Source organism: Toxotes jaculatrix, chromosome 17 (assembly GCF_017976425.1).
Source record: "Toxotes jaculatrix isolate fToxJac2 chromosome 17, fToxJac2.pri, whole genome shotgun sequence".
Lineage (NCBI taxonomy): Eukaryota > Metazoa > Chordata > Actinopteri > Toxotidae > Toxotes > Toxotes jaculatrix.
Genome location: NC_054410.1, coordinates 15,598,281 through 15,851,617, shown reverse-complemented (window position 1 = coordinate 15,851,617; position 253,337 = coordinate 15,598,281). Strand labels below are relative to the sequence as shown.

General features: G+C 41.3%; 4 protein-coding genes across 6 annotated transcripts; 1 reads left to right on the top strand and 3 right to left on the bottom strand.

Annotated features, from left to right (window-relative positions):
- Positions 1 to 63,340: 63,340 nt before the first annotated feature.
- LOC121197626 (CD109 antigen-like) lies at positions 63,341 to 75,786 on the bottom strand. Its single transcript, XM_041061312.1, has 32 exons — positions 75,692 to 75,786; positions 75,414 to 75,565; positions 75,295 to 75,323; positions 74,914 to 75,147; positions 74,633 to 74,755; positions 74,453 to 74,492; positions 73,718 to 73,799; positions 73,521 to 73,626; positions 73,269 to 73,389; positions 73,064 to 73,173; positions 72,781 to 72,972; positions 72,417 to 72,521; positions 72,238 to 72,300; positions 71,507 to 71,677; positions 71,252 to 71,407; positions 70,376 to 70,445; positions 70,130 to 70,211; positions 69,902 to 70,019; positions 69,469 to 69,582; positions 69,048 to 69,266; positions 68,766 to 68,907; positions 68,048 to 68,224; positions 67,761 to 67,842; positions 67,318 to 67,549; positions 67,011 to 67,182; positions 66,178 to 66,368; positions 65,666 to 65,821; positions 65,472 to 65,537; positions 64,673 to 64,812; positions 64,350 to 64,506; positions 63,803 to 63,905; positions 63,341 to 63,543 (listed from the first exon to the last, which is right to left on the bottom strand). Exons 1-32 carry the CDS (start codon positions 75,769 to 75,771, stop codon positions 63,341 to 63,343), a joined length of 4,188 nt encoding a protein of 1,395 aa, XP_040917246.1. The 5' UTR covers positions 75,772 to 75,786.
- Positions 75,787 to 76,867: 1,081 nt separating this feature from the next.
- si:ch211-195o20.7 (cytospin-A) lies at positions 76,868 to 89,852 on the bottom strand. Of its 2 annotated transcripts, none has more exons than XM_041061522.1 (12): positions 89,574 to 89,852; positions 88,880 to 89,013; positions 86,682 to 87,305; positions 86,377 to 86,429; positions 80,859 to 81,403; positions 80,373 to 80,469; positions 80,169 to 80,235; positions 79,713 to 79,773; positions 79,378 to 79,474; positions 78,813 to 78,929; positions 78,666 to 78,725; positions 76,868 to 78,556 (listed from the first exon to the last, which is right to left on the bottom strand). In XM_041061522.1, exons 2-12 carry the CDS (start codon positions 88,917 to 88,919, stop codon positions 78,467 to 78,469), a joined length of 1,851 nt encoding a protein of 616 aa, XP_040917456.1. In that variant the 5' UTR covers positions 88,920 to 89,013; positions 89,574 to 89,852; the 3' UTR covers positions 76,868 to 78,466. The 2 variants fall into 2 exon arrangements, with proteins under 2 accessions (XP_040917456.1, XP_040917457.1); XM_041061523.1 differs by having other exon boundaries at positions 80,373 to 80,457.
- An 8,058-nt stretch (positions 89,853 to 97,910) lies between these two features.
- Positions 97,911 to 105,821, bottom strand: LOC121197318 (glutamate-rich protein 1). 2 transcript variants are annotated; one of them, XM_041060881.1, is made up of 6 exons: positions 105,517 to 105,821; positions 104,727 to 104,867; positions 104,426 to 104,572; positions 101,470 to 101,856; positions 99,804 to 99,998; positions 97,911 to 98,160 (listed from the first exon to the last, which is right to left on the bottom strand). In XM_041060881.1, exons 1-6 carry the CDS (start codon positions 105,533 to 105,535, stop codon positions 98,060 to 98,062), a joined length of 990 nt encoding a protein of 329 aa, XP_040916815.1. In that variant the 5' UTR covers positions 105,536 to 105,821; the 3' UTR covers positions 97,911 to 98,059. The 2 variants fall into 2 exon arrangements, with proteins under 2 accessions (XP_040916815.1, XP_040916816.1); XM_041060882.1 differs by lacking the exon at positions 104,727 to 104,867.
- A 611-nt stretch (positions 105,822 to 106,432) lies between these two features.
- Positions 106,433 to 246,820, top strand: dlgap2a (discs, large (Drosophila) homolog-associated protein 2a). Its single transcript, XM_041061311.1, has 15 exons — positions 106,433 to 106,542; positions 114,771 to 114,825; positions 176,337 to 176,369; positions 201,685 to 201,702; positions 201,862 to 203,009; positions 214,119 to 214,333; positions 222,816 to 222,966; positions 224,247 to 224,463; positions 236,046 to 236,431; positions 242,094 to 242,182; positions 242,313 to 242,752; positions 242,894 to 242,985; positions 245,918 to 246,077; positions 246,358 to 246,365; positions 246,614 to 246,820. The coding sequence occupies exons 1-15, from the start codon at positions 106,525 to 106,527 to the stop codon at positions 246,818 to 246,820; spliced, it is 3,237 nt and encodes a 1,078-aa protein (XP_040917245.1). The 5' UTR covers positions 106,433 to 106,524.
- Positions 246,821 to 253,337: the final 6,517 nt, after the last annotated feature.

Genomic DNA, 253,337 nt, shown 5'->3' with positions numbered 1-253,337 from the left:
AAGATGCCTTAATAAAGGAATCTTTCAACATTTGGGGAATATTTAGCAAACAGATTTTAGAGTGACATCAATCTTCTCATCTAACTTTTGGCGAGAAAGCAATACATCCAAGAGCTCAGGGAATCCAAAGTTTTACCCAAGGACACCTCAGCAGGGTGGAAACTTGAGCTTCACCTGGGCCTAGTGGTTGAAGGATGGGCTCCATGAGACATAAATTATTAACATATCACACACGCTGCCTTTACATAAGAGTTGAGCTGAGGTTTCAAGCCTACAATGGGATAACGAGCGAGGCTGACCAATGTGGGTTTTTGAGGACCAATAATAATAAAGCTTTTTATTAGATGGCCCTTGCAACAAGCCAATCTTCTGATCTGAATTTTTTTTTATTCCAAAAATGTCTCCTCAGAATTTTACTTTTGGCATGGTGGACAAGCCTCTCAACCAGCGTAACTACTATGTGACACTCCAACTTTCCGGTCAAATGCAGCAGAATAATTTATTATTATGGATACTTTTGTGGAATCCCATCAAAAATACAATAAGATCAATTTACAGTAAGTTACGCAATTCCTGTAAATAGCACTATCATATTTTATTGTATGTAATGTAATCTTGGCATTAACACAGATTACAAAAGGAATCACACTCAAATGTGTATGAATTGCTTTTATTTTAAGCAGCACCCATTTGAACGGAGTGGCTCGGAGTCTTGGCTTGCCAACCAAAACCTGGGGAAGGAATGAAGTAGTCCCTTTGAACTTGAAGGGGGGTTGATTCCTCAAAGGGCAAATATTGAGTCAGCATGCAGACAGTAGGTTTCCACTGGCTGAGATGCCAAAAGCAACAGCGGAGCAGCACTCCCATTTGGATGTGGGAAGAGGAGAGTCAACAGTTCTCCAGCTGACCTTGTAAAAAAAAAAAAAGTAGCTCTGGTTGTGAATTATTCCGCTTTAAAAAACCAATGTCCTTGTTTGCCCCATTACCTGTCACCAAAATGTCCCCCAGACGGAAAACAAAGCAATGAACTACGCAATGTGTTTTATAGATAAAATCGCTCTTGAACCCCATTACTGCTGCCTATGGTATCATGTAACTTAAATCACTAATGAGAGACACATGTAACTCTCAAAGGGAAACTTTGAAAACACTTCAAAATTAGCGGCCAAGGATTGATGAGCGTGGTTATATTTCAGTCCTGGATGATTTGGCAGCACCCATGGTTACTGGTGATAACAGCATATGTGGTTTAGTACTGCAGCAAAAACTCACTGAGCAGCTACTTTGTCAGGAATTCAACAGATGTATGTGTTTGCAGAGCAGCAAAAACAAATCCACATTGTTTTAATAAATATATATGCCAAGAATAATTCTGGACACGACAAAAGTAGTTTTCCACACAACAGGAGAGCAAGGTAAGTAGCTGGTAATCTTGCTGAGAAGCCTACAACTCCTCCTTGTAAAAATAAAAAATGATCCACTGAAAAAAAATGCTGCCAATGACTATTATCTTATTTTGTAGACTCATTTTTACACATAATCATGGTTAGCGCTAACTTCAGTGACAGATACATTGTGTTTCCTGTGGCTGCGTCACAATAAAACCCTGTGTTTCTTTGTTTTGAATGTGACTCAGTAACAGCAGGAAATTTAGTGTTCGCATTAGCAGTAGCTTAACACAGTTCTGATATGGCTGGGGGAGACTGAACAGTAAACACTGAGGATGGTATCAATGAAATGTAACTGAAAACACTAATGCTAGATTGTTACCTATGAATGCCTCTTGCAGCGGCATCTGCATCCAGCATGACAATATCCACAATTATATGCAGAGAAAATTACAGAATGTTAATATAGCAATGGCTGTTGCTGAAGTCAGACCATAAATAGCATCAAAATGTGGTTTGATTTGATGCAAATCTAAAGGATTACAACCTTAAGTTCCCTTCTTCAAGTTGTCTATTTCACAAGGCAGGAGCTTCTAAAAAGCGCTCCACCCAGTTCAGTGTTTTGCCCTCTGTTGCAGGAAGCAGGACATGGAGAGCACAGCTGTGGAGATCACTGATTGCAGTCCAACATGTGTTTTGATTCCCTTGCTTGTCCCACAAAAGGTTGCGCCGATGTTTACGAAACGTCTGACCTTTTTGCAGAGTGAGCTGTGATGGCGTATTTATCGAGAGACGAGGGTGGTCTCGGACACTTTGTAGTTGTGAGCAGAGGTGATGAGGTGAAACTCATCCAGGGGATTTTTGTGAAGACAAGATAGTGGTTGGATGTTGCAGTCAATGTTATATGAAAACAATCGTCTGTATAAAACCTGATTAATTCGTCTCCTATAGCTTTTTCCTCTTACTGTTAACCAGTTTACACATTTAGTTTTCTTTTTTGGAGGCTGCTTTAATGCTCCCAGGCAGCTGCGAAATATTTTATTGGAATAAGTCATCTCAACTTTTGACATGGCCCATCTGCTTCTATTAGAGCTCACTTATTTCAGCCTTATTTTCCAGTGCTTTCAGCCCAGTGAGGTTTTACAGCATCACAAGCCAAATGATGCAGAAATTAAGCGTCATGTGGCAGCACACTGTACCTCTAGTTAGCATGTCTCACAAGAGTGATCAGACATCCCAACGCAGCTGTTCATCAGTGTGCTCTAGCATGAGTCAAAAATGAAGTCTGACAAACATACTGAGAAAATGTCATCTTCGTCATTTTGTGTTGATTAAGTTACAACCATTTGTAAACACAGCCTGATTTCATGGGAGAACTGAGGAAAGATTTAGCTCCTTCTTAAGTTTGGGCCACGGTAAATGTCTCCTCTGAAGTGGTCTAGAACAGGACACGTGCATTCATGCAGTCAGCTGCTGAGTGTAAGATAAGACGAGATGCAATTATACGCCTTGGAGCATGGAGTATGTTCTGGGGACAGGATACAGCCACATGACTTCACACTTTCTGGGACAGAATGGTATTATAAACAAGCACTTAATGATGACCAGATATCTCAGTAGGTGTTCCACATCTCTCTACTGAGATGAGCACACTGGAGTGAAAGATTTTGACAGATCTATACTGCAACAGGACAGAAGATTTCTGTCAAAGTGAGTGTGATTTTGAAAGGTCAAAATCAAAAGTCTTTCTGGTGACAGTACCATCTAAATCTGTGCTTCCTAGACTTTTTGGCTTTAAACTGAAGCAGTGTCTACTTGTGATCCCTCATCATGGGACATGGCCTTAATGAGGTCAGGGGTTTTGAGCAGTGATTTCTTAGTTAGAGCCATACCACTCACATGTCTGTCTGCAAAGCCACAGCCAGCAGCTATTTAGCTTAGCTTAGCTTAGCTTAAAGGCTGGAAACTGGAGGAACACTTAGCCTGGCTCTGTCCACAGTTTACAAAATCTAATTTTCAACTTCTCTAAAGTAGTGGTCACACCAGAAAATGACATTTTCTTCTATACGCAAAATATACACAGGCAATGACTTGCGGGGCTGGTTGGTGAACTACTGTAGCTGAGCTAACCATTAACTCGCTAGCCAGTAGCAATAGCTCCTGGAGCTTTTCTCTTTTTCTTCTTTATACCATTTTGTTGACTTTATTTCAGACATTTTGTTCACTATCGTACATCATTTTGTTCAAGTTACTGAAAATAGGGAAAATAAAGTTCTCAGACTTCAGCGCAGTTACGACAAACCAATAATCTTTTGTAGAACACTGTTTTACTCCAGCAAAGGAAGTTAAATAACACTGGATGGTCCAACACCACTAATAAGCCATGATATCTTGTTCTATTTCAGGCTCTGGGGTTCTCTGTCCCCTCAAAGGTTAGCACTGTCATGATGGTTTTCTGCTGGTTAACAGCATATATGAATTTGTGTGTCAGACTTCCCTAAATGTGGATTTATGTTCAAATCATTCCAATGGAATTGCCACAATCAGAGGACCTTTGAGATCTGGCCTCAAAGCTCACTGATTAACACATATTTCATTTGTTTGATCAGCACAAAAGTCTAATGCTACAGATTGTGGTTTTGCAAGTGTGAAAAACTGGCACAGGCAGGGGACTCAAATGCTCGACTCAAAAACTGGGCTTTGATACAAGCAGAATTCAACACATGGTTGACAGTCCACAGTCAGACAAAGGTATCAAAATGTGAGGCTAAATCAGTAACAAGGACAGGGGAAATAGAATGGGTCAAAACACACATGGGGCAACACAAGGAATAAAGGCTAGAACCCTTGACTCTAGGAACAAAGACAATGTGGCAAAAGGGAGAACAAAGCCCAGGACAAGACTTAAATACACCAGGAGGCGGGAAGACACAGGTGCAACTCATTAGGGGCGGGACAGGCAATCACAAAGGTGGGAAACAAAGGAGGAAAAGTGAATCTGCAATGAGACAAAGGGTTAGTGATTTCAAAGTACAAGGAAAACAGACAAACAGGACCTGACTCAAGAGCTGGATGTGACAGCAAGGGGTTAAGTCCCAGATTGTTCCTTGACCTGAAGCAGTGACTTCCTAGAGCTTTATTGTCACAGTGGGTTGCCTGTGAGCAATGCAGAGTGAGCTTAGATGTGCTGGTAGACCTTCTTGCCTTTCACCCTCTTTCCAGTATTTGTGACATCATAAACTAACCGATTTCAAGTACAACTTCATATTTAACAGACACAATGTGGCATAGATGTCCTCCAATCTTTTTCAAAGGTCTGATGAGGTGAAAGTATCCAATATTTCACTTATTTTAAGACATTTCACTCACTTTTCTTTTAAGGGTTTTCAGGGGACTGTAGGGACTGATGACCCCTCACATTTATCCTGGGGCTGCCTGGAAGGTCCCACCTTGAGGCAGGAAACCACTGATCAAAATTAATCCTGGAAAATTACTAATAAATGATAGGTGACTGAGTGGAAACCCTAAAATGGTAGGTGCTAGCTCAGCTAAATTTCAGAGTAACTGGAACAGAGTTGGACATTGTGACACTGAGTTCATTCAGACACTTGTGTGGGCGATAGTGTGGGGGCCTGTCTGTGTGGGATTGGACAGTCAATGCCTCACCCCCCCAGAGGACTGTGAGGAAAAATGCTTACTGAGAGTCAGCGTAGTGCTGTGTTACTCTTTCCTGTCAGAGAAACTTTGAGAAAACCCTCTCCAGTTTCCCCTCCAGGCTACCGCAGCTGGCAGAACAGCCGTCATGGTGACCTGTGAACCCCTGACAGAGTAAGAGTCTCTGTGACTCAGCTCCCAGAGGTGTCTGTGAATGTCAGTGAGAGTAGGAAAAGGCCCTGCTGTTCTGGGAAAGACTGAAAAAAGAGAAAATGTGTGTAAATATGTTCTGTGTTTTCATGCATTCCTTTTTTTTTTTTGTTTGGCTGAGAGGAACTTACCATAAAAATACATTTATTTTTTGAGTCACAGAAAATGGTCAAAAACCTCACAGTGAACTGACACTCCCACATGTTAATATGACCAAAAACTGTGGCTTTGCAGCCATTCACTCATCTAAAAAGGGATGAAAATTACCTAAAATTTCGGCATCCATTTCTGTGATGCAACTATAAATTTTCAAATTGCCACGAACTGGGTTCAGAGAGATATCAGAACCTTCTTGTCGAAATACTCCAGTTAAGGTGGTTTGGGCTTCTGATAGTTATGCCTCTTTAAACCCATGACCTCAGGGTAGAAACAGAACACGCTAGAGGGATTATTTTTCCTGTTTAAGAAATTTGATCTTAATTTGACAGTAAAGTCCACATAGTCTATCTTGCAAAGAAGCTGAGTCTAAATTGAATTGTTACTTATTTCTATAGCTGGCTCAGAAAAGGGAGTCTTGACAACATGACAGATTGAAAAACTGGTTTGTTTTGATTGTAGCTGGGAAAGCAGCAGTTCCTGTCCACAAAAATTACACCAGAATACTTAAGCTAAGGCTTCACGTTTTTTTTTCTTTAAGAATGAGAAAACAAGCTTAATTCCATCCATACTGCTGCAGTTAACAAGTAGAGAACAGCCAACAGAATAAAACTACAGGCACAGCAGCTGCTCCATGAGGCCCTTGCTGTTCGTTTGGAGGCATTTTACAGCTTCACACTGAAGTCCCTGTCAAACGTCTCTGTGGAACATGTTAGTTTAAGGTTACAGAACAAACGAGGGGGGACATGAGTTATACGGCTCTTGTCACATGAACTTGCAGTTCAGCTCTTTCAGTGATTATGTGGAAAGTTTGAAATGAATAACGTTTGTGCAGTCATGTGCTATGAAAGTCTGGTCACCCAAGGAGGCCCTTGGCCTGATTTGGCCTGATTTGGTGACCTAAGACAGCTACCTCTTCCCCAAGATGAAGAAGGAGCTCAGTGGTCACCATTTTGACAGTGATAATGACTTTCTGGAGGTCCAAGGTGCCGACTCTTACAAAGAAAGGATTTGTATACTCCATGACCACTGTGCTGGTTATTCTTAAATTAACTCCTTCTACCTTAGCCCGCAAACTTACAAACATCATGACTCAGTGCCTTGACTTGTGTGTTTCCATCCTTTGAAGTCATCACCATGATGGAATGTGGCCACAACAGCTTGCATTTAAAATGATAACCATATTTTTGAAAGAAGTTAATCATTATCATAGATAAAACACCTACAATTGTAACATGAATCATAGTGTTTCTTGTGTTTCCCCCCTTTTAAACTCTCCCCACAGAATGACATGAGTAATTTCTTTACTCATGAGGGGGGGGGGGGGGGGGGGGGGGGGGGTGATGTGATGGAGGTGCTATGAGGTCTGGTGGTCTTCATCCGTGTGGGAGGGACATTCCAAGTGGATGATAGTGGAGGTTTTATAATCCTGTTCCCTATCAGTGATGGATTTCACAGACGATCTCAGTCTGCTGTTCACTGCTGTGCTGTTGCAGGCGAACCGGATGACAACTGGAGGAGTTGTGGTCTTCCCACTTCCACTCTGTTTCCCTGAAGAAGCATACGCCCTCAAAATAATGTGCAATGGCAGCAGTTGGTCCTGTTTTGAATTTAAAAGGTTGTTTCAGCACATTAGTTGTAATGTAAAATTCACATGCTGAATATATTTTGCGGAGGTGAAACACAACCAATATATCTATACTGAAATGTGCATATACCAACACATCAACATTAAATTATTTTATAAATTATTGTTTATTTATTTGATTGCATGAGTGAACAAAGTTATGAAAAACATTCCAGTATCAAATTCACCTCTTGAAATTAGTGGTTTTTGAAGCAATGGGCCTTTATTTTCACACAGAAGTAGACAAAAGCAGGCTTCTCAAGCTGGCGACTGATGATTTTACCAGCTGACAGCTATTGCTATCTGTGGCTGGCAAACTAAGCTAATATTGTCTCCATGGGCTGACTGAAAATGCTGCTGTTTTAAAATTTCCAGCTGACTCATTTTAAAATGAGAATCTTGGTCGCACATGACAGCTACTACATACTACATACTAAAAGGGTGAGACTAAAGCTGTCCCAGCCTGAGCAAGTTAGTATTAATATAAGGAAAAATTTTAACATAACAGTGATTGGCTGCAACAGTCAAATCTATTCTTTTTGGTTCTGTTATTATCTATTATTTTTGGTTTTCAAAAGGCTTAGAAAACAAACACACCACCCTTCAAACTTTTTACATGCCGAGCGTCATTCTTATTAGTTCCACTCGCTTCAACATGTGGAGAAATCCAAATTTTGACAGGCATGCTTACAGTTGCTAAGCTATGATTGGACAATCACTTTTCAAGGGAAGAGTTTCAAACGCTCAATTAGCAAATCCTACCGATACATTTTCATTATCATCCAGTAATGTCGTGTTTCACCCCAGTCCAAACAAGTCTGATTCATGATGTTCTTTGCTTGTCTTGTTTCAGTATGAGGTGAGTAGCAATGCCAAAACACAGCATAATATCCCTATAATTTAGTCTAACTACTGCAATTAGGACCAGGATTTTCTGAAAGAAGATTAATCATTATTCTTTAATGGTCTAATAAATCTTCATCTGATCAACAAGGGTTTTTTCTTCTCATGGTTTTACAGTTTAGAAAGACGACCCAGTTCTGGAGTAGCACACGCCAGATTCAGAACTGTGAGTCAATTAAAATTATCTGCAGTTATGGAAATAACAAACTAAAGACTAATCAGAACCAGTCTGGTAAATAAAATATTGCTGTAGTTTAATATAAAACTAACATTTAGGCTTTTTACGATTTGTTTGAACAAGGCCAGTTATTTCCTGATGTTTCTCTTCACCTTGTCTCATCATGTTATGCGCAGTACTTAATTTTTTTAGTAAATCACATGCTGACATTTTTTGCTTGATTCTGGGAAAAACGCCGCTGAGTAACCTAATGGAAACTCAGACACTGGTTTAAACTGATTATGGCTGAGAGCCTTATGTCATTTTTACTGGCAGTTTGACCATTTTGCCAGGGTTAATCAAATTTCTCTGCTAAACTTTTTTGCACTGCTGCTGATTAAAATAGTCCCAGCATTGTGTGATCTCACGAAACTTTGAGAATGAATGCAAGGTTTTGATTTGTGATGAGGTTTGTAATTTGGTCCTCATCCTCAGCCCTAGATGTCAGCTGACTGGTGATTAAGAGGCTGTTTCAGCGGCTCTGGTTTTGCCCTCAAATGCATTCAAATGGCACCACTCAAGAAAATATTTTACTGTAACATGGGTGACTTCAACTGTCCTCGAGATTTGAAAATCTGCATAGAGAGTGGATCCACATGTCTATTAGCACTAATGTGCTTATATGTAATTTGTACCATAAAGAAATTATGGCATGGTAGAAATTATGGTAAAATTTTGATTTCATTTGATATCCTCGCTGACCCAAGACCACAACCAACAATGAACAATGAAAATGTTGCCTGTGTTGCCAAAGCCTGATGTAGGGTTATTCCTCTACACCACAGAGCTCAGTTGTTGTCCAAAAACTGCTGAAACCACATGAATGAGCTAAGCCTTTGCTCTGAGTGGCAGTTTCCTTCATTATCATGAACATCGGAAATGTAGTTTATTTACACTCAGTCCCACATACATCCTGTAGCTGTGGTAAACACACACACATGTATTAACCCACAGCTGAAAATAGCCACCATCAAATGTGCTATTTATTTCTATTTGAGTGATGTTTGCTAAAAACTACAGTGCCGAGATGAATTAAGGAAGTACTGAGCATATACTGAAAAAGTAAACTATATATTTATTATCCAATTTTTAAAGATTTACATTTTAGCTTAGAAAACAGCTTAATTCTGAAAGCAACAAAAAGGGTAAATAAGTGATCACCCTCGTTGCATTGTTGCAGTATTAAATTATTTGACTTTTGATGGGACAATTCCACATTTCCTTTACATTTCCAGTGTATAAGTGACTAGGATGTGGCATAGGCTATAGGCATTTACAATAATTAATCTAATCATCACCTGAAGACTAGTTTAAATTAAAAATGCTTATCTTCAGTCTTTCCAGCACAGAATAGACTGAAGATCACTCACTGGCGCCAGGCAACACGTAAGATGATAACGTCTTCCATCTCTAAACCCTTCAGGCTCTCCAATTGTTCTGTCAACATTCATCTATTTTCATTTTGTATAGCTTTGTATAGCTTACTTCGGGCCAAACTGTACTGCAGTTGGGGGTTTGTTTAGGTTCAAGGGAATTATTCATTGTTCTCTGTATAGATTTTGACCATGTCTTCATATTTTGGAACTTAAAGGGCCAAACCTTCCTCTGCTCAGGCAGAATTTAGTTACAGACAGGAGACACCGTAGACTCCCGGCAGTGGAGGTGATTTTCTTGTCTGCAAACCTGCTATCTTCCTTTGTTTAGCTTATGGGTTTAACACTTCCTTTTGGGCTCTCTTTACTTCAATTCTTTCTTAAAGGCTTGTTACACAACTTGCCCACTGAAACTGATCTTGACTCATTTAACCTATCATGGTGACTTTGTGGTTTGAAGTGTGCACCATGTGAAATATGGCTGTTAACCAGGCTATTATGTGTAAAAAAAATTAACCACTGATTATTTTTATAGCAATGTCTTCATGTTCGTGTAACAGCAAGAGGCTGTGCTCCGTGGTTAGGCAACTTCGACTCAGCACTTTCATGGGTCTGACCTTTTTCCTCCACAGAGTTTATTTTGTGGTTTTCGTAGGCCTGTCTCACTGCTACTTGTAGGCAGCGTGATATAATCTGCAGCTACCACCTCCTGCTGTATTGTTCTCATGAGCCAAAACAGCCAAAGATCATGAAAAAGTAATCAGGAAACTTGAAGCGCTAATGCTTACAATGTGTCAAGTCCATTTTTTTCTACTACCAGTCTTACTGCAAACCAAATTCATGTTAAACAGTAGTTTCACATTTATATGCTTATTTGCTTTCTTCACTGATAATTCAATGAGGAAATTGATTCTACTCCAATGTCTGTACACTGAATAAGAAGCTACAGGCGGGAGACCGTTAGCTTACGGAGCATAGGCTACATACTGGAAACTGGGAAATATAGCTAGCTTGGCTTACCTCTACCTTTAAAGCATAGTATCAGTTTTCTCATCTGACTCTCAGGAACAAATTGAAAAAGCATTTCTCAGACTGTCAAACTATTCCTTTTAAGTACATGTTTTGTATATGTTACGTTTACGATACTAAACTAGCTTATATCCACACTGAGCACTGTAGATTTTTTTTTATGTCCAGGCTTGGTCATTGGCTTTAAGGAGCTGCCAGTTCAAAAGCAGCAATTACATTAAAGAAGGGTGTGTGTTGGAAAATTTCTGCTTTGGCTAACATGACTCAGATTTGGGCTTAGGCTTTTTCGGTGACAGCCAGAACATGACAGATTGGCTCTTCAGCTGCAGCTCTGGTCCCTGGTCACATCACAGACAGGCAGTGGAGCGCTAAATACATGGCTGTCCCTCCCATTCATTGTCCGTGTATTCGTGGATCCACTGTCATATTTACTTCACCTATCTATAAAAACACAGCCCTCCCCATGTGTTCTCTATTACCCAGTGCTAGTTTTAGTGTTTCACTGATGTGACTGAGGGTCCAGCCAGGTTTCAGCAGATGTCTTTGGTTTTGTTTCTTATCCCCCCCAACCCCCCAACCCCACCCCACAAGGGTTTACTGTGCACAACAGTTTGGATTAGATCAGAAAGAGTGCTGTTGAAGTGTACAAAGTTTCATTCTCCCCTCTGGCTTCACTAAGGTCTCTGTGCAGTCAGATAATAATCACTGTGTTTTTTCCAGGCTGATGAGGGACATCAACAATAACTCTAGCGTGATTCGAAGGTAGTTCCAGCCTTACCTTGGGGATTCCTCTAAGGTAACATGTTCCTCATATTACTTTACAAGAACACCTGCACACAGGCTCTGCTTTAGGGCAAGGTGATTTCATTTTCCTGTCCCAAGATTAAAAAGTTATCATGATAAAAAATATGTCCCTACTTTCCCATAGCACTTTCTTCCTCGTAACAGAGAGAGAGAGAGAGAGAGAGAGAGAGAGAGAGAGAGAGAGAGAGAGAGAGAGAGACATCATACGACATAAGACTGAGAGAATGATCGTCTGCCTTTGAAACTTCATGTTCTCGGCTTTTGTCTGCTTGAGAGACAATCCTGTGCTTCTTGTTTGAAATCTTACTTTAGCAGACTGTCAGCAGCAACTGCCCAACGTCCATTTTCAAACAATAATATGATGGGGTGTGATGTGATATACTGTGCTCAAAGACATTTCATAACTGTAGTGATCTGTTGGCTAATAGTGATTCAAAGAAGTGCGTGTCTTCCTCAAATCTGAACCAGATGCCCTCTATGTCTCAGTGGGAGCACTATCACCTTTGTTAGGTGCACATAAACACAAACATCTATCTCTGAAGTTCACAAAAACATTTATCACAGTATTCCAAATATAGTGGAGTTCATTCACGTGAACAGAAATGTGGTCTCATACTTTTGGACCCCATTGTATATCATGGTAATGACACTGAGGCTCCTATTAATCTTTGAGAGGTAATTGATAACAAATGTTTGGATTTTACTGTTTTGCCAAGATTACTGGCAGTTATATGGCAGTAATTTGACAGAACATTATGGATAATTTTCTCTTGAAAATGACTTTAGTAGTGCAGATTGATGTTAAACAGTGACAACAAAAAAAAAATAAATCCACTGAATATGACTCACACCGATCTCTTAGGAATGTGAGCATTTACTCACTGTGTACTGTAAGGTGGAAATGACCAAAAGTGGGGTCCCTGGATGCACTACACCATCCAGACATCCTTAACTTATGCTTACTAATTTGTGCAGCTGCTTTCTTTGGATACTACCATGGATGTAGAGAGACCTTTTGGTCGGTTTTTCTCAGAGTCAAGGCTGAGAGTTTGCTGCAGTGTCCGTCTTCAGTGAGTCAGCAGGTGGACTTCCACCAGGGTGTGAGGTTCTCTGACTGCGAGCCACACTGTTTGGGCCACAAAGGCCAAGTTTGTGATGACAGCCACTGAGACTCTGCTTGTTAGAGGAACAGTGCTGCCTCCAAGCGACTAGCGACTGGGAAAGTCCAGTCAGCTAGTGTGTGTCTGTGTGTGTGTAGCGAGACAGAGAGAGAGAAAATGTCACACATTAGGTCTTGTCTCTCACCCAGACTGCCAACTCTCTTGACCATCACTGCTGTCCCAAAACCTCACAGCTGTGACTTGTATGAAAGTCTACGCAAAACACTGACAGTAACACAAAATGTCTTTGCGTCTGAACCACACTTTCAATATTACCGAGTTGTCAAATGACAACTGGTGGGACACATTTCTGGTATTTACCACAGAGCCCAAGTGCTGGTTAAGACTGTAAGCGTGTGGAGGTTTATCAGAGCAAACTGGGACACACTTGCTTAATAAGGGCAGCCTATCACAAATCCAAACACATATACTGTACGTGACACAACTGAGCTCAGAGGATCTTTGGAACATATAAAATATAACAAACATATAGTTTTAAAGTTACTTTCAGGAGCTAAGAGCAGAAATATGATTAACAAAACTATTAAACGGAGTTATCTAGCATCAAGTAAGTCTACTGTACATAAAAGTCAGCCCTAAAATCAGCTGATGGGCTGCCAGCAACCGGAATGATGTTGTGCAGGAGACAGTGGTGAATTGTGGGATACAATTTGAATAATTCTTCAAAGCAATATTAGGGGGAAGTGCACATCAGGTGCGGAATAAGTGTACTGTGTGCTGGTATTTTTCCAACATGGGACACCCTGCCAAACTAGCAAGGATGAACGTAAACAATGTCTGTTTCAAATATTCACAAAGTCAGCTTTGTAAGTGTTTAACAAATAAGGAAAGAACCACTGCATGTCTTATACAGGTCTAATGTGCAACATCTGTAATCAATCATCACAGAAAAATTAATGCGTTGTGAGGGTTCGACACGTACGAGCGTTGGGCTGCTTTGTTGATCAGCCGTTTTTGTTGGAAAAGTGAGCGTTTTTGGAAAGTGTTAAGTAAGACCGAAATCTCTCCAGTGCAAACAGCAATGCGGGTCTTAACATCAGGTGACTTCCGTACGTCAATAATAAAATCAGGGAGCTAAGTTAAGTCATCTAAATCAAATCACACTATTTCCACTGCAGATTGAGAAGGCTGAATTGGGCATTTCTTCTTAAATCAGTCTGTGCTGGGACACTATTGAGAAGACAGTACAAGGTTTGCGCTCAGTTGTGAATGATGGAAAAACTTATGGTGATACAAAAACAGTTTACCTGAGAGTAAGGAAAGTCCATGCTTGGAAAAACAAGCCTGGCTAACGGGGTAATGAAGGGAAGATTTGTGAAGAAACACAAGAGTCATCTTTGACTGCTCTCTCTACCCACAATTCATTTGGTCTGTCAGTTTTCCAGATAATGACCCATCAGGCCACAGGAATAGCAGGGATGTTCTCACAGGGACCTTGTCCTTTTAGGACTTCATTTAACTGGATTCTTTGTGAGATGTAATGTCTGCTTTCTGTTAAACGAGGTGGCCGTGAAAAGTCCGCCTTGGCACTCTGTGGCGGTTTTACACCTTTAAGTTGTTATTGATTTATTTATTCATGGCCTGAGAGTCTGCCATGCCTGCTGTGAAGTATGTACAGAAAATGGGATCCTTGTCTGAGCAGTCAGGCACTGTCTGCTTCAATTAGAAATGTTCGAACCATAGCCGGAACTTTTTTCCACTGTTTGCTCTTCATCCACTCACATTTTCCATCTGCTATGAAAGTTTAAGCTCCAGCGTTTGGGAGCAGGGAGTTCTTTCTTTCTTTCTTTCTTTCTTTCTTTCTTTCTTCCTTTCTTTTTGCAGTTTATTTAGGTAGAAGGAAAAAAAGGCCAGACTAATTGTCTAACTGTAAGTTGATATAATGATGCTATATTCACTTTTGCATCTCACATATCAGCCTAAATGTAATAACAAATTAATATCAAAATGCTAGATTATGAGATGACCTGAGATTGTGAGACAGTAGAGACCGGCAATGTATTCACCTTACCTAAACAAAATTGTCATTTTCTTGGCCTGAATTTGCACGTATCCCTTAAAGGCACAGCTGTGTATCTCACAATTTTATTGCGTTTGTCTTCTATTTCCACCCTCAACATCTCCATTTATAGATGCTTTAATGACCATCTATCGCATAATGCATCAGAAAAAAATCATGAATCACTGGAAACCTTTTAAGACATTCTCTTATGTAATTTTCCACAATCATTCCAGTAAAAGCTCTTCTTTTTTTTGGGAAACCATAAATAGCAGAAGAGTGAATGTTTGTTTGGCATCGATCTTACATCATGATGTCAGACCAGGCCAGGGTGCTTGTATCATTTTGGGTTTGGTTTCGGTAAAGCATGGTACCAAATGAACCGTGGGGAGACGCGTTCATTCATTCTACTCACTTTGGTGTATTTAACTATCACTCTCATATGGAAATCACACACATAACAGAGAACTTTTTATTTATTCCAGGCTTGGTTTAGCTGTGTTTTAGGCAAATTTAGGTTTGGTTTAAATTACATGATTTCTGTCAGAGACACTTATGGCAAGAGATGCAGGACTATTTACTGCATGAATGGCTATGTATACTTTTATTTGGCAGACGTGAAGTGCAGTTTTGTCTGGCTTTCATACTGTCATAAATTGTATCAGTACATGCTTCCATGTACTGTTTGACCTGTACAGTAGATGATTAATGTTGTACTCAAATGTCTGGGAAAATAGCAGTGATGCAAAAGAAGAGAGATTGTTAAATTTCCTGTGGGTTATTACATGCAAACCAGTTCCTGTTTCATGCAATGGCCCTGGACATTTGGGGTTTCTCTTTGATGGAAAATTAAAAGGCTCACCCCAGCATTACACAAAACTATGGGGGTACAGTACCCACACTCCCAGAATCACTGCCAGGAATCGGGATTATGTTTTTTGTTTTTTTAAAAACCATGGTGCTCTTGCTATTCTCCTTACCAAATTAGCTGAAGCACCATTGAACAGAGGGTGAAAGATCACCTTCTTTCGAGCCAATACCATTCAGTGGCTGCACACAGAAGCAAGAGACAACCAGAATTTTTTCCTAATTGCTTTAAACTTCTTTTTGAAGGATGACGCAGGCGGCGGATTGAGGTTTCCCTCTGAGAAGATCTGGCGTTCTTAAATGCTTTTAGGAGAAGATGAGACAGGAAGGACCTCCTCCAGACAAGATAGTAATATTTTTTCTTAGATCCAGGGTTCAGCTCTTTGCTCATATGCTTTGGTTCCCTCAATAAAACAGACAGCACCTGTATAAAACCTCCTACCATATAATTAGAGTCTTGTAAAGCTGTTCTTCACTCAGTATGAAGACTGACGTTATCAGAGTTTAAGACATAGTTAACTAGAGAAAAATCAAAAGCTTGTGACTGGGGCAGACAGCAGTATATCTAAACAGTTATGAATTAATACAGAGCAACTGTCAAATATTTTTAATTCACATAGCTTGAGAGTGAAAACTGAATTAGACTGCTTTCTAACTGAATCAAGATCACAAGATCAGCTTATTATAAATTATAAATCATTATCATTACTAAATTACTACTGCGGCTACAGTATTTCAACAATACTGGGAAACTCAGAAGTGACATGACTTGTAGGTTCAAAGGAGTCAGAAAAGTGAATCTAAACTTAATTCAGGATGTGACTAGAACTGCACGTATGACTGTCTAATATTTTTTTAGAAGAATTAGTGCATTTTTGCCCTGGGTTACAAGCATTATTTTATGCTGAGTCTTTCCAGACAGTCATTTCGTTCCGCTTGAACATTTTAACAATGGGAAAATCTGTCACAAATGCAATTATGGGTAATTACAGCCATAGTTAACAATGAGAGTCACTGCACCTAAGACGGAGGAATCCTTGGTGTTTTGGCTCCGACACAGTGAGTGCGAAGCATGACCAATCCTTTTTTTTTTTTTTTTCTCAGAGCACTGTCTGCCCATTAACCACAACCACAAAAGTGCCACTCAGCAACATGTGAGCCTCAGGGCAGTTGTAGCTCACATTCAGGGTTTAATGGTTGTGGTGGCCACAGAGGTTACTCAGCTAAATAAAGAACAACACATGCTGTGTTGCTGCTCTGAGCCTTCTTTGACCTTTTGACTCTCGTCTTGTTACATAGTGCGAGGATATCATTAGACATTTGTAAAACGGTCGTGGCTCCCTTAAAGAATTTCTGAAAGTCCTGAAAATCTGAGATACAGTACTGTAATAACAGGAAACTTGGATGAAGCACAGCAGACTAACTTGATCAAATAACATATGATCTTTCTGTTTGAGTGACCTGCATGGAAACCGTGCAATTATAGGTTTTGCAAGAATATCAGCACCTCATTGCACTTCCACTCTGTGACAAGGTTGGAGAGTTTGCTCTCTATGCTATGAGCTCTGGCGTCAGAGAGATCTCTTGCAGGATTGTACATGGCGTAAATGTCACAGGTAGTAAAATCTAATACCTTCTCCTGTTATCGCAGGATTACTGCGAAATGTAATTGCGGTTTACATGCCTGAACGACCTAAATGACCAAATGTTTCAACTTCTCGGACGCTGCAGGAGCAGTGTTCGAGCTTCAGAGGCTGAAGGTTGCATTCGTCCATATATGACATCATGTGTAGATTCAGAGTGTGGTTAGCAGTCTGCTGGCTTTCAGTCAGCTACAGTGTCGGGGAATGCTTCTCATTACCCCATGTAAATAGCACATCCTGACTCACTCTTTAATTTGACATTAGGAAGGAGCTTGTAATGCTGAAAATAGCACAGATTGGTCAAACGTCTGCCTATGTCAAGGACAAACGCTACCAGCTTTCTTGTGCTGAGTTGTGGTTTGAGGAATGTCTTGGCTTGATATCTTAATTGAGTTTTACACAACGTGGTCTTTTGAAGGTTATCTTCATCATCAGTTGAGCTGAAGCCAGTTTTAAATGTTTAGTTGAGCACTCAGAGGAAGAAAGATGTTAAAGAAAAAAAAATACACTTTCAGTTTCCTAAGTGTTATCAGTCTACAGTGATCAGTGTGTTACAGGAAATTACTTTATGATGAAGTTATGAGGCTTTGTCATTTCTTTTTTTGTGTGTGGAAACCTCCTACTCTGTCTGCTGTACTTTCATAGCATTGTGTTTCCCTACATTTGCCAGAAGTTACCTAACCAAACCAAAATGGTTGTTGTCAGTCATCTAAGCCAACATTAGCCACCATAAGCTACTGGCCAGACCAAGTGAGGCTGTAGCGGCAAAACCGCTGAACATAATGAAATGGAAACAACAGTCCATTCAGTTGTTTAATTATTTATTTTTTTATTTGTAAGAAGAAAAACAGGTTTTTCATCTTTTTCTTCTTTCAAAAGTTATGTACCGGTAGCTAAATTTCTGCCATCAAACCTGATTTTAGCTGTACTGGAAATTCTTAAAGCTAATGTCAAATTATCTTTGCTTGTTAATTACAAATAAAAAGAAGAAAAACACCAAACCAGCCAATAAAAAATGCTCTTTGTTATAGTATAGGTGTGTTATTATTAAGTGCAGGCCACAAAAACACAGCTGTGTGCACACACTACTGACACTTCAATTTCAGGTATAGCACAGTGTCAACTGACAGTGATTTTTATTGATGTTTAATAGAGTGCAAACACTAATAATGGCCCAATTATTACTTAACATACAACAAATTAGCAGCAACAGTCTGACAACCTTGTGAAAATACAGACTAAGTCCCTAGAGCTCTGGGAAAAATGAACAGGATATGGCTTCTAAACTCGATCTTTAAAATGAAAGGACAAAATAAATACAGTAGTTACAAGAAGTGGATGATTAATGAGAGCTGCCATAGTTGGTCTTACTGCTAAAGGATAATTTCAGTTAGAGTAGACGACAGCTTTCTAGTGACCTAATATCAGGCTTTAAGGACTCATGGGAATTTAGTGTTTCATAACATATAGTAATGTCTTTCATTAGAAGGAAAACAAATTCAGCGTGCACTTGGAAGTGGTTAATATGAACTGTTACTGTATTTGTCATAGCAACTGATTTTCATAGAAATTCCTCAGTAAAAGTAACAATGTCACTGTAATCCGTTGTATAACTGTATAAATACTTGAACACACAAATGTTAAAAGGAATACATTTCATTGGTCATAATTGTGCATTAACATTTAGCTCCACTTTGGTGAGCTTTCCATGTGAGGGTGCACAGCCTTGTAAAGTCTCATATTCCACTGATTCATGGACTCCAAACAATGCTTTTGTTTCCTGGAACTTGGTTTTATGGATGGAAATTGTTTCATAAAAAAGAGAAAAGAAATTAGACCTGGTGTGCAATGGCTCATTTCTGTGCTGTCTGGTGCTAACTTTATGATGGCAACCATGACCGCTCTCACTTCTTCATCCAGAGAGGGATTATATAAAAATTTTCCTTGATGTATTTCATGAAAACGCCACAAAGCAACTTAATTGAGGGCAGTGTTATTCTATAGGCACAGTTTTGCACAACTTTGGAAGTTAACAGTCTATTGTAGGTGCTGCTGAATTTGATTTGGATTGTGGGAGATATTATGAAACCATTATGTGCAACTAATTAAAATAATGCTCAATAATGAAAAGCCAGGAATGAAGCCCTATGGTTAAGCTGTGTCCAGCTGTTGTACAGAAACGGACACTCTCGATATGTCTGATGGGTTTCCAGGATAAAGATGCTCAGACTTCTTCTAAGTGTTCTGTAACCAAAGCTGCAGTAAAACTAAAGGTGCCTTTGTTGGCCTTACACTGTTGTCCTTTCAAATGAACCACAAAACCACTCCGCACTTTCCATGGTGCCGATCGCCCAGACAGCCAGTTCTGCAAGTGCTGGGCCCCACTACCTGTAGAGGAAGGATCTGAGGGCCGTCTGGGCTCTGTGACTCATAATATCCACAGCTGAGATGCCTTCCACTCACATTCATAGCTGGAGCAGTAAATCACTACACACATGGTTTACAGTACCTACAATACTACGCTCCTTTAAAGCTGCTGTTTATATGTTCAGACAGCTTGTACATGAAGTTTGTGCAGTATAATAAGACATAAACATGTATATATACACAGCATCTACCATAAACCCAACAACAGCGGTACATTTTTAAATAAGTAATCACTTAGAGATGATATGCAAGTGTCAGTATTTTCACTGTTGTCTTTTTAAACAAACCACAAACCACATATTCCATGATGCCAATCATCTAGGAAGTCAGTGTACTGCTGATACTAGCAATGACAGCTCAACTAATAAATTTCCCTTAGCTCAGGCAAAGTTAAAACAACAACAACAACAAACCATTCAATTATTATTTTCAGTTATTCCACTGCAGTGCAAAAATGTTCAAATCTGATTGGTTGGCAGGTGTCTATTCAAATCCATACATTGGAACAAGTCGAATATTGTTTTTGTGAACAGCTCTAAATAAAAGTGTGGCAGTGGTTCCTAAGCCGGGGGTCCCCGACCCCTCAAGGGGTTCACAAGATAAATCTGAGGAGTTGACATGTTTACAAATGGGAGAGGAAAGTAGAAAAACAAATTTCTCTGATGAATGAAAATACTCTTAATTATTTCTGACATGTTATATCTGCCACTAGTGCAAGGTACAGTATTTTAACTTAAGATAATCAGAGCAACAACACTTAAACTGCATCCTTTATACTTCCAAGTATTATTTACAAAGATAGATGGATAGAGAGGTCAAGTTAGATAATATCTTCAGCCATCAAAAAAAAAAGAACTGTAGAGATCCTGTTGGGACATGAAAGTCTGCTTGACTTTAAAGTCATGCAGTAATTACATCATCTTTGTAAACAACTCATTTTCGGAATACACAGGTTTACATGTCCATAATGTTTGGTAAACCCCAGGCCCTTGAACTCCATGAAGTGGAAAGAAAAAAATGCATGACAGATTCTCGCACCAGTGGAAAAAGATCTCTAAGTGTTGCCACATGTCCATGTAGACATCAAGCAACCATCATGTAACAGGAGAAATGCAGACAAGCACAGATAGTTTCTGCTTTGCGGTTTGCCATAAGATTCAGAAATGAAATTACCATACTGCTCCCAGTGATTGCCAGCATGGAGATTCTGTGTTATAGCCATTGAGGGAAGCAGTGAAGGAGACGTCTGGGATGGTTGCAAAGTTAACATTCTTATAATGATTGTGCGCACTATGTAATGTACCTTCTGCTGTCTGGACATCTGACCTGTTTAAGGTGTATTTTCATGTAATGTTTGGTTCTCTCTCATAGCTTCGACAGACTGAGCAAAAATGTAAGTGACAGTAACAGTAAAGCAAGAAATGCATGTAGGATGCATGTTATCATCTTAGTTTTACTTGTATTCCTTTAAAGTACTTTCACTCATACAGATTTAATATTTAATGTCTCAAAGCTGGTCAGTACAACTACATTGTGACCTATTGGCAACTGAGCAGCTCCACTGCAGCAGTGGGGAGTTATGGGCCGTGCTCAAGGGCACTAAAATGATTGTAATAAGGGACAGATAAGCTTCCAAGTAATAGCCATAAAGGTATTGTTTAAAATGATGTACTAAATATTTAAAAAATGTTGTTGATTCAAATTGAAATTCATCCATGATGTTAAATCTCCCACTCATTTATTCTAGTTGGTAAGTAAAAGAAGTATATATCCTACTGTGACTGGTTGTAGGGGGGCTTGTACAATTACAAATACAATCATTAATGTAAACTACATGCAAATACAAATATTAATATATCTCACTAAATTTGCTGGCTATAGTTAACATTTATCTCAGCTCTGTGTGTATATTAGATGGATTCTGGCAAGCACGGCTTTAAAATGGCTGAATCGGCAGCAGGTGTCAGGAGGGGCTATAATCTTCTGAAAACTGCAAAGAGCATTTGGAACAACACTGAGATCCAAGTGTGCTTCGACCATAAGTCATTCCTCTAACAGTCACTCACGTACTCATTTGCGCATCTCACAACATGGTCATAAAGCTGTCGCTGAATTTTCAAAAACACCCAATAATGTACTGTACCTCAGTGGCCTGCAGATTGTTGGAATAATTGGAAACACATGCTACAAGGAGCTGTTATTAATGAGGAGTTTTGACATAAAAAGCAGGCAAATGTTGGGATAACTAACGAGTAAATAACATAACAACCATTAACAGGTTAGCTGAATGGGGATCAGAATCAAAATGTGTGAGATAAAGCAGTCTATGCAAAGTAAAATCAAATAAAGACAAAGAGTTGTCAGAGTTGATTTGGAGAGCTCTTCCCTTCAGACACTGATGCACAGTAACACCGTTAATAATTGTATCCTGATGCCACAGTGGTATCATTGCTACCGACCTATTTCTCTCTCTGATCACTTCTGGTCAGGTTTGGACTTTGAGTGTTTTTACAGCATAACTGGACACAGACTTTCCACTAAGATCTGTCAGCGGGGGATGAGTAAAAGTCTGCCTGGGCCACGTCCATAGGAGGAAGACTCCAGATTAGGTCTGTTGCCAACAGGCTAATTCACAACACATGTGCCTGAGAGCTGAGAAGAGGAAGTCTGCGAGTTGGAGAGACAGAGACTGCATTTAATCCTTCTATATTAAGTCAAGATTAAACATTTTTCAAAATGCTGCCTCAATGAAACACCCTGCGAGTCCAAATGAAGCAGCACTTCACCATGTTTTCATCATCCCCTTTGTCTTTGTCACTTGTCATTTTTCTTCCATTTTTCATTCAAAGTGTACTACGTGTAAAACTTCTCATGCTCACTTTTAGCTCCTCTTGGAACATGTTTAAATTTGCAACTCTTCTCATTACTGAAGCCCTAACTCTTCTGTGGCAGGCACATGAAGTTATCTTCATTTCAACAGTGACATCACCCTGCAGACACCATGTTAACAACAGCTGTATCCATTAGCAATAGTCATCGACAGTCATATAACAGTTACAGATGAATTATGGAGCTGCAGAAGCAATTGTAATTTCTTTTTGCTTCTATTTGTCCATGAGTCACTGATAATCCTTCAGCATTAGCAGAGAGATGTGCTCTGGCCGCAGCTGACAATCTGAATTACGGCCTGGCTGCTCCTGGCTATAAGTGTGCTAATCTGTGCGACAGGGTGGTCACGCCGCCGGGCTGCATGCAGTTTGTCCTCAACAGATTAACTGACGCCTTACAGCTAACCCAGAGTGGAGCGAATGGTATTTTACAGTAAAAGTCAGTGGATCTTTTCCTCCTACTGCTTGATGAACAGAGGGAGGACAGAAAAAAACCCCAGAAAACTCTTAGATGTTGCTGAGACTGTCAGAGGTGTTTATTCAACCACTGTTACACCTCATTAATGCAATTTTCTTGTTTGGCAGCATTTGGAACTTGCACCCATGATGTAAAGCAGGAACTACTGTAAATCACAACTCACTCACACAACCTGAACTTTTAAAATTTAACGGATATCCATTACTGTACCAAGGCAACATATAAGGAGGTCAGATAGTTGCTGCCTGTACTGATGTGGTGCAAACATTGCAAAAAGGGGAAAAGTCTTATGAAAACATATGCCAGACACATGAAATGCAGGCAAGCAGACGCTCACTAGAAGTGAAACCCAACTGAATATCTGCTTAACTGCTGTCTGCCAGTGTCTTTTTTTGATAAGGGATGTCAAAGCTGGAGATTTAAAAGGCTATATACACAGTCATGGCTTCAAGTGAATAGGCTATATAAGATGAGTCAGTGGCCAACCCTTTTAACTGAAGAATCTGATCTGAACACCTGAGATTAAACAGTGGAGGGGTAAGAGGGGAGATTAGTAACAAAGCTGCTGCATTTATCTTTACTCATCAACAGTTACCAGTTGTGCTTTTCAGAACTGTAATTCAGTGAATTGTGCTGCAGAATTAACATCCTTACAGAAAACACACAGAGCTCAGAGATATTTCTTTTCCTTTTTTGACATGTCTTATCCACCATGACTTTAGTTTAGCAATAGTTTGTCTTTTTATGTTTTCCTGCACCAAAGAGGATTGAATTTAGTTATTTAGTAAGAGACTGACCGTGGGGGAAAAACACAGCCTAGCTTGGTGTGATAGGTTTAATAACATTCTCTCCTTCCTGTACTGAAATCTTCTTTTTCCTTGTCTGACTTTCTCTGGCCCATTGTTATAGACACAAACAAATCTGGGATGTTGGGCCTGACGTACACTGACCATGAAATTTCAGAGATAAACTGAGCTCACCACCAAACTTCTATGGGTAGCATTTCCTTCAAATTTAATCGTCTTTGAAAAAAGATGATTATAAGACACTTGATATTTTAAATGACATTTCTGTGTAAGGCTCTGAGGTTATGATATTTGAAGGGTGTTGGTTTATCGAGCTTATGCTAAAATCAAAGTTTACTAGCTGCTTGTCTCTGGTTATTTTGTGCCAGTTATGAGGTCATGTACAATGAATAATGCAGATGACAAACAGGCTGGAAACAAAATACACATAAGGAACAAATCAACACAGCAACCACATTAGCTGCAAATGAGCTGCAGATTTTTGGAGACAGCTTATGTAGGTATTTGATAAGATTGATCTACAAAGATGTTTAATGTGTGGGAATGGAAACTGCATGACTGTTTCTGTTCTTGCTAAAAGGAAAGGAAGAATACTGGAAGTGGGGTGGAGGGGTGCCATAACGAGCAATTAAGTTATCACCGTGCCTGGACTCTTGTTTAGGATAATTTGTAATAGATGCTCATCTAGTTTATAATTATTTTCAAAGCTTTAAATTAAAGACTGCAGCAATAATTTAGCTTGGTCTGCCAACTAGTGTTGGCAGTGTGCTCTTTCCACACAACATGCAATGCTACATCACAGCTGGGTGTGATCACAAGCAAAACACACACCTGTCTACACCCTTTTGTGATTATGAGTGTGGCAGAGGTCCAGCAGATTTGGGGCACGCTCACAACAATGAAATAAATAAGCACCTCTGCACAAAATGTTTGCTTCTACAGGCTACTCGCAGGGCCAGTTGGCGAACTGCTGTATTTGCGAAGCTAACTGCTAATACACTAACCACACTAACCGGGAATATGCTAGCACTACCAATAGCTCCAGCTGTTGAGATGGTTCTTTTTGTTGATAATGTCCTCATTTCTGCAGGTTGTGCTCTTTGTTTTATTTTTTGGTCAGCCATTGTGGCTACTAGCTATCTACTAGCTGTTCAGTTCAAGTATTTATTCCAAGTACATAAAAAGTACAGTATCACTTGAGTTTTTTCCAACAGAAGTTCAACAGTAAAAACTTTGAACAACTGTATAAAAATGCTATTTTTGACAGATTCAGTTGGTGATAGAGAGAAACTTGATAGACACTGTGTGTATTGACTCATCACTCTATCACCTCGGATTTATATCTAGTTCATAGACATTGGTAAATGTGTTTCACATCAAATACTTGTCTATTTGACTTTCTTTTCACAACGCTCATCATGAGACAGCTCTGCCAAACTGGTTCCTTCTGTTTCATGGGCAGAACATTGTGTTGATCTCCTAACCACCAATTTGACCAGTGCTTTTCATCATGAACGGGTATCTGTTCTAGCAAAGGAGGGTGAGGAGTCTGCTGGTTGGATGTAGTCGAATGTGTTACACCAGCTGAGTGGAGATTAAGGTGTGAAAAACTGTATACTAGTGATACATACTATATCAGCCCACCAATGCATGTAGACTCACACACACAAACACACTGAATGTGGTCAGACCTTGTGATTTCTTTGAATTGGCACTGGGCACTGGACCAGAATCACTTACTCCCACTCAGTCGAGCATCTGGCCATATCATTATACTCCACTCTCCAAATAGATATTAATGATGATAATAGAGGAAAGTCGAATTACCTTATTTCAGTGGGATGTTGTAGCCATGAAGATTACATACTCAATTTAGATTTAGGAGACTGGATCACATGGAAAATGTTTTTTGTTCCTCGTGGTCCAACAAGGCAACATCTGGGAATTTTATGAGCTGTTGTTAGCTGTTGTCTGTTTGTTTATTTGTTTATTTGATTTGATTTTTCATACATATTTTAAAGCTGCGTAGGGGAAGTGAGGGCACTTGGATGTGTCTGCTACATTCTGTTATTGATTTCAACATTACCTCATAATGATGTCAGACAAAAATCAGTTGTCCTGTTAAATTTAAATGGGCTGAATAGGCATTTTTTATATTCCCCCTCGAAGAAAAATAAAACATAACTCTGGTGCTTTTAATTAAAATGTTTATCTTATGTGGTGCTATTTACAAATAAGCTAGCAAGCTCTGTAGCTAAAAGCTAGCAGGTTGATGTAATTCCCATGTTAAAACTATACTAAAAATGAGAATCCAACTCCTGTTATATACGGTAAACAAAATGATGAACGCATCCGACAGCTACTTATTAGCTAGCAATTATAAAGCTATGAAAGCTATATAATTAACACATAAAGATGAAGTGCAAATGTTTTGAAGCCATGTATTCAAACGTTAGCAATTCATTAGCATTTTTTCTTTTAATGTCCAGTTCATTTGCAGTCATAAATATAGGTCTTTGCAAGACAAAATACTGTTTTTTTGGCATACCACCGATCCAACACAGAATATTTTTGAAGTTAAGTGTTTTTGTGTATTGTTGTATAACTTGTATTGTCTATAGCTTCAGGGACATTTTAACTGATGACATTTTAACTGTTGTTCTACCATATCACCAACACACTCATTACGTGAACTACACTGAGGAAGGTGGGGGGCAAAAGGATGTGTACAAGTACAGCCATTCAGCAGCTTTTTACATAATATACATTTTTGTTGTGCAGTGGTTTCTGGCAGTGTCACCCAAACAGAGGATATATATATATTAGTGTCTGTGCCTCTCCCCATCTCAAGCCAGCCATGTGCTGAAACATTTTCCTCCGTTTTCTGTCCTGCGGTTTATGGGAAAGCTTGTATTTCCAGGAGATTTGTATGAGGCTTCGAACAAACACTGGAAACACCTCAACTGGATTTGAGATTAAGCTGGAGCCTAATCAGAGACCGGTGGGCGAAGGCACATAATCAGCAGAAAGTTCCACCAACCAGAGGCAAAAACGGCTGGGGAGGAAGGAGAAGATGTTTAGGCACCACAAAGAATGCCAGATACTATCACAATTTTACAGACTGATCCATCAACATTTTTGGTTTGTGGATTTCATCCCCACTAATAAAAGCTCAAGGTCACAAATTCTTGGCTTTTTAAAACTGTTTTGTTCTTAAACCATCATGCAAAGCCATAAACACTGAAACCATGAATTATATTTTGTCTGAGTTGATGTCACAGTTCATACCCTCTGCCACCAGTCTGTAAGTCAATCTGATAATACCAACAGAAGGTTTCCTGTGCTATTAAAGCCACTGGCGCTTTTTGTTGTTTATATTCTTCCAAAATTTATTGGCCATCTTTTAATTTCAACGCAGATGCCACTGTAAACAAATTGGATGAAGTATGATAATGTTATTTAAAGGACTTGTTGCTATGGCAGTCCCACCGTTTATGTCTCCTGTCAGAATTGTAGGAAAGAGTTCCTCTGAGTCGTCCAAGGTAAACAAGACAATTTAATGATCTTCCCAGGTAAGTTTTTTTGAGTGTATTGTGAAACCAGTCCAGCTTAAAAGCAAAGAAATGTCAGGGCTTCACTGGCTTGAAGCCTCATTTTTTGAATGGTCTATTCTTACCAAGGGGCTTGAGTTTAAGCCCAACTCATTTATCTACTTGTGTATTATTCAGATTTCAGCTCGTTATAAATTTTAGAAATGAGGAACAGCCAGTTTTTCATCTATTCACTGCAAAAGTAAAAAGGAAGAATACAAGAATATTATTCAGTTCACCTTCATTGATGTTATGTACAGCATATCATAGAGGACAAAAATAAAATTGAACTAATCCAGCTGGATGTTTTCTCTTGCTGTACTATAAGTTTTTAACAAAATATTTCTTATTGTATTCTAATGTGTAACAAAGATTAGACTGAAGTTCTCCTTGTAAAGAATATAAAATAATAGAGGAGATAAAAATAATATTTGACTCTACATCACTCGTCGTCACATCACAGATATATATCAGACTATCATTCAAAAATCAGCTTTTTCTGAGCCTCCCGGGCCCATCACACGTCTGCACTTTTTATTTTATTTTATGCTTGCGGTGTCTATTTTCGGTTTGGCTTTCTCCGCTCTTTCCAGTTATTTTCTCCAGCACAGGAACATAAACTTCATACTAGCTAATGGCTGCATCTTCCTTTTTGACAGGGTGTTGAGGAAAATATTCTGTGATTTAAAGCTCAAACTTTTCACCACACAAATACAAGCAGCACCTTTGGTCTGGTAACGTTTGATTTAATCTCAGGATGTAGCTGTAGAACTGACTGAAATTTAATATGCCTGCTTTTAATTTTCATATCATAACTTTTAAGTTATCCTCATCACTGCATTACTTGCTGAGGTGATCGCGTCAGACATTATATTCAAAGTCAGGGGAGTACAACGCAACTAGATGGCTTAGTTTGGCCTGAGTGCTTGGGGACTCTCGGGATTTCCAAAATGCTCGGTGCGTGAGCCTCTTTAAGAGCTTCTACAGATGTGTGGGATATATAATCCGCTGTTGGCTTTGGGCATCATGTCACTTACCTCCTATCAAAACACCCGGCGCACCTCAACACTGTTCAGCCAGCAGTCAAACCTGATCCTGACCAGAACAGAGTGCACCAAACTCCCTTGACCGTTTTCACACATTTTCATCCGGGCTGAGGTCACTCAGACTACAGATGCTGAAAAAGCCGTGAGCAAAAGGACTCCCTGTTGATTAGTCTTCACTGCTGCCAGGCTATCGGTGAGTGGAGGATGAAGGCGGCTTTCTTCATTCTTATGAGAAATTTGTTAGAACAATAGCAACCTCTCCGCTTCTGCCGTGCAAAACACTAATAAATTTTACGCAAATTCTCTTAGTATAAATAAAAACTTTGTCAACGTTGTCTCAACTCTGTCAGTAAATTTTCCATGTTTCAAAGAAGTGAAGAGTCATTGGTTGCAAGAACAAATAAAAAGAGAAGAATAATGTTTTCAACAGATTTTCATGTGGACAGTTAAGAATCGCAGATGTCCTTGGTCCCTCTCCTTTTCTTTTTTTTTCCTGTGTGGCTATCTATCACAATTTTTTGTGTCTATGAAACACGTGTGTGTGAGTGTCTGTCACGGCTGTGAACAGTGAGCAGAGGGAGCATGATGGGAAATGAAGCAGCGATTTGTCAGCTTTCCTGTTCAACTGTATTCGTAGTCTTTCTCCATTTGTAGAACATACTCCTGGTGATTCAGACGGTAAATGGTTCTGTTGTTCAGCTCGTATCTTCAGGCAGAAATATAACAAATATAACAAACAGAGATGAGTAGAGGGTTGGGCGGCTGTTGCTCATTACGACTGAGGCCTCCAGAGCATATGGTATATGCTGCTCAGTGGGTCTGTATTTTGTAAGTCGACATTCTGCATGGATGGAAGACATATCTATTTCATACCGAAGACAGCTTGAAGTACTTTCAGAATTCATAAAATCCAGACTCACTTTTTATTTGAAATAAATCATCACCAAACACAACAGTTTTTTCTTTGGAATTCGAATAAATGAAACACACATTTGATCTGAGCATTTTTATTAAAGATGAATTACACCATACAATGTAACAATGAGTCTCTGGAGCTTCTCCGAAACATTAGAAGGATTCATTTCATTATTTTCATGTGACGCTTCCTAACTCCAGAATCTTCACCAACCAGTATTTCTACAGTGGAACACAACCCAGGTCATTTCTCTGTAATAATATGATGAGACAAACATTTTTTGAAGGATATCCACTTGCATGTAATCATATTCTCAACTGAAATATCAGAGGTGTTAAAACTTGAGTCGAAACTTGAGTTTAACTTGATTTTGTAAGACAGGGCTTCAATATGACATTTAAGTGCATATTAACAAACCAATCTGTGATAATTACTACTTACTAACTAGGGGCCTTCAGGGGCCCTCAGAGTCTGTGGTAGGTGCTTTTGCCCAGTTGCTAATCCAGCTAACTCCAACGTTAGCAATTCGAATCATCTGTGATTTTTAACCTAAACTGGATGATTACATGATACTTTTTGGCTTACAACAATCCAAAAAGCTTATTTAAGCTTTTCCCGGCTCCTGAAAAGTCATCAAACGACTTTTAAATGGTTTCTTTTGCAGCAACAGCTTGTCCTAACAAATTGTAACAGCTACCGCACAGAGGAAATATATAATTAAAACCATGGAGGTATTTTAGGCTCTGACATGCAGCACTTGTAAATATACCTGTAATAACACAGTAAAAAAAGGAAGAGAGGAGTCGTTTTCATCTCTGCTCTCTGCAGATGTAGCCAGTATAAAAGCCATGTACTTATTTTCTTTCAAGTTGAAACGTGCTCTGTACAAAAAAGTTGTGTTCATCTACAGCCTCTAGAGGAAATAAAAAGTAGTGCAGAAGGTAGAGGAACAGAGAGTGAGGTGCAGCTAAGGTGTTTCCAGAGGAGGGATTCCCTCCATCATGAAATGTGTTACTGTTTCACAACCTCTGGAAGTCCTGGCAGAGAAACTGCCCCGAGGTCACGGACAGTCAAAACCAAGATGGTGGAATGTGACAGCAGGAGGTTTTATTGCTCAGTTATGTGGATGCCGACGCAAAGCATGATGGGGATTTTATTGTTTCTTCTAAGAGGAATAAAGTTTGAAAAAAGTCTGTTGGCAAGGTGTGAGCATACACATTTTGCAGTGAGGAAGCAGTTCACTGGTGGAAGGTGCAGATCAGGACACGTGGAGTGATGTCACGTGAACAACCGGACTGTGGCGGTGTTAAATGTCAACTCTCTGGCAGGTGCGCTCAGTGGATGCTTGGGAAATGAAACAGAGCTTCAAATTAAAGCCTAAATGTAATTATTGGTTTCTTTGCTTTTAATTTTCAGATGCTTATCGTGTGGTGAGCTCTCCTGCAAAACTTTCCATTTGTTTTTCCCTCAGCTGCGCTTGACGCATTTATTTTTGGCATCAGTCAGAGCAGAGCAGTGGCCCCCCTGGCTTTCTCTGATTGGCTGTCAATCATCTTGAGAGTTTAACGGCTTGTCCGCATGAGGATGTGGAGCCACCACAAAAAAGGCTGCGCCGCCTCTGCAGCTGAGACGCATGAGTAAAAGAGCTGGGAGTCAACCTGAAAAATGATTACTGTGATGATTGCTGATTACAGTGTGCAGAGCTCTCAGCGTGGCCCACACATTTGAACATGTTTGATTACACTTCCTCTTCTTTATGTTTTCCCCTTTTAAACTTTGAATGTCACTTTAAATGGTGTGTGTAAATAAAAAGAATGATGCTAGTGCATTTTAGGACACAAGCATTACTACAAACTGAGGACAACATTCAAATTAAAATATAACATTTCCATTAACAAAATGGAATAAAAACCTTTGGGAGGTATAGTTATATGCATTTTCTTGCTGAGAGTTAGAAAAAAAAAAACACCACACTCATATCTGTAAGGTAAATGTGAAGCTACAGCTAGCACGTGGTTAGCAGCTTTCCATGTTGACAATATTTTGGAGACCTTATATTCTAGCATATTCTTACCAATAGCCTGCATCCAGATCATTCACACAATATGCTGGCTCCTTTAGAAAAAATTTCACTGCATCCTAGTCTTTACAGGTTTTGGACACTACAGTGGAGTTATCCTCTCTGGCATCACAGCCTCAGTCTTTTCTGCTGCCAGTGGAGCAAAAGCATGAAAGGAATGGACCTTTACCAAACAGGAAAATATAAAAATATATTAATTCAAACCACATGCCATACAGTACATTGACTGCAGACCTACTACAATCCTTGAATAAATACTAGCAGCGCCGATGGGACCCTAAATGAAATCTTGTGAAATTCTATGGGTAAATAAATTCCTGTTCAAACTTGTGTCAGAGTACTGTTGATGGTAGATAAACACAATTATGAAGCTGTACTACAAATTAAGCAATTGTGGGTACTTACTTGCAATTTCTGGCATTTTGTTTTATGAAACTGTGCTTCAGTTCAGTTCGGCTTGTGTAAGATCTGGATACAGACCACGTTTTAAAAATGCCATTAGAAGGGATGCAGACTTGCCATTGAGTCTGCAGATCTGCAGATTTCATGACGGTGTCTCACTTAACTCAAACCATTCCATAACTGCAGACATTACTGAATGACAGTGATATTTTTTCAACAAGGCCACCTATCTACTTCTGCTCTGCAGAAGTCAACTCTAATATATTGTTCCATAGAGGATCCTGGAAATGGCATAACAGGAACAGACAGAAGCAGACAAATCACAGTTTGGTCCCTTTACTAGGTTTTGCACAAGCTGTCGAGTGGAAAATTCTTTCGAGATGTGTTGAGACACTCAGACAGACAAAGTATGATAGCAGCTGTTAATGAGGTTAACCGTCGCTTCATCTATGAAATGCTGGTAACTATACTAGTCTTGGAGTTTGGCCGTTCCTTGTGATCTATCCCCCAGACTGATCTGAGGTGAGAAGTCTTATTTTAAATATCCATTAGGGCCTGCATTCTTTCTATGAAACGAAAATGATTTCCCCCTTATATGACAGGTTCATTACTATCCAAACGATTCTCTCACAATATTTATCCAACACAAACCATCATAAATAATTTTAGATGGCACTGTTATGTCATCAAAAACTCCCTTATTCTCAGTCTGGTCTGGAATAACTCAACTTGTTATGCAATGGCATTAGGGCTCCAAATTTCTGGCCGTATGAAGCTTTCAGCAGCACACTTGGTACTCTTTCTCCTCTCCAGGCCACACTTATCTCTGTTTACAAAGATAATATGTGTTCTTCTTTAGAGCCCAGCCAAAACATTTTCTAATTTAATACGTCACACATTGAGTAATTTTAGATTTGAGGAAAGGTAAAGACTGATATGTTTTCTTAGCTGCCATGGTGAAAGAAAGCTTTAAAAACAGATCACAAATATATAGTTTCATTTTAAAAACAACAAATAACAGTAACAAAAAATTTCCTAAAGTGGCTGGTTTTTAGCATAAACTGCTCAAACTGGTATGAATGGTGTATTTGTTGGGGACTACTTTCAGCTGGGGATTAATACACATTTGGTGCCCAAAGTGAATATTTGCAGCAGCTCGAGGATGCATGATTTACTCAAAATAAACTACATGGTGTGTGTTCAGTGTTATGAAAAACATGTCACCCAGCGCAGTAGAGTGGCTGATTAATGTGTTTTAATAGTTTTTGGAAAACAACTGAGGTCTTTGGCACAGCTGAATAAAATATATCAGGCTTTGGCTACACTGAGGATACTTGTTTTGGTCTTTAATTCACAATAAGTGAATCGAGAAAACGTTTTTCTTTAAAAGACACCAACTACTGGAGATAGTAATTATAAGGAAGTACTTACCACTCTGGTCAAGCAAGTGCAAGAGCACAGCACTACACTTTATGCATTTCTATTTGGACAAATTCTCCTGGCATTAATTACTCCATAAATCTACACTGCACAGTCAGTGTGGCTGCTCTGCCATGAAGATTCATGGCTGGATTTAACGTTTGTTATTCTTTGGCATAGTTATGGATTGATTAATGACCTACCCACAGGCTTTAAAGGGAAATTCTGCTAAATCTCAACATTCAAAGTGTAACAGGAAGTAGCCAGAAAGAGGAGTTTTTTTTTCACCTGTGTGATTATCACACAATCATGCTGCTGTGTAAAGACAATTTATCAGAATAAATAAAAAATCAGACAGTGGTTGTGATTGTTTTTAGGTGGTGACTGTACATGTGATTCTTTTTTGGTCTGGGACTGACAGGGCAGCGTAGTCAGTCTTTATTTAAATACCAAGTGCTTGTCACAGCTCTGCATCAAACCCCAAAGAGCTGTACAGAGTAAATACAACAGTATTCAGTTATTGCTTTATGCTTATGCTCTTGTATAGTGCCATTGTCTTTGGAAAAAAAAACATGTCAGTAATGTTTCAATAACCTCTTCTGGTTTCATAGCTTTGGTATTTGAAATTCCATGGATCTTGCTCTTGCTAAAAAGGACAAAAACAACAGAGAACAGAGAGCTAATTACATCTGGTTCAATGTGAGAATAATAAAGATTGATTAATTCATTACTGTGATATGTGCATGAGAGAGCTTTTTAAGTTTTATTTATTTATTTATTTTTTAAGGAAAATCTCTAGGGAGAGTGTTGAAACACTAACAGCGTTTTGTTGCATTTGAGGAGTGTGGAGAGACCAAAGTTTATAGCCTGTCACAATTGACTTTAACATTTTGTAATGAAACTGTTGATGAAGACAGGATGTTAGCATATTTCAGCTGATTATTCTGTGAAGTAATGCAACAACTCCAATACACAGAAAAACGGCCTTCTTGTGCACATTATGTCTCTACTCAAAGCTAAACTACAGTTTAGTGATCTCGTCCTCTGTGCAACCAGCAACATATTGTCACAGCTGAGTACCGTATCTGTGTCTGACCAATTCAGAGACTATTGAATGGCTCTAAATCAAAGCACATGTGGTGAAAATCATGTAGCCAATACTCCAAATGGTGAACTTGCCAGATGCCCCTGTGCTTTGGTTAAGTTAACCAGAAAACCTTGTATTTCAAAAGCCCAATAATTCAATTAAGTGCTTCATGCTGTGTTGTGTTAAATGGATTCTTCTGCATCTGTTCCCATGTTCCACGGACCTCCATGGGTACTATTTTAGCATGACAATGGACTGGGTAACACGAAAGGCCGTGTACCTGCACTTCCTGAATGAAGAAGCTGATATGGACCTCAGTCCAGATGGTTTTTAAACAGTCACATCTGGAAGGTTAAAAATACCACATACACTACATCCCCACAGCTGCAGCAAACAGAGGAAGGGAGACACGCAACATCAATTACTGTAGCATTTGCCAGTTATTAGATTAAAGATCAATGGTGTTGTGAAAACCAACAAATTTCAATTGTACTTGTCCAAACAACACATACTCTAAAGTACTCACTGATGGTCAGCTCAACAAGATTTCTTCTCCATGAAGAAGTTTTAAATTTCAGCTTTCATCAGCTCAAGGGTTTTGTGATTCTCAGTCTTTGCAGAATGACAAATGACAGTCACGATCCCATCTAGCTGATGCAAAACACTAGGGGATCGCAGAGTTTGTGTTTCCTGCTCCACAATCAACAACAACCTGCTCTGGTTTCAGAGCTGAGGACTTGCTCACAGGCTGAGGTCAGGCACAGAGGTAGAGGTGTAATTTGGAAAAGCTGAGTCTACTACAGCAATTTCACATTCATCACCCGATGCCGTGAAACCCGCAAGTGGTTGATTTATGAAAAACATGTTACGCATTAATGCAAGATGATCCTATTCTCTCTGTGTCTTGCTAACGTGTGGAAACAGCCATAGATCAAGTCAGGAAGCAACCAAACAGCAAGCACGTGAGACGATACTAGCAGCTGAATCAACAAGATTCAGGTGTTTCAGCAAGTTTTTTTATCAGTCAAGTCATTTTACACTGTTGACATCTTCTCCATCCGGTCCTTATGAATGAGAAGAGTTGTGATGAAAACAAATTAGAAGATGAGGGATGGGGGATATCTGGGGGGAGGCCACCAACAAGGATGAAGCGGAACCATGTTTTCCTTATTACATTCTCACGTTATCCCAACCAGTGTCTGCTGACAGTGGTATTGGGTTATAAGCCAGCATACAATTATGGAAGCAGTGATAGAAATCACACGACGGAGTAGAGGTCTGGAACGTTTGTGGAAATAGTCCTCACAGTGGCGGCGACATTATTTTTCCTGTGACGTGGCAACCGCTCGCTGTGTAAATTGTCCCTGTGGGGAATGTGGTACAAAGAACAAATAAAGTGAGTGAAGCTATTAAAACGTGCATATTATCATCCATCCATTCATCTTTATTCTATTCTGCTTATTGTCTTAAGGCTCACGGGGGGTGGGGGGCAGGCTGGAGCCAGTCACTTTGGGTGAGAGGTGGGGTACACCCTGAACAGCCTATGGCAGGGCTGACATATAGAAACAAACAACCATTCACTCCTATGGCCAATTTAGAGTCTCTGGTTACCAGACAATATTCACAGCAGCATCTTTTCTGCTACAACTTGGCTTTGAATGTGTCTAAAAATGTCTTTTAATTAATCAATTAAAAAGAACATGCTGCTCACTGCTACTCCTACACAAACAGTAGTAATGAGTCATGTTCCTTGAAGCTCTACATGTCAAACAGAGGAAGAAGTGACGTTGGGCAAAGCAGTTAATGCGTAGCCTGTTAAGTGGAAAAACAAGTTACAGAGAGGATTGAAGTGTTTTTACACACTAAATTAAATGCATGTTAAGTCTGGCCACTGTGCTGGATTATTTTTTGTAAATGTTTCATATGTGATATGTTTGAAAACTCTCTAATGTTAGCTTTTACGTAAACAACCTTGGGGAAGAAATGGCCCCTCTGGTTCTGAGTTTCACAAAGAAATGAACAGAGCTTGTTGCTCCTTTGACCGAGCCTTGGATCTCTGCTCTGCTGTCAACAGCTATGAATATCTGAAGGTGAGCTGGGGTGAAATAGCAGTGGAAATATTGGATCTGACAATTACAGTATCGTCCTCTCACAAAGATTCTCCTCAAGTGGCTCTTCAGTGCACCCAAATGGCCCTGTCACACAATAAAAGCTCCGCAAATGCTTCACATCTGGTCTGCAAAATGGCCTCTTGCCATCGGGAGTTCTGTAGTAAGACTCCAAGGTATGAAGAGGAAATTAATTTACGCTCTTCTGACTATCATTTAAAAGTAAATGAAATTCGTTAGTTGCCTTTTTTGGGGTTATGGCTGTATTCAAAATGAAATCTTCAAGTCAAGATTTCACTCCAATTATGACATTTTAAGGACTCGATAGTGGGCGTACAAGTGTTCATCAAATGATTTATTTGATCTGCTGTCAAAACCTCTTTTGTTCTGTTTGCATGTTGCCACGTCTCAATGGATGAAAGATGGAAAGCTACTTATTTTATGTTCCCACTGTGATCAAACGCTTTGGCTTTGACTGGCAGGTTCGACTACACCAGCTCCAAACATTTGGTGCATTTCAGCTCCAGAGCCTGGAAATCAAACTTCACACTGTCTCATATTACAACATGACAGTTGTATCATCTGCTGAGTGATAGCACATAATCCGCTCGTTTTGATTCTACTCTCACAGCTGACTTTTACCCAGCCGTGTGGCCAGATGTCACCAATTACAATAAATACTGTTTATTGTTCTTTAGAGTGAGCACTCAAATTTGTTTGTCCATATAGCAAACCAGTTTTAATTATGCTTTATTTGCAATAAACAAGGTCCTCCCCTGTCACTGTCAGTGGCTAGTAAAAGCTCCCACGGGTTCAATGTGTGATAATATTCATTAAAACCACAACAATATGAGCAATAACAATATACTTTATTTATAAAAGGCCCGCTAGCAGTAGAGACAGCTATATATCTTAGAATTGTGAAACAGTAATTTATTGTAAATGAATAGCACAAGACCTTGGAGGCACATGCCCCTATTATTTACACAAAGAACCACCACACCACAGCATAGCTTATTTTCTATAGCAAGTTATAAATCCTCTTGCTGTCATGCAAAAATACTTCTGGAGACCTTGAGAAACACTTGCCAATAACGTGAGAACAATCCACAGTTACTGTAATGTCTGTGGGTATCCGCCCCTGCATTTACTAAATTAGCTCCACTGTTTGAGTCTATACAATAACAAAATGTCTCCTCATTTAAAGAGGACGAGGAAATGGAAACCTAAAAGTCAGCAAATCACAAATCTACATCAAATATTTACATCCCAGCCCCTGAATGATTAAGTGAATACGGGGAACACTTGTGATGATTGTTGGTTGATTAACCCCACTCGAAGATCTAATAGTGTTGTGTATAAATGAGATCATTAGCAGTGCACAGCTTCCTGACATCAAAAGACATACGTTGATACAAAGCAGTGCATCTAGACCGTGTTCCCATGCATCCCACTGCACGAACTTACAGGGAACTGGTGAATTCTTTTACTGTGAGTTTGCTCGTTTTAGTAGTTTTCACTTAGAATTTTTGGTCAACACAAGAAAGCAAAAACAACTTGGGTTTGTGGGTTTATCAAGAGCTTTTTCAGGAAACACAACTGCCCGTTGTAGCACAAGAGCACTGAGAGGTGCTGAAATGCTCGGTAGAGCTGAGGGGAACTGCAGTTTGTAGGTTTGTCACTATGATTGGCCTCTTTCACACTGCACATAGTCATGAACTCCATTGTCAATATAAAAATACTGAATATAGCAGCTTTAAAGATTGTTGATCCAAACAATTAATTTCAAAAATCAATTCTGGATGCAAATAAGTATTAATGATGTGAAAATCATCACTAGCTCACTTAACCTCAGATATAAATAGGTGATAAATGCACACAGCGTCTATTGTTCTTTTAAACAGCCTAATTATCTTTAAATAGAGCGAACAGCTAAATTTAAACCTTGAGGTTTACCGTGGCATTATAAAATGACCCCAAATAAAACATTTGATTGTGACTGTTAAACTGCAGGGGCTGCACGATTCTGTGAAAATGAGCTCGGCTTTTATGTGGGTAGGTGCTGCCTATACGAAGCAGAAAAAAGAGCAGCTGGACTTGCCGCATCCAGAGGAACGAAAAATCTCGCTCGACAAGCCAAACCTCATGTATGGCCCGAATCCCCTGACTCCACCGGGAAGCTGTCTCTCTCTGATATCAAGGATCAGCTTAGGCGGCCCTCGATCCAAACCATGACCCTGATGAATGAACGTGCAAAAACTGATCCAAGAGCAGTCTGAAGGAACAAGTTCTTTCAGTTCAATAAAATAACAGAATGTAAAGAATTTTATTTTGCACCCGAGTGACTGCAAGCCACATGGACTCTCCTCTCCTCTGCCCTCCAAGCATCTGCAACAGACAACAAAATTGCTGGGCAGACAGAAAGAGAGAGGCATACAGGGCGCAAATTTCAGGGTTTGTTTTCACTCCTTGGATAAGGGATCCATTAAACCCCCTTCTCCTGCCACAACTGAGAGCTGGATGGCCACAGATCCCTTTTGGTTTGGTTACTTGTATGGATTGATGTCCCCTATATAGAAGCCAGCAAAGAAGGAGTACAGAGAGTAAGGGTTCCCATTTGGACATTATTATAGAGTTTGGTAAATATGGGGTGTTTAACAGAATGCTTTGGAACATGGTGTTTGGTTACTGGTATCATAAGTCAACACTGAGAAGGTATTGTGGCAACAAAATTGTTCCACGTGACTAAACAGTGACATGCTGCCATGGGAAATGGTATGCAGATGACCACACTCATATTTTGGTAGGACCATCCTTTACAATTTTTACTTTTTTTTTTACCTTTCTTTCACTATCTGGGGGGAAAAAAAACCTTCTTCCTGGAGCAGAGTTCTGGAAAATGTTACCATATCAAACATGTGATAATTGCATTCTAACAGCGTTGTAGCCTCGTTTCTCAGCCTCATGATTTACTTACCAAAGATTACTTAGACTGTTTTACCACCCAAGAGCAGAGAACAGATTTGAAACACACACACTCTATACTGGCAGGATTATAACTCAAGCCTATGAACTGGCCATTGTAGCTGTGTTCAATCATTAACTAACCCGCCAATTTCCATTCATGTTCAGGCAAGCTATCTTGAAACTTGATGACATGATGGTCATCCCTCTGGCGTACCCCTTCCTCAAAGAGCCGGCCAATTAAGTGCTATTAGAGGTCTTTAAAGTTATCACAGGACTATTTTGGAGGTTTTATCCAAGCTTTAGTTACAATAAGCCCATAGCTATGTTGGGAATCTGGGGTCAAGGATTCTACTCCCCTCAGGCGGATTAGATTGCATCTGTGTTTTGAGTTTGACAAGTATATAAATAAGAAATAAGAATCATACATGGGATTCAGGGACCAGACCCAGATTTCCTTTTAATGACAGAAAGATAACAAAATGTCCCTGAAAGTGAGAACATTTTACTGGAAAGTCCTCAGAAATACATCAAAACAAACTGAACACATTTATGCAAGTACACATGCAGCAAATAAGGGAATGCACTCATGTGGTTGTGTGTGCTCATGTACATGTGTTTTTGTGTACAAGCATCTGTAAGTGTGGATATGAAACATCGTTTGTGCACGTATGTGTGTTTGTGTGGGAGTCTATCTTGCAGCATCCAGATGCCCCAGATGTGTTTCAGAGGCACCGTGCTTCATGTGGCCTGTTGTTTTGTGCCTGAGAGAGAGGCTCATCTGTCTACCCATTTTCACACAGCACAGAGAACAATGCCCCACAGCTTTAGCCCCCCCGACCCACACCCACACCCAGCCACACACTGCAAAAGACGAAAGGATTAGGAAAACGTTTGATAAAAGGCCTTGAATCCCAGAGAAGAAATGATAAAAGGCAATTTATCCCAAAAAGAGATCTGAGATATACTGATAGAGAACAATGAATTGAACTGTAAGGCAGCAAAGCAGGATCAAAAGTCTGTGTGTGACTGGAAGGTTCTGCATATAAACATAGTCCAAAATGCTCCCTGCCGGGGGTCCAAGTAATGATGAAAATGATTCATCCAAATGCCAGGTGATCACATCTGGAAGCAAGTCCGATCCAAAGGAACAGTCTTTCCGAATTAACCCGCAATCATCATTTAGGCTCATTTAATGGTTTCACAATGCATAAAAAAAAATCCATGAGTGTTTATGTGAACTTTGTGTCAGCACTCAGCTATTACAGCTATTGATTATCATCCTAACCCAGAGAGCAGACAGGGTCAAAGCACAGTGGATGAGAGTTTAATGAATAGCACAAGTATCACAAGCAAAAAAGAAAAAGCATAGTAATTCTCTTTGGAGGAACCATTACTATACATCTACTGTAGTGAAGCTCTACTCTAGTGAAGTTAACACTTGAGATTATCCATTGTTATCCCAAATGTGGCATTCATAAATGTCACCTGACAAGAATTTAGTTGCATTTCATTGTTATTTTTATGAGGGACATTGAAAGCAGTGGTGCAACACAGCAGTTGGTAGAGGAGACCTGAATGTGCTTAATTTTACTGTGTGTAATAAACTGCAGTCAAGTTACATTCAAGTGAAACCAAATGACATAACTACCTCAAAAATGTTGGGAAGACTGAATCAGTTATTGCTAAGTGTTTACAACCCAGTATTTCCAGTAATATTCTGGTATTAAAAGGAATAAATGTGTAACTTAGAATAGCTGCTCTCACTCATCTCCATCTGTTTGCATCCTTTGGATTTTCTCGTAAGTCATTACTTGTGTCAGCTTTAAAAAAAAAGAGTAGCACAACTATGCTTTTGTGTGATCAAAAAAAAACATTGACAGGCATGTGATTAGAGGGGGACAAGACAAAAATGCCCTTTCTCCTTAGACTGAGGAATGGGTTCACTTTCATGTCTAAAGACATGGTTTTACTTTTGAGAGGAGGTCACAAAGTCTCTGTAACCGTGCCTTTGTGTCATTCCATTCATGCCATCACATTTAAAATAATTTAGGATTCTAACAACAAGAATGATTCATATTTAATTATCCCTCTTAAAGGGGCACTCCAGTAATTTACTGCACTGTAAATCATTTCAAGTTTGTACAAACTCAAGTTCTCCTGCTGCCTTAAAAATGTGACTCAGCTGAACTTAATTTAAATAGTTAGTTCAACATTGTTTTAGAAAGATAACAGAACCTCAGAAAACAAATCCAATGAACTTAAGAGATTAAGTTGAATCAGTTGTTTACTCACACAGTCATTAGAGAGTTTTGCTTTTCTTTAACATTGTCTCAGTTTAAAGAGTCACTTCTTCATTTGGCATGAAGAACTTACAGCTGCAGCTGTTTAAGACATTTTGTATCAAAGTCGGTGCAAAGACAACAAACAAGTCTGTTCCCACAATGAAAGTGTACAGAGCAAGGGACTAAATTGAGTAGTAACCTTTATTCTTATTACGAAAAGACCAATCATGAAAACAAACATGACTTAACGTGTATTAAAGACACAGCAAGTTTACACCGTTTTCTTCACACTACAAATACAAAGAGTCCCTGGAGAGTTTTAACTCTCAAACAATGCCTGCAGGAAAGTCTCTTAATATTATAATTTTGTCTTTTTAAACAATTTAATGAGCTGAGAGAATTCTCAACAGTTCATTCATTCGATTCATCATTTCAAATCAAAAGACCTCAAGCTGGAACAACTCATGTTTGTAAGTTCTGAAGTTTTCTGAAAATTAAAACTAGACATTATAATTTACACTGACTTGAAACTAACAAAACTTAAACATATTTATATTAAGTGTTTTAATAAACCAAAATCACTGGAAGATTCCAGGGTCAGGGAACAAAACTTAAACAACTAAAAATCATCCACACAGGAGGAAAAGACTCAGGAAAACAAAACAAAACAAAGGAAACCAAGGTAAGTCCATGTGTGGGAAAACACAAGGCATAGGTATATGAAAAAAACACAGGCACTTGACGAGGCAGAGGAGGTAAGGCATGAGCACACAGGAATCAACATGGGGAACCAACACAGGTAAAGATATGGGCTGACTTGGGTACAGACACAGGCTCGGGTACGGACACAGACAAACTGACAAGAACACAGGGAAACAACGAGACTTAAATACACAAGGCAATAGGCAACAGGTGACACCAATTACGGTGGGGCAGACAATCACAAATGGCGGGAAACTAGACAAAGACAGGAAGTAGAACAAGACAAGATACACAAGGACTATGACTTCAAAATAAAACAGGATCTACTAACAAAACTTAAACTAGGAAGTCCAAAAAGGTCCAAAATGTCCAAAAAGGTCCAAATGTCCACAAAAGAGTTCAAAACTAGAGTGGACTCTAGTCACTAGGAGACAGGGTTGTTCAAACCCTACACATCCGGTTTTGTAACACAGACTTTTCCTTGAACATTTCAACCAAGCCCATCTTAATGTTGGTATCTGATTCTGGTTTATTTTTACTTTTAGCTGTTTAAGTGTTTTAGTTTTAGTCAACAAAGACTAATGACATTTAGTCTAGTTTTTGTCAGTGAAATTTAAGTCTAATTTTTGTCATGCATTTTTAATTTTAATGTCTTCCAAGTATTTTGAGACTATAGCGGCCGCCATCTTTGTTATGTACACTTAAAGTGGTTACCAGCATTGTTCTCATCTAAAGCAAGGTTAATGGAAAAGACACTCACAGTGTCCATGTCACTCTGCTCTGCAGTGATACAATGGTCTCACTCTCCCCACTAAATCCAGCTGTCATTGTGAACTGTTTGAACAGGATCACACTCTACACTACCTCTGCAGCAGCTGATCCAGAAACTGGAGTCACTTATTTGTTCTCTAAAATACTGTTCTTTGTCTGCGTTTAGCTCGAGAGGAGAAGCCAAAATGTTGCTTTAATGAACATCTAGAGCAGAGGTATCCAAACTGTTCCACAAAGGGCCGTGTGGCTGCAGGTTTTTGTTCCAACCAAGCAGCAGCACACAGTTTGACCAATCAACTGTCTGAAGACTGAGATCAGTTGATTAAATGATTCAAGTCTGGTGTGCTGCTGCTTGGTTGGAACAAAAACCTGCAGCCACACGGCCCTTTGTGGAACGGTTTGAACACCTCTGCTTTAGAGGAAGATTTACATTGTTGACCATCTACATTAATCCTGGAATTGGATAGCAACACAGGAGAGATTTATAAATGTTTTCATAGTTTGCCCCTTCTTCTCCCTCTTGGAGCTTGGATACTGTGTGTGATTCCACAGACACATGCAGGTTGCTGACTAAGACTTTGCATTAAAACAGTAATTTGTTCATTCATACTGCCTTTATCAATGTTGTTTAACTTTTTTACGCCACAGTTACATTGACCCAAAATCTCAACGCCAACTTCTGTCCCACATGTTCACATCTCTGGTTCAAATAGACTACATGTGTGGAGCCTCAAGGCAGTTCCTGTAGAGGTCAGAAAAAGACGCAGTGTGTGGGTTTGAAGGATGGAATATTCCACAGACCAGCCAGATTTTCAGACAGTGGTTTCAGACATTTGATATGTTATCAGAAACTTTGATTCTATCTGCTATCAGCCCTCAGCATCTTTTTTTTTGGCTTTAGCTCAGTCTGGGAGGAGGTGCTGCAGATGAACAGTGACACCTGCTGGATAAAACCTCATCCCAGCCACCCCCCCACCCCACCTCCTGCCTTGACCAAAGGCCCACCATGTGTGCACTCCTAATCCAAATTTCACACTTCTGGCGACGTGATAACAGACAACTGCACTCATGGTGAGCTTATTGAGAACAGCAGACTGTAACTGCAGCAGGACTGTGCAGAAAGTATGTTATAAAGCAGATTTTTTGGGGTGTGGGAAAGAAGTTTATGCCCACAAATATGCCAAACAAAAGTTGTGACACTAAATTAAAAATTAAAAAAAGAGGTTGGCGCTGGTTGCTGCTCCACCATTCCCACTAACAACTCAGTGCATCAGTCAGAATGATGTCTGGCTGTACATCTCCTTTTGTATGCTTTTGTCCAGTAACAGTTCAATTCACAAAACAATTCATGGATAAATGGAATTAACCAAACAGACATAAATTCAGTCGAACATAATCAAATGTTTTCCAGAGCTGGTGCTACATCTGTGATCTGTCTGCAGTTTTGTCGCTCCATATATCCATCCACACAGCGACTGGCCTGGCCGCCCGCCTGTCTTTCCTTATGACATCATCCCTCACCACTCTGGATCCTATTACCAGATCCTGGTGCTCTCCTCCTCCCCCGAGGAGTCTGCGATGTCTCCCCGTCTCTCTGCGCTCAGCTGATACTGCCACCATGTTGTTTACTTAATCAACCGGCTACATCTCTCCCCGGGCAGTCACTTTGACCCATGACCCCTTTAAAGGTTTAAGAAGAAAAGAATAACAAATAAAAGGCCTGTTAAATAGTGCATTACTCACTGTGGCGTCCTGCCCTGCTTCTTGGTATTAGTGTAACCTTACATATGGGACGCAGTCAGACAGAGTCACTGCTATTGGCTGGGTCCAGTGTACACATAGTGGCCCCTTTGGCTATATAAATGACTAAACAGAGACTGAGCGTGTATTTCTTAAATACTACGTCCACCATGAGATTTTAGGAGCAGGTAGAATATTGAGAAACAGCCCTTGCGCTGCTGCATTGACCCCCAAGTGTGATGTACATACTTGTACATTCCATCTTCAGCTTCTGCTCTTCCTCCACCCTCAGAATACACTCAACATCTGCGTGTTGAACTTACGAGATCCTCCATAAAATGCCTCCGAGCAGTTCCTCTGTCTGGCTTGAGCAAAAGCTTCGGTGATTTTATTGACATCCTGCCTTAAGAGAGAAGAAAGGGCTTAGCAGCTACAGTCTCTGCATGGAGGCTGCAGACAGCCTCTGGTCACAGTAATCCTCCACAGCTGAAATTATGGTGAACACACATTCTGACTCAGCAATGCTGATTGCTTTTCTGTTTGCAAAACTAGAACAAACTGCTTTGACTTTCAGATGTGGCTTTATTGAAGACTTTGTAATGCACGACAAAGCACAACAGATCCTACAGCAAGACAGACCTCCGGGTCCTGAGAGTCAGATATTGATAACGTGAAATCTATGGATGCTAGAGAAAGACAGAGAAGAAATTACACTCAGCATCCATGACGTTAATGTATACCTTCTGCGTTTATGTCATAAGAAACTCTCAAACCCAAATGTATAATACAGTAAAATAGAGCAGAACTTCATTGTTGAACCAGATATTCAGTTTGGTCCTCAGACAACATCAAATGACACGGACAAAAACAGACTGCAATACAATATAGTTCAATAACCCTACAAACTGTTTGTGGCTTCATTCTTTTAGACCGCCTTTGTTGACTGCCTACAGTATTATTTCTCCATCTGTTTTAATATCTCCGGGTTACTAGGCTCTGCACTTTGTGCTAAAGTTGTTGAATCATAAACAGATGGCAAAAAAAACAAGTTCCTCAGTTTTTGACCACATTAATCAAGGAACCCAGCAGACCCACAATCCAGCTGCAAAACGAAGACATGATCCCAATGTTGTATTTGCTTGAATCACTGTCTGTGAAAAAGCCATCTCTGCAGAGAGTTTGGTGAGAAGATCAATTCCACTCTCATGTCCGTAGGTTAACATGAAGCTACAAACAGCAGCTGGTTAGTTTAATGTACTACGGAGACTGGAAACTGGGGAGGAAACAGCTGGTATGGCTTTGTCCTAATGTAACAAGATTCACACATGAGCACCTTTAAAATCAACTGATCAATATATATAGCACATATTATATTTTGCTTGTTTAATCCATACAAAAAGCAGTTATTCTATGGGGGGGTCATGTACCTTCGAGTCTTGTCATCAACGTGAGGTTAAGACTGTCTGGTTAAACCCTCAGAAACCGCAACCTGCCATTTTTACACTTTTACACTTTGAACAGATCAAACAAAGCTGCACTGTCTGTTTCTCTGTTTCCAGTCTTTATGCTAAGCTAAGCTGACAGTCTCCTGGTTCTAGCTTTATATTAAGCGTCAGCTCCGTCCAGACAATCCTGTCAAGATTTTAAGCATTTATTACAACAATATGCGTCTCAATTCGGCTCATGTGACACTCTGGAACAGTTTGTTACAGGTTGGAGGAAACTTGACATAAACTATCCCTGAGCTCACAAACTCCCCCTGGAGATACACAACATTTGATGAACACATTTAAAGAAACAGTCAAAATCAATAAAAGAGGGGGCTGGGAAGTTGGAGGGAATTAAACTTCGATCTTTTCATCTAACTCTTGGCAAAAAAAGCTAATTTCCCAGAATGTTAAACTATTCCTTTAACGGTGATCCAAGACCCCCTGGAAAGCTGTACTGATACTGAGTGGATAATAAAATAAAGTGGATGAGGCTCCTAATTTATGGTCTGTGTTTTGCGAAAAAAGCAAAACAAAAAAAAAACCCAAAAACTTGAGCATCTTCATGGACTTACTGTAAAGATAAAATCTGATAACATTATACAGATAAGGTGTTTAACCTGTGAGAAGTGGGGCAGTGGGTGAAATGTCTGTGGGATAAAACTGCCCCAGTTTCCTGGGGCATTTTTTAAAAGTTCCTTTGCGGTGACCTGGTGCTTTAGGCTACAAATAACTTACATTTATGAGCTCATAATGATGGCTTCAGCTTTATTCCAATGAGGTAGCCCCACATAGGCTGCTCAGAGCCAAATGAGGTCATGCTTTTAAGTAATGATCAGACCCATTTCAGGTGACACCATTTCCTGCTAGAGGGTGATTATTTCAACACATGCAATCACTGGTACCCCACTCAAGCAGTATTAGTCTCACACCACCATTACATTCACAGTGTCCTCCAGCAAGTTTTTCGTTTTGACACCACTATGAAGATCACCATCACTGAGAAATTAGGCTAATAAAAGAGAAACTTTGTTGAGAACAACACCGCTCACTGCCTCACTGGTCAAGAGTGCAAACTCCCACAGTGATGTAATGTATATTTGAGCTTGTGTGTGTATGTATGTATGCGTGTGTATGTTTTTGCGTGAATCACCACCTGCAGCACGCACACCTCTGAACCATCTCTCCAACAGTCAATAAAACAGCCGAGCCTGAGAACCAGGCGTACTCCCAAAACAAATGTGGGAAGCAGAGGAAATGCTGAGTCGACACACTGTTGTATTGTTTTAGCGGAGAAATGTGATGACCGGAGAGATTTGACGTGCTGAACCGGAGTTTGAGGGCCTGTTTTTAACGAGCGGAAAATGAAGCCTGGGAGCTGAATTTGCATGAAAGCCTTGGAAACTAATCACGAAGCCCAGTGGGCACTGGAAAAGACAGAATCCCTGTGCTGTGTATAGTCGGCGGAGGCTCAAATTCCCAAGATTAGCTACTTTCAGCACAAGATTTTACAGAATGCATAAAAAAAGAAATGGTGACATGACTTCATTAGGTGAAGCCAATTCATCACTTTGCTTTGGAAAACAAGCTTTGGGCAATTTTATCATCTACACTATTGCTATCAGCACCTTCCATTTAGGTTTGCTCACCATGTGTTAAATTAAGTATGAGGTCACTTTTTAGGCAGACAGATTGCGTCAGAAGAAAAGACTGCTAACGGGGTAGACTGTGTCTAGTTGACTAGTTCACTTCATTTTTTTTTTTCCTTATGCTTTTGCAAGAACAAGAAAATGACAGGCTGTTAATCTCATTATCACATTAGGATCATTAGGCCACATTTGTTGATAAGCAGCAGTTATTACTCACAGCAAGTTAAACCAAGGAACAATCTGACCCTGATATCATAGCTAAATAAATATACTTTTTAATTTAATAGATACATTTTAAAATTGAACTCATTATTAGAAAATGTTGTTTCTAATAATTTATTTTTTTATTTTCATAATAACTATTTCTTTATTTTTTTAAAGAAAAATAATCTTATTGTTCTTAATCTTATTGTTATTTCTTTATTTAAAGTAGACATGTTTATTTGAAAGTGCCCTTTTTTAAAAGTCTGTTTTTTATATATATATTGGCATTTTCCCAAATAACATTGTATTGTATTGTATTGTATTGTATTTCATGCCATTTTTTATTTCATAATGCCATTTTTCACAAGCAAGTCCAACAACTGCAGCCAGAATTAGCCAGTTAGCTCCTGTTCGCTAGTGTAACAATGCTAAAGCCACTGTAAGTCAAATATCGAGCTTCTGTTGTAAATAGTAAATACAGTAGTAAAGCACACAGTCACAAAAACTAACTTTTAACTTTTACTTATTCTGCTTAACAAGGCTCCACATGCTACCTACTTAGGCTAATAAGGGGTTGTGGGCTATATTATTGAAATTGTAGTTAGCTAACAATGCTAACATGGACTCTCACTTTGAGTAATACGCTCATAGTCCAGCTTAGCTTGGTTGCATGGGCAGCCTTTTTGAACTAAGGCTTAAAAATTTCAGTTTCTGTGCTGTGTTTATTTACAGCTGCTTCATTCAGCATATCATTGGCTTTGTTGCTGCTCTAACAGAATTAACTGGCTATATTTGGTTGCATTTGATAACATTGCTTGCTTTAAGGGTGACGGGCTGAAAGGTGAGAGGGCCATGGAAACACTACTGTCCTGACAAATGATATTATGAAATAAAATTTGACATGAAATATGTTATAGAGAAATAAAACACATACAAGGTGCAGTCCTCTGAAGACACTACCCATTCAGTCTTATCTGCTGATTTCTTTTATTAATGATGTATTTACCATTCATTCTAACTTAAATGACAAACTAAGGTCTGTGATTCTGGGCAGATGGTAAACTACACACTGAATTCTTTAACTGGTCTGGAAAGTGAAATGTGGAAAATAAATGGATCATTTCCAGATCTTGAGGTTTTGGAAATTGCACAAGTCTGGAAAATGTATTAACAATACTTTTATCCTTGGTGACAGACAGTACATGCAACATTTTATTTTGTTTCATACCTGCTGTCATTTAATATAATATGATATTTCCTGTTGTGGAGGAGAGTCTGATTACTTGAGCATAATATTTACCCTAGCAGGCACTATCAACATGCCGTACCATGGGCTGATACTATCAAAAATCTGTAAATCCAGTCAAGAAGTTTTGGTCGACAGCAAGTCTGATATATTAAAAAAGGATATATATAAACGACATATACATGGCAGCAATAATAAACCATCACGGTACCAACATAGGTGACTGTTGTGGCAAAGCTACAGTTTCGTGATAACTGGGCAAACTCCATCTGCTGATGACGCTCATGTGATATAATCAGAAGCTCCAGACCACCTCCTAAACAGATCTGGTGGAGAGGTGCCTTTGCCAACTGTTGTTTACAAGGGCAAGAGTGAACTTTGGACCTCAGACTCGCTACAGTTTACAGCTGAAATGGTTCACATGTTGAATGATATTAAAGTACTCTTCACTACAAATAAAGGTTTTGTTTTAACCATAGTTTCCACACCAGAAATTTGTAATTGAGAATGAAGGCAAAGGTTCACCTTCATATTTACTGACAAATAAATGTTTTGCATAATGTGGTTAAACCTGACTGAAATCAGTAAAATGTTAAAAAGATAAAATGTTATCCTGATAGTAAAAATATGGGAGGTAAACTATTTGGTATTATTTATCCTATCAGTTTTATCCATCTATCTATCTATCTATCTATCTATCTCTGTCCACCCACCCATCGTTCCAGGAAGTGATGAGTTTGTAACACACACACATACTTGTGAACACACATTCAAGCATCCTGTTTGTCTCTAAAATTGCTAAGCTGTTTTTGTTTAGTCTGGCCTCTAGTGTATAACATGGCCTAAAATGCTGAGAAAACTCAGTCAACACTTGAACAGAAGCACTGACCTCTGTTTTAAATATAGCTCACTTTATTCTTTAATTAAACTGGAATCACAGTTTCCTCAAGCTTTTCACTTTGCCGATGATTTTATGTGCTGGTTTTATTCCTCAGATTTGGTCGATGCTGATAGGCTTGTCACCTTGCTTTCCCAGAAGAGATATTAATTTGTCTACAGTGAAAATTACCACACCATTTTACTCTGGAAATGTTGGAAATGTTTTGTAACACATTCATACCAAGAATAATGTTGTCTTGCTTCTACTGGGGGAAAAAAAAAAAGTTCTGAGTTTTACAATCTGCAGCCTGATGACATTAAACATGTCATTACCTACTTGACATCCAAATTCTTATTATCACTGTCCTGTTGAGCAACTTTGAGATTAATTGTGATTTTATGGTTACTATTTCAGAGAGCCCATCAAGGTTCATCCAGCAGTTACACAGTGCTGTGCTTTAAATGAAAAAGGTCATTTAATGTAATTTGACAGTGTATGTGGTGACATGTGTTAAAACACATACAAATCTGAACAAAAATATTGAGGTAAGATTCCAGTCCAGTCAGGACCACACTGAAGGAGAATCAAAATATTTTTCTATGAAATTAAGTCATATGTGCTCGGGAATGGCCTGTGCTCTGTCTGCAGCAGGTATTTCAATCTCTTCTTTAAATCTTTACACAATAATGACATCAGCACGGATGCATGTCATAACTATTCTGCATACTGACAGGGAGGAAATCCTTTGACCTGGTGTGCATCTGTTCAACAACTCAGACCCTGAGCTAAATGGATGAACGAGCTTGTTGCTGGGTTATTGCTGCTAATAAGTCTTGTGGGAACAACTGAGACTGAGTCATAAGAGTCACAAACAATCTGATTATCATCTATATAAAGACATGAGAACTATATCAGTAGGTAAAACCATTCTTATGGGTGCACTGCACCACTTTCTCTGTATACAATGAAATCCATCATCCTCTAGACATTAAGACATACGGAGAAGACTGATCTCAGAACCATCCCTCTTGGCAAGCCTTCTTCCTTGAGAACAAGTCATCTTATAGCATGAGATCTCATAGGACAATAAACATGAATATTTCCCCTTTCTGTTCTGCTTCTCTACTGTTCTGTAGTATCAGGGTGGGCGTCGCTTTGGCCCTCTGGGCCCGCAAGGTCTGCTGACTTTCACAGCGCTTCAGTGTTCAAGTGGCATAACAACTTGGCCACGATGGACCCTCACCTGGGTGTTCCACCAAAAAAGCAAGTGTTGATGTTAAGATTACTGTACAGGCGGCAAGCATGGCCCCCTGAGAGCTGTGAATAACCCACGGTCTGTAGTGCAAAGTATATAGCCTGCTCATGTTGGGCCAACAATCTCTCCGCGGCTTTGTAAAAGCTATTGCATGATGTTTAAAGCTAATATGGCCCACTTTTAATGCTATTCTGGCATATGTGACAAACGATTATATCAAACAGTAATGGAGGATGATAATTTGACTGGTTTACAAGATAACCTTAACACTCCTGACACTGATAAAATCACTGTTCTGACCGGTTTCTTTGCTCTTTGCTCATTAGAACCCATGTTTCACTTTTACTGCTTGTAAGTGGGCGGAGAAGCTGACAGGCTTGACTCACCAGAGACAAGACACAAATCACACCCCCATCGTACATTCGCAGCCCACCCCCACCCCTCCCAGCTCTATCCTCCATGACCAGCACACCGGCATGTGAGCCCTGTGGTTTGAAGTGGAAAAAATGGATCTAAATCTGAGAACCACAAATCACAGACAGGCTATAGTTCAGCTTCAACAATGACTCCTAGGATGCACGTGCAGGCACACGCCCGCATACACACCTCTCAGACAGAGCTCTCTGGTTTATGTTCTCATCAATGCGTGTAGCTACATAGGAAAATAAAGACTAGAGAAATAGTTGAGGGAGTGAGGCTATCCAATTAAGCAATTACAAGCTTTGGGGGCCCAGATTTTCCATGACTTAATCTCAGCAGCTTCTGGTGTTCACCATGGAGGCTCCGCAGCGTCTCCTGGAAAGAGGCCTGACACAGGGAGATGGTGGTTTCTGATACAGATGGATGTCCATCCCCCACTCCCCCAGGGTACAGTGGTCTGGACTTCCATCATACATCAGAGGAAGTCTAGACAACATAAAGGCTCCTACTACACTGAGGAGAGGATGAAGGCCTCTCATTGCCCGATGCTCAATCACTCTTCACTATCTTCTATCTTCTTCAGCCTCACGTTTTTCTCCCATACATCTTCAGGTGTACCTTTCTTTTTCCCATATTTTCTTTCAAGCGCTCTGTAACTGCAGCTATAATTTACTGTCTCTCTGACTCTCCAAGAAACTTCTGCTGAGGTTACCTGGATTAAAAAAAGGGCTGGATTTTAGGTTTGGGCAAGTTGGAATTCAGCCTGTCTAGGCAGAGTTATGTAAGACTTGGCATGACTGGCTCTCACAACTTCTATCTATTCTCCACAGGCTATGACCTGCGTGGCATTGAGCTTAACCCAACTATATTTCATGCCAGACTCTGCACAGAGGAAGATAATGTCTGCTGCTGCTCACCTCTGCCTGATGTTTTCTGCATATGTCGGCTCCCCCAGAGAGGATGGAGCGGCTGTAAAATCTATTTAGGTCAGAGCTATTACGTTTCAACCCTTGTTCCCTGTCTCAGCAGTTTAGGGGGCTCAGAGTGCCCTGACTCCATTTGTCTCCATCCAGTAGATGTTTCTGCCTTATGTATGGTACGGAGTTTACAGGAAACAAGGAGTACAGTCCTTACAATGATACAACACAGAAAAGAAAGTGGAAACCATTTTTTCTCAGGCTGAACAGTTAGAGGAGGTTTGCTCAGCATGTGTGTTCTTTTTCAGTAACACTTTCCTGACATTTGTCTTTCTACACACTTTCACACTGTCTGCTTGTCACCACTGAGCAGCTCAACTTGAGAAATCTGGGGTGAAGTTCCTTTTATAAGTGAACCTTCAGCAAGGATTGATGGGATAGGAAAACGTATAAGAAATAGACATTTTGGGAAGTACACACATTTGCTTTCTTTCCTAGAGTTAGACAAGAATTGTATATTTATATGCCAAACATGAAGCTGGTCAGCAGACGGTGAGCTTAGCATGGCATAAAAATTAAAATAAGGAGGAAACACTGCAGAGAATGAGGCAGAATCCACCTGAAGCTCCTCCAAAACTCACAAACTAACATGTTATATCTTGTTTGTTCAGCCCGTACAAAACTGAAGCTCTTCAGTTTTTGTATACATTAAACAGACAAATAATCTGTTTACTAGTGAACGGGCTAGCTGTTTCCTTCTGCTTCTAGTCTTAGTTCTGAGCTAAGCTAACCAGCTGAAAGCAACAGCTTCATATATGAGATATGAGAGTGGTATTAATCTCTGGTATTAAAAATGAATAAGCATTTTTCCAAACTTTTTACAGTATTTCTTTAAACGTATATAAATCTTTTTGGACTAGGTTATCCTAGTATTTTTTTCAGTTTTGATGTTAACTACAAAGAAAGAAATTACATCAGAAACATAACACAGCATACCTCTACTCCTTCTCTGACAAATTACTTACATTTACAGCCAAGTTTATAATGCATCACATAACAAATCATCACTTACGGCAATTTGCCATCATACTAGAATACCGTCATGGATACCTTATGCCCAAGCACTGGACTGTAATGATTTCCATCTCACTTATTCCAAGTGAAATATCCTTTCACAGTGTTCTTGTATGTGTGTGTGTGTGTGTTTATACAGTGTGCAGTGCATCAGTTGTGTGTGCATGGGTGTACAGGACTCAACGTGTTTCCAGGTACATAGGCAACTACACAAAACCAGTGCTGGAGAAGATCCATGGCAGCAGATGACCGCACGGCCTCATGTGGACCTCAGATGTTTAAAACGAGCTGTTAGAAAAGGAAAATTCCACAGAGAACGAACAATAATTCAACAGCGGCAGGCGCTGCAGCAGCCTGACAGTATATGGTATGGAATGAGCAGATCAGAAAGAGTCAACAGGGAATGAGAACAACATGGCTGGTAGTTGTGTAAGTGAAGACTTGAGCAGACAGGTCACTTCAGATGTGGAAGATGAGGGCAAAAAGAGGTTACAGTCCTATTGTAAACTTGGGACCATCCATCCTTGGAACACAGAGAGATAAATGGCCTCAATTTAAGACTAGGGTCTCCCTGTCAACACTACAGGGCTTTAAACTAAGTCTGAGCACTTGGACCCGGCTAACAAGCATGCATGTAGTCACAATGACAATGATGGCATTACAATTATGTTCAAACACTATAGGCACTCCAAATTATCCCTTTATGTTACTTTTATGTTCTGGAAGTGGAGAAAAAAGGTACAGTTCCCTAAAAGATTCATAATCAAGATATGAAACATGGTGCACTTACAGTATGTCAGTGAAATTCCCTTGCTGCTTCACAGAAGATGCTAACGGTAGCCTATATATATCTGTCTTAGATCTTAAGGAGACGGTTAGCTAAGCTGTTTTCCCTTGCTTCCAGTCTAAGCATGCACACACATTAATTTGCATGTGTCTTAACAGAGCTGTGTGGGGAACAGTATTAACAAAACATAGCTTCAAGTCTTCTTGTTTTGACTCTGGAGCTTATTATAGTGGTCCATATTGGCCCCTGCTTGGTTTCCTTCCAGCCAGTCACAGATGTTGTCCTGACAGAGATTCCTGTTCTGTCTGCCACAGCAAGAACTCAGCTTGTCTCCAAACACCACTAGACTGATGGGGGGGTTAGAGTTAAGTGTAAAAATTAGGAGCAGATTGGGTGTGTTCCCCTGAGGTGTTTGATGTGTCAGCAGCTTCCACATGGGTGGAGTGTTTGTTCACTCATTCATACAGTGCATGTATATACAGATGCTGTCTGCGGCTAGAGGAAAGACATACAGTAGGTGTCACAAAGCAGCAGCACACCTTAAAAGAACAAAATAATGACTGATTCAGATTCAGGCAATTCCGTATGACTGTATGGGTGTTTGACTATTTGCATTTGCACATCTGATACCACAGAGATATCACATGCAGCCACTGCCAAAAAAAACAAACACTGTTCAGTGTTTATCCTGCAGAGATCCCAGTTATATAACATAATGATAATGCATATTTTGCACTTACTATCAGTCAGTATTTTCAACTGATCAAGTGTTAAATCTGCCAAAAAATAACTTTTAATGGGGCAGAAAGAAGAGGTGAGGAAGGTTGTTAAGTGAGAACTGGTTGCAACTTTCCTCAACAGTGCCAAAGGTTGTCACTTAATCCGTTTTCTCTAAATTATCCTCTTTTCAAGGTGTCCATGGGCCAAAAGGTGCCTTGTGGCCTTACTGACAGGGTCTCAGGCCAAGGTCCAGGCTGTAAAGTTTACGAGCTCTTGACTGTGAATGTGAACAACTTGAATTCCAGCTTAAAGAGACTGTATAAGGTAAAATCATCTCAGGCACTGGGATTATAGAAATGTTACATATGAGTTCGTACATATATTTCTGTAAAGGAGATGTTTCAAGGCTGCATGCCTTTTATGGTCCGGATTTATGGCCTGCTGACAAAATTTCACATGACTGATTACCACTCCTGAGTGTAAACCTAATAACATGTACACACACAAATATATCCATTCTCATTAATGGTAATGGAGTGGCAAACTTTCACACCTGAAAGGGTTAGCTTTGGTTACCTAGCCTGTGTCCACCCCGGGTGCCTGCCTATAACTCTGTCACTCACCACATCGCAGTGGGCCTAAAGTGGCTCGCAGCCCAGTAGCAAAATGGAAATATTGTGCTTCTGAGTTTTATACCATCTGCCCTCCTGCAAAACTCCTTAAACTGTGACAGGAAATATTTAGACAACAAGATCTGCTCTGTTGAAATCACAGGACAGATGGGACTAGACAGAGCTCAGAGACAGAGAGAGAAAGAGAAACTGACTATTGCGCAGTAGTATGAGAACTGTCCTGCTATGAACTGTGAGAATGTTTTCCTATGATTCAGCCAATTTCAGACGTTATCAGAATTTTGACCTTTAAATCATTTCATGCTTCCCATGTTTTCTGTTACTCTTTCCTGTGCCAAAGAATATGCTTAAGCACCAACACAGGTTCATGATCATAAAGAGTATTCCAGTGATTTAGCAGTCCCTCCAAGTCAGGGAACTTGCAAGAACCAAATTTGGAAAAGAATGGTCAAAATTGGTACAGCAAAAGTAAATATGTCCTGGATCCTACATTTCCCATAAGTAAACCAGTAAAATAAAATTGCTTGGCAAATACCACTTTCAGAAATAAAATCTGTAGTCTTTAGGCTCATTATGCTCATATTAGGATAAGCAACAAAACATCCAATTAATATGCTGCCATGCTCACCAATAGACAAAGAGTAACAGCAAAATTTAGATTTGGGATATGTAACCAGCAAAAACAATGATTAAACAATGATTTCACATCTACCAGTGGCCAACATGACTTTTTATTTTTTCGATCCCAGATGAGCCCCCAGCTATGTTACACCCTGTGGTTACACCCCAAAATAATTCAGTGGAGGAGAGGATTGACAAGAAAAATTAACCAAAGGAAAAAGAACCAAGGAAATGGAAGTACAAGCCTATTGGGAATCTAGTAAAAACTTAGATCAACAAAAGCCAACTTAAACAGCAGAAATCTAGCTTTCGATAAACAGGAGGAGTCTCGAAAAAAAGTGATCTTGAAAGCGGTGTCGATATACAGTGGGTACAGAGACACAATGCTTGCCACAATTCTGTCTCTGAGCTCTTCAGGCAGTTCCTTTGACCTCATGATTCTCACTTGCTCTGACATGCACTGTGAGCTGTAAGGTCTCACATAGACAGGTGTGTGGCCTTCCTAATCAAGTCCAATCAGTATAATCAAACACAGCTGGACTCCAATGAAGGTGTAGAACCATCTCAAGGATGATCAGAAAAAATGGACAGCACCCGAGTTAAATATATGAGGGTCACAGCAAAGGGTCTGAATACTGTGTTCTTGTGTGTGATTTCAATTTTTCTTTTTTCCCAAATCTGCAAAAATTTCAACAATTTCGTGTTTCTCTGTCAATATGGGGTGCTGTGTGTACATTAATGAGGAAAAAAATGAACTTAAATGATTTTAGCAAATGGCTGCAATATAACAAAGAGTGAAAAATTTAAGGGGGCGTCTGAATGCGTTCCGTACCCACTGTATACGGAGTATTTAACAACTTAAGCTAGCATAAAATATGAAAAAGAAAATAAACACCCTCTGTCCCACTCATGTTTATGTGGAACGGGGCAAGAAACATTTGCTTCTGGTCATGAATTGATCTGAGTCTTTCACTTTGCATGGAGTTCAATCTAATTGAACTCTGACCCACAAAATGTTTCTTCTCTGACATCACATCAGTGATTTATTATACACTATAAAAGTAGGGTTGCATTGTTTGATAAGATGTAATTAATGAACTTCTGCCAGATGACGAGACACAGAAGTTCATATCTGCTGCAGTGCACTCCATCTCTGCTGTGACTCAAGTATTTCCAGGAGCATTCAGGTCCGCCATTTAAGAGTTCATTATCATCGAGCTATACGTCAGTGGAATAACAGAGCAGGAGCATTTATTTGCACAGCTCCCTCCATTCATCAATCCTGAGATCCCTGCTACTGCAGGAACCCTCACGTCACACGTGTTTAGCTCGGCCTTTGCGTTTCCTCCATGTGAAGTAATCAAAGCAGTTGATCACACAGATCCTGGCGACTCAGACAACGTTTGGGTCCTAATCAGACTCCAGCTCTTTCTGTGGTCTAGACACATAATAATCCCATGTCAGTTGGACATGGGATGTCTAACCCCCCCCCCCCCCGCCGCCACACACACACACACAGCTTTCACACGTATAAACAATCTTGCTTTGATTTCTTTTCTTCTTTTTTGTCTTATGTCCACATACTGTACAAACACACTCGCACATACACATACAGGAGCAGTGGTGTAAACCTACTTCCACCTGTTTCTGATTACTCTAATTGGCCGGTGAGGTTGGGGAAATGTGTGACAGCTGAATCTGGGGTAGCAAAACTGACCCCCGGTGAAAAATGAGTGGAAAACTAGGCGAGTGCCTATAAGTGGGAGAAGTCATTCCGACATTTAGAGTCAGGGTTTGCTTGGTTTTGAGTGTGTACAAGTCTGAATAAATTTAGTCTGTCCTCTACTTTGAATCACTCTCTCTTCAACACATACACAAAGATTTAACAGAACCCCACACCCCGACTGACTCACTGAGGGATGCCAAGTCTAAGTGCGAGGCAGAATAAATGGAGCACAGAGGCAATGAGTCAAGGAACCATCCTGAGCCACACAGGATATATCAATCACACAAACGAGCTGGCATCGTTGAAGCCTTTACCAATGATGCCCTTTCACCACAATGAAAACAGCTTCATTCTGCTGCGCTGAAATGTCAGTGAGGCTTAAAAGTAGCTGAAAGGTTCATTCTTTCACACATAAGGAAATATACAGTGTACGGTATGGAAGTGGCTGTGAAATCTGTGAGGAAGAGAACTGAAGAGTGTGGGAGAAAGCCACAAAGAGTTGTGTGGTACTTAGTCTCAATCCAGGGCTGACTGGTACATTTCATGGCTATCTCTTGGAGGTGAAAATCCCAGCATCATTATTTTACTTTTCACTTTGTATTCCTGTTCAAATATTCTGCAGTACCTATAAGTATATATATACTGCAGTACATTCATGCTGCCGTGACTGTCTTCAGTTCAGGAGTAGGTTCAGTTTCAGTGTGTTGCTGGTTCAGGCTACTGATTTCAGTTCAGTGAAAAACCTATAGCCTGCATGTATTACTTATAAAGTTAATAGGTCAGCAGCCTATTATCTGTGACGTTATGACTGTTTTTGTGGTTTTCACTGTCTTTTTAATTAGCAATATACAAGAACAGCTGAGGCCGATGGGAATGTCATTACTTTTGTGGGTATTTGTCATATTTAGTCATTCAGTTAGGATTCATCCTCTCAGACTGTGGATGTCTGTACCAAATTTCATAGCAATCCATCTGGTAACTGTTGAGATATTTCAGTTAGTTGGTCAGCCCACGATTTTGGTGGTGGAAGGAGATATTCAGTCCACAGCCACAACTTTGGTGGACCAATCAACTAACACTGTCGTTCCCAGGCCAGTTGTATTGCTTAAAACATACATACACCTCCTGTGCCCTTCCATGAATTTACATTTTCAGTAGTTTGCCTGTAACAAATATTTCTGAACGGGTCAGTGACTGAAATGTCCATGTTCTGGTACAAAGCCAGGGCAGGACCATGACACATATTATGTATTGTTCTGGATCTCTGGATCTTGTGTGGTGCTGTGTGTCACTGGGCTTGTAGCAGCTCATACCTGTACAAATAACAGTGATGAAGACTCAGACACATGTAGCTGAATACCTGCTGATGAGCCAGGAGACAGTGACTCACATAAGCAGATAGTGTTCATCTGTGCACACGCACACAAACAGACGATAATCACCCAAACATAGTCTCTTTGGTGATGACGAAGAATGAAGCAGACTCCTCATGTCTCTGGCAGCATCTCCACCTGAGAGGACCATACCATAGTGATAAGATCAGGGATGGATTTCCTCAAGCAGTGGAGCTTCAGCCCTGCCTTGCTCCTCTGGTGTCCCCTCAGTCCGGGATAGATTAATCTGTCTGCGGCAGTCTGTGCAGGGTCGCCTGGGGGTTGTGTAAATACACGCTCAGTCTGGGTGGGATGGAAGCTCAAAGGGAATTTCCATGACTCGCCGCGGTGAATGGAGCGTGCCTTGCCAAACAAACGCATCACCCTCCTCCCGATTGCAGACGTAGGAAGTCGTTCAGGTTGCATCGCTTGGGAGCTGGAAGTTTTCCCTTCGATTCATCTTTGTTGTTGCTGCCACCCCCAATTTCTGTCACGACACCAGCAGCAGTGGGTTTCCATATGATGTGGTTGTTTGTTGTGATGGTGATTCTTTCCTACTGATGTCATCTGGAGCAGGGCCACAGGGAGCAATTTAGTATCTCTGTTTTTGGAATAAAAGTTGTACTGAAAAAAAACATCAGCTTGCCAGAAGCACTACCTAACCACACCGTCCTATACTGAATGGCTACTATAGAGTCTTTACTATGCAATTTATCATTTTAACATTATAATATATCATTTTCATTGCTGAGTATACAAATCAAGGGTACTACACTTAAATAAACACTGAGCTCTCGTCTGAATTTTCCTTTTTGACGAGCGTATTGATAAAATCTGTTCAACAAGGGACAGATCTCTCTCAGTTATTCGATACATCCCATTTTGAAGATTCATCTGCAAAATCTGTTGTCAATGTGAATTGCTTATTTGAACAAACACGTTCTCCATCTTGCCTCTTGTCACAATCAGTCCAACAACAATATTGCATGTTTCTCTAATGGCTCCCATCAGGAGATGAAACTCATAAATAATCATCTCCTTCACTTTGTTTAGCCCATCTGCATCTCCTTGGCGACAGGCGTGTTGCCAACATTATTGCTCTCACAGCCACATTGACGGGAGTGAATATTAATAAACGTCAACAGACTCAATGGACCTGATTTAAGAGTATAGACCTCAGTGTCGTTCTGGGCACAATATGACCCAACCAGCGAGCTCCAGAAACTAGAGAACGATTTCTGCAGAAGCTTCACTTTGGGAGATATTACATTTTGTTCTTTTTAATCTCATGTTGCTCTTCACCTCTAGATGACAAAGTGGTGAAAGACAGATGCTTTGTAAAGTCATAAATCTCTCTCCCATGTGTCTTTTTAGGTAGAAAAGGTTCCTTCGTCTCATCTTAAAGTCTTAATACTTTTCACTGCAATTAACCTAAGCTCCCTGTCAGCTAAGGCCACTACATAAGACAGCTGTCAGCCCTCTTACATAGTAAATGCATGACATCATGGCCAGTGCATGCCCCTGATTGATTGTCTGTTTTTGTAGACTGACCCACAACAAGGCCCTAGTTCATTTGCAAGGGTCATTTGCCATGACCTTTATGTGTGTGATGTTAACCCAAAATAATACATATTCAAAGCCACAGCACAGTTTAAAAAACACAATTACTTACAGGCAATAAATAACATGACAGTATACAGGACGCACATCACACAAAGCAGCATATTCTCTAACTCTGCTGAAATGCTCTGTTTTCCCTGAGATCACCTCCTCCAAACATGATGAGAATTTGTTACATTTATTGTTAACAGCACCGTTATTATTGAATCAAAACCATGCTAAGTTTACAGGCCAAAAGTATTTCCTGTTTGTGATACTACCAGTTTATATGGGCTTCAGAGCTCACCTAAGCTGTGAAGCCATCACGATTATGATACCAAGCCTGACATCTAGTGTTTGTGAACTGGGTACTGCAGCTTTTCAGTTTTTCTGGGTTTTTTTTTGTGAAACCAAGTAAGAAAATTGAGAAGACCAATGAAAAAAATAGTGTAGGCTTTTGGAATGGAATCTTTATTTCTGCTTGGGGGGGACGTGTGGCAGTGTAGTAGCCAAATATGTTCATTTTATCCTTTATTTTTTCGTATGAGTGTTTTTTCTAAAGCTCCTTAAACTCCAGTGAGATTCAATTCATTTTAAAGTAAGGAATAAGGCAAGGCCAGCGATTTTGGGAGATTTTCTCACGAGTTGTAACCATTTATTACATTCCACTGAAGCCAAAAGTTAAAGGTCCAAATGTGTATAAGTTTGCCTGAAGTATGCATTTGCTTTTTGTGTAACGACCCATCTTCTCAACTTCATTCCATGTCTGTTTTTGCTTATGAACGAAAAGCTTTATTGCCCCTGGAGGGAAACTGCTTTGCCCAATGAGCCTTATAAAACATCTAACACATAAAAACCAGACATGGCTATTAAGAAACAAAACATCAAGACAGCATATTTAAAAGTAAAATAAAAAAGAAAGGCATCAGGGTAGAGTGTGGCTTATTTCTGTAGAAGTCAAAGGTCAGGTTTTTCTACAGGACATACTGTATATACATATATATACTGTGTATATTTCTCTCGCATTTTGATGATTGTATATAGAGAAGAAGCCAGTATAAAATATACAGAATTAAGTAGGAGCATCATGGAACTCAGTATACCTTAAAAGTGAAATGCTACCAGTGTGAGATTACTGATTAGCAGAACCAAAAGAGGAATCATGTTCAAGTTAACATGCTGTGAAATGTTTGTACTGAAAACAGTAGGCTGAAACCTTAGAAATAACGTTAATATTTCATGATACATCAGCGGTGATGATTTACATGTGTGCATACGTCTGCAGGTCAGTCTGCATTCCTCTGGCTTACGATGTGGCAGAGGTGTATGGTAGGCTTCATTTCACTCCAAACTATCTTACAGGGCATTTTCTTTCTCTGTGCCATATTTACTCCCTGAGGTCTGGTTCACTCTGGCAGGAGTGTTTTATATCAAGACAAAGTAGAAGCATATTGAACCCAAAAGTCAGCCATTTGCTGGAAAGTACTGTAGAGCTGTAGAATAAATCTTATTTTAGCCTTTATATGGCTTCAGGCAGCTTAACATGTCTGCATTTTCTGCCAAAGTGGTGACAACAGGACACATGTGGAACTGAGAAATAAATCATTTTCATTTGTTCTGCTGCCAGCTGCACATGAGTTCTTAATTCCAGTCAACACATGAATTCATATGGTGAATGGCAGGTTTCATGAACTCAGTGAAGAAATTCAGTTATTTGTTTTCTAATGTCTCAAACCAAAAAATACATTCACAGTATTAATGAAACGTAGAAGTAGGTTTAATTTCAGTTCTGTTCAAAAGTAATAGAGAGCAACATGCAAAAGAGCAGCATGCAAACAGCCCTCTAAATATTACAATCATTTGTCAAGAAATAACTTTTGTAGAATTGTTGTAGAGAATTTTGTAAATTGCATCCAGTGCATACTATACTAAAGCTATGTCTCTCAATTTCTATTCATTACTTCAGTCATTTTCTTTAAATTACATAAAGTCAGGCTACAATAAAATAAACAATGATACCAAGAAATAAGCTACTGAAGCTGTAGGTGCTGCTGCTTACTGAGTCGGATGAGAGGGTGGTGGAAACTGTAATGGTGATTCCTGGCCTACAGCGATCACAGTTTGTACCACAGAAGAAGCAGGAGTCCATGTTGTGAAGAAAATCTGAATTGTATGTCCTTGCTGCTTTTCTTGCTATAGGGGAAATATATCATATAATCAAATGATATCACAATCACTGGTGCGTCACTATATGATCGATGCATCACTAAATCGCTGTAAAATCATGCTGGCCACTGTACATTAAGTGATCTTGATTTGCCACAGTCCAACGCTAAGACTAAGCTTAGCATGATAGCTTAAACTCCATTTTGCATTTCATTTTCAAGTTTGCGGTTTAAGAAACATTTTAAATAAAGGCATACAACTCAAAGCTGTGAGAAATTGTACTCACTAGGTTCATAGTAGTCGTAGACCTGCACGACCGCATCCTGTACACGGGCCACTTTGTAGTCTCTGATGATGGGAAGTATGATGCAAACCTCTGACTTGTTAAGCTGCAAAGTACCAGAAAAGTGAATGATGATTAACTTCTACTGCCTGTAATATGCAGTTTGTTACATAATTCTACATTATGTTAATACATGTAACAGTATCTACTGTAGGTAATCATTGTTGCTTTTAACTTGAGGATGCTATAAGGTGGAGAAGTTGGTGAAAAGGGCCAACAAACCGTTCAGTTACACAGAAACAAAAAGTACAACATACTGTAAATGCACAAGTATAAGAGGATCATCTTTTTAGCTGACCACCTTTTTATGAATCCCACTGTCTTCATGTGTTAAATATTTCTAAATGTAGATGTGCAGTGCAGGTAGAAACTGAGATCATCAGATTCTTCTAGCAGCTCTGTTTTGGAAAGAATATTTATATAACTAAAACCACAGTTTTCCTACAACTTACGCTATAAGCCTGACCTTAAAAAGATATGACTCACTTACTGATTTAAGGTACAGGCTAACTTTCTCAGGCAGGATCTCCACCCTCCTGATAAGATCTGTTGGGGCAGAAGCTCCAGGAGACAGCCTGAAACCACTAAGCATGCCCACATCCAGTATAACCATTCCTGTACGATTTATCACCTGACCGTCCTTTAATCTGGAGAGAAAGAAAGAAAAAGGAAGAGGTCATACAAATTCAGGGCCCTGGTGTTGTGTACTTTATAAGCATCGCAACACAATATGTTGTCGTCTAAAATAGAAGTGTATATCAAAATAAATGTTAAAAGAAATTAAATGGCATCTATCCGTGTTGCAGTACCTACCTCGTGCATATAGACAGCAGCATGTGATTGTGGTCTCCGTCTTCAGTGACGTCAGCATGTAATGTGAAAGCCTCCTCGTCTGAGGTGTGCTGGAGGTTCTGTGACAACGCTTTGCTCTCCACATTGTAAAAGACATTCATCTGGAAGGATTCATGGGGATGTTTAAGAACGTAAAACCATAGATTTAGTGATAAAGAGAGAAAGCATACCATTTACTGTACTACCCGATAGCAAAGCCGGTCACAAAATCTGTATCTTTTAGAGTTGTTAGAAAATTCTCCATTCCATAAAACAAAAACAAAACAAAACATTTGTTTACTTGTTTCTACATAAAAGTGTTAAATTAGAGACAGGTTAATAACAGGACATGTGGCACAGGGGGTCTGGAATGAAAGACAACAGGTTATAATATTGAACACAGTGAAAAGATTTATCTCTTCACCATAGTCCTCCTCTCAGTGACATTATCTGGTATGCTACAGTATGTGTTTCAGATGTTAATCGCTGAGGCTCCATTATCATGGTACATTTGCATTTAGCTGTTTTGATTTAACATCCACAATGCAGTACATTGTGCCGGGTGAAGTTATCACGCACAGCTGCTGTGTTCAATTTATTCTGGTCATGCTCTGGTGGTTAAACTATACTTTCTGTTGAGCTGAATACGTTGGAAGTATGGAAACATTCCCGAATTGTAAGAGGTGGTTTGGAGTTGTGGTTTTGTATTTTCCTTTAACATGGACAGCTTAAACAACACAAAGAAGGGCAGATGATAGAACAGCAATGTTGTATTGTGTACCTGAAATATGGCAAATCCTCTTCCTTCCATGTGTATATTTAGGTGTAGATCTTTGTCAGCATTCAGCTAGAAAACACAGTTTAAAAGTAGAAAATCCAGGCTGATAATGGTACAATAAGTCATATAAAATATCAAAAATATTAAATTGTGCAGGCACTAGGCATCAACTTGAGGATTCCACACAGGTTTATTACCTCTTGGCTTTGATACACCCGATAGGTAGTGGAGTTGATACTAAACAGAGACACAAATGAATCTGCTGGGGCAGATACTTTAAGCCTGAGGTCAATGGCGTTGGCACCACTGAATGCAGCGTAGTAAGATAGAGCCTGGAGGGCAACCACTGTGTCCTGAGGAGGGTAATCAGTAAATCAGTCAGACTTTATTTGAATAGCACTTTTCATACAACCACAAAGCAACACAAAATGCTTTACACAAATTACTAAATCAATATTGCCACCATATGTATGATCTGGTGCAGCACATTTGGCTAAAGCCATTTTCATAATGGAATAATTTTACATAAATATACTTATCAGTTTGCAGTTAAGGTATATGTAAAATTGGCAGTTTACGATGTTAAGTACTCCTCATCCTCACTAGCTTTTCAGTGCCCTTTGGACTGAATCAAACAGGTCTAACTTTATTTCCAGTTAAGCAGTTAAATTTCAGTTACTTGCGTAACAGAACTAAAGTTTAGTCCCACCTGTGTTGTCCCGTAGCCTCCTAGATGATTTCTCTGCTTGCTTAACCACTTCAGGAGTGAAATGCCCTCAACGAGGCTGCCACGCCTAAAAAAAGCCAGCAGCACATAAGAGGCCATCTCGATCTGTGCGGAGCGAGGCTGCCAGTCATGTGATGTCAGGCCAGCTGAGGATCCCCATGTCGTAACTCCATCTTTGGAATGAAATGTCAGAAACTGTAACAAGTATGTCCACATTACTTGTTCCTACATATTTATCATGTTGCACAATTAAAAAAAAAAATCTGCATGGATGGGATCTAAACATCAAGTGCTGAAAATTTGTTATTATTGTTTCTGCTGCTCTTAATTTGATGGATCTGGATCTCAGCAACTTTAAGATCAACAAGAGCTACATTTTGTAGATTGAGTTTGAAATCTCACCCACTGCTCAGGCAGAAACATTCTCGCAACTCACCAGATGGTGGTGCAATACAGTCACTACCCACAAATTGTCCAATGACTCTGGAACCACTTGTTGAACTTTACCAGGCTGTGTAGATGGAGCTATCAAAAGTATTCTGGTTGGTAATTTAACACACAAATACTTAATACTTAGTAACTCCATCAGTTTTTCTAATCTAAAATTGGCAAATTCAAAATGCAACAAACCATGTTCACAATGTGTGTCTCTATAGTTGGTTTCAAAAGACATAATACGCCTTAAGCTTCTCTAATACCAGTGTGAGTTTCTCTGAATAACGTATTGTGAATCCTGGTGGAAATATAAGACAAAGAATGACCGTCTTTGATATTGAGGCATGAAAGTATATGTGTGAAAACCTTTACTAAAGTACCTGTGTAGTCAGCTCTCCCCATGAGCTCAGACAGGGCAGTGCCAGCCTCAGGACTGTTGGCCAGAGCTAAAGCATATGCCACCAGGCACAGGCTGTAGTTGCTGACCACCCCACTGGACACTTTGTTCTCCAGGTATCTCTGGGCCAGGGACACATTGCCTCGGTGCATTTCCTTCAAGAGGAACCAGACAAAAGGTCACTACTATCAAGCAACTTCCTTTCATATACTTCATATGCCAGCCCTAACATATTCCTGTCAAGTAAATTTCACTTTCTCTACCGACTTACACACATTCCCTTCACATACCGCATAGGTCTCGTCCTCCAGCAGTGCAATCAGAACATAAGCAGTGAGTGCAACTGGATCATTATCCAGTCCTCCCTGCATCTCTGTGTGGATCAAAGTCCCGACCTCGCTGAACTCTCCCCGAGAGCCCTGGTGTTTCAAGAGCCAAGTCATGGCTCTGATCAGGACGCTCTGGTCTACCTGCATGTAGGGCTGAGCCTGGAGGAAGCACCGCAGCACAAAGGCTGTCAGCCTACAAACAAAGACAGAGGGGAAGCAGCATTAGACACAAGGACTTTTACATTTCTATAGATTTCATGCATATCAGTGTGTGACTGATTTACTTTTTGAAAATCAGATTTTACTCACCTTTGTTTCAAATATATCAACAATCAATTCTTTTTATCTATTTTACAATGAACTGCCCTGTCACCTGTGTCACTTCCAGTACTGTGGTAACCCACCATGTGCTCCCAGAGGTGTCGCTGGCTCCAAAAGCACTGAAGGATCCATCGTCTCGTTGGTAGGACAGTTGCCTCTGATATCCTTACAGCAGATAATATAACGTCGATATAACATGAAATATAAAATGAAAATCAGTAACAAATCCCTAAATTTAATACAGTTTATTATCAATAGGAAGATGCTCCATAATACCTCAATAACACAAATAAACATTAAATGGTATGCAGTAAGTTTACAGTTTAATTTACTATAAATGACTCCAGTTAGTCATGCAAAGGCTGCTTACCCTCCATCATATAACTCAGAGTCCTGCTCCTGATCTCCTTATCATCCAGGGTTGACTTTTCCAGGTACTGGAGAACATAAAGGCTCGGAGCAAAGTGGATCATGTTCTGCTCCCCACAACCAACAGGCATCTGAACCAGCAAATCCAAGTTGCTGAAGGACAAGGCCAAGATATCACCTGTGCAAAGCAACACGTGAAGGAAAGAGCAAGGAAGTCAGAGCTGCGGTTTAAGTAATAAGGTATGGAGGAAGGGAGAAGAACCTTTAAAACATCATCATAAGCAGCAAACTGAATCGGGACAATAGGAATGATAATGAATAGGGACAAAAACTCCATCCTGCACATTCGCTGGATGTTTAATAAAGCTGACTCTCACCACAAGCACAGAAACCACGCATTTGGCTCCAACTGAGGAAAATCCTAACGCTTGTCTCTCTACCATGTAAAATGCCCAACATCCCTCAACCTGAACGGAGCCAAAGCCAAACAGCCTGACAGATGTTCAGAATCTATTCTGCCATCAACATTCCCGTTTGATGTCCATTGTTTCCAACGTTTACCAGGCATTTGATGCTTGTATACTACCCAACCTCATCGTCTAAACACAAAGGAAAATTAGAGCACATATTCCACATGCCCAATTGACTAAAAGTAAATATAAACTGCACTCAGATGGAACTGCTACTGACACAACAGGGAGGACAAATGGTAGACGTACCAACCAGTGCCACATATGCCTTCTGGCTGCCTGGTACCACATCTGGTGGAAAAGAGAAGGAGATGGATCTGGAGTTGTTGTGCTTCTCCGGTGCCAGCTCCAGGAACAGACTCTCTGAGAAGGACTGTTCAACGCCCTCAGGCTTCAGAAACACGGAAGAAAGTCTCTGTTATCATATGATTAACTGTATGCCACACAGCACGTTGTAGTTTACACTGCATCCAAGTTTGACTTCGCACTCTATATTCATAGATATTATCCAGTATTTTCATCATACCATACCTTCACAAACACTCTCCAAACTAGGCTGTCTGAAGCGTCGGCACATATGGCGTCCACAGATATTTCAATCTCACCCAGAGCTATGGGCCTTATGGGGAACAGGACTGAGGCGGAGACGTGACTCCCTAAGATTATTTTCTGGGCATTTACCACAGAGACATCCCGTTTGTCTCCCAAAACAAACTCAAAGGCCTTGCTCTGTGCAAGCAGCACAATGACCTGCAGAGAGAAACATAAGGGAACAAAGCAAAAGCCTTTTAAACAAAGAACTGCCGAAAACACATGAATCTGAATTTGAAGAGACAGACTTCTTGGAGTTTCTTGGAGTTATGAAGGGCTGAAATAATACTTCAGCAACAGGTCAGATAATTTACTACTTCCATTTCAGCCAGAATATACAACAAAATGTAGTCCTTCATACCTCTATGTCCCGCTCTAAATGGTTGATGATGTTCACCTCTAGCACAATCTCCTCTCCCCTGATGAGGTGTGATGGGACATTCAGAGACAAGGAGAAATCTTTGGACACAGTCAACTGTGAATGAGAGGACACAAACCAGCGCAAAGCAACTCTAGATAACTATAATATAAAAACAAAAGAAATCACCATCAGAATAATAAAATATCCAGGCAAAATTAGTCAAAGCTGGTATGCTTTATGGGGTAAATTCTTTTTTATTTTGGTCTTAAAACTTGAGAGTTTCTCGTAGATGATAAAAATCACTTCCTTTTCAATATAGACAGAGAAGCACAGCTTCCGCTTTGCAAAAGGAAACAACAGGACTTCTGGAGGATGCACCCAAATTTGAGAAATATTACTAATATGTATATAGTGACACATGCAGTGTACTTACCTTTAATGGCATAGGAGTGAAGCCCAAACCCAGGTTGTCTGACATTACCAGAGCTACAGCTCCCAGAGAATTAATGCCGTCTGGCACTGATATTTTCCCACTCGTCCATGTTTTATCACTGATGGAAATTATATCAAAAGGCATGACAAAGAATTTATTTAGCAAGTTATACGCACAGATAATTCCTCTTAGTCTTCTATCCCAACATATGAACCTTTCAGGACTCACCTAACATTAGTGTCTACCCACAGCAAAGTTTCAGATGCAGCCATCCAGCGGCTCCAATACTTCTCCACCAACAGGACATCTCCTTTTGAAATGTAAGATCAGAAGAAGCCCAGACTCTATTTATATGTGAAGACTGAGGGTTAAATCCAGTATAATTGAAACTGTGGGACTAATACAATGTGGTAAATGGCCACAAGAGGGAGACTGAAAGACCACAGTGATTTACTGTGTTATTTATCACCATACCATTTTTAGGTCCATCATACTGGGTTTTCTTATACAATCTGGCATTGGTCAGCATCTTCATGTTACATTCCTGTGGTGTGAAAGACACAAAAAAGACAACAACAATGACAAATTAGTTGTTGTAGCTGCTGTTTTTAGATGTGTATCAACAAAAAACAAAACCTGTACTAATAAGTCCTCTATCAGATGATGCATCATTGGTGCGACAGCCAGTGAAAAGTAGGTCGGGTCTTGGTGGGTGATGTACGGTGGAAAATAGTCTCAGCTCTGTAGATGCCTGAGGAGATCTCTGCCTTTAAATGATCTATTCTATCAGACACAATACACCAGGCCAGAGTGCTGCAGACGAGAAAAGGTCATCTTAAGACAACCCACTGTGGCGATGCTTTGTTTTCTCCATCTTGCATCCATCAGTTACCCTCAGGCCATGCGCCCGACACACTAGAGTTACCAGCTCTTAGAAAGAGCGGAGTCATCTCCTAACAAAGAAGACAGATAGGTTCCATCCGGACTGACTGGTTTGGTGGTCACACGCTGAATACTCAGAGAGTGTCTAAGTGGGAAAAAAAAGTGCATCTTTGAAGATTATACAACAGATTAAACTGACTGGGAGGACTGCTGCTTTGTAATTAAGCTGCAAAATGGACAAAGGAGAAATGAAGCAAATCTGACAGTACCTAAACAAGTGACTTTTGTAGGAGGTTCGCAGAAGTTTAAATTTCAGAGATTATATTATGCTCTTTTGTCAAAGCTTTAGAGCACAGTGTAGCTTCTGGGTTCCTATCAAGTGACTCTAAACCCCAGTCACAATCTAATCAGTGTTTCATGCTACAATAAGAGCTGTCCTTTAGGCTTTGGTGAAAACCGTTGTCATACCTGCTTCATTTTTAAGTCCTGGCCATCCTCTTGAGTGCCGTCATCATGTGTCCCCATTACCACAATTCCTACCTGGGACCTGGGTTCAAGTGTAGTCACAGTGAGTGATACCTGCTCACCTGGCTGAGCCTCATCACTGCTCCAGTTTAGAGATACCTGAGGACAGCAAACACACAGACACACAATCACAGGCATGTCCAGGAGAATTATGCATCTATTTGAATAATGCAACAAAGTACAGTGAGAGAATAGTACATAGCTGTGTTGGTTGATGGGTATGTGCGCTGTGTCACTGGTGACCTCTCCGTCAGAAAGGATGCAGTAGACGGTGACACAGGCCTCGGGGGACCAGGACAGGGATGGGGTCAGAGAAAAAGAGGAGGAATTCTTTGTACCAGCGGCTACCACTTGACCTCTAGAGCTCACCTGGAAGTACAACAGTAAAGGAGGAGCTTTAGTTATTCACATTTGAACACAAACCTCCTCATATTTTTAATTCAGAGACTTAATAAACAGTGAGATCCATAAAGATTTGTCCCGCAATGATCATTCTCTGTGTATTTGCAGGCTTCACAGTGACTGATGTAGCGGTTGGTGCTAATAAAGAGAAAAATTCAAGAATAATATCAAAACTGCATGAAGGCTCACAGATCCATAAAGGTAATATTTGTGGGTATGTCAGTATGTAATGGCAATCTGAACTAAATGCAGAAATATCAGAGGAGGATCGATATTCTATGAGTATAACGGAAACACACAACTAAATACTTCCAGAAAATGGAGTGAATTTGGAAACTCTTTGCTGTAGATGTGAAAAATGTACATTTTCAAGACATCCTTGAGGTTATGAGATTCTGAAGGACAGTAAGATTTTATTTCTTGGATTCATGACCTATCTATAAAATTATACTGATTTCCTGCAAAACAGCAATAACTAAAAACTGATATTGGTACATGCATTATGCAATATATTTGACCAAACATACCACAAAGTGAACCGCAGCTGGTTTAAAGGTGCTCTCCACATCTATTTGAAGAGGCAATCCAACCTGAAAGTTAAAAAATATTATGTGAAAAATGTCTACCTACCTATTAAACAATAATTTAAGCAAGGGACTATATGCTTAAATTAGCACAAAGCTACAAAATACATGTAGACGGTTACCTGTGCAGGCAAGGTACTGATTGGGGAGATCTGCACATATGAGCTACTAGGGGAGGAGTAGTTGTTGTAAACCCTCAGAGTCTCCTCACTCGATTGGAATCTGGCCTGAATATAAACACAACATGTAAAATATGAACTGTTGGACAAAAATAATCAGTTGAGGCTCTAGAAAAGACATTACAGGAATAATAAAAGAAACATCACTTTGTCAAATATCTTTCAGTGCTGGGATCATTTTGCTTTACTGGTAAACGTGTGTAATCTTATCGTACTGAAACTGCTCATCTTACACACAACGAAACTGATGAACACCACTTTTCCCACAGGACCAAAATTTCCGGGTACTGAAAATTAAAATACTCACCCGAATAAAAAGCATCTCTACTTGATCCTGTAATTTGAACTTAATGTGAACGTTCCCGTCCTCGGGCACTGGAACTCTCAGAGTTACTGGTTCAATATTCATCGTGGACTTTGTCTGAGTGACCTCAACCACAGCAGAGTATGTTAGATCCTCTGAGCTCAGAGGCTTTTTGTCATATCTGGAGATCCTGAGCTGTAGAACATAGAGCAGGAAGTTATGTCCTGCATATAACAGTTTAAAAAAGCTGTCACATAAACAAAGTAATAACAAATAATTCACTCACTTTTGTATAGAAGTGTAAAGACGGTTTAAGTAAAGGTGGAAAATCATGGAACGTAAGCTGGTATGTGTTCTGCATAAGGTGGACTTCAACTGTTTTGTTCACTTTAAATCCTTAGGTGGAAAGAGATCATATCATTTAGTGGTTTGAAGGAGAACACTGAATGCACTTTATACATCAATCAACACTGTTTCAACAACTATCTCACCGGTCGAGTTGCTGGTAACACAGGCAGTGGCATGTACACGGATACCGCTGCTAACTCCTGATGAAGCGTGTAGGGTTTGAAGTTGATTTTTGCTGAAGAAAAACTGTGTTGACCCATAGATCTGAAAAACAGTGGTCAAAGGTTAATCATTCCTATTAAGTATGTGGACACTTTAACTGTAAATGCCTGCTGAAAGCACATAAAGTCTACTGTCGGTGTCCATTCTGTCTTAAATTAGCAATAAAGCCTCACCTTTTTGGATTGTGTCAGCATGTGTGGAGAGGTTGCATTATGCACATCAGGGGCCAGAGTGACTGAGACAGCTAATGTGCCCTGTACAGGTTGTCCACTGGGGTAACTAAAGACACAAAAACCCAAACTTCTTCAGCGTATTGTCTTAACGTGTGTAAATGTGACATGATTGTTGTTAGCGAGCTACGTGAACTCACAGTGCTCTCACTGATCCAGAGATGTCATCTCCAACAAGTACCTGTAAAGGTGTCTTGAGCAGCACTTCAAAACGAGGACGCTCTGCAACAACAGTCAGTGAAGATGTGGGAACGGCAGTAATCAAAAGACAGGTTTACATTTTTTGCAGGTTTATCTTGAAGGATAGGTTCACAGTTTTTCAAGTCAGTCTTAAAAGAACAGTCAGGTGCCCGTATGAACGTTGAAACACATTTTGTGAGAGATTGGGGGACAAAATCCACAGTCTCTGATCTGTGCATAACTGTATTCAGAAGTGTATCATAAGATAATATGCAAAACTTTAGCAGTCTGAGTTAGAAAAATCAAGTAGTTATCATCGAAAAGTTGTTTTTTTTTGTTTCCCCAGACAGTGTGTCCGCGCTGAGCTGCAGAGGAAGGATAGCAACAAAATGAGGGGATTTGGTTCTAATCAGCCTGTAACTCTGGGAAATACCCCCTTGATTTGTCTAACTGAGACTGTTGATGCCTCATTTTAACTTTGGCTGAACTCTGAAATGCATTTTTACACAGTACGAGGGCTGTTTGGAGTCTCCCGTGGGTCTGTGTGGACAGCAGGAATGTTTACAATCACCGATGACCCTCTCGATGTACAGTACATACGGGCATGTCAGTATTGTTTTAAGATAGAAAAGGTGAACCTATCCTTTGAACTTATTTTCAAAAACAATATGGCAATAAAATGATAAGTCTGTTACCACGATGCTCCACAGTGATTTTTTTCTCCACTGTCATGCCCTTTAGTGAAGAAGATAAGAGCTTAAATTGGCAGGTGTTTTTTTATTTTTATTTATTTTTTAAATTCTGTATTGTTCAATTCAAATACTAGTCTTCTAAACCGACATACAAAGGTAAAGAAAACAAAAATCCTACTCTACATTCACTGTTGTTGTGATCGCCCACTGTCCAAGAGGAGCTGTCTGGGATAAAGTGAATTCCTGCAACACAATCCCCAGATTCCCTGTGGACTCCCACCTGTCGACAACGTTCCCACCGGGATCCTGCGTGTGACAATGGGATGTCAGTCAAACTTCTCACTGCTATACAATGGCTAGATAAAAATCTATTCAGCTCCTCTGGCTTTGTTCTTTCACACACACACACACACACACACACACACACACACAACACACACACACACACACGAGACAGAAACTACCTGTACAGAGATCTCCACTCTGCCTTTGTATGGACGGTTATCCAACTGGACAGACACAGTTCTGACTCTGACGGTATCACCTGGCTGGTAGAGTGATCTGTCAGTTTGGGTGAAGGTGGAGACATTCTTGAGGTTGAAACTGAGGGTGGTGGCGTTGGTGAAAATGAGGCTGTTGCCCCTGTAGCCTCTGACCGTCAAGTTTAAGAGGGAATTCTGGGTTATAGACCCGGGAATCTGAAGCGAGTGTGTAAGCATTATCAGAAACATAAACGTGTGATATCAGGCTTAGAAATCATTAAGTATTATTCTCTCATCTGTGCGCAAAATCTTTCAGTGATTTTCTGAATGAAGGAAGAAGAAAGAAAAGGAGAATATACTCACAGGAGGGAGTGAGAGGACCCTGGTCAAACCTGAAAAACAGAATGATGCCTTAGCTCTCTAAAAAAGTCAAAAACCATTACGCAAATCAACCCTACATCTCTGTGTAATTGCAGTGTCACCTCCTTGGAAGTCCTCTGTTTGGGCAACTCTGGTGTCGCCATGTGCCAATTCAGCCGTCACCCTGCCAGGAAAGTCTGCAAAAACGGTGACAGCCAGTGGAGTGGGCATCCCAGCATGCATCACCTCTGGACTTGAGATCAGATACAATGTCCTATTAGAGGCGGGGAAGAAAGGAGTGTTATCAATTAGTCAAACAAGTCAGTTGTGGTGTATAAATATATAAAATATGACTTTGGGTGTGACTGTGATTGCATTTACAGTAAACAGTACAACTTACTTGGCTGAATCCTGAGTCGAACCAGGCAAAGCAAAACACACAACTCCCAAACACACAACCAGACTCCAGATCCCAGCCATGCCTCTGTTCCCCGCTTCGTCACACGTCCAACTTTTGTCTCAAATGGACAAACTGATAGCCACCACTTCCACAAGCTCAGCTGACATGGACAACATGTTACAAAACTCCACCTCCCATCCTCACACACTGTGTCACACACCAGCATACGCATATCATCACACATATATTCTTTGTTACACACAATGGTTGGGGGGGGGGGGGGGGGGGCGTTCACACCCTCTTCAACGCCTTTGCCCGGGGGGATACATCTCGTCTGTCTATTCAGAGTCTGACAATTCCCAGTCCTGTCCACAGCACAGAGAGATGCTCTGGTGTTTCTGTATCTATACTGGGAGGAAAATGCGTATGTGAATGCCAGAAGGAACACAGCACTGCATGCGATGCGTGACACAAAACCACCTGGGAGTTTAATTCTTGGCATGAAAATAGAGGCTGCTATTTGAACCTGGATTGTTTTTGTAAACATTTTACTATTTTATAGCGCTCTCCTTGGAAAACACTTCCATATTATCACAATTCAGCTATGTGGTAAACAGGTTTGACATTTTAATTACTTGAAGTGTCAGGACAACAGAAAAGTGGGGTGATAATAAAGATTTGTCTTAGGATAAAACGCGGATCACTCACCAAAATCCTGCTAACTAAATGCTGTCGAACACTCTCTGTCCAAGAGCAGTCACTACTGTTGGTCTTACATACTATTAAACTGAAAAAGAGATGTCATGCCATTATTTGTTTTGCCTGTGTGACACAAAAACACAAGTTACACTCTGAGTTTGTTACAAACATTGTCGGGCCAAGTTTTAACCACTAGACATGTAATTAAAATATTCACTGAGGAACATGACAGGCAAAATGAAAGCCTGTATTAACTCTTCCTTGCCAGCAGGTGGCAGCAGACTCAAGGTTAACTCATCGCTTTAAAGCTGAGCTTTAATCCGGAAGAAATGGAAATACTTCACTTGGCTAAAAGCCCACAGATGGACCCTCATGTCCAAATGTTTCTATGTGTCAGCTGTTAAAGTACCCAAAGCTTTCAAGTAAATTCTTGTAGATTTGAAAGTCACATTAGTCACACATTCTTATTTGTTTCATATCAATATTTTATTTATTTGGTATCAAATTCTTTGCACACTAGTTACATATAAACATGTTTTACAATATAAGGTGTATCTGTCCAATATTTGGCAAGTTTGACTTTGGCAACAAACGTGTTGTAACAATACCTGGTATTTAGTTAGTCAGCACTGGTGAAACATGACGGTGCATTTTGTGCATCTGTGATGACGCAGGTGTGACATGATATGATGTTGAAACCGGATGTGCGAGCCTGTGTAAGCCTGTATTTCTTTGCTCTGTGTCACTCCTGTAATGCGCATCCCTGAGCACCTAAACAGCACGGGCACACTTGTGACAACATGGAGGCACTTTTCTAAGATTGTGTTTCCTGTGAGAAAACATCAACTGACATTCAAAAACAGAAGTCGACCGGTCTGCAGCCTTGCTAGCACTAGCCTACCGAGCTTTTAACAAGACTGCAGAAACTCTGTCACATCTGAACTGTACATTATTACATTCTTATACCAACAAAGTGCTGACAAAGTGCCTATTTACAGAGTGCTAAAAGGTCCAGGAAAAATCTTTACAAAGCATCAAGGTTAAAAGGCAAAACATATTGGCAGATAGAGCATATTTGATGAGTGACATGAAGTAATACAGTACTTTCTGCCAATGAAGTACCAGTGTGGAGACATATACAGCAACTCATTCTGTACATACACTACTTTCCTCAAAGAGATGCTATAAAAAAAAAGACCCAAATATTCTGAATTTCTACAAGGAGGTGACTCAAAACCTTTATTTTGAAAGCTACAATATGTAACTGCATTAAAAGTGTTTTTCTTAATCCTTCCCTCCTCCTCCTCCTCCTCCTCCTAAACTGGTCAGATGCTCATTTCTGCACCGGATGAGCTGTTCACTTTCACTGCGTCTGAATTCTTCAGAATATTTACTGATGTATGTGAAATGTCAGTTGTTATGAAAGAATATGAAAAACACAATAATGTAAACAACAACAACAGCAAAGAAATACTGACAGTGGAGTTGATGGTAACAAACCAATTAAAACTTACTCTACACCATACTACATCTACACCGTACTCACCTCTTAAAATTTCCAAAGTATTATTTCTTAGAAGGAGGTGTGTTCTGACATTAAGCCTTTATCAGGTATCAGTATATATATTAAAAATGTCTTCAGCAAAAGGACTAAACAAAGCTTTTTCGTCCAGTTTTAAAAACACATCCGCTTAGCTGTGAGAAAATCTGATTGTATGTTTTCTTGCCTGAGCCTGAATCCGTAAAGTCATACTAAAAATTAATGGAAATGACCAGAGTACAAAAAGAGGATGTTCATCGGGGTCTAAGTCAAAAAGATAGCTTTTTGTCATTGTTGTTTCTCAGATATTATGAACTTTAACATCAAGCAAAATCTTTCTTTTTAATGTCTTAAGGTTCCAGCTTGAAGCTTTAAATGTCTTGTTTTTTTTTTCAGAAACCAAAGAACCTGTTTCCCTGACACCCACCAAAGGTATAGTATAGTATTCAGGGAGCCATCTCATTACAGCTTGAGGTGTTTCCTTTGATATTTCCTTAAGGATCCAGTATGGGATTGTCTGTCAGTACCTCCAGCAGTCACATCTCAAAGTGACGGTACATGCTCTCCACGTAGCTCAGGACCCTTTGCCAGTCAGGACCACCTGCTCTCAGCATCTCCTCTACCGTCTGTTGGACAAAGATGCCAAATACATTTATAAACTCAAAATCAGCCTTGCATCCATCGTAGATGTAGCTTAACAACAGTTTGGTTTTTTTGTAAAATACTCAGACATACCAGCGTTTGTACAATCCCAACAGTCTCTCCTGTTTTGAATGCCAGACTGAGATTCTCCCTCTTACAAAGAAAAGAACGAATCGATAAGTCGAACACCATAAATCACTCTGTCCTTTTCATTGCACAGGTGCCAGGCACAGTTCCTACCTTGTTCTCCGGAGTAAGAGCACTGTAAGGGATGTGTGAGGGGAGGTAGGTGTGGTAGACAGCACAAAAGGCGAGACCATCAGCCCAGCTGCTGCTGAAGTTTGTGATATCAATATTCTGCAAGGAAAGGAAAGACAGGAGAAGTCAAACGACAGGAATTGCAGCGGTTTTGGTTTTAATGGGCAACACCAGAGTAACAACTTGAAATTTGGGTAAAAAATCCAAAAAACACAATCTATTCCAGAGGTTTTGGAAAACTGTAATTCTGATTTCTTACCATGAATATTAGAATTTATGAGACACAGCTTCAAGTCTGAATTTCAAGTAACAAAATCAGGAAACTCTTTGGGGCAGTATGAGGCTACTGATTTGCATTACTATCATTAACATATCATATTTTTACAGATGTGTGTTTCCTAAGGTTAAATTGTCAAATATCATCAAAAGAACAATAGCCGTTGCTTGGAAAAAGCACTATTTTATTTAATTTGTATAAAATACAAATTTACATAAAATACAATTTAGTTCAGCTTTAAGAAAGACATATGTACTAAATTGTGTCCACCTTGTAGCCCTGTGTTCGGCTCTGACACCAGCGCAGCAGCGAGTTTCTCTTGGAGCCTCCATGGCGACGCAGCAGCAGGCTGAAACCATCCTGTGACCTGACAACAAGATAGAAACTGCTGATGGCTGCAGATTTAGAGATTTCATGGAGGTATGAAAAAAAAATCTTGCCACTGTTACTGAAAGAAAAACGTAATTAAGACATTGATTCAGTGTTTTGGCCCCATTGTTGAGCTTTATGAGTTCAGCAGATAAATGTACTTGGGTCAAAACGAGTAATTAGATTTAGATTTAGATTTAGATTTAATTAGATTAGATGTGTGTGTGCTGACGTACTTGGTGGGAGGTAACTCAGTGAGGGCAGAGTTGTACTTGTTTAGAGACTCCTCACGTTTTCCTGCAAAGACGAGCAACAGTAGTATCATGATCACGAGCAAGCAGTGCTGAAAGGACAGACGTGTGGTTACACAACCTTACTTTACTAGCAGTTCTGTTCTTCACAGTGGACATGTTGCTAAGTTTTTACCACTCTCAACTGTCATATTAAGTGTCATTAACATGAAACAATCTGCAGTGTGTGTGTATTTGAATGCCTGCATGCTCAGGCATGTGCATGTCCCTGTGCATCCTCCTGCATGTACAGCACAAAAAAGGGGCCCAATTGTAGAAACTGCTTTATGGCACCACTAGTGGTTAAACACTCAGTGGGGTGCCTTTTTGAGTGAAAACCGCTATACGAAACACACAGGTGTACTGTGACATGTTGTATATGAGCATTTTGTGCACACACACCTATGTCAGTGCTTGACCTGCTGTCTTGCCAGTCCAGACTCCTTCGGCCTCTTAGTTGCCCCAAATTCTTGAAAACAAACGACATTCGTTCACATTAGGTCAAAATCATTACATGCACATAAAAGCATTGATTAAATACATAGGCATTTCCTGTATAACAACTAAACGCTAGTGAGGAATGTTTCCAAAGTTACAGCATTTCACCTTATTTGTGGGTCCAGCTGTTGTGGTAGTGTTGGACTGGGAGGTTCCATTCTGCATGGTGACGGAGTCTGAGGAGGCAGGTAATCTGGACAGACTTCTGTAGCATTACAACCCAGTAAAAAGAACAGACACAATAAACTGTTTTGGTGGCATTTTTTCCAGGCCAGCTGTTCTACTCAGCTCCAGCTGTAAATTAAACTATTAAAACTGTCCTCAAGTGGCTCTGTGAAGGCCTGCGGACTGAGTGCAACACATTCAAAGGAAGCCAAAGTGACAGTCCTGACCAAATTTGGTAATTGTTCCCCATTTTTGCATGCTATGTCAGAAACAAAAATGTTTAAGATGGAAAAGAGGGTTTGTTTTGAAATATCTGACTGTCTGAACACATTGAGGAGACCCCAACACAAAATCGTGCATTAGTAATGTGCTGAAGAAGTTACTATTTGCTTTTGTGTATTCCCCAAAAAGCAAAATAGCTTATCGCACCTTGATCTCTCTGCGGTTGCCGTCCTTCGTGTCTCACTGGATCGCACCTCCTCTCCACTCCTATCCTCGTTGGTCACGTTTCTCAGGTAACGTTTAGTTACACCTTTACAGCCTGTTGTCACCTCCTCGCTGACAACATTTTTCGTCACGTCATTCCCGCTTCTACTTTCCATCCCTTCTCGCCCCAACCTGCACACCGCCCTATCCCTGCCCCTCTGGGACCCATCTTTGCTCTCAAAAGTGTTGGCTGGTTCTGCATTGGGCCTCTCTGGTTCCTGACATGGAGCCTGGGTGTCACTTTTGCCTTGAGCCTGGGTGAGAGTTGCTAGTCTCTGCCGGCTCTCCTTTAACTCCCCTCTCAGGGTGACCAGTTGCACATCAGCCTCCTTCTGTCTCTTCTGGGCAGCAGCCAGCTCCCTCTCCGCGTCCTTGTGCGACGTTCGGAGCGCCGTCAGCTCTTCCTCTGCCTCGGCTCTCAGGCGGTCTGCCACTGCCACTGCCACCTGGAGGTCAGCCTGGAACTGCAGCCATTCCCCACGTTCTGTCTGGAGGGGAAAGAGTGGGTGTGTTAACACGAAAAATACTTATTCCAAATAATTTAAGATACATTATAGGAACATAAACTGATATTTGTGGTATCTTGTCTTTCTTATAAGGTAAGAAACTATACAAATTATACAAAAATCTTAACCAAACAGTGATGCTAAATGTTAAGCTGAAGGATCACCAACTATTTCAGAACTGATCTTATTCAAATTTACCTCTGGGTCCATAACAATAATACATGCAACTTGTGTTTTCATTGCAGTACTGCATAAACAGGCAAATTCCTGCTGCTACACTTAGACAAGCTAAGTGTAACATTTATTAGAGTATAAATTGTTTTCTACAGTAACTCCATACAAAGGATTAAAACAGGCATTCTTAAACCCAAACTGGGTCTGATGGCCAAAAGCAAACATGGCTGAACTCTCAGCAGACAATGACTATAATCAAACAAACAGCATTAGGAGACCAACTCATTAGAACAACTCATTAAGAGACTACAAGTTAAACTGAACTGAGCAGCAAGCTTCAGCAAGCAGAGAGGAATGGCACTGGCAAGTCATTTCTAATGAGGCATAAATGAGCCAAGAGGTTCTACTCATGTCATCTAAAATCAACTAACCAAGAATGTGGGTTTAATTTTTAGAAAAAAAAAAAAAAAAGACCCCTAACAAGTCTGAACAAAGACAGAAAAAACACATTTAAGCAACACTGTGGTTGGGAGCCAAGCCAACGTTTCATTGTGAAACTGCCTTCTGTGTCACCATCCCCATGGTTCAGTAAACGTTTTCCTTAGAAATGAGCCACACTGGTTAGATAGGAAACTTATTCTGACACAGACTCAGTTTAAAGATGTGTGGCTAAGGTAGAGAAAGCTATCACTTTTCATTCCTTTAGAGTGTTATTGCCTCGGACATGCACAAACACTACCCCCAGACATCAAAAGACGCACTCAGAACCAATGAAGCCAAGAGGTAAACGATACCAGACCATTATAAAAAAAAAAAAAAAAAAAAAAAAAAGTTAAGCTGCCATCATCATGAAAAGAGAGTGGGAATGAGAAAAAAGGAAAAGAAGAGAAGAAGGACAATAAAAGTGGTTTAAATCGTGGACAGATTTAATGACGGAAGCGTACAGACTGTGGAGCAATGTAAGCAAGAGTGAGGTGAAGGACTGTTGAGAAGAGCAGAGGATGGGAAGGTTGATAATTAGATGAAGAATGGACAGAGATATGGAGGAGGAGGTGCTTTCTGAGCCAAGTCGCTCCCTCATCTGACCAGTGACTCAAGACCACAGCTGGACCCGATTACACTATATGCACACACACACACACACACACACGCACACACACACACGCGCACACACACACGCAGACACACACTCATATCATATTCCCCTTTTGTCTCCCACACATGCACCTCCCTTATTCTTTTACCTCACCACCAAACCGCATTGGGAAGTTTTCTCACACACATCCACACATTCAGGGTAAGTTGGAAAACACTCTCTCTGGCAAACATGTGTCAAATGAATAGTAAGGTCTCTGTGTGTGTAGTTCTATATTAAGCAATACTAAAATACCCGGTAGGATTTGGAGGATCCTGTCTTCACAGAGTCTTTGCTATCTGAGTGTGGACACTCCAACTGGAGCATGTCTGTTTAAGGAAACAGGAAGGGGTGCTCCTCAGCTCACACTGAGATAAGGGTGTGGATTGTCACTCTTAAGACAGACACACACACACACACTCCCTCTCGTTCCCTCAAGACCTGACCTACTGCCCCACTGCAAGACCAGATGTGGTGTCCAGCATTCACAGGCACACACACTGACACAAGCAGATACACATGCTGTCTATACTGTTGACGCACATCTGACTTCCTGACAGTTTCTGGAAAGGGTCCAGCACACTTGGAGACTGTGTGCTGTGTGTGTGTGTGCGTGTTCTAACCATCTGTCCCGACTTCACCTCCACACCCAGTCTTTCTAACGCATACTTGGGGAAACATCCCAACTCTGTAATGGCTCCTCTCTCCAGTTTTCCACAGCCAGCAGTGTGCATTCAAAAGATGGTTGAATACACTCTTATGCCTATTAAGGGACATTTCTCTCCCTCTGTAGCAGTCAAACACATGTACAGAGCAAAATGGCCAAAATTCCCACTGAATGGCTACTGAGAATAACTTGAGAGAGCCTACAAGTTGCATAAATGTCCCTCAGACATCAAAGAAAAAGGTCCTCAGTCGCTGCCATTTACTCTGCAGAGCAAATGCAACACAGTGTGCACACAAGCCCCCTCTTCCAACTGCCAAACACAAACTAAATCTTCATTCTATATGTGAGCAGCCTCCATGGCCCCCAGACACAGGGCCTTTTTGAGTCTGGTTCGCCGGAGCAGCCTAGCGAGGAGAAAAGAGAGAAGAGGGAACCTGGAGATCATTCCTGGAAATCTCCGCCAGCGTTCACCTGGAACTGATCTCAAAGCAGGGCTTTGAGATTGACTAAATCTCCAGGAGGGAGCACAGATCTGACCTGCCACCCACTACTCAGCCATGAATGGAGTGTTTTCATTTTTGTTGGTTAAGACAATTGAAGACTGGTGGTGCACATAAGCACAGACAGATGGTACACTGGATAACATTCTTAGTAGTTCGCTGCACATTGGGTAATCATGTGTACTGCCCCCCCCCCCCACCCCCCCTAGAATTCAGTTTAACATCAGTATATCCGAAATACATTAAGAAACTTAGACAGAGAAAGACAGGGGCATTTGGGGAAGTGGGAATGAAGACAGATCAAGAGGCGCAGAGGAGAGGCTTAGCTGATAGAATGTGACAGGAAGAATAATGGCTACTTAAATTACATGGAAAAAAGGTCAAAAACAAGGGGTCAGAGCTAAAGAAAAAAAGGCTTAAGCAAGTTGGGGTCAGATAAAAAGATGAATGGAGGTGAAAGAACAGACTAAGAGGGGAAGGTGAGAGATAGAGATGGGGTGAGGTGACGACAGAGAGAGGAAGGGGAGAATAAGATGGAGTGGAGCATTGCAGCAAAAGTTGCAGGGTAATTGTTTTGAGTTCTTGTGTTCAGGGAGGAGCGGTCAGGAGAAAGAATGAGGGAATGAAGAAAAGGCAGAGAGGCACAGCAAAGGAAGGAGGGGGAGAAGGGAGAGGGGAGAGGGGGGGCTTCCCTGCAAAGCTAAAACCCAATTGTACTCGCCAAGACTTTCAATGCATCTTGTATGTGTTTGTGAGTCCTCTGTCTTGCATGTTGCACGCACACACACACATACACACACATAAAAACACATGGCCTGCCAGTCACTTCAAGCTGCAGCCTCCCCCCAACACACACACATACACACACACACACACACACCATACAGCACAAAACAAAACAAGTTTTGTCTCTTGAACAGCCGAATGTGAACCCCCTCCTCTGCACTGCACTCCCCTTCTCTGGCTCTCCACAAAAAAAGGCTCCCAGGACAGGAGCTAGCTTATATTGCCCTGCGGAGGGCCCATATAAACACAGTGTTGGATTGCCCCAATTTTTAATACATGGCTACCTCTCTGTACTACACCGCAGTCTCTCTGAGGTTTAGCTGGCCTGCGCGAGGCTTATATTTCCAGGTCCTGATGGGGATGTGGGAAAGTGGAGGAGAGAGGGAGGAAAGACAGGAAGGAGTAGGGATAGAATATCAAGTAGAGAAAGAGTTGACAGCATGGAGGTGTGGAGGAGGAGAAGAAGTGGAATACATGCGTCAAATTAGTACTTGCTTGTAATATAATGCAATTAATATAATTCTTATTCTCATACATGGAAAAATAAGAGAATAACGGATGCGAGGACAGTCACAGAGTGAAGAAGAGAAAAGAGGTGGTGTTGAGGGAGGCACACTGTAGGTCATATTCCAGCTGTTGTAATCTGTGGCAGATCTAGAGGAAGCTCGGAGCCTCTGGCTACAATCCTCACAAGGGAGGGTCAGGAATTGGAACAAACGGCTGACAGGAAATTACCGCAGAATATCACCATCCTCATAAGAGCATGAAACACCGGAGCAATTGGACTGAGGAATGTTTTTGTAGAGTATTTTTTCTTCTTATTGTGCATGGTTTATCCAACTTTGGGTTTGGAACCTAATAATGGGTCAGTCCAAAATAGCCATTCAGCCTACTGGACAAGCATCTAGGGCCTGGATCCCAGAGAGAGAGAAAATAAACTTTCAGAAACATTTGTAAGAAGTCTTAGTCTAGTAGGACTCTTCATACTCTGCACTTTTAAATCTACAAAACACTTTTAAAGCTTTAACAATGAAAGCAACAGGTGTTCTGCTAACATTCAAGAATTAGGTTCTCCCTTCAAAAGGAGCCACCACATGCACAAGCACAGAAACGTAAACAGAAGAAGATCTCAAAGATTTTCCTCTTTTGGGCCTCTCAGGAGAAGCAGAGGACAGGAAGATCTCCATTAGCAAAGCTAGAACTCCCAGGGAGACGAGCGGGGCCCATTCAAGGGCCTACAGGAGATGAAGGGTTACAGGGAATGCTTTGGTGTTATCTCCTGGATGAAAGGCCACAAACACTACAATGACTTATGTATAATTGGAGTGCGTGACTTCCTGTTTACATTGCTACTCCACTGTGCTCTTTCAGTTGTGTTGACAAAAAAAATATTTTTTTATTTTTGTGTGTGGAAAAAAAGGACTAGATACGGAAAAGGGGATATGCAAAATGAACTTTGAAATGAATACTCCCTTTAAAACTTCCTTTAGAAGACTAAGGCCTTTTCTCTGTCAATATGGTCCCTGCTTCTCTTACTTACCAACTAGATAACTATATGTCGTGCTTTTTGCTTTCATAAAGCAGACATGTAGCTCAAAATCACCATTAGCATCACACTAAGCACACGCCTAACAACTGGTAAAGAAGAAACTGTCCAGAAGATATTTAAAAACAAGCGACCTTTTGAGCTCACCTGCAAAGTACTCTTCAAATTCTTCACTTCTGTCAGTAGATGCTTCAGTATCTCTGGAGGAAGGATACAGAAATGTCAGAAGACATCATATGCATGTCAAATACAAAAAAGAAATGTCAAGGAAATGGATTTTCCCTTCTCTAAACAGGGAAATGTTAGGCCCACTATGAAATGAAAAGTTGTAATGTTCAAACAAAACTTCTGCATGCCTGAATATTATTATAGTAGTATATAAAGTATATTTAGTGGAAGAAATGTATTGAAAATTTAAATACTAGTGGTATAACAACATATATCACTCTTGCCTGCTGTGTTTGTGGCCCCATCATCACTGGCAGTGATACCCAGTGATGTCCTACACTCTTGCAGAAGCTTCTCCAGTTCGTCACCATGGCTGTCCCTGGCTTCATGACCAGGCAGTAAAGACTGACTCAGACCACTGTCCTTTTCTTTCCACTTCAGCCCTGAAGAGCTGCCCTGCAAAGGTGAAGAACTACACAGAGAAGAGGGACTCTTTGTGGGGCTGACGGCCACAGTCTTCCCCTGGGAGCCTGAAGTCCTAGGGGTAGAGGTTTGAGGACCTCCATTCCTCCCCAAAACAGCTTGTACTTTGACCACACCACTTCCTGGCTTGTTGTGCACTGGGCTTACTCCAGGGCCAGCGGTTGAGCTGTTTGAGCTGACTGGTGGATGAGGCCTCCAATCAGGAGCGGGACTGGACGTGCCGGGGGTGGTCGGGGTGCTGGTGGGCTGTGATTTCTTCCCGATGGATGTGACGACTGGGAGCGGAGGTGGAGGTGAAACCGGGGCAGGAGAGGAAGGCTGAGGAGGTGAGGTAGGGTGAAGGAGTTGGGGAACACTGGGTGTGAAAGGAGGCACATCAGTTTGTGGAGAAGCAGGAGGAGTGTGGAAAGTCTCCGCATGGGCGCCTACTGAAAAAAAAACAAAAAGACATGAAAGTCAGATAAAATAAGCTAGCAGCACACATGTTTAAAGACCGCCTGCAGACATGTTTCAAGAGTTTTACACTACTGCAAACAAGATGTCTCCAGCTTCACTGAGTCCTTTTTCTTTTGTATGTGCACTGGAGGTTTTAAGTTTTCACATTATTTGTGTAAGATGTCGCAAAATCATGCTCATCATAAACCGAGATCTAAGGTGAGCGTAGAGAAACTTTCATATGAAAGCAAAAGCTGCTTTGTAGTGTCTGAGTGCAAGAGACACTGAAAGAACGGCCTAAACAACCGAATCATGGACAGAATGACGACAGAAAACAGTTTAGTGGTCACTAATCTGGCATGTTGACACTGAAAACACCATTTACTGAGGTTGCCAGAACAACAAGGCCCTTATTGGCTAGAAAACATCCAGGCCATGCCCCTGAAGATGCTATGATAGACACATTCCTCTTGGACTGCTCATCAACAATGTTGCTGTGACACTCTTTCTCCAAACGCAGGAACACAGACACACACAGAGGACAAATCTTACATGTTACATTTGCAGCAAATAAATTTCCAAACTGGACACAGTAACAATAACAAGCGAATTTTACGTTTTTTGGCTCGGCGTTCCTCGCCCAACTAATAATAACTTCAGAAGCAATGGGAACCGCTAGGCATCGTGCCTCCTTCTTTTCGTTCCTCCTTTTCCTTGTTTGGACAAAATCCTCACTGCTAGAAAAATGAATGTGCTTTTTTTTTTTTTTCTTAAGTGATGTAAGAGCAGCAGTCAAACATTCGCAAAGTTATGCACCACCTGCTGCAAGGCCAAATCACTGGAAAAGAATGACGGGATTGTCTAATAACTTTCTCATGCCACCCCTGCTTTTTATTTTTTTATTCCAAACTTTAATGTGCTCGTCCAACCATGGGTGGCAGATTGACTGAATGAGTGTGCGTGTGTCCATTGAGGTCTGTGTGAGTGTGTGTGTCAGATAGCATTAGGCTTCCTATGATTAATCCGCTGCCCTTGTGCTGAGCCGGGGAATTTTGCCGATTCATCACAGCTGGCCCGGCGGGGCCAGAACGAATCACACAGGGACGCGAGGAGAATGACCACTCACTGAGCAACACGCAGGAGGTCTGCCAAGATTCCTCCTACCGCTGCACGCACGCACACACACACACACACACATGCACACACTGTCTTTCCGCTTGCTTCTCCTTTTGTTGCCTTCAATTTCCTGATTATCCCTCATTAACCCCCTCTTTTTTAAGGGATTTGGTTGTAGTTTACCCACTTCTCCTGTATCTGTTCTCGTTTTTCTCTTCACTATCCTCCTCTTACTACATAAATCTGAGCCTTGAGGTGTGCTGGCTTTATTTTCAAAGAATCTCAAAACACACACACATACACTGACAGCTGTCTGTGTGTAGAGGCAAATCTCTGAAATACATTACAGAACTCAGACGTAGATCAAAGAAGATTCAAAGGAAAAATAGAGTTTAAAAAGAAGTAAAAGATTGATGAGTGTATATGTGTGTGTTTGTGTGAGACATACCTGCGGGTCCATGGCCGTCCTTGCTGGAAAAGTTGCCCATACTGCAGTACTGGGGTTTGGGCCACAGATGCGGCCCTGCAGGTGCTTGTTGCTTTTTCACTTAGCCCAGACCAAAGTGGCACTGTGGAGGTGACCTACACACACACACACACACACACACACACACGACATCCAGTTAGATGATGGATGTAGTCCTGCACTTTTTGCACCGCTATGCAGCTGAGAAATAAGTCACTGACCACAGCTCTGAACACAACCAGCTCCGATTCCCTAAAAGTTAATAATGGCAGACTGAGGGAGGAACAGAAGCAGGAAACTCCAGGGTGACAACATGTGCCAAGCAAAGTGTTGGCATGTCAGGTTTAAATGCATCTGAATGAGTATCAAACGATGAGACAATGAGCCAAAACCAACACAGAAGCGGCACATCCCGCGCCATCGAAACAACAAAACTTGTCCGAGTTTTCCCAAAACTAATTTGATGTAATATTTTGATAGAAACATAACATCACTTTGTTCTAAGGCCACACACTTCAACGCGCAATCAATCATCACTTTCAGACCGAATCAAACGCGCATCGGAAAGTTTGAAAAGAAAAGTTAGAAAAGTAAAAGTAAAAGTACTTTTCGCCTCTCTACGATAAAATCGACACACACCTTTAATCTGAAGAGCAACAAAACAGTAGATACAAACCGCTAAGAGCAGACAAATGAATCCAAAATCTTTCGTTGTGAGTTTGGCGAAACGCTTTCGTCTCCACGTTTTGCTTCCTCCGGCGCTGCTCAGCCGAGGCGCACTGCTCTGCTGGGTCTTCACAGAGGAGAGGGAATGGCTGCTGGAGACGTGCGGCTGCATCTCATATGAACAAAGTTTAACTTACGCAACATTTTATGGTTTAAAAAAAACTCGATAAGAAAACAAAGGCTGGTTCATTTAATTTAATTTAATCCGCACAGCAAAGCAAAGAGCGAAGAAAACTTTCCACAGCGATAACCGATGGCACAGATGGCCGCTGTTTGCGTCCACTGGAGGGCACAGTTAGTCTGTGTTAGGAGAAACCTGTTGCCTCTGGGATGTGGTGGCACCTCCTCACTTACCTCTTTCTTATTATGAAGCTGACTCTCACAGGCCGATGACCCGCTGACCTACTGTGCCACACAACTCCGGGCTGATTCTCTGTTTTTAGACCAACTTTTACTTTACTGGATGAATTTTATTTTCACTTCCGCCAGTGAGTGTTTGGCTTCCACATCACTCAAGTGAGTTTTGAGACTGATGATGAGGATGATGGTGGTGTTTCAGATCAATATCACACACACTCAGAGCTGTCTTATTCTTTACCATTAATGCATGTCTTTGGTCTGATGAAAGCTGTAACATGCAGATTTAATTAGATATTGCTCATATTTTGTACAGTCTGTAAGCAGCCTCGTTTGATGTTTACTAAAGATTTCATTTACCTATTATTGCATTGCAGGTTACATAAAGAAATCTGGTTGTGTCATGTTCGATACAAATAAAAATAATTTCCTACAGTTAATCAACGTCTGTTTCCCAGTGTGAGATTTGCAATGCTGCAAACTTTGACATCTTGAATTTATGCAAATAGATAAAATCACATATTTGTATACATTGTCTATTTTATAAAGCCTCCAGCATCAGTATCAGTATCTTCCCCTGCTTTCTCGGTAAACATATTCTAGCCAAAATCTGAGAATTTGACCAGTTCATTGCTTAATGTTATCATAGCTTCTGAGATGCAAAATATCCTCTGATAAATCATGCATCAGCAGATTTGTGAACAGGTGGGTGCAGGGTCGAAGGTCACTGGTCTTTTTCAGGTCCTCCAGACATTTTTCAGACTCCTAAAGATCTAGTATGGATTGACATCAACCCTGCTTCAGAATGTTTATCCAATATTCTTTAGTTAAACGTCAAGAAACACAAAAACGCCTTAGGTAAGAGAGTGGATGTGAATGTCAGTCCTCCCCAACTTATTTACTTGACCACATCTTTAAAATTAGCCTGATACACTATAAAGTAATTTAGAACAAAAGTGACCCATCACATGAAACATGGACTTTTACTGGAGATTTGGAGATATAAATTCTAAAATCCACACATGGCTGAATGATTAAAGAGTCACAAAGTGCTCTAATCTCTTTAAACGTAATTAGAGCAAAACAGCATGAATTGCACTTTGACTAAAAACATATTTATTGCTTGGTACAAAAAGAACAACTTCATCATATAGCACTATACAGACAATAAGACCCATAGGTGTGACTAAAGTGCAACAGTGGAACAACATGTTTGCCAAATGCTTTTATTTCATTAGTCTTTTCTAACAATCTTGTGGTTAAATATTTATCATATTGCTAACAGAACAGATCTCTCCTCTAATGGACACAGATGAACTGCAGTTTGTAGACCTTCATGAATTCTAATGGCTGAGCACTGATGGTTGAAACTCACAGCAAACAGAAGAGCAGCGTGCTTTCAAACATTCCCGCTATTTTATTCCAACAGCCAACATGTTGTCAGATGTTCCTTTTGTCAGTGCACCGTCACGGCAGCTCTCCCTCACAAACCGTCCAAATGCTGAGCGAAACAGGAAGTTTGCTGCAGAGGGGGAGACAAGCTCTCCCTCACTCACTCTTTGACTGAGATCAATAGGTTTTCACAGTGGTCTGTGCTCACTGTACAGCACTGCAGTATAAAGAGAATCCATCAAAACCAGCCAGGTGCGTTACACAACCGCCAACCCCTACCCACACTGATTTCACACTCATGGGAGTGCAGTGCTTTGGGTTGCCAACATGTCAAATACTTTCAGGCTTGGATTTTAGAGCAGGCGAAGACCATGTCAAATCCATCTGAATCTGTAATTGCCGAAAGCAAAGTTTTAAAAGCCCCAATTTACCCTCTGCTTTTCCCTGAGGCACACAAACACACAGAGTGTTCTGTTGTGTTGAGACCATCACAACCCCATTATGAAATTGTTTATGGGTGTCAGTCTCTGTCCAGAGTAAGGTGACCAATTGTTTGGCTTCTGATGCCAGTTGGAGCCATTAGCTCCCTCTGCTGAGTGGATTATGACAATTTTGTTGGTGACCTACTGCACCAGCGTTCAGGGATGCCGCTACCGGGGCTCTAATAACTCCCAACCTGCCACAACTAGCCATTGGTTCAATTTGGCAGCCAGACAGGGATGACTCTTCTGCAATGATAAAAATGGATTACAAGGTCTGGCTGACCCATAAGTGATGAAACACTCAACTTTCTCACCATCCACATTTTTCACAACTTTGCAGAACACTAGTAAAACCTCCTCCTGTCCCACTGTGGATAGTGAACTACAACTTTCCCCTTTAATAACGACTTTTAATGTCACCGTCATATTAGATTCAGTAGATTTCTACATACCCATACTCAGCATAAGAGGCAGTAAATTTAACGTCAGTATGACCCTGTGCAATCTATAAGGCACAGCACGCATTCTCAACCACACTCAGTGTCTCGCCAAGTCTTAAGTCCCTTTTCGCTGCCAGTTTCTTGGTGTACACACAAATGGAAACACCAATCCCATAATCTATAAATCCATGTATAACAGGGGGACAAATGGTGGACACAGCAGGGGGAATGGTACAAAGTTGGACTGCACAGGAACTGTCTGCCTCTCACGGGTCCTTGTCTCTCTAATACCAGATTAGGTTAATGAGTGTGTGCGCCAGGAATGATTTTCCACCTGGGTTAATCCCCACCGAGGACATAGGCTTACCTCAGAGGAATCACCATTCTACCTTGTCCAACTGCAGTGTCTCAGCTAGGTAAATTAGGATTAATAAGCCAGCCAGCCGTATTAAGTGTTGTTTACATGACTCAGGTCTCGATATCAAACGTAAATAAACGTAAAGATGTGTTTGCTATACGCAAAACTGCCCTGCCAATCTCTGCTATTCTTTCACCAACCTGACTGAATTCTTGGGAATGTAACTTTCCTAAAAACACTGCCCTGCACCAGTCACTGATTCAGACGCAACCTGTGTCTTCCACCTCTGTCTCCTGATTGACAGCCAATGCCAGACAGTGCCAGCAACTGCCAGGTCTTCTTGATGGATGGCACCTGCTCCTCCTCAGAGGAAATCAATTGAAGTTATGGGCAGGGATGGGCTGCTCAAGCTCTTACACATGGCTCTATGCCTGGGGAAGGGGGGCAGGGGGTGGTGGGGGGCGTCACAGGGAGAGGGTTGCCAACCATCTGTGTACAGAGGGGCACTGCCAAACGTCAGTCCCTTATTACGCCAGGCCTCAAGGAGACACACAATGTCTCCAAATTAAACATGTTAGCTCATTCAAGCCACATTCAGTGACAGTCTTTGGGAAGTTCCAGCATCATTACCTACTCATCCAATCATTCACATTGCTTTGTACCCTCTCAGTGCTTTAAAGACTCTAATTTCAGTGACTAATTGATGCAATCAAGAAGAATTTAAACTATTTTAACGTGGTGCGCTACTTACAGTATTCCATATTACTATAAGACATCACTTCCAACTTGCCAGCATACAGGTTCAGTCAGGAATCCACACTAACACGTCATCAGAGAGCACATGGGCCACATTGGTGCAATGGGCCAGCATAGCTACAATCTTAGACGCGCAAAAGTGTAGTTACTGCAACTCAACCAATGCTGCTGGCCAACCTAAATCCAACCTAGAATCACAGGTTATTTTGAGGGAACTTTCTGGCCCACGAAGGAGGGAGGTGGGATCTCCTGGCAGGTATTGGCCCGGCGAGTTACGTCCAGGAGGGGGGTCCTATGGGCCGCTGTACCCACCATGCCGGCATCAGTGTGCGTGCCAACCCACTGCAGCACACGGGCAGAGGGCCGGTGGTACAGGGCCAACTGCCTGGAGCTGTAGCCACACATCCCAATCCCCACGGCCCCCAGCAGCACAGCCATACCAGGCATGGTCTTCTCAGCTGGAGGCGTTACAGACACATTATGGTAGGCCTGGGTCTGAAAGGGAAGAAAAGTGGAGAGCGAAATGTGATCAGAGGAATGTTGGATTTTCTTGCTGTGAGCATGAAAGTCAAATAAATTGTCACAGGCCATCAAAGCAGCCAGGAAACAACACAACCTCCCCGCAAAGAATGACAAAAGAGTTATGGTTTGTTAATATCCAAAGTATATGTACGGACGGAGAGCAATTTTATTTCCAAAGACCACAGTACAGGAGGACAACATGCCTTGCAGCCCTTTTTCCAAACAATTGTCTGCATCAAATGAGTGAGCCACAATACACTCACCTCAGCCCCCTGCCTCATCCAGCCCTCCCACCAATGCCCAAGAGATTAAAAACCCATCTTCTCTCATTTACCAAATCGCAGTCTGTCTCTTTCAACAAACAAAAAGCTTGTCTATTTTGCGACATGGGCAATTTCCTCCATGGGCCCTTGACAATTATAAAGAGCATAGAGGAGCAAATAATAGAAACTTCATAGTTTCTAATGGAGCTGTGTCACAGGCAGTTAAGAAGCCATTCCTGTGGCTCACTCACCCAGTTCCCATTTCCATTTACAATGCAATGGGCTGCAGTCGATGGCTTGGATTTTTCCAATGTTTGTGGTAAACACCACAAAAAACGTGATTGTGTTTTGTGAGCTAAAACAAAATGCATCCTATAATTACTGAAACAGTAGCCTGGATGGCATCTGTGTAATATCCTGGTACTGTATTTCATCAACTTGTCACAACTGAATCCATGAAGACACTTGATGCATGATGGCAGCATAAGTTTTAGTGAAACCAACTTACTGTATGCTCTGTCATTGTCTGTGAAACTATATGTATCCATAAAGCCAGTACCTTGCACCCGTTCATTACATCAGTGGCTGCTCTCCCCGAACGGTTAAGTTATTTCATGTGCCACTTTGTTCTGCTCCTGGAGGACCAGTGGAGACAGAGCATGCCAAGCACCATGCAACCTCGATTTCGAATCCGAGGCATTAACAGGGCTTTCTGCCCTTTTCTTTTAAAGGTCTTAAATCAAAACAAATTGCCTGGTGCAGATAAATTACAATAAAGTTCAATCCACTGCAGCCAACTTCGAATGACTCAGCACTTTACCCCCTTGATAGTCAGTTGCACAGACAGCTTTAATGCCACTATGCACCCGAGAGTAAAAATCACAGCACATGAAAATATGCTGTAGTTAGTTACAGTTTCTACTTGTCATTAAAACTTATACACCTTTATAACAGACAAAACCGTAAAAGTTCTCAGAAGTTGCCAAACCGCTCACACTCACCTGCAGCAACCTGATGTAGCCCGGAGTGAGTCTTGGGAGTCTGAAAAACATTTTGGAGCGTTCCACACTGACCTTCCTGTTAGATCAGGGATGAGTTAAAGGACAGGTAACACTTCTCTTTCTCTTTCTCCTTCTCTCTGAAGCTCCTCTCCCCTGGACTCCCAGAACGGGAAACCCAGTGACAGAGGGCCTGTCTGGGTGTATACGTGAACTCTTCAAACTGCGCTCCGCTATCTGATGCAGGACAGTCTGCTCAGTACTTATAATGAATGTCCTGACTTTACATAACAGGCAGACTGCAGGTGGCGCGTCTAAGGGGATTACAAGAGCTGGCACACAGGGACAAAGAAGTCAGTCTAAACAAACAGCAGGTTGAATCGAGTGCAGAACTGGGTGACACTTGAATATTAAAGTGGAAGCGGAGTCATACTGAAATCATATAATCAAACTGTATTATTGTTTTTACAAAAATAACTTAACCAAACTTTAATTAAAAATAATTTAAGTTATATGCAGTTTTGTCTGATGTATTGCACAACAGTGGAACACGGTACATTCATTAAACATTAAGTATTTTCTATGTAATCTTGTACACATTTGCAAAATTGGGATGAAGATCAATACAACTCTACATACTGTCGTTTCCAATATTTTGGTTTTTGCTCAAAACATTTTCATACTTTTGATGTGTATTTCCATCTTGTCTGAGGGCAGTATGACGCCAAAACAGAGTGGAAAATGATGAATGGGAACTTGTTGATTACTAGGTAGAGGAAAAACACATTAGCATCGAGCGTAAACAATTTCTGACTTCAGCAGTTCCCATGAATAGCCTAGTACAGAATGCCCAAGTCATTTGAAGTCAGAACCACTAGCGCCTACTTGAATCTGCCATGTGGGTTGTTTTGGATGTTTTCCTGTTGATGCTGTGAGTGGCTTCTCCTGCCATGTCAGCAAATTTCTTTAAGCTTTAATATCCTCCCTGGCCTCAGGGTCCTGAGCTTAGTAGGAGGTCTTATAATGAGGTAGCTGTGCTGATAACGTCTCTCGGTGGACGAGGGGAATTGTCTCCAGTGAGAGCAGCCAACAATGACCTTCTTCTCATCTCTGGTAATAGGACCCCAGTTCTGTCTCCCAACTCATGCATCCATGAATAATCTCAAACCCTGACTACAGCGCTGCAAAGTCGACACAATGCCACTGAAAATAGTGATGCCTAGAGGGTTTGTCAACTAAAACGTACAGTTTTTGAAGTACTACAGGAGATAAAACTAAAATCCGTAATGACTTCAATACTAGAAAACACAATACTACTTGAGATATTTCACTGGATACGTGAAAACTTTCACCGACTGGTGATGCTTGAGAAAATGCCAAGTGATTGCCTAAGTCTTTAGGATTCATGCTGTGGTCATCTTGGATATCTGCAGCAAATTTCATGGCAATGCATTGAATAGTTGTTGAATTATTTCAGTCTGGATCAAAGTGGTGGATTGAACAAAGGACAGACTGACAATGTCATCTCTAGAGCCCTGCTATCAAGGCTAAAACATCAAGAACTAAAACTACAAATGATGAACTTCATACTATGTTATGTAAGCGTGAGAGGCAATGTGGTCTTTGCCCTTATAGTCTCCTCTGGCTAATGTCTGCAGAATGAGCCCCATGAACTTCCATCAGACACAGCACCTGGTGCATCCATCCATGAATGGAGGCCACAGATGGCTGCCCTCATACTAATTGTTCAACACTATGATACTACACACACACACACACTCTCTGAGCTGTGTGTTGCAGTGTACAGTATAACCTGGTCTGGTCTCTACTGGTTCTTGAAAGTCCAGAGCTCCTCTGAAGCCGGTACGTGACAGACAGATCTCATACAGGTCATCACAATGGCACTGTCCAGCCGAGATAATTCTCTGCCCTTTTCCTGATCTTGTCCCCTGGCATTGAGCTATGGGTAAATGTATTAGAAAAGATTACCTGAGCTGTAGACAGGTATGGTGATGAGGAAGGTTAAGCTACTGACTCCCTGGGTAGTACTGTATCCCAAGGTCCACCAACAACATTCGGTGTTGCTATACTGAGCGTACAGTTATATAACAGCAACAAGGGGTTGTGGGGATAACGCAGAGGGACCAGTTATTGTTCTTTCTCATTCAACCCCATAACAAATATCTGCTGTGACACCACTAGTGTCATCACTGTCGCCTCCCTGAAGACTATCAATTAATCTAGTGCAGTTAGGTGAAACAGCAAATTTGAAAAGGCACATGGAACATCAACGTGGTCAGAAATTGATTTGAGGGGAGTGTACTGTAGATAATTGAGGAGCTATTAGGTTAACCGGCTGGGTTTAAATGTCACAACATCTGCAAACAATACTGAAGCTCCGGCAGAGCTGACATTTACTTCTCTGGCAATTAGGGGTTTAGGATGAGGAGGACGAGTGCGATGTTAATACCAATTAAATGTCTGATTAATTTGAGCTACATGAAAAACAACTCTAACAAACAGGGAGGTAAGTAACAGCTCGGTTGTTAATGACAACTTCAAGCTCAGTGAGAGGACGAGCTAACAAAGCAACTTCCCTGCGGGGATCAGTAAAGTTTTTCTGATTCTGATTTTGGAAGGATTAGCTAAGCTCAGGATTAACTGGCCTTCTTTTCTTGTACAATATTAGGCATGAAAATGTACGGCACAAAGGCATAGAACAAGAGAAAAAATATTTAATAATAAAAATATTTTATATTTAGCATCATATTAAGTCCAACATTTTGCAGTGTATAAAAAGAAGATTTCAAAATCCAATGGTAGAAATAATACTTCAGCAGAGTCTCTGTTTCAGTGTGACTGACAGTCTCATGGATGTGGGGTAGAAAGTCCTGTCTTCTTGTCTCCCTGCATGGGAAGAATGTCTGTGATCCAGTATTGGAACAGTGAAACGACTGCAGTGGTTTCCTCTAAAACACAGAGAGGCAGAGAGAAACATTTCAGTTACAGCTGAGGCTGCTGACAACACAATACCACGAGAACAGTCAGTGTTTTCACCAAAGAGTCTTATGTGCAGTTGTATTCTGAGCATGAAGAATCAAAATCTCTGGTGTAAATGTACTGTGTAAATTTACTTCCTGCCTCTCTGCATGTAGACGTTCAGTCGAACACATCTGTCTCCCACCCAAGGCAGAATCTTCTCTTTTACTTGACTTGAAAAGTTTAAATTCAATTCAGTCTGTGCAGAATATAAAATGGACGGTATAAAGTGGAGCAAGTCAAGCCAATGTCCTTCATGAGAGGATCTCCAGGGTGTGATAAAATGTCCTCAAAGAAAATGTGCTTCAGACCTGCTCCTGCAGTCAACTGATTGCTACTGGAAGAGTAGATAAGAGTGAAGAGAGCTTTGCTGAACTCACTTGAAGGACTTTAAAAAGCACACCACTCTACAAGCACATGGATAAGCTCCTGCATAGCAGGGGATGTGGGTTAAAATTAAAATACAGATGGCTGGTTTAACAAAGTGGACGTTAACCAAAAACATCAAATAATCCAAAAATTGTGTTATTGCAGTGAACACAATATGAGCTAAACAAACTACAAAGATTCATTCAGACGGGACTCTTCAAGTTAGATGAGTATTTCTCTGCTCTGATACAATCTGCTGGCAGGGCTGCATTTAAAAACAGCAGCCTTTAAAAAACAGTGGACTGAAGCATGACTCATACAATACGAGGTGGGTGGGGTGGTGGTGGGGGCCTAGAAAAGCTTTCAGGCAGCTGTGGAGCAGGTGGATAGAGAGGAGAGGCACAACTGAGGCAGGCTCTGTTGTAGGCGCTGCTCGCGAGATAGCAAACTGGTTTTTACACGGTGTCGTCTTGGCGACAGGGACAGGCAGAGACAAGCGTCACTTTGTGGCCACCGATATGGCAGTGGCCTGAAATTTCCTTGCTGGTCTCACACACATACACTGTGTGTGTGTGTGTTCCTTTGCGTGGTTGGCTAACTGGCTGCATAATAGGATCAGCAGGGACTTTGCTGCTATCTCTCACACACACACACACACACACACACACACACACACACACACACACACACACACACACACACACACACACACACACATTCACAGATGAATATTGTGTCTGGGGACACAAGAGATGTTTTGGTTGTTGACAGAGTTAAAGCAACATGAACAAGTTGAAACATGTTAGTTAACTCATGGTGGAGGTCACCTGGGTGTGTGATGTAATATGGACAAGACCAGCTCTAGTACTGCAAATCAGCGGCAGGTACGTACAGGTAAAGGCTGGTGGAGGCAAGTAAGGGCAGGTATGCTCAGGCAAAGAATAAGTATGTCTATGAAAGGGTGCACAGCATGGGAGGCAAGCACGGACAGACAGAGGCAAGTATTAACCTGCAGGGACAGGTCAAAGAAGTGCATGAGGTAGATCCTTGTCAGAGGAGATCAGTGTGGACAGGGATGAATGCATGTAACAAACATGAAGCAGCATTAAATACAAGCTCTGATCAGCTCTCATAACTCGTCCTCTCACTCTTCTTGGAAAACACAATTCAGATTCTTGATGTTTTGACTGATCCATGCACTGACCTGCAGACATACAGGAGCTGCTGTCGAGCTCCTTCAGTGCCTTTTCCACTTTGTCTGTCTCTCTCTGTTGAACAAAGGCCTTGAGACTGTACAGCTGCTTCAGGACAGGGTTAGGTTTACATCCGCTGGATATGTGGCTCAGAAGGTCATCCACTGCGCCAGACAGGAGGGGAAGCTTGTCTACACACAATGAGGCTTGAGGAACACAGAGGAAGAGAAAGGTGGTCAGTTAATTAAAGGCATCAACATCATAATTTAGTATTTTGTCTAATATTAGAGGAGTGTGATCCAGCTCAAGCTGACAAAACAAGAAATATTCACATTATTTGAACTTAACTGTTGCCTACGTTACACTTGCTAAACTGCGCTAAACTGTCTAGACTCTGTGTTACCTGAAAAAGAAAAAAACACCACTAGGATATTTTGTCATCTACAAAACCAGATTGGGTGAATCATATTTCTGTGAAGTCTCACTATTTATTACTAATCTCGCTCATTTTCAAGGCTGCTCTACCAGGTACCAAGGACTGAGGAGCTTTCTCTTGTTTAGCACACTGGTCAGGGCCTCATCTTCAGCTCACCCTGAATCATAATGAACTCTTTTCTCTTGGCGAGTTAAAAGCTTTGATTAAAAAAACTCAGAGGACCAAGGAGAACAATGGCTTTCCGTAAAGTGGATTTTGTATCGTCAGTCTCCCGCAAATAATCCCTATATTAAACATAATCTATTTTACAATGTTTGCAACATGGTAACTTTTGTAATAGAGGACTATCTTGGTTTGGTTCCCTTTAAAATCAAAGATTCAAAGCTGTTGTCAGTGATCACCTGTCAGCACTCAGAGATACGTGCATGGAGCTATGGAACTAATTAACAGGAGGATTAATATTTTGTCCACAACAAACCAAACTAACCCAAGCTGCAACTTGCAAATTTCCAAGATTCAGTGAAAAACAGGCTCAGTGGGTATCAAAGAGATAAAAAACCTTGAAGTCAACATAGTACAAATATCAACCTGTGAAATAAAACCACTGAATGTAATATCACTGCCAGTTTTTGCAGTGAATATGAATACTTTCCTGTAAACAAAAAAGTTTTAAATTAAAATAATCCTACTTGGTAAATAAAAACATATCATAAAGTGGGTTTTTCAAATCCAAAGATATATTTAGTAAGATCTGTGGCACAATTTTTTTTATGCAGGAACAAATAACTTAATGTGACAGAACTACATTAATACTACACCGAATCAAAATTTGGTTTGCTAGATGAGGTTTTATGGAATGACCCATGACTGATACCAAAAAAATGTTCAGGCACATCTCACAGCATTGCAATTTGAGCTGATATACATTCATCAAATTACTGATGCTATGTTTTTAACTACTTTTCTGTTTAGTTTGTGCTGACTCTGTCGCATCATGTCTCAAAAAAAGCACAGATGTGCTGTGACTGAAGCGCAATAAATTCTGGTCTTTGGTTTTGATTAACATGTTTTCAGCTTTTGGCAGCATTTAATTATATGTCTGTAAACTATATCAATGAATGGCACCAGTTTTGTGCATTATAACTCCCAAAATGAGTCAAAGTCAAACTTGTTAATGCAGCACTAGCTTTAGAAAAGAATCTTGATCCAAAGCGGCAAAACAGCCTGTGCTCAGTACTTACAATCAGACATATAGATTTCCAGTGTTGTCCTGAGGAAGTCCGACACCTCAGCAGCTCTCCTCTCGTTATCCTCCTCCTCCTCCTCGCCATCTTTTTGGTATGTGAACTCCAGGGCAGTAGCTCGGTGCATCACACCCATGGAGAGCAACTTCTCTTTGTGCCGTTTCTTTTTCAGCTTCCTCCTCTTGTTCCTGCTAATGTGCTCTGCTCCCCCATCCACGGCCGTCTGACTCTGACCTGCACTGGACTCGCTCCCTGGAGCTGCACCATCTTTCCCAGAGTCTTGGTCAAGAGCTGGTTTCCTTTTCCTTCTTCTCCTTTTTCTTGTCTGTTTGTCCTGATCTTTATCTTGGTCTAGTTCCTCGTTGCTCTCACGGTCGCTCTCTTCTGTGGGCGACAAGGTTGTAAGCTCTTGATTGGTTTCGAAACATTGTTAAACTTAATCTATTACAGCCTCCATATACAACTCTACTCTTGAGGGGCTTGAATCAGAATTGGAAAAACAAGGCAGATTCTTGTGTTCCCCTTGTTAAAGCAGCAGATTAGGCCGGGCCACCTGGAATCAAACCATTAGCAGGTTTGAGTTCCACTAGTGTCCAATAATGTGGCATTGCAGGCTAACAAGCTGCAGGTTACCTCCAGCCAATCATTGCACCAGCAGCTTCCACTAATCAGATACTCCGTCAGCTCGTGTGGGTCTTGTGTGGATTGAAAAGAAGCCTGCTGAATCTTGGTTTTACATGGAACAAACCTGAGACCGCAGGCAGTTAATAAAAGTAGAGTTGAATCCGTATACTCTGTATACGGATGTGTGTGGTGTTATGTGGTGTCTCTTGACAGAACAGTAGACAAAATCCTCTATTCAGTCTTTTTAAATTATTCTGTAATGATCACGTATAATGAAATCTACATCTCCCACGGTGCTTGTAAATTTCCTTTTATTTTGAATCCAGCACTGTGTCTGGTGAAAGATGAAATAAATTTAAAAAAAAAGGAGCCGAATGCTCAGGTTATGCTGTAGCTTTTCAGTGTGCACACATACACGCATGCACAAAATTACCACACTGCTCCGATGCTATGGAAATCCTCATTAGGGTTCCTGCAGTTCTGTTTTAGATTTTTGCGGCTTGATTTGTTTTCGCAGTTTACTCTTCGGTAAAAGTTTTATCACAGTGTTAAATCACTTTTATGTTACGTCTTAATGCTGTGTATAACTTTAAACTTAACCAGGAGTGGCTGCAGCTTCAATGCAAGCCCGTGCAGAAACGGGGTCCTTGTTGGCTGAGCAGCTCCCTCTCCTTAACAACTCAAGAGGCACTGTAAGGCCAGAGAGACTGGTTCTTATTGAATTCTTAGTGACCCGTTCAAAACAGTGAGCACCTGACTGGCTAGAAGCCAGAACATAATGCAACTGAGAAAGTGGCAGTGCACTGATCACAATAGTGTAGAAAAAAAAAAGACACAAAATGAGTCCCAGCTCATTTTAGTTTAACAAAGATGGGAGTGATGACAAACTAAAGTCCTTTGTAGCAACTTGAACTTGCTGTCATTTTGTTCCTCACGTGGTACACAGTCTTGCTACCATCTGGGCAGCCCAGATGAGTCACATCCTTTACAGAACATATACAAATATGCAAAATATATGATGATTATCATGAATTCTGTCTTTTTGTGGAAGAAAAAAAAAAGAGACACAGTGTCTCACGTCAATCTGTTGGTCAGCAGGAGACATTTCTGAATGCCACTACTTTGTCTCATGCTGGTTTCATTATGGATGGATGGAATAAATTGCATGTGTAGCATCATAGCTTAGTACTTTGGACTTCAAGAAAATGTGTTTTCCCTGTCAAACAAGTGATACCAACTGCAGCCTACAGCAGATACCGTAACACAGAAGCAGGTGGATCAGAGATCATAATGGATCAGAGCTCATTCCTTAAACTACCAGAAGCCTACAACAGCACATAAATATGGAAGATGCTATTAGATTAGTTATATTTCCATATCCTACTTTCCACTATTGTGAGTACAGACTGAACAGGAACAGTGTGGAAATACATCTGGTAAATCAAGACTAACATAAAGGCTTTTTTATTCATGCTTAACCCATAAACAATTATTACTGTTACATTGCTTCTATTATATTATAATGAAGGCTTTATTACCAAGAAACCTTTATAGTGCTTAACTCAATCTGACCTTAAACAGGACTCTGGATTGCAATTTCCATCAAGGCTCCCGGCCCACTAAATCAAAAAAGTGTTTAACTAAGGACTGTTAGGCTGCCAAGTGCAATTAATCAAACTTAACCTCATCATTTATTCTAGTGGGTACCTTTGGACGCTGCACTGTCTGAGCCAACAAATCTCTTTTATTTCAATGAGGTAAAGCAGAAGCTTGTCAGGTGGATGGAGGTCTGCATTAAGGAAGATGATAAGTACATAGACAGGTGTAATGAGCCAGGGCTTTTATTACAGCCTGATCATTTCACTGGTTCATGAGCATAAACAGTCTTTAAATGATGGATATCAACTGCCAAGCGTGTGACTTATCCTTGCATCAAATTGCCAGCCAACTCTACTCATCACAGGTCAAGAATATTTCAACTTGGCATTAACATCAGCTCACAATTAAGCTTCAAAGATGGCATCAACGAGGGCTAAGTGTCTCCTAGGTAGGACAGACACACTTACTCTGACAAACAACACATTTAATAGAGTGTTCAAAGTGGAAAAATAATCACCCAGACTCAAACACTATCTGTGCCCTTCTCTTAAGTTCAGGGACACAATTGATTACCACTGTCTGTTTCCCTTAACTCGAGTGGCAGAGACAATCGGAAAGAGTGACTTTAATGCTACAGAGAGCCAACCTGGAGAAACCCCATGCCATAAATCTCTCCTAGCTTTATGGTGCATGGCGAAAGTCCATAAATGTAAGATTATGGTCGACTTACCAGCTGGGTCCTCGGCACTATTTATGCTTTCTAGTTGGGGAAGTGTGACAGATTTCTCTGAATGTGTCTTGTAGTCTGCAGGAGGAGGTAGGACCGTGTACATTCGCCTTTGGGGATTGGCTGCACTCTGCGTCTGCCCTGCATCTCCTGAGACAGATGGCAAATAAAGAAAGTTGTAAAACCCAATGTTAAGAGCAGGAGCGTGGCAGCAATTCTGTATGTATGAATGGCAAGAGGATCAAAGAGAATAGTCAAAAAGAAGCTTTTTAAGCTTTTGTGAGCGGTAAGGTTTTTATTTTACCAGCAGCAGTGTCCTCTTGAGAGGCTTTTCGTTTTACATAGGTTTTCTTGGTTAGAGCCTCTACAATGCGTGGCGGGCTGGGCTCCTTCTCCAGTTTGGGAACTGCAGGGTAAAGCTTCTGGAGAACTTTCGATTGAAACACTAAATGAAATAGACAAAACAACAGACATTGCACTGCCTGTTAATCGGATACATTGGTACTCGAAGGCACCCGATTTCTTCTTAGTATGAAAGGAAGCACAATCTTAAACTTCATGGTAAAATCTGTCAGTTTAACTCAATTTGTACAACAAGCTATCAACACCATATGTGTAGCACAAAGGATGAAGTCAACGAAGTAGCCAGTTCGACCAACAAACGAAAGAGGTGCTGCTTAATGAATTGCATGTGCATGTTGTGAACATCACCATGCTAATTGTAAAAGCAGGACACTGTTCCCGTACGACTGGCAGAACACCCACCCACCCATTTACCTTTGAACATTTGGCCAATACGTTTTACAGGATCTTAGCTGGAGAGAGATCACCCTTTATACAAGGTCAGCGTAATCTGCTTTTGACACATAACAATGATTCTGTATTGAACAAAGGTGACGGATCACGGTGTGGAAAAAAACACAGGTAGCCACTGTTTGACAGTAGTACACGTGCGTTTGTTTACAACGTGGCCTGTAACCTACTTAACGCGAGACTTAGCCGGAGAGGCTACTTTAGCTAGCTAGTAACAAACAACACAGCCTTAGTTTCTGTGCGCATTTCGTAATGTTGTAGACGACTCTGATAATGCTCACCTTCTTTCCTGTGTGCCATATCGACATACCTAGCGGACTGGAAGCGGAGAAGAGGCAAATATGAATGTTGCAGATGGCTAGCCAGCTATATGTAACGTGCTAGCAAGTTAGCCGGCATGCTAGCTTTTAAAAGCAGCTAGTTTCATATCGGAGAGGTCTGTGCGTCACTCATTGGTGAACTAGAGAAAGTTGTGCAGCTCTGCGTGTTAACCACTAGGTAGAGCAACTTAAAAGCAATTTCATTAACTAACCAGAGTGCAGCAATGTTCGCACTTCCTCAGCTCCACTCTCCACCTGCTACTACGCTCACACAACTTGCTAGGACTGACCGCAAGGGTGGGACCTCACGACTTGGTCCCGCTGCGCCAGTGTCCTTTCAAAATAATGGCAATTTAACGTAGTCTTGGTTGTGAGAAAAGGTATGTGTGCAGCATATCATGTATTAATTAATTTACTGGATCAATCGAAGCCATTCTTCAAATCGGCATGTAAAGCAGCATTATTTAATGTAATACCTAGAATATAACAGAATTTTGACACTCCCTGGCCGCGCTGGGTTTAAATGAAAAGGACCGAGGGAATCGTAACTTTAGATTTTCCCAAAGTCATTTAATTCTGTGATACTCAGTGTAAAACGAATTGCATTGCGAGTCCTGGTTCTTCGAAAATGATCTTAAATCAGCTGGGCAGGCGTGTCTTCCAGCCAAAATAATCAAGGCCGGTTCACTTTAATGCCAATTTAACTTGCCAACTTTCTTTCATGAAGTGTGATGAGCGCGATGCATCAGGCTAGAGCTCCCCATGTGTTTGGATCCTGTAATAACAGCGGTTTTGGGCGTGCGCACACCAAGCCAGCTGTAGGACGGGTTGGAAGCGAGATGAGAATACTAAACAGGCACCTCATGGCTCAGCATCAGCACCGGGCTGAGTTAGGATTTGCGCACCCTCCAAACTTGGCTTGGGACCTCAGCATGTGAACGGGCTTTGCAGGAGGAGGATCCACCTAGAATGTCAGCTCTGAAAAAGGTAAACCCTCCTCTCTCTTTTATTAATCTTTTAGTGCATATTTTTTATTCCTACAGGGTGGCATGGACAGGATTCAAATATTGTATTTTATCAGATTACAGTAAATGAGAAGATGTGTGCAGTGTAGTGAAAAAATGGGTGTATGTTTAAGCAGTTTGGTTGCAGGATTTTCTTAGTTGTGCAAGGTAATCAGACTTTTGGACTACTGGCTCTTTTCAAAATGCCAAAATTGTAAAACCCTTCCATAATTATTTAAACTATATTAAGTACCAAAAGGCAAATTTGTTTAATTCTGCTGAGTGATCGCAATACACAAATATAATAGGATTTTTGCATCACTTTTGCATGCACATGAATTTTGTTCACCAAAATTGCCTCTGCTTTGCCTGTTGGATGCCATTCCTGTACTTACATTTATTCCAGAGGAGGATGCTTGGATGAGGAGCATTTCAGGCAGAAAAAAGCCTTCTTAGCAGAAGGTTAACTTCTCAAAAGGATGTTATGTCAGCTTTGATCTCCCCCAGACTCCTCCTGTTGTGCACTGTCACATAATACTGTATGTACCGTGCCGATTGTAGTCTCTGTGGGTGGATGAGCTTCACTGACTGTGTCTGACAGAGCCCGAGCTCAGTGCTGGCAATCTTGAATGAGAATGGAGCTCCTTGCAGCTTAACAAAAGCACGCATTGGATGAGTTGTAGGTTTTGTAAGAATCAAGAAAACTCCACAGACCTGTGTAAACATGTTACATAATACCATGCAGTGAACAAGGCATTGAACAGCATGTGCAGAATTCTCACAAGCCCTCTGATTAAACGAGTAGTGAGACTTGTGCTTGTGTGAATGCGTGATTACTGCTGCTAAAGGAATCAAGTCTCTTTTATTGTTCGGCATGTTGCAAGATTAGAAATGGTTAACCGCTTGTTTGTACAAAAAGCTTGTCATCACTGTCAGTTGTACTCTGACACATTGTGTTGTTTAAGAATTCAGTGCACTAGCAAGTATTGATGTCTCAGCTCCAATAGATTCCCATGATTGAGCAATACAAAGAGAAGGGAAGTTGTATAGAATGCCTGCTTCAGCACTGCTGCCGAATCCACGGCAAATACACAGTACTCAGCACACACTGTGAGTGACAAAGTGCTGGCTGCCAGCACTCACATCGTCAGACATCATAATCACAGAGGTGCTAAAAATAGGGGACTATATTCATTGCAATGCTTTAGAAGCTCAATGGAGTTATTGCTGTTCACCCTCGCAGCTAGAAGTTTTTACCAAGATGCTCCTCGATGTTGTGTTCGCACCCTGCTCAATAATACAAAAGTCCTTATTTTTAGACAGCACTGGTCAGCCAGCCTTTCTTCAATGACACGCAGCTGCCTGGATGAGACTTTGAAGTGTACGTTATGGACTTGAAATCATGTGCATTGCACAGCAGTCCATACATGGAAACTGCATTTTCTGCCATAGTTACAAGCATGTTTTATTTCAGGTAGTAAAGGGCTCCATGTTCATTCATTATGCAGATGGATAGCAGAGCTATAGCAGCTGTAGAGGCAGCAAACTGTCGGGGGCAAATGTAATTAATTTAAATCAATTAAAAGGGAATTGACAGTATTTTTGTGTACGGATCTGTGTGTACACTTTACTTGGGTGTGTCTGCGCAATATGAATGTATACGTAGCCTGCCTATACCTAACAGAAAAGGGAGTCTGTGGGTGGACAGGTGGCAGGTGAGAAATGCGTGTCATCTCTCTAAGTCCTCATGTGACTGAAAAATAAATTACTTGTCACTTACCAGCTTTAGGGGGCCCCACCTTTCACCTCATCCACATCACCACCTCTGCTTTAAACCAGGCGACTAATCAGTCTTTCAGTGAAAAGCCTGATGATTCATACAAGATGGAGACAGGCAGTTTCTTTAGACAAAGAGATGAGGGCCTAATTAAAAGCTACCATTTGTGTACAAAGAATAAAGGACAAAAACACTGATTGGAAACTTGACACTATTTCCCCTCAGAGGTACTTTGGATCTGAAGGTGGCTTGTTTGAGGACATTTCCAACGCTGCTGTTAAATTACTCGCATTCACAAGCCATCAATGGGAAGCTTGTGTGGACTTTGCCTACTTGGCAGTGACATGATAAGGCTCTCATGATCTGTCTGAAGATGCACAGCAAACTTGAAACGCCGCATTTATGTGTGCGGTGATGTCATTTTTGTCTACAGGGAGAGAGGAAGCGGCGATGAATGTAGACTAAAAGTAAATGTTGAAACATTTAGCAGGCTCTTTTCTAGTTCATCCACTCACCGTGACATATGTGCTTCCTCTTTCTCCCATTCTTCTTTTCCTTTTTCATTTTAGTACTTTCTCTTACCCAGTCATCCACTCTTATTCACCCCCTTTCCTTCCCCTCTCCCTTTTCCTCTGTCTATATGTTTCACTCTTTTTTTTACATCTCTGTTCATTCCCTGATGAATGCCCCCATACCTCTGTAATAGTTTGGCTTCAGTAGAGGGATGTAGAGGGAATGGAGGGGATGGATGGGACAGAGCTTTATGAATCTAATAATGCATGAGAGCCAAGTTTGTGTATATACAGTTTATGAGTCTTGTGTGTGTGCGCGTGCCTCTGTATACCTGTGCACCAGCACTACTCAGTTAATCACCTTTGTGCCACGGTGGGCACAGATCTTCCAGGAAGGTGGTTGTCACTGCACTCCCCCAGTGTTACTGTCAGTGCAATGGCTGCTACGTAGCCTTAAGCCAGATGTGACTCATTACAAGGTCCATTAGCAAGCTGGTATACTGTCTGTAACCTTTCTATTTTATTCTAATGGCATAGTCATAGATTCAGACAGTTTGATCCCAGTTTGTGATATCATCATTTATGAGGATTTTTACTAGGTTGCCTTTGACAGCCAGACTCATTCATTTTCATCATAACAGCAGCCTTTGAAAGTTTGCACGCCGCAGAGACAACTGCCTGTGTCTCTCGTCAGCTGTATGCCTTTGAAACTCTGTGACTGGAGACAAAGGTAAATCATCTCGTTGTTTAAATGCAATTATGAATGTGTCCCCCTACTGCCCGCTGTGTTAACACCGTCAAAATTTGAAATTTGATACTAATGTAAGTGCAAGGTCCCGTACAATTCCAAGCGTACTTGAGGTCTACCTTGTAGAGCATAAGTCCTAATACCATTACTGTTGGCAAAAAGCCCAGCTCTTTTACAACTGAGTCTTGACCGGACCCTGTAAACCGAGCAATGAACTTGCATATATTGGCTTAATAAAATAGCCCTTTCTAATGAAGGACCATCAAGGCAGCAGAATTTTTGATTGGCGCAGGTATAAGAGATTTGATTAAGCTTCTGAGAATTACTTAGTGCTGTAATCGTATTAATGTGTTCAAGCAATTTAACATAAATGAAAGACTTTCACTGCAAAATCACCTCATGATTTTGCAGTCAAAGTCAGAAATCAGAGTCCTGGCATGCAGTATGCTGCTGATGCCATGATTACAGTGCATCTAGGTGGGTTTTGCCTTTGGAGAGCAAGTCTGCGGGACCTCAGTGGTGAAGTAAACTGCCGTCTCCTCCTTGGTGGGAAGGACATTTGTGATACTGAAAATGAAATTTGGAGCTAAGGTACAGTAAAAGCAAGGCCTCCAATTCAAGAATACCCTTAGAGACTGAGGAAATTCAAGGATGACATTAACGCAGTTCAATACAGTTATGTAATGAATATTTTGTGTAACCAAACATTTTTATTTTTTACTGACACAGTGTCAGAGAGATGTTCCTTCAGCTTTATGCTCATTCTGAGGCCTTAGTTTGCGTTGTTGTTCATTTCAACTGTATTATATCGTAACATGTTTCTAAAATTTAGTCTGTGTGTCTCTTTTGTGTTGTGTTTTATATCTATTATGGCTATTGCTCGGGTGAGTGGCTCCAGTGCAATCCTTATCTTCTGCTCAATCTGCACACCACCGCATTTGATAGCTTGACCGGGTAGAGTGGAGCAGACAGCGCTCTAGGCAAACAGGAAGAGCATTGAAATTCACTGGAGTGACTCCACTTCCCGTCCGTCCTCTCATATCTCCATTAGCTCACCAAGAGTTGCACTCCAGCCCTCAGCAGCAGGCGCCAAGATATCCTATAATATACTGCCACTTGTGATAATTGCCTGTACCCAGCAGTAATAGTGTGTGGAGATTGGTAGCAGGTGACTAGTATTTAAGGGGAAATCTTCTTTGTGAGCATCCTGAAACACCACTGGGACAAGAGTGGCTCTCTAGTTGTCTGCTCTCTGCCGTGGTCAAACTAGGCTGTGCTGTCCCGAGCCTCAGATCACGTGCAGAGCTATTACATGAACCCCGGTGCATTGGAGCCTGACTTGTTCGGAGGCATTTTACACCAGTCTAGTGTAACTAGGTCGACAGGGTTGCTGCACACAGCGGTCACTACTGGGATAAATATCCAAACTTAAATAACAAGCACGACTCATTTGCTAGTACTTTTTGATGCTGTAACTTTACTTTTATGAGCTCCAGCTTGTGCACAAGTTGAATTATGGAGGTTATTTGTGAACCTCACTCTTCAGTCTCATGAGGCAGGCTCCATCAAACAGCAGGCAAAACAATCTCACAGACAAATGGACTTTCAGGGGGAAAGTAATCAGCACTTTTATATCTGGAGGTCGTTTTCACAAAGCTGATATCAGAGAGAAAAGTTTTTTCTCCACTCAAATGACGTGTGACTCACCTGAGTTGGCCTCTTTGATTGTCAGTTATCTCAGTTATGAGAGCATGCATTTGGTTTTCTCCCTTCCACGACTACCTCCACAGTCTTTGTGTTTGTCTGTCTTGCTTCCTCTTACGCTAAGTACGACTCTGTGAAAAGAACTACATGGTTCAATACCTGCTTTGTCCAAAGCACATGACCATTAAGTTTTAAAAATCATCCATAAGCCTTGTTTTTCAGATCATTCTCAGAAAAAAAACACACAAAAATGTCCTGAATAAATTAAATGGATGCAGTAGTGAATTTTCATGTGCTACTCGCTCCCCTGGCCCAGAAGCTCAGCTATTTCATTTTTATTTCATGAGCCATTCTAAAAGTGGCTGAAGTTGATGCTATAGGGCAGTGGTTCTCAAACTTTTTTTGGCATGCCCTCCTTCAGGACCTGAAAAAAGTTCACAGCACCCCACCCCACATTTTTTTAATCAGTCATTAACAATGATAGGGGAAGCAACTAATTAAAAAAGGATCCAGGATGAATTTTCGTGAAATAAAGCTCAGCACAAATGCATCAGCATTCAACTTACTCTCACTCCATATTCATCCCCTGGTCATCTACACCCTCCCCTACATAAGCTCTATGCCCGCCCCCTAGTTTGAAAACCACTGTCATAGAGGATAAATGATTGGGTTATATCAAATCTTCAAATGGTCTCATAACATTCCCAAACAAGTATGCCTGAAATCCCAAAAATAAAATAATTCCCCAGTCAGAGCTTTCTTTACAGCCTGCTTTATGACCAAATTACTGTTTTGTACTGTTATGTTGTGCATTTCCAGACCATATGCCACAAGAAATGTGGATGTAACAGGGTGGATAGTTGAGAATTACTGGAAACATCTACTTTCAGGGAGTTTAATGATATCCCCACAGAATCCTTTCTCTCACAGCCTCGGGCAACAAGAGAATAGCAACCGGTCCTATTGGAGGAGCATGATGGTAAACTGCTACAACATTGCTAATTGGAGCCTTTTAATAACTCGCAGACTCGATTGGGTTTGAAGACTCATTCACAACATTGGACCTCCAGTCCTAAGGTTTGTTTGGGTTGTCACTGAGAATCGTTACTGTCACATTAAATTGCCGGGTTATTATAATCAATTAGCTTTTAATATAATCAGGGTTATTTCATGTATGGTTTTGGCACAAAATTAGCCCGAGCCACAAAATGTGATTTGAATGAAACCAGCTATTCAAATCTGTGTATCGTGTGAGAAAAACAAATCTGGACAAATATTCAAAATATCAAGCAATGTACTCAAGTGTTTCTGTATACCCATTTATCCTCAGTTCTATGTGTCCATGGGATTGTCCTTATGTATCTTGTAAATCTGTCTTGTTCAAACACGGCGACATAAATCCTCTCTTCTTCTCATTCCAAGCTAAGCTTTAAAAGACAAACAAACGGATGCCTAACACATTTTCATATGTGAAATTAGACGCCTTGCATCCAGACTCCAATCCTTTTAAAGCGTAAATGAGAGGCAAGTGACAGCTCTGTGTGTCTGAAACATTGAAGAGTGTCCCTGACAGTTCGTTTTCCACACTCCTCCAGTGCAAGGCCCTGCCAGCCAGCCAGCTATCCAGCATCAATTATAACTGTACATCATGCAGCTGTCATTATAGTCATTACAAACCAATCACTGTATCTCTCATCTCTGCAGAGCCATCTATTTCTATATTTGTTTCTACCACTCACCTTTCTTATCCACTTTCTGAGTAGCATTTTGTTGCAGATGCGGGATGACGGGACATGAATGCCTGAAAATCCTTTCATGTAAAACGTTGAAATGATGAGCACAAGACAAAGTGTCATTTATAGTTTTCCTTTAAGACAAATTCGAAGCCCATGATTGTCCTCTTGCCCAAAACCAACATAATAATAAACTGGAAAGAAGCCATAAACTGTCCATGAGCTTGTCACTTAGTAATATAACCTATAAGGATGAACATAGGTCCTGTTACAGTTGCCATGCCTAAGCACAAAACATCTGGACTGCATTGACATGATATTTCCACTTTACTCAGCGACCCACATTCCAATAGACAAGTAGAGACTATATTTAAAACAGGTAGAGACAATTATAACAAAGTAAATAAATGATGAAATAAAGAATAAATGATAAACAAATGATTCATACTAATTTTACTTTCAGTCCTCCTCCTGTATGAATGATGCAGTGGGTTGATAGCTCATTGAATATCCCCAGAGACTAGCCATCAGGGTTCATTTCTATTTTTCATATCTGGTCTTCGCTCTCTTTTCAAGAGGTACCTTTATATATATATATGGTCCTCTCTATAATTAAAAGGGACAGTTATCTGATTGGTCTTGTTCAGTCCCAGAGCGGAGTGAAATAACTCGAACGGAAACAGAGGAGCCCGAGATAAGCAGCAAGTACAAATGTAAAGGAATTTTAATACCAGGGAGAGAAAGAAGAAAAGGTCTGTCTATATTATGAAAGTCATGTTGGACAATGGAGGCTCCAGATGCAAGGACAAAGGGACACTGATAGCACCTACTGAGCCACCTCCACATATGCTTCTTTGTTTCTAAATCCTTTCTATTTGTGCCTTTTGAACACCAATAATGGTAAACATGGCCATGTAATGGTAAACATGGTATTCAGTGTCATAGCAAAGCTTAACAAAACTCTTATCATAGAGGTAATTAAAAACAAGGTGCTTTCTTTGATCCTGCACGGTTTCCCAAAAAGAAGACAAACACTTTTCACTTACAGAAGACAGGTGATGGTAAGCAGAATATTAGCAGCCAAGCTATATAACTTTGGATGGATTACATTTCTAGAGAACTCTTCACAGAGTAGACTGTAAGCATGCATTATTGATTAGTATCATCACCTCCAGCTTGTGAGTAGTGCAGTAATTGGCTGTTGTATTTGCTGCTACAACTTCCTGGCATAGTGAGGCTGCTGATGAAGCAGAGCGAAGCTTCTAAAAATTGGCCTGTTGACGTGATTGCACCAGATTGACCGATTTGATTGCCACCTCTTCCCCCACCCTCTGTCGAGCAATATTTTATTCCTTTGCCATCCCGTCCCAGTGGATCGTTAGCGTATTGTATTTGACGACGTGCAACATATAACCCACGTTTTTATGTTTGAAGATTGAATCAGAGATAAACTCAAAAATGAACCTTCCACACACATGTTCACAGGGGGGAACATCATTTAGTGCTCCGCTGCTCAGATCACGGAGCAGAAGAAAGGTCTCGGATAAACACGGGAGCGCCTTCTTTTGATGTAAATGGTGTGAGAAATAGATGTCTGTTACTTCTCTGTAATTGTGGGTCACAGCATGGCTCAGTGCTTCTCCACCTTGTTTATCTGCTTTTGAGCTGCTGTGATATTAATGTCTTTTCCCTCTCCTGCCCCCCCCGCCCCCCCCTTTTGTTGTCGTTTCTTGGAAGGTGTTGCCAGGCATACTGCAGAAGCATTGCTGTATCTTACCAGACAGGAACACAGGTAAGGACCAAACAGATGTCCGCCTCTCCACTAAACACACCAGTCACACACAGCGCTGAGGCAGAAGGAGAGAGCCAGTCAGCAGGAGTAATGAGTGGGTGGTGATGCAGAGGAATGGATGCTCAGTGGGTGGGGTCATATTTGTCCGTCTATCAGTTTTTGTGTGTGCTCTGTACATTGAACCTCATCTGCTGGCTTTTGACACAGTTTTTATACATAGTGACTTACCCCTTCCTCACTATTTGGCCATAAACTGACCACTTTGTCAGTGTGATTCTTACAGTACACTTGTTATTCTTAGTTGCTGGCACACAATGTTACCTCTAGCAAAATTAACATGTTTCAAAAGGGGCTAAAATCATACAGGTGTTCTCTGTGTGGCCTAAACTCTGTGTGTGTCAGAGGGAGGAAAAAAATTTGGGGTCTGTTGTTGCGAACTTGTGATGATGACAGGCTTCTTCACATCGTTGCAGGTGTGAAGAGGTTGCTGATGAAATTGAAGAGCAGGGAGATATACTCAGGTACTTGGCTGCAGTCCTCACAATAATGACTTCTTCTACCCTTTTGTGCGTTTACTTTTGGCGACTCAACCTATCTAACCTCTCGACTGCAATGAGACTGCATGCACATGGGCTCCCACACCATCCATCCCACTAACAAAAACCTCACGAATGCTGCTGACGCGTTTCGGCTACACAGCGGTTTGCTCATTTGTCAGAATCATGGCCATTTTTGTCATCTTAAAAATATATCTTACACCTTCTGCAGTGAACTTAGTCCTCTGTGAGGAACTTTGTTTGACAAACAGTGCAAGACTGATCTTTGCCTTAGACAGTTTTGTTTCTCAGACACACGGCAGCTAACTGCGCACCCCTCCCAGGCATGAGACACATGCCGAAGAGAACAGCAAGGGCACAGCAACCTTGGTGACAGGGACTTGGAAACTTGTCATGAGTTTTAGGTGTTGGAGGTTGAAACTCCGAGTTGTTACTGATAACTGTGAGGCATCTCGCAGCGTGAAATTAATGTTTGATGGAGCATATAGGCAAGATTATCTGAATTTAAGCAGATAAGGAACTTGACAAACCTGGAAATCAGCAGTTTTAATGTTATTTTCAGCATAAATGTTCTGTCCGTGGGCCAAATTTTAATACAATCCACTTTATTCCTCTTTCCATTCAAAGAGGTGCCAGCTGGATAGAGTTTGCTGTTATAGAACAATCCTCTTTTTATGCCAGGTGAGTTCAGTCAATTACAGAAGAGTGCGTGAAAGAGCTTTACAAATGTTAGCTCAAGCTTCTGTGGAATATTTTACAAGACTTACCTTTCCCAGCAGCACGAGTTGTTGTGTGTTTAGTTGCGGTGGCTGGCAATCGCTGCATGAATATGGAGGACCCAGGGGTGCACCTCTCAAGTGGACTTAGAACAAGGTGTTCTGACAGAGTGGACACTTATTAAAATAACCTTATAATAGTCCTATGAATATGGATGTCTAAAGCTCTGAAACTTTTCCAGGGTGATTTTAGCAGACAAGGGTCTGGGATAGGGAGCTAACCGTTTATTTAGCTCATGATGTTAGTGTCTGTATGTGTGTGTACAGTATATATTAGTGTGTAGGCTGCAATGCATGGGAACGTCAAGATGACAGAAACACCAATTTAACTGCAATTGCTTGTAATGTACATTTCATCTTGAAAAACATTGTTTTTCTCTGAATCTTTATTCTGATATATTGTTCTGTCAAGAAGACTTAGCACATGGCACTTTTCTGGAATACTCATCAGTGGATGATCAACAAACCTCTGATCTTCAACAAGCTGTTTCCAGTCAGAGTTCGCAGACCATCATTCAGCCACACGTTCCATCTCAAATACAAGCTTGAGCTTTTGCTGAGTAACTTCAGCAAAGTACAGCTGCTAACAACCTCAGTGCCCTCAGTAGTTTCTGTATTTATAATGTCTACCTTGGCATCCTGTTCCTATGGCAACACAGCTTGTGGTGTCAGTAGATGCACTGTGTCCATTCTTAATAAGCATCGCTTCTTTCCACTGATTGGATGATGCAGGGCTGTTGTATTTGCATATGTTAAATAGATGGCATAAATTAACACTGATACTGGATGAGGATGCTCATTAGAGAGTACAGTAGTGTCGAGTCAGGCTTGAGTCTGCCTGAGGGGCGACATGAATTGAAAAATTAAATGCGGGGCTCGAGGTAGGAGAGGGTAGAGTGAGATGGGTGAAATATCTGGAAAATGAAGAAGAGCAAGTAAGATTAGAGGAGACTTTGAAAGTAATGGCTGTGAAAAGACTGGTATCTCCTGCTGGTGAATATAATTAAGAGACTCTGTGTGTGTGTGTCCATGTCTGTGTGCATGTGCTCTGCTCCACTGCACTCTATCAAGCGAGGGGCGCCCTCTCCTGGACAGAAACACTTCCCTCATATGCTTCCCCTGCTTCTATTTCTCTGATTCGAAAGCTTGTGCATAGAAAAAGTGGGATGAGGCTTATCGTAATCTTACACTCTCTCTCTCTCTCTCTCTGTTATCAGTGTGTCCCTCCGCTCCGAATGTACTCTGTAAGCGGGACCCTTTGTGCTGATGAGCACTTCGCATTTCTATGCCACAAACTCACAGACCATTCCTATTTATAGACATTAATTAGCGTGTGAATATTTCACCATTTTGTTGCCATTTTTCATGTCCATGCTGAATTTCTGGCATCTTATTATCATCTCTTCTTATCCCCGGCTCAGAGCCACTCTCCTGCTCTAACGTTTTGGGAAAAAAAAACCAAAGTACTGTAACTAGTAATTTCCACTTATGTAATTGACTTGAACCTCATATTTCACTTTAGGACGACTGGAACATAATGATACTGAATACATGCTCACATCCACTGAATGAGCAGCAGGGAGGCATTCTGGCAGAGAGCAAGTAGACTTAGACGTACAGGCTCTTACATTGCTTGTGCTGTTAAACCATCAGCATAGGGGTACTGTAAAGAGACATGCTGACTGGTGCATTCTGGGAAACCCTTCTATCATTCCTTGCAGTATTTGGACACTTCTTTTTTTGCATTCATGGCCTTATATCCTCATTGATTTTGTCTCCCCAGAGTATCACAGTATCTCACACATACACACACACACACACACACACACACACACACACACACACACACACACACGCACGCACACACACACACACACACACACACACACACACACACACCAGCACACACACATTGCTATTGCCCATTGCCTCAATTTACAATTCCCCTGTGTTGCTCTCTGTGTGCAGGTAAGTGTACCTAGTGTTATTTTTGTGCTGCATTTTTCACTATTATAGGAGAATCAGTGTCACTGATATCAGTAAACATTCTTGTTGCATGCATGATCTGTACATGGTGCATGCAAAGTCTCCAATTGCTGTGCATGAGGTTTGCTTTTATTTTGGGTTTGAAAAGCAAAAAGTTCAAGTATTTTTCATTGAGATGTTTGATGCATGTAACTTTGCTGTATAGTAAGACAGGCCAAGATGCGCATAAAGAGTTGCTGCAATTCTTTTCATGTGATTTATTTGGTCTAAAGCGTAGTTCAGATGAAAAGTATAACAATAATTAATGTTATGGTTACTTTTCATTTGAATATGAGCTGCAACAACATAAACCTCTGTTCTTTTTTTTAAAAATAAATGTTGATAAAAATGTTTCGCATAGCCAGTTTTCGTATCCAAAATTTTATCGTCAATATTATTTATTTTTCATCAAGATCAGATAAATGAGAGCTCAGATGCTGGCTGTATTACAAAAAGAAAGAGGATAAAATGTCATCAGCAGTATGAGAGCGTTAGCGTTATATCATAGTGACATTTGGATAGCGTATTGCTCAATAATAAATAATAAATGTTTATGAATGCCAACAAACACAAAATGAACCAAGCAAGTTCACCTCACTGTACAATCCAGACAGTCAAGGTTTCCCATCTTTAAAATGCAGCTTTCTGGTTCGAGCGCAAGTACAGTAGCTGTCGGGTCACTCTCACAAAAATGAACTTTAATCAGCTACGTTACCGTTTTTTCTGTATATTTTGTGTCAACTTAAAGTGGAAGGGTTGGTCTGAGGACATGTTGCCATGGAAACAAGTTGGCCAGGACGACTCAGGGTATACGGAGGGGACTTTAGTTAGAAAGCAAGAGAAGTTCTTCAGAGATGAAAATCATAAAAAATTATTAGGGGATTACGCTTGAAAGTCCTCACAAGAACCTCATAACATTTACAAGTCAGGGACGTTCTTAACCTCTTAAGAACGTCCTCAATACTCCTTGTGTCCCCCGTATGAAAAGTTTCAGTTACGTCCTCATTCAGACACAGCTGAAGTCCCTAAACTACATCAGTCTAATGGCTCTTCTCTTTACCTTGCTTAGCCCCTGTTCGGAGTCACAGCACGTCCATCTTAATGCCTCATGTCCTGCCTGAGCCTTCCCGTCCCGCTGTGAATCTCACCGACACGGGAGTGAATCAGCAGCTGCTCTATTAGCTTGCGTAATTAACGGGCGAGCTGTCGCTTTCCCTCCGAGTGTGTCCAGCCTGCTCTTGTGAACGTGTCCACATGCACGTTGTGCGTAGACACACATGCACTCAGCCAGTCAGTGCACACATGCACAATGTGTCCTCCAGCACGCTTGATATCAATCTGTTGCAAAGCGAGACAACCAGGGAGAGCCTGTCTCTTTCTGATAGCTCTCAGAGGCCTTGATGCCAACTCTGTATCCTCTTCATACCCACTCACCAAAAGAGACACCTAGAGAGAAAGACATAGCTGCACTGGGAAGTTTCAAAGCATAAAATAAGATGCATGGACTGTATTTGCAAGAGCAAGTAGGGTGATGGTGAAAAACAAGACAGAAAGATGACAGAGTGAGTGAGAGCTAGCTGAGAAAAATGAGGGTAAAGAGTGACTGTGTGTGGGGGCTTTACTATATGCATGGGTTCTTAAAAAATTGGGAACCCACTCTACTTGTGGGTTCTGACAGCTTTGTGAGGACCAAAATGGCTGGACCCCACAAGTTTAAATGGCTGTTTGAAGGTTAAGACTCTGGGTTAAGGTTCAGGTTGGAATTAGGTTTGGGTTAGGGATGAGGTCAGGCATTCAGTTGTGATGATTAAGGTTAGGGTATGCTAGGGAATGCATTATGTCAATGATGGGTCCTCATGAATACAGTATAACAAAGATGTTCGTGTGGGTGTGCTCATGTGGGAGTGTGTGTGTGCATGGGCTGGCAGCCCTCAGGAGCTCTCCTCATGTCTTCTAAACTCTCGACTGCTGTAGTTGATAATGAGTCCTGCACTATCTCTCCTCCTCAGCCTTCCCTTCTTTCTACTGTTAGTCTGTACCCTCGGCACTCGCCTCCCCCCCTCTCTCTCTCCTGCTCTCTCCTCCTCTGCTCTCCCTCCAGCTCTGCCAAGGCGTACCCACTGAAAAGTTACAAGAGTGGGTAGCTTTGAAACATGGCCTCTTTCTCCAGGCCTCTGTCTCTGTGCAGCCAGACTTCCGTAGCACCAAATTGATTGTAAACAAATATGACACAGAAGCATAATGGATTAGAGGGAGGCTCTGCAATACGTTTTGAACAGCTCCCACGCGGCATCAGAGATCTGTAAAATAGGACATGCTGGTCAAGGTGCAGCTTAGCTGAATATTCATGATGCAGCGCCTGTAGACATTTTGGGAACAATGGATTTAAGTTGAGATGTGCTGTGGGGCATGGTAGGGCGTTTGTAAGTCAGGTTGCCAGTCACTGCTTTGGCCACTATTTATTTGTATGTGCAACCATGCATAAATTGGAGTTTAATAGTCAGAGATTGCGAGAAGTGTGTGAGGCTGTAATGGTCTCGTTTGTTGAATCTTTGGTTGCATGCTGCTAGTAAAGTATTGTTAGTTCATAATAGGTTGCTGGCATGTTGGTGGTTCTGGGACTCAACTCAAAACACCAGTTACAGAGAAGGTTCCTGCAGCCTTAAACTCGGAGATATTGACCTCTGTTGTAAATCAGGTCAAGGAACATGATTTATACATGGAAACATTTCTCATACCACAGGGGTTTCTTATTTGTGGCTATGCGTAAAACAAGTGCGGCCTGATGAACAGTGACGGTGGCTGGACAGCTGAGCTGGCAGTGGCGTTCTGATGAAAGTGCCTATCAAGCCAGATGGGCTTGTAACTTGGCCGAAGCAGGTCTGATTAAGCAGCTGAGTATCTGCACTTTGATTGAGTGAGGGTACATTAGGTCAGGGTCAGAAAATGGTGTGACCTGTCAGAGCACTCAGTAGATTTATAACAGCACAGTTTGATACTGAGTACAAGGCCAAAACATAATTCAGCAATAATACTCTTTATTGGCACATTTCACCATGTGTATTGACTGTGAATCTTAATGAAAACCCATTTTCTATTTGTAGTGCCATCTAGATGTGCAGTGCTCGAGGTGAGTGTCCTGCACACTTACCTGCCCATGAATGTGTTTGTGAGTGCATGCTCCGTCTCTCTGTAGAGGCTCCTGTCATTGAACTACACATTGTTTGACGGGAGAACAGCTGGTCCCTGTGGACGGTCTGTCTCAGCTTGTCCCTGACATAATGAGCGAGCTGGGAGTAAGCTTTGATTTAACGCTGAGTCACTCTGTTCCAAGCTGCTCATTAATAGATGAATGACGGTGGCAGGAAGTGAAGGAAATGGGAGGTGGTCCCGTTTTTGTTGCTGTGTTGACAGACCTTTAATTCCCTTTAATTCTTGCGGTTGCATCCTCTCTCCCTCTTTCCTTCATCAGCACTCACACACACATACACCCACTTTTTGATGGTGCACTCATCAGCAGACAATGAGTTCACAGCCTATGCTATACGTCTCTACTAATGGTAGACATAGATGGCCCATTTCGTGGCCATTCTGAAGAACTATGTACTCCACCCAGACACTCAGATCTATAGCTTTAATCCTGCATGAAGAATGATCGCTCTGTAGGAGGGAGCAGGAATCGGCATCTCCCTTCCATATGTGCTGAAATAGAATGACAGTAACAAAAGAAGTGATGGAGTATATAACAAGTGAGATACAGATACTTGGGAAAGAAAACTTTTGGTGTTAAAGGTGGAACGTATAGTATTTTTTAAATGCTCCCATGGCCGAAATGCAAAGTAGAAGTGCTGAATTACGGTTGTTAATCCATCAGTTATTGAAAATAATCAGTTTCTATAATCTTTTCAACCATTAAGTAAAATACCGACAATTTGCTAGAAGGAGTAAGATCCTGTGATGCAGTCAAAAGCTCCAGAGCAGCCACTGAATGGACCTTGTGGTGACACAGCTGTGCCATCTACTGTCTCCAAATTCAAGAGAACTCAAAATAAAGAGTTTGTTGCTGCCCGACATGGCATCTTGTACTGTAGGTCATGCCAGTGTTAGCTCATGAAATGAAGAACCTGTTTTCTGAAAACCTGACCACTTGTTGTTGTAAATAGGATGTTAGGAGGACGAGACTTTTCTATTAAAGTTTCCTTAAAGCTTTGTGAAGCCCCCGGAAGTTTAGCTTCATTTTTGCTTTCTCTTGTTTTTCATTTGTCCATGAAACATCATGTAGAAACTGATGATCTGACACAAAGTGTAATCAGTAGTTCACAATCCACTATTTGATGGTCCTGTTTGGTTTTGGTCTTTACTGTCCCAGTTAATGAATGTTGTCTTGAGGCTACAATGGTTCAAACTGCAACTTTTTATGCTAAATTTAATGAAAGCAAGTGACTACGCATGTACTGTACACTTAACAAGAGGAGCGAAAGAAAATAAAAGAGGCATAGGCATTTTTTTTTCCTTGAGGAAATTGAGGGGAAAGCTGCAGCCCACCACCTGCATGCTAATACTAGCTGCCTCCATGGAATAGCTAGATAAAATTGGGGTTGCAAGGTGACAGAGAGGGGTGATTGTAAAAGCTCATCTGAAATCTGTAGAGTGGTTGACAAGCTGGATAGTCCAAACAAAGTCGGCCAGTGTTTGTGTTTGTGTGTGTGCGTGGGTGTGGGTGTGTGTGTGTTTGTGTCCGTGCATGTGCGTGTGCGAGACGGTGATAGTGAGAAATAGGGAACTGTCTGCCATGCTCTAATGCTCTCAAGTGTCAGACTTTGTGTTGAAACTCACCTCAGACTTTGTCTCACAGTGCGCCTGTGTATAGTGTCATCCAAAACTATTGTACATGTCAGAAATGGTTTCTGTCAACGTACAGAAGTTGGAGACGTTGCTTTTACGTAAAAAAATGACTTGTCATTGAGTCTTGGGCTTTTATGTGATCTACTTATCATACTTCAGTAAACACAACATGCAGTCTGCTTCACAAACTTGAATGTGGAATTGATGGATGTATATTGGCTCAGTGTGTATATATGCGTACATGTGTGACACCTACCATACTGTAGAGCATTATTAAGGCCTATTTAGCAGCAGATAATGAGAACAGAGAATGTATCACCTCTACCTTTTGTCAGTTACGCTCTTTTGATCACCTTTATGTTTCACCCTCACTGCGATTCTTTCCACAGTTGAGCAGTAGAGTACAGTTGTGTTCGTGTATTGATTTCGGCATTTTGGTATTTTGAAGCACTCAGTGCATATCTAGACTAAACTGCTCACTCTCCATATCTGTCATTTGCAGGGATGTAATTTCCACTGAGGGGGAATCCTATTTTTGGACCCCTCACTTTTCCAGTTTCAGAGCAAAATGATCAAAATGTTCAATTGTCTTCAGTTATTATCATGCGCTTACAGCTTTTAAGCAGCAAGGCCCTGGATTTTGCCTCTCAGGGTGTTGGAGTAGGATGCAGCTGGTGAGGCAGACTGCAGACACTCCTCAGGGCTGAAAAAAAGTCTCCCAACTCCCTCTGCATTCTCAGGAATGCTGTTTTGATTTACAGATAATTCTCCCGAAAAAGACTATCAAAGAAATTACAGATAATAATTATTATTATGATTATTAATTTTAATTAGAACTTATTATTTGCTAGATCTACTAGTTATTTTTACTTTACATTTTACTTTACTCTGAATTCCACACCTGCACCCTTGGTTAGTTGAATTTTTTTTCCTCGTACAATACGTACTCCCTTAGATGGAGAGTTTATATCACAAAACAAACTTCTCTGTTCCTCCTTTCCACCCTTCCCTTGTAGCCTGTCTAGATTTTCTGAACATGTTTCTCCCACTGCAGCAATTACACTAAAGTGACTCCATTCATTTCAACCCTCATTATGAGCGCAGCGGCTATGCTGAATAGATGGTACCCTTTTGGCAGCCTGGAGCTCTCCGACACCAGACAAGGAGAGTCTAACTGAGCTCCACCTGTTTGTCTGAACATGCTGCAGGCAAACAGTTGTATGTCTTTTTCTCTTTAATGCACAGCACTTCTTATTTTCCTTGTCTCTTCACATTTTTCATTGTGTGATTCGCTTTGCTGACACTTGCACACACATACACAAACACTCACTCAGACGTGTCCACCGCCACCGCTGTAGAAAAATAAGAAAAATATAAAGCTTGCTGAGGCCAATCTCAATGCAAACATTTGTCTTACTGTTTGCACTGTCAGACGTTCAGGTACTCAGAGGGAGGTGACAACTCACACTATCACCTCTTACTGAAAGAACCATTTTTTACGCTTGACAGCCAGCATAGTTGTCTTTGCAGTACTTACTACAGTTCAAATTTCAGTTTTTTTTTTTTTTTTGTGTGTGCGTGTGTGTTCTAATACTGTGACGGATAACAGGGACCATGTCCGGTAACAGAATCAGTTTGTTTTCACAGGAAGTGACATTATCTGTGGAGAGGCCGTAGCCGGCGGGCCAGCAACCGGCTGTCTGGAGAGGCTAGCTGTGATTTGATTAACCAGGATCACAGCCAAAACAAGTACAAGGCAGGAAGTGAAATACCAGCTACATGCTTCGTTATGACTTTGATTCACTGGTGTGCAATGGAGAACAAAGACATGAAAAATTCAGGGCTGCAACTAACAATTATTCTTATTATCATATCACTCTGCCAGTTATTTTCTTGATATTAATCAATACATTGTTTCGTCTATAAAATACCCATCACAAAACACAAACCAGTAAATTATAGGAAATGTGATTTTAAAACAAACATTTTTTCAATATATATACTTTAGTTACAGAAGCCATAGTGCTGTAGTTATACATTATTTAGTTGCAGAGGATATGAAGTAGAGTTAAAGGTTAATCATTAATTAAGGTATTTTGTCATCATTGAGTATTCCGTGGTAATACTATTAATAGTTAATAAATGAATTTTAGTACATGCCATTGGACCAACCGCACTCAAAATGCTTTATATTGTTTTATGAGAACTGAAAGCAAACCTAGATGGAAACACTGACTTTTGAAGTAGAAGTTTGCTTTATTTATGTTTCCACTCACTGCACCCACCCCAGCTTGCAAGTAGAAATCAAGTGCTTCTCTTCTCAGAGATTTCAACTAATATTTTGTATCGCAGAGAGGATTGGCTGACTTATACACTTGATTCCAGTGTGTCCAGCTGCCTTAACCAGATTGTGAGGTGTGGTATCTTTGGGGAGTCTAGGTGACTGTTTGTGGATATGTCTATTTTGGATGTGGGTTTAGTATCAGAGGCTCAGTCCTGCGGCAGATAGATTCACTGTATTGCAGTGTTTTTTTACTGAGGCATAATGCTGGTCAAAAAAGTAGCTTGTTTTTTTTTTTTTTTTTTTTTTTTTTAATTTCATTTTGTGGAATTGAAAACTTTCTCTTGTTTGACTCCTATCTGTCTTTGACCTTTCAGACTGGTCTGGGCCATATTCCACTCTAGATGCTACCATATGTACTTGCCACTCTCTGTTGCTTCCTTTGTCTCTCTGATCTCTCTGACCAGAAGGTTTTCTTTGGGTTTGTGCGTCAGGGCGCCTGTCTCCACCGGGCAGCCGAACCACGTGATCTTAAAACTCTCCTGTCCAGCCAAACACCATTTGGCAATATAATTGATTATGTTTAATGCCCTGAGGGACTGACAGACAAAGGTCATTCCTCCACTGCTCATCCTTCAAAATAATAATCAGAAAAACAGCATGGAAATCATCCCTCACACTGTTTATTAACATTCCTTTGGCTGATGGTGATAGTTCGCTAATAAGAAAAGATGCGTGGGCAGATGCTTTACCACCCTCTTCTTTTCAAGGACACAGAAAGTGAGACATCAGCTGTAGCTCCCTTTGAAGTTATGACTGACTCAGGTTTTTATTGTAAAGTGTATTTCAAAGAATTTCTCGCATTTTTCTTGATGTGTCATCAGTTACTCCTCTTTGTCAGGGGGAATCGTTGTCTCTGGAGTGACTTGGCCCTTCTGTTTTCTCTTTTTATTTTCACATTGCCGCACACAAATTGGCATTTTTGCTTCTTTTGTGAAATCCTCTGCAAAAGCCTTTATCAAGGTTGCAGGGGAAGCGGCATGTCGCTTGTGTGTGTTTCTGTGCAACACGTTTTTCCTTGTGTTTTCGGATTATAAAAATAGTTTCTGATTAATTATCTCTCGGTTGGATAATCAATTAATTGCCTAATTGTTTCAGCTCTGGAGCAGAGTAATGTAGGGAACGACCGCCCAATGTCACCCTCTGTGACTCTGTCGCGACTGTCTGTACAATTGCACCCCTTATGGCAAGTCAGACCTCCAACTGGGCAGATGATAAAAGACAACCAGTGTCAGCCTCATTCCACAGCTCATCAGGATGATTCACTGCTCAGGGTTAAAGTTTAGAGTGTGTTTGAGTGTGTGTAAGAGGAAGTGACAAGAGGAGCAGGGAGAGAGACAGAAAGAAGCGTAGGATTAATATAGTGTAGGAAAGGTAAACCCTGATTTAATTATTGAAGCCATGAATTCTTTAATATGCAAAAAAAGTATAAGTTCTAAGTTTTGTGTTTCATCTTTATTTTCATGGAAAATGTTAAAAAGATCTTTGGTTTTTTGACAAGCAGCAGCATTATCCTGTAAAGCTGAGTGTTTTTGACAGTCTCAGTTAGCATTGACGTTCTGTAAGCTCATCTGAACACAGGAGATTAAAGAACTGAGTTTAACTTAAAGTGGCAGACTAAATCAAAAAGTTCTGAAGCCAGTTAAATGTGAATAATAATATTATAATGTTACAAAAAAAAGAGTTATTAAATTTATTTATTATTTATTTATTTATTTATTAAATTTAAATTTATTTCCCAAAGATTTTGCAGTATTAGAGGAAGTGAAATTATATATGCTGTGAGTGTTTCTGTTCTGTAATCTAGGATCCATAAGACTGAACTTGACATTAAGAGTGGACAGTCTAAATGTCAGCATTATGATTGAGCACTTCGTTGTACTGTCCAGGACAAAAAGAAAAACAACCCCAGTCACTCTGTTCCAGTCTCTCAGCAGTTCAGAGGCCACAGTGAACTTCATCAAATTTGCATTAGATAGTAAATCTACTAGATGGTTCAATGGTATTCGTGCAGTAGGAGAGATTATTGGGGGAATATTTTAGAGCAGCAAATTCACTTCCTTCTCTGCTGTGATATGACAGATGTTTGACAACGAGCCTCACTCCAAACTTCTATGAGACTCACTGTGGGTGGACCCCTGCTGGGACGAGTGGATGAACAAGCACAACATGCACTAGACTGCTGTTAATATTATGACGACTCAGGAAACTAAAAGTGGCATAAGAAGAAGCAGGAGCATTTGTCTGTCATACCTGAATCAGATGTTCTGTATAATCCAAGACAAGAATAATACCAGGCAGCGCAGAGGGGGGAAGGAGATCCCGATCACTCTGAAAGTTATGTGAACGGAACTATTTTATATAACTTTCAGTTAGGGGTGGAATTGCCACGAATCTCTGCAGGTAGCATGATAAACTAAAAATCTGCAGTTAGCATGATGTTGTAAGCAAGATACACTCAGAATATGCAGTTAGCATGATAAACTGAAAATACCTGTTCAGTTAATCAGCTGTCTTTGTGCTATAGTTGCTGCAGCAGCTCAACACATGCAACTCACAAAAGATTGTTTGAATCACTTAAATAGACCTACAGCTAATAAGTGTACTCATGAGTCTGTAGGCTTTCTCTTTTACAATCTTTGTGTCTCTGAATCAAATTACTCTCAAACATCAAGGTGTTAATAACACACTTCTACAAAGATATTAAGCACATAATCTATGTGAACCCAAGTTATGTGTTTGTCTTTCAGTCTGAATTATCCACCTTTGTAAACAGAACAACCTCTTTCTCTTTCTTGCCACTTTCATTTCGTTTAATTGACAATGATATTGACTCTGCTCATTTTTTTGTTGCATTAAGGTCAAAGACAGCCTAACAGGTGGAACAGCATAAATGATACAAAGCCTGATGTTTCCATTTAATTTGGATGGAAAACTGGAGGGCTGTTGTTTTGTTTTTGGCTGCCTTAGCAACAAATTAATTCTGGGAAGTGAAAGTATATTGGGTTCAGCTCTTTGTAGTTCCAAAAATAATTGAATTGCAGCCTGTTGAGTCATTTGATTACACAAACTCTGGTACGGGAGTAATGTTAACATCGAAGACATTCCCTCAGACTTCCCTCCAGATTTATGAACAACAAAGTTGTCTGCACAAACAAGCCTCTTTGTAAAACTCTTTCAAAAGCCACTGATTTCAAAGCTGTCATCCAGCTGAAAAAAAGACAGCTATAACAAAAAAATGTTATGTAGCAATAACAACTGTTAGAATAAAAATTGAGTAGTTGTCAGAGTCAGCTATGGCTAACATGTCCACACTGCCAAATTAAAGCATGCAGAAAAAAAAGAAGAAAATATGAAGGAGCAGCTGAAACTATTTAACTTGCACGAGAACCTCAGATGTGACCAAAAACAGCACAAAACAGTAACAAGATATTTTCCACCCACATCTTCAATTCTCAATCTGCAGGAAAAAGGCTCAGACTTTAATAAACTAAGGTCACCAGAAGGTTGAAATAAATGGGCAGATAGTCTTCACTTCTGTAAATCTCAGTGTCTAGAAACTGACGTCGTCGTCCCAGGGTGCAGTAAATCCTCAATGTCCACTATTTTATCCTGAGATTGAATTTTAGCATTGGGACATTGGACTGCAACACAGGTAGACACCATTCATAATTGATAATGTTATGAATATTATGTTCAGCAGTAAAGCAACAGTTTCTCAAGCTGCTAAGTTTGTAATATCTTGAGCAGGAATACATAAGAAAGGTCGAAGCTTTCTCATTCTGGGGCTTTGACTTAACTTCCTCAGGCAGCTGGCCTGTAATCAATAGTACTTTAAAATGTGTCATTACTTAGAGAATTTTCAAAGGAACAAAAATGAGATTAAGAGTAAACCAATAATGTTGGACAACCACAGTTTATTTTTGCTGTGTTTTTGCTCTGAAGCCATGCTTTCTGTTTTTAGCCCTTGTAGCAGTATGGTTTCAGCAGCTGCTTGGTCCACCTGACTGAAACATATCAACCAACAGTGGATGGGCCAAAGTACAACTGCACAAGTAAGTGCTAACATGCCTGTAGACTCTTGTTTATGCTTACGTTGCAAGTTGTCCTAAAGTTCAGAAACAAATGTCATATAAGAGGGAGCAGTGGCACCCTTCATAATATTTTTTTCAAGATAATATTATGCTCAGCAGCCAGCATAAAATCTGGGTCTTCATGATGAGCGGAGAGGAGCTCATTGATAGATGTATGCTTTCTTAAATCATGGCCTTTATGAAGACGAACACATCATGTTTACCTAGCCAGGACCAGAAATGTAAAACCACCCTGTTACAAATCGCGCAGGACCAGACGCAGAAACAAATATTGGTTTTCCTGGTGGAACGGGGGGAAGAGCTTGTGAAAGCAGCACTTCTCCTAAAGCAATAAAGGCCAGACATTCATGAAGACAGATGGAGGTTATCTCTCCCATCTAGTGTGTCCAACGGCGCAGGTCCAGATAAGGCCCTGCTGGGACCACCACAGGGGGAAACACACACAGGGCTCTCATTAAGACAGCAGTAATGGTGTTTCACCATCATACACCTGCCTCAGCAAAAAGTGGTGTGGATTTGAGAGAGAGAAAGAGACAGTCCATTAGTGGTGATCCACAGCTTTTGTTTGCCTGCTGCGCTGCATCATAGCTAATCAGTGTATTACGCTCAGTAGCTATATGTGCTGCCATATGTTTAAGATTATCAACAGATGAGGCTTATACATCAGTGTGCCACCCTGTGCCCAAGTAAGTTGACGTCTTGAGGAAGCTCCTGCGTAAAGAATGCTAATAACACTTCCCTGTTAATTGTAGCAGGTGAATGGCTCATGCATCATGCTGTATGGAAAGTCGACCTGAAGGATTGATGGCTCTGTGTTTGGACTGCGTAGACAACAGACACCCTGACATATGGTTGTCATCATAATCAAAAGCTGCGGTGGTGAGAGATGAAAGTGATCGAGAGTTGAGGCATAAATACAGATACAGATCGCTGAGCAGTCACTGAACGTTCAAATTCACAAACCCAGCAGCTCACTCTTTCACAAAATTACCAGCTATTTCTAGTGTGGAGCTGTTTTCATTATTAGGTTTTGTCTTTTTTTTGTTTGTTTGTTTTGACACACATTCATTTTGTGCAGCCCATGCATCCCCCTCTACTCATGACGCTGCATCAACATCTATTTAATTTTCTGCACCACCAACCCATATATTATTATTACACTGTTACAAGTTCACCTCAATCCCACTTTCATCAGAAGGCATCATCTTATCTCCACCCCTATTTCCAGCCTGCATCACGCAGATTATGTAATTCCACAGCCTGCCACATCCTCAGCTCGGCAGACGGTTTGAACCTGCTGCTGTTAAAGTGACTTTGCAGCCTTGCCTCACTTTAAGCAGGAGTGAGAACAGTTAATAATTCATCTTGCTGTACTGCTTGTGTCTTCGCTGTATGTACTGTATCTGGGGCCGGAGCTGTCTGACGCCACCGCCAGCATAGTCAGCTTTGATAGTGCTTCAAAGTATTTAGGATGGTAGTGGAATATATAAGAGTATGTTAAATATTGATAGGCTTGTCTGAAGATGTTGCCCAATTCCAGCGCTGTAATTGATCCGTGAAATCCTGCTCATCTGTCAGGGAGTTCAGACGAAAAAGGGGTAGTACTGTCAGTGATGGCATTCCCAGTGCCACCAAATTAACAAATGACCCAGGATGCCTCAGGGGGGCTCACACAACTTTCTAGATGTGTGTGGCGATGCGTGTGAACGCTCCTTGTGTCAGCGCAGTTAGGAATGCACATATGGAGGTTAGGGACATTCTACATCTTGACTTTGGTTTGACAAGAGCTAGTCTTTACTTATTATAAACACATTTACATAAAGTCCACACTGGAGTTCTTGGCAGTAAAGTTAGTCAGATATGTTTCTACATGTGTTTTACAGTAGGAGAGCATTCTGTTAAACACCATAAGAATACATACTGTGTGTACTGTTTAAGTGCTGTGAGCATTACTCCTCTAAATTCTCTGATTGGAGATGAATTTCTAAGTGAGACCATGAGATGGTGCTATATGCCTAAACTGGGATCTTTGCCGTGGAGGGAAAAAAAAACACATCATACTTTAACATATGGTGCACACAAAATCACTGATCACTCATGTTCAGTGACACTGATTAATTCTTTCAGCTCTGTGCTCTCTTTTATGCTTTTTTTTTTTTTTTTGTACATCTGATGAAGCTGGAGATGTGTATTGCTGCAGGTGAAGGACTCTGCAAGGGCGTATGGAACTGCAGCTGTGAAAAAAAAAAAAAAACTCTTTTACCCACTTCTTTGCTCTTCAGCTCTGTAATAAGATTCACCCATACTGCTTAGCATTCACCTATCGTGCACTGTGAGTCAGCTTATCTTTAGTCTGCATGACTGAGAGGGTGAATCTGCGGCTGCGGAGAACAGGCCTTTGCAAAAGATTTACATCACTTTCTCACGGCACGGAGCACTGGGGAGGAAACAGCGTTGGGATATGGGCTAGTGGAGAGGACCAGGGACCCGTGAAGCATTCAATCTGTGAGCCATCACAACGCATCAGCTCGGTACTCCAGCCCTGTTACCAGCCACACACACAGACGACTGTTTGGAGAGGTTTTAGCAGCCTGCCTAAACACTGCAAGGTCAACACTGGTGGAGAAGGAGGCTGAATTTAAACAGGCTGCCAGTTCAGTGTGAAGGCTTGGAGGAGTGACTGAAACGAGACAGGAGCTGTGACAGGTGGGCAGCATTTTACTGCAGGTCAGGCCTGTTTTTGGTGGATTCAGCTCAGTCTTAAGGTCATAATCTTTTCTCAGATGCCCTGAAGACTCATATAGATGCACAGTACTTCATACCGTAAGGACCAGTGTTCCTGTATAATATTTACAGTCCCCTATTTATTATTCATTGTGTTTTGACCACACATTAGGATTTTCAATATTGGTGTAGTTGGACCACTTGCAAAATTGTGGCAATTAATCATGGTAGGGACACCCTTTATTACCGTCAAGCAGTGCCAAGAAGTGACTAGAGTCAGCACATATCGATGAAAGTCCATTTAAATACTTTAATTATTAATAAGCCGTCTTCCACCTAAGCTTTGTAGCTGGGGATTTCCTCAGCTGAAAAGAACAGAGGGCAGAGTGTAACAGTGTAGGAGCTCCAGATAAATAGAGGACAAAGGCTGAGTAACACCTTGTAGCATCCTCTGTGTCTGGAGCCTTTACAGATTTCTTTCCTCAGATTTACCTGAGCCAAAAAATACATTTTGTTTTTTCACTGATAAGAGAAACACGGATCTTTTCTGATTTAATCCCGTAGGCTCATCTCGCTATACCAATCAGGTGTTGTGTTGTGCCTGCCCCCCGGTGTAGGAATTTGGAAAATTGCTGAGGTATGGCGAGCTATTCTAGGAAGAATAGTTTGCAGACACACTCTCACACATCATCTCCAGCCAGTTTTTGTAATGGAACAAACCTCCATGCTGGGGGAACATGAGGATGCTAGAGACGACTGTAGCTGCCATTCATCCATGCTGGCCAGAGGCCCAGAGAGAAGGGTTGGGGGTGTGGGGTGGGGGGGGGGGGCAAGGGATGAAAAGTGCTGGCTTGGCTGCGTGGGTTTGTTTTTTCGGAGGGAAAAGAAGACGAACTGTCTGGCTTGGTATTGTATATCTGTTTCTTCTGGGAGAAATGATAAAAAAAACAACACCTTTCACAGCGTGATACACCTCGGTAATGTGCCAGGGCCAAAACCCATTTCCAAATCGTTCCTTTTTTTTTTTTCCCAGGAACACAACTGCTGTTCATCTTATCTACCACTTCCTTTTCCCTCAGTCCCTTCTATTTTTTCCCTACCTGAATGATTTACGCATATGCTGCCACTCAACTGTCCTCTTTTTCCCATTTAGATAGTTCTGCTGTGTTCCGATATACACACTGAAAGGGCCTCGGTGCAAAGACATCTGAAATGGATCCCAGATTTTGTCACACCCTGACAGTGTTTGTGAAATTCATCCATAATGCATGGCAAGGCATCGGCAATGAACAAACCTCCTTCTTTGTCCCTCTAAACTTTCTTTTACTTTCATGTCATTTTATGCCAACTTCTTTCCTCATGGGGGAGCTGTGATCTCTTATTCCGAGCCACGTTAGAATAAAATACTACTATGCTGGCGCCTTGCAGCTTCTATTTTTAGTACTTTACACCATGACACGCAGCACACACTCACACACATACATTGCATTTGACCTGTGAAGGAAAATCTTAATTGCAGGAGAGTGATCTTTTGACCGTCTTTGTTTTTTTTTCTTTTTCTTTTTTTTTTTGACAGTGCCAGCAGTGTGTGGCAGATAGAGTGGCCCTGTTATCACACCCAGCTAAAATATGAAATTGAAGGATTATAGTAAGTCCTAGCACAGTGGTTGTCCTCTCCACGGCTATATTATGGATTTCAGCATCCCTCTGACTTTACCAAGGCCAAGAGGAATGTGTCACCACTGCAGAAGGAAAACGCAGGAAATCACTGGATCACATTACATGTATACCCATACTTGTATCCAGCATCTGGGTTTATATTCCTCCTCCAAAAGATCTTAGGTCAACTCCTTGCCCTCAGCTCCCCAGACCTACTAAAAGATTGATCCTTCACTTAAAACCAGACTCAGCCAGAACTCTGACAAAAATGGTCCGTTGTGCCGCAATATTGTTGGAGCCATGCTGTCTGGTTTGCCTGTTGCCATTTGAGCTGTGAGATGAACAGGCGGATCGGCATGAGAGCACAGGAGGGGGGGGCGGGGGCAGAGGGAGAACGAGAGAGTTTTCAGGGAGAAGAGGAGAAGGAGGAAAGACAGACTGTGTGGAGGAAGGCAGGTCTCCTAGGCACAGCCCAGTGTGTTGGATGGCAGCTAGAAGAACAGGTGGATACAGAGACTGAGCAGCAGTGAAGGGGCACACTTCATATTTTACATAGGAATGTATAAAATGTGTTGCAGCTAGCAATACTGGAAAAAAAGTACATATAAATAAAGGTCAGTAGGCACGCACAATTCCAGGACCCAGAGTTAGAACCAGCTAAATGGAATTCAGCCATCTTTAATTCGGTTATTTACACCTGCGCTTTTCCTGCTGTGACATGTCGACATGTCTTCTGTGTAATAGGCCTCCACAGAGCTATCAGGAAACAACGGCTGTGTCTGAAATCGCCCCCTCTTTCAGTCGTTCACTACTCCCTCTATAATAGACACTTAATAGTTCACTCTACAGTCAGCAACTGAGACTTACTGATCATAATAATAATAATCATCATCACCACCGACTTTCATTTTCATTCACTGCTAGTCTTCCGTCATGTGAAACCACCGTCCTCGAATGTTTTGGGTCATTATCTTGCTGTAGGATGAACCTCTGTCCAGCAGTCTGTCTTCCTTTCTCAGCACTCTGATACGTCCTGCAGTACAGTATTGTCCTAACAATGCATCAACTGTGTAGCAGCACATTTTGTTCCAACACTGCTTTATTTACAGACAGAGGGTTTGTAAGTCATCAACAAACGTAGGTTTCATTTACTTCCATTGTTGCAGGAAAGTTGCAAGTTAACTAGTTTCTTAATCTCTAAAAAAGGGTAAGAAAGGGCCCTGTTTTCTGTGAAATTCACATGATTTTTTAAGTTTTTGCTGACCTGAAAGTTTTATCTTTTCAACTTGGACATTATACGTCTTACCTTTGTACCATTTAAGGTCTGGCCATGAACTAAAAACTGGAAAAATTATTAGCAGAAAGCAGTTCACAGGCCTTGGACACTATATTTTTTGTTCCATTGTGAGAATTGCTGAGGGAACTATAGTGCATATATTTTACACTCACAATAAAATGGTGGGGGGTGAATATGGTGCTTAATATAGTACATGGAGAGTGATTTCGGATGCTGTCAACAGCTCATAATCAGCAGATGTGCCTGCTGATTAATCAGTTGCAACAGTTAGGCTGAGGATGTCGCGTGCCTCCACTGCTTGTAAGGTAGAACGTCAACACATCAGATCCCAGTGGTGTCAACATCATGTAAACAGTCTTCCATATAAATAATTCATGTAGAATATCACATATCCAGAAATACTATATAAAAAAAGTAAATATTACAAGTGTGTTATGAGTACAAAGTTGAGCCTAACTGATACTGGATTTTTTGCTGTAGGTAATAACTGATATCTGGTAGGAACATGGAGGAGATTTTCATGCTTTCCAAAGTTTTAATCATACAGCGGGCGCAGAGTACTGTTTCTTTTTTAATAGAAAAAGTAGCAAGAATGTCATGAGGACAGACTTAGTTTTGTATGTTTCTGTTTCTTAATCTCCCTCCACAGCTGGTTATGTAACAGATTCTAATGACAGCTCTGTTAATCTTTTCTGACTTTATTTTTCCTTTCTTGTGGTGTAGAAAGGGAATATTAAAGGTACTATACACTTTGAGAAATAAGTTGAATTTCAAAGGAAAGCACTGACAAACTCTGTTGCTGCTGAATAATGGATGAACGGTGGCGTAGTGATATTCAGTTTCTGATCTTCCTTTTCTCTTGAGATTCTACGCTGTCTAGAAACAAACAGGTGTTACTAAACAACTGCACCGCGGATCGAGGATAATGGGTTTATACGTAAACATTTAACTGTTGCTACAAAGTCAGAAGATTATGTGCATTTGAATTTTTATTTGACAGTTTTAACAGTTTACATCCAGATTTCTACGTGTAGACTAACATCATCTTATTAGTTTCTTTCAGCCTATGAAGCTGCTTTATATGACTACCCCTCCTCTTTTTTTATCCAGCAGACACAATCACATGTTCATACCCATACATTTAAAATTCACATTTATCATCTTTATCACCTGCCCAAACTGTCCCTGTTTCCCCTGTCCCCCTTTTTCCAATCTCCATGAAATCCTCTGATTCCTCGTCTTTCCAGCTACTGACAGCAGCTGTTTAACCATTTTGCGGAATTATAAAAAAAAAAAATCCTGTAAGCTTTGAAACCTTTGAAACACCTCTGCCATCATACACTCATGTTTAAATGTTCATGTACAAAATAACTTCTCATGTTATGTTGCTCTCACATACAAAGAAAGCAGAGACATGGTTTGAAACTTTCTGTTTTCTCTCACTTTCTTTAACTTCTGACTCTGTGCCCATGCACTGCATGGATATAATACAGGAGAGGTCTACCACTCCATCACTGTCATACCCGAAATCACAGTAAATAAGCCCCCTTAGCTATTATTGCTGTAATATACTCTAAATACCAAATGGGTCCACTAGATGCAGACATAGCTTGATGACTTTGGCTTGCCTTAAGACGTAAGACTCTGAGAATCAGCAGCGATTACAATCAAAACTTTTTAGGAAAGCCCCGGAGGTTATTTACAAAGCTGTAAGAAGATAGTATGTCCCTCTTTGAAATAGACTTGTGTGCTTCAGATAGGATAATAAAAAAGAACAAAAGTCTGCTGGAACATGAGTTTGTATTCTGGTGCAGCTTTCCATCCTCCCTTCACAATCTGTCATGTTTCTAATGAAGGAAATGAATTCACCACTGAGCTGGGCATTTTTAACAATCCATTTGTAAGCTGTACGTGTCTGAATATTAAACAGTTTTTTTTTAGTTCTGATTTCACCTTTGTTTATTTTCCTTATTTAACAAAGCAAAACATTCATTTTTAAAGTTAGTCAGCACATAATTTTAAGTCGTTATGCACTTCCTTGATTTGACTCTTCAGCACTTGCCCACTAAAAAAAAAAAAAAAAAAAGAAATTAAAAAAAGAGCTGCATCTCTCTCGCTCGGTATTTGCATGCTGAGCTCTTGCTGTGTGTGAGATCAGATAACCCACTCTTTCATGTTAACCAGCATGATCCCTGTGTCACTATGTGCTACGCTGCTGGTAATATCCAATAAGTAGGCAAATATACACTAGATTTACGGTGATGATAGGAGGAGGGATGTTTCTACACATTACAGCATGGGATCGTGTCCCACAGTAAAGAAATACAAGACTACAAGGCTTCAGCCTGCAAAGGGGGATCCTCGTTTCTCGTTAAATATGCCGTGTTCAGCGGGGACGAAGTGACATTTTGCACTTGGAGAGATAAATAGATCTCCTGACCAGCATGGAGGACTAGTGTTATTCTGTAGAATTAATTTCCCTGGTTGCAAGATGAAAGGAAGCTTAACTCTATAAACAACACCAACACACAGATACGGGTTATATTAACAAAAATCGGGCTCATGGGAGAAAATGCGTGTTTGTGAGTGTATTCCTCTGTTGCCGTTGGGCCAGCTGGCATGTTGCTGCTGTCTTTCAAACCATGTTGAAGGAAGCCGACCGTACAGAAGCCACATATGTGCACAGTTCCGCTGCAGTAGGTCAAGCTCATTTAATGTGAGCACACTTTGTTTTAATTTTCTTCAGTAAACATCAACAGCTGACCTCTAATCTGTCTTTGTGTCGCAGCACCAGGTGCAGGGTGGAACATGTGGAGGCAGCATTTTCTGCAAGAGGGGCTGTGAAATGAGTGTGAGTCACATGCTAATTACTCAAAGTTAATTACTGCTCTGATAGGACTCTTTCACCTTACCGGATGCATATAGACTCGTTTTCTTGTTAACATCCTCTGATTTTTGATATTGTTGTCTATGCTCTTGCAGTATTTTAACTCTACCCTACCTAGCACGGCAATGCTCTTTAAAATTTAAAAACAGCTTTAACTTTTAAAAACAGCTTAAACATCTAAGCCCCGCACCCTTAGTTGCTGTTGCCCAACCTTTCAGGCTTTGCATTCTTGCACAGTGCAATCAAGAGCACACAGTTTGACCAATCAGCTGTCTGAAGACTGAGATCAGTTGATTAGATGATTCAAGTGTGGTGTGCTGGTGCTTGGTTGGAACAAAAACCTGCAGCCACATGGTCCTTTGTGGAACAGTTTGGACACCTCTGTGTTAAAGGTAATGTTAAGGATCATGCTGCTTAGCTTGCATGCTACATTCGTGCATTATTGCTTGCAGTTTCAAATGGTAGTGTAACATTTTGGGGGTTATAATCATGCAAAACAGTGTAGTATGAAATGCCACTGGCCTTGAGATTAATATCGGGTTTGGCTATTATTGCTGGTAGTAAGATAGTTAGCCTGATATGCTAACTTTTGCAGCTTGTAGAGCATAAACACCTTGTTTAATCCATTCTTTACATTTTGGCTTTTGGAGAGGATAAAAAGACGAACCATCGTCCAAACTCTCGTTCATGCACGCCACATCAATATGTGAAGAAATCCAAAGTTTGACAGGCCCATGCCTGATTGAGGTTGGTAAGCTATTATTGGGCAATCACTGTTGGGGGGAGGGGTTTAGTGAACTGTCAGTCCCTGAGTTCTGTGACTTATTTGATTAACATTTGTGTTCACGATGACCCAGACATTGAAAATGACTGTCCTAATTCATTTAGTTCATTTCATTTGGGATGTTTGGTATTACATACTCAGGACCAGCGGGGGGAATTATTCAAACACATAATAGCAAGACCCCGTGTGCATAATCTCCCTGATTTGTCCTTTATTGAGCTCCCTAGTCTTCTCCCCATCTGAATGAGATAGTTCACACTCATTACAATCTATGCAGTGCTGCTCCGAAGCCCAGCCTGTGAACATAAAGCGATATTGAATTTCCGTGTAAGCACAATTCTTCTTCGTCCTGTGCCTTCTTTTCATTAAGTCCAGCTTTGGTTCCACAAATACTACCACATCTTGGGCAGTGCAATAATCACCATTGCTCTCTCTGTAATGTATCTCATTTCCCTTTTTCCTCTCTCCACTTTGTGCCGTGCAAAATTATTTGTATCTGTCACCCTTTCCAGGAACGGAGTAACACCTTCTTGACAGAATTTTCTGTCACCATTACGGGCGTCCTTTACCAAGGTTTGTGTCAGATTAGGGAGTAAGTAATTGGTGACACAGTGTCATTGAGAATGCACGTTTTGGGCCCCCAGACTTGCAGATGACAAAGTGGCCTTCTGAGACTTTGGAGCAGCTGCTGATGTACTTGGCATGGCTGCATGTGTGTAGTATAAATGTTTTCTACTACTCTGTAATATTATCTTGGCTCAGATACCTTAAGATTATGTTTTCACCATCTGGGCCATTATTTTCATTTGTATGTAAACATTATCTCCTGTCTCTAGATGATTAAAGCCGTCCTCTCAACCTGAAAATGTTCAGTGTTGAACATTCAAATTGCATGAATGTGGTTTGCAGATAAGATAATAAGTTTGACAACAGCCCCACTAGGTGCTGGGAAGAATAATTGTGTGTTGTACGTTGTGTCATGTGATTCCTAGATTGGAAAACTAGTGTATACAAGCAGTTTTTCATCAGCACAATGCAATTAGATTTGTTGTATATATTTAATTTATCCTCTCATGACCTTTTCCGTGCAATTTCAAATGTACCCAATTTGTATTTTGCCGGATTTCACTTTGTGGTACATCATGAAAACCGTATGCAGACTCAGAGGTACACAGATATTAGTAGAAGGAGGAGACTATGAGGAAAACAAGCATTCAGACCGAGGTGAATTTCAGTGGCTAATGCTTTTGTAATTCAGACATAAACTAATTTGTAGTTTTGAAGGGATTTATGGGCCCTCATGGTTTTTATACCTTTATTACAGAATCAGTAGAGTGATGACAGGAAATGAGGGAACAGAGAAATGAGCGAATAACATGCAGCAAAGGTCCCTGGCTGGACTTGAATCAGCAACGTTGTGGTTCATGGTCGGTTCCTTAAACTGCCCTGAACTTCTCTCTGTATATAACGACCTTCAGAACCCTTTAAATGGATACATTTTTTTCTCTTGGACAACAACAAGTAACAGAGGTTTCATGTTAGAGTGCTTGGGATTCACAGTTCAACAACAGTTCAGTCTATTTACAAAAATTATATATATATATATTTACAAAAAAGTCTAGTCCATTTCAGTCTCTGGTGGTGAAAAAAAGTCAGTAATGTCAAATCAAATGCATTTCAACATTAAACTGTCCATTTTTGCTCCAGAGCCCAGAATCACAAATGTGTATTTCAAAACAATGACACATTGATTATAGTTTGAAATATGTGTTTACATGGTGTTGCTGTCTCAGGCTGCAGCCTAGAGGGCGAGAGAGCCAGCCACAGAGTCATGCTTCAATCTCTGCATAATGTTTGATTTGGAGAGAGCCGTTTTCCAATAAAACATGAAGTTGAGAAAGGAGAAGCACAGCTAATGCAGCCATAACTACACATTAGCTGTAGAATCACAAGACCCCACATGCTTACATTATTATTGTTTCATTTCCTGCCATATTTTATACTCAGAAGATTAACCGGTGTGACCTCAGCGGTAAAGTGGCTGTCGAATGGGAAACTTTCCCTGAGTGTGCTGACCGTTTATCATATTTTTGATGATGGCACAGGAGAAGGGACCGGCACCAGCCCTGATTTACACCTTTGATGTCTCCTGGCCGTAAACATTCGCCCTCCACCACAGTGTTTTAAAGAACTAATGATTTAGATGAATCATAGACAAACTGCTGAAGGTCTCCTTTCTGCTGGGCTACTGCCACAAAGTGGTCTGCTGAGTCAGAACCCTCAATAGGCAAACACATCATTTACGAAGCTCATCACAAACCACACAAGACGCCAGCCCGATAATGGATGTCCAGCTCTGATCAAGTCGTCCAGAGTTAGAAGTCTTCTAGAAAGTCCACAATACAAAGTAGATATTAAAGTAGGATTAATTAAATTGCAGAAACAAAACAAGGTTTTATTCTTCCCTTCGGATGGGGAAATGTAATTGGAAAAGTCAGCCATTTCTGTTTTTACAATACAAAACCAAACACAACAATCTCAACTCGCAGTTGTCAAAAGTGGGAAAAATAGTTCCAATCTGAAAACACTGAAATACAAACTGTATCAGTCACAGTAAGTAAACTGCTACAGAGAGAAGAGTGACTGAAAGGTGTAAGCAACATGACAGAGACATGAAAACAGTTTTATCAGATTGCTCAACCATTAGTTGCCACCACAAGGTTTCCTCCTAACATTGGACCTGTGCGTCTGTGTGTGTCTGTATGTGTGTTTTCACCTGTTTATTATGCGCTTGCAGTCGGAGTGCTTTCGCTCACACATTTGTCTTAGTTGGGTGTGTTATTACCTTCGGGAAAATCCATCACTCTGCTTAATGCAGCCGAGTAATCACCTGCTCAGAGTCATTTCTCGTGCTTCCCTAAACTGCAAACAGAACGACTTGGCATATTCAGCACATTGTTTTTCTTGGGGTCTAAACACGCGTCATTCATCAGCCCCTGTGTTGACCCAGTCAATGAACAGGCAGCTGGGGATATGAATGAAGGAGCGACATGAAAAATACATTGTACTCTACTCTTTGCGGTTCACCCTTTTTGTAGCCTGAGGAGGACGTGAAATAGCGCAGACCCCTTGCAGACGCTGTCAGTCCACCAACACCCTCCTGTATTTTTCAAAACTGCTGTAAATGATTCAAACACTCTGTAGCTGCTTTATTCCCCAGTGAGATGTGGACTTGCTGAGAAGTGGATCGATGCGCCGCACTGTAATGCCGACGTATTAGCAGGTTGTGAGGTTTGTCTGTGTGAGAAATCCTTGTGAATACTGTGGGTGATATCACCTTGAACAACTGCAGCAGTGTTTACCAATGGGTTCAGTGGTTACATAACACACACACACATACACACAGCATTTACACAAACCACAAACAAAACTTAACAGCAAATGAGATCAGAGAAAGCAGATAAACTTGGAGAGCCATTATCCAGGCTGCAAGCAGAGCCAGATATGCCAGGAATACAGACACAGTATTAAATTAACTGGATTTGATTTGTCTGACAGACTTAGATATTTCCTCTTGGATGCATTTAATGTCACAGTGGTTTAGCAGTTTTGACAATGTGCAGGTAACGCACGCTACTGCCCCTGATACAACACAGTGTTTCAGAGTAATGCATATATTTGTGGGGACGTTGAACATTGCTGCAAAACAACATCTAGGTTTTAACATTGCATTACTGGTCATTTTCTTGTGCCTCCTTGCAGGTAAACAGGCCGTAGTAAAGACGTAAAGACACGACACACTTGGTGTAAGAAATATTGGGGGCTGTCTCAGTGAACTACACTAAAGGTAAAGCCCTAACCTGTTTAAGGTGGCGCTCCACTGATTTTCCTTGTCAAAGTCAATTTACTGGCCACTGGGAGCACCACTCAGCCTGTGAAAACAGCTGTATATTGTCTTCTGTGGCTGTGTCTTCATAATCAAGTTTGAGAAAATTATACGAGTGACATGACTCACGTGCTTCAGCTTAGGCTTTGACAGAAGAAAAGAACAAGAAAGTGTGTTACTAAACAGGGCCAGGAAGTTTCAAAGACATGGCAGGTACGGTCTAATGAAAGACAATATTAGGTTGCATAAGGGGAAATGTAGGATTCAGGCTTTGGAAAAGGGAAAATCAGTTTATTTCTGAATCTGCTGCAATCTGCTCCACTTTTTTTAGGGATGGTAGTGTCATTGAAAACAAGTCCACCAACTTAATGGAAGTGCACTTCTGAATTGTACAAGGCTAAAACCCTTTTTATTGAAGCTTAAATCTGTAACTTTCTGCATTTGTGATGCTCTTATTTCAGCAGAGAAGGTGGAGCTGCATAGTTTCAGCTATGTTTCAGCCTGTCACAGTTTAAACGTGTCGCCAGTCTTTGAAATTTTTAACAGGATTTGGTGTCATCAGTACATGATGATGTTCTGTCATTACTGCTTTTGACCGTTTCAGACTTTATGGTTTGTGTGGATCACATTTGTTTTGAGTGTAAAATGTCAGAGACAAAGTTGGACATTTAACACAAATATATATATATATATATTTTATTTATATTATTTTTTAAAATTTATTTAGTTTATGGTGACACACGATGAACAAATAAACTATTTCATAAATGCCAGGTGCAAACATCTCAAATACAAGAAATCTGCTTATTCTAGTATTTTATTATATGGGATAAAAGAACAACATATTCATTAACAAACAAAAATTCAGTTTTCTGTGTTATATGGATATTTAGACTAAGTTGAGTTAGAAAAAAGCCTTAGACTAGCTTGGCTCAACTGAGACGTGGGATGTGTGAAACCAGATATTTGTCTCTGTTGATAAGATATTATGATTCTCAGTATACACAGTGTATTTCCTTTGAAATACTTTCAATAACGAAACAAGCTCCACTGCTTTTAAAGTTAGCTCTGTCCCTGAAGTCCACACACCCAACAGTGGGCTTCATGGAGTTTGGTATGATCATCATTAAACGATGTCAAGCTGCCCAGGACACATCAGTCCAACACAATAAGACAGGTGAGACTTGTCTTTTTTGCACGTCGTTTAGCCACAGCCATTCGAGACCAACGATAAGGTTGGATAGTGAATGACTGGAATGAATAGTTAGCAGTGGCTGCAACCTCATTACAAGGACAAACCGCGTACAGCGGGAGGCTGATATCTCTGGCACAGCCCCACTTCGCTGTTTCCAATTTGAATAGAGAAGGGAATAATGCTTAATGCCTTTCCCTGCGTGGATATTGGCTTGTATGGGACAGCGACCCGTGAAATGAATATTTTTTGTGAGATGAGATTTGTTATACACAAAGAGGAAGGCCCGCTTTTCCAGCCGACACAGGAGAGTAGAGGTATTATACGTTCAGCATGTGCAGAGCTCAGAAAACGATCATACCTGAGAACAAGGAAGAGAGGAGAGATCAACAAGGAGGGGAGGATAAGAAAGAAGATGAAGGGAGGAGAAGGAGAAGTAAAAGGTAGAGAATTTGAAGGATTTAAAAAGGGGATGGGGGGTCACGGCGAGCAACAACATAACTGAGAAGCTGAGATTACTCTGAGAGTTTGAAACTGTTCGTTTTGTCCTTTGATCTGACTCAGCAGATTAGATGTTACTGAGCAGCTGCATCACGCTCCAAGTTCATCGGGTGTTGTGGAGCTTCTTGAGTGAGCATGTTTTCTGTCTCATGCAGTACATTTTCAATGTGGTTATCATCGCTAAGGATTTTAATTTGATGTCTTTATAAAGTTAGTAAAAGTAGATGTGCTGAGTATTCAGTCGAAGCTCAAAGTACATATCTGTCTCCCAGATGGCCATCGAATGCTTTCCAAATAAAACTGCTCAGCAGGCACATACACTGATTTTTTTTTCCCCCACAGTCTTACATGTTTTTGGCCCAATGGGAAATACAAATTAGATTCCATCTCCACCACAGCTAGGTGACTTGTGTTTAGCGCGACATAGTTCACAAGGATAACCCTCGTAGATTTAACGTTTGAAATTCGCAGTCATTTTTGAAACATGGGATCTGATTTTACACAGAAGTAAACAAAAGCAGACTCCTTCAACTGTAGCCTGCACACGTAAGCTCACGGTAAAACTCATTGAGTGGGTTAAAAAGTTTGTCTTCAGCTGATCTGTACTAAAACAAGAACACTGTAAATATTCACATGATGGCCTACATGATGCAGCGATCTGTGTCCTCTCCGGTTAATGGTCCATGTAGGGGACATGGAAATAAGCACCATTCCTGTATTGCGAGGAAGAGCCAGTTGACCCAAGTATTATAGCACAGTATTGTAAAATAAACTGTAATTAAAATGTAATTCGATCTAACATAACCCTTGACTGGCATCAAACATATCAATAAAGGTGATATTTGAATGACAAATTGAACAGGAGGATGTAGGGAGATTAATTTAATTGAAGTTTTACGTACAACATTGTGGATTGTGGATGTGAAATGTGGATTACATTACATTAATATTAAATATAATATTAAGGAAAGCATAGGATTTGAACAATAATCATTGCAGCACATCCAGGAATCATTCAGAATGGTGTACCTTAACAATTAATGTGATTTTCAGTACCGCTAATAGATAAACAACTAATTTGTTTAACAATAGAACAAAGTATTACTTTGTTGATAATGTAACCTAATATCGAAAATCACAGTTGTAATGCACCAACTTGTGGTGCAAAACAGTACAGCAGTGATTGGCAGATCCTTGAAAGCCTTAAATGTGATTTTTTAAATCCATTTGTAATATTCTATATCACATAGCCTTCAACCGTAAAAGGGGTGTCCTCACTACACTGTTCAGGGGTTTTAATGAATGGCCAGTTTCAACCAGTAAGTTAGTAATAATGCACCAATAAAGGAGATAAGTGAGATAAAAATATAAAATAGACAATAAGTTAAACCAGGGGTGAAACTGGGCATCAAACTAAAATTATAAATGCATAATACATTAAAAAGTGCATGTGTCCCAGCAGATATCACCCTATCAACCCATCTGATCTGAGCCACAGCCTCATCATAAACACAGACAGCCCAGCTCTTCCTTCATCTCGTCCCGTTCTCTTTCATTTATTTATTTTTTTTCACCTGATGGAGGCAGCGAACAATATGAGCATTATGTATGTACCCACCTTTCTGGTGAAGGGGGGAATGAATTTTTTCAATGGGCTCGTAAATCCTGGCTCTACCTGCTTGAGCGCTGTTAGGATGCGCGGTGGTTGGCTACCCGCCTCTCTTGGCCAAGACTATAGATCTGGATTGACAGCTGCTCCATCCTGTCTGCCACTGTTAATTATTGAAGGATTTGGGCTGCCGGCGAGTGGCTCTGCCAAGCGACCTTGAGCCCTGCTGTGGCCGAAGGACTCTAACTAAAAGCCTGCTCCGTTGTTACAGCAAGCAAGAGGCACTTCAGCTAGACAGCAGACAGATTGACTGATGGATAGCTAAATGTGCCACACTGTTGGAGAGGATTCCCTTTAAAATCTGACATGCTTTGAATATGTAATATCCACTTGCATGTCTAGTATTCATATTCCTTAAATGTGCCACAATTCACTGTGCATTACCACTTAAGATGTGTTATCCCCTCTACCTTAAATTCTAAAAACAATGCTCAGTTTGCATTGTCACATATTATTATTATCGACAGAGACAAGCACAAGAAAGACAGACATTGAGAAAGAAAGCATAAGGATAAGACAGCCATTGTCAGTGGTCATGATGGCGTCGTACTGGAAGAAAAAAGACCACGTTTGGAAAGGGCTCTTGATATGATGTCAGTTTAAAAGTTTATCCACAGCGACACTGTAGATAAGGAAAATGGAAGAAGCTGGAGACTGATGGTGAACATACAGCAGTAGAGTGAGGAAGAGAAAAAATATATATATTCGAGGTCATGCAAGAGAGGAATGGCACTGAGATAGTGGAAAACTCTGCTTGGTGCCATGAAAAAAAAAGCCTCTCACTATCTCTTGCTCCTCTTCTCTCCATAACTGTCCATCTGTTCGGGTAAACGCTCAGACGTAGTGACAAAATCCAGGATCCATTTTCCAGTTCCAGATTTTTGCTCAAGCCGTTTGTGTGTTGGAACCAGCAGCAGCAGCAAATGCCTGTTCTGCCTGCCTCTCTCCTCTCTCCCTCTCTCTCCCTCTCCCTCTCTCCCTCTCCCTCTCTTGCTGCGCGCTACTCTGGTCTGCTGCAGTGGATGGTCCTCACGGTGCGCTCACAACTCGTTTCTGTGGAGGAGATCTGAGCATCTCACTGTCATTTTCCCACCCTTCTTTCCCTTTTTTTTAGCCCTCGTTCTTTTACCACCGCCACCCCCACCCCCTCACTCCCCATACCTGTCGTCAGAGGGTCCGGATAAATGTGAGGGAAAAGTCATAGGATAGACGAGGGAGAAGGGAAGAGCTCAGGAAGTCTTTAATCCAACATCTCGTACACATCTGTCTCTGGGTGACAGAGAAGCTCGTGCTCTTAGATGCCTCCTGCTTTTAGACTCTGTGCCAGGTAAGTTCTTCCTCTGGCCTGATCTTTTTATTCTGATCTTTGAAGTAGTGGGTGACAGAGGAGCGTCTTTGACTCCTTTATCCCTGAGGGTGGGGGGTGGGTGAGGGGTGGGGGTGTGAGGTTGACATGTTCTAAGGAGGAGATGATATTTTGGCAGAAGTTGTGTGCAAACAGGTCCAACGTAGGGTACGGTTAACATATGGCATGCAGTAATGTGTGTGTATAGATGTGAAAACTGTGTGCTCTGTGCTTTATTATAGACCATTCGAGCTCTCTGAGCTTCCATCATATTTCCCAAAGAGCTCTGCAATAAATTCTGTTCTACTGCAGCAACTTGAAATCGTTAGTTCTTCATCAACATTGAGGCAGGATGAGCTGTGTTTACCTTCTTGTACTGTACATGATTTGCGTGTTCCACACACTGTCATTCATGATTCAATCTAAATTAGGGATGGTAGTAGCTGTATTAATGTGTATTTGAGTCTCCCAGAGTGTGTTTCCTGGGGGGTGGGGGTGGGGGGCATACAAAAGTGCATCAATGTAATTTTTCCTTTTTTGAGGGAAACCCTGTAGAGATACTGTATGAGGAGTGCAGTGCAGCACGGATGATAACAAGGAAATTCTATGACAGCACTGATGAGGGTGCACACTACCTTGTGCATGTGTGTGTGTGTGCGTGTGAGCGTGTACATGCGGGTGTGTGGGCTGCAGCTGTGTGCGTCTAATGTGAACTCTCTCATGGAGGGGTGAGCACTGCGTGGGAGGCTTGTGCGTTGTTTTGTGTTTTGTGAATGAAGTGCTTTTAGTCTGTGGTCGAGGAGAAAGAGTGCATGTATGTGCGCGCATGTTTCCGCTCGTGTGTGTGTGTGTGTTTGTGTGTGTTTCCCTGTCAACGCTATCAACTCTCTCCCATCCCTTGAATGATGTTATGAGCTCAGATGTCAGCACACGCTCACTTTTGGGGAAACACTACAGTACAGTGGCGTCTCTTCATCAGGTATTGGGTGGCGTTCGACTGTGGGTGGTGACTTGGTGACGATTTACAACCTGGGTCCCTGGGTTCTCGCCCCCGGTGTAAATCAGCCTGCTTGGTGAAGCGGAGAGCCACTGCAGCCAGTCAGAGGAGATGCTCTGGATGTTCATGTCCACTGCTGCACTGCAGACAGACTCTCTCCCACCAAAGCTGCTAACAGACAGCGTGTTACTCAGCCACAGACAGCGTAGGCTTGGTTAGAGAGGCTCTTCATCTATCAGTCCATGGTATTTGAACAGATGCTTCTAATCTAAAGTAACTTCCAACAGTCTGTGTGGTGTTTTTGCAGGTGCAGGTGGACCAGTCTGATGGGAATTAGAGCCTCTGTCTGACGTTATTATTGCCATACTTGAACAACTGTGTCACTAATGCAGCTATGCTGAAGGATCAGGGTATTAATTGAAAAACGTTCTCAGCAACAGACGTATATCGGATGTGCCGATAATCAGCCCCCAGCGGTTCTTGTGGCTTGTCCGCCCTTCCTCAGTGGTGCTCATTAATTAGAATTACAGGTCCTAATTTCAGCGGGGCTTCCCTCTACATGCATCCTGCATTGTGTATCATACTGTGCATAATACTGTAGGCTCTATGTGTACGTGTAAGGCAGTCAAAGGGGAGTCCTGGTTCCAGCAGTGACAGCAGTCATCTGTCCTGCTGAAGTGTCTTTGAGCCAGGTCACTGGCTGCTGTATCACACAGCTGGGTGTATTCCTACATAATGACAAGTGCTTAGCTAGCTGCCTTTATGTTAACATTATTGAGCTAGAGGCATAGGAGGTGTAGGTAAAGTGCTGACTTCCAGTCCATGTTCCACATTCATAAAGAATAGCTCCTAATTAACGTATATGTAAGCTGGGAGGTGAAAGTGTTCATGAGTGTGTACATGGATCTACAGAGTGATCTACACATACAGTATGGAGGACTCAAGTGGCTACAAGATTTTTGAGTTACTGCTTACTCACATTTCCTTCAACTGAACATATATGTTGCTTCCATTTAACCATATGTACTGCTACAAAATAAAACACATAATACCAGAAATTTAGATATGATTTCACTGATAACCACAGACAACAAGGCAAAGTACGTTGTGATCAATAACTGTGTGGTAAAAAGTTAAGAGGGAGAAGGAAACCCTTGTATGATATGTCCTATATTTTACACATTACTATGCCATATGCCATTAGAATGGAAGGGTATAATAATGTATAAATACATGATGTATTTGAGTACAGTTGAGTAACTTATTAACAGTGCGTTTTAACCTACTGCAGTGGAATTGTGCTGCTTTGTGGATTTAATTACTTGACTTCTTTGAAACTGAAACTGCATCCCATTAAACACATAAACCATGGTGATGAAATTTTATGGTCTTGTACATGGGCAGAAATACAACTTGTAAAGCGATGTTTTGTGCCTTTGGCTGCACAAATGAAGGGAAACTATTAAAACTGATTTTTATGCATGCCAAATGCCAAAAATATTTTAACTTCTTACTGAGCATGATCTGCACTTTCTCTCTTTTTCTCATTTAGCGGAGCCATTTTCTTAATGTGCCGCTGTGATTGGCACATCTGTTTAAAATATAAAATAACAAGCGATTCTACTGAGCTTCGTCACCACACCCGTCCGATTTATAATTCACTTCCGCAAACTGTTGTGCACATAGCTTGGTGCAAGTGTAACGAAAACAGCAGGTGTGCTTAGACACTGCACTGATCTTTGTAACTGTGTTTTTGCAGTAGTATCAGAATTAGCCTCAGAGTCTGCCAGCTTGGCTTGTAACTCGATGACACCACTAGCAATAATAATATTTTACTCACATTTGGCAGGTTGGTGTATGTGAATTTTGAACCCTGCAAATACTGGATTCACACAAACAACACAATAACCGGTTAACCCCTATCTTCTATTAAGCTGCAGTACATTTATTTCAGCACTGATTAGTTGTAATCAACCCCTAAGCTTGAGTAATCTAGTTATATACAGTGTACATTAACCTGGCTGACATTGACAGGCAGGTGTCTTGTCAGACACCTGCTCTGTTGGGCTTGTCCCTTTCAGCAGCTTGACAAGGAATCAGGGCGAACGAGGAGTGAGACAGATACAGCTGTTGGCCCCCGCTGAAAATGATACTGTCACATTTACTTTCAAGCAAGATGAATGACTCTTGAGTGGCGGCTGAATTTGATTGCACAAACAGCTTTGCTTACATAATGTGTTTTCCTTAGGTCAATTAGCGTGGTATCTGTGTGTCATGTTTAGTTTGGCTGAGGCCTTGCCGCATGTAAGTTGACCACGCGGCGTGTTTATTCCATTTCTGCTCGATGCACGTTGCCAAAGTGGTTTCTGAATTAAGTAAGTGGGTCGGTATCATGGACGCTCAAACACTGAGGCTCACAAACAATGAAAACAGCCGTCAAGAGGAATCCTACAGTCTATTATCCCCTCTGCATCTTGACATGTAGCTATAGCTGTGAGACCATGTATGGAATATTGCCATCAGTACACTGAAATACTAATCACCTGGTGATTTTTAAGTGTAATTGAAAAATCTTTAATAACAACCACAAGGAGAAGTTCATTCAATTTGTGCAAGAGGCCTGGAGTGACACATGTTCAAGTGAGTTAAGGAAGGCCGAGGATCTTTTAAAGGTTACTAGCCTGTGAAGGTCTGCAGATAGTTAAGTGGTTTCTGAAGATGTGGTTGACGTCAATTCAGGTCTGTTTGCATTGCCAGGGTAACAAATCATGTTTGCAGAGCTCAGATTTCATGGTTTGCGGGCCACTCATGTTGATTTGCACAGCTTAAAGGAAGCATATTGTCACAGTCCAACGGGGACCGGCGGCTGGAACGACAGTGAGGTGTCTCTGGAAATTGCCCGCTGACGTAAAGAGATACAGCGTCTTTATTTCTGAGCTGCTGCAGTGAAGCTGTAGGAGCTTCACAGTGAGGGAATGTGTTTGAACTGAAATGGAAAAGAATGAGACAGAAATGGGTGACAGCTTCATTTGAAAGAATTTAATTTGTTATGGATCATCATTTCAGCTGCTGACATGGATGAAAGCTATGGCAGGGCTTTCTTTTTTTTTTTTGTTTTTTTTTGTTTTGGATGAGGATGATAATGTTCCTCAGCTCTGGATGAACGCATGACCTGTTGGACACACAGATGGTGGGCTTGGCTTGTTCCATGAAGTCACTGGTGTTCCAGTGTGGGATGAGGCAGCCCACTTGCTGTAGATGATCAGCCTCTGGTGTCACATGTGCCGATTTGTAGTGTGTGTGTGTGTGTGTGTGTTTTTTTTTTTTTTTGCATTTGTATGTGTTTGTGTGAGGCGTGAACAACTGTCAGTCCACAATCTGTCTGCTGGGATAATGGTTTTGACTCCAATCAGTGTCCAACTGACTCCATCAACCCCTCTCTCTTTTTGGAAAACACACACACGCACACGCACAAGCACACACACACACACATACACACAGACACAAGCAAACATGCCAATGAGGCTCTGAACAGTCGCCTCTTTAGAGCAGGCTTCTCTCCCTATGGAGAATCTTGAACTGAACCCAGAAGAAAAACAAGAGAAGAAAGCCCTCTCTTCTTCTGCCTCAGCATCCCTCTCCCCTTTTCTCACTCTCTGTGTGTCTGTCACTCACCAGCACACTCCCTCTAGCCCTTCCTCTTTCTCTCTGCTTCATCTCTTCTCCTTCTTCTTCTTCTCTCTCTGTTTCTCTGGGCAGTCAATAGGTTGCACTGCAGCCTGAGCCACTGCCAGAGCTCAGCCTCTGAGCCACAGGTAAAGCATTAAAGCCAAATGACTCATGCACTGAAACAGAACAACCTCTTTGCTACTTGAAAGCGCTGCTCGGGCCCACCTCTAGAAGGTTACACCCGAATAAGCCGCTCCAGCTGCGATGCTTTCTCCTGCTTTACCTCCACCAGCAGTTTGCTGACACACCTTCACGCCTCTGATAGACACCAAGTCACAGGATGATAAACTGTTGTGTGGTCTGGCACACCACCATCCCTATCTTTTGCTGTAGTGTGACAGGCACATGTGTGTGTATGGAATTATACCTTTTTTTCTGCAGTATAGTTGTGTCCATGTAGTGTGTGGAACTTTTTGTATGTGAAAGGTAAGAAAAGCCACTTGAGAAGCACGATTTTGTTTTTAAGAGGGTTCTGATAAGTCATTACACTCTTATTCACTTTCTTGCTGAGAGTTAGATGATGAGATTTTATTCTTCACAGTAAATTTGAAGCTAAAGTGTCATTAAGTGTCATTTTTACAATAAATATGTATGCGCACAATAAACATGTTGATTGATGAGCTTTAGAGGTGCTGGTAGATGGATTTTGTTATCGTTGGACAAAGCCAGACTAGTGGTTTCCCTCTGTTTCCAATCTTTATCCTAATCTGAGCTAACCAGTCTGGTGTCTTTACGAAAACGCTGAACTATTTATTTAAGTTTGTATTTCTTTAGGTTAGCCAAGGGCAATTTTGAAATAATACAATGCACAATAAATTTAAAGGATAAGCTGTCACTTTTTGTAATAAATGTTCCAATAAGCGAAAGACCTGTGCTTGGAAAGCAAAAGTGGAGGTTTGAGAGACTCAATTCTGCTTTGTCCTCTATAACCTGACTATCTTGCAGATGATTTGGTCTCATTAACTCAGTGCAAACCAACATTTTCAAAGCCACAGAGCCTCATTTTCAGGTCTCGTGGGGATCCCAAAGTTATAGCAAAGACATCAGGCTGAATTTTGGGGAGAAGTGCATGAAAAGGATGAACAAGACATCAAGGATATTTCCATTTGATGGATCTCTGCGACAATAAAAGGAGACAAAAGGTGAAACTGGATACTATGAAAGCAGAACTGTATGTGGCACCAACTCCATTCTCCATACTAAATACTATGCACCGATGAGTATGTAATATCCTGTAGTAACAGTGTGAACCTTTCAGTATAAATGTGGACAGAGCTTATTTCTGCTATTTAATTGACCCCATCCCTCCACCACCTCTACACACAGCTCATTTCTTTGCTAAGGTTTAAAAATCCAGTGTTTGTTTGACACCGCATCGCAGGGCCTTGCTCCTTTAGTTGCCATGGAGACACCATTAGGCAGTGGTGCCGCACCGATTTTTGTATTTCTTTGCATAACCCCACACCAAACCGCACTGCTTGTCGGGGACTCGGCCGTGCCAACTGCGTGTGTGGGTGGATAGATGGGTGCATGTGCATGTGCATGTTTTTGTGACTGAGAGCGAGTGGGAGAGAAAAGAAGAAAGAGATCAAAACAAGGTGGGAGGGGACTGAGAGAATGAACAAAAGTGGGGGGGGGGGGGTGAACAATGACAAGGAGAGGAATGAATGATGGAGACAACAAGCAGGAAACACACACGCTGATTCACACTGATCACACACACACATACACACACGTATGCTGCAGAGATGACTGGAGTACGTACGTGTGAGTGAGCAGGGTGAGTGTGTGGGTGGAGGGATGCCGCAACAGTGCAGCTTATTTTGCCTTCAGTTTGATCCCTGCAGCCCTCTGTCAGGGGCTTCCCACCGCATTACTTCACACAGCACCATGCCAAATCCAGACTCACTCTCATTATTATCACACATGACAGTTTGATAATGACTAAAGATTTTTACATCCCTGTAAAGTGTATTGACTTGTTTTCTGAGAGGACCAGGCATACAACGATGTATGTAGTGCAATTTAATTAAAAATGGGGCTAATTTGTCACTTTATTTTCACCTGGTTATAACGCTTAATTAACTAATCCCTAACACTTACTGAACATAATTCTTGTAAGTGACCCAATTTTTGGTTAATCCACTGTGGCTACTTGCTCCTTTTCATTAATAAAAAAAAAAAATCAATTTTCTCTACCAATAGTCTGATTTCCTGCCTCAATTGGCTAAAAGCACATTAACATATATAATGCTCTGTGGATCATATCTGGTATTTCTGCGAATTATGCAACGGTAAACAAATCTGATTCACCACATTTGGTGGTGAATGGTATGATGATATCATAGCTTTAGCTTTAGCTACAGTTGTAAATATTTACAGGCACAGTGAAATCCTCTGTGATGCTCGATTTTGGTCAGTAGATGTCACAGTTGGACACAGTTCATGTTTAATACTGTAAATGCATTATTAATGGTATATCGGATGTGTACGTTTTTAGGGGTTTGCAGCAAGGTAGGGAGCTCTTTGATGAGGTCAGTGTCTTAAAAAGGAAGTGCTCGAATAGCTCTAATTAGGTAATATCCACATGCTCAGATACGGTTAATGTGACTAAACTGGCTAAATAATGTGGTTCAGTCATGTTTTGTCTTTGTCGTATCATGGAACTTGAACAACTGCTGTACTGATATGATGTGAAAAAAATCCACAATGATGTGCCAGACAACATGGTCTGTACTTTTTAAACGCATACCTGTCTAGTCTGGTGTCTAGTGTACTCTTACTAGATTTGGTGAAGAAAAATAATTTTACTGCTCAGTGGTTTGCTATCCAGATGTTTCAGTCCTGCCTCTTTCTAGCACTTCAGAATCCACTACTCCATCCATTCACAGCTTTCAAGTAAAATGACACAATGTGAACTATGATTGCTTTGAAAGTGTTTGTACCATAACCATTTGTTTCACGATGGGTTTGGTAAGGCGAGCTCCTGCTTTAATTCACAAGGCATGTGTTGCTATCGCAGAGAGTTGAGTGGCGTTGAGTGAACAGAGATGCTGAGATCTGTGACAGATAGTCATGACCTCTGATGTGCTGTGGACACACTGTGCTCCTTAAAGGCGAGCAGCCAGGGGAGGTAGGTCAAAGGTGAGGCCGCACAGTCATGAGGAAACTGGAGCCATCATTGCTGGGTTTGGAGAATTATAGAGATGGAGAGCATGGGGAGGGAAAGTGAGATCAGACTCCTCATTCATAAAACAGTGCGAAGGATCCATACTAAAAGTGTATGTGCGCACAAAAGCCAAGAATGCCGAAAGATAATGTCACTTCTAAAACTGTGCACATTGCACACCTCCACACAATATCCCTCTATAAATCACAATCAACTTCACAATCACAATCAATTAACCACAAATGGTTCCCGCCACAGTCGGACCACATGATGACGCATTCACACACAGACTCACAAAGTGAAAACAATACCAGTCATGATGTCACAGCAGGCAAAACATAAGATGCAGCATATAGGTGTTTCTCTCATTGTGATTCATTATGTATTCTGATCCTCTATTCTAAAATTCTTCAATGTTATTTGATGTCATCTGGGATTTCTACATCCGATGATGATGATGTCAATTTCCCATGTATCCCAAAACGTTAGTACCCGTGGGTCAGAGTTTCCGCACAGGTGTGAACATTCTCCCATCAAATTTGTTTTTATAGATCCCTACTCTGGCGTGGGTAGTGGCGTACGCCTCTTTCAGGCCCCCGGTGAGTGATTATAAATGAGGCCCTCAGTGAGTGAGTGTTTGCATCTGTCAAGTGGCATCAAGGGCTGAGTGAGGAAGGTGGCAGTGACAGCTGGAAAGGTCTGTTTTGTTTCTTTCATTGATTGATGCAGTGTAATTGAATTTAAACTTTTACGACAATAGTTAAGTCAGTCTTGTGTGTGCAGTGTTTTGTGAACACAATCATCTGGGTATGATGTTTACCAGCAGCGCTAAAAGCTAATTTTGAACTCAAAGGAGACAAACAGTGTTTGTTCTTCCGCAAACTAAAATGATAACTCAAGCATCAGGTTAAGATCCAGTGTCTTTCATCATAGTTCTAACTTTGCTTAAGTTGCTAGGTAGAGGCAGGCCACTTATACCAAATACTCAGTCCGGATATATAATACTGTGTACATACACCATGGCAAGAAGGCTGTCTGCACTACTTTTTCTAATTCTCCTCTCCCCAGAACACTCTTTTTTTTCCCTTCCCAATTTACTCTGCGCTCACTCTCTAGCTCCTCTTATCCACCCACGCCCACAGAGGTACGCACACGTTCTCTCATCCGCGTCCTGAGTCTCTCTTTCCCTTGTTTACTCAGTGTGTTTTTCTGCAGTATAAGCACAAGCAAAGTTTAATATTGCTCAACTTGAAAGAATCCAGTGTGGGTTTACCGCTGTAAATTCTCTCTCTCTGTCTCTGTATTCTGCACAGCGGCGAGTCGGTGTACTGAAAGTGTGCAGTTTGGCTTCACCAGAAACTGAATCCCACAAATAAACCATCTAGATCTCTTCAATGGTATTAATGTATTCTCTCACAAGTCTTGCTGGTGTCTCTCTCTACCCATGCCTTTGCAGACCCTACATTAAAAAAACGCAGCCGGTGCATTAGAGACCATCTGAGGGCTGTCTGAAGCGTCGGATTTTTGACTATTACTTGCTAATTAGAACAGCGGGTGATGCGGACACATCACTTAGCTGAGCAATAATGTGATGCACTGACCTGTTCCAAAAATAGCAGATGCGTTATGTCAGGCAAGACATGATCTGCCCTGCTGTGATAACGTTCAAGGCCAGTATGCGTTGACAACATTGGGCTAGAGTCAACGATTTTTATGTTTACATTAGCCTGGCATTATTTGGTCAACTGAATGAGACGCATAGAGAGGTGTGCCTCCGGTGGGAAAGGCTGACCTTGTGGTCTTGGGGCAATATTGGCAACTTTGTCACCAGGTGCTTTTATGAAAAAAAAAAAAAGTCGAGAAATACGTTTGAAAAATCACTAAACGTAACAACAATAGAGCAAAGTTGGCAACACTGCCTGTAAATGTTACCCTGATGGTGTGTTAGAAACGTCTTCTTCTTTCTGCCTTTTTATGGTGGTTGGCAACCAGCAATAAGGTGAATCACTGCCATCTACAATGTTGGAGTGTGGACCAGACTTATCTGTCCCTTTTATATATAAATATAACATATTAGAAGCTGTTTTCACCGAACCAAGAACAATGCATTAAAAATGTGTCAGAATGCTAGAACAATAAATCCTAATAAGTCCAGTAAGTCTTGCACAAGGTCAAGTCCTGCATTTAAAATTTTACTTAAGTGAAAGTTCAAAAATATTACTAACTTAAAAGTACTCATTATGCAGAATGACCCCTCAGAATGATTGATATTATATCAGTGAATTAGAATATTTATGCATTAATGTACATATCACTTTAATGTCACAGCTGGTAATGGTGGGACCAGTTTTAATCACTTTAATACTGCTGGGTGGCTTGATCTATAATATTACATCATTAATGATGTACATAATTTATTAGTTATTTATATTTTGATAATGATCTGACTCTGAAGAGTATCTGTAGATGGTCAGTAAACTATATGCTGTAGCCTGGTTGCATATTGTGTATGGAGAATTTGCAGTTGTTCAAAGGCACCTTTGATGGAGCATAATGAGCATAATGAAATTACTAATTAATGAGTAATATGTAATGAGTAATTGATTACAGTATTTAAGTAACTGGGAGCTGTAAATCCCACAAGCGCCTGCAACATGTTTGCTGCACTGTGTGTGTTTTTTTCCAAGGCACTGGCAGTCACATTATAATGCACAGTCGCTGTGCAGGCTGGATTGCCTCCTGTTTGTGCTCTGTAGTTCGCCTCGCATGCACCAAATTGCTGGCTGCAGTTAGTAAATCATAACTGATGTCTTTGTCACACTAAAAACAGAATTAATGGGAATGTTTCATGGAGCTTTTCATTCATGACCCAAAATTATTTGGTGAAATGTGATGGTACCTGGAGCAGAATAAAGATGTGTGTTGAGGGGGCTGGCTCTTTACAATAGATTCCAGGTACACTATGGACAGGTGCAGAAGAAAAGTACAGCAGGCGTGCACAACTGCGCTACACAAAGAAATGGGAAAAAGGCGTTTGGGCCTAGAATGAACAGTTCATGTGACAATGAATATAAAGTGTGTACCTTCTTTTTTTGCAGTAGATACTTTGTTGAAGTAGGTGCTCAATACAACCACAAGGCTAAATTCTAACATTTGACATCCCACACTGACCCCCTGCCCCGCCCCCCCCCAGCACACACACAAACACGGTTTAGACCTCAAAGAGCCTTACAGCAGGTTTTCTTGTGATCAGATAACCAAGAGAGTGAGAGCTGGCGATCATTGTGACCAAATGCCCTGCAATGAGCTACAAAAGCGAAGAATTTATGAGTCACTTCGCTGCCATCTACTTATATTGCTCACCGCATTACGCAGTCAGTCATCATACCGAATGCAATTACACCCACTCCCCCAGAGCTCCTATTAATAGCTACAGATAAATCATCAATGTGACATGTGCATGACACTGCCAAATTTTAATCAAATGACAATGGCACGTATGTGGTTTCAAACATGATGCGTCCAATAATTCAGATGCCACGAACACACACACACAAAAAAAACACTGAATAAACACAGCTATGCAACTTGTTAAAAAAAAACAAAAAAGCATAGCCACCTCAACAAGTGTAGTGTAGAGCCTTTAAACAGAAACACAGTTTTCACATTTACACCTTCTCCATGTGGGCTTGGTATAAATGTGACACCTTTGGGACGATGTGGTGGCGAGCTAACACCTTCGTCTCCAGGTCCGCATGTGTTGAGGCAAAACACATCCACAACAGTCCCTGCTCCACCCTCCCGCCCTGCCCCTCCTCCTTACAGCTGATCTGTAGCAGGTCGAGCCAGAGACCTGCTGACTGGTAAGAGGCAGGGTCATTAGGCCAGGTGGTGCCGCTGTGATACCCTCTGAGCAGCACTTCTGGCATTAACACCAACAGACACGACTATAGGTTAGCGCACGTTCAGATCATTAATCATTGTTCCAGTAAATTACAATCATGACTTAACCTGCTATCATGCGCAGTGCTTGTAATATTTCAAACAGTCGGATATGGAAATGGCTGGTGTTAGCTAAAAGGTTAGGCTTGAGACTGATTGTTAGTTTGAATCATACTATTTGTTGCTGTGGCGCTGATGAAGCTACTTCAGTTTTCCCCAGCAGACTGATCAGTAGCCACCAGCATTGAAAGCGAACCAGATTAGTGGTGGTGGTGGGGGACACTCAACAACCTCTCGTATTGCTATTACATTCGAGTTGCATTGCTAAGCATCCATATTTTTTGATAAATCAAAACCCAAAAAGTCATTTAACAGCACTTGCTGGTGTTCTGAAGACTCTTACTACAAAAGTTAACTCACAGCTTGATAAAAATGATTTTTAACCTGTTTCCTAAGCTGACACTCCCATGGTAATATGTGTGAGGGACTACGGTTCATAAGAGTTAATTAATTCAATGGAAGAAATTTTATGTATAAACGTTTGCAGGTGTGCAGTGGTGCTTTTCAGCACTGATCAACCTTTTACCTCTCCAGATGTCTGTGTCCAGCTCCTCCTGAGTGCCAATTTGACTCTCAGAGGGATTGGATCCGAAACCGCTGGGGACAAATGAGACAACTCACAGTGCCATTTAAGAGTTGTGAGACGAAGACGGCACTCGATTTGGCCGGCCAAGTGCAAGAGTAAACCAGCTCCGTGAATGACAATGGGGATCACTGTGTCAGCTTTCTGAACTGTCTGTGAGTGATTTCGGGGAACAGATGCACTGTACAGATGGGCACTGGTCTTTTTTTCATTAGCAGGCATATGAAGTGAGCTCTAAATGAGTCCACCGGGCTTTTGGAAAGCTTGGGTTTATACCATTCAAGCTGGCAACTTGAACGTTTAGGGCGTGCCACATCTTGTCTAAAATGCTCAGGCATTGTATTGGCACCTACATCGAACGGTTTCAAAGGATAATGTTCACCACTACATACTAGAAAATCACCACAAAGACTCTGAGAGTTCAAGCACCTATATGGGTAGTTCTCTTGCTGGGCATCAGACCTGATTTCCTTAATGAATAGAGCAGAGACAAGATTGAATTTCATTATGCTGTGCCAGTCTGAATAATTTGGGCATCCGCAAGGTTGTGATCCCATCACCAGGATGTCCTTTTACTTTGTTGATCTATTCCTTAAGCCTAAGTAGCAGGCTATTACCAGAGGGTATTAAAGAAAGTGCTTTGTTTCAGGGCCATTCAGGCGATCATATATACTGTAACATTTTTTTATAGTTTCATGAATAAGAATGTGTGGAACATGCCTAAAAAAGTTGAAATCTCTGGTTCTGCTGCATTTAGATGTTTTTTTAAAACTGTCTATCGTGAGTCCAACAATATAGGAGTTCCATGCAAATGGGTGGAGCACTCTTTCAAAAGCAGACCAAAGTGCAAGCACACACACCAACATCCCCAGCTCTACCTGCTCCACAGTTTCTGATGCTTCTATTATTTACACTTACAACAAAAGCAATTTTTATTATTCATGTGAAAGATGTCCCGTAGAACACATTGGTAAACACTATTCATTTTTTATAATAGAAACATCCTTTATCACATTACTGGATTGGTTTAGATCCATAAAGCAGAAATAATTCCCCATGATTACACACGCACAGACATACACACACACACACGCACACAAAATGTTCCATCATTCCTGACATTGTTGTTGTGGTTCCCGCCAGGCTGATTAGGTCCGGGGCCTCTGAGCCATTACAGCATTGATTGGAATCATATTTTGTTGCAGGGGTGGCAGATGCTGATTGACAAGCAAACTCCCAGGCATGTTCCACATATGTGAGCTGATGTTCTTGCCATTAATTAAATCACCCTGGGCCAGAGACCACCACTGGATGAGGGCTTTTATTTAAGGAGTGTAAATCACCGGCATTGTGGGAAAAATGCAGATGACTCCTAAGGGAAATGCATTCGTCCCTTGAGCGTTCTTTGATTGGATGGAGTTACTCTGTACAGCTCTGTCTGTGATTTAGACTCCATGTCTCTGTTCTGCAGCCATGGATGCACACCTCAGTGCTATATATATTAGTTTTGCCCTCAAACACCCCTGTTACACTGATGTAATTAAACACCATCACATATAAAGGTAGTTAGTAGCCACTGGCCTATCCAGTTATCGTAAGTTAATATTCTATCCCAGGATTGCGTCGTAAATTAGACGATGGACTCGTGTGTCACAGCATGTTTTCAGCCTTAACCAGCCACGTCGCGACTCAGCTTTCATCCTTGGGAATTCAAGGCTGGTCCTGACACAGACAGACCGCTCCCATAAGTTCCAGCTGTTTATTCTCACCAGGCCATCAATCTCCTCCTGCTGTCTCCAAAGGGATGACTGACTAATGGAGATGAAACTCAACATTTTTTATCTCTTTCTCCCTGTGAAATTGATGTCTGAGCCGCTAAACGTGAACCCAGAAGTGAACCATCTGTGAAACGCTGATGCAAATCCATTTTTTTTTTTTACCAGGTTCTCCACCTGTTATTGTGGGTCCTAAATCATGTTAGAGGAGCTAAGCATAGCTAAGCAACAGCGTACCCGTTCTCTCTGATTCTCTATTTTCAAGCACAAAGAGGAAATTGTCGGACACTTTAATCTGTTTCTCCCTTTTGATGTTCTCATTTTAATCCTCTCATCACCACTAGTCAGATATAGTCAACTCCAGTAACCATAACTCAAAAGCTGGCCTCACTTTCTCTTTTATATGACTTCACTTAAAAACAAAGTAACACTACAAAGGGCAGACTTGTTTTTCTAGTTTGGGTGAGATGGGCTCTTCTTTTATCTCCATACACCAGTTGATGAATTGATCATATTGCAAATAGGATGTGCACTTTGCTTTTTAAGAATATCTGATGCTCCATTCAGAGAATGATGACTTTCATAGTTAATCTTAAATGAATGAATGCATTTTGCCAAGTTTTATTTTATTGGAGATAGAGGCTTCAACTAATGACTGTTTTCAGTATTGACTTATCAGTCAGTTCTGTTATTATTCTTAGAAACAGCAAATATTTTACATAAATTATTGAAATAATGAGTCAATAATCAAATTATTATTACTGCTGATTATGCTTCTGAAGATTGATCAGTGAGCCACGGCAAACACAAGCTTCTCCAAGATTATTACTAGATTACTAGACTGGGAATCGAACTGCGGTTATGTGATCATGCATCTTAACCATTTTCCCCCGGCAAACACACATTTGAGCAAACACAAGCTGGGTGATTATCTGCCTGATGGGTCAAGCACCAGCTTGATCAGTCACCTGCTGGTCAAACCCATCAACTGTATTAAGAAACTTTGCCTCCTCCTGCTTTATATTTGACAGACTCACTAAAAGCCCAGGTGCTTTCACGTGCCACCAGATAAAAGGTTTCCATTTGCTCAAATTTAGGAAGTGCTCCCATGTGCTTTAAAAAATTAGGCTCAGTTCTTTTTTTTAAACACCAGCTTCTCTCCAATCAGCCTGCAGCCACTCCCTGTTGACCTGAATGTGATAAAAAAAAAAAAAAAGAAATGGCGGTGGCATTTTAAAATAAGGCAGGAAAGTGTGAACACACCCTCAGGTGGTTGCAGCTGTCAGCGTATCCACCTATTAAAGTTAGAGCAGGCCAGTCGGAGACGCCACACTGACAGCGGCTCTTTTGAATTAGTGAATACAAATGCAGCATGGTAGCTTGTTGTTGCGTGGCAGGGACATGATTTTCCATTTACAGTGTTAAATTCTTACATGAATAATACAGCTTGAGCAGCTCTTTTTTTTGCCACTGATACTTTACCTCAAGTGCCGGTGCGTTACATTCTATTTAAAATACAATCACCCACTCTTGCTGATTCCATTGAATGTATATAATTTGGCAAATACTGATAATGACATGTCTGTGCCATGTTTGAGTGCTTTACTCTCTCCAGGACGTCAGCACTTTGCAGCCTCTGTAAAGTGGAGAGTGCCGAATTCCCCCTAAAACCTGAGCTGGCCCCATCTGGAGCCAGCTACCACTTAGTCATGGCTACTTAAAGACAGCTCTGATGGACTCCTGTGCTGTCGGCCTGCTAGTTAGAGCTTGTTAACCCGGGAACTCTGAATAGAAGGTCAGGGCTAATATACCCCAGAAGTCATTTCAGAGGGCTCTCAGTCTATTAAGGAGCAGATCTGAAACAATGGACTGTCACTATTCAAATGAGTGCATTTGTATGTGGAGGGCATGTCAGCCACATGTGCCTACACTATACGCTACAGAGACTGAATGTTTACATGATTGCACATAGTAGCGTACAAGTCTGCTTAAACATGTGGGTGGACATGTGTTAATATAGGTTAGAGTATGTGTGTGGCTGAGAGTGTGTTAGCGCTGATGTTATTATGTGGGTGTGGGTCATCTGGGGATCCACGCCTGGTTGCACACCGCTACTCATCTTTCCACAGGGTCCACCGATCAATGCCTAGAGAACATTTGAAGAAACAGTGGGACGTTTTATAGATCAGACTCTGCATCAGTGTGCTGTTCCCACATTTATCACTCGCCTACCACTCCCCCAGATGAGCTCACGCTTTGCTCAAATCAAGGAGATTAATCCCAATAAATGGCCGCATGAATAAGTCAATGATTTCGTCTCTGCAGTCCTCGCGCCATCATACTATGAATGAAATAACACGCTGTGATAGACAGTCAGGGATATGAAGTCGTAAAGACATAAAAGAGGCCATCAATGTAACATTTATCGCATTTGCAAATACACTTCTGCTACGACTCCGTGACTCATAAGCATATTTATCGAGGATGACCTTGCATCATGTAATATTCATCTTTCTGTCAGAGATAAACCCTTTCTCATGCTTCAAACCCTGACTTCAAGCATAGTCATCAGATCCTACAGAGGGCCATAGGATAGCGAGTATAGCGTGTTAGCATCCTCCCCCTGCATGGGTGTCGTCCTATCTTGAATGGAAGTGGGCCTCGTTAAATCAGTCCTGGTGGAGACGGCGGATTAGTTTTATGCTCATGCATCTGCTCCAAGTAAGAGTGTGAGGGAAAACACTTTGCACACAGGAAGGAGACTCCGCAAACACCTTGCTCGCCGCCTCCTCCTCCTCCTCCTTTCCCACCATCACTATGGCAACGGGATGTCTTCAAACATGGGAGAACTGTGGTGTGTGAGTCTGTCACCGATCAGCCACAACATTAAAACCAGTGACTGGTTTTAATGTTTTTATTTAGAGATATATTTAGAGATATTTATATATATATATCTAAATATATCTTTATTTTGATATATATATAAATATAGATAGATGTTAGATGTTTTCTCTTTCTTTTGCTCACTTTGTGTCACTCTCTGTCACACACATGGACTGCTTGTTTTTTTTCTCTCAGGCTTTTCTTAGGCTTGCTACCATCTTCTCATTCCACAACTGTGGCAGAGTTGCCTCCACCTGTAACGTACGACACTGCAGAGCAAAAGAGAGCTGTATTGTGGTTGCTAGGCTACAGAAGGACACGGAGGATCTCTGACGAATCCCTCCCTTATGAATTGTCACATTGTATGGCCTTCAGCATTAAGGAGCTTTTGAAGTCATCACATCGTGATACAAAGTGAAGAAAAGAAAAAACCTTCCCTGCATCATGCTGCGCTGCAGTTGCCTGGTGTTCCCCAGTACGCCCCTGATTTTGGAGGCTGATGCAGATGAACAAGGGGCTGAGCCCGTGTCAGCTTTGTCGTAGACCTCTTATAGGTTATGAGATGAAGGTACATCCTGTGGAGAACGGTTGTGATATTGTTGCTGTGACACAGATTCAAGCTCCGCTGACTGTGAGGGACAGAAGGAAGGATGTGGCTACAAGCACTGTGATGACAACAGGTCAGCGGAGCTAAAATCACTCTGTAGGGAAACCCCAGTGAACAGTGTAATAGTGTTTACATTCAGTCACCAGGCGTGGAAATACATGCTTATGCATTCAATATGGTCGAAGCAAACACCTCTCTCTGGACCATCAAGCATGATTTATATGTGTGGGTGTGAGGCTCCTTGATTCCAGCCTATCAGAGGTGCTTCCTTATTTCCTCCTCCATACCTGCCTGCGGTCAGTGGGTTATTGATGCTGATCTTGTGCGCCTGTGTATATGTTATCTGTGCTCCATTTCGTATTGCGGTTGATTAAGGTCACGAGACTGTTGTGCTTTTATAATTTTAATTAATTTGATACTGACGGCCTTGAGAGAGTGTCCCATCTTGCCTGTATCATATTATTTGCATGGCACTTCTATCAAATATTTCTTTGAGCACAGTGTCCTGGGTCTGTCACGCATGAGTCTCCTTCTTGGTGTGTGACATGTCTTGTAAATGGATTGACATGTGATATGAAAGGGGTTACCTGTACTGATGAACCCACAGAGAATTATCATCCAACTGCAGTGCAATCCACCTCAGCTCTATGGAGCATTTTGTTGTCTTTTAACTCATTGTTTTGGTTTTGTGGCCCGAAACAGCTGTTTATAACGTAACTGTTTTCATTCATTCTAATTGCTCATCAACAAACCAACCGACTGTACATGATTCTTAGCCCCAAACAATGTTAGCAGCTAGCTGGTGAACTTATATGATGAAATTATATCATCAGTTTTTAAGACAAATAATTAAAATAACAAAGAATTGTCTACCACACAGAATTTTTATATAAATTTTGTCATCTAGCATGACAGTTTGCTAGCCTACAGGCACTTGGTTTGGATTAACAATTTGCTGTAAGCAAAGCCACCCTGGCTATTCCCCAAGATGCAGTTACTAGTTAACAAAGAGACAGAAGGACCCCGGCTCACATCCAATATGGCTACCCAGTGGCATAGCTGACCAGGTGTTAGGCACATCGTACGCCACCTCTGGGCGTACTTCGTCTGCTTTCTCCTCACGGCCCATTAGGCCCATTCCAGGAGATGGAGAATAATGCAATACTCTGGACAGTACTCATAAAGTGCACACGCACATACACACAAACATGTGCACTACTACATCTGTACCATGTACCAGTCCCAGGCAGAACAGTGTGCGCCAAAGGCAGCAGGTGTGTAGCTGCTGAAATCTGCTGTGTGGTCGTGCCGGGTGCCAATCTTTCATCGTTACACAGACATCCAATCACGTGGAACAATGTTGTGACATTATGGTGACATGTAGAGACAGAGGGAGAGAGACAGAGGGAGTTTGGAAGAGGGAGAGGGAGAGGGTGAGGAGGGTGAGGAGGGTGTTTCTCAGCTGTGCCAAGTTATCGGCTGCATCTGCATCCAACACATGGAGAGTGTGGCTGTTTGAAGTTTGTTTTGATTCGACAGAACTGGGCGAGATGGCGTTTTTGTGAGTGTGTGTGTGAACAGATGAGTGTGTAAGTAGCTTGTGTATTTGTTTACCGGGCAGGATGACTCATAACTCATCTGCACAGGTGGTAACCTCTGTAGGTTGTGTGAGAGAAATAGAGAAATAAACAGAAATCAAATGGCATGTTTTTTTTTTTACCTTGAGTGTCTCCAGTGTGTGAAGTTTTACAAAGTGAGTTGGGTTTCTGTTGTGTAGAGACAGCATATGGCGCCTAAAAAGGAATATCACACACAAACACACATGCACAAAACACACACACACAGACACACACACACTAAACACACATATGCACTCACTTTGATATCCGATGCTGCTGAGAGTGCTGATAGCCAGAAGAGTTTTCTTTAAAGAGTGAATAGTCAGGCGGGGTGATTTATCAGTAAAAGCTCTCAGTCTCCCCTCACTCTCTCCGTCTTTCCATCTCTCCTTCCATCCTTCCCTCTGTCCCCTGCGTGTTCCCCAGTGTAAAATATGAGCACAGCAGCCCTATAAATCTGGACGGGAGATAATGAGAGTTGGTCCCCTCAGTCCAGTGGGCCACCAGCCAGGCTCTGTGCCAGTGACATCATCCTTAGGGAGAGCGAGCAGATTGATGAGTGTGGTGACACTGTGCTATTGCTTCTGAGTCAGGCACACACTCATACACACACACTCCAGACCCCTCATGAAGTCTTTGTACATGAGAAAGTGTGTGTGTGTGTGTGTGTGTGTGTGTGTGTGTGTGTGTGTGTGTGTGTGTGTGTGTGTGTGTGTGTGTGTGTGTGTGTGTGTGTGTGTGAGAGTGTGTGTTATCCTCTAGCTGATGTTGGAGGTAGGTGTGAAAGGACATTGGGTTTGGCTTTAAAGAGGAGAGTTATTCTGTATATTTATACTGTAGTAAGTGCACATGGTCTTAGACTGTTCTGAGTGAAATAAACAGTGAGGAGAGATTTTCTTTCTTTAGCGTCTACAGACATTCGGAGTCATTAAAATGAGGCTCTTGAACTTGTAACTCTTAAACTAGGTAATAACACACTATTTGCCCTTTAAATGAAGAGTTCACTGACTTTATGAGTCTTTTCTACTGTTAGACAGTATCTTAACACTTACCATTACCTACCAATTTACCACAGTGGCTCAGTTTTTTTTTACTCCAGTGCTGATATGATACCTGAGGTTGTGTTCCAATACTAAGGCAATCCCTTTTTTTAAAGTTTGAATTAAATCAGCAACAGTCTGATCAAACAGAAAGTAAATAAGATGATATTGGTATTTCACATTTTTTAGCCATGTTATAGAGATTGCAGCGTTCCTCTCTGTTGATTCAAGCCACCACTTTGGTCCAGATTCAAATATCACAACTATCAGATGGATTGCCATAAAACTTGGTACACGTATCATTTATACCCAGAGATGAATTCTTATTTTTATTGATTCCCTAACTTTTCTTGTAGAAACAGGTCAAATTTTTCACTTATCCAGTGAAAAGTCCCAATATTTTCTAGATGGCTTGGCAGAAGATTTGGTATGTTATTCTGTCCACTCATGTGGACGTTAGCTTTTAGCCCTGCTGCGTTTGAGTACATCCTCACAGAGCGGCTAGCCTGGCTGCAGACTGTTAGCCTTATTGATACTCATTGTTGGTCAGAAACATCATGACTCACAGCCAATACACAGCACCAATATGTTCTGCAAAAAAAGCATCCATCTCAATGAGTCAATTTTGTTCAGACTTGGGCCTCAAAATCACATTTTTCCAATTAAGAAATTGAGAAATTCTTCCTGTGAAACAAATTTTCAGTTCAAACCAAATAACTTACTTCAATCAAGTCTCATTTTCTTGATGCAGATGGAGTGATTTGCATTACTGTGCCTTGTTCTATAATTGAAAATTACTGAAACAAGGAAAGCTCCATCGGAAATAAATAGAGTCATTTTTTTCCCCACTAGTGTCAAGAGACAAAAAAAGACATGCCTGCAAAGAACCCCACGCGCGCACACACGCGCGCGCGCACACACACACACATGCACACACACACACACACACACACACACACACACACACACACACACACACACACACACACACACACACACACACACACACTTTGCCGTCTCTGTGTTTATCCCTCTTCTCCCACTTTGTCCTTTCTGTGTCTTGTTTGCTTTGTATCTACAAAACTAAAATGTCTGAATGAATAAGAATAATAGACAGTAGCCTCAGTACCACTGTCACTGACCTTGCTGATTACTTTCATGCTCGACAGAGTCTCTTCTCTGCTCCTTCATCCACTGTTATTGAGCACAATTCCGTGCTCACGATGAAGGCAATGAGCTGTAATAGAGGTTGACAATGATTACATGTATTGATTCATAGAAATAACAGTTATGAGACCCCAGATTTTCCTTGTGTGATTCATTACATTTATAGTTAAAAGCAAGTCTGCATTTGGCATCAGTTCAGCCTTATTTCAGTTCACCCAGGAAGTTGACCTTCTTAGATATTTAGTTATTTATGTATTAATTATATAGAGATTACAGTTCAGCAGTTACAGATGTGGCTAAAACAACATTTCACTGTGAAATTAATTCTAAAGCTTGAAATCTGTTTCAAAATGTTTCCCTTTAGCTTTAAAAAAAAAGGCCATTAAATGTGTTTTTTTCCTTCTTATTTGTTCTTGTGAAACTCAAAGAGCTTTATGTCTGCCTGCTTCTCCATATTTTGTGGCACAAAGTGACACAGTACTCTAGTTTTACCTACTGGCAACGCTACATGCACTGAAAGTTGGGGGTTCATGTCTGACACTTTCTCTGAGACTGATGTAAAAATGCTTCACATGCTGCAGTTTTAAGTGGGTTAAATTGAATGGGAAGTGACTGCAGCATACGATGACTGCCTCCCAAGTGTCAAGACTGTCATAGAACATAACACACAGATGTGCAGCATATCATGCTTTTAGTGTGGTATGGTTTGTGAGGAACTCACTGGTTTTAAGTGAGAGGGTTTAAACCTTTTTGAACCTTCAAGTAACTTCAATAATATGACCCTCAAGCCCACTTCAACTCCTGTCACATCTCTGTCACAGCCACATCAGCTGACCTTGGACACACTGTGGGCAGTTATAAATATAAATATAAATATATACTGACTCACTTCACTGTTTTTGCAAACACAACTCCACACAGACTGACAAAGATTGTCAGCTCTGATGCACGTAACGGTTCAAAAGAGTTTAGACAAAAAAGATGATGAGTGAACAGGGGATGGGAAGATGGAGTGAGAAAGAAGAGTGGGCAGATGTAGGGGAAGGAGAAGTGAGGGACATGTCATTGACAGCGACACCCCAGCTCCATCAGCAGGTGTCAATATGGTCATCTACAGGGCCGAGCACCACTGATAGATGCTCCTGTAAGGCAGAGGGCTGCTGGGGCGTGAAGGAGGCCATCAATATCCTCGATTGCGCAAGTCTGTCTGTCTACTTCTGTCTATATACACACCTCTCTCTTTCTCTTTGGCCCTCCATCCTTTTCCATTTGTCCAGCCTCACTTGTCCCTCCCTTTTACTCACATCCACCTCTCTTCCCCTCCTACCATCCTCACTTCTGCACAGTTTAGATGCAGCAAATCATTTAAATCCAGTCTCAGACTTATACTTAAGTCCTCTCCTCCTCCCTAAAATATTTATTTCCCTCCTCCTTTCAACTCACCTCGCCTCCCAGGAGGTGAGAGAAACCACCTATAAATCTGACCCAGGGCCCTTGGGGTTGACGGGAGAACGATGGGATGTTTTACTTCCTCCTCTTTTTACAGACCTTCTCCTCCCTTCCTCCACCCAAATCCATCCCTCCCTTCTTTTCCTCCTTGTGTTTTTTCGCCTCTTACCGTCACAGTCAGGCCGTTATGTGTGGGGCTCAGAGACTAAACATGGGAAACAAGCTGCTAAACGAAATGTTGCTTCACATGCAAAAACACCCACAGTGTGAACACAGTGTGTCCACCCACACACTGTACTACAGTACACAGTGTGCATGCACACACACACACAGACACACATATACTTGTAAACAGAAACAGGCACACATACATACATACAGGTATTTAAGTACATGCAATTTCTCATCCATATACTGCACTTTACATGCTTCATACATACAAAATGCATAGTAGAAAGCACATATAAATGATTTAAATCACTTTATACAGTAAGTGTTGCAGCTTTTTTTTCCATTCCCACTCAAACACACAAAAAGAGCTGAATAAGATATTTTAAGATATGCACTTTTAAGATATACACAAGATACACACAAACTTACTCCAGTGGTTTTACTTCTCACCTTTCTGAGCCACAGAGCGCAGTGAAACACTGCCTGCCAGTCTGGTATTAAGTTACTTTATAACGGTATTAAGCACTGTTCATTTTGAACATCATCTGACTGTTAGATTAGGTCAGTAACATCATTAGATCCTGTAGAAAAAAAGAAAATGACTGAGTGGCTTGTTTTCAGCCCTGAGGGGAGGATTCATAAAGGCCATTTCCACTTTGAATCCAGTTCCAAGTTTTTAAAATGCCCATATTTGCTGATACAATCTCTTACTGTGTTTCATCTTTTTTCCGTCCTCTTTTATTAGCAAACAGAAATGTAATAATCATTCAGACAGCAAGCTTCTAGTTTTTACAGCCTCTTTCTCTAGTTGAAATGACAAATGTAATTGGAGGTAGATTATATCAGCTCTAGATAATTAATGTTTAACACTCATTCAAAGGCCAAAGTGTAACTTTTTGGATCTTGTCTGGCTGATGTGCTCTCTGTACTCACGCAAATATTGTTTGTTAGACAAAGAACTGCAACTGTTTTTGAAGTTAAACTAGACCAACAGAGTGGTGAGTCACCTCTACTGAAACGGCTCATTATGTGTTATCAGAGCAGCTTATTAGTTATTAGTCATTTATTTGTACCAGATAGATAAATTGTGCAGAGGTAAACACAAAGAAACTAGGAAAACCTAAACAGCTGCAGTAATCCAAAGAGTAGTGTTATGAATCTCAGTGCAATAAGATGTAAATGCCTCAAACATCGGTGGCCTCACAACCACACAAGTACACACATGCACACACACATAAACATAGATTTCGTGAATAGACAAGGGATGCATCTTGACATGTGACGGCCTTTTACTCGCCGCTCCCTGTACCGAACCGCCCACTGCCGCTTCTACACGCAGTCACATGAGCCGACTAAAAGCTTTTTTTTTTTTTCTTTAACCATTTGCTCTGGTGCACCTTATTTTGAAGCTCACACCGTGGCAAAGCTGTTTGTAGTGTTCTCACAGCATCTCCATCCACATAACCCTGATGGCTCGTGTGATTTCAAACACATTGCTGTTTGATGTCAGACGCCTGCTGTTTCCCTTCTGAAGAGGAAATATGAATATTTTTGACAATAATCTCCTCGTTCTTTGCACTACATTCTGGTACTCACTCCCTGTCTGGCCCTATTAAGTGATATTTGCAGTTCACTGATTTATAATCAGCTTTTAATTCGTGTTTCTACTGCTTGTATTGTGCTTTTATTCCAGTGATTCTCTCATCTTACTCTCAGTAACGAGGTAAAAAAGACAATTTCCCAAAAATATCTACTGATTTTTTAAAAAATGTAAACCTCAAAGCCTAGTGATTCATAAATACTGACATAAACTAGTATCAGTGTTGCGTACAGTCATATTTAAAACTGAGCTTGTTCAATGCAGTGCACTTAGCCCCTGAAGAGGCAGGCAGGGTTTATACTGCCAGGCTGATGAGTTCTCCTCCAGCCCTGTGCTCAGCACAGCGTCTCCTCTGAGAAGTGCTAGATCAGCTCCAGGGGGAGGCTGCATATATACGCAGGGGGCCCCGCTGAAGATGGATTGTGCCAGTCAAGGAGAAGGTAAACTGAAATTGGTGACCGTCCACATAGATGAGCCTAGAAGCTGACGCTGAGTGTGTTGTTGTTGTGATTTGCTTTTTGTCTGTTGAGTCTGTTTATCTCTGTGAGTGTGTGTGCGGCCATGCCTGTGATCCTCGGCTCGCGTTGGTTCGTGTGTGTCAGCGCACATCTGTGTGGGCTGTACATTACTGTGCACTTCCCTTTATTGACTATCTATTGACCCTGTCCCAGTAAAGAGGGCTTTATTTGACTTGTGTCTTGCAATCTGTGCGCTGCCCAACTCAGAGCAAACAAACAGAGCTTATGGCCTGTTCCTCGAAGTAAATAAGTAAATACCAGGTCACTGATAAAATGTGCCAACTCCCTGAACAAAGTTTTCATGCCCCATCTCACCTTGCTTTATATAACCCTATGCGTTTTCTCAGAGACGCAGCATTCTTGTGAAAAAGCCAAGAACAATCTTAGCACTAGCTAATTAGCACCTGTATCTCTCACCCATCGTATGATGAGGAGAAAGGGAGAGAAGGAGCAAGAGTGAGAGAGAAGAAGTGAGGGTAAAAGACAGATCAGCCAACGGGGAAGGTGTGAGCAAGCCACGCTGATATGGAAATGAAGGCTTTAATTATGGATGAATACATTATCGGATCAAGGCTAAGGATTTGTTCTCCGTGTATGTTGTGTTTGGAGATTGATACCAGGGGACGCCGAAGACCCCTGTGAGTTTCTATGTTAGTTTACTCACAACCAACTTCTGAAGCACTGAGAATAGCATTCTGAAACAGACTGACATTTGATTTTCTCTTACGTCCTTGGATATAAATGCTTAGATAGAGTACTGATCGGCGTGAAGGGTTCTGTCCTATAAAGTATGATTAACTATTCAGTACTTGGCCTGATGCAAGTACAACAATTATGTCACTACATTTCTTCTTGCCAAAGTCTCTCATTTTCCTGCTTCCTCTCCTCTGTGGGTCCTGTCTATTTTCTCCTTATAGGAGAAGATTGTGCAGTTCAGGCAGTTGCTTGGAAACCTTTTTCAGTATCTTAAGTTGCACCAATATAAAACCTCTCCATTTGGCTGTGTTTTCACCTCCAAACGAGGCCACAGGATGGTCCTTTTTGTTACTGTTTACTCTAAAGCTACTTGTCATTCCTTTTATGATATTTGGGCTGTTTCTTTTTTTTAAACAATTTATGTTAGAATTTTCTTATCCCTTGAAATAGGATTTATAAAGCATATATTATGTTGCTATCCATTCACACATTTTCAATAAAAAAGAGAGTTAATTCTGGTTCACTTATTCTTAAGTTTTGATCTGTACATGGAGATATGTACATATAGATATTTCAGCCATGCTAGCGATGTGGTTATAGGAATGGTTGTTGGTCCACCATGTGGTCCAAACCTCAACAACCTTTGGATGGATTATCAGAAAATCATGTACAATTGATGGTCCCCAGAGGATGAACTGTAATAAGTCTGGACCTCAACTTTCCGCCTTGCACCATCGTAAGGTCAAATACCTGGTATATGACCAAACACCTGCTAAACTAATATCATTCCCATGAACCTCTGCTGTATTTTGTATTAAGTGCTAATTAGCAAATATTAGCATACACTCTTAGATTGGTTTTAGATTACAGATGCAGATTAATAGGTAACAACAAATCCCTTCTTCCTCAAAAGCAGAGCCATAATAAGTTTAGTTGATGACTCAAGGCTGGCAGCTGCTTTACACCTCTATCTGGAAAGCAAATGAGAATTACCCAAGAACAGTTCCTATACTGTAAAAACTGCCTGATCAAGATCAATATGGTCTCCTCACAGGGAAATTCAAGAGAGCTTTAAATTTAAACAGGCAGGACAAACTAATAGAGCCAATTGCTTTGACTCTGTGGGATTATACTGTAGGGAGAGGGAAGTAAAAAAGACTAATTAAACCAGTAAATTCTCTCCAGGCTTCAGCTGTCCGCCACTGCACTGCTAGCCACACTGCTTGTGTGTGGTTGGTTCAACCCACAGACTCCAACCTCCACCTCCCGAGAAAAGCACCCGAGAACAGAGATCTAAATAAAGTTATTCAATGCAATTACTTCTGCAAAGTGGCAAACACCTGGATTATCTCAGTGTAATTGTCTTTACACTCCTCTAACACTATATGGTGTTTACAATGCTCTCAGCCTGTCTGTCTGTGGGTTGGTGTTTAGAACAATCTGAATAATCAAAACAAAAAACAAAAAAAAAACAAAAAACTGAACCATAGCACGTGGTTTTTTGTTCTGCCAAATGCAGCCATAGAGCAAAGGTAAGATCCAGCAGGCAGTTTTGTGACAAGAGGGCAGCGAGGCTGTGACACTTTACAATCTGTGCGGACTGACAGCTACAACAGACCTTTTAAAAGTGCTCTTTCACTCGTCTGCTGGTCTGCCAAGCTGTCCTTGCTGCACTCAGCCCATGAGCAAGGTCATCTGGGGAGAGGGAGGGAGAAATGGCACACTTTAGTCTTTTGAGCAAGGACGCTTTGTTTATGGATTTTATTGTTTTTATTTACCACATGAATGTAGGGATTTGAACCATCAAAAGACCTGTCTCTTTTCAACAAACTAAGACAAGTCATGAGTCCAAGGTTGCTGCTGAGCTAATTATGCCCCTAATTAGCAGTGATTAGATGAAGGAGAGCCTCGACATTAAAAAAAACAAAAACACACACACATGGCCTCTTTTGGCTACTGCTACATCAGGGAAGAGAGGCGAACACTGACACACCACAGCTGTTTTGGGGCCGTCTGTGGAAACCAGGGCCTGAGGACATAACGCTCATTTTCATCGTCATTCTGTTCATTTTGCGCAGTGTCTGTCTCAGCAAAACAAATCCATTTAATAATCTTGTTTGTTTAAAATAAACTCGGAGCACTTCTTGGAGGCTGCCTGCACTCCGCTGGCTCCTGGGAAAGACTGATACTTCATTAACAGTAATGCCCATATATTGATTTAGATTTTGAGGCTCGCCGTACAGTGTGCTGTGATGTTTGCATGAGAATAATCAGGGCTGATTAGCAAAAGCAACTTATCTTCCACGTTTATATTAAAATGCATGATGCATGTGAAGCCTGGTAAATCCTTAAATTAGATGGCCATCTCTATATACGAATAATAAAAATGATGGATAACGTGCGATCGAAAATCAGTGCTTTTTGGGGGGGGCTTTAATTCTAATTTTGAGTCTCACCCAGGTTTGTGTGTTTATATTTTTGGCACACAGCATCTATCGCACATGGCAGTGATGAATTGAAGCAATATTATGTCTCGTTCCGTTGTTTTTCCCCCCCTTTGACGCCTGTCTCTGCATCATTTTATTCATTTTATCTTTTTATGCAGCCGCATGTGGCTGATGGTCATATTATGCATGGTGGCTGGGTTTCTATTATGTTGCACATGGGTACCGCTCTGCAAGTACATTAGGAGAAAAAAAAGCCCCTCTGTTGTTCTCCATGTTGTTTGTTCAGTTTTATTGTTTTTATTTGTTTTTGACAAAGAGAGAGAGAGAGGGTCTTAAATAGCAGTTGTTAGCATTTTTTTTTTACATACGTGGCAGTGATGTAAATGTTTGTCCCCACACACACATGCACAAACATAAACTTTCACATATGTGTTGCCTCTATTAATCTGCTGTTGTCTCTCTTTGGTCCTTGTTTAGAATCACAGTGCACACTGTGTGGTGAACCAGAAGGTGAGTGGGCCTCGCCATTCCCCAAAAGCTCTTGTCATCGTCATCTCCCGGCTTGTTGTTTGCTGTTTGGGGAGGGTGGGAAGTGGAGCGGGGGCGTCGCTTTGCCGCAGACACACTGTTCTTCAGTCTTCAACTCAGTAGAGCAACGGCGCAGACCAGGTTTTAGGCTCCATGTAGAAAAAAAACACACTATATAAAGATAATATCCTCCTGGTTTTTGGTTTCATTTACTGTAAAGCATTCAGACAGCAGCAACTGCAGATTTCAAACTATCACAGGTGTAGAATGGAGTAGGTCAACAAAGTGTAATTCCAGGAGACGGCCATGTTGAGGCTACTCTTACTGAACTGATTGATTGACAGCATGAAGGCTGAAGGACACATCCTCAGAGTGCTGACTAACCACACTTGCTTCTGCTTCACATCTCATTAACTGTCATTATTTGTGTACACATGTGATTTTATGAGTGTTCACGCACTCATGCACGTGTGTAATTTGTGTGACCATGTGTGTAAAACATGCTGCGGATGTATTTGAGCTGCGTAGCTCTCGAGTCTGCTGCTATATTGTAAGAGCTCTTCTCATGATACTGACACCACCTAATCCTCCATATCCACGTGCAAACCATTCTCATATGTCTCTTCCCATCTCATACCTCAAACCAGAGCTCATCCCTTTGCATGGATTCTGCTTTTTCTTTTTTTTTTTGGTCCCTCCCTTCAGCTATATCTGGTCATTATTGCCCAGGTGTTTTATCTGTTGTAGCTGTTGTTGGGTTTCATATGGAGGCTTACGGTTACTGACAATCTGACTGAACAAAAGTGACCAGAAATTACCTGTGAGTAAAATAGGAGCTGGCAGCTTTGTTTACATTTTGCAGTGAGAAAGGAGAATCTAGAAATAAACCATAAGCATGTTCAGTGACCGGCTCAGTGACAGATATGAAATTTCCCCCCTGGACTTAACCTTGTCCAGGAGTCAGCCATGTGCCCCTAAGCCCAATAAGCATTATTCTATGTCTCAAAAATCAATGGTGCTCTCTCTGCTTTTCTTGATTGGATTAAGACGTAATCAAATCGAGCGCGATAACTGTGTGCCTGTAACCTTCCCGCTGAGAGGGGCAGAGGGAGGAGGGAGGAGAGACCTCAGGGAAGGGCAGGGAATGTGTATGCGTGCCTATGTGTGTGTGTGTGTGTGTGTGTGTACAGTATTTTGTGTGTGCAACTATGTGTGGAGCTGGGCAGAAGGGAGCTCCCAAGGCACCTCCATGCTGTTGCTCAATGTTGCACAGGGCATCAGGGCCACAGAGCTACAGGGAGAAGCATGGTGTCCCTCAAGCCTCCAAAGGGAGACCAGCCTGGGTGAGAGATTGTGTGTGTGTGTGTGTGTGTAGTTCAGAATCAGTGTAAAGATAGAAAGACAGAGAAAGAGCACTCAACACATTTTGAATACAGGCTCAAATCTGTCTGTAAAACTAAATCTAAAACTATCAATTAACAAAACTAAAATCCATTCAGTGCCTGGAGGGATAATTTCTTATAGCTGCAACATTAAACGCTGATGCATTTGAGAAGTGTGGCTTTTCTTTAAACAAAAAAAAAAAGTTTTGTAGAAAAACATGGTGAAAGCAGCACTGCTTTGGTCTCCACTGACTCCTGAGGGAAATATCTGCCTTTTTAGCAGCTAAATGCTCCTCTATAGTATATAGTGTTTGTCTTCAGAGTTTTTGTTTTTCCAAAAACAGCTCCCTGCTGCACCTGGAAATGAGTTACAAGCCATGAAACTAAAACAGTAAGCTTGAAGATGCTAAAACGCTGTGTAAACTTGAGGTTAAACTACCGACCCATCTGAGCCAATGATAAATATAAAAATATGGATTAGTACAGCTTTAATTTCCTCAGTGTACAAAAAAAAGTACCGTTTTGTAATCTTTATCAAAACTGACGTGCCACAATGTCAGTGGTGACTGAAATGAGATAAAATACCCAGCTCTTACCTCTGTTTGCTCTGAGAATTGTTAGAGAAGAATTGAATGCATTTACAAGGCCAACCAAGGCCTTATTGCTGGCAGGTAATTGCTGTCCTGCGAGAGAGAAAGATAGAGAAAGAAAGAGAGAGAAAGAGAGAGCGTGTGATGGTGTGAGGGGGAAAGTCGGAGAGACATTGAAGTGCAAACATGCGTCTTCTCCCTGTCTGTGCAGAATGCTGAGCTAGAGGCAACATGTCCTTTTGGGACCCTCACCCCCATATCTCATAATACAGATGCACCTCATAATGCAAACACCGACACATAAAAAGATAATTGGACACAATCTTAGGTGGCAGCATTATATGAAATAGATATTTATAATTTTGAGGGGTGTAAAGGGTTTTAAGAGAAGTGTTTGTTCAGTCGTTGGTTGTTGCAAAGTCATAGTGTAGTTTTATAGAATGTGTTTAATTAAAGTTTGTTTCTTTCAAAGTGAGTAATTTGTAGCACTTAGAAGTAATTCGTCATGGATCCACATTCTCCACTGCTCTTTTCTTTCCAAGCTTTTTCTTACCATACATTGCAGAATCTGAATAAGAGCTTTAAATGCTGAAGGCACAGCTTCTCAGTTAATATAATGAATAACTCTTGTAGAATATTTGTGTTTAGATCATTTCTTCTGTTATAACTCTCCATGCAGGAAGGCCAAAGGTATTGTTCATTCTTTTTAAAGATGCACCAATTACCGCTTTTCCTTGGGTTGGTGTGTGAAATGGACCGTGTCCCCAATTTTTAATGGAATATGAGATGACACAGTTCCGAACAGTGGAGAGAAAAAGCCACCCAACTGAGAAAGCACTGTGACATAAAATAACACACTTTTATGCAATACAGAGAAAAAAATGAGGGGACATTACTCAGATGTGTCTGTAAACTATTCTTGCTGCACAGAGAGAAATCAGAGGTTCTGAATAATGGCTATTACAGAACAAGGGCAGTGAGGACACTTTCATAGACAGGCTAAACATTATTGAAAAGTCTAAGCCACTGGACTCACCTTGCCTTGACAGGCACTCGGTGACTTCAAACCCCAGAACTGAAATTATCAGAAAGAGTGATACCCAGGAAATACATAATACCTTTAATAAAAATTCAAATAAGTCTAGTCAAGGTCTGACATATGGTGCCAGTCTCATTTTGTGTTACTCGTGGGGACAAAGAAATCACAGCTGTTTTTTTTTGGCGTCAAAATAAGAGCCCTGTCCTTCAGCCGATGCGTGGAATTTACCATGAACTTTACTGGGATGGAGAGAAAGGAAAAAAATGGTTAAGAGAGAAGGGGGGCAAAGGGGGGTGAAGTGTGAGATGCATGAGGGAGGACAGAAAAAGAGAGAGAAGAAAGTGAAGGGAGACGAAGGTTCACATCCTATACACTTCTTCAACATATTCCCAAGATCACAATCTTTCCCTCTTGAAGTGCTGTGAGTGCCAAAATATAACTATAACACCACAAAAGGTGTAGCACGAGCAGCATGTTAGCAGAACAACAGCAGCAGCAGCTCTGGTTTGGCATGTGTGTCTACACAGGCACAAGAGGTCAGAGCGGTATGTCACCTGTATTTTACAAGCGCCCTAGGCCCACTACACAATTTCCGTAGTTACTGTAACAGTTACAGTCACTGGATTTAGCATTAAAATACGCTTCGGTTGCGTTTAAGAGCATTTAGGTCATGTAACATACGAGCTGTGATGTGGCCTGTGTAGACAGCTGGCTTGATTGAACTGGGAGAGTATTTGTTCTGTCAGGACCTCGAGAAACGAACAACTGAAAATAGATGAAACGCTGGTTTTGTAGATACGCAGTACAATTTTTTAATCATGCTTTAGTTTGTATGAGTCAATACTGTATTGCAAGGTTTATAAAAGCTGATACAAGTTGGATTGTATGTTCATTAACAACGTTTCCTCGTTTCGTTGGTAAAATCTAAATCCCAGCAGCATTACATTTCGATCAAAACATATTTGCCGTTGCAAATTAGCAGTAAACAGAAGGGTAAATGGTCAGAGTGGTAGGAAAGAGAACTCCAAAATTTGTTGGAGAATACTGCCAACAAATGTGCAGAGGTCACATCTCCAAACAATCAATGAGACTAAATCAAACAGCTCTGGTCAGTGTGGTGCTTACATATTGCTCTTGCTGTGTTTTCCATAATTCCTTGATGCCTCCTCCCCAGATCCCACTGAATGAATGTGTGTTGGCAACCAAGCTACAATGTGTTGTGGCCTGTGATCCATTAAGCACCAAGCTCTCATATGTTCTATGCTTTCAGCCTCTGACACAAACTGTACTTTATCTACACAGTAAATGGCTGACTCCAGTAATGTTGTGGTGCACAGGTTCCTCCATATTCAAGTACTGTATGTCAAGGCTCCTCTTGGAATTTCTTTAGGAGAGTGGGGGGGTGAGAGTAATATATAGGTAATATCATTACACCCTAATGCATATTCCCTCTGTGCCCAGAAACACTGTCCCATATTGAATTGGGCAGCATGACTTTTCAATTTTCAGAAACCCATTTACATTGTATGTTGGCTAGACGAATAGGATACATGCCAGACTGCTGGCCAAGGTCACTATCCAATATAGAGGAGGCTTGTTGGTAGGTGTGAGGGGAGTACTGATGCTGTGCATTATACACAGATGCTCAAGAGCCACGATAATGCACTCTGTCCTCCTTAAGTTTCCATGTGCTCTCTGTTATCTAATTAAAACATAGTTTACATGTCCTTCGGAAAAAAATAAGTAGGATTTAAACTTCAATTCAATTTTAAGTCACAGCCATGTAAAACACGTATGCAGAAACATGCTGAGAGCTTCAGTAGCTTTGACTGTCCATGTTCATACTGTGTGCTGAAACCTCACAAAGCTGCAGTCTCTGCATTCGGTGCTCGAGTTGGCATATTCAGAGACCTTTGGCCTTCAGCTTGACAAGTCATGTCTCTCAGCTTAAATCTTGGGCTGCAGCTTTACCTGCCTTTGCCAGCAGATCTGGCTGCGCTCCATACACCGTACTGTACACAGTGGAGGGGCCAAGCAGCCTGACGCCAGCAGCGCAACATTGGATCGCAGTGCCGTTCCCAGCCCTGGGAAGCCGACACAATGTTTCAGGGGCTTAGTGTTTGAGAGGATGGCAAAGCAGCGGCTTTATGTCACTAACAGCCATCTGAGAGAGAAAGAGAGCGAGCAAGCAGGGAGAGTAAGAAGAAAATATAACATCAGAAGAGTGCCTGCAGCTGCCCAGTGAAGTGGGATTAAGAAAACATGCTATTTAAACTGCAAGCAATTTTTTTCCTTCACCAGGCGGCAAGGAAAAGTGCAGCAGGCAGTCAATCTTTTGAGCTTATCATCAAGTAACCAAAGTTGCTCTCTCAGCTTTCTCGACCCCTCATTCTCTTTCGAGTCGCAGGCACACACAAAGAGCCACAAAGCCGCCACTTATGTGTGTCACTCAGGACACTTTTCTGACGCTTTCCTCCACAGCTTTGATATTTTTTTTTATACTTAATATTTCCCTTCAGTACATTTAAAATGAATTTTTAATGTCTCAGGGAGAGCCTTTCAGTTAGTTACATGACACATAAAATCTTATCGGGCCGACATAACGAAGGAGGCTGCGAGGAGAAAAGACTGCTGGCACTGCCTCAGATATTACATGCCATCTAAACGAGCTTCAGTTTGAGTGCAGGCATGACAAATGTGTGGGGATGTATCTGCTCTGGAGATTGAAATGGAACACCTCTCTCTTTCTCACACTCTGCTGCCATCGATCTGTCCGCCTCGGACTCTCCAGTAATGCCAGAATCAGTGGCCAGAGTAATGAGAAGGTAGAGATACTGACACCTCACCAGTCAGAGCTAGTGAGAGACCCTCAGTAGCTTTAGCAGAAGTTTAAATCAGAGGTACTTTCTGTCTTTCTTGCTCCACAACCATCAGTATTTTGTTTCCACAATGTGACATAAAAAATCCCAGGCTGCAGGTGAGAAAAGGAGCTTTAACTGTGTGTGTGTGTGCATGTAGTAGGTGTGTGTGTCTCCCAGGTGAGCACCTGTCCAGGTTTGGCTGTAATGGCTGGAGGGGAGCGCATACGGAGCAGCTTTGCTCAGAGAATCCCGGGGTACCGAGGGGAAAGCTTGACATCACTCCAGGCAAAAGACTGATGAGCAGCAGAAACACTGGAGGGGTGGGGGGAGTTTGAACTCAGACGGGATTGTCTTGGATGAGCTTTTTGTGAATGCTCCCATTTATGACTCATATAGAAAAAAAACAGTGAGAGCTCGTTGGCAAGAATTGCAATACTTGTTTGTTTGTTTGTTTTTTTTTGCTTTTGTTTTTTTTCATTGGGATGACTCACAGATGAATATATCTCCAAATATTTGTATCGTTATCGCCCATGAGTATCATGTTCTGAGGCAGAATACGGTCAATAAAATGAGAGTGATACTTTTGAATTCACAGCTGCCTCTAACTTTACTGTAGCTCATATGGTTTTATTGGGCTCTGGGGGTGATAACAAGACCAACTGACCGTCAGCATGCAAATAGTCTCATTACTAGGAAGGCTCCCCGGGGCCAGGGTATAAACTGGCCAGGGGAGGTGTCGTCGCGCTGCTCCTGGTGCAAGACATCATTCAGTTCCCATCTGATGATGGCGGTTAAATGCCAGACACTCCTCTTGATCATTTGGATTGGTTTAAGCAGCGGTGAGAGCAAATATGGCATAATGTTATTTAACAACACTTGAATAGGGAACTGGATAAAACCACCAGATGTTAGACATTTTTTAGGATGTTTAGGATTTAATAATCTTATAATACCAGCATCTGCTCGGGACAGACATCGTTCTGTAAAGCTTTTGCACTGTTGATGTTTGAGTCTCAGTTTGACTAGGATTTTCTGTAAAGCTCCCCCACAATATACAACAATAGTTTCTGAGTAAACTTGAGATAAAGTTTCTTAGAATCATACTATATCTACGAGAGATGCACCAATCTTGTACAACAAATATTTTGCCAATTCCAGATCCAAGACAGTGAAGTTAACAATACAACGGTTCCACAGTCAGTTACATTCATTCAGTCAGGCCTATGATTCAGGCTGACCTCATGTTACCTTACACTGAGGTACACAGTTTTAAATGAAGGAAGAAGAGCACTGAAGAGCACTGATCGATACTCTGTGTCAGCAAATACCCACAGTTGAGGTACTGGAATCATTATCAGGAGAGGAAAAAGTGTATCTATACATCTTCAGGCTACAAAGTTTAAATAGTTATAGTGATGTATAATGTGGTGACTCACATAATTGTCTAAACGCACCCCACAGTTTGCTGAATGGTCCAAAATGTATCTGCTGAACAGGGTGGATTTGCATTGTATGTTCTCCATGGTTTAAATCACTTAAAGCTCATTTCTCAGTTGAAAATCTTTATTGCATCACATCACAACCAGCACTGGTGAAATGTTTTACGGCCAAGTAAGAGTTTAATTACCACTTAGCCTTATGACTTTACCTTTGCCATGCTTACAGTAAACAACTTTCATTTGCTGGTCAGTATTAGAAGGATGCAGGCCTTACCTGGCCACACTTTAACCATCATCCTCTGCTGTTGCTTTGCTGTTGTTTGTACTGAACAAGCTAGTCAGTGATTGAAGTAACATGAAAACCACAAAAGTCTTTCTCACAAATCAGTATATACTGATAAAAGCACTTACTTTGATAATATATGTGCATCATGTTAACACGAGGCTCAGAAACAGGATGGAGCATTTGCATGGAGAAAGGAAAATTACACTAATTCAAATATTATGACCCATATGAAAACATTTTTTTTTCCAAATATTGTAAAAGGGGAGCAAAGGGTCAAAATTCAGTGTCAGTTCTAATTGACCTTTAGATTCAGGAAGGAAAGTGATCTTTAATGCAGCACTAGTCCTTCACGACTATTAAACCCTGCACAGTGTCTGTCTGAATTTCTGTCTCTCTTCTCTTCCTGGTCTTTTCCTCTCTCGTGCCCATTGTCTCTCCTTCTCTTGGCTTGTTTTGTCTTTCTTGTATATGCCTTCCTAAAATTAGCTCATCATTCTGTACATTGCAAGACATGAAAACGTGAAGTACAAAGAATTGATCTTCAGAAATACACAGAAACCTCCAGCTCATCAGGTCTCGTTCTCTCTGGTGGACCATCTGTCCCGCCTTTGTCCTCTTCTTAATATGAGAGTGTCCACTGCCTCACACTGCTGTGGTCATCAGCCCTGAGGTCTTCTCCCTCCAGGCACTGCTTCTTTCTTCAGAGCTGCTTATTAAAACCCCAAACCTGGAGCCTCTTTCTGTCTTTCCCCTTCACCACCTCTTCCACTTTCTCTCTATTCCCTTTCCCCTCTAAACACACACTATCAGGGGCAAAGGTGGGGATTTCTTTCCAGTTTGTTCCACTCAGCCAGGCATGAACTCTTCAGATTTTTCAGCAACAAGAGCCAATTACTGTAATAAGACTCATAAAATTCCCCTGCTGAACCACCAATGTCATCATTTCACATCATTTCTCTGCCGGCCCTTTCGTTATAGACGGCCCTGACATATATGACCAATGTGTACAGAGCCCCCAAAGAAATTAATCATCGCTTTGGAAAATGATGGCACCTCAGAGATGCTAGTGATTACAGAGCAACGCAAACTCACCGTATTTAAGCCCTGCATCGTTTTCTGATTAGAATCAAAGTTTATTGCCGCATTTTTATTCATGAAGTCTCCACAGATGCATCGCTTGGCTAGCCAAGCGTTAGACAGAGCCAGAGATATCGGATGATGCACTGGCTTGCTACTGAATCGCGAGCACACTGTTGCTATGTATAGGCTCGGAGCGCTCAGAAGAATGGATTGGGAGAGAGTATAAGACTGATGGCTACTGTCAGGCTGCAGCATGGGTGAATCATGAACACTCCTATTTTCACCCATCTGAATTTCCACATAATGTTCCCCTTCTTGAACATTTGCTACTGGAACAGTTGTCTCCTCTTCACTAGCGTTTTATTTTTGTATGATTTTGCAGGGTGGGGAACGAAGGGTCTGACTCTTTTCACTTCAACCGCAATGACGTCATTGACATTTGACACTGTGCTTCCAGAGCCTCTCGTAAAACATGGAGGGCTGTAGCTCCGTGACATCGCTCTCATCAGTTTATTGCGGTGCATTGTTTACAACTTGATAAGCTCAAACAGCTTGAGGTCACAGAGAAGCACAATCCCTTTACGTAACAGGGAGACTCAGTCCTCTGTGCCCTATGACAGACAGTAAGTCTTTCAGTGATACTGAATCACCATGACGTGGGAGATAATGAATACAACACATCCTACTGTAGAACATCAGGGCTATTTTTTTACTCCATTCAAGGATGTGCTGGTTTCTTTGCCAAACACTACCTCTCACTTGTGTTGTTCCTCTCTAGTTCACACGCTTGCACTAAAATCACATTATCATGCTCTGCAGCCTCTTCATTTAGCCAGATATTTGGCTCAGAAGTGCTGGGAAAAGACTTTCGATTCTGAAAGCGTGTCGACCAGCAGGAAATAAGGCTTATTTCTCTCCATCTGGTCTTCTCTTTTCTGCCCTGATGACAGTAGGCGTACCTCACAGCCCATGTGAAAACCCATAATATCACCCACAATGTACCAGACACAGTATTTTTAATAATATGGATCTGGGTACATGTGCATCCACTATTCTAGAACTTATATAGTACTTCATTGACCACTCTATCCGTGACTCTATTGCTCTCGCTATTAACCTCCGTGCAAGTCAGGTGAACACAAAATGAGTTGAGCAAGTCAGATTTCCCAGTGGTCCCAGAATTCATTGCCTCCGGTCGGGCTAAGACACACATATGCTCAGAGGACCAAAAGTTTGGCTAGGAAAATTGAATGATGCTGAGAAAACAACATCACTATTATCGCTGTAGCAAAACTAGGTCCTGCAGCATTAAACCTTACATAATAATTCAGGTCAATAACTGACTGCAGTCTCTAATTTTCTTGTCATCATGGCGCTCTGTTTCTGATGAGCTGTCTTCGCCGCTTTCGAGAAACTTCTCCGACATAGTATTTTCCTTTCTGTGTCATTAAAAAACTGTCCCGTATTAATAACATGGAGCACTTAATGCGCACAGGTTTAACGCTCACGCTCATTTCCATTCATGACAGCCGTTCCTGCGTACCTCCGAGGTGCAGTCCTAGAGCTGGAGACACACTTTTAAATTGCTAAAAATAAACACATCTCATGCTCCCCCATCCCGATTTTCAACAGGAAACGCACACCCAAAGAGCATAAATAAGCGAGTGAGGGGACAGTGCTCACAGCTTGAACTGCTGGAGGGGACTGTCATTATTTTCAGCAACAATTATGACAAAACCGCACTTCTGTGAGCTTGGGCTGCCCCCTCTCCTCCTCTCCATTCCCTCCCCAGCAGGGAGCATTTGAATCATCCGTGAGTGAGGCTGATTCGCTCACAAATGATTTCTCCTCCCACGCAAGTTTTGGAGAAGTGTTATTTGGAAGTCTTCGTTTAGAAATGATTTATTGGTGATATGGTTTAGACATTCTCCCAGTAACTACCAAGGCAGGGTTGTTGGTTTTAGGACTGAATGTGAGCCTGCGATGATGATGTGAATCACGTCAAAAGTGTCACTGTTGCAGAAACTGCTTCAAATTTGGTTTCTTTGTCTGGGAAATTCACTCTGCGCGACTGAAAAGAAGAATAAGTGCAGCCTTTTGTTGTTGCCGACGGTGTTCAATCACAGTACCTCCTGTGGCAAGCTAACCTCTGGACACAATAGCCGGTCCTTTTGGCCTGGTCTGTGTGTGATAACCAGCATCAGTCAGACGTGGCAATAGTCCAAGATCAGTGGGGTTAATAGTGTGTACTGTGCCCTCACCTTAAAGACCCCCCACTTCCCCGAGCGGTTCTCATAATGACTCTATGCCTGGGTCCGATGTGGACCTCCGGAAACATTAATTCCTTGTCCAGCCTCGGCGGAGGTCACTTCGGGTTAATCTTTGTTGCAGGAAGCCAGGCTGTGGAGCTGTGGATGATGGATCCATGCCACGGCTCATGGTCACGGATCAGGTGTGTTTCAGTGAAATGTAACACACCCTGTCGCTGGAGCACCAACAGTCACACAGAGGTGGAATTAAACCTGTTTTGCATGTTTGTGAATTCAAAAGGAGGCAGCAGTGACATTCTTTAGTATTCCCATTTTGCAGCAGCAGGGTCACCACCTTTGAGTTCAGCTGAAGTGCTTTCAAAGAGCACACAAGATACTTCATTTTGGTTCACTCTAAAACACTGCGCACCGTGACAGCAAGGCCCACTTAACGTTCATTCTAAAAACCAAACAATCCATCACTGTCGGCCGCCTATGCGCTTCTGTAGAGGTAATGCAACCTGTGGTATTTCCTCCTGGCATCCTGCAGACCTCTCAAAGCTGTTAAAATCTGCCTCGCGCTGCCACTTATCTGCCCCACGTCTACGGTGCAACAAGTGAGCACTGGCAGACGATGGAGCACTTTTTAACAAACGCTGCGATGGCTGAGCCAGACCTTCTGTCTGAGTGGAGAAGATCTCTGTTAATGCCTGTATCTCTCCTTTCTCTCTTCCTGTCTGATTCATTGAGGTTGATTCATCTTTTTTAGTTGTGGGATGATACAAGCTGCAAGGCTGCAGTGACAACAGCTTGATAGAAGCTGGTTTATTATGGTTTGTTCTCATCGATAGTGGGAGGTGAGGAGGTGGGTAGATGGTATCGTCCATGTGTTCTTGTTATACAAGTTTAATTGTGACGGAATATTCACTTTGGCTTCTACAGGAGATGTGGTATGGATGCAACTTAAAGTTATTTTAATCATCAATGATTATACTGATTTCTTTTTTATTTTATTGATTCATTCATTATCAAATAAGCAAAAAAGTTCAAATAGTAAAGAAAAAAAAACCCTGGTCTGTTGGTTGTTCAGTCCATCACTTTGGTCCAGACTGAAAAACTATTGCTACAAAATTTGGCACATTTATTCATAGTTCCCAGAGGATCAGTCCTGCTGACCTTGGTGATCTTCTTGGCTCTTTCTTTACTCATCCAGTGAAATATCTTAACATGGTCCCCATATGATGAAAGCGATTGTCTGCGGTAGCCCCCTGACTTTTCTTTTAATGTAATCAGGAGGTTTCCACAACAATTGGACAAACTGCCAGGAAATGTATTTATTATTGTCACTGTGAACATGCATCGCTGTGCCTAAGCACAGCCTCAAAGGGCTGCTTGCATGGCTGTAGACTCTTAGTCCTGTGATCAGTCTAAAACCACTTGTGTGTTGTAATGACATAGAACAGAAAATACTCACATTTGATGAGACGAAACCAGAGAATGTTGGGTGTTTTTGCCTGATATTTGATTTATGTAATCCGTGTGTTGTGGATTAATTTCACCTGTGATATACAGGACATAGCATGTTTGTGTGTGCTGTACATGCAAGGGAGGGAGTGCACATTATTTTCTGTGTTTTTATCCAGTAGCATGTATAAGTTTGACATTTGCTGTAGAACTATTCTGTAAGCAAGTGGAGGATAGTTCACCCTGCAACACTGATTTTATGAAATTCACCTCCCACTGAATTGTTTCTGCAAATGCAGAGATGAGGTACAGCATAAATGCAAGTCTGCCCACTGGTCATATACCATCTTACTGATGATTCATTATTAAATACAAAATTGTGGTAACAATTTAAAGAGATCTTAGAGCTTCAGAGCTTTCTCTCAGGCTGAAAATCATTTTTAAAATTTAAAATTTCATATTGTGGACTGTGGAGTCAAGAGAAGTAGCAGCTGTTGAGGTCAAGACATACTGACCTTTGTTATTGACCCAGGTCCACACTTATCGGATGACCTTAAAGTATCGCTTCAATCTTATGGGAAAACCCATAAACACTTTAATTAGTCCCAGAGCCATTTAACTTTATATCCTCATATAATGCAACTCTGCGGACCTCCATCCTGTAATTGTAATAGAGCCACAGCCAGTGTTTACAAATTCGTTCCTCCATCCCTCCTAATCTGTTTGTGATCAAGTTTTGCGCTAAGCAGCCCAGTAGGACTTAGTGAGCGATGCCCCGTGTACACAACATTAATAACTCAAGGTAATGAGTTATTATCTATTGCCTTTATCAGACTGACAAAACCCATGGCATTCATAGAGTGCTGAACGAGGGGACCAGCATCAATTAAATCACCACCTCTCATTGTTCACGTTCAGGCGGCATTAAAGTATGACAAGTGAAACATAATTAGGTATTAAATTGTATTAAATTGACCATTGAGTGAAACAGATTCACAGCATGTTTCATATATTCCTTGTTAATTCATGCAAAACAGCGTTAATCCATCATAAGCATGCCTTTCTGCATGCTTTGTCTCGTCTCACCTTGTCCTGTGTTAATTCATCCCCTCCTTTGGCTCCCTTTTCTCTTCTCCTATCCTGCATTTCTGCCTTTTTTTTTTTTTAAAGACAATGCGACGTGAGACAGCGCAGCTCTTGTTCTCACTTATAGCAGGATCACATACTCTCGCACCGAACGCAACAGTTTGTCGATTTTGAATCACACCTGCAAATATTGAATATTTTGTAATTCATGTTTTCCCAGACTTGTGTGTGGGATCACTGATGGAGAACAGGATGCAAAGCAAAGACAATGAACATGAATCAGTTTCTTTGGATTATGATCCTCAGCGCTCATGGTGAAGTAATTGTTGTGGGCTCATTCGTTTGCAGCGTGCGTGCACATCGCATATAGGAATTTTTCAAAGCTCAGGCCTCAAGAACAAGCATTAGAGGCCAATCAGGAAGCAGTGTGATGCAACAATGCGGTCGTTACCCTCGGGGGCTCGCCTTGGAAACGGAGATGAGAGTGGGAGGGATATCACAGGCGCCTTAATTGATTTCATTCGAGGGACACACCACCCAGATGTTGTGCAATTTCAATATTCATATCATTAAATACTCAAACATCCACATGTATAGCACATTTTGCTGTGAGAATGTTTTACTGCGTGATTTAAAAATGACGGCAACAATGAGGCGAACTGTCATTAATAACCAACAGCGATGTAATTGTCAGAGAGGGGACTAAGGGCAAATTTAATTGGTCTTCTCTTCTCATGACACAGAGCATGCACACCCCACAGTTTGTTCTGCCTCTTCCTTTTGATTTGAATTTTAAATGCTGCTTGTTGATGTCGCTGTAAATCCGTGATGTTACATCTTTTAATCAGCCTGTCAGGGCTTTTAAGACTTTAATCTAAAGTTGTGTTCGCAGCTCCATCTAATGTAGACAGTATGTCTTAGGTATCAGCATGAATCTGAAAATTGTCAATTGTCAGATCTCAGAAAATAGTAAACCAATTCCCATCGCAGTTTCCTGTAGCTCTAGTTGACATATTCAAATTGCTTCACAAATACTGTGAAGCTAGAATCAGAGAATTTGCGGCATTTTTGCTTACAAAATGATTTCTCCTTAATTTTCTGTTCATCTGTAGCACTGTGTGATTAGCAACATATCCATTCTGTTCACAAGAACAAACTTTACTTTATGTCTTTATGTCTTTTTTCATTGCTCTTGCTGTGATGTATTGACCAGCGATGGCTGTGGATACATGATATGATATCATCTGACTTTACGAGTTGACAATGATCTCCTGAGCACAGCGTAAGACAATCAACCAACACGCATTGGATCATGGGACGGTGATGACTGCAAGGAATACACAGGATGTGCTCTCCAAATTTGGGCAAAGGAATGGAGAATTTCTCTGCTGCATGTGTAACAGCTTTACAAATGCGACGAGCATTGTTGGCCTGTTACAACATATTCGTTCTAGAAAGACAGGCTTTGGAGAATCAGGCCCATGAATTGGGACACAGCTAGCAGCTGGTACGACTGTCGCATCTCCCCATGCACTGTATGTGGCCCCAGGCAAAGACTAACACTCTGGTCCTGGCTGTGATGTGCTCAAAGCTTTGTTTCTAAGCAACCTCCATCTGAAAGCTTGGAAGAAATGAAGAAGAGAGAGTTGCTGTAGACTCTTGAAGGGGTGGGTGGATGGAGGGATGGATGTCTGTTGTGGTAGTGGTTCCATTTAAAGGGTTTGCTTTAGAGACAGTTATGTCAGAGATTGCTTTCAGAGCGATATTGAACTTGAGCTCAATCTTGAATTGTGCAGCTTCCCAGCCTTGATGTAAGTCTAGACATTGGCAAACGTCTTATCTGCAGATCATAAATTTTAATTTTCAGGCTCATTTTGCCAAGTAATGAGGGATCGTTTTTATTTATTTATTTATTTTTATCAGATCGCTATAGAAGAGCATTCCTACTGAAGGATTATTTGCATTGCTGCCCATGTGTTATTTATAATAAGTTTTCCCAATTGCAGCAGCAGAGAGTATTCCCACGTGTAGAGTTATAGTGAAGCTCCAAGTCAAATTCTATTGTCTTCAACATTTATTTGACCGAGTGAGTGTTCATGACAAAACTTTGCTCTGGTGTAACTTGATGCTGACCTGCCTTTCACCCACTCTCTTTTCCTTTGTTTCCTGCCATTCTTGTTCTCACACTCTCTCGATCTGACGACACAAAGATTCCCACACACTGATACACGCGTGTTAACTAGTGTGACATTATGAATCACTTCTGCTCAATTCACGGAGATTCAGAAATGGCTTGTCGACGAGGTTTCGGTGCAGGAGGCTGCAGCAAGACCCCCGGGAATAAGAATAAAAGGAGTGTGAAGTTTGAAAATGGGAAACATGTTTGGCCTGTCACCAGTCAGTCTCTTGCTGCTGATATAGTTTCTCCGCCCCTGTGTTTTTCTTTATGTGTCACACTTAGGCATCGAACAACAGGTGACAGCTTAAGCGTTAAACAACCGGTAAATCCGATCCAGTCTGTCTAGTTCCGAAAGCTTACATCCATGTTTTTCATATCTCCTTTTATCCCATTACAGCTACTTGTGTTGGATCTGGGGGGGAAGCTAAATCAGCCCACTCACTCCATCAAATTATTACTAGAGTCATGTTGCCTGAGTGACTACCTGGGGAAGCAAATGAAAGCCAGCCTGCCCCCATAAGAGTGCTTTTGCACAGATGTTGACGATCAAGGCAGCGTGAGTGTACATATCTGTCCTATATTACTGTTTTAACTCCGATTAAGACAGCAACATGTGCTGCAGCTGGTAGAACACCCGTGCAACAAGTTGTTTTTACCATCATCTGTCGTAATGTTCTTAACCACTGTAACTGGCACTGCTGCATTGACTTCAAATTATAAATGGGGAATTTAAGACATCCAGACAATGTTTGCTGAGGTAAAACGAAGATTAGCAACCAAACTGCCAAAATGCATCGTGCAAGACAGCTCAGCATTCTGTGACCTTTTTGTACTGGAGTCTTTCTCATCCCACAAAGGTCATTACTTGGACCACCCTTGGACTGTTATTGACTTGCGTTCTTCTCATTACTGTGGGTAATTTTGTGGCATCAGCTTTCACTTTTAGGAGGCGTTCAATGAGCTGGAACCTTCCAGACAAGACCAATCAATGCAAATGCAAAGGAGCTGAATTCATTTTGAGTAAAGTTCATAAAACTGTACGTTCTGCTCAACTTGAAATATACAATAACTTTTCAGTAATGTTCATTAATGTGATTCATGTCCAATCATATACATCGTATTCATTATCATATATGACATGTCAGTAACAAAAATAATCATTAAGTTAAATTTATAGTCAATGCAAGAGCTTAATGGGAGTCCTGCTTCGGACTTCACCTGTTGATTTAACCTCCACCACATTAGACTCATCTATTGTATATAATCACAGTAATGATAATAGTGGCAGGTGTCTGCAGTACATGGAGTTATACAAATAGCACTCAAGAAGGCTATTTGCATAACTCCTCATATCTGCTGTTTGGCTGCTCCACCATTGGCTGGTAAATAGTTTTTGTATGATGTGTTTAGAGTACGCCCTGGGCTTTGTCAATAGCACTTCTTCCGTTTCACTGCTGTGAAATTAGGCCAGTAAAACACCAGGACAGGCACTTACACTAATTACATTTTACTGTCAGATGTGTCCAGGGTTCACCTTTGCTCCCCTGAGTGACATGTTACCTTCCTCCATACAAATCAACCCATTGAGAGGATCTGTGTGCACACAAATGATTGTTTTTTTTTAAAATCCTTTTTTATTTAGACCTCAGAGGTTGAGCGTAGCAGTGTTGTTCAGTGTTTGAATTCATTCTTCCACTCATGTGATGCTTATGGTAATTTCATGCCATCAGCAGCACTTGGTTCCACCCTCAGATGTTGTTAGTACACTTCATTTTTCTGATCTGATTTTGCCCAGATTAACATCACAGCTAATCATTTAACACACTGATTGACTTTGCGGCTCTAATGTTCCGGCTGACTTTGGAGAAAAAGGCGAGTGAGAGACAAGGATCTGAACTGGACTGTCGGTATCACTTCCATCTCCAAAAAGTCATTATGGTCGGCCCCCATCCCACCCCGCCCTCGGCTCTCTGGGCTGCCGTGATCTGCAGAGAGGAAAATTACATTAGAGGGGAAAGGATTTCAATTGTCTTCTTCAGGCTGAGGACTGTGGTTGCCTGCAGGGCCTAGGGGACCTGTAGTGTTTTTTAAAATAAGTTCTGTGATGGGATTGCCTCTGGGGGACTGAGGGCTGCTCTGGACCTCCTCGTCTGCCTTTGACACGTGTGTCTATTTTAGTTACGTCATCCCCCCAAATAATAACAGCGGGACAATATCAAACTATCTCTCATTTTCTCCCGAACTCCTCGGTGGCTGCAAAGACAGCGAAGCATGTGAACTTCAGAGCACGTTGCTATGGCAACCAGGAACCGTTCTGAGGCTTCCTCTAACAAGTTGCCTGGCAATGCAGTCCTGGCTGTTACATAAGATGCGACTTACCCTCTTTCTCTCTCTCTCTCACACACACACAGAGTCACAGGGCTTTTCCTGTGGCAGAATTTCACATTCAGCATGATTTATTCATAGCTGGATAGCTGCTTTGGATTTATGATTCCACCATGTAAATGCAAGCCCATGCAATCTACCACACTTGGCAAGAGTTTGCACAGGGGCATTGTTGGACTCCAAGTCAATTTCTGTGGCAGCTGTAAATAAAAAACGGGGTAGGTGGGGGTGGGGAGGGGGGGGCTTTGAGATGATTTAGATTGAGGAGATCGTTGCTTGAATAAGAAAATGATACAAGGATTGAGAGACAATTTTGGCACAGTCGCTGCTGTTGTGATGTTGTGTGGGATGAAAGTACACACAGCAGAATATGGGACATTGGGCTGTACATTTTTGATAGAAACATCATAAATTCAGGCTTTTGTGTTCAATTCCATGACATAAAAGAGGAAGATACAGAAAGTTGCGAAGCAGAAAAGAAAAGCGTTAAGTGTCGTCCTTCTGACAGAAACCAGGAACGCTGATCCTGACACTTTGTTAAATTTCTTTTTGTCACCTATCGTTCTGTCCTCTCTTTGGCTGGCAGAGAGGGAAGGGGGAGCTGAGGAGGAGCGCTGAGCAAAGCACAGATAACACACTTCATCATTAGCGGGTTCACGATAAGTATTCAGACATTCAGCGGCTTCTCCTTATCTGGCCACCATAATCTCTCTGCAGCTAAATACTATGGCCGCCTTCAGCTCGCCACTGTCGATGAAAATGGGCGTTAGAGAGGAGAAATTGCCATTTTATATTTGTTGGGACAGCCTGCCAATAGCCTAATCATTTTTGAAGAGATTAGTGCCAAGGCTGATAGACTCTGAGCTCTTTAGGGGGTTACAGGAATATGCATATCTGCTGTTACAGCTCCTGTTCGCTTTGTATCAGTATCATTTTACAGTCTCATGTGCCTGTTATCTCCCAGGACTCTCCCAAAACATACAGCCACACACAAACTATCTCCCCTCAATCATTACTGTTGTTTACAGGAGCTCGGTAGACAATACCCTCTTACCTCTGCTAGCTTCTCCTTGCTCTAATCTATCCCTCCGTGCTCGCAGGCAAACCTTCACACCCTCCTGGGAGAAAGATAGTGGGGTGTAGGCTTTGATCGCTGGGGAAGGTGAAGGGGAGTTCTCTGTCTGTGCCATCTCTCACATCCAGGCAGCACTCACAGGTTTGTAAATGTAACCACAAGCAGCTCTGTGCAACAGGAACTAGAGGCTGCAATGCAATGACTCAAACATGCTTGTCTGTGCAGTTAAATATAAGCATGTGTATCAGTGTGTATCAGGTATAACACTGTTTTAACACCATTTCAAGGTCCAAGAAATTATAGTAAAGTAGCTAAGACAGTATTAGTGAAGTATGGAGAAGACCTCTGTGTCTGAACACACAGACTTCCCGGTATTCCCCGTATATACTGGGGCATTAATTCACAATATGACACCATGCTGTGTGTGCTTAGATACCAGTATCCACACAAGTCTGAAACACTTGACTACAGCATCTCTCTTTATACAATAAAGCATTTAGTCAGATGTTTCCAAAATAAAAGCAACATGAACAACAGTCTCCACAACAATGCGTCACTTGGTATTTCATGGACGTGAATATTTGGACTGCTGGTCTTTTTTAATAGTGTAAATCATTGTTATTGTATAGATTCATGTGACACTGGCTCCTCTCTAAATCACCCCAGTATGAATTCCCAGTTTGATGTAAGGCCAGTTGTGAGAGCAGGTCCTGCCCCCACTGAGTAAGCGTGTGAGCAGCCATGCAAGCATACAATACATGTCTGTATGTGACACATGCAGCACTGACTCAGCAGAAAGTTATGAAACAGACTTTTTTTTTTTAATCTCATGTCTCAGCATTAGGTGTCAGTCATAGCAACAAACAAATGAAAGAAACTGTTTTTTTTTTTTTCCTGGCATTCTAGGTGTCACTCTTGGCCAGAGACAGATGGTCTGTGAGGAAAAATATCAGTGACAAGTAATTGGCTCCCAACTGCTGTGGCGATTTGAAACAACTCAGTTAGTATTGCATTAGCAACTGAAATGCTGCAGGTTCGGTTTCAGCTCACAGTCGAGTCTTGAAAAATATGCATTAATCGTCCTGTGCTGTCACTCGGACGGACAAGTGAGCGGGATATCTGCCAAAGCTGTGAGCTGAGTCCTTATTTTGATCAGAGCCGCTATGGTGGATATCATGAGGCTTGCAAAGCTGACAGACTTGCTACTTTTCCTCTTTGTCCATTGGCTCCCTATCAAATCTAATAGCTCGAACCATTGCTGATGTGCCCTGAGGGTTGAGGACACAATTCCTCGTCTTTTGATTTTCTTAAGAAAGGCCAGAATTCTAGGGAGACTGCATTTAACCTTTGGGAGATGGATAAGAAAGCTGTCCGATCGATTTGTTTTGCTCAGAAAATAAGGGGTGTGACTTTACTCTGGCCGGTTGGAAGGGATGCTGCTGGAATAGCCAGACGAGGCTTTTTATTGGAAAGCATATTTTTAACCTTTTCTTTTTTGTTACTGCTACTAAAATGGTATGCAAGAGATTTTTTTTCTTTTGACATTTGTCACACAATATATATTATTGTTCAATGGATGTGAAAGCAAATTGATTGAAATGAGACTGCAGGTGTTTTGGAGTAGTTTGGGTCTTTTGCATGTTTTCATGTTAATGTACAGGGAGAATCTACAGGCAACAACACATACAGGCAATATATTACTTTAAAATATTTTTGTAACCCACCACACCTCTGAGAGAAACCACCACAATAACTGCATGAACTTGCACCTACTATGTAATTAAAACATATAAAAAAATGTGAGTGGTAGGATTAAACCTATAATATGTTTATAATTGTCTGCCATGAGGTTGCTCTCATAATTAATTTACTGGAGTACTGAAGCAGGGCGTTTGACGCCAGACAATTTAGAAATGACAGATTCCTTCTGTGACGCAAAACATTAAAGGCTGTCATCACAAGTCTCTCATGTGGAGCCTTAACACTGGGCCTCTCCCTCTCTCTCTCTCTTACAGTCGCCTTCATCCTAATCCTCTCTTAAATAGGGCTGCGGCAAGCCACCATGCTAACCACTGCCAAGTCTGAAGGTCGCTTGCCTTTGATCTCTCAGTCTAGTCCAGCGCTTTATTATCTTTTAACTTTGTTTTCAACTCCAGTTAGGGTCTGAGCCAGTGGAAGAGTGGGAGCTGTCAGTGATACTCAGTGCAGATATAATGCTATTTAAATGCTAATGTGTTAAGGGGAGCAAGACGACCTTTACTCACACTCTGCACACGGGTGGAGCAGCAGCACAAAACAGAAGCCCTTAATAAATGAGCCTCTTCCTCTGACTCTGTTTCCCTTCCCTGCACACCCTGTGTCAGATATAAGGTGTGTTTATCACAGTCGAGCCCAGAGGGCTTTGACAACATTATAGACCTGCGTGTTGGTTCAGGTGTTAAGTCAGACATGCATCTCCACACATTCTGCATCTACAATTGCAGAATGTGTGGAAAGTTAAGTCGAATGTGATCTTTTTTTTTTTTTTTGGTTCATTTTTTGTTTGGGGGAAATGCCTGCTTATCGAGGCAGGACTTCTTGTCATTGCAGTGAAAAGTTTTGAGAGTCTAGGGAACTGGTTTAGCCTTTTGCATAAAGAAGGCAACATCAAGGATCCCTGCCTTTTCCTTTTGCTAAAAATATCTGATTTTCTACTTCGTCTGTATCTGTGTAATCATTATTATCATCACTGCATCAGCCCGACATTTAGAGAAAATGTTTTCTTCCCACTGCGTGTCGTGCTGAAATTTAATTGCCGTCCAGTTTCCAAATTCAGCGTCCATCCCAGCAGTCCATCGAAGTAGTTGGCACCTTTGCCAGGAAGCTGATAATGTGATGGCAGGTGCTTGTATCAGTGTAAAAACAACAAGCCCTCTCCCTGTCCACAGATGTCACAGATACTTGTCTCCCTGTTCGCAGAGCACTTGCCAAAAGGATGCACACTGACTGAGAGAGCGGCTTTCCCTTCAATCTGTAAATATGTAAACATTAAATAACCTTCGAAATGCTTTGTAGGGCATACTTTTTTTTAGTCACGCATCTACTTTTTTTCCCTTTCCTTTATCCAAAGTACAATTCTGTATCAGCTGAGGAAGAGGTGAAAAAGGAGAAAGAGAGATGGAGGGCGGATGAGTCTGTCATCTGTAATCCCATGAAATGCCATAACTCTGCCGGTAGATAATTTATTCAGTGCGGCTCCCTTAGATACCTCAAGGAATAGTCAGCTGTCAGAGAAAGGCCTTGGAGTGAGACAGTGACATAACATCAGACAGAAGTGTAGCATCACTTATCAATCAATAACACACCATCATCCTTTTTGCTGCAGTTTCCAGCAAAAGCAGTGAACTGGACCAACTGAGGCCAAGCAAGTTCACCTGATGTGGCCTGTTGAATTCAACTCTGTAGCAATATATTTGATAGGCATTTTCAGCTTAGTTATGCAGAGCCCTACAAAAACAGTTCCTCCTGAGGGAAAATGTCTTATCTTTTTCCCCTCATGCATGCTTAGAGTGGCTTGGATTAATTTTACATCAGGCTGCCAAGTAGACATCCTCGTGGAAGACTGGTAAACAACGAGAATTTGTTTTCATCTCGACAGATGGAGGACGGCAGCAACAGAAGAGCACGGCTGCACCTCAGGGGTTGAGATCTTAGACCTCATTAAAAATAAGTCTGAAAGGAATAAATTTTATCCAATTTGAAAGATGAAAAAGAGGCATCCACCCTTAGTCACAATTCACTAACAGCACAGTAAGTCATTCTCATGATCTTGGTTGGATGTGTTTTCTTTTGTGTGTGTGTGTGTGTGTGTGTGTGTGTGTGTGTGTGTGTGTGTGTGTGTGTGTGTGTGTGTGTGTACGAGACTCTCTCAGAGCTCTTGACAAAATAGATAAATAAATCCTCAGTACACCCAGGACCCACGGGACCTTTACGGGGAACATACACTGTCTGGTTTCTAGCTTGTATACTGCCGTGACACTTAAACAGGTGTTTGAATGTAAAAGCCTCCAATAAATATTTTGAGACGTCAGAAATTCAGTTGTTAAATTCATGGTGAAGTTGCTGGAAAGGTTGGGAAACATGATGATGCCAAATGTGACACAGTATAAATTTGTCAATCGTGTATATAGTGGTAGCTAACCTTTGAAAATCAGTTTGTGGTTCAGCTCTTGTCGATAATGTAACGATGGCAATGATTCATTTTTATGTGATTTTTGCATTAACGTGACTTGCAGACTCCAGCCTGATTATTTTATCCATTAACAGCGTCTTCATTGATTTTTTTTTTTTTATTAGAAATTTGACGTTTCTACATATATCAATACTATGAAGGATTTTATCCATCTCTCCAACCCCCGATTGCAGTTAACCGCCATGATGGAGCCTTTTTTTCTTTCATTTATAGCTTTGTCTCAGGGCTGAAATCTTTATTATTCTGCACATTGTCGCCTTTACCACCAGCAAAAGGTACCTGAAATCAAGAGAGTGGAAATGACGCCTCACTCGTCAGGTTAATGAAAATGATTGACATAATTTCCTTCAATTTTACACATCAAAGTCTGTCATACAGGTCTTAGTGAGATCTACTGCATATGTGAAGAAGTTGTATAAAGTTTAGTAGCTCAAGGCTACATTAGCAGCTACCGCTGTAACACACTCGAATCTCAGACCAAACTGTCGGTGGTCGAGTGTGGGGAATGTAGGGGTCAGGCTTTTTTGCATGGAATAAAAACACAATATCTGAGCAGCACTAAGACCACCACCTGCATGAAATGGACAATAACATTTAGTCAGAGCTCCAACCTAGCAGAATGAATTACTAGTGCAGCAACAAGGCTGTGGTGGTAGCACTTCACTCCTGAATTCTTCTAATTATGTTCACTGGAGCCCCTGAATAAGCTAAGCTAAGGTGTTTTTACTGCACCACAGCCAGGATCCTCAGGGCCCAGCTGTCAAATGTGTTTTTGGTATTTATATCACTATATCAGAATTAAGTTTATAATATTTTAAGAATTTATTGCTTTGTTAATACATTAACATACTTTAAAAGTGATACAATTTGGCCCCAAACCCCCTCTCTCTTACTCTGGTAGCTCATAAAAACTCTCCTTGATTTTATGGGGTTACAGTGGGAGTGGAAGTGCAGGAGGTTTATGAGGCTTATCACTGGCAGGCAAGCAAGCTTGGATATGGTTATTGTTTGTTTGTTTTCCTATTTCACAAGACTGGATACAAATAAGTTTGAAATATGACCAGAAGAAGCTTTTCTACCATTCCAATATTCAGCTGATCATTGAGGATCAGGTAATGAGAAAAACCAAATTAAGAGACAAAATGACTATTGTTATATGAAATACATTGAACACATGCTTATAATTAATAAGGTTTCAATTATATAGCATAATTTAATTAGCAGCCATGAACTCATAAAGTCCTCATAAATTTAAAAATAATACTGAGGACCTTCAGACTGGAATCTATCTCACATTGGGATCTATGGCACATTTTTATTGTTTCCAAGATAAAGCCACATTAAGGCAGAAGACCAAGTACAGCAACGGGGTCATTAATTACATAGCATTCATGTAACCCATGGAATCTTAACCCCAATCATTCTGACGTAATTCTAAGGAATTGTAATTACAGTGGAAGCAGACAGTGGGGAGGCATAAAGATGAAGTAAACCTTTGCTCTGATTAAGTTAAATATGTGGGAATAGAGTGCTGGGATGTCTGCCCTTGGTGACCGATCGCACAGAATTGGGTTTTAATCTAAGACTAAATGGCAAACAGAAAGAAAAGGAGGGAGGGAGCATTTGGTGATCGCCTCCCAAGGACGCCTATCCGGCCATAAGGATCACAGCGCTCTCCTCAGGGTTTTGATGGATGACACCGGCACTGCAGAGTGATAGGCTATTACTTCACTTTGCATTGGATAAATGGCAATGCAGGCTCCTACCTGTCGCCTGTCCTTCTCTTTCTTTCGTTCTCTCTTTTTTCCCTGTTTCTCCAGCAGTATGCCGTCACAGGCCTGAACAGAGGGGGGGAAAAAATAAAAATAGGACGGTGTCTGTGCAATCTGTTGATTTTACTTCCACATTTCAGATGTGCCACTTTTTGAGGTTTTTTTTGTGTCCTTTGTAGTTGAAGTGGATGTGGAGAGTGAGAGTATGGTGGATAATAACCAGCCTGTTTGAGGATGTGATTTGGTACTAGGCTTTTTTTTCCCCCTTATCATTACGTGTGAAATACATTTCTGGGAAAATGCTTTTTTTTTAACCTTGGGTGTGAACTAATGTTGTTTCTCTTTCTTGCTCTCAGACCAGCAGTATTCATGGTCGCCCTCTCAGTACTTCGATGAGGACAGCTACTCCCCTCCACCCAGGAACATGAAGGGTATCTCCGGCGGCCGCCCTACCCAGCTCCAGCTCACCTCTCCCACCTCAGCCCACACCTGCGGCCTGGCTGAATGCGACCATTCACTGGACCACCACCTCCATCATGGCGACTCACGGCCCCCCTCCTACCTCCTCAGCCCCACTGAGAGCTGCCCCCTTGAGGGTCACCACCGCTGTTCCCCACGGAGCTCCATCCATTCTGAGTGCATGGTGATGCCGGTGTCCATGTCGGCCGCCGACCACTCCATCTCTAGTAGCACTTTCCCCCGCATGCACTACGGCAGCGCTTCACGGGACAGCGGTGGAAACACTTCTGGTGGCAGGGACTCCCGAGATGATGGTGGCTCATCCTCGCATGGTGGCAGCGGTAAAATGAACCGAATCCCAGCAAACCTCCTGGACCAATTTGAAAAACAAATGCCGCTGCATCGGGATGGCTTCCACACATTGCAGTACCAACGCACCTCCACCACAACCACAACTACAGAGCAGCGCAATGAAAGCCCTGGGCGAATACGCCACTTAGTTCATTCAGTACAGAAGCTTTTTACAAAGTCACACTCTCTAGAAGGATCCTCCAAGATGAACGGTACCAAAAGCGACTCACATCGGGATAGCTCACACCACCACCATCACCACCACCAAGGCCACCACAAACACAGCAAACGCAGCAAGAGCAAAGACCGTAAATCCGAAGGTAGCGGCAAGCAACGCTCTGGAGGTTGGTGGAGCTCGGACGACAACCTGGATAGTGACAGCACGTACAGAACGCCGAGTATCATGTCGCGGCATCCTGTGGACCACATCAGCCACTGCTACCCTGACTCCATGCACGGCCACCTGGCAGGAGAAATGTCGCTAAAGACATCCAAGAGTAACAATGACGTCAAGTGCTCAGCCTGTGAGAGCATAAGTATGGCACCGGAGGGCAAGTTCATGAAGAGGAGCTCTTGGTCAACGCTAACAGTCAGCCAAGCCAAGGAGGCCTACAGGAAGTCTTCACTCAACTTGGAGAAGCCCATGACCCCCACTGACCTCAAGCCCAACCTCAGGCCCTGTCACTATCTACAGGTGAGTTTGGCTTGTTTTGCCATATGTCACTTGGATTGTGTTCCTCAAGCAAGTTTTGCAAAACCAAAAACTACACGCACATTACTTTTGATGCCACTTGATTGCGGGAAGTTCAGAGACTGATAAACAAATTTAGTTTATTTAAATGCATGAATCTTTAGACGGCTAGATGATAGGTGTTTGGAGGATGTGGAAAGGAGAAGATGGTGATTTGAAAGGAGTCGCATCTGCTTTGATAGTGACAAGAAATTGAAGAGATGATAAAAACATTCATTTTAGTTCTCAGTCACTACAGTGATTGAGTGTCCATTCATCATAATGTAAAATTCATAAGAACTGGAGGCACCGCAACACAGAGAAAAACATTCTTCCCAAAACCCAAGCCTGCATTGTACACCACAAAGCTTTCTTTTCCTATAGGCATCATCGGTCAATAGACAAGGAAGAAAAGTTTCTCCTCACAGCTGGACTTCTGATTGATCTGAAAGACAGTATTTTGCTTGAATCTGCCCTGGATATAGCCCTGGATATATTACAATGTGAACCTGTCCTGTGGCTCAGCATGTGGCTGGAAGCAGAAGGGGTCTAGCACAGCAGGGCAAATCAATTAACTCCATAAATGATCTGCTCTGGAGGTAAAGAGTCGGCAGAAAGAGAATAAAAGACCAGAGATCAGTGTTGATTTTTACCATGTTGTTCGCATCGATTTTGCATAGGTTTCTGAAAAAGGTTAGCATTTAGCTCAGGCCCATGATCGGCTCCACAGGATACCTCATAGGACCGCCGGGGATCAATTCAGTGAGTCAGCACTTTTCACAGAAGTGTCTCACAGGTTTTAAATGCATGCCGAAGGGTAAATGAAAAAAAAAGAGAGCATGCTTAGAAATCCCAAATTGCAAATCCAAGCAGGGAAAAATAGATTTTGGAACAGCGCTGTTCAGTATACAACAATGTGGTATCTGATAGCATCATGTAAAAGTTCCGCCTGCAGCCAAAATAAAGCAAGCACTTCAGCACATTGGGAAAGGGGAGTTGGAGACTCAGTACCCTAAGCAGAGTGTGTGTTGTATGGATTAGAGACAGAAAGCCAGTACATTACTCAAATCAGCCAATGGAGCCAAAGAAAGCACTCAATCTAAGCTTTTGTCATCCAAAAATATTTTAGTGGACTAATTTTGTCTAGCGTGTTTTTAAACATAACGGATGATCATTTTCAACCGGAAAGACAGTGCACTCATCCAATTTTTTACAATTCCACTAAGTGCAGTCATCTCTCAGTGAGAGAGTCGCAGCGTTTAGTGCCCCCACCCCCACTCCCACCCCTTCCTTACGTCCATTTGGTCATTCAGCTGAGGTAGTGTCCGAGTCGTCGCACTATAAACACTTCTAAAAATATCCACCTCTCCTGCTTCCTGCCGCAGGGCTATATTTAGCCCAGCGTTATCAATCCAATCCATGCAGGGTGACACATCTTCCCTCCCTGGAGGAGAATCAATGCCCCTTCAGAGAGCTGGAAGATGTATTGAAAGGAGAGGGGGGAAGTTGGAGATGCATATCACTGAGGTCTGTGCCTCTGTGGATGTGCGGAGATACTCCAGGAAGCAGAGGGGAGGAAAAGGGATGGCTGTTTTTGCTCCCCCATGGCTACTGTTGTTGCTCATCACCAGGGGCAGTCAGGCAGAGAGACAGAGCCAATAGTCAGGAATGATACTCTGCGCACACAGTGGGGTCACATTGAGAAGTTTTCACTTCCTGCTGCTGCTGAATTGGGATTACCCACAACTGTCTGCACCGTACTGTACCCAATGTGTGTCCGTGTGTGACAGAGAGTATGTGTGCATGGGTGTGTGTGTGTGTGTGTTTTTCTGTTTATCACACACCAGATGGTTTGATGATGTGCTAGTCACCTTCTTTGCGTCCTTGGTTGATGACTGAGGGAATGAAAAACTTTTGAAGTGTCGTAAAAGTGTGAGACCACAGACAGAGAGATGTGTCTTACTGACGTGATGAATGTTAATGTGAGCTTTCAGCAGGTGTGCGTGACTCTTTGTGTGTCAGAGAGGGTTAGCGCATGTGTATGTATGAGAGATCGATTAACTGGACATCGGGAAGGACAGAGATAGATTCATATTGGCTTTTCTTTTTCTGAAATGACAAATGTTAGAGAATCAGGCCTGGCACTAGCCATCGCTCTCTGTCTCTGGCTAAGTAATTTCACAAATTAGCCCCAATTAGCCCTCCCCAAGACATACACACACACACACACACACACACACACACACACACACACACACACACATTTTGTTTCATGAGTTTGACTGTGAGCTTGATATTAATGAAAGAAGGTGATTGCGGGAAAACATTCATCTACATGATCACCTGATGAATTTCAGTGTGTGTACAGGTGTGTGGTCTGCCATCTTTCCGTTGCTGTCGCTCACACGCTCTCTCCAAATTAGTCATGCAAACACACCTGGACCGTCATAACAGCTGTGGTACATACCTCCGCCACCTTCCTTGTGCCCAGCCTGTAACTTTACAGCACAATAACTTTGCCAGCCCTGATTTGTCTCAGCCCTGATTAAGTCAGCTGTTCTAGCAAATGCTACTCTGTTCTCTCCCAGCATACAGTACTGTAGTACAAAGGGAGGATTAGTCTTTGATAGTTTTGCTGATGGGGCATTGCAGAGGGATTTAATAAGCCAATTAATTGCCATGTTGGCTTGCCAAAGGTGGAGCTTGAGAGGCAGAAAGGCTGATGATTAAAATACAAAAAGGAAGTGCAAAGCAGCAGAAACAAAACTGGCGCTGTGACGGAAAGCTACAGTCACACACACCTCCACACACACGCAGGGGTTCCCTAACTTTTTCATTAAGGGGTTCCTAGATAGCTATCAGGCTATGAATGACTACTTAGTAAGATTTTGTCCCAGGAACTCCGGGATCAGACGGCGGTTTATAGATAAATGTTACTTGTCTCTGTTGCCTGAGGCAACATGAAGTGTCGGTAAGCATCTGGTCGTATTTATGTTTTATTATCTCAAACCTCAAGTTTCCTTTCACTCTAAAAGGAGATCGTGAGACTATAACCATTTAATAGTCAATTGTTGAGCACATTCTCCTACATCCTTATTGTGTGTACTACTGCTTTTCCAAGCCAAATCAATAATAATGGCCAACTATCACAGCATCCTAATTCTTTGGGGGCTTGATACCCAAATCTGCTGCTTTATTAGCATTTTCTTGCTAAAAATCTTTCATCAGAGTCTTAACATAGCAGTTCTTGCCATTTGGTTCAGATAAAGTCCAGGACATAAGTTTGACCAACCTTATAGTCGTGATCTGAGTTTGGAGACTGTGGAGATCTTAAATAGAGGTCCTTGACCATTGTTGTATTAACCTTGATTTATTTCATTTACTTCTTCTGTTTAATATCTTTTCTTCCGTGTAATATGTCTGCTTGTGCCTAAATATGTCTCTCATCAGCCGTTTCCCACTAAACCCACTGTGCGGTATCTTTCCCAGCAGCAGACGGCAGACACACAAAGCTGCAGCAGATAGTGAAGAAAGTCAAAAGTCTAGCAAGCTGAGGAGCCAGATATTTTTTATTGGTGGAGTTGGTGGTGACAAGAACAGAGCTAATTACAATTAATGCAAATCTGGCATGTCTGCTGGCTGTAAAAGTAGCCATCAACAGCTTGTTTTGATATTTCCCCCTTAGTGGCCAAAAATCGATTAAAGTAGCTCTAAAATAAAGAGGGGAGAAATGCAGATGAAGCTCCATGGCCTCTAGTTTGATGGCAACAAACTGCGCAATCGTCCAGTTATTGTCCTGTTAAGATCACACATCTAGGACGTAGCAGCTAATGTGGTTTGTCACAAACTGGCTCAAGGGTTGTGACGGGGAATGAGTCCACACGAGAGATTTACTTAAAATAAATGTGGTTTTATTAAGTTCAGAGATAATTAGGGTGTGCGGATGAGAAACGTCAGCGATAAAAGACCTTGGTATATGAGCGAGGTTTGGGTTGTGGAGGCGTTAAAGGTGAAAGAGAAGATGATGCAGATGTAGGTGTCCGCTGAAGGAAGAGAGGCAGAGTGAAGCACACGGGCAAGCTTTTATGATGATGAGTAGACAACCCTCCACTGTCAGCCAGTTGCCTGCTGAGCTTGACAAGGGTACTCCTCTAGACAGTGGGGGGGGGGGGGGGGTATTTGTTATGAATATTATTCTGTGTTCAACTTTGACCAGTAAATTACCACCTGTAGCCGCAAACTGACAAACAAATAATATATCATGAATTACGATGGGAGTATTTTACAACAATTATTGTTAGATACAGTATTATACTTGGAAATTGGCCAGACTGTCCTTTTCCTCGGCATTTCCTCCAGCTACTCCATGGGGGAACTCCATTAGCTGCAAAGCCTGCTGGGAGATCTGTTACCTCCAGTGGGTCTGGCCTGAGGTCTCCTTCCAGACGATTGTGGCTGGAACACACTGAATCTGTGGAGAAACCTCATCTAAACGTGCAAAATCTCTGTTTTGGTCTCTACTCAAACATCATTAGTGTGGGTGAAATGAAGATTTACAGCTAAATTGAGAGCTTTACTTTAAAACGTAGCGCTCTGCAGAACCACTGTGGCAAATGCATTATTTCCATTTCACAAGAGTCACATGAATGCATTTCTGACACGTCTCTCCCTGTCCTCTCCCTGTCTCTCTGTCTTCGTCTGTGTCTCTCTGGCTGTGTTAACGGCTGACTACAATTTAACCTGTCCCCAGCCAGTAAACTTGGCTTGGAACAGATGCACAGGTGTTGCCATCTGGTTCAAAGCTGACAACAAAAGGGGGAGGCCACACGCAGAGTTAAAATGTAAAAAGTACTTTTTTGAACCAGTTAGTTACCGGAACAATAAGATGCAAACTGTAGGTGATTGTCGCTGGTGCTGCAAAGAAAGGCAGGGGGAAAAGTGGGGTTGTCACAGCAGGAGGGAACCACATCCCTGCTCTTTTATCTGCCATCAAAGTACATCCCACAATGTATTATACAATTTTTAGATTTCTCAGTTTCCTTTCGTGTGCTGTACTTTGTCTGTTCCTCGAGGTAGTGTCCGAGGTTTTTTTTTTTTTTTTTTAATGTTTTTGAGTTTAGCCTGGGGAGCACTCAGCACACAGTTTTTTTTTTTTTTTTTTGTAGCATTTTGTTTTAAAAATGAACTCTGTTTAAATAATCAGTATTTAGGAAATATTTCGTGATATTGTGTCGTGTTAAATTATACTTTTATTGCGTCCAGTTTACTGCAGCTGATATCTGCTTCTACTTCTGTTGTGATTTCCTGTGTTTCATAGTTTAGCTTTTGATGATCCCCAGAGAATGTGTTTTTTTTTTTTGTTTTTTTTTAAGAGTCTTCATTGTAGAAGGAGGGAGGTGAAGTGGTAATGACAGTGAGAGTCAGAAAGTAAGAATTTCAGCTGGAGAAAAAAACCTCTTCAAACACAACAGGTCTCATTGATTGCACAGATTTCTGGTGTATTCAAGTGAAGAGCATGCAGAGCACATGAAGGAACTCTGCCTACGCTACAACAGATTTCTCACAGTAACATTGTTTAGTGTCAGTAACATTTATTGTAGCTGCACGGGAAACATCCCGGGCAGCTCGGTGGTGCAGTGGTGAACACTGTCGCCTCAGAGCACCTGTGAGGTGACGGTGTTCACCTTGAACACTGCCTTGAACCTGTTTGCTCCAGGTTCTCTGGCTTCGTCTCACAGTCCAAAGCCATACAAGTTAGGTTAACTGGTGACTCTAAAATCCCTGTAGGTGTGAATGGAGACATTAAGACTAGATATTTTGCTGATCCTCAGAAGTTTAGTGATAGACTTAGATTTAGAGTTAGCCTCATATATGGCTTTGGTTTTTTTCTTAGAATAACACTACATGGATTAAATCACACAATTCTGAAAGTGGCTCAGTCATATTTTTCACACTTCTTTCTTAACATGACTGTTTTCTTTTTCTTTTATCACCAAGGATGTCTATTTAGATTTAATTTTACACTTAATCTCTAATTACACTTAAGTGTAATTAAATAAATAAACAGCATGAACACAACATTACCATACAGATGTCTAGATGCTGCATATGTGGGCACTGGAAAGAGAAAGACAAGAGAAGAAGAGTTGGAGTTGGGTGTGTGGTAGGTGTTCAGTCAGGTGGGCCAGCCAGTAAGGAATTCATGTATTTATTCTCCCCCATGAGGTGAGAAGAGGAGAGAGAGAGAGAGAGAGAGAGAGAGAGAGAGAGAGAGAGAGAGAGGGATAAAGGAAAACACCACCTGTTCCAACACATACGCAGCGTATCCATGCAATCTTGTCGGAGGAAATGAGGGGCTGGAGGCTGGTGGGTGGGATTACCAGTGACTGAACCTTTAAGAGCTCTCTAACACTCTCCCTTCCTTCTTCTCTCACAGCCATTTCTCCATCTTTCTACACTATACCCTTTCCATCCTGCCCCTCCCTCTCTCTTCCTCTATGTCTATCCTACTCTGTTTCTTCACTTAATGGCAGTGACTTATGTTTCTTAGTGGGAGAGGCGCTGTGTATAGATGGAGCCGCAGAGTTAATCAATGAAATGCACTGCTGCACTGCAGGAGCATTGGCTGAGGCCTGCCGAGACCCACCAACCGGCACAACCAAGCACACACACACACACACACACACACACACACACACACACACACACACACACACACACACACACACACACACACACACACACACACACACACTGCACTCCCTGTAGCCTGTGAGTCCAAGATCAAAGCACTGAAAGTAAAGGTAGACACACAAAGCTAATGTGCCAGTGTCTGCATAATCCTGCTATGAGATGTTTGTGCAGTTTCAGCAATGTTATTTATTGGCAAAATTGAAGCCCCTAAGACAGCTGTGTAAAGAGTTGTCGTCATGCCCCGGCGAACGCAGGTGAAAAAATAATTTTCCCCAAGTCATGTTTGTTCTTTATTAAGCAGAATCCAATTAATTAGAGGTTGTAAAAGTTCTGTTATTGTGAAAAATGTAAGTTTAAATATGAATCCTCACACCTGAGCTGTGAATTTTCACACAAAGCTCGGCTAGAGGGCTTTACGTCATCGTCACAAAGTGCGCCGCTGAACAGAACAGGACCTGTCACTTTTATTTAGGAACAACAGAATCATCAAAACTTCCCTGAAAGTACATCAGATAACTGCATGTGGCTCTGAGCTTGTGAATGCATGATAACCATCTGAATCCCATCTCTTCTCTTAGTGGGATCTTTGAGTCAAGGTGAAAGCCTAGTGTCCATATATCAGCTCCACTAAGCATGCTGGGACACCATGTGTCATTAGCTTCACTGGGAGACACCCTGCAATCTATCCAGTTTATCAGCAAATCCAAATTAAACAAATCTCACCACTGCTCGCGCCTGTCCTCCAGCGTTCCGTTCATTAATTAGACGTCTAAAAATATCAAACCCCTCCAAGACTTAATTAACCCATCGACTCCATTTGGTAGCTGGTGCATGCCTGTCTTTGGAGGGGAGATGAATGGCTATTATCAGGTTGTGTGTTGTCTCCTTAGAGTGTGTGAGTGTGTGTATGCGTCTGTTAGGATATGTATCAGTGCATGTATGTCTGTGTCTGTGCATGTTTTGGATAGAAGGTATCACAACAAGCTCATTTATTCTTAATTCATGAATGCACATCTGTGTCCTTTCCTGCGTGGCTGTGTGTCCAAGTAGGTGTTTTATTGCGAAGGCGTGTGTGTTTTTGTTCCACGTATACATTCTCCAGTGCCTTTTTTTCATGATGTAACGCCACAGCTTTGCAGTGAAATCTGTTTCCGAGCTTTAAAGACCTAGAGGATGCACCATAATCCCCATCAATCACGCCCTCCCTCCATGCTAACTCCACAACGCAGATGAAACATGAGAGCCACAAGGCTTCTTTGAGCTAGAATTCTCTGTGACTGACAAAGAGTGTGTTGTAATGAAGCCATAATTGATCAATTATTCAAGCAATTTTGATTTTAGGTCACACTTGTGAGAATAGTAATTGCGGCTGGGCGTGGATTGATGTCAGAGGTCAGTAAAATCAGTCTCGCGGGGGAAATAATTTCTTTCAGGATATAAACACAGTGAACAGATGAACAGAGCTGAATTTTATGTCTTACAAAAGTGACATGTTTGAATGTTTTGCACTCACAAACACTTTCTGTTTGAGAATTCAAGCTGCTTTTCACTGTTACGGATATTTTTTTCCTTTTGCATAATAATCCCATTTCATTTGTTGTTTATAAAATAGATGGCATTTGCATCAGAAAAGGATCAGAATCTCGTGTTTGACGCATCAACGACATTTCGATGCAGGCTATCTCCTCCTGACATTTGCCACTGCAAGTCAACTGCCACCCGGTTCACTGTGAACCTGTGAGTAGTGAGTTAGTCACTGACTGGCAGGAGAAGCGTGTTTCAGAAAACACAGAATCAGTATTATCAGTATAATCACACATTTATACCGTGTTTTAATAATTACTATTTGTTGGGGGAGGGGCTTTTTTTTTAAAAGCTCTTCTCAAGTGCAGAGCTACTGTAAAGTCAAAGAAATATGGACCAGAGTCAGATTTAACTTAATGAAATCTAGAGCCGGGCGGATTGGCACTGCGCCGAGGCTGATCCGGCTGCCAGAATGTTAAAGTGACGGATGGCTACAGCACCGGAGAAACCTTCAGCTTCCACATAGAATTTAATGATTACTGACAGTGTCATATTTTGTGAGTGCAGATCGTTGACCATGTAAATGCGTGTCCAGCTAAAGCTTCCGACACAGTCAGCAGAGTTCAACAAGGTAAATCTAGAAAGGAAAGAGAATGCGGAGGATTTCCACGTGTGTGTGTGTGTGTGTGTCGTGCTGTATCATCTGTGTGTGTTTGTTTGTAAGTGAGGGTAAGACCCTGACTCAGCTGCTACCGTTGCTACAGTAATTGAACTCTGTTGTTCTATTTAACTAAAGCAAAATGAGAGTGTGTGTGTGTAAGTTATAAAGAGAAAAGGAGAGTGTAGTATTGTGTGTTATGAGCTTGTGAACAATCATCAGTTCATTACGTGAGTGGATGAACTTAGCCCAACAGATTTTAATAAGCCACACGACCCTCTCCAATACAGAAAGCTATTAAGATAATATAATTACATGTACACGTGTTGTATAATGGCATGTACCATAATGGAGTCACGTTTTCTTTTTTTTTTTCCTTTGCAGTTAGAGATCATGCTTTGGAAAATAATTTTACTCCGCGTGATCCATGTTCATATTACATTATTATGGCACTTCTATGTTCTTTGCTTGAAATGGATTTCAATAACAAAATTGCCTGTCTGACTGAAGCATGCAAGGCTAATGTGGAGGTGCATTAACCTCCATTTAGTATTGTGTTGTATTGCCAGAGCACCTGTGTATAAGATGCTCTGTTTTGTTTTTTTGTTGTTGTTTTTTAAAAACCCACCGTGATGCTGCTTGTTCAGTGTGAAATATTCACTCCATATGCAGCAGAGACAGGCAGCGAGTCCAAGTGAGACACCCTGTTCTCACTCTGAATGGGGTAATGGTGATGATGACGTCTGGATACTCAATTACCTGGTTTAGCGAGTGGAAGGAAATTGCAGCGTGCAAACTGCCCGGCTTGTTTTGATGGCAGGTTTCCACATGCGATAGCTACGACGGGGCGAGCAAATATAGCTCCTTTTCTCTATTTTCAAGCTTTCTTTTGCCATTAATTATGATTAACAGCCCGGCCAAATTTATAACAGCATTCCAGTCAAGGTTTTCAGCACTCTGTAACCTCTCCAAACAGAAAAGCTAAAATACTGAGCAGCTGTGGAAGCTGTGTGAAGGTTTTTAAGTGTGTTGACTCATTATGAAAATGATCCTGTGTAGCTCAATGGATGGTGCTAACTGTGCCAGAAGTAGGGGTCCAATTCAAGTGTCTATCAAGTGGCACATTGCTTCATCACTGGAATCTGTTATAACACAGGTTTCTATGGTTTTAATGCTTTAACACTGATTCATTTAGATTTACATGGTCCTCTAAGAGTTAAAAGAAAAAACCCAGTCCTTTGATAACCCTTGAGATTGTATGACCATTGTGCTCCAGCAAAGGAGAGGTGGGAATGTAATGTACTGTCAAGATGTACTACCATGGTCTTTTACCCACAGTCCTGGTGGCACCTGACTCTACTGTGTGCTTTGGCTCTACAGGGCATTTTTGGCCCATGGTGGAAAACGTATTCAGATCCTTTACTTAAGTAAAAGTATCAACACAGTAAAATACAACACATGTTCTGAAGTAAGTTTGGTGACTCTGACTGATATATATGTTATCATATATGAATGAGATGAATGTCTAATATCAGGTTGTGTGTGAGCAGCATGTTACTGGGGGGTGGAGCTAGACTGAACTAATTCATACAAAGTTTTATAGACAGGGACAGATCTTTAATTTTTGGTGGAATATTGGATCATTAGATTACTGAAATGAAACCAAGTGAGAGTTTTAGAGGGAAACATCACTAATTTGGTGGAGCTTTCAGACATCTGAAATGTGACCCACACTGTTTTTTGCAAGACATTACAAAGCAAAAATGTCGGAAACCACTGGTTTAATTTTCAATAATGAGCTGTATTTTTTTTAAAACTTGTCATATTATCCATCATGTAAAATTTTCATCTGTCAAGTAACTAATAACTAAAGCTGCCAAATAAATGTGGTGGAGTAGAAAGTACAATATTCTTCCCTGAAATGTGGTAACGTATCATAAAATGACTTTCCACCACTGGTAGCATTTTTCAGCTCAAAGTTAGCTACTAGCTGGTGAACAGAGTGGAGCATTTAGCAGCTAAGGAGACAGATGAGAGAGAGACACTGACTAATTTTCAGTGTGGGACATATATCTCATCTAAAAATGCATCCCTCATGCCGTTTAAAGCACACCATCACTAATACTACATCAGTTATCTTGTGTTTACCTCTAGAAACCAACCAGCTTGTGTATTCTTGTCGCTCCTGCTCTACCCAGGTGCCACAGGATGAGTGGGGGGGTTACCCTGGAGGTGGGAAGGATGACGAGATCCCTTGTCGTCGGATGCGGAGCAGCAGCTATGTTAAAGCCATGGGGGATGAGGAGAGCGGAGAGTCGGACTCCAGCCCCAAGACATCGCCTCAGAAGTCGGTGCGGCCAGACGCCCTGGTCAAGGCCATCATCAGACCCAGGGACCTGTTGGACACTCAGAGGTACAGCACACTCAACTGAAAGGTTTCAGCATACTTCATAATGTTTGGCTCTTTATTTGTTTTCCCTTTTTTTTCGTGGCATGTCCTTTTTTATTTTATTTACTTTCCATCTGGTGTAGATGGCACAAAGCAAACAATCTTAACATCATCTAAATAATTCAAATTTTCTGTCTTGAAATTTTAAATTAATCATGTATAGAATAGCCCATTTGAAACGTTTTTAATTTCTACATTTAGAGTTTTTTAGGAAACAAATCTCCCAGTGGGTTGAGATAATTCTTTTGGTTTCTCATGTAATTTTACTGGTTTTTTATTTATTTATTTATTTATTTTTATTAAAGACAAGTTTACTACTGTGTTCCTATTTTAAAACTTTTCTGCTTCCGTATCTGTTTGTGTTCTGAGCAGGACCATACTTGTTATTTATTTGCTAACGTTCATTTCCCCCAGCAGTTCTCTTGTTGTATGGCCCCGCAACTACATCAGCGTCAAACGCTTGATAGCTGAACTCTCTGCTCATTAGAATCTCTTTATGGATATATTCATATCAGTGTCTTCAACTGTAAGAAAGTGTTCAGCACGTTCTTCTGGGATGTGTCCTATTAAACGCTGAGGAAATAGGGGGCTTTTGTTTTGGTGACTCGTCGGCAGAAGAAAACGCTCATAAGAGGATTACATGATGAGACAAGCCGGAAACAATGTCACAGGAAAATAAACACAAGAAACTATGTTATGGAGAGACAGAGGAAGAGTTATTGCGATTACAGCATTAACAAATCCATTAGATTAGAATGAAATTAGATAATAGAGTACTTGGATCAATGAAAAAGAGTAATGTAGCCTCACCTGCAGTAATGCTCTAACTGAGAGACCCTTCACTAATAGCTTTTCCCCCCAAAGGGATTTGCTGGGTCGTGTTATCATTAATATAAATATTAAAATTATCTACCACTGTTAATATTTATATGTGCGAGGCCAATTATAGAAGAATGAGACACAGTGGTGATTCACTGCAGAGGTTACTCTAAAGCTGTTTTAGGTCAGAAGTGGATTCCCTTGTCTATACTGCTGCTTTTACTGTGTATCGTATGCACTGATAATTGTCTGTTCTCAGCTGCTACTGTTTTCACCTCACCTTCTGTAGGGCCTCACATCCTATCTCCATCTTTATTTCATTCATTTCCAGCCCAGTTCACTTAAACATGGTACAGAGGAAACACCGACGACAAATACAGAGATAGAAATGTAAAGATGTTGCCGCCACCCGTCACACACTTTGTTAAGAAAGCCTATTTTCTTCGTTCTTTTTGTTCAACAGTCTTTAGATGTTAATTTTTCAATTAGGAATCCATAAGTGAAACTATTCAAATCTTTCTTATCGTCTTATTTTACTGCCTATTGTGGTTTTAAATTATATTCTTATACTACTTCAGACACCAAGTTATTGCGTTGTGCGTGGCAGATTCATCTCTTATAGAGTCAAATTTTTTTTAAAAATGGCAATTCGAGAAAGAATTTCACTCTCGTTGCCCCTTCAAAGGGGCCTGTTCCTCTTTGTTCGCAGCAGAATGTGAAAACAGTAATTACAGCCGAGATTCACAAGTCTATTTTAATAATATGACAATTTTAAAAAATATCCCAGCCCTGCTCTTCTATCGAAACACAATCTTTTCATCTGCCTTTGCTCTGCTCCGTCAGCCGTGTATATTGAGTGCATTTACCAGCCGAGGTTTGAGTTCAGTGTGGAGGTCTCCATTGAAGGCCTTTATCTTCCATTTCACTTTGAGAAAACTTTTGAAGTAACTAGTTCTTGAATGACCCCAGGGTCTTTGTTTGTGTCAATCAAAGGCACATGACAAAAAAAAAGCGCAGTCAGGATTAAAGACAACTGATTTCTGGTAATCAAGAGCCATGTAGAGGCAACTGTTGGGAAGTTTGAATCAGTTTGGTTTTAGAGGAAGATGCTTTTTAGACTTTGCCATGGGCCCTGCTTTAATTATGACCAATTAAATCACCTGTTTTCTCTCCCTTCAGTTGTAATCACTGATACTAAAAGTATCCGGGCAGTGTAAATATTGAATGACTTGACAGTTGCAGAAATGTTTCATAAAGTCCACTGGTGTTAACAGTTAGTTTAAAAATTGCTTGAAATAGACAAAATCTGCGTCTGTCCTCCAGACCTCCAGAGTCTCTCCTGCCCCGTGTCAAAGGCTTATACAACACGGCTTATACAGCTCAGGGCATCCTGACACTATGATCAAAGACAGGTTTGCACAGCTACTTCTAATATTAATTGGCTAAGCTGGTAAAAGCATTATTCCATCAGTATATTGAATTGTCTCTTGATTAAATAAGATTAAATGTTAAATAAATATTTGTAGACGACCTTGTGTCTGACCTCAGTGTAGATTGTGGCCTGTGACAGACACATAGCCACAGTACATAACACAGTAAGAGACAGTGATACACTAACAGTGATGATTTCCTCACGCTCATTGTCATATCCTTGTCTCTTACTCCTCACATAGCCGACCCAGTGGTCACTGCCACTCAGCAGAGATTTTTTAATTACCACCCTGTCATAGAATACGACTTTTTACCTGGAGGCCCGGAAACCGCAGCGAGCAACACCCACAGGATGTGCTAATACACACCGCCGCTGTTAACCTGACCCTGATGGGAAGCACGCATGCACAAAACACACAGACAGACAAACAGAATTAATGATGAGCATTTGCGGCACGTTGTTTGTGATGTGTCTCTGCAGGATGTCAGGAGAAGGAAGCAGGGCAGGAGAGATCCAGATCCTGTTTCTGCTGTCAAACAGTTAACGTTGTTGCCTACGAACTGTAGTAAGCCAGAGTTGCATCCCAGTGGATGCATAATGACAAATCGAACGTTATGGATCGTGATCAGGCAGGATGATAATGATGTCTGTCACAGAAGATGCAGTCGTTTGGCCTCTTTTAGCAGCTCTTTCAAATTATGATGTGACGTATGAGTCCGCCACAGTGAAGTATGCTCCATTTTTGACATCTTGCAAAGCTTCCCCCAACTATCCATTTTGAATAGCTGTAAACAGTGAATGATTTATGAGGATGCAACAGCAGGAAGGGCTATCAGTTGCAGTTATTGTACTCCAAGGCCCCTCTGAATAATGGCCCTCTCAGTGGTTTTGCTGAGAGTCTGCTGGGCTCTGCTGAAAGGAAGATATTGACCAGCATGGATCAGCCTGTGTGGCCTGCCTCTGAGTCCATTGTCAGCAGCAGTAGCATTATTGAGTCCGGAGGAGAAGGTTTGTTGGTGCATTCATTTCAAACACCATGAGTGTCCCCAAGGGTGTCATTACTGAAGCGTCCTGATACTCCTCTGAACCCACTCTAAGAATGCCATAATCTTTCCTGGGCAGAGGTAGAGATATATTTGTTTTTTTGGTCTGTGCCTGTGCTTTCTTGGTGCACCTGCTGAGATATTCAGTTTTTCTGATTGCAACAATTTGAGACTGATTTAGTGTAGCACTGCACCAATAAATCGGCCAGGTCAATGTTTGACCGTTTAGAAGCAGATAATCACAGATGGGTATTGAACTTGCACCACAGAAATAGAAGAGTAAAAGATAAGCGTGAGATGATTTAGAAACAGTGTCTTAATTGCACAGAAAAAGTTTATTTTTCAGCTATAAAGTGTCCCACTCAGCACATATGATGGTCTCAAGGTAATTTAAGAGATAAGATCATATGTTACTGATCCCAGGAGGAAAATTTAGCTTGAAGGCCGGTAATGTTTGTGGTAACAGGATACAGATACGTAAAATAAACTATATATACAGAAAACAAAAAAGGAAGAAATCTTATATATTTTATTCTATTGAGTGTGCATAAAAGTATTAGCAAAACCAATAGTGCAGTTGAAACAGTGCGTTATAAATGAATATTCATATATTATTATTAGTTCTTCATTACAAAAGAAAAAAATGACATTAGCAAATATCATTAGCAGACATTTGTATCCTCTCAAGTATCAATATCAGTATCAGCCTCAAAAAAAAAGAAGTATCAGTCAGGCCGTAGTTTAGTGTTACAGTTAAGTATTGATGCAGTAAATAGAGCTTTATATGAAATTACACGGACAGCCTCAAATTGCAGCAAGAGGTAACTGAGAAATTTGAACTACAGTTCCCATAGGTCAGCTTGCATGAAAAGGTACACCCATGTTTTTAACTCTGCCTGGCCTGTGATCGTTTTACAAAAGAATATCAAGATGACAGGAAACCAGATAGTGGTGAGACCTGCTTTGTGGAAAAAGGAGAATCATTCATCGTCACTGACAACAATTATTTTACACTCATTATAAATCATCAATTTGATTGAGGACATTCTTGACTTTATGGAAGGATTATATAGGATTTTGGATTATATAGGATACTTTGGACACACACTTTACATAAAAGGCAATTGTCAGTTTAAATGTATATTTATCATTTACCATTTACCACATTTACATTTACCACAGCGCTGTGGTCTATATGTAGCACTGTTTTGAGTTCACACATTAAGAGTCACCACAGATGTGAGTGCCACCTGACAGGAGAGCTCTCATGCTATTATTGTTCGCTGGGCTTTCTGGGACGGAATTAGATTGGATTCAAGACAGACATGGCGTAAGGTTGGATTTCCTCTGCACTTGTAGCAATTTGATGTCCCACTGGGGCATTCAGATGGGCCAAACACAAATTTGACAGCATCAGCTCCCTGAAGCAAATCATGTTAAAGTGAGAACAGGCTGTCAGGTTGTGTCACTTCCCTCCGTCTTTCCCTCTTTCAAGCTCTCTTACGCTCTCGTGCTTGACAGGGTCGCCTCTTTGTTCGTCTCAGCAATAAAGAATACATCACACAGTCCCGGGCCCACTCAGCTGGAACAGCCTGTGCACTAGCAGGAAAGTTAGATGTCGATGATTAGTTTAATTAATAATCATTTACGCCCCACCCCACCCCACCCCAGCCTCTCTTCAATTACAACTTTACCCTCAGGTCCTGTATGTCCTGTATCACGCTGACGGCTATGATAAATTTAATAGGAATCAGCTTTTTCATGCCATAGTGGAGACCTGCCAAAGATGTTTAAAGAATGTATTAATGATGATGGGAGCTGAATGACATGTGGCAAATTTCACTATTATCCATTAGCATAATGAGTCACAGAGTCAATCAGCAATGTCGTTATGTTTGATAACGGGTTGCACTGACACACATGCTCAGAAGAGCATCAACATTAATCTCCGGCAACTTAACTTCTCTTTAAGTGACTGAGGCTCTGGTGTCTGAACACCGCAGACCAATCAATCAGACCCATTTTTGTCAGTTTCTGAAATAACTCACGTTTGTTTGCCTCCCATCCATGATTAGCTTCCCGAGTCGCCACAATTAATCAAAGTTAACACTGGCAAAGCATTCAATGATTCTCGATTCGTCTTAATGTAATTACTCATTCAAACAGCTTTGGAATATGAGCATTTCTCCTTCGGATATCAAGGTCAAAGCAGAATTCCAATCCACTGATTTGTGGATGTGTGAAACGTGCCGTGCATAGTTAGGCTACTGTTCTGTTTATGAGGCTTTTTCTTTTTTATTAAACTACTGTGATACTAATGCAACACAGTTTTTGTCTCCTGTCACTTCAAAAACTGTAACGTGTAATCATGAGTGAGAGTACGTAAACACTGTGGATACAGGAATTGCGTAACGTATTAAGCATCAACTTTTCCTACAAGCACATTCTGGTTTCCTAACCAAGATGAAAGTCATTCCTCTTTTTATCCTCCACCTCACTGGGAACCATTGGTTCCCCATAGGGCTCACAGAGCACTTTGTTTGTCAAGCAGCAAACATATGTGCTGATTCTGAACTAACAGGCACATTTCGCCTCAGTCTCAGTGTGGCCTCACCCCTTCCTCTCAAGTTTTGTGTTTTTGTTAGCATTTGTGTTAACCCTTTCTGCTAATTCTTCTCTCTTGCAGCATGTTTTTCATTTCAAATTAGGACAAGACAGTTGTTGTCGAGGCAGGAATTTGTTTAGCCAAGGAATATAAGGCAGGGAGTGTGAGATTCCCATCATGCCTTGCCTTTATATTGGCAAAGTTTGGGAGTGTATTTGCACCAAGAGATGTTTATGGAAACCTATAGATTACTATATTAAAATGATAATGTATCAATAATAGTTGTGTTAATGTCTGTATAATTTTCAAATTTGAATTAACATTTGAATAATGTCAACTGTACAGTAGAGAAAAACTTTTACCATCAAATGTCAAACATCTTCATTTTAATACAGTCATAGAATGCCCCCAAGAGCACAAAAAAATGCAAATGCAAATTGGATTATTTCATTTTCATTTAGATTTTTTCTCAGATAACACACATGTAAAACTATAATGCTTTTGTGGAATTATATTTTCATATTCAAGTTTACATTATCATCTTAATATAGTCCCCTGTAAGCTTCCATAGACATTAGAGGAAATTTGCTGTGGCGTGATTTGATAAAGGGCCAACGCATCCTCTAAATAGCCTCCCTTCACTCAACTGATGATAATAGACATCTCTACAGGCAGGGATGGGTGAAGTGTGCTTCGGTTATGCCTCAGCACTTATATCTGATCTTGTCAGCTAAAAGCACGACTAAGTTTCATTGCTTGAAGGACATTAGGTAGGTTCTTTTTTTCTTTTTAATCTCATTTTGCTCAATTAACCAAATCTAATTAGCCACACAGGGAAAGAAAGAATGTGTTTTATGATGTAGTGTAATTGTTTTTTGTGTGCAGCTTTTCATCATCAAGTGCACTTTTAGCATTTTTGGTTGGTGCTGGTGGGCAGTGTGTGTGTGTGTTCTCCTCCTGTGTGACAAAGCTCCATAATACACTCCTCACTTTGTGTGTGCACGTGTCTCATTTAGAGGACATTGCCTCGACCAGGCGATGCTATCTGCATTTTCAATGTGACTGCAACATTCTCCCACTTTTATCATCGCACCAAAGGCCATGTCGGTCATATTGTATCACCCTAATGTTTGCAGCACTTTGGTGAAAAACCCCAAGCAAACATTCAGCGCACCACAAACTACCATACAAAGCCAGCTCCATTGGACTTGTACCCAGTGACGTCACATCCATCCAAATCCCACTTGTGGGACCCAGTAACTCTGTTTTCTTCTCTACCCACAGCTCTTACCGCCTGGATAAAATCAACAGTGACATGCGTAACTACATCACCAATTTTGCTGCAGACTTAAGGTGAATACAGGCTCAGCGCCTCCCCTCCTCTTACCTCTCTCTGTTGCTGCCATGTTGCAGTGGTCAGACGTAGGAGCCAGCTGGCTCGCTGCCCTGCTGACATACTCGATATGGACGCCTCACGGAGCAAACACTCAAGACCAGTCAGTGAGAGGTCACCTGGGGGCAATCTGCTCTTACTGGCAAAGCATAAGGAACTGTTAAACACAATATAGATATGATTTGATTCACTGCCATACATCATACCAGCATGGTAGCAAATGACTTCCCTATATTAAGGATGAAAGCAACATTGCTGCAGTGTGTGTTTTGAGAGATTAACCACGCTATTTAAGAGATAGGACTTCTTCCCGTTTACGGCGTCTTCAGTTTTACCACTTCATTCAGACTTAATCTCTGGATGTTTCTGCTCTGGGATGTCTTTGGATGTTTAGAAGGTTGATATTGCTTTGCAAATACACACAGCCTCGCTACAGCATGACAAGATGGATTGGGGGACTTTTAATCACACTGGCATTTTCCTCTCTGCCAAACGCCAGCGTTTATCTCTATAAAAAGCCCAGAAACTGCTTACTCATCCCTGCCTGCCATTACAAATAGATCTGGCAGAGGGAACCTCACTTTGGTATTCCTAATGTGACTCACACAGTAGTCTGTAGTTTACTTAAAGCACATTTCTTCCCTCTGTGTCTTTCTATTCATCTCCTCTCCTGCAGATTTCTAACCAGGCAATGGTTTCTGAGCATCTCTCTTGTCCTGCTGGAGTAGCACATTTAATTGACCCGCCTGACACCGGCATGCTCTCTGAAGTGCTCGCTCGCTAACTAGCTCCTGATTTGCATTTCCCTCATTTCCAAGCATTGATTGGACGTTTCAGCACAGCAGAAATCGAACTGCCCTTTTAAGGACACCGGTGAACACATCAGTGTAGCGGGGGAGAGACAGAAAGAGAGAGGCACCCCTCTTGGGAGGCACAATGTCATAACCAGTCTCTTGCTCAAGTTCAGGTTACCCACAAGAGGCCCACTGCGCTTAATAGCACTTGATTGTTTTTGTCATTATATTACACCTGTAACCACAAGTCAAACTGCTTGTCTATTAGTTGAATCAGATTTAACTGACTTGCTTAACAGTTCATCACCATGGCTGTAAGTCCCACTCCCTGTCTGTGTCTCTTTTTCTCTCTCTGTTCAGTCAGAGCTACCACTTGCAAGCCACCAGGGACATGCACCCGAGCATTGCCCTGGATCCCTCTGCCAACTACAACTCGCCCAAGTTTCGCTCCAGGAACCAGAGTTATATGCGGGCTGTCAGCACCCTCAGTCAGGCTAGCTGTGTTAGCCAAGTGAGCCAGGTAAGTCTGCAGGCTTTCCAATTGGGAAAGAGTCTCAAATCCCACCTTGTAATGAAGAAAAGTGCTGGGACCCGGAGGAGGTCCTGGAGAGTCTCCAGCAAAATTTAATAAACTGAAGTCACCAGTCACGGTTTTACATTTAAAACCCAAGTTAAAAGGGCATAATTTTCCTAATCATAGGTTTCTGCCTCACTGCATCTCGTTTTTGGATATTATTTTTCAAAACCCACATGCCCTTTTCTCTGAAAGTGATTTTAGACTCAAGTCTTAATTCATTTAAATATAATTTTTCATCTTAGAAATATTGCCAAAGTCAACTTTTTTTTTTTTAACTCTGAAATGCTTATTCATGCTTTTCTTACAAGCTGTTCAGACTATTATAATTCCCTTTTACTCAAATACCTAAAAAGTCTATAGCTAGTTCAAAAAGCTGCCACAGTCTTAACTAAAAAAAAGGAAATGATCACATGCTTAAGACACTGCACTGACTACCTGTACATCTCAGAATTGATTTTAGTTCTTTTACTTGTCTATAAAGCTTGTTTTAATAATTTTATTGTTGTAAAATTTAAGCTTGCAAAATATCGTTTTTGTTTTGTTCTAACACTGCTATGTGAAACTTATGATATAAATGTAGCTGAGTTGAATTATTTTGCATGTCAGTTCATGGCACATTGTTTATCTTTGTAAGTTAAATGACTCCAGCGGACTTTGTTGAGATATTCATCTCCTTCTTAAAAGAGAAGCATATTGATTTGTTCCGAGTCTTAAAAGCTCAACTAAACTAATTCCAAAATCCCAGTAGTACAAGATCCTTATCTTTGATTCTTGATATTGCCAAATGGAAATGGAGAGATGACCATCAAGCAAGTTTCTACTCAGTAAACAATCATTTGTAACAATTCAGTATCACAGACATCACAACACACACCATACACATCTGAAACAGAAAACAGAAGTAGTTTTATTCTGACCCTGACTTTTGCGGCAAAATGAACCAGTCCACAAGCTGTGGAGCATGTGATGGAGCGATTTCCAGGCGGCAGTCTAAAAATACAAAAAGTAGTAAAACATTTTTCACTGATTCCTCTTCTGCCTTCTGCATTTTAAAACTTGCTCACCATTTGATTTCAGCAGCGAGCCTTGTTTTTATTCCAGAGGAAAGTGACAGAGAGCACACGTTTTACAACCAACCAATTAATGTCTCTAGACAAATATTCTCACGGACTTGACGATGGAAAAGGCATGCTTATGGCCTTTGTTTCTCACAGGTGAGTGAAACTGAAATAAACGGCCAGTTTGAGTCGGTGTGCGAGTCGGTGTTCAGTGAGGTGGAATCCCAGGCCATGGAGGCTTTGGACCTACCCGGCTGCTTCCGAACCCGGAGCCACAGCTACCTGCGAGCCATCCAGGCTGGCTACTCCCAAGACGATGACTGCATCCCCCCCATAGCCTCCACCGTCACCTCCACCATCAGGTCCACCACAGGTAAGGACAATTAGACTTAAAATTCATCTGCACAATACAACATGTGACATCCTGGATGTTGGTATTTTTGTTTGCTTAAGAACAAGTGACAAACTGAAACCAAAAGCTTACACTTGGCATTGACGTGTGGTAACAATGGATATAGAACAGTTAGTGCAAACTGGTTGTGCTGTCAAACAGCTTCATATCTTTGCATGAATCACTCCTGTATGTTCCCATTGTTTTTGATGGAGGCGTGATTACCGTAGCTATCACTTGTGAGCTGTGCAAGTTCATCCTACTGTATTTTGCATACAGTGCTTCATCTGCTCATCCATTGGATGCATCAGAGAGTAAAGCTATGAACCCTATTGAAAATCACAAATGGAAATTATGTGAAATTTTAAAAAAAATCAGGTCAGAATAAGGACATGGCTGCTTTTTCCGCCACATTTTGGATATCTAACTTTCTTTATGAGGCCACACAGTGACACTTTGTGAACGCACTCAGCTTTATTGCGAACTGGTCAAAGAAATGGTGAAACTGCCCAATGCAAAGTATCTTTGCTTGTAAACTCAGATCACACTGTGCTGCAAACACTCAAACATCACAGGAGAGGCTATGAAATTTCTTCGCCCATAGATTGTTCACTTCATACAAATTATTTTGTCTCATTGCAAAGCTCATGTTTACACACAATGAGATCCCATGGCAAAACTGCACACTCTTGTGTCTAGACTTGGATAATGGATAAGGCTGACAATGAATCTATCGGCAACTGAACTGTCACACTGGTTAGTTATATATATATATATATATTACATATGCAAACTTGCTGCAATAAATCTAAACCTACTCGGCTGACGCGTGCATTTATTTCTGGTACTGAGCCTTGATTATAAATTGTAAGCTGCTGGTGGTTTTCAACAATTCCCATGATTGCTGGATTCACAGAGGAAATGATACGTCCTTGTACAGATGAAGAATGTGGGAAGAAAAGAAGACAAAGTGTCTGGACAAGAAGTCTGAGTGGATTCCATCTCTTCCCACTGTAGATTCGTGAACTAACAGCATCAGTCGGACTATAATAGGGAGGCTTAGAGGTGTGGACATCTGGAGATGTGCTTATGAATTCTTCATCACCTACAAATGTTTGCTTACACTGCTTTCTCAGTAAACTCAAATATCTTTGCATTTTTAGGATGCAGAGTTTAGTATGTGATGGATTTTGCCACTATTTTGGACAATTCGGGGCAACTGTTGCTTCGAATCATTCGATCAAACTGGACCTCACATTTTCAATAGGGTTCATACTATACTTCCTGATTTATGAGGAAATAAAAGGTTTTGAAGCTTTGCTCATCTTTGCCTCTTTTCATTGCACAAAGTACACTTTTCTTTACCTTCGAATGAAAGCAGAAGAGCATGCAAAGATTGTTCTTACACCTCATTTATTCAAAATATTGTCCATTCTCTGTGATGTGTTCCGGGAGCTAGGAGTTTCAGCTTTGTGCACTGAAAAGATGTGAAGAATGCATGCTACAAATTAAGGTTGAGAAGGCAGTGTAAACCATTTACAGAAATGAGTCAAAATGGGAGTGCTTTCTCAGCGTTACGCTGGTTTTCAGCACTGTAATGTATAATGATATTACAGATTATTGAAATTATAGTAGAAAAATTCTTCAGTATATATCTATGGTATACAGATGAGCAAATTGGGGCAATAACCATAAGGTTAGCACTTAATTGTTATGGATTTCTGCTATTATCTTATTTTGACTCATGGCATTCAGTGCATGACTTGATTTTACTGCTTTGTGGCAATTAAAAGCACATTCTCTCCAGCTGCTCACACCTTTGGCCATATTACAGATACATATTTACATTTGTCTTCCAGACAGAAATTATGTGCAGGAAGACTCTTGTTTACCTGACCAGACCAGTATACACGAAGATTTGGCAGACACAGCCCCTTTGGCTCATGATGATCTAGGCTGCCCCATCAGAAGAGACAGGCTTTACAAGCAAGATAACATGGGCGCTACAGCCAAACCTCTGTCTGGACCACCTGTCTCTCCAAGCCTCTTCAGGTCCCCCAGATCTAGCGCCCCAGAGCGGCCATCACCAAAAGCCATCCAGGCCAGTATCAAAGAGTCGGCTACTTTGGCTGCGGCTATCAGCATGCAGTGGAAGGAAGAGGTCTCAGCCATGCGTCGAGAGCTTGCTGAACTCAGGAGGGACCTCTGTAAAGAGCTTCGTGCTTTCAACAGTAATTTCAACACTTTCACACAGCATTACAACACATGGTCTCCCCAGGGTGGCCACATGGCAGCTGGCGCAGCTGGGGTAGGTTTAGGCGAAGGGGTTGGGGCTGGGGCTGGGACAGCAACAGGAACAGGACCAAGGCCAGGGGCAGGGACAGGGGCGGGGGCAGGGGCAGGGGCCGGGGCAGGAGGACTTGGAACTTCTACAGTAGATCGAGGCACAGGGGGAGCTAGAGAGAAGAAACCCCAAGTATCCAAAGTTTCTGTGGGGACCCAGGCCAGAAGCAAGGTACTTGTCCGGCAAAGCACTGCAGATGCCGCTGTCAACTGTCCGGAGGAGAAGGAGGAAAAGAAAGGCGCCCGCCGAAATCTGCCAAAACAGCTCTCCATGGACCCGAGCATTCTTGCCTGTCCACAGTCAATGTATGTGGAGAGTGCCATACCACTTTCTTTGGATCCAATACTTCCAGACTCTGTTAGAGCAGCCCAACTCAAGCCATTTGACTTGTCTGCTGCATCCTCCAGAGCTAAACCAGAACCAAAACCAGAGCCACCAGACCATGAAGTTGTGAGTTCATCTGAAATGGTCTCTAATGACCCAACCAGCACTCGTGGTACAAAGCCACTTCCATCAGAAACAGCCCCTGAAACCCCCCAAGGTTCAGTGACAGTGGAACAAGAAATGGTAATCACTCCACAGCTAATAAATGTAGATCCAGGTAATGAGTCCCTTTCAGACACTGAGCCATCTCACCCTGATGATGTGAAATCCCCAGATGCAGAAATTGAAAGAGATCAGATACAGCTACCATACCCTGTCCCTGTAGTTACTGTGTCTCCACCAGAGGACCATGATAATGAAATAATGTCAGATCCAGAGTCTCCAGATCCCAACACTGTGGAAAAGCCAGATACAGTGTCTCAAGATCCAGTTACTGTGTCTTTGCCATATTCAGGATTAGAAGATCCTGATTCTGCAGAATCAACAGAATTACCACCAAAACCATTAGACTCACCCGTGGTGTTTTTGTCTGACCCAGAAAATCAAGGTCCACATTCAGCCTGTGATGCACCCACACTTGATCTTGATACTGTTACATCATGTAATTTAGAAACAGACATCACATGTCCATCCATTGTGGTGTCAGAGTACGTGGACACAGGCTCCCCTGCAAGTCCAGCTGACAGTGACACAAATCCAGATCCCATTATCACCCTTCCAGATGATCCTTCTGACCCTCCCCCAGAGCAAATGACGTCAGCGTCAACCTTTGCTTTGAGTTCAGTAGAAACTCAATCAAACACTGAACCAGAATCCCAAGACTCGGAGTGGCCTCCCCTTCCAGAACCACTGGATACCACCCCTATATATCATGCTGATCTGGTCCACTTCGACTTAGTCATGCTGACTTCTCTAGATCAAGACGATCTTGACTCAGTGTTCATGGACCCTGAACCAGAGCCGTTTGACCTGAGTGTTGACTCTCTGTCTAATGCTGAGGACATAGAACTGCCCTTATACCACTCAGATTGTCCAAGTTCACCCATACCCACTGTTGACCCTGTAACGCTGTGCCCTGAGGATCCTTCACAGTCAACAGAATCTGTATGTTTGGATCCAGCTATGGATAATCGGCTAGTTCACTTGCCTCAGGACGTAGCCTCAGAAACACATGAAGTCCTACTACCGCAGGTCACTGTCACAATATCCCCTCCGAGTTCGGTATCCCCAGATACATCACTGGAAATAGACTTTGGACCCACAAGTCCAGTCCCAGATCCTCTTCCACCAGATACAGATCTATCGCCACCAGATCTCGAAGTCATACCCTCAGTGGACATGTCCCACATGGAGCCAGATGATATTATAGTAGAGACACTGCAGTGTATGGCTGTATACCAGGAGTATGGGGAACATGTGGAAGAAGAGGCCCCAGGTAGTCCGGAAAGGTCTTCAAGTGAGAGGGCCTTTCTGTGGTACAGGTGGCAGAAGAGGGGCCATAGACGAGAATCAATGCGCAGGAGTGCCAGTGTGGAGCTATGGAGCGGTAGATACGAGTACAACAGTGCAGAAATCACATATGTGTCTCTCACTCTGTGAGTTCATACCTCATTCTCAGCAGACAAAATGTAGCTCAAAGTATATTTATAGCTTATGGTTTGTAGCAGCCAATGAGCTGTAGAGCAGGATGCGGATCTAAATGTCACGTGATCATTGGCAATCAAGCAAGGATTTCCCTTATACACAAACCTGCAGTTATATTCCAGGAAAAAAAACTGCACTGGTAGCAGCAAGAACCATATGTCATGGACTGCAAAAATAAGATGAACCCTCTGTGGCGACAAATTTACTGAACAATGATGCTTCAAAAACATTGACCGAAGGAAGCGTGAACTTCTCTGAAGCAGTTGTCACCACTGATGTGAATTATCTTCCAGGACAGAATTGCTTATTTCAGAGTACCTTTTTTTAAAATCACTGGATACACTTGTAATGAATGTTCTTGCTCAGTCAGTGGATTACATCAAAGACATTTTACGCATCTATTTTAAGAGACTCTTGTGGAGCTCTGTTATAAACTACGGACAAGATGGCCCGATGTATATGAGGTCCAGACAATCTTTGCAGTGATAATGGAAACTTTCCCTGACTTGTTTTGGGCTCTGTGTTTATTGTCACTCCAGAGTGGAGTGAGTAAATATTGGCAGTTATCATATAACTATAAGGACATACTGTTTACTCTGTGAGCTGTTGAACAGACTCTGCAGTTATATAGAAAACAGAAAGATGTTTGCACAAACTTAGACGGAACAGGAACTACACTGGTAATATACACTATACTGTTAATTCCTTGGTAAAATACCTTGCATCATTCACACTCATGCCCAAATATAATTACAAACCAGTACAGTTATGTTATGTTATGTAGCCTCACAGCCTCATGTTACTTACATGCACATAGACTTTGCTGCCAAACATACTGAATTCACGTCTTTGCTGGACAGTAAGTATAAACATACGTTTGTTAAAAAAAAAAACCCAAACACAATAAATCATGATCGAATTTGTCTGAGAATCTGAAAAGTAATAACAGGCCTTGTTGAGAGGTGATATTGTATTTTTTACTGTAAGATATCATCTTAATGCTCAGGAATCAAAGACTGAGAATGTAATACAACTGGGATATAAGTGTAATGAAATGAAATGAATTGTGTTCCTTCCTGAAAAGAGGTGTACGTCCTTGTGTGGCTTTTTTTTTTTTAAATGTGTGACACCGAATGATGAAAATGATGTTGTAAAGGTGCATGACAGATGGCCTCAGTATTTTCTGCATTTCATGCATAGTGCCTCACCGTAACTATTCGGTTCTATTCGTAGTTTAATTTTGATAATCACTGCAGTGAAAGGAGCCTTCATACCATCGAAGACGCGGAATTCTGTTACCAGCAATGAACAGCTAAAAAGCCAGGCAAATCACAAGATATATCTGTGCTATCTGTCTGATTAATGGCCTCTATATGGAATCACCCACTGAAGTATGTGCTCTAATAAAGTGCACTGGAAGAAAAAAGAATCTTTTAAGATGAACATCGGTGAGCTGCCAGAAAAGGATTTTCCTGTGTGTTATTTTCTTAACTGAATATGCGCGGAGCGTGTCATGAAAGTTTGCTAAATTGACTGAATCTGAAAGGTTTTCAGAGGGTTGGAAAGTTAATTAGGTTGTATTGTTTCATTCTTTCTGCTCATTTCGCTGGCATAAAAACGCACCAGCCTCTTCCTCTCTGATCCCCTTCCACGTTTAACTTTTCATTTGCAAACTTGTTATCCAAAAGCAGCACATGATTTAACCTGCACTGCAGTGACGTTATGTTTATTCATAAGATATAGTCTGAGAATCTGAGAACAAACTGCATCAGGATTCATTCATGCAAGGAAAGATATTGGCATATGATAACAGACCTGTTTTCCTACAGGCCTTGTTTTTCCTGTGAACTTTGGAACAAAGAGACTGGTGCTGATGAGTAGCTGTGAAATTTCTGCTTTATTGAAGGCAGATTTTTTTTAACTTCATACATTCTGAGGAGCATCTAATAGGGTGGTAACCTTTGCAGAAACACTTCTTAATTGCAAAGTTAAACAATTACAGATATCATGATCGTTACCTTTAACCTCATCCAGCACTTGCCACATATGGGGTCGTTATACCTTCAGTTGTTTCCACTGTTAGCTCTCTTTAAGAGAACTTTTTTTCTTGATTTAGGACTAAATTTAGCCAAATGAAGAAGGTACACTGTACTTCTAAGTATTGCCTGAGGAGTTAAAAAGGAGTAAAGCATTTTAAAAATACACTTATTGAAATGTGTTTGCAGGTCAACTGCATCTGTAACTCCATGCGCATCACTGCTAATCCACAGCATCACACAGGACCTTAAGGGGAGTCAGTTTACATTTCATTGTTCAAGTGGTTGCCAGAATTACTTTGTAGGATTTCTACAAAGTGTGAGATCTGTGGTACAACCATGTCGGGAGAAGCTTTGCAGAGCCAGGTCAGATGATGTGTGTTGACCTATTCACACCAATCTCAAACACAGGTTATTCATTCATTCATTCACAGGTCATTCATTCAAACATTCAAAGATGACAAAACTATGAGGAAGATGTTCTACTGAAACATGGTTATTACTGCATGTTTTTAGACTTCCTAGTCAGTTTGCCTCCCTAGTGAAGACAGTTTTAAGAAGAGTGTTGCAACAAGATTGATTTTGCTTTACATCCTACTGTGCAGAATGATCTTCATAGCCTGCAGTGTCTCCCTGGATCCAATCTTCCCTGTGTAATGTTAATTGATATAGATTGTACTGTACTGTACTGTACTGTACTGTATGTTTGGGCAGATATGCCCATCCTTCTGAACATCCACCCCGCTCCCTTGTTTTCAGGGATCCAGTTCTGCCTCCCCTCCACCTGCGGCATTGATCGGACTCCCCAGCAAACCCCAGGTAAACCTGCTGCCTGGGGCATCCCCCGTTGCTCCGTATCAATGCGCCAGATAATATTTTAATGAAACATGAGTTGTCCTGTGGCAAGTAGCTCTTTGAATTCACTTTGAATAATGTTGTGTATGTGCACTTACTCCCACGCTCAGTAAAGAAAGAAAGAAGGGAAATGTGAACTTTATCAAAGGCCACCATGTGATAAATAAACTTAATAAGTTACCATGCAGTGAACGCAATGTCATACTCTAATTTGCAAATGGCAGTTTATAGGATAAATAAGGGTGTTGCGAATGCTTTCTCTGCTGTTGATTAACATATTTACAATGGCATCCGTTTCTCAAACCTGCCATGCAACATCCTGCCATCCCTAAGTCTGCAATATCACACGAACGCACACGTTGCCCTTAGACGTTTATATTAATAGCTCCTTTTGAGTATTTTATGGATCCGTCTAGTCGACAAGAAGCCGATTTGTTTTCTTGGAAGGGTGAGGTCGAGACCACAGTGACATCCATCTGAGTGGTGACATGCAGATGCTGCTCAATGAGCCACCAGGCGCTAAAGCAGGACATTGTCTCCATTATAGACTGCAGCAGCCATTACTTAAAGACAGACTCGGCAGTGTGACTTTCATGAACAGCAGGACAACATCAGAGGCGAGCAATAAAAAAATAAAACGCCCTTGATCTACAGATCAAGAGGAACTAGCCATGAAATGACTACATTTGCTGCCTCAGGGGTGTTTTGTTTGTTGCAAACAGTTTTTTTTTTCTTTTTCATTGTCAGTGATCGATCACAATGCTCAGGACACCTTTAAACTTTTGAAAACTACCCAGGGTTAGTTAAATAAGTTTGAGTAATGGCTCTCCCAGTCTGGTTTGTGTTATCTATTCTTGGCTATTTTTATATTAATTTCTTTATTGTTTCTGTCTGAAACACTCGTGTCAGTGCCAGTAATGGAGTTCACCATCCATCTTCCCCTCTCTCCCTCCCTCCAGATCATTTGCATATCCTTAAAAGCCTGCTGCAAAACAAACTGCTGCATTTCCTCTACAGTGATAAATCCAATCGGGGAGAAAGACTCTTAACGACGCGTCACTCAACTGCCCCCCAGCCCCACCCTCATGTTAGCATACAAGCCAGTCCTGATAGATAGAAAGGCCCTAACAGAGATGGAGTGGTTGAATCACTGCCTTTGTGTTTCACGTTAATCAGCCTCACTGGCACAGTGGTAGTTGTTTGTGTGTGTGTGTGTTTATGTGTGTTTGTGTGCGTGTACATGTGTGTGTGTGAGTGAGAAAAAAGATCAAATGGCGTTTTCGCACTGAAGACATTTAGCAACCTCTGGACAAGCTCTGTCGTTTACACTGTACTCACTGTATGTGGTCACCTACACGTGAGGAAACATTTCGTTTGTCTTTCTGTCATGGGGATGTTTGGCATGTTGACAATGGTTTGCTAACCGGCTTTAAGTCCAAACTTGCATGCTACATGTTATTCTGTGGTTTACTTACACTGCACACAGAAACCATGAAACAAACTCCTTCTACTCCTTGTTCTACCTCACCCTATGCACAATGTGAGCACATAAACATAAACCGGTGGTCCACAAACTTTTTATGTTATGTCCCTTTTTGGAAGCCCAAAATTATTAATTTCTAAGTTTGGTGTTTCCTTGTTGTCAAGAGTGATGGAGTCAGGGCACAGATGCCAGATATCAACGCTGTATTTACATTATCTGTTTTCTGTGAGAACACACCTTTGATAACTTTGGGAAAGCTTGTGATCAGTCAAGTTGAATTGAATGAGCTGCATTTTTCTTTTCATACATTTATCTTATGCATACAGCAAGAGAGCCATATAATCTTCGCCATATTTCAGATTGACTCGTTTGTTTGAAGAGCATTATTTGTTTTGTTTTTCTTCTCTGACAGTCATTTGTTTTCTACTTGAATAAACACCATCAGAGCATGTCTGTTTGCTTATTGATCCTTCCTAAATCTGATTCATTAGACCTTAGATGTAGATGTGGTTAGGGAAAGATCATGGTTAAAATAAGTACTTGTCTGGTTAAGGTTACAATAATAACCACATGGTCAAGGGAACGATCATGGTCATGGTTTAATGAGACTTATGTTAATAATTAGAAGGACATAGGAAACAGAAACACACATTACAAAGTTCTTTGCTCCCAACAGACAAAAGTCAGAATTCCTTAAAGCCCCAAGAGCCCTAGTCCTTGATTCTGGGAGGGTCTTGGGCCTGGCTGGCGATCCACCCCTCAACTGACCATTTCACTGTTTACGGTATAAGCCGTGATGTGACGTGAAGCAGTTCATTGCAGCTGATGAGTTAAATTTGTGGCCCACACACCTCTCGTGGCCATGCTTTCAGTCCGAGGCTTCCACGTTCTGCTTCATCTTCATATTTCTGTATGTTTATAGTGAACCAGTGAGCGAGCGAGCGAGTGAGTGAGTGAGTTCACTTCAGATGAAAAATAAATGCTGAGTAATCCTGCCGCTGCTAGGAAGGGAGCAAGAATTATGTCTCCCCTTTGCACGACCGGCTGGCTAATAATGGTTCTATTTTGGTCCTGCTGCTGAATCATGCCCCCTGAATGGGTCATCTCTTTCCTCCCTTGATCTCTCCCCGCACCCTGATTTATCCTTGCTCTGTATCACACACACACACACACAAACCACTTTCTCTCACACTCTCTTCCTGTCTGCACAAACCCACCCTTGCTCCTGTTTCCTCTCTTACCTCCACATCTCTATCCTCTCTCACCTCATCTTCCTCATTCTTCGCTAATGCATCCCTTCATCCATGAGAAGTTAATTTTGTGAATGGACAGCAGTGTGCGTCATTAAGCCCCCGGAGCCAAACGCTTTTCATAGACCAGACGTCTCCAGCTATTTATAAACACAACCAAAATGCGGGTGACAGAGAGGCCAAAAGTTGTTGCAGGTTTGAGGTGAAGCCCTTGGTTTTATTGTAAACACAAATAATTCTCTTTCCAAAAAGGGTTGCAAACAAACCAAAAAAAACCCCTATCCCTTGTTTTAGACAAGAAAACAGTGTATTTGTTCTGTAACTGTGTTGTTCAGGCTAAAATGTAATTAGGGTGAAATGCTATTAATTCTGCGCCTTAACTTTTTTGGGGGCCTGCATGAAGGATGCAGCTCATTAGAACTCAAAATAGATCCGGGTTTGGTCTCATAAGGACTTCTTTAATTGCTTTGTGTGATGTAAGCATTTGTAAGACAGGAACAGAAACAGAGTTCAACACCGTTTGCCTCTTTGTCAGGGAAAACGATAACCCATAACTTAACCTGCAGCTTGACTCACTGTTGTTCCTCTTCGCCTTCTTTCTCTCGTCTTTTCTTGGCTCCGAGGTACCTGGCCCGCTCTCAGCTTTGATCAAAACACATTAAACACAGCTTGTGCCTCAGATGTTTCGGCCTGTAACTGCACCGAGCGAGCTTTTCTCTCAAAGCCTCACTTGAAAATAAAGACACGTCAAAGCCTAGAAGGCGTTCGTGACCCATTCCTCAGTCCATCTCTCTGTGGATTAAGTCCATATTCTCATTTGCACTTGAAAGGAAGTAATCCCCCCTCTTTCTGTCATGAAATGGACAGAATAAGAAGATGAGAGTTGTCAGCCTTGCTTGAGCAGCACCTCCTCACCAGGATCCTCCACACACGAGTACTGTTGATTACTTCTCTGGTTTTTCCACCATCATCCATGTCTGATGAGAGTCTCGTGTCACAGAGGCTTTGATGTTCCTTTTCTCTTTATTGACTTATTAAATAAAAAAAATTATAACCTTTAAACGCACAATGTCAAACATTCACTCTCCTATCTGAGAACTGAAAGTGAACAAAAGAGGAGGAAAAGGGTTTCTACACAGGTTGAGAGGCAACACAAACCTCTTGAGCAGAAAGTACTCACTCAGCCAGGAGCTTAGATCAATGAGATGATCGGGATCAGCAGAGAAATACAAGCGTGAAACTCACGTTGTACATATTAAGCAAAGAGCTATGTTTTATAAAGTTGTGGAAACAAATTGTGTTTCTGCCTGTTGTCCCGTCATCATAATTGCTCACCACATATACTAATTAGGTTATTAAGTAATGAAAGTGCATTGATTAAGCAGTATTATTAAGTGATAACATACTGAAAAATACTTAAGCCAAACAACTTGTTGCTATATAACAATTGTGTGTGTGTGTGTGTGTGTATATATATACACACACATATATATACATATATCAATGATACACAACAACATGTTGTCAACACATGATTTTTAAAATAATTATGTTTCTACCTTTTCCAGCCATCACCTACACACCCAACTACAAGAAGACCCCTCCTCCAGTCCCACCGCGCACCACCTCCAAACCCCTCATCTCAATCACGGCCCAGAGCAGCACTGAGTCCACCCAGGACGCCTACCACGAGGGGAGGCACCCTCATGGTGGGATGTGGGCTCCTGACGGTCTCAGCCTGGGGCTGAGCCCAGGAAGAGCCCTCTATAACTCCACAGACAGCCTGGACAGCACCAAGGCCGTGACTATAGCCATGGAGGCGGCTGGAGTCATGGCTGGGAAAAGACACCCGTCCACAGACAGCCACAGCTCGGTGCTCACCTGCGACAAGGCCATCCTGGTGTCCAAGGCTGAGGAGTACCTCAAGACACCTCGATCGTCTATAGGGATACAGGTTAGTCTGGGCTCTATGTGCGTGAAGAGAAAAATCTCACGTAAGGCTAAAGCAGCACTAAAACTTATGCATGGTTACATAACGATACAGAGCACTCACACACACACACACATACACGGGACTCAGAAACAGTGCTCTCTTTTCAGCAGCTAAAAATAGCAAGAGTGAGTCATCTTACCGCAATCCATCAATTAAGATTCAACTCATGCTGGAGCAGGTTTTAGTGAATGATAGTTCACTCCATGGTTCATTCACTCCCTCTACTCTTACTATACCTTTCTCTCTTTCTATCCAGTCTCATTCACACTCCCTCTCTCTTTTTCTCTCTCCCTTTCTCTTCCTTTTCTTCTTTGTCTCTCGCCATCTCCTTCTCTCTGTGATGTTTCCTTGGATTTGTCCTCTTCCTTCTTTGGTATGAGCTGAGGCTCTGGTGTTGTCCATCTCATGTCACAGTCTAAAGGTTGCGGGTCTGCTGCAGAACAAAGGGAGAGCAATCTGTGGCAGCTCACATCCTCACCTCAGGTCCATTTATAGTATTTTATTAGAGCAAAATATCGAAGCTACTTCCTGAATTTGAGAGTCTGTCAGTACTCTATACTGGCAATAGTCATGCTGTGCATAGGGAGTAGTCATTTTTCTTTTCTGTATTTTTCCTGGTTCATATATTTCTCAGCTCCTCTTTATGGTCCTGATTCTCCCTCGTCCACACTTACTTTCTTCTTTTTATCCTCCCTGTGTATACTAACTTGCTTTTTATTCTCTTTCCCACCAACAAATCTATACATTCACACACTCGCTCACTCCTCTGCTGACTGTCCAATTTGCTCAGACAAGTGTGAAGTTGAACTCAAAAACTTTTCCAGTATTTCAAGAACAAAGAGCAGACCATTCCATTCATCTCACTCTGGAAGTGTCTGAACTTGTTGTTGGGTACTGGTCAAGTTTCTTGCAAAATAAATCAAGCACACCTTAAAGGATAATTGCTGTGTTTTTTTCTTTTCAGCTGATATTAAGAAAGTCCTCTGGCTTGAGATCAGTCTAACACCCAAATTATACTGAAGCCATTGACTGTCAAATGTTGCCATCGGGGAGTCGGCCAGCGAATAAATGATCCCTTCAAAGTCAATTGATCCTGCTCCACTCGCTGCGTTGTATCACATCCAAACTTATTAAGTATCCAGAAGCAAGTTTTGCCCAGACATTACATTTCACTGTTATGTGTAAATGCGAGCAATTAAAAAACAGCCCCCAACACATCAGTTGTAATAGGCTATTAATATGATGTACTGGAATTCAGTCTGCATTCAGGGTTTTAATGTAACCTGGTTCCTTAAACTTTGGGTCAGCTGGGAAAGTGCTTTCCTTAATTAAGGTGAGGAAGAAACTTTATTAACACAGCAAAATTTCTGCTGAACTCCAGGTCAAGTGGACCAAAAAAAGCTGTACTTCTAATAGGGCTGTTACGTGTGTGCCTGTGCCTGTAAAGACTTTTTAGGCAAAAGATTGTTAGACATTTATTCACCTTTACTGACCAGAAGTACAGTACAGGTTCCAAGCAAAACTGAAGGTAAAATACATATGTTACATATGTATACATATACACTTATATACATATAAGTCTGTGCGAGTGCAGCCCATATTTGAGCCATCATCAGTTGTCAGTGAAGCATGTAAAATGCAGCCTTGTTGTGAAAATGCAGTGCGTTTTAGGGGAGAAATCACTTCAATGTAAAAGCAGGTTTCACAGTAACCAGGTTAGATTAATTTCCTGCCTCATGTAGATGTGCGAAACACTACCTCACTCTGTGTTCAATCATGTGCTCACTGAGCAGACAGCCCTTTACTCTGCCTCTGTCAGAAACTGAACGCCTCACCTCACCCACATACAGTACTTACAGTTTCTGTTTCCTGTTAGTGAGGGTCAGAGTCAGTCATCCAAGGCTGAACCATCCACCTAACCACACTGGTGATGATGAGTGCTAATTTTGAATAGCAGAACTGCAACATCAAAACCTCATCGTCATGCCTCACCGAACTTCACAGCGGGCGAAACGCGATCGGGGGCCCCGTCTTTCCAAATCGGCGTGCATACATCTCTGATTTAGTTCATTCATTTACCAGCAGAGGGGAATACAGATCAAATGCAGTGTGGGTGAGATAAGTGTGGAGCGGAAAGAGCAGGACACGGTTAGTCCTGACTGTTTAAGAGGATGAGAGGAAGTGAAGGCGAATTTAAGGAGGGAGTTAAGATGTATGTGTGTGTGTGTGTGTGTGTGTGTGTGTGTGTGTGTGTGTGTACATGTGAATGAGAGTGACAGAGAATGATACTGACTTCCAGATTGGCTCCAGTGATGTGTGTAAAGTCTGTGACCACTTTCGATCAGTAATGCAGGTGCAATAAAGGTCTGTATTCAAAGAAACATCTGAGAGGGATAGAAATGCAGAGGAGGCAGCTTTTGCCTGGCGACAGACTTTCTTTAAAAAGTGTCTCAGGAAGTCCCTTTAGATGCAGTCCAACCCCTCAACATCAGACCACCTCCACTCTCAGTGTCTGATTGTCAGAACATTGTAGTATCAGGGAGTCTGTGCAGGGCGTAGCTACCTTTGAGGACACTAAGGTCATGACGCAAGAATGGGAATTTGGGGGTTTTATTAACCTGGTGGAGCAGGACTTCAATTCTAGTTATAAACTTAATATATGGTGGATTTTACTTTTTTTTTTTGACAGAATCCAGTGTTTAATACATAGTATATGATTTTTAATGACTTTTTGAACAACAAAAACAAATACATGTAAAATAGAGTAATGCTACACAAGAGTTTTATTCTTGGTAGTGTGGGATTCATGTTGGACAGTAACAGACTTTGGAACTATTTGTTCTGGTTAATTATCGGGTAAATAGAGATAAAGTTCTAAGTTCTACAAGGTAATTAGAGTTCAGTTAGCTGAGCTTGTAAGCTTTTGTTGATTTCCAGAGTAATTTCTAAAAAGCTCAGCCCATTTAAAAACAACAGAAGATACAGTTAAACTGCTAATTCAGAAAATAATTGAAACATTTTAGAGACTTTATACTTTTAGGTTGTCGTCTTTGCTTTCCGTGCATTAGGCTGCTCTGTCTAACTTCAAGCCCATAGTATTGCCCAGTAGTTTATTAATAGATACCATTTCAATGGCTGGATGAGATGGCAATAATGTGTTATATCATGCAGCTCTTGGGACTTTTCAAATATTGATTTATCTACATTGCAGACAGCTTCGGTTGACCTCATCATTTCATATGGTCTGCTTCACCTGTTACAGGAAGTATAATTAATCTGAATTAACCTGCCTCTGTATTGATCTGCCTTTTGCTTTTTATACCCTTAGAAGGTTAAACTATTTTTAATCTTTGGTCTCTGACCGGGTGGGTGCGGTGTTGTCTTGACTTCCCATAGTCCTCAGAGACCACTTTATAGCTGTGATATGCTGCAACATGTCTGTGTTCTAAAGCGCTGATTGATTTATTTACAAAAATAGTTTTAATTGGAGCCATAATGAGGTTGTATAAAGAGGAAGTCAAACCTTTTAACCTCAAAGAGCCATTGGCTGGCAAAAGTCACCAGGTGGTGTTTGTGTGTTTTGGATCAAAGGCACAGTCGCTCTGCTCAAGTTTTCGCTGATGCTCACAGTTTCCACACCTGTGCTGACGGTGTGACTGTGATGACTGATGCAGTGTGTGTGTGTGTGCGTGTGTGTGTGTGTGTGTGTGTGTGCACACTGGAGTATCTCTATGTACGTACACCAAAACATCTTCAGGGTAGGTAAGCCCGTTGGGCATAAATCTCCCAGCCTCCTCAATGTTTTGTCTTCCTTTAGTCCTCATCCATCACAGACATGAAACTCATTCCCTCATCACGAGGTGGACTTTGCTCTGCTTCTAACACAAAGTAATGGAGGTCACCTCAGCAAGCTGCTCCATGCTCATTTCCTCTCTGCCAACAGCTTCTCCCAAACGGCCTGACAGAATACAAAATGGCTCTCCAAAAATGTCACTTCCCAGTTTTAATACTGACCACTCCACACCAAAGGTAGGGCTGACATTTCTCCACAACAGAGACATGCACTATTTTGAACCAGTGCCTCTGACTCACTCTCGTAGTCATAATACACATTGAGCTGAAGATTTATGAATGTCAGACACTCTAAAGGCCTCATATGAACATTTCTGGATGGCTCCTGCAATCATTTTGATGGCTAAGGAAGGAAAGGTATGACAGAAATATAAAGTGATTCTTTTTCTTCCGCTCTGTGTTATAAAAAAAAACAAAAAACGTACCAATCAGAAGATATATAGAAAAGGAAATTCAGAAGAGCTACATTCAGAAGGAAAGAAATGGCAAACTGCTTCCTACCGGCGTCCATATTCGCCACTCTGTACAATCAAACTTGATTTGCAGACCATTTCGTGATACAGTCACAACGAAAAAAGGCTCAGCGGGCACTAAAGAAGAAATACTGAAACGACAAAAAAGACAAAGAGAGGCTTAAGACAGCAATGAAAGAAAAAAAAATTGTGACAGTAAGCCAGCAGGAAATTGTGAACGTTAGACAAAGGCAGAAATGAAAGCAAAGAAATTAAAAAAACAAACAAACAAACAGATGAACAAATGGAGAGACAAAGAAAAAAGTGACAGACAGAAAAGCATAGCAGAAATGGTGATCACTGACAGGGTTTCCATAAAGTCAGTAAAATGTGGGGCTCCGGGGAGTGGTGCAGGCAGCGATAAAGAGTCTCTGAGTCTGGGCTGCTGGATCCATGCAGGGGCAGGGAGGATCATCATCAGTCACTCTTCCTTACCATCCCATAATATCCACTAATGTTGCCTTATCACTCGCTGTGTAACCATGGTCTCACAGCCGTGACAGCCATGAATACTTGACCACTCCATACTGCCTCATTTAAAGTACTGAGCATTTTTCCTGTGGATTTTCTCATTTTTTTCTTTAAGCTGAGAGAAGTATCAGACTATTAAACACCACTAAACGCTTGTCTGTGTTTCCCAGGTAGTTGCTAACTTTGTCTATCTGCCATTTGGTACTAGGCTGATAGTGTACAATGAGTTTAACAGAGCTTTATCATTAAAAAACACTGTCTGCCTTCAGAAACAATGCTAGAATGGAGAGAGTGAACCAAAACAATAATTACCCTTACACATTACACAGTTATCAGACTGAGAGTTCATATGAAATATTGATTAGTTCAACTTTAAACCCATGGAGTCCTGGAATCCTGCAAAAAAATTAAAAATATAGCACAAAAACATACTTCTTACCTTAATTTTTTGTTTCTTGTATTTTGGATGTAATAAATCATATGATCTGAATTTGAGAATGTATGGTGCTTATACTTTGAACATTATTAGACATAGTGTGCAGTGTAAGATACAGCACATCCTCCTTCATTATTCATATTAATTTCTGCAGAAACCTAACATCCCCTGCAGTAAACCTCCTCTCTCTTGTTGCCTTTGCAGTCTCCATAAATCATACAATGTTTTCTTTCTGACAGGCTGTGTGCAGTAAAGGTGCTCTGTCCAGTCCCAAACCAATAAACCCAGTAACACTGGGAAATAGCTCACATAATGAGAAGCGCTGTTGGTTTGTATCATTTCTTCGCATCAGGTGGAAGCAGCCACGGACTCCGAATCTGAGAGCAAAGGCTCACGGGAGTACCACTCTGTTGGGATCCAGGTAGAAGATGACAAGAAAGGGTGAGATAATAATTTGAGCCTTATTAGAGAAGCTCAGTCTCTGATGTTTGCTCTCACTTGTATAGACAATAGCCCCGTTGTTGCTGCCATTGTTTGTCATTTTGGCCTGTGCGTGTGCATCTCTTTGCAGACAGGGCAGGTTCAAACGCTCCAACAGTGTGACTACAGCTGTGCAGGCTGACATGGAGTTGGAGGGCTTCCCCACCATGGAGGACAAAGGCCTGCAGTTCGGCGGGGGCTTCCAGCGTCACTCTGAGCCCAGCACACCCACGCAGTATGGGGCGGTGAGAACCGTGCGCACCCAGGGACTCTTCAGCTACCGTGAGGATTACCGTACCCCTGCTGAACCCCCCAGCCCCAGGGAGACGACCAGCGAGACCACCTGGCAGCTGGAGCCCCCCTCCCCACGGGAGAGCGCGGTCTCGTCAGGCGAGTCGGGCAGGGCGTCCCCCTCCCTGCGGAGGGATGGGAGCTGGTTCATGCAACTGCTCCACACAGAGACCAAGAGGATGGAGGGCTGGTGTAAAGAGATGGAGGCAGAGGCTGAAGAGAATGACCTGTCAGAGGAGAGTGAGTGACCTGCTGAAAGCTTTGTATATTTCAGATTTTTTTTATTTTCTGCAGGGTTTTTTTTTTTTCTTTGAATGTATTGTACTAAACATATGGCACCGTATGTGTTGTACAATATTTGATATGCTGTGTGTGTTTCAGTCCTAGGCAAAATCCGAAGTGCAGTGGGAAGCGCTCAGCTGCTCATGTCTCAGAAATTCCAGCAGTTCTACTGGCTGTGTCAGCAAAACCTGGTAAGAAACCTATCAAAGACAGGCAGTATGTGTGTGTGAGTGTTCTGTCTGAACTGATTTGCCCCCCCCAGCTACTCTTAAAGTTCTTACATTTGACAGCATTCTTCACATTAGTGCTTTTTATTGGTACCATCACATCTACACGTGATTGTACCTGCATGTCCTACTCTCTTTCCCTCATTTCCTGTCAATCTCTACTGCTGTCGCTATCAAATAAAGGCACAAAAGGTCCCCTCCAAAAAAATCAATATACTTTAATCAGAAAAGAGAAATTAGTATGGCACAGCTACAGTGTGAATAAAGCTTACAAGACAAAAAAAAAAAGACTGACTGCGCTATGAAATTATCTTTTGTCATTAGAAACAGCTCCACAGTCCTTTATGTGTCCTCACAACCTTTGTTCTCCAACCTTCAATACACATTTAATGCTTTAGCCGGCACTAACAAGCTGAATCAAAACTCCCTGAATATGTCATTGACTTGTGGAAAGCTACAATACTGAGAATCAATATTTATCTAGCACATTTATATGTGACCTGAACGTTTTGAAAGGAACAATACATGAGCGTGGATGGATATGTTTTCGGTGATGCAGCTTTGTCTCGCGAAGAGAAGAACTGAGCCAAACCTTGGGTTTGAACAGAACTAAATTTCCAGACAGCAGCCGCTCTATTGCTCATCCAGGAGTTCAGGAACACACACAGGGTCAGGGATTTCTGCCTCATATTTTTCTCACACTGTTCACAACTCGTTTTTATTGATCTGGAGCCAAGTACCCAATATTTCAAATGAAGCTGGTGCAGGGTTATGAGAGATAGTGATGCTGTTTTTGCAATGTGCAGCAGAAACTGCTCATTCAGGGAGGAATGGGAAGTGCACGGGGATTAGATACAGTGAACCAGCCTTTTAGAGCAAGTCAAGCTCTTTTTTTTTTCATCTGAAGGAGACAGTATTGAGTAAGTTTATTCAACCCCTTTTTTCATCACAAACAGCTGCAGCATTTCTCCACATGACAAATGCACATAGAACAACATTCACTTCATATTTTGGCTACGTTTGTGAAATAAATACTCACAAATTAGCAGCTTAAAAAGATGTCTAATTGTGTTTTATCAGCCCTTTCCTCTCTGCCTCACAGATCAGCTTTCAGAAAGCTTGACTTAAAAATGCTCTAAAAAGAGACAAACAGTTTCTGTGGTGCACTTCTGTGGGAGGAGCTCCAGGATTAAAAAGCACACACAGACACAGCCAGGGCTTAAAACTTACTGGTTCCTCCTGAATCTGTCAGCTCCGGATATCTGAAGCCTTAAGACTTCTGAGACAGTTTGCAGAACCTCACAGGTTCAGGGGTCAGAATTAAAACTGATGAAGTGCTGAGGCAGTCCACAGTAATTACAGATAACAGAAATGTGTTCCCAGCTCACTTTACATGATGGATACTATGATGTTTAAAATCTAGGGATTTTTTTTGCAATACAAAAAAGAATGATCCTAATCTCATAATGCTATACAAATATGAAAGTAACACTCTCGATGAGAATATTATGCAAATTATTAGCATTACCCGTCACCAGCCATCTACTCTAAATGTCACAAGGTACAGAATGTGAGTGAGGGAGTGTCACCGGGGTTGTAGAGTCAGCACATCCCATCGTAGATGTTTTAATTGAAGTGGGTCCACGAGTCCTGGAATCTGGGATCTGGCAGATTGTGCCGACTCGAGACAGACTGAAAGAAATCAAAAAGCAAACTGAAGCACAAGGTTGACTGGAACACATGAACAGCTTTATAATATATGGTTTCATGAGCAGTCATTACTTTATTATTCACGGTGAAAAATTTCATGTGCTCAGTGTTGCCTCTTAAATGTCCATAGTTCTCACAGAAATCAGTCTCATGACCTAGGTATTATTAGCACAGTGTTCTTTAAAGGGTCCTGAATAAATGGTACAGTGTGGTGTGTAAGGAGCTCCATGTATGTATGATAATCAGACAGTCCACCGACAGTTACAATAAACAAAGGAAAGATTGTACAGTTGTAATATTTAAAGTTGAGCTATTAATCAGTTCAATTAAAATCAGATCAATTAAAGTGAAACTGCTATTTATGGAAATTCCTGTTTTGGAAAATGTTTTGTAAGTGTGGCAAAGGTCCCCCCAGCTCAAAGCTATAACATTTAATTTTTAATAAATAATCTAATAAATAAATCTACCTGTGATTAGTGTGATTAGTGTTTCTAATCACATTCATAGCAATATCCTTATATTGATTCAGCATTTACAGATTCCTAGGTGTTAGTGTATTGTATTATAGCTCCAAAAACAGCTGATGTGTCTTCTTGAGCTGTATCATCTACACTATGTCTGCAATCAGAAACACTGTTTGTCCCTAATATTGTTTTGGTTTATAAACAATGAAGCAAAAGGGACTGAGTTAATGGAAGAAAACCTCAAAGAAAATGCAATGACTTATTACCTCAACAAAAAAAAAGTGTTAGCACAGATTCTCATGACTCATTAAAACCAGAGACAATGAAGCTCTCCTCAATCTAATGTTCATTTCATTTGAGGAATAGAGTGATGAATAGGGCCGAACTGACAAAGGCAGTTTATTATTTCTGAGCTCATCCAAGGAAATATGACAGCATTGGTCTCCATCTCGAGTTGTTATCCCTCTATTTCAACCAAAAGCCCCCAAACTGGTATCTGTGCCTGTTTTGATGAGTCTGATAAGGACATCTAGTGGATCTAAACCAAAGTGCAATAACCACAATGGTCATGACTGTCTTCATGTGATTCTCTGTGTGAAAGGTGGTTGTGTTTATTATCTGGGCTACAGACATTCAAACCAACTATCTGGCGCATCGCTTGATGTCACCACAGACATTTATACCGTCTTTGTTGTAACGCCTCTCACCTGCATCTCGTTTAGGACCCCAGTGCCATGCCACGGCCCACCTCTCAGGACCTGGCTGGGTTCTGGGACCTACTACAGCTGTCCATCGATGACGTCACCATGAAGTTTGACCAGCTGCAGCAGATCAAGAACAACAACTGGAGGCCTGTTGACAGCCCAGAGAAGAAGGTGAGGAGTCTCCCTGGCAGTGTCAGCCCTGAACCCCGACAACCTCAAGACAACCTCAAGATGTCATTGTCAGTCATCTAAAGACTGGAACTGATTCAATGCTACTCTGTGGAAACATAAACAAAACAAATTACTTTATGAAACAGTCAGTTTTATTCTTTTTTCATTTAGAAATTACTCAATGGAACATTTTAGATTAGAGACTGAAAATTAGTGGAGCCAGGGGCAGGAAAGAGGGGAAAAATATGTTCTTTTCCTTTTGTTGGAGGGTTGTCTAAATTTTTAAGGGAAGCAGGTGAAGGTTATTTAACATTTGTCTCGTCCCAAATTGATGTTTTATTTCATTCTTTTGCTTTAGGAGATTTACTGTAAAATACATCTGATACTCATCTAATGTGCAATTTAATGGTTATATGAAAACTAAGGGCCATGCTTTAAAAAGTTTCAGCCACCCTTCCCGACCCAATAATTTTCAGACAGTCCCTTACCAAAGAATCTTGGACTGAACAACCAGCTCATAATTATTCTCTCTTCTTTTTAAAGCCACCAGCTCCTGTACCAAAGAAGACAGTGCGACAGAAGAGTGCAGTGACAAGGGAGAAATCCTTGGACCTCCCAGATAGGCACCGACAGGAGGCACGTCGGCGGCTCATGGCAGCCAAGCGGGCGGCCTCCTTCCGGCAGAACTCAGCCTCGGAGCGAGCAGACAGCATCGAGATCTATATTCCCGAGGCCCAGACTAGACTTTGAGAAGACAGGGTCAGGGGCCAATACGTCTCCCTGCTCCCACATTCAAACAACTTAAAAACTAGCCTTTTTTCTAGACTGCTTCTCTCTTTACACTTCCTTTATCTATCTGTTGTCTGATCTCAATAGCCATCCTCAGTGCCCTTCACCATCGGTCTGTAGGATGTGCCAAGCCTCTTCTCCCATCGCCCATCAGAATAAGTGTTAACAGAAATGTATGTCTGACATGGGTTGGTTGGGTTTCTCCTTGGTTTGCTGGTGATCAAGATACCCAGCCTACATGCTCTCTCATCCGATGTCCTGGATGGGTACTTCTGTAGTTTTTCAGCATTTGCAAAGTGCCATTTAAAAAGTGCAGCTTTGAAAACCTACCAGCAACCAGGCCTTTGAGCTAAAAGAGTAAATGAGAGAAATTATATTTAGTTCAAGTTGTTCAAAAACGGTCAAAGTTAGTAAACCTTCAGTATTTTTAAATAATTTAAGGTTACATGGTCACTCTTTTTTCCTCTGTTCCTTTTTGGAGTAAATGTTAATTACAAGCTAAATATCACAAAATTGTTGTAAGTTCAAAACTTTGAAAAGTGCCAATGCTTGAAATACCTCAACTATGTGCATGTGGCACTGATCACCCATTCAAGGTTATTCAGGCAGCCCTTATAAGCGCTGGTCTGGTCAGTGTTGAAAAATGCAGCTTTCTACCCGATCTGGTTGTAAGTCAAACATTTTTTCATGGTTTGGATTGGTGGAAGAATGACATCTGTCAGCTCATTAACATGCACATTTCAAACAAACGACTTTGCTATATATCTCATGTTCCTGTTGCCAACTTTCAAATATTGACATTTACTTGAAGCGGAAAACATGCAAGTCTTGTGCCAACATTTTCATTATGTCAATGCAGTAGAAAAAAACAAAATATGAAGGTTTGTGTAACTCCTTAGATCAAAATGTGTAGACAAATGCACTTATGCACTTATTACAATTCTCTCTATTTCCAAGGGAAATGTACATACCCAAGTTCACAATAGTACTGTTGTATTTTTGAATTGTGAGCGGGAAGAATATTCATTGTGTATATTTTTTTCCCACATACCCACTGCTTACCTGCCCTCTCTATTGCTTTTGGCAAATCTGGATTTGTTGCATACATACAGTGGCTTGTTCCCACACACATACACACACACACAAAAACAAACTGCTGTGTTTTCATCTAATATACTTCTCTCAGGCCTTTCCAAGTAGCGCCCCGAGCCACAGTTAATGAGGAGTGATAGAAAAATCCTCCAAAACATAAACAAAATATCTGCATGCTAGTTTCTTTAATCAAAGAAATAGCTTTGTAATTTTTGTATTTCTTGAAAAGTTGTGTGTCGCTGAAAGTCTACCTAAGCAGTATCATAACTGCACTGACTCCCTCTAGGAAACCGTGAGAAGTAATGAAAAGAAACTGGGGCAAAGGTGTTCCAGAGGGATGCTAGAAGCAAGTCCCAAATTACAAAAAACTTTGCAAGTCTCCCATTGAAAGGAAATACATGAGGACTAGGATATTAACTGTCTGTGGCTATGCAGACCCATGTATGGTGTTTTGTTACAACATGATGTACTTAGCTAGATATTATTATTTGCCTTTGATTACCATCGCAATGCTGAGATGCACTGGAGAAGCTGGTTATGCCAGCTCTTTGTGAACTCAAACTTAGCCAAGTTGTAATGTAGCTTATGTGTTTAATATTTATATTTAATATTTAATTATAGATTTCTGCATAAATTAAAATGTGTTGCACCACGCACACAAATTCATTGAGATTAGTTGTCACTGAATATGTAATCACACCTTCCAACTGTGTAACTGCAATGTAGCTAACCAACAGATAAACTCAGCTTGTTATCTACGACACATTTGAATTGAAGAGTAGAGTTCACGTGAAATGTGATGAAATGTATCTGGCCTGACACTTGATAAAAGGCTTTAAAAGTTAAAACGATGTAAAAAATAACACGACATATTACAAAACATTATTTAGCCAATTATGTCTGGTTAAATGACTAGCGTGTGTCCCTTAGGCAAGCATAATCTGACTAATTCTAAACTGCATGAAGACTACTAAGTCTGAAACACATATGCATACCATATTTAAATAAAACAAAGCATTGGTAGTGAAGTTTAATATTTTTCTTCCCCTCCTACTTATTTTTGGCTTTTGCATTACAGCTTGTGATGCTACAGTGACTCCAATAGCTGAATGGACCGTGCTAAAGATGTTTCCTGTCATCTGATTTAAACTTTAATACAGGCTTGATTAGCACTTTTTTTTTTTTTTTTTTTTTTTTACGTTTTTTAGGTGCAGTGTGATTTAGTAAATCACTAGTTTGATTGATGAGCTTAGGAGAGACAAACATGGAAATGGATTTCTGAATAACTGGTGCAACCCGAATCCTTGTATGTTACATGGTAGCGGATTAATTATAAAAGTAAGCTCATCTTGAGCAAAAGCTAAAAGTCTGCTGATCTTTACTTGTTTTAATTGCTGACTTAAGGACTAAGGACTTAAGTCTGTTGGTAAAAACTTTAGATAATCAATGAAATGGTGCTGCTTTTTATTTAATCAATACAGTACTAGATAAACAATCAATGCAACACAATGTGCTGTTAGCTGATCAATACGTCACTTAAAAATCTATTTTTATGACTTAGAAATGTTTTGGTTTATTAATTGTGCCAGTGTGCCTGGCTTCATTAAAGGGTAGGACCAGGGAGATTTATCATAGAGCAACAAAAGTACATTTCTGTGAATTTGAATATTTTGTGTGTGTGCATTTTGCTGGGATGTGTGTGTGTGTGTGTATCTTGTTTTGGTAGTGCAGTGCTGACATATTCAGAAAAAAAGAAGGTGAATCTGGGGTCAGTGTGCGTTTGAGTCGGCTTCATTTCCCTGTTAGTACCCCACTGTGGCCTGACCTGCATCTCCGTCTCACCCACACACAAACATAAACACAAATACACATCGTCCCCCTGTGATTAGCTCTCTGTTGAAACGTGTATTTACTGCAGATTGTATTTTTGATAAAATACAATCCAAAATTTTTTAACCGTATGCATCTTTGGTAAATTTAAATACACAGAGTCCCCAGAAGACATAAAACATAGGCTCTGAACCCGTCATGACTCTAGGTATAGAACCATGATGGGTTCTGGTGTACAAACCAACTTTTCACAGTATCAGAATGCATTATCCTTTGTTCGGTTATCATAAATTCTTGTAGCAGAGCTCAGTCAATGCATTTCTAAGAGCTAAGAAGTATTTTCAGTCGAACAAATTGCCAAGTAACCAAAGTCATCTGTAGAGCGACAGGGTCATGCAGATGGGGCTTTTAATGGCCCACAGCTGACTGTAAGATTACACATTTTTTAAAGAAACATTTTAAAAACACACCCATGAATAATTCTGCAGTTTTTTTTTCATTGCAGAGGCAGGGACCTTAAACAGTCTGACGGCGGGTTTCTGGAAAGCGTCTGGGTTTGTGATGCCAGGCAGTTGGCAGAGCAGAGTCGTCCCCCTGCTGTTGCCACAGTGGCAGGCAGACGGGGGAGAGACAGACTCGGCCTGACATATGCTGGCTTAGAGACGAGGGCTCCGCACTGAGCCCCAAACTGCTGGTGTTGTATGCTGTTATGTAGCTGGAAGGCTGTTCTGTGTGGATCGCTGGGCGCTGTGCTGGGTATTTTTCAGCCTGCCTTTGACTAAGCAAAGCAGCTTATGTAAGATTTTGGGTCCTTGGTGAGATCAAGCAAACAGCCTCCAAGGCCCTTCAAAGCTTGTGTTGATAAATGTATTGCTGAATAGTGGCCTACACTGTAGAATTTAAGCATCAGCACTATATATTTGCTTCTATCAATCTCTGCTGGGCTAGTTTCACTAAAGGCTGACACTGAAACAACAGAGGTGTTTCTCCCATATGTAAATTGATCAGAGCTGTGAAAAAAAACTGATCTGCATCCACCACCATGGTTCAGTTTCTATTTCTGCTTAGACCAGGTTCGAACCATTTCAAATAGCAAACTGAGATCGGTGCCAAAAGTCAGGGGGGAACAGAAAAAGCTGAAAAGGATTTGTGCAATAGAGACACAGACTTTAGTAAATTTACAGCTACAGTAACATAAGTAAGAACTAGGCTTTCAGAAATCATATATTTAGTTTTAGAACCATTTCCTATCTGGAAAAAAAAGTAATATTACCTTGGTACTGATGAAAGCTTCTCAGAGACATTTTCTAAGCTATGAAGAAAATTTTTCTGCTGTAATGGTGAGGTCAAGTTTGTTCCAGTGAAAATAATTTTCTACCTATGTGAATTTTTTTTTCTTTTACCTTTTCACTCGTTTTTGTTCACATGGGTACATAGCCTTAGACTGACAGCTATAATTTGCTCCTTGTGACAAAGTAATCTTGTATTTCCTCACTGAAGCTTATTTTAGTGGGTGTTCTGCGTTGGATTCCTTTGGTTGACGTATGCGTGTGTGGTGTGCATGTGATGCTGTAAGCGCTGGAGGATTTTCTCACTTGACAGAAAGTAAGTGAAGTGATTTATTTTAGTTAAAAGGTCATGGTAATTTAACAGGTCACTCACAAAAACCTCCTGAAAACCCCTGAGGGCAGAAAATTGCATCAGTGTTACATTTAATATCACGAGGGCAGCAATTAACTCCAAGTGCCATCTTTCTGACTTATCCAGCATACTGTAAAATCATAACTCTACACAACCACATATCCTTCATCAGTTTTGTGTAAGCAAGCCATTTCTGCCACCTCCCTTTGCCCCATTTCTCTCATCCCCTATAATTTCAGCCCGTATCTTAACATTCTGTGGCCTCTCTTCTGGTGTACGACTGTCTATCCGCTTTTGACTCTAGAACCCATGATGTGAAATATTTCAAGGGGATTTTTTCGTAACCATGCCGTGGAAAGAGCATCAGACTCACTGAAATATAGCCTGATACAACACTTCCTTGAACTTGGAATGTGAAACTCTATAATTACTAGATAAAATGAAAAAAGGTAGTTGTTTAGCTAAAACTATTTTCATCTCTTGTATATCATATCTATAGTGAGGATGAATATAATTCCAAATATTCATTATTTGTAAAGAAATATATATAGATATATAAATATATAATATATGCTTCATTGAAACATGACTATTTTCTGCTCTTGCTCATGTTTTGTTGTCATTTTTACTTTGTTAAAGTTATTTTCTAAGCTGATATGATGGCATGCGAAATACTGATTCTGAATGTAGGCTTATTTATTTATTTATTTATTTTATTTAGTCAAAAATGATGACGCTGTCCCACTGATGCACCTTTGTTATGTGTTTATTTAAGTCGATCACATATGCATTTCTCAATGTGTGTTATTTCAGTGCAAGTTACCGTATCACTGGGTTATTTTTGTATTATTTCAGTAGTTTGCAACGACATATGCATTTTTCTCCCTTCTTTCCTAGCCGAGCTATTGAAAGATTTTGCCTCTTTGAGTAGTTTGACCATTGCTGAGTTCATCCAGTGTAAATAATTCTGCAATTAAATTTTTGGAGAAAAAGTTTGGAAACGTTTGTCTGTGTGGTTGCTTTCACAAATCGGACTTCAAAAATGGTAAATTATGGTAAAAGGTGAGTATTAGTAAAATGTCATGATTGATTGATTTTAAATCCCTTGATGATTTTTATTTCATGTTGTTAGACACGAAACTACATTATATCCTCTTAAGTACGAAGGAAAATAAAAGCAGCCATGCAGTGCTTCTCCAATTAACAACAGCATTCCCGATGGTAGGATTTTAGCTCACAGGAGGAAGAATCAATGAATTTATCAAAGTGTTCTTGGCATTTCATGCATTTTATATCTGTATGCAGTCTGCTAACCAAAATAGCAATGAGATAAAGATGAAGGGTAGCTCTGAATCATCTGTCAGAGGAATTGGGGGATTTACTTTTCACTGTTCTTGGTTAAGTGAGACAGGAAGGTCACCAGTCCACTTATCATCATAAAATATTCTGGTCACATTGTTCAAGAACATCTTCCAGGTCGTTGACACTGTAGAATGATTAATATCCAACATGGTATTTGTCTGAGAGCAGATTTCACATGCAAATATAGCCTGAGTGGTAACATTGGTCTAGATCAAGACATGTTGAGTTGGGTCCTATACTGTGAACAGCATAGCATGTAGCTTTATTACATAGTTTTTATGCATCCTGTTGTAATGGTTATCTGATTCACGCCCATGACAAAACAACAGCAGGTTTCATGCACCATAGCGATGCAGATTCCACTGGCAGCATTGCTATATTTGGTTTAGTTGTCAAATAACCTCATCCAATGTTAATTTAAATGTGGATTTTCCATTTCTGAAATGTATCAGTTTAAAATTCTGCAGGTTGTAGGGGTGAATAATATGACCATTGATACAACACATCAGGACTGTATTAAACCTCCTCCTCGGAAGTTAAGCACAGCTATGCT

Excerpts from the sequence above, each read along its gene's own strand:
- LOC121197626 (XM_041061312.1), bottom strand. The coding sequence starts at position 75,771 with ATGGCTGGGATCTGGAGTCTGGTTGTGTGTTTGGGAGTTGTGTGTTTT. Across the intron at positions 73,174-73,268 it reads TGTTACCAGCAACTCGACCG|GATTTAAAGTGAACAAAACA; the intron begins GTGAGATAGTTG and ends TTTCCACCTAAG. Across the intron at positions 70,020-70,129 it reads TGGGTAGACACTAATGTTAG|TGATAAAACATGGACGAGTG; the intron begins GTGAGTCCTGAA and ends AATTTCCATCAG.
- si:ch211-195o20.7 (XM_041061522.1), bottom strand. The coding sequence starts at position 88,919 with ATGGGCAACTTTTCCAGCAAGGACGGCCATGGACCCGCAG. Across the intron at positions 80,236-80,372 it reads CAGCTGGACCCACAAATAAG|AATTTGGGGCAACTAAGAGG; the intron begins GTGAAATGCTGT and ends TTTGTTTTCAAG. Across the intron at positions 79,475-79,712 it reads ACTGAGTTACCTCCCACCAA|GTCACAGGATGGTTTCAGCC; the intron begins GTACGTCAGCAC and ends TCTTGTTGTCAG.
- LOC121197318 (XM_041060881.1), bottom strand. Across the intron at positions 101,857-104,425 it reads TAGTGCCGAGGACCCAGCTG|AAGAGAGCGACCGTGAGAGC; the intron begins GTAAGTCGACCA and ends TGTCGCCCACAG. Across the intron at positions 98,161-99,803 it reads CAGCTCCTGTATGTCTGCAG|AGGAAACCACTGCAGTCGTT; the intron begins GTCAGTGCATGG and ends TCTGTGTTTTAG.
- dlgap2a (XM_041061311.1), top strand. Across the intron at positions 203,010-214,118 it reads GGCCCTGTCACTATCTACAG|GTGCCACAGGATGAGTGGGG; the intron begins GTGAGTTTGGCT and ends TGCTCTACCCAG. Across the intron at positions 236,432-242,093 it reads GATCGTCTATAGGGATACAG|GTGGAAGCAGCCACGGACTC; the intron begins GTTAGTCTGGGC and ends TCTTCGCATCAG.